Consider the following 278,913-nt stretch of genomic DNA (forward strand, 5'->3'; position numbering starts at 1 on the left):
GCCTCTTAGAAGAGACAGTGAATATAAAGGGCTTAACACAAGCCTGGCACATAGCAATGACTCAAAAATGTTAGCCCTTGTTAGTACTGTTACCATGATTCTCCCATTCCTTCTAAATTTCTATCTTGATCTGTCAATAAGAAAACTCTCTGGGCTCCCACCACCCGAGGTCGGAGCCTAGGGAGGACCTGGATGGTACCTTCCTCTTGCCACCCCTTCCATTGGTCTGGTAAGATGAGGGAAGGGAAGGATGTTTGCACAGATGTGTGGCCCGGGGTGTGCAAATAGTCTGGGGAGGGGGTGCAGTGTTAGTAAATTCCTACTCCACCTTGGGATTCTGCATGCCCCTATCCCTATCCCTGACTTTCCATATCTGCCAGAGGACTGGACTCTTGGTTTTACCATTCCTGGGAAGTCCCTCCCTCGGTCTAGCCCTCCGTTCTTCTTTTTAGTTGCCAGAGGCCTGTCTTACAGGACTAGGGAAATGAAGACCCCTCCTGCACCCCCCACCTTTCTCCTTTCTTCCACCCCAGGGGATCTCTCAGCCCCATCCTCAAAAATCCCAGTAATGTCGTGGAAATTAAAGTTACCTTAAATATTTCTAATCTTATAACAATTCTGCTTCAATCAACATCTAAATGTGACCACATGTGCCCAGACCACCCAGCGGCCTGGTTGGTGGTTTGGGGTGGGAGGTGAGCTCCTAGAGGGATGGAGAGCAGAGGGCTGTTCTCAGGCATGGCCTGGCTCGGGAGGGAGGGGCTCCCTGGGAGAGGTCTGCAGGCCATTGAGCCCCTCCTTCTGCTTTTCCTGGCCTGCTCACACTGCGCAATCCTGCCCCCACTGCGCAATCCTGCCCCTTCCTCCCCTTTGCTCAGGCAGCCAGCAAAGCACAGCAGGCCATGGGTGGAATCTCCTTTACACCCTCCTGAACAGCTGGGCTGGGGAGGACTTGGGGCTGGTGATGCTCAAAGGCAAGGAGGCCAAGGCTAGCTTCGCGGGTGTGCAGCTCAGAAGGGCTGGGTTTAATGCTCTCCTGGGTCATCTTGAAATTCATAATAATTTTTGGACCAGGGGCTCTGCATTTTTCCTTTGCACTGAGCCCCATAAAATGTAGATGGTCCCTGTGAAAACCCATACTGCCCACTCACCACTCTTTCTATGAGCCCACCTCACTCTCTTCTTACACTCGGTTGACAGTGAACAAGAATTTATTGAGCACCTGTTTTGTGCTGAACGTAGTGCTAGACGCTTGGGAATACAGCAATGAACAACAGAGACATGACCCTGATTCCACAAAACTACCATCTGCACACACTCAGACACTCACGGATCCACACACAGCAATTTTGCAAGACACTTCCCCTAATATCATGTTCATCATATCTGCCAATTAGGGAACACTCAGCCTGTGCCAGGAAATGTACATACTTCATTTTGTTTTATCCTCAAAACAGTCAGCAAGGTAGGCATTATTATCTCCATTTTCCAGATGAAAAAACTGAGGCTCAGAGTTAAACTCCCTTGTCCAGTGTCACATAATCAATAAGCGGCAGAGCTGAGACCTGCCTTTGGCTCCCATTTTCAACCTCTCCTCTCCTCTCCTCCCCTGCCCCCCACCACACATGCCTTCAGCTGCTTCCCCATGGATAGAGGCTCCCAGCATCTCCATGGCCCCAGCCCCCAGCTCAGGGCTACACTTCTGTTAAATGAAAGAATTCACATACAGACACACTCCCCAAAAAACACAAGGAAATAGTCACCCATTGAAACACAAAAATATACATATGCAACACATAATATACTGGATAAGAGCTTGGTATCCAATACTGGACTATTTGTGGTTCAAGTGCTGAATCTACTATGTATCAGCTGTGTGTCTCAGTTTCCTTATCTGCAAAACAGGAATAGTAATAGGGCTGTTGTGAATGCTAAATGAGAAATACACGTAAAGTGCTTAGACAGCACTGGGACATAGTCACCCTGCAATAAATATTACCAGGTGCTATGAATAACATTTGCCCGCCCTCATTCACACATTGCTGTCATGTCCATCTTCCCAGCCCTCCTCTAGCCTGACTCAGTCCTAGATACCCTCATGACTGACAGTCCAGGCCCCCAGAGCCAGGAGGGAAGAGCAACTGCATCTCTCAGCATCTTCCAGGGCTGGCTATACCTGGGCGGGCCCATGTGTGTGGTGGGGGGCAAAGGTGCTGCTTCTCACCAGCTCTGGATCCATCAGAGAAGCCTTTCTAGAGGAGGTCTCCAGCCAAGCAGGTTGAACCAGGCTAAGGCAGGAGGGTGCTGCCCTGTGCCTTGGCTCCCTGCATTGTTCCTGACAACACCCACCCCCCAACCTCTACTGCAGCATCCTCTCTCCGCCCCCTTCCCCACAGTAGAAACTTTCCTCTCCTCCTGCCAGGAGTGTAAATTGCCCCCAGGAATGCGCTGCGTCCCACAGCTCCCCTGGCAGTGGCCAGCGGCTGTCCTGGGGTCAGGCCTGGCCCCACATCAAAGGCTGGGGATTGGTAACAGTGAGGCTCCTCGTCTGCCGCCACCCTCCCCTGCCCTCCCCTCCCCTCCCACCGGCCCTTTGGCTTTCAGGGAACAGCACATGGTAGCACTTAAGTTCCGGGAGAACCAGAGGATGATTTTCCTGCACACCCCCACCTCAGCCATCCACAATGAACTGCTTGTTAGGAGGCTATTTTAATTTTACTTAATGCAATTTCTGTTCCTAGGCCTCTGTTGCCACCTCCTTCTCAGATCTGGATGCCTAGTACAAATGTAGGGGTGGCCAGTCCGCCAGGGATAAGTGTAACCTAAATATGGAAACGTCATTGGTGGGAGTCTGGGGCAGGAACTGGACTCTCTTACATCAGGGGAACAGGGCTGGTGCTCTGGTCTCAGGAAGTAAGGGGGGTTGGTTAGGGGAGGGCTCAGAACTAGCTCATCCAACTCAGGAGGCCAGCATGAGAGTTTGGGGTGTGTATGGAAGCCAGAGACTTCCTAGCCAATGTGCTCTTTCCCTGGGTTCAGTAGGCAGGCCCTTAGCCAGGCAGCGTGTGAGCTTTGTTTTCAAGTTCCTTGGTTGTGACTAGAAGAAGGGGTCACTTTCAGGCTCTGCCTAGCGTCTGAGATTTTCTCCATCAGGTGCATCTTCCGGCAAATTCTGAAAACCAGGGATCCAATGTTACTCTCTGGGACAGTACAGTGATGATTTGGAGACCCCTGGTGGCCAAAGGCTGCAGAGCAAGGCCTTTTCTTAGAGCTCTGCCCAGCAGCGCCAAGCCCAAAGGCCACCAGAATGGACTCCTCTAGTCACCGAGGCTCTTTGGGAACCCCCCTCATTAGTCAGATCCCCCTGTATAGCCAGGCAAACCTGCCCCATCTTGCTGGGAGGGTGTTCGAACATATCAGGAACGTGGAATGGCCTAGCCTGTGGCGGGGGATAGGGGAGAAGGCAGCCTCAGTCATAGTAAAGCAATGGGATATGCAATCTACAGCTAATTAATTTCAGGAGTGGGGGGACCAGCTGTCGGGTAGCTGGAACTTGTATGTTTGGCTCCATGGGAGAGATGGTGAGGTGATGTTCTGAACGGCTCATAGTCCTCAGCCCTTTCCCTTCCTTTAGCCCCTGAGTGCATATCACACAACTGTGGGGTTGTAACTGGGAGAACTCACTAAGGGGGCTTTGTTTCAACAGCTTGCCGACCCTGTAATGTCGCCCAAGTTAAATTCTGGGAAAGGAAATATCTAAAACCTCACGCCATACAAACAGCTGCTGGAAAGTAGGCTGTGGTACTGGGAGGAGAGGAAGGGCGAGGGCCCCCCTGGAGAAGGAAAGGGTGGTCCAGCTCACTTTTCTTGGCAGGGTCCAGACACCACACAACGCTTTCCACATCTGGGCCCCAGCATTAATTCCCTTATTCTCTCCTTTATTCACTCAAACTCTGCTGTAACTGGACCCCGCCCTAGGCTGGGTGCTAAGGATACAGTTGACTAAAATAGGGTGCCTTGGGGCCTCAAATTGTACCTGGACAGAGAAGTAAAGAGGCTCAGAGATCCTAGAGGGAGCATAAGCCTTCCTATATTTGGGGACACAAAAGTGGCCTTTCCTTCTCCCCCAGGGCTTAAACCAGCTAGAGGAGGCAGGCTGTGTGCCTCTTACTGGTGTCCCAGAACCTGGGTCCTAATCTGTATGACCCAGACACACTTCAAGCACAATGCTCCCATCTCAGGCCTGTCTACTAATCCTGGGGAAGGCCTGGGGGCTCTGTTTCCTCCTAACAATCTGAGTATCTGGACCTCAAGGCCCTAGGCTGTCTGCAAGAATAGGGCTACCAAATATAGCCTGACAACTTCTGATCCCTCCCTTTAAAAACTGTCCTGAGAGGAGGGTATAGCTCAGTGGTAGAGCATGTGCTTAGCATGCATGAGGTCCTGGGTTCAATCCCCAGCACCTCCACCAAAAAAAAGTAAATAAATAAACTTAATTACCTCCCCCCCCTCAAATTTTTTTTTAAAAACAAACAAAAAAACTATCCTAAGTTCTGTGAGACTGAGAGGGAGCCACAGGCCTGCCCCGCCACCCCTCCGCCACACACACAGTGCCAACCAGGCATCATTGTTAAGAACATGGGCTTTGGAGTTTGGCTGGGGCTTTGAATCCTAGCTTCTCCACTTACTAGCTGTATGACCTTGGGCAACTTGTGGCCTCCCTTCTAAAAGTGGAATTATTGTGAATTAGGTAATGCACACACAAGAGTTTACATGGTCCTTCTAGCCAAATCCTCCAACCTGGTGGCCAAGAGCCCAGGATAGTCCATTTTAGGTACATCTGGGATAATGGTCTGCTTCTAGATTTTGCTACAGACAGTTGACAAAAATGACTCTGAAGGAGCCTCAATGCTCCCAGGTTTCCCAGGCTCTCTGCTCTGTGGGGAGAAGCTATTCCTAGTCCAGGTAAAATCAAGGCAGGGCCCAGGAACTTAGCACATCTCCTCACCCCACTGGCACAAAATTCCCAGGGCTAAGCAGAAAGAAAACAGGACATGATTGGGGTTTCACTCAAGAATGTCTTTATTGAAGAATTGGTAAGAAAAAAGGATGGACCCTCTGTAAAAAGAGGAGATGTTGCCTCCAAACAGCAGGGAGGAATGAGAGACCTGGATGGCTTCCCAGAAGTCAGTGTTTCTGGCATGACTGGCTCCCCTTTCCTGGCAAGCACTAGAGTGTGTCACACTACAGCTAGCGATTCCTACCCACCCCTCCCAGCTTCTCCTCCCCCATCCCATGAACCCTGGATTCCCTACAGCCATTTGCCAATGGCTTTCTGAAGACCCAGGGATAGATGTGCTAGGCTTGCCTCTTAATGGGGTCAAAGTGAATTTTGCTTTGGAAAATTCAAACAGGAATGTAAAATGCTTTGAGCTCTTTCTAGTCCAACCAAAGATGATTACATCCAGCCCCTCTGAAGGGAAAGGGAGCAAAGAATTTCCCTCCTGAATGTGCACACTTGTAGGGTAAGTGGACTATATCACAGTCTGCTCTTTATTAGCACAGAGACTGGAAACAAGGTTAGAAGAATATATAACATCCGTGTTAAAGAGTCACTGAATTCCAGAGGGCAGAGGAGCAATGAGGCTTTCCAACAAGTGCTCCTGCTCGCTACCCTGAAGTCCTGGGGATGGTCATTCCTCTCCAGCTGGGAGGTTGTCCTCAATCCGCCTGATGAACCTCATCCGGATTTCTGTCACACCGTCTCCTTTCAGGGTGTCCTGGACAAACTTGGCTTCCACAGCCATCTGGACCTGGGGGACAGTGGGAAAATGAAGGGGCAGCGCCTAGCCACAGCCCCTGGGAAACCACTGGGGATGGAGCTGTAGCTGACTCATCCACAGCATCCTAAACAAGGGGGCTGGCTCCCCACAAGGACAAGATTGCCGGTTCCAATGTCCCTGTGCACAGGGCACTGGCCCCGACCCAACAGGAGAGACTTAGCGAAGAGCACTCACAGATATAAGTGCCACCCAATGAGCCAATCTGGGAACAGATGTTCCTGGCCTTCGGGGGCTGACAGCACCACCTCCCAGCCTAGTGGGAAGGATCATTACCATGTAGGGCTATCCAACTTGAATCCTGTAAGTGGCAGTGTCATCATCTCAGGCAGAAAACCAATGGGGTGAGCTAAAGGCCCTTCTTCTCACCCTCTCATTCATTCATTCAAACATTTATTAAGCCTCTATCACATTGCAGGTGTCTCAGAAAGTAAAGAGCTGCACTCACCATCTCCAAGGCTCCCCGCAAGACCCCACACAAGAGATTGGAATAAATAAGGGATGAGTGGTTATCAGGAAGTTCCACAAAGTCCACCAAGGGATTATTTTCCAAAATGAGGGAGAATTCGTCACCAGCTGGGCTCCAATTGGTGATGCTTGGAGTGATGCCCAAGTACATCTTGAAGGCCACCTGTCAAGAGACACACAATGGCACCACGGGGAAGAGCAGTACAATAGGGAAGGTGACGGAACTGGCAAGGGGAATTAAGTGACTCAGGGAAAAACTGTGGTCTCTGCAAGACATTGAACATTTAGGTATTCAGGGCAAAAAGGGAAAAGCATCTGTGCACAATTCCACACCCTTCTACTTCAAGGCATCATACAATTAGGCAACAACTTGCTGACTACCTGCATTCTTAGTGGAAGGAAGCACTGATCTTCTAATGGAGGTAACTGCCCTGAACCAGCATCTAAGCCCAGAGAGGTCCCAATCCACTTCCCTGTCCACTCTCTCTGCTATCTGAACCCTTCTAACTGACACCACAAAGATATAGGTGTGTTATCATTTATTATTAATCCTACAATATGTAACACTAACATTAATAGCAAACACTTACTATACACACATGGTGATAAGTGCATTCATTTTACCTGAATGCTCATGTTCATTATTTCACTTACTCCTTAACAATAACCCTATGAGGTAGCTCTTCATTTTCTTCATTTTAAAGATGAGGTAACTGGTAATTAAAGGGGTTAAAAATAACTTACCTAAGAACTAGTAAGTACTGGAGCCAGAACTTGAAGCCAGGCTTGTCTATATTCTTAACCCCAGGCTACGCTGCTACCTCTGCACAGCTGAAGAGACCTGGCTTTGATTTCAGTGGGGCTTAATCCACAGGGATGATCCCAACCATTCTTTCCTTTTTCACAGTCTGTGCTATTTCCAAAACACCAGGAAGGCTTCTGTGGCCCAAACTGCTGCCTAGCTAGTCCTCTGGAAACTAAGGGCCTCTCTAAGGGAGACGGAGAGAGTGGTAAGCAGTGCCTCCCAATGATAATTCCTCAGCATGGCCAGGCAGCTCAGGATAATGACCTTGGCAATGACATCTGCAGTTTCTCGAAAGTCATGGCACCTCCCAACATTTGACCGTGCCAAGAAATCCTCAATCAGTCGGACTCCAATGTTATAGCCCCTGGGAAAGAAATGAGAGAACAGACTAGATTATGGGGTCTGAATGTCCTATGTCTAAACATAAAGCTGTTGATGGTAAAGTGAAAATGAGGACAACCCCCAAAACATCCCAACAAATGAGCAGTGGAAACTGTACCCAAAGTGTTACGAGGACCCTGTTCTGGGCTCTAAGGAACGGTGTAGATTCAGTGTGCTTAGAGGCCCCATTCCTGGCTCTCCCACAAGGAAGCTCACTCACATTTTGTCCAGCTGTTTATTCACATCTTCATCATTTTCATAGTCCTTGCACAGCTGGGTGACTAAAGCCCCATAGGTCAGGGTGAAGAGCTCAGAGCTCTAAAAGAGATTCAAAAGGCAGTCATACAAAAAGCCACACAAAAGGGAAGGTCTGGTGAGAGTCTGGATCAGCCGTACTACAACTGTCAGAATTCAAAGGAAGGTCACTTGTGTCTGGTGGGCAAGACCATCATCTTCGGTGAGTAGCTAAAGATTTTGGCTCCCTAGGGTCAACATGACAGGATTGAAACCAAACCCCAAACCCACTGTAAATGGGCTATAAAAGGCACCTCACACACTAAGCAGTCACCCTTCCAACACACCAAGGTGGGCTTCTGCTGACCCAGGAACCCACCACAGCTACCAAGCCTAAGCACAGACCACTAAAATCTGGTGTGGGAGCAACAGTCATTCACTAGATACAGTGAAAGACAGACCCGAGACAGACATTTACAAATTAGCCTTTGTGTGTTACCAGGTGTGAGCCATCACTTCCCTACAAATGTCCTGGACATTAAACTGTACTCCCAAGGCCCCTCCCGGGAGCAGCAGAGAGCCCAGGGGCCCAGTCCATGGGGAAGGAAGGAAGTCCCAGATGAAGTCCATTGCACTAGTGATAACCAATAATCCCTCTAAGTTACCAACATGGAAAAAAATAATATTCCTCTAGCCATATAGCTAAAGTGTTTCCAGGTAACTCTGAAAGGCATACAATCTTTTGAGTGAGTACCTGGAACACAATACTGACCTGGACTGGTTGCTATTATAACCACAGTTAAAAATCACAGAAACTCTTTCTCAGATAAAGAATCCTGTCTCCTGCCTACCAAGAAACTGAGAGATGTGGAAGGTGAAAGGAATGGCAAATAGCAAGACCACAGAATAAAGCAGCACGTTAGGGGAAAGGCATTATCAGAGTTTAAAAACAAAGTGACAAACATATTAACAGCACATTTGGATTAATGTACTCATGCAGAAATAAGACTGCCACCCAATCAGTCCTTTCTGAATGGAGGCTTGTCAGACTTGAGCAGAGCACCTTTCTGTCTGCAAGTTTTCTGGAGAAGAAAGTATCACTGGCGGTAAGGTCCAGGTTCACAGTGCTTCTCACCTCACCCCCACGAGGTCACTGCAAGAACAGTAACGGGAATGTCTTTTGCCTACATCGTACTTCATTCTATTTGTCATCATCTCATTTTTTCACCCCATAATAACTCTATAAAGCAGAAAGGACAGGAACTAATCTCATTTTAGAGAAGAGGAAACTGAGACTCAGAATGGTTAAGTAATTTGCCCAAGGACAGCTAATTACTGACAAAAGTAATTTTGGGGAACAAAACCCAGGAGATTCTAAGCCAATGTTCATTCTGTCCACTGTTCCCCACAACTGCAGGATCAATACCCCCCTCCCCTCAAAAAACAAACAAGTTAGCTGCATTACAGGGTCAGAATCAGTTTCAGAATTAGGAAGCTCTTTGAATTCAGCTACAACAGTCAGACCAGGATATCTCCAAGAGACCGTTTACTAAATATGACAATTAAGGGGAAGCTATTAAGGAGAAGAATGATTTTTTTTTTAGTGAAGTTAAGGGTTTGGCACTAGGATGGCTTGGGCATGAATGGATGGAGACGATCCAGCAGTAACCAGTCATAGCATTGGCTCCACTGCATTAAATCAGGACAGCTTTCCTTCTATTATTAATGAGCCCTTGGATGGAGACTCCAAGAGCCTCAGCCCACCATGATGCCAAGTAACATGCACATCACAATGTTATCAAGCACTTTATACATGCAACTGCCCCCAATTTACCAATAAGAAAAAGCAAGGTCCTAAATAGAACTGTCTGTGGTCACAGAATCAATATGCCTGGAATCTGGGAATAAGATCCCTGACCCAGGCTCTCCAAACCCTCACTTAATTTGCAAGTCTTTCTCCATCTTCAACTGTGAACCAAGACTATTTGGAACAGCATGTGACAAAAATATACAACTTAAAGGTCTTCAGACTTTAAAAATAGGAGTGAGCTGTGTTATAGAAAAAAATCATTCATTCCAAGTTTACTATGTACCAGGGACCACCTAACAAGAGGGAAACAGACAATAAACGGAATAAATAAGTGGTTTGCCAGATGGTGATAAGTGCTAGCAGGAAAATAAGCATAAAAGAAGATTAGAAGTATTTATGGTCACCTGTATGTGTGTGTGTCGGGGGCGGGGGGTCCAATTTTAAATAGGGCAGTCAGAAAAGGCCTCCTTAAGATGGTATTTGTCTGGAGGGGAGGGTATAGCTCAAGTAGTAGAGTGCATGCTAGCATGCAGGAGGCCCTGGGTTCAATCCCCTGTGCTTCCCCCCCAAAAATAAATAAATAAGTAAACTTAATTACCTACCCCCCCCAAAAAATTTTTAAAAAAGTGCAAGATGATATCTGTACAAAGGCCTAATGGAAATAAGGGAAAGTCACAAACATATCTAGATGAAACAATTCTAGGCAGCAAGTGGAAGGCTCTGAGGTGGGAGTATGTCTGCCACGTGTGAGACCAGTATAATTAGAGAGGACTAAACACAACAGCAAACAGAACAAGTCAGAAAAGTAACAAGACGCTGCAGAGTCTGAAGACCCTTACAACGTAAGGTCCCGTGGGAACTTAAAGGTCAGCCAATTCAACCTGTCCGATTTCTTCATTGAACATAAGCACCACATTCTTCCTCCCAACAGAAACATGACTCTCTTCAGCAACACTTCTACTTTCAGACTGCTTCAATGATGTTTAATAATAATGATCACTAACACCTATAACACTTGCAGAGTGTCTTCGCTGATACTTACTGACCTTCACAACAACCATGAGAGGTTAGCAGAACAAACATTATTTATCCCCATTTTACAGGTGATAGTTTAATCACCAATAGACTGAGACTCAGTCTTCTTATAGTTGAGCACTGTCCTATAAAAAGTTATGTCATCCTAAGCCAGTACTTAATCTCCCTGCACATCAGCTTTTCCCATCTGCACGATGGTGACATTATCTGCCCTTCAGGGTTACTGTGAGATTCCAAGAAGATGATGTGTGTAGAGCTCCTGCTGCACAGGACACACTCTAGAAGTAGATACTGTTATTTTCGGTCTCTGTGGTGTGGTGCCTGAAAGCACCCTGAGCTAGGTTTAAAGAGGAAGATTTTAAATCACTAGAAAGAACTTGCTAAACCTCAATCTCCCCAAACAAAAACAGTAACAGTGAAATCTGGCATGTCAATCACAGGGTTGATGGGAGGGTCAAACGAGATAATGGACTTAAAGATGCTTTGCAGACCAAGAAACCATAGGAGTGGTTTCATACTGGCATAGCCAACATGATCTCCAACTGCTTCAGGCACAACCTGAGCAGGGTGAACTAAGCTAAGCCCTACACTCAGGTGAGCTGCCACACTTGATGGTTTTCAGGCAATTTTTAGTTAGTGCCCCAAACAGAACATCAAAACTCCTAAAGGGGGCTGATTTTTGGAGTTAATGCTCCAAGAGTCCTACTTACTATTTTTGTCAGCACAAGTAATCCAGTGTGACTGCCCCCCCAGCAGCTGGGGAAGGAAGGTAAGTAACAGGGCTGAGTCTATCCCTCTTTCTCACTCTCCTGCCTCCTGTCATACAGACTCTGAGGGCTGCCACTCAAGTAGTAACTCACCTGAGCTCTGGAGAATAGAGCTACAACCCAAAAGAAGGGCAGGCCTGATTGTCCATGGGATTCAAGAACCAAACACCATACAAACACACGAAGACTAATATCTTTGCGTGGTGATCATTTTCTAATGTACAGTAATATCAAATCACTATGTTGTGCACCTGGAACTAACACAGTGTTGTAGATCAACTATACTTTAATTAAAAAAAAAAAGATGCTTGCTAGCTGACCTTTACTGAGTGTCAACTGTGTTCTTAAGTGCACTATCACTTTGCTAGCTTTACATGCAATACCTCAATTAATCCTCAGATAACCCTATGATAGAGACACTATTATTACCTTTTTAAATTTATTTCTTAAAGATGGTGGAACTGATGCTTAGAACAATGACAGCACTTGCCCAAGGTCACACGAGAAAGCAGTGAAACCAAGACTCAACCCCAGACAGTGTAATACTTCTGTCTTGTGTACTTCTTTGCTTTTTTCATAGAGTATGTGCTTCTTAAGGTTAGGGACCAGAACTTCACCTGTGCATCTCCCACACCAAGCACAATGTTTTGCACAGAGCTGAGACTCAGGAAAGGTTTGGTAGAAAAATGGACTGTTTGCTTGCACACACTAAAAGCAGAGATCTAATTACTTGGGCATATTAACCGTTTAAGTCTTGGAAGGTTTAAGTGGGAACACAGCAATCAGCAGAAGATTGGGCTGCTTGAGGGGGAAACTCCAACTGGAGAGGAGAGAAGAGGAGCATGTCAAAATCAGGTGGCTACAAAGAGGATCATGTGACAAGCCCCAAGTAGGTACCAACAGGAACTGAATGAGGCACCAAACACTCATGTCATTCATTCAATATAGACTGCCTAGTGCCAAGCATAATCCTAGGTGCTGAAAATGGAGCAGTGAACAAACCAATCTCTGCTCTCATGGAGTTTACATTCTCATGGGGGAGACTGAAAATAAACAAGTAAATATATAATTTATAATAAAATACTTTAAATGAAACAGACAGTGCTTGAAAAAAATACAGAGTACAGTAAAAGGATAGAGAATTAGTCAGGTGGTCAAGGAAGGCCTCTCTGAGGAGGTGACATCTGAGTAAGTGTGAATGAGGTGAGGAGCAGCTAGGTCCTCTCTGGGAGAAGTTCCAAGCAGACACAACAGCAGTAGCAAAACCCTGACGCAGGAGTGCACTGCTGCCCCCTCCTAATTCCCTCACTTCACCAAAACTGAGTGAATACTGAAGACTGGGGGTGGAGACTGAAGGTTCCTGCTAAAATGGTGTTAAAGATTTCAATATTGATTCCAGGTAAAAAAAAAAAAAAAAAAAAGATACCAAAAAAAAAAGGGCTAGATATGAAAACTAAGCAGGAAGATTTCTCATATCTGCTCATATCATAGGAAAAGGAGATAGGAAAAGGAGAAGGAAAGGAGGACGCAAGCATTTTACACTATTATCTCTAATCCCAGGCAGGCATTATTGTCCCCATTTTATAAGTAAGACAGAATTCCAACCAATGTCCATGCTTTTCCCCCTATATGACATTGTTTCCTAGCAAAATAGTCTTATCTTTTTATCATTTAAACTCTTGGTATTTCCTCCAAAACAGGAATTCTTAACTTGTGATTCACAGAGTATCTTCACGGGACCTACAACGCCTCCCCTCCTCCAATGTAAGCAAATGTCTGCGTATGTCTGTCTATTTACTATTTCTGGACAGAAGACCCATGGCAAACATCAACTTCCCAAAAGGGGTATGCGAGAGAAGTTAAGTGCAATACTGCTCTGGAGTAATAGGGCCTCCTGGCTGCCCACTTCTGGTGGCTCTTCCTGGTGTAAGATGCAAAGGTTTTAAGGAAGTGCAGTCATCCCCTCTAGAGCTGCGTGTCAACAAATGGCCCCTGATTTGCCCTGCGTGCAACGTCGGATAACTCAGTTTGTAAATCGGAAAACAAAGACAGATGGGCAATTCTGGAAGAAGTAAGAATATGCCAAAGAAAAGGAACATCTGCCAAGAAATCCCCTTAGTGTGGAGAAAAAAGTCATTTTACCTTACTTCCAAGACCCAGGCCCCATCCGCAGACAAACTTTATGCAGCTATAAGGTTTCCCACTATTCCCAGAACAATAAGGGAGCCCAGCCTTTCACGAGAGGGCCACCATTTACTTACTGCCTACCCTGGCCCACCCCTTACTCTTGCTTTAAGGGAAGCCCAGTATCTGAGCATCTATTACAAAGTCCACAGCATAGTGTGAGACACATTTGGGATCAGAGAGACATGAGTTCAAATCCTAACTCTTTATAGTTGTAAATTTAGGCAAGTTATGCAACCTCTCTGAGCTTTAAAACGGAGACATTGTCCACCTGAGAGAGTCTGCGGATTAAATGAGATAATGGATGTCAAGTGCTTGGCCCAGTGCCTCACATACAGTAAGAAAACAGTGGGAGTTACTGTTATTACCGTCGTTGTCGTTGGTCTAGCACCTGGCAGTACTGAGGCCTCGGGGGAGGGGTCTCTGAACTATTTCAGCGGCCCTCCAACCTGCCTCGGGCCCGGAGTGAGTCTCCGCTCCAGACCCACCAAGCAGCCTCCTCCTCCTTCCTTCCAGCGGAATCACCCCCTCCCAGCGCTCAGAGAGGGCGTTTTCCCAATTGCGCCTCGCGCCCGCGCCGGGCCCCTTCCCCAGAACGCCTCCATTCCGCCTCGCCCGCCGAGGTCACACGCTCCAAATTACCATTTTCTTGCTCTCGGTGCCACGGTTTGCCTGCCTCGACATGGTGCCGGCTGCCCTACCGCGTCTCGCCAAAGACCCACTCAGGGACCACCTTCTAACACCGAAGTCTCAGCCGCCCCTCAGCGTTCGGGATTGACCGGCACTGACACACCGCGCCTGCGCGGCCTACGGCGGGGCACCACGGGACTCGTGGTCCGGCCGACTAGGGTAATTCCCGCCCAATAAACGCCGGACTACAACACCCAACAGCCCCACTGACAGCACCGCCCCTTAGCTCAACAGGACGACAATTCCCAGAGTGCTCTGCGCGTGGCGGACTCGTGGAGCCTGGCTCCCCGATGGGCTGCATTCCGGCCGCTGGGTGGCGCCCGCAGCTTGCGGTAATCCTGTCTCAGCCACACACTTCCCCTTCCTCTCACTACCCCCAACACCGAACCCGGCCTCAAGATGCTCCGCAAATTCCTCTCTTGCTGGGGTTGGTCTTGGAAAGTCCCTCTTTCAAACTAAACTAGCTTCTTCCGCTTTTGCAATTCAGACCCAGAAGCTCCCAGGATGTCCCTGAAAACCTGCTATGGCTCATACACAGATCTAGCTTCTTTTACAAAAATATTTAACAACAACCTACGATGTGCCAAACATTTCTCTAGTGCCTTTCTCTTCAAACTGCCATCTGTTCCCAAACCGCAAACGTAGCCAGCAGCTGCATCCTACCACTGTGGCCTCCTGATGAAATAATCCAGTCTGATACATAAAGTTCAGGTCACTTTCTCCCCATCTCTCTCCTAGAACAACTACATAGCCTGGTTCCCAGAAAAGAAAGATCCTGGGCGTTGGTAGCAGCCAGTCCTGGGGTTTAGTCCCTGCTTTGCCATTTTAGGCAAGTTGCTGGATCTCTCTCAGTTGTTGTGAAGATTGGTGAGACATGTATGCAGAGCACTTGGCACAAAGTAAATGTGCATTCCCTTTCTTCCAGCCACTCTCTAAAAACACAGGCCCCAGAAACACTAGGGGAATGTGCTGGCCACACCCTCACCCATCACCAAGGGGAAGTCCTATAGTCCCCAATCATAGCTCTTTGGTTTCAGCTCCAATCATCCCTCCCTGGCTGGTCAGTTCTGAGAGGGCTGGGATGGGAGTCCCTGAGCACCCTCTCCTCACTTAGGCCTGGTAGCCTGACTCTGCAGCAGCTGCATTCTAGCCCCTCACCTTCACCATGACAATCAGCCTGCTCAGGCGTGAGCCAGCCTGGATGGGGAAGGCTGGGGGGCCCAGGCTACTCAGCCTGAGAGCCAGTACCCAAGATTCCCCCAGTCTCTCCTTCGAGGTGCAGGACCGATCATTATACTCTTCTCCCTATGGCATAGACATTCTGGGGCCTCCCTAGAGGCGGTGACCTTTGGCTCTCCCTCCTGTGTCAGTGCCTTGGCTGAGGGTTCTGGGAAGGAACATGAGGGTGCGTTGGGGGCAGGGGTGGGCTAGCCAAAGCTGGAGAAGAACCTCCTGCATTCCCCGGAGAGAGGACAGCTGAGGTGAAAGCTGCAGTTGGCTGGCCTGTCTGTCGGTCTGGGCCCCTCCCTGCTGGCTGCCCTTGGCTGCCCACAGAAACCTGAGTCACAGTCACGGCCAGCCGCCCGACCCCACCCAGCCTGCTGTCAGGCAGGACAGTTCTGGAGAGACAGGAGGCGGAGCCTTTCCCTACTGGTCTCACAACCTCTGAGATTCTTCCTCTCTCTGTGATTCCTCCTTTTGGCGTCTTTTTCTTTGGAACTCCTCCTTGCAGAGTCACCAGTCCTGAATTAAGGGTGGAGGTGGGGTCCATCTCAGGCTGATCCATAGGGTTCCCTCCTGGCTACTTAGATGACTGCTCTAAGAGCTCTCATTCCCAAATCCCAGTCCCTCTCCACCACCCCTCAAGGCCAGGATGCTTAAGAACACCAGGCACCCTCTTCTCCTCCCTGGAAAAGAACACAGCAAGGACAGAATCTCATCCCTAACAGGGCTCTAGACAAGGACCCCCCCCCCCCAAATCCAAAGGGTTGAACCTGGATCTGAGTTCCTTCCCTTCCAATCCCTCTCAGTTATTTCTCTGTAAGAGCTGGGTTGGGGGAGGCCTTAATTCAGCTGGTGTCAACACCACTTTTGAAGGCATTCCCTACTCCCAGCCCCAGGGATTGAGCCCTGGAGGCTATGGCTCCCCAGGAGAGCAGTCTAGGTTAGAGACCGCTTCCTGCTGCGGTGTCTTGTGGGTAGGGTGGGAGTGAGAATCTGGTATCTGTTCTCTCAGCTGCCCCCACCATGAGGCCCCTCCCACTTCCTACTTTGTGGGTGTGGAGACAGTCTCCAGGGCCTTGGTCCAAATTCATATCTGTTTGTCAAATCTCCTGGTGATTTCCTTCACCTCTCTGTCAGGTTCATCCCGGACCCTGCCCCACCAAACCTAGGAGGTTGTAAATGCTCTCGCTCCTGCTCTCCCCCTAGGGGGATCAGGAAGGGGACATATTTCTGAGCCTCATTCAGTGACCTGCCTCCTAGCCCCAGCCCAGCCTCATGGTGAGACTAACGGCTCATTCAAGCCTGTTTCCGTGGAGGGGGAGGGGACTGCCCTGGGCACTAGGGAAGGCACGGGAGAGGCGACAGCGTTCCCAGCCCCTTACCAAAGAGGGCAGGGCATCCTCTTGGGGCCTCAGCCCCCGATGTTGCAAGTGCCCCACTTGCTCCTTCTCTGGGATGTCTAATATTTAAGGGGCCACATGAAGCACTTTCACCCAGCCCTAAACTCAGAGACACCCACTCTAAACGCTGTCAGTTGCCAAGGTCTGGGATCCACCAGGGATCCTGGTCAGTTAGGAGGTAAATGGAGAGGATCCCACTCCATCTGTCCACTCTGACTGCATCAATCACAGGACAGTGGTGCTCTCCTGGCTCCCCTTCAGTCATCCTCCCAGGACTCCCTGTGGACCCATCAGGCATGCAGGAAGCCTTCTGAGGCTGGCCAGAACTGTCTGTCAAGTTGCCTAACTCCCAGATGTCCCCACCTCTAGCATCTTGGGAGGAGGTGCAGGAGCCTCTACCCTCAGACTAGGGAAAGGTTCCTCAACCTTGGCACCATTGACATTTTGGGTTGATGATTTCTGTTCCGGGGGCAGTCTTGTGCATTGCAGATGTTAAACAACGTCCCTGGTCTCTAAGTACTAGGTGCCAATAACGCCCCTAGTTGTGACAACCACAAATGCCTCTAAATATTGCCAAATGTCCCTGGGGAGTAAAACTGCCTCTGGCTGAGAACCACCTAGCAGGCTAACACCATACACTGCCTCTTTGCAGGGAGCTTCCCAAAGTCCATCCTAGATTATTAGACACAATGGAGGATTTCCAGTTCTAAAGCACTGCTCACCCTTCCCCTTTTGAAAAACCTTCAACAGCTCCCCAAGAGCTACATTATGTAGATCTTGGTGCCAACTGGCATTCCAATCCTCCTACATAGGCTATCCCTGGCTTACCTTTTCATCTTTAGCTACCATTTTCCCCTCCACTATCCCTGAGCTCTAGCCAAGGAGGGTACCTCACTATTCCCACCTATGTGTCTTTTTTTTTTTTAAGGAGGGGAGAAGTCATTAGGTTTACTTACTTATTTATTTTCAGAGGAGGTACTGGGGATTGAACCCAGGACTTTGTGTGTGCTAAGCATGTGCTCTACCCAGTTGAGCTATACCCTCCTCCCACTTCCTGTATGTCTTTCTCCCTGCAGTATCCCCAGGATCTCCGGTGGGAGTTGGGAAGAACTATCCCAGACAGCTCTCCCCTGTTGGGTTCATTTCATCAACACTGAGTCTAGTCACTCTCTGGCTAAGGGTGGGCCTGTTCAGCTCTGGAAGATGCAGGCCCTGAGGCCTCTCACCTCACAAAGGACAGTTCTGGACCCCATCATTCTCGCCCTGCAGATGGGATGGCTAACAACAAAGATGGAGCATCTGCTCCTCATCCTAACCTGCTTTTCCTTTTGAAGGCCCATCATCATCATCATTACTTATTTATTAAGCACTTCTTATATGCCAGGCTCTGTGCTAAGCATTTCACCTAGGATGGCTTATTTAACCTTTACAACAACCCCATGTCACTCCATGGTATTATTATTTTCCTAATTTTATTGGTGAGCAAACTAGGTTTCAGAAAAGTTAAGACAGTAGCTTAAGATTACCAGCTCCAGTTTCAGGCCATCTATCATTATCCTTTTCTAATGTTTTGGGGCTGGAGAAAGTACTGTTCTCTCCCTAGCCCTCGCAAGAGGGTTCAGGCCCTCAGTCACTCACTCGTCCCAGGACAGTCTGCTCCCAGGTTGCCTGAGACCCAGACTCTTTTGTTTCCCACCCTCTCCCTTGAAATGGCTGCTCTCTGGAGCTGCTCAAAGCAAGAAGACATTGGCGGGAAAGGGGGGCAAGAGGACAGCATATCACTGGGCCTAATCTCTGGGCAATGGAAAACTAGACAAGTGACCTTCTGGAGGTCAGGACAAAGGGCAGGGATGGGGTAGGCAGGGCCCAGCTTCGCCTCCTCCTTCCTCCCCTCTGTCAATCCCTGCAGCACCATCATCATCGATCCACCTTCCCAGCAAGCGCCCCGCTCTCTGGCCAGGCTGGGCCTGACTTGGCTTGAGGCCGCACCTCAGCTGGTACTAACAAGGGGCTTGGGGGATCCTCTCCCCTGGGCTGGGAAGCAGGATTATCTGGGGGAGAGGAGTCAGACGAACTCACTCCCTCCTTGGATAGAACACAGGGGAGAAAATCCTTCCCGGGAGATTTTCTGATGGGGCTAGGGGAGGTTCAGGGCCAGGACCACCCAGTTTGGAGCCCGGAGAGACCCAGCAGATTAGAGACTTGGGTAAATCAGTGGTGCAGGCCTGTAATTACCCTAGAGGAGCAGGGAAGACACCAACTGCAGGATGCTGGAGGAAGGGCGGCAGCAAGGCTCCTGGGCCTCTCCCCATCCCAGCCATCACCAGAGGAGAGAAAGTCTAGCCCTTTTAGGGGTCTCCTTGTGACCTTCCTTCAGGTCTCCCGATGCCCCCTAGGGTGGATTTTGTTTGAGGTGGGTTTGGGAGGGAATACAGATTTGAAGCTGCCGCCAAGGCCCCAGAGCCGGAGCTCCCAGGCTTCAGGGTGGGACTGAGGGGGCTCCCATCCCGTCTCTCCCCTACTCCCCCCAGTTCTAGCGGCGGGTGAGTCACCAGAGCGCTCCCTACATAGTCGCCTCGCGCTGCGGCGCGTACCAAAACGCGGCCACAGGGGGAGGCAGCTCGACAGGCGTCCTTCGGTACCCGTGACGTCCCCTCCGCTGAGGCCGCGGGAGAGGCGTCCCCAGGCTCGAGGCTCGCGCCCCAGGGCGGGGGCAGGGCGGGCGGGGGGAGGCGCGCGGCGGCTGGGTCCCGGGCGCTGCAGGGGCGGCCCTCCCTGCGTCGCACTTGGTACGCGCCAGCGGAGAGGCCAGGCCCAGCCCGGGCGGTACAATAGGGTTGGGCCGCGACCGGGACTGGGCCGGCGCCGGGCAGGGAGCAGGATCGCGGCCGGAGCCGATAGTCACTGGGCGGCCGGCGACTCCGAGCCCGCAGACCACCAGCTCAGCCAGCCTCGACCTTCTCCGGAGCTCCCTCCGACTCCGAATCGTTGCCCGCCGGGCCGGCCGGGCGTGATGCGCCGCGGGACCCCTATCCTGGCCGCTGGCCGCCGCCGCCGTCGCCGCTGAGACCCTAAGACCCCTCACTGACGCCGCAGCCATGGAGAGCGGCTCACTTTCGGAGCCGGGTGCCGGCGCACCCCCAGGTATGTCGTAGGCGGGATGGGAGGGAGGGGGATCGAGGGGAGATGGAAAGTCGGAGGATGAGGCCGGCCCGCTCGGCTGGGACCCCTCCCCCGCGGCGCCCTCTGACCACTTGGAAGTTTAAAAATAAAGGCTGCGGCGGCTCTGGGCCACCGACGCATCTTCTGACAGCTGCCCCCTCCCCCACCCCAGGCTCTGGGACGCCCTGGGCGGCGGGGTCCCCGGGGACCTCGCTGAGGAGTTGTTGGTGACCCTTCCGCCCCAGCCCAGTGCCACCCCGGTTTCCCTGCCCCTACCCTCCTTTCCGATCCATCCCAGGCCCTGAAGATCCTCTTCTACTGAGCTGGGGTGTCTGTACCCCTTCCCATCCCTGGTGGGCACATGTGACTCCAGCCTGAATGTGTGTTGGGGGTCCAGATTCTTAGGCCTGAAGCCTTGCATACCGAAGCCTAGGCCCTGGCGCCCCCACGCCCAGGCCCTAGCCCAGACCTCGCCCCCACCCCATACCTCCAGCTGCCGCGCAAAGGGCCTGTTGCTGCTGCGGGCTGGTCGGGAGGGGAGGGAAGGGGAGGGGAGGGGGAGGTCTCTAGCGGCGGCTGCCAAGTAACCCGCCGGATAAAGGCGAGGGGGAGGGGGAGGCGGCATTGTTTGGGGCGAGGGCGGGAGCTGGGGAGTGGGCCGATTCCCCTGCAGCCTGGCCTGTTCTGGAGCCCACCCAGTCCGATTTGGGGAGGAAGGGGACAGAAGTAAATCTGTCTATCCTGCCTCCCTCCTTCGCAGCCTCTTTGGGCCCGAGTCTTTCCCTGGAGAATGAAGTGAAGGCTCGAGGCCGGCACTCCAGGGACCTGCCACATCATTCCTCAGCCTGCAGCTTTAGATACCTACTCCTGCTGCGTGCGCGCGCACACACACTCACACTCACACTCACACTCCAAGCCCCCGACCATCTTCCTTCCCCTCCCCTCACCCCACCAGCCACCAGTGCCCAGGACTTCTGCAAATCCCATTCGGATCCGGGAGCAGCTGATGAGGGGGTGGTGACAGGTTTCTGGTTGGGCCTGGGGTTGGAGGGAGGGATTTCTCTTTCTCTTTCTTCCTGGAAAAGGAGGGAACAGCATGATTACTGAGGACCCAGGTTCTGTTCTCACTGACTCAGGGGGAGGCGGCCCCAACCCCACACCTCCATAGAGTCCTCGAGCCTAATCCTAATCACCTCCCTGCGCCCTGGGGCGTGGGCCCAGGATGAAACAGTGTCTGTGGGTGCGGAGAGCCCAGGACAAGGACAAGGTGGAGCCACTTGGCTGTGAGTGGGCTCCTCCCCATGCCAGTGGGGGTGCTTCGAGGGGACCCTGTGGGAGCTGGAGGATGCAGAGGGGAGGCTACGGACTGGTGTGGTTCAGGAGGTTTGTAGACTGTGCTGGAACAATGGCACTTGGGTCTGTCTGCTGAGCCTGAGAGGGGGCACCCGGGGAGCCTAGCCTGGGTCCATTCCATCTGCTTATTGGCCCTCTGCATCGAGGGTCCCTGGCTCTGGTGTGTACATTGGGGCCTGAATGGGGGTGATTATTGGGCCGTAGAGGAGGGCTAGAGTGGATGGTTATCTTATAAGAAGGGCACTTGGTTGAGATATCTGGACTGAACATGAGGGCATGGGTGGGATGCTTGGCTGTATTGAGGGGCCTGAGTGGGTCCAGCATACAGGGTCCTGGATTGGGAAGCCTCTTCTATACACAGGGGCTTAGATGGAGTTACATGATTACCTGGGTCAGGATGGTGGCTGGTCCCTACACAGAGAGAAGTTGAAGGTGACAAGGGCCCCTATGAGCCAAGGGCTTCCAGGGAGTAAAGATGGTGCCCACTCCCTGTGCCCTGTGAGAGTCTGAGGCATGGGTCTGAGACACTGAGTGCGTATGACGTGATCTTTGTCCTCTCTGAGTTGCTTTTGCACACTGAGCATTAACAGGAGGCAACATGGAGTAGGGACAAGTGTCGACTGGAGTAAGTGACTTACCTCCTCCAGCCACTGTTTATGCCCCTGGAAAATGGAGGTAGTATTCTCAACCTCGTGGGGTTAATGTGAGGGTTAGAGATGCTGGACCTAAAGGAACCTGGCACACAGACGCCCGCAATAGAGTGTTATTACCATTATTGTGGTTATGCTCATCGGAACTGGTGCCAGCAGGGAGGTATGAAATATGGGGGAGGCGGGGTTAGGAATTGCGAGTCAGTTCGCTTAAGAGTGTAGAGTCTGGAATCAAACAGTTTAAGTCTCCCCTTCATAACTACTGGGTAGCCTTAGGTAAGTTGCTTAAGTCTTAAATTTTCCCATCTATGAAATGAGAATAATGCTGGAAATTATCTTATAGAGACATGGGGATCATTAAATTAGAGGAACACATAAAACACTTAGGAGAGGCCCTGGTACATAGTTAATGCTCTGTAAATGCTATTTATTTTTGTTGTTATTTTTAATTCCTTCAGAGGCAGGAGGAGGAGGTGTGACTAATTAGAACTTCAGGAGGTGAATGTAGGCCAGAGAGCAAGGGGAAGGTGGGTTCTAGACAGACACAAGCTGGGGTATATGTGTGTAGGGGACAGAGGGCCACTGTCCCTGGCGTGGGGTGCAGCCATCCAGTGCACCGACACCCATGCCTGCCGTGTGCCAGCTCAGGGCTGGCTGTGTGGACAACAGAGAATGAATCAGAGTCACTACCCTCGGGAAGCTCCTGGCCTAGTCGGGGAAGCAGATTTGTTCACTGCCCAGAAGCCCTGGTGTAATGGTGATACAGGGTGGGTGGGCTTTCCTTGAGGACGGCTTCACAGAGGAGGCATCTGAGGTGGGCCTGAATGGATGAGGAGAAGATGGGCTGCGTTTCTACATTCAGCAGCCAGCCTGGCTGGCAGCTCCCATCGACAGCTTCTGTCCCTCCCAGGGCTGGTGGGCCCAATAATGAGGCCTCTAATGAGCCCCTAATGTGCAATCACGCATATGCAAATGAGGAGAAAGGGGCACTAGGCCAGTTTACCACCCCACCCCCTTCAGGATGGGCATCAGCTGGTGGTGGGGCAGAGCAGAGGGAGAGGGAAGGAGCTGAAAGCAGGGCCCAGGCTGGGGTGGCGGCACTTGAGAGCAGTCGGGCCAGGTCTCAGATCTGACCAAGGCTGGAAGTCTGGCCACAAGCAGTTGGGAACCATGTCCTTGGGTCCCCACTGGGCCTTGCCAGGCCCAGATAATGCAGCTTTGTTGGCGGTGGCAGCTCTGCCTGGCACCCCAGGGCACAGCCTTCAGCATCTCCATCACTTCTCAGCTGCAGCTCTGCCCCAGGGGAGCAGAGAACATCATAGGAGTTAGAGAACCTGGTATCTGGTGCTCCTCACCAGTTGTAAGAGAAAGTATGGGTCAAGAATAGACCTCCCAGTGAGCCTACTTATCTCCCACTCCTACTTATTAAGTACCATGTCTGTGCCAGGCACAGTGCTTAGCATGTCAGGTGTAGTTTCATTTGATTCTAAGAACTATCCTGAGTAGCAACTAGTGTTATCCCTATTTTATAGATGAGGCTCAGAGAGGGAAGTCACTTGCCTAAAGTCACACAGCTAGGTATTGGTAGAGGCAGGATTTGAACCCAGGTCCATATGACTCTAAAGCCTATGCACCAAACCTCTATGCTGAATTACCATGGCCAAGCCAGCTGGTGACAGAGTCTAGTCCACTTTCCTTGTGTGATAAGTCTTCTGTGGACATCTTGGTCTCAAGGACCATGTGGTCTTTTCTCTGGCAGGCAGAGTTAGAGGCAGCGGAGCCCAGGGTCCCCTGTGCCTCCTGCCAGGTTGGAATTTGAGAAAGTAGGACCAGAAAGTGGCCTTAGAATCAGGCAGTGGTGACAGTTCAGCCAGTGGGCCATTCTCAGGCCTTGGCCTAAGGCTAGGCCTCTGCCCTCAGCGTCTAGGCCCCAGCGTGGGCAGCCGTGCTGGGGCTGAGGGAGGGCCCCGGCTGCGGGATGGGGTCATTTCCTGCCGCCTAAAATAACAGGAAGTGGGTGCTCCTGATTGGAGGCTGGGAACAATGGCCGCCAACCCAGCCAGAGGGCTCCTCAGATCTGCAGTCTCAGATGGGATCCCGGCTTTATCACCCACAGAGGCCCATGGCCCAGCCCCAGCCCCCTGCTGCGAAGGGCCTGTGGCCCAGCTTCTGAGGACTGCTGGAGTGGGCTGCCCTTCTCCCAGCTCATTCCCTTTCACAGCTAGTTCAGCTCTGTCCAGGCGGGGAGTAATGCCGCCCCCTAAGGGTCCCCTCTGTCCTGGCCCCACAATCAGGCATCTCCCAGCCCAGATCTCTATAGGAGAGGAAACCCAAGAGGCTGCCCTCTTTGGGTGTCAGAGTGAAGGTACAGACTGTCAAACCCAGCTTTGCTATTCACCGGCTGTGTGACTTCAGCAAGTGTTAATCTATTTTCTCATTTGTCAAATGGACTAATATCTACCCCACAGGATTGTGGTGACGATGGAAAGGACTGAAGTGTTGAGGTGTTTAGCTGTGCCAGACACAGCATTAGCTGTTGCTGCTGTTAACTGGGCTTTCCCTGGGCCCCGGGTAAAGGAGTGCCCAGAGAGGCAGGGCCCAAGTGACCTGGATGAGGCTGTGTACATATCCTGGGACATGATGTCTCCGAGTGTTGTACGAATCTCTGAAGTTTCGTCTGTGGCTCGGAGTAGGGGCCTGGCTCCCTGTGTGTGTGTATAGATTTCTGAATCCCAGTAAGTTGGCTTCTCGCAGACAGGAGACAAGAGAGAGAATAGAATGTCTTGTCTTTCGCCATTGTGCGGACTCTGTCCATGTCGTCTGCGTGTCTCTCTCTGCAGTGTGTACTCTGTGTCTGTGTGTGTGTCTTCATCCCTCTGTCAGCCTCCCTGTCTTCATTTGTCTGGTCCAGTGCTGTCTGGCTAGAAGTGCTGACCTCTCCCTCCCCATGCTCCCCGCCTGGGGCTGCTGTCTGGGCGCCCCCTCCTCTGGGCACTCCCTTGCTCTGCCTCCTGGAGGAGGGCTGCTCGCCCCCACCCATGCTCAGATGTCCCACTTCTTGCCTCCCGGTGGCCAGCCTGGGCAGGAGCCGGCCTTCCCCACATTCCTGCCCTCTGAGCTCAGTGCCTGCCCGCCCCACCTGTCCCCTTCACCTTCATGGGGGAAACCTCCCTGTGGGAACCACTGAATCACTTCCTTTTTCAGGGAACAGGCAGGAGCCTTGGGGAGGGGTGATGTGACACCCACCAGAAACAGTGTGACATAAGTAAGGGCTTTGTCATCAGACGGCCTTGGGCCCAATCCTACCTCTAACGCTGATGTAAGCAGTTCACTCAACTTGTCTGAGTGAGTGTTTTCACCTGAGGAATGGGCGCTCCATGGCATTTTCCTTTTGGGGCTGTATAAGAACTAGACAAGATAAGGGCAAAGTGCCTGGTGTACTATGGGGCTTCAATAAATTAGTTTTGTTTCCCTTCCTAGGCTTAGGAGCTGGCAGGGCACACACAAGGCTCTGATATGGTGAAGACATTTAGGGTTAGAGAGGCTAGGCTTTGGAGCAGCTTGGGACTTTATGATGTTATCCACAGGCCATCCATCCATCCATCCATCCATCCATTCAGGTGTCCATTAAACAGACAGAGAGCTCCTACCCTGTACTGGGCAGCTCCTGTATAAGGTTCTGGGTCGCAAGAAGGATCAAGACCCAGTATCTTTTCTCCACCAGCTCTCACACTGCCAAGGGCAGGGGCAGCAGGCAGGCAGAAAAGGCAGACTGAGTTATCAGTACTGTGAGAGGAGTTCTGGCCCAGGACCAGTTGTCGGTGTGGGAGGAGGGAGGGCAGAGAGGGAAGGACTGCCAGCTCCCAGAGGGTGGAGATGGGGAGTAAGCACCCTGAGACATGGGACGGGCCCTCCCAGAGGCTTGGCCCTAGTCTTCCTGCAGTCCCTCTTGGAGCTCTTGGGAAGACAGGACTTACTGCCCCTACAGCCAGCTCCTGCACCTCTGCCCTGCTCATGCTTTTTGCGCCAAGAAATGAATACAAACTATCTGTCTCTTATCCAGTTCTTAACAAATACTTCTGGTAGATACCAATATAGCGAAATAAAATCTTACAATTTGACACAGACAAAAATAAAATGAAGTGGCTGAAGGAGCATACTCGATGATCGAAAATGGGAGTAATCAAATATGGATTTAACCATACCGTGTAGATAGTTAACCAAGGAATTAATTTGGCTGTACATAATTTGTTCCAAATAACACTGCCCCAATGGCATTTCATCAGGGTTGGCATAATTCTGAGGAAAATATTTGTATTCAGGGTCAATAGTCCACAAGGCCAAAAGAAGAGTTCCAAACGTGCTATTTGCCTCTTGAGAAGCCTTTTTCCTGTTGAACTGCTGGAGTAAACACTCATTATTACTTTTATTAACTTCTACCTGAGTCCAGGAAACTGCCCAAACTCAGCTGAGATGGAGTTGTTTTGCTTCCCTTCAGGAGTTCATCCCTTTGCAATAAATTGCCACATGGATTTACTCATTATTAGAGTAAAAATCTCCTTCTCTGTGCAGCTGCTTTAGGCTAGGGTGGCTTCCCAGTACTGCCCTTTATTCTCATTCAGCAGCATTTCATCACTGTCCCCAGGTACTGGGCACCGTGGTAGCTGCTGGTGACGCAGTGGTGAACAGAGCAGGCATGGCCCAGCCCTTATAGGGCTTTTTCAGTCTGGGGGAGGCTGACAATCACAAAAGAACCACACAAGTAAGTTTAAAATTATAACACTCACAGTGCTCCAAACAAGGGACACATGAAGCCATGACTATATATAATGAAGGAATTTATCCTGATTAGAGAGGCCAGGGAAGGCTTCCCGGAGGAAGTGATGGCTAAGCTAAGATCTGAAGGGTAAATGAAAGTTAAATAAGAAAAGAAGGAGGGGAAAGAGCAGTGCAAAGGCCTCATGGCAGAGGGCACATGCATGGTGGTCAGAATTAAAAGGTCAGTGTGGCTGGAGGACAGAGAACCAGTGGGGAGCAGGGCAGCAGAGGAGGGACTTCAAGAGGTGTAGGGGAGGGAGTCAGGGACTTCAGACTACACCAGACTTGCAGCTTGGGTTCGGGAATTTTGTCTTTCTCTTCAGAACAATGAGAAGTCACTGTGAAGTGTGAAGTGGGGAAGAGTATCAGGATCAGATTTGCATTTGGAAACAATTATTTTGGCTGCTCCGTGAAGAGCAGAGTGAGAATGGGTGCGGAGAGGGCAGTGGGAAGACTTTGCAGTCATCCAGGGAAGAGAGATGCTGATGGTATCTGCCAGGGTGGAGTTCATGGCTTGTATTCATTCAACAAATAGTCGTGGAACACCTCTGTGCCAGGCTCTGTCGGCCTGGGAGATAGAACAGCCAACAAAGTGGACGAAAACGTGTACCCTCATGGAGAATTAGCTCCTGGCTGAGGGAGACAGTGTTAAAATGGTGCTAATGCTTACTGGGAAAGATAGAGTTGGAAAGAAAAAAATATACATGGTTGGAAAGGTGGGGGGAACGTCAACTGCAATTTGTAGTTTTAAACAAGGGGGTCACTGATAAGGCTCGACTGAGAAGTGACATTCAGGTAAAGACCTGGAGGAGGTGGGGGAGTGAGACATGCAGGATCTGGGACAGAGAATTCTCAGCGAGGGCAGCCCTGAGGCAGAAGCGTGCCTGGCACAAATAAGGAACAGGGGCCGCAAGAGATGGAGCAGGGGGAGAAGAGGAGGAGGAGAGGAGGACCAAGAGATAAAGGGCTGGAGAGCAAGGATCCTGAAGGGCCTCGGAGGCCATTGTGATGCCTTTGGTTTTTCCTCCTTATTAAGTGGGGCGTCTTTGGAAGATTTTGTCAGAAGAGTGACTTGATCTGATTTATTCTTGCACGGAATCATTCTGCTGCTGTGTTCAGAAAAGACTAAAGGGGAAAAAAGAATGGCAGTAGGGAGCCCTTTATGAGAGATCATAGTGGCTGGACCAAGATGATAGAAGTGGAGATAGTAAGAAGTGATTGGATTCAGAATATATCTTGCACGTAGAGCCAAAAATACTTACTGAGAGATGAGATATGAAAAATGAGAAAAGAAAATACTCTAAAATGACTCCAAGATTTTTGGCCTGAGAAACTGGAAGGACTGGGTTTTCACTGACTGAGCTGGGGAAAACTGGAGGAGGAGCAGGGTTTGGGGTGGGGGAAGAGATCAGGGGCTCAGTTTGGGATGTTAAATTTGGGGCGTCAGTGAGACATCCAGGGGTGTCAAGTCGGGAGTTGCGTGAGCGAAACTGGCACTCAAGGGAGAGTCTAGGCTGGAGATACAAATTTGGTTGTCATCAGCAGGGCGATGGTATTTAAAGCCATGAGTCTGGATGAGATCACCAGGGGAGTATGCGTAGACAGAAAAGAGATGAAGTCTTCCACTGAGCCCTGGAGCGCTCCAGGGCTGAGAGGCTGGGAAGTTAAGGAGGGACCAGCTAAGAAGCCTGAGAAGTCACAGCCAGCAAGCTGAAGGCAGACCGGGAGAGTGTGTCAAAGCCAAGTGAAAAAAATATTCAAGGAGCGCTGAGGGATCAACCATAACGCATGGGGCGGATGGGTTAGCAGGACAAGGACTGGGAAATGGCTGCTGCTTTGGCAGCGTGGAGGTCATTGGTGACGTTGGGAAGAGCAGTGTCATGAAGCAGCGGGGGTGAAGGCCTGACCCAAGTAGGCTTTTGTGGCAGAGACAGGGAGAAGTGGACCAATTCTTCCTGGCAGCTGCTGCTTACTGAGCTGCTGCCAGGAGCCAGAGGGCATGCACCTACTTACCATAGGTCCCGACAACTCGGTGAGAAAACTGGGGCTCAGACAGGTCCAGGGCCTGCCCATGGCCCCACAGCAGAGCCGGGATTCCCCACTCAGGCCTGTGCCTGACTCTGAAGCCTGAGACCTTTCTACGCCTCTGCATCGGATGCCCGGGTGCAAGTCCTTCCAGGCCTCATCCCTCTGCTTCCTCCCAGGCTCCCTTCACAGGCTAGTTGGGAGCTGGTTGGCGATTCACCATGTTGCCTGGTGGGTGTGATTTGCCTAGGCCTAGACAAACACCTGCCTACTGGTTTTCCTTGCAACACCTGTAGCACACACAGGTGCTAGGAGAATGGCAATCAGCAGGCCTCACCCTCAGCCTTCAAGCTTTGTATTGACACATGCAGGCCTTTTGGCCCCAGACAGTTCTGGGTTCAAACCCTGCCTCTGCCGTGTACTAGTTTTATGACCCTGGGCGAATTACTTAGTGGAGTAAACTTTGTCTCATCTGTCAAATGAGGATAAGAATCTCTGCCTCTCAGAGCTCACATGAAGTTGCAGGATGGGGATACAAAGGGCCCAGCTCAGCTCCTGGTATGTAGTAAGCACTCACTAAATGGTTGCCACTAGTTTTCTTGCCAGCTGGAATTGGAAAGGAGTTTGCAGGTGGCTGGGAAGTAGACTCGCAGTGACCAGGCAGACTTCTGGAGCTGGTTTGGGGAGAGCTGGATGGACTGTCCTGAACCTCGGGGCTGGCAGAGTTGGAGGGACCATTGGAGAGACAGGGCCTTCGCTGGGGCTCTTGCCTGTAGCCCAGGAAGCTGGAAGGAAAGGAATGAGGGGGAAATAGTGTGAGCCTCAGATAATTTCATTGCATAACGTGTTTTTACCTCATCCTGCCTTACACAGAAGCATGAGGGTGTGAGGGGTAAGAACTTGGGCTCTGGTGACCAACGCTGGGTTCAAGGCCAGGCTCCCTCACTTACCAGCTGAGTGACCTCAAATTACTTTACTTAACCTCTTGTTGTTTTACCTTCCTCCTCTATCTGAGAGAGATATTTATAGTGCCTCATTCTAAAGTATTGTCATAAGGATTAAAACTAGTATGTATAAAATGCTTTCAACATAAGAAGCACTCGAGAAATGTATAAATGTTAGTGATATTGTTATCACTAACTCTCATCACAATCCTGAGAAGTAAGTACTGTCTGCACTTCATAGAAGAGGAGCTGTGGCACAGAGAGGGCCTGTAACTAGCCCAAGGTCACAGAGTTAGTGGGAAGACCAAATATTCAAATAGTCTGCCTTCAGAGCCCACACTTGACCACTGGACACCCATCTCCCTGAAAAAGGTCCCCAGAGTCCCAAAGCCAACTCACTGGGGGCATCCTCTCCCTGCACGCGCATTGCCACCCACGGGGATGGGGAGTTTGTCACTTCCTGACAGGGTCAAGTTTCCCAGAGCAGAGGACCCAGTATGGTGGAGGCACCTGGTGAAAGCGAAAGATGCTTCCTTAGATGGACCTTTCCATGGACTCTGGCCCTGCTCCCTAAGCCCAGGTCAGCGGCTGTGTCCCCACTGGTCCCCTCGGGGGCAGCAGCAGATGGCACCAGGGCTCAGCGCGCAGAGGCTTCTCTTGGCAGCTTCTTAAGACCCACAGGAAGAGAGGGAAGTGTTGTTTGCTGGCACATGCATTGTTCCCGGCACTTCACTGACATCCTTACTGGCTTAGGCTCATTGTCCCCATTTGTACCGATGTGAAAACTGAGGCTTAGAGAGGGTGAGTGGCTTGCCCAAGGCTACCTGCCGGGGAACAGGTGCCCTCTTCCTGCCTTGGTGTGGTGAAGTCAGAATCGGGCCCTCATCTGGCTGACTCCTCAGCCTCCCTTGCAGGTGCCCCATAGTGTCCTCGTGCTCACATGTGTGCATGGACATGTATACACCAAATCACATGGCTCCTTTCCTTGGCACTTTGGTATCTTTTACAGGGACCCTGATATATTAATGTCTTAAAAGAAGAAGTCTGAGGGTGATTGGGAAAGAAAGATGACAAAGTGGATGGTTGCCCACCCTGTTGGGGATTCCACGTGGGCATTCCACAGTGTGCATGCCATGTCCTTCTTCCTGGCCAGTCCCATGTGCCCAGCACGGTCACCCCCAGAGCACCAGGCCTTGGGTTGGGCACTGTGACCCCAGGTAAAAGGGAAAGGTGAGGGAGGAAGACATGGAAACCAGTCATTACCATTTGGTGCACTAATAATTACTACAGACTTCTCAGTTTTTCCAATACACCCTGCTCCCTTCTGCCCCTTTGTAAACAGTCTTTTCTTAGCCAGAACCTTCTCTTCCTTGGTTTGCCAACTCCAGCTCATCCTGGATCTCAGCTTGGCTTTCTTTCTGCAGGAAGCCCCCCAAATACAGGTTAACTGTCTCTGCTGTGCTCCCGTGGACATGGTGCTTATTCTGTACTGTGATTACCGAGCTATCTGTCTGTCTGCCCTGCTGGAGTGTGGGCTCCACAGAGGCAGGGACTGTGGCCATTTTCTCACCATTATATTGTGGGCATCTGGAACAGGGCCTGACACACAGAAGGAACACGATAAACACGTATGAATGAATGAATGGCAGCTGCACCAGGGAGAGAGCTACCTGCTGAACAAACAGCACAGGTGTTCTGTCTGACTTTCTCTCCTCTCTTGTGTTGGTCTTCCAGCTGTGGCAGCCAGGACCCCTCCAGAGCCAAGACCTTCTCCAGAAGGTGACCCCTTCCCGCCACCGCCACCACTACCGATGTCAGCCCTGGTGCCCGACACTCCCCCAGACACCCCTCCTGCCATGAAGAATGCCACTAGCCCTAAGCAGCTCCCACTGGAACCAGAGAGCCCCCCAGAGCTGGTAGGGCCCAGGCCAGCCTCCCAGCAGGAGGAGTCCCCTTTCTCAGAAGTGAAGATCAGGGGACCCACCCCTCCAGCCACAGGCCCACGGGATGCCAGGCCTCCTCGGAGGAGCAGTCAGCCATCCCCAACAGCAGTGCCAGCCTCCGACAGCCCTCCCACCAAGCAAGGTACGTGTGATGTCCCTAGTCCTGGCCTCAGAGCCGGCCCTGGATGATGCCACCAGAAGGAGTCTCCTTTGCCCTGGAGGACATGAGATAAAGGCATGGGGATGAGGCCTGGGGGAGGCTCCCCTTTTGGGGGAAGCCTCTTGACCTCCCTCTGTTCTCATTCCTTCTATTAAGATGTAAAGAAGGCAGGAGAGAGACACAAGCTGGCAAAGGAGCGGCGGGAAGAGCGGGCCAAGTACTTGGGTGAGTGTTTGGGAAGCAGCAGCATCTTCAACACCAACATCCTATTGACAACCTGAACGCCTCTGGAACATTCATCATGTGCACGGTGCTGAGAGCAGTACTGCGTTATCCTGCTTAACCCTCTACCCACTTTGAAGATGGGGAAACAGAGGCTCAGAAAGATAAAATCATTTGCCTTAGCCATACAGCTAGTGGAGTAGCTGAGATCCAGACCCAGAAGCCTCACCTCACCCCACATTTCATGCTCTCAATCAGTACATGGAAATCTTTACAGCAGGCCCCAAAATCAGACAGGGATCTGGCACTAAAGACTCCATTTCTCCTTCAGCCCTCGGAGACGAGGAGGCCAATGGGGGAGAGATAGGCCTCCTCTTGGGCCTGAGCCTGTCTTTGGGATGCCCTTCAATTTGAGGGGGGAGTCTGAGAGTAGGGGCATCTCCCCACCAAGCAGGCAGGAAGAAGACCTTCCCAGGACCAGAGGAACAGGCAAGGCCACTCGGAGGAGATGCTTGTTGGGCCAGGTGCTGCCGGACCTCTCACACCCTCTGGGGCTCCTTTCCCCACAGCGGCCAAGAAGGCAGTGTGGCTGGAGAAGGAGGAGAAGGCCAAGGCGCTGCGGGAGAAGCAGCTCCAGGAGCGCCGGCGGCGGCTGGAGGAGCAGCGGCTCAAAGCCGAGCAACGTCGGGCAGCCCTGGAGGAGCGGCAGCGGCAGAAGCTCGAGAAAAACAAGGTGTGTTGGTGCTGATTTCTGATCTGTGTGCATACGTGTGCACACATCTGCCCACTGGCTCAGTGTTTGCACACACCTCTGGTCCCGTCTGCGCTTGTGTTCCTGGGGCAGTACATCTGAGCATCTCTGCAGACATGTTTGATTCTGTACATGCCGGCATGGGCACCTGTAACCGTGTGCTCTCAGTACACGTATGGGTGTGTGTGCCCCATGTGTATGTGTTGAGGGGTGTGTGCAGAGATAGATCTGTGTGAGTGAGCTCCTAGCCAGGGGAGCCTAGGCTTGAGCACCATGAAGAAATGAAGGAAAAGGGGGCCTGGCCCTGTCCCGGGCCTCAGCTTGAAAGCAAACCCAGGCCCAGGGTCAGGACCTTCCTGGTGCCAGTAGCCCGCCTGGCAGTCCCAGGCATGGAGAGTCCCACCCCATCCTGAGAAACAGCTCATACAATCAGGAAATGAGTCAAGAACAGTGAAAAGCTCCCCAAGACAAATTGAAAGGGACTTGTTGCAAACTGTCTGTAATCATAGCAAGGACTTATAACCCTGGTTACCTGCCATGAGTCAGGAAAACCTTCTAGGGGTGAGGGAGGCATTGTCACAGGAGAGAGAGGGGCCTTTCTCCCATGTAAGAAGAATGATTCTGAGCCCAGACCTCCTACCTCTCCCCACTCCCCGCCAGGAGCGCTACGAAGCAGCCATCCAGCGGTCAGTAAAGAAGACATGGGCTGAAATCCGGCAGCAGCGCTGGTCCTGGGCAGGGGCCCTGCACCACAGCTCCCCAGGACGTAAGACCAGTGAGTGGGCCAGAGGTGCTGCTGGGTGGGAGGGAGAGACTGGGGCCTGAGAGGTGGGGGAAAGGAGCAGCTTCAGCGCAAGGAGCTGGCAGCTCCCTGCAGCAGGTATGCCTCGCTTCGTGTGACTTGTGTCTTCTGGAGTAAACCCAAGTCCGTAAGACCAAGTCCTTCCCGTGGACTTCTACAATCGAGTCAGATGTGGATTCTCCTCGTTGGGTTTGCTCTTCAAACCTCTGTTATTTTAGATTAGCTTTCTTAGCTCTTGTCAGTTACTATTAGTTGATAGTACATAAACGAGCACTTTCATGCCCTGCAGACACTGGATATTTAAAGGAAACTATCACCCTCTTATGTACCTGTCTTGGAAGGTAGATTTTTGTCTCTAAGTTTTCTTCACGTAGGGCCATCACGGATTTTGGTCTGACTTTGTGCTGGCATGTATGTACCACTGTGTTTGGATGTCTTTATGTAGTGGCAAGATTCCGCATTTCTCATAGTGTATCTTGGTGTATGTGCTCGTGGATCTGTGCAGCGTTTGTCTTGATATGTATTTGCCTTGGTGTGTTTACCTCAGTGGGGGTGCCCGTCAGACAGAATTGGGTCAGGATCCCAGCTCTGGCACTTGTGATGGATGTAACCTCTGACTTTTCACTGTCTCACTTTCTTCATCTGTAAAATGGGGATAACAATACTGCTTGCCTCCGGGGTTGTAGGTAGATGTTTGGGAGGATCAAGTGAGGTAACATATGTGTGGTGCCCAGCACTGTGCCTGGTACATGGTAAGCATCTAACAAATGTTAGCTGTTACAAATATAATTAAGTTCCTTCGATGTGTTTGTGCCTGTGTGCATCTGAGTCTGATGCTTTTTCTGTTAGTGGTTTTGTTGCTGTATTTGTGCATGTCTGCACACTCGTGAGCATGTGGAAGTACCTTTCACTGTATGCCCGTGCCTGCATGTCTTTGTCTTTGTGTGTCCCTGTGAAAACGTGGATTTGTGTGAGTGGCTTTGACCGTGGCTTCTTCCGTTTAGGAACGTCTCTGCATTTGTCGCAGTGCGTGGGTGTTGTAGCCCTAGTGCCTTGGCTGGGCAGTGTCAGCAAGTGCCAACATCGGGTGGTTGTGGAGGAGGGGTTGTAGCACCCAGCCCTAGGGAATGACTTCCTGGCCAAGAAGGCTTTAGTTTCTCTAGTTTTACTCCATCTCATCCCTCTGTTCCCTTTCCGTCGGCTCCCCCAGTCCAGGTTTTCTCTGGTCACCTACCCACCCATCGCCTCCCAGAGCCACATCTGCCTCCTCCTCCCCTTCCTAGCCTGCCCACTCCTCCCTCTCCCACCCTGCCCGCGGAGCATCCTGCATGGAAGGCCTCAGTGCCCCCACTGGCTCCCGTCCGGCCCGGCCCTAATGCCGTGTCTTTTCCCCTCCAGGTGGGAGCAGGTGCTCCGTGTCGGCAGTAAACCTGCCCAAACACGTGGACTCTATAATCAACAAGCGGCTCTCAAAGTCCTCTGCCACGCTCTGGAACTCCCCCAGTAGAAGTAAGAGAAGGCCCAGCCCTCCTCCCTCCAGAGCTCCTTGTATCCCCCACCAAGCCTCCTCCAGAGCTCAGCAAGAACCCCAGGTCTCAGGAGCCCTCACATTCCCCAGGTCTCCCTCCCCACTCTACCCCACCTGGGGCTCTGCACCCCTTGGGGGAGCCGGCATTTGGGTCTGGGCCCTGAGAACAGGCAGAGGTGTGCCCTGCAGGGGAGAGCAGAGACAAAGGGCAGTGTCCCAGCAGGCAGAGAGCCTGGCTGGGGCCTCAAGAGCAGGTGGGGGTGGGGGTGGGGGTGGAGGGTGGGAATGGGCAGGCAGCCTCATCTCCAACCACAGCCAGCTGGCCTAGGCCAGCCTTGGGCAGGTGGCCTTGCCCCCAAGTACCAGACTAGTCTGGGATCTGTGTGTAGAGGGGCCCTCTTATTCTGACTCTACGCTGGAGGACCCATGCAGTCCTGCCCTCTCTGCCTTCAGAGCCCCAGCCAGGGCCTTGGCTGGCTCCAGAGTTGTGGCCAACCAGGGTGGCATGGCCCTTGTGTTCCCACCCTGCCCTAGTGCTCACATGTGAAGGGGCCATGGTAGGAGTTATTTATAAGTTTCTTCAGCTTTTATTTGGTTGCTCTGTTGCCTAGCAACCAAATCAGCTGCTGTACCAACCCCACCTGACTGAAACTTAAAAATAACCCAGCAGCTGAGGGGACAGAGTAGGGTGGCCCAGGGCAGCCAGGCCCCCTAGCAGTCTCTCCCTGGCATGGGATGCCCAAAAGCTGGGCCTCTCCCTAACCAGAGGAGTACAAGGACCCTCACTGTTCCAAAGCCAGTGGGGGCATGCCTCTCCAGGCCAGCCCTGTGAGAGCAGGAGGAGCAGGGTCCTACAGTGGGACAAGGGAGTGGGCAGTTGAGTCTGCCACCAACTCTGGGTGGTTCCTCTCTAAACTCACAGTGCAGAACCCTTTCACCTGTGGAGAGTGGTAGGCGGGGACCCTCAAGTCATGCACAACGTTGCCCTGGGAAGTGTATTGTTGCCTGGTTCTGCAGTGGAGGTTCGACCCCAGGGCGGACCAAATGTGGCGCCCCCAGTGTGATTGGGCGAAGAGTCCTTGGGCTTGGCATGCAAATGGTACGTCCCGATGCCTCTGCCTGCCTGCTGCAGCTCCGGGGTAACCCGCTTCTCCTCGCATTCTCCCACTAGATCGCAGCCTGCAGCTGAGCGCATGGGAGAGCAGCATCGTGGACCGTCTGATGACGCCCACCCTCTCCTTCCTGGCGCGGAGTCGCAGTGCGGTCACCCTGCCCCGAAACGGCCGGGACCAGGGTAGGGGCGGCGGCCCTGGGAGAGCCCTCACGAGGGGCGGGGCAGGGGCCAGTCTCGCGAGTGGGCCGCGCCCCGACCGCCCTCATCCCTCCGCAGCCGTGCCGGTGTGCCCGCGCTCGGCCTCCGCCAGCCCCCTGACCCCGTGCAGCGCCCCCCGAAGCGGGCACCGCTGCGGCCCCGCCGGGGAGCGCGGGGAGCGCCGGGAGCGCCGAAAGGCCAGCGCCGGGGGTAGCCCCGCCCCGGCCCGCCTTCGGCCCGAGGCCTCGCCGGTGAGTGGTCGCGCGGTGAGTGGTCGCGCGTGTGGGGACCGGGGAGCGCGGGCACCGCTGACTGTTGCTCCCCTTCTCCCCGCTCTCCTTCCCCCGCCTCGCCAGGTGCAGAAAAAGGAGAAGAAGGACAAGGAACGGGAAAATGAGAAGGAAAAGAGTGCCCTGGCCCGAGAGCGCAGCCTCAAGAAGCGCCAATCGCTGCCTGCCTCGCTACGCCCACGCGTCTCCACGGGCAACGCTGAGCTCAGGTGGGCCAGGAGGTGGGGCGGGACCTGCATATCGCCAGGCCATCCATCCATCCATCCATCCATAAATAAATATGTGTCGGGCACCCACCTCTAGAATGAAAGCTCCTTGAAGGCAGGTTTTTTTTTTTTTGGAGTGTTTTGATCACTGAAGTATCCTAGCATCTAGAACAGTGCCTGGCATTTGTAAGCACTCAACAGATACCTGCTGGACCTGCCAGGTACTGTTCTGGATGCTGAGGACACTTCTGTGAGCCAAACCAGGCCTAGTTCTTGCTCTTATTAATCTTACTGGCTATTGGGGAGGTAGACATTAATCAAAGAATCACTAATGAATATGTAATTACAAACTGGGATATATTCTCTAAGAGGGAATTATATGGTTCTGTGAGAGCATATAAGGAGGGGGATGCTGACCTAGCCTGGGGAGGACACTTCCCTGAGGAAGTGACATGCTCAGAGTGGGTATGTATGTATGTGTGTGTGTGTGTGTGTGTGTGTGTGTGTGTATGAGTGTGTGCGTGTGTGTGTGTGAACACTGTGCCCTCAAGGTCTAACTCTTCCCTTTTCTCTCAGTCCCAAATCCAAGGCCCGGCCATCCTCTCCCTCTACATCCTGGCACAGGCCTGCCTCTCCCTGCCTCAGCCCAGGACCAGGTCATGCTCTGCCCCCCAAACCACCGTCCCCCCGAGGCACCACTGCATCACCGAAGGGGCGGGTTCGGAGGAAGGATGAGGCAAAGGAGAGCCCTAATGTGGCGGGGCCTGAGGACAAGAACCAGAGCAAGGGCAAAGCCAGCGATGAGAAGGAGCCTGCAGCCCCAGCCTCACCAGCACCCTCCCCTGTGCCCTCACCCACCCCAGCCCAGCCCCAGAAGGAGCAGCCCACAGCAGAGATCCCTGCAGGTGGGAACGGAGAGAGGAGGCCAAAAGGTGGGCAGGGCAGAGAAACCAGCTTTGCCTGTATGTGGGAGGATGGTCCGAGGTGTGGGTCGCCAGAGATGCCTGGGGATTGGGTGCTGGGAGGCAGGAAGGGGAGGCTTCTGCCCGCAGCAGGTCCAGGTCCAAAACTCAGTCCAGAGAGAAAGACCTCACTACTCTGAGTTGATGACAGGAGTTGGGTGGGTGGGTTGCCTGGGTCGCCCTGAGGTCCAGGAAGCACGGAGGCATGTGAGGGAGATGGAGGTGCCTGTGCCGGTGTGCTCATTCCTGGCCCTGGATCCCACTCCAGATACTGCTGTCTTGACCTCACCCCCAGCCCCCGCTCCCCCGGTGACCCCTAGCAAACCCATGGCTGGCACCACAGACCGTGAAGAGGCCACTCGACTCCTGGCTGAGAAGCGGCGCCAGGCCCGGGAGCAGCGGGAGCGCGAGGAACAGGAGCGGAGGCTGCAGGCAGAAAGGGACAAGTGAGCACGCCCTCGGGGACTGAGGGGGCCTTTATAGGGGCTGGAGATGAAGCTGGGGATGAGCCTGAGTTTCCTTTGTCCCCCAGGCGAATGCGAGAAGAACAGCTGGCTCGGGAGGCTGAGGCCCGGGCCGAGCGGGAGGCGGAGGCCCGGAGGCGGGAGGAGCAGGAGGCCCGAGAGAAGGCGCAGGCGGAGCAGGAGGAGCAGGAGCGGTTGCAGAAGCAGGTGCCCCGTGGGTCGGGGCGCGGGCGCCTCCTGGCGGCGGGCCGCGGTGGGGGCTGGCCCAGAGGGACGGCAGGAGGACGAATGCATAGAGCTCACGGGGGTCTTTGGTAGAAAGAGGAGGCCGAAGCTCGGTCCCGAGAAGAAGCGGAGCGGCAGCGTCTGGAGCGGGAAAAGCACTTCCAGAGGGAGGAGCAGGAACGGCAAGAGCGCAAAAAGGTATGCGTAGCAGCGGGCCGGGTCTTGTGGGCGTGGCCTGGCGCGAGTGGGCGGGGCCAGCTCCTGGCTGGAGTGGCTAGCGGGGCCGGAGAGTGGGCCTTGCCTTGGACTTGTAGAGGGCAGGACAAGAAACTGGGGCTAGGTCTGGTTCCTGACCTGGAAAGGCTGGTATGAGCTGGAAGGGCCCTGAGACTCCAGGACTGGGGCTGGCTGGTGGGAGGTTTAGGATCAGGGCGGGGCTTGGGCCTAACTGGTGTGGGGCCTCCAAACAGCGCCTGGAGGAGATCATGAAGAGGACTCGGAAGTCAGAAGCTGCTGAAACCAAGGTCAGGATTCCCCCAAGAGCCGTGTTGGGAGTGGAGGTCTGGTGAGGAAAGGAGGTTGGGGAAAGGCATCCAGGATGGAGAAAGAGGTTGCTCAGAGTCCGGGCTGGGGCGAGAGGAATTCAGCATCTCAGTGGGGCGGGGCCAGGTATCCCTGTGAGCCTGACATGTCTTCTTCTTCAAAGCAGAAGCAGGACAGAAAGGAGGCAAAGGCCAACAGTTCCAGCCCAGGTAAAGGCCCTGTTCCCCTCGTATCCAACCCCTTTGCCCCTATCCTCAGCCTCATCCTCTCACCAGCCCCTCACTAAGGGCCATTGCTTCCCAGTGATAGACCCTGCAAAAGCTGTGGAGGCTCGGCCCTCAGGGCTGCAGAAGGAGGCTGTGCAGAAAGAGGAGCTGGCCCCCCAGGAGCCTCAGTGGAGGTACCAGCTCCCAATCCCAGGGACCCTGAGCAGGGAGGCAGGGTCAAGCTGGAGCTGTGGGGTGCCTGGGCTGTCCTGCAGTGGGATGGACCTCAGCAGTGGATTCTGCATCCACAGTTTGCCAAACAAGGAGTCACCCGGGTCCCTGGTGAATGGCCTGCAGCCTCTACCAGCACACCAGGAGAATGGCTTTTCCCCAAAGGGACCCTCTGGGGACAAGAGTCTGGGCCGAACACCAGAGGCGCTCCTGCCCTTTGCAGAGGCTGAAGCCTTCCTCAAGAAAGCTGTGGTGCAGCCCCCGCAGGTCACAGGTAGGGATCCGTGTCTCCTGGACCCTTACCTGTCCCTTCCAGCAGCCTTTCCCTGGGCCTCTCCAGCCCTGCCCTCTCTTCAAGTTCTGCCAGAGGCCTTCTCATGCTCTACCCTGAAGATGCCCAGCCATCTGGGCTTGGGGCATGGTTTGCCCTGACTGTGTCCCCTCCTGCTTTTTTCCCAGAAGTCCTTTAAGGGGTTGCCTTGGATCCAGGCACAGCTATGAAGGCTCCTCTGCATCACCTACCAGGATGTCTGGAAGAGAAAGAGACAGAACGAAGCCGGAAGTGGCCAGGGCCCCTGGGGATTGGGGTCTCTCTGTTATTTTTAATCTGCACCTTATAGACTGATGTCTCTTTGGCCGGAGCCAGACCCTGCCCCTCAGTGCATTCGTGTGCTCACACGCACGGACACCCCCCATACACACATACACTCACAGCCTCTTTGGCCTCCCCCCTTGGGGAAGGGCCACCTGTAGTATTTGCCTTGGTTTGGTGGGGTACAGTGGATGTGAATACTGTAAATAGCTCGTGCTCAGGCTCCTTTGTGTGGAGGGGGTGGGTGCAGGAGGCAGACCCTCCCAAGACTCCCCAGGGAGACCTTCCTCCCTCTATTTAACTGTAACTGAGGGGGAACCCAGGTCTGGGGATGAGGGGCACCTTGGGCCACAGGATACTGGTTGCTTTAGGGGGACCCATGCCCCCACCCTTGCCTGGAATCAGTGTTATTGCATATGATCAAATTTCTCCAGAAATAAAGTGAGAATAATTCTGCCAGTCCTGTCTATCCTTGCAGCTGGCGGTGGGGTTGGGAGCAGGTGGCCTCCTGAGTTCTAAGAACTTGAGGAGCCAGGGCCTGGGGATATCCATCCCTACCTGGTACCAGTGCTAGATGTCCTGCCTGCGGTCTTCCATTCTGTCATGAATTCGTTCATTTATCATTTAACAAAAGTGGTTACCACTGTTCTATATCAGGCAGGCTCTCTGCTGGGGACGCAGTAGTAGGAAAAGGCGTAGCCTCTGTTCTTACAGAGTTGACAGCACATCCGGTGAGTATCAGAGACCCTGAGTCACCCACTCAACATCCATTCCCATCACCCCTTCCTCATTCCAAACAGAATCCTAATTTTGTTCAGGTGACTGTCTTCCTCCTGGATCCCATCCTGTACCTCAGCAGAGGTGGATCCCAAGCCCAGAGGTGAATCATAATTGTAATGAGCCAAAAATGATGGTCCCACACCCCTCATGAGTGTTTGATTTAGGCCTGGGCACATGACATAATTGCAGCCAGCAGATGCAAAGAAAAGCCTCCCAAGGTTTCTAGGAAAGGCTTCTTCACTTTTGAAACAAAAATACCATGTAGGAGCCAGCTGCTAAGCTCACCTCCCAAGTGTCCCCCACCTCCTGGTGTTTACATCCTGTGTAGTCCTTTCCCACACGTTGGACCAGGGCTGGACTAAGTGACGACAGAATATAGCAGAAGTGGTGGTGTGTCACGTCTGAACTTAGGTCCTAATAGACACTGCAGCTTCTGTCTTGGTTGCTCTCTCGCTCTTGGACCACTTGCTTAGGAGGAAGACACCACTACATTGGGAACAGCCTTATGGAGCGGCCCAGGTATGGAGGGATTGAAGCCTTCTGCCAACAGCCACGTGAATAAACTTGGAAGTGGATCCTCTAACCTCAGTTAAGCCTTCAGATGACTGCAACCCTGGTCAGCAACCTCATGACAGACCTTCTGCTAGAACCAGCCAGCTAAGCCACTCCTAGGTTTCTAAACCTTGGAAACTGTGAGATAATAAATGCTGTTTTAAACTGCTAAGTTTTGTGATAATTTGTGATAATTTGTTTCAGAGCAATAGTTAATGAGGAGAAACCCTCCTCCTATGATAATGAAGTCCAACTGTGGTGCCTGGAATTGCTGCATCCATCCTGTTGACCTGAGGACACACCCAGCATCAAGGAGGCAGAGCAGCGAGATGGGGAGAACCTGGGTCCTTGAGAACATCACTGAATTAACCAACCTCCAAACGAGTCCTACCACTAGACAGCTTTCCTTGATGTTTAAGCTAGTGGAGTCGGATTTTCTGTTAATGTGGTCAAAAGCTCGTAGCTCATCTAGGGACATACATGATAACACATAAATGCATTTCCCTTTGCAATATGATGAAGGAAATGAAATGGATGAAAGTATGGGAGACTGACCCAGAGAAGGTATTCCCTAAAGACACAGCATTTAAACTTGACCTGAAGGACCAGGAGGAGCCAGCCATGTGAAAAAAGAGCAGGGAGAAAAGCTGCAGTGGGAGGGGTCAATGTAGGAGAAGCCCCAGAGGCCTGGGAGCAGGACCATTGCTGCTGGGGCCTGTGAACAACTGGGAGAACTGTGGGGGAGGGTGGTTGGTGTGGCCAAGTCTCAGGTGTTGGGGCTGAGGAGGGGCAGGGAAGAGCCTAACAGCTTCCAGACCCTCCTCAGTTCATGCTCCTTTGACACCCCTCCCAGCCCCCAGCTCACATTCGATTGCAATCTTTTACTCATTCATTGATTCATTCAGTACATTGTAGAGCCCCAGCTAAGGCCAGAGGGATATTCTGTTAAGCAAAACCAGACCAGGAAGCTCTTGAAGCTTCCTGGTGGGAAAGATGGGTATTAACCAAATAACCACACAAACAAATGTAAAAATAGAAAATGTGGTTTAAGGTGGAACAGCTAAGCAACAGGAGTATCTAACAGGGGGAGCTAGGTTGGAGTCAGATAAGATTTTCCTGAATAAATGGAGCTTAGTCTGAGATCTGATGGGTAGGAGGTGTTGACTGGGCAAAGTCAGGAATGCAGAAAGGAGAGAGAAGCATTTTCTATAGGAAGGGGAAGGCATGTGCAAAGGCCCTGCATGGAAAGGAGGTGTACTTGAGTATCTGGAGGATTGTGAAAAGATCTGAAGGAGTCTGTTTTTACATCTCTGAGTCCTCAGTGTCTGGTACAACAGGCACTCAATATTTGCTGAATTAAGAAAAGTCCAGGGGGGAGGAATAAATTGGGGGTTTGAGATTAGCAGATACAAACTACTATATACAGAATAGATAAACAACAATGTCCTACTGTATAGCATGGGGAACTATATTCAATAACTTGTGATAACCTATAATGAAAAAGAATATGAAAAATAATATATATATAACTGAATTACTATGCGTACACCAGAAACTAACATAACATTGTAAATCAACTATACTTCAATTTAAAAAAAGAAAGATCCACCAAGGAGGAGGTGGAGCTTGGCACAAGGTGAGCCAGACCATGCAAGGAAGGCCTGGTAAGGCTGTGTCAGGAGTCTGGATTTTATTCCAAGGGCTATGAGAAGCCACTGAAGGCTATTAAAGGGAAGGGTGACATGGTCAGATTGGCATTTTTATTAAATCACTCTGTCTGTTGGGTAGGAAATGAGTAGGTACTTGATTGTAAACTAGGAGACTAGTTAAAAAGTGATTGCCAAGGTCCAGACAGGAGATGATAGAGGCTTAGGATCAGGAAATAGAGATGGAGGGAAATGTGCAAGATTAATTAACTTTTTTTTCAAGAAACATTGAGCACCTACTATATGCTGGGCACAGAAGTGCTGGAGATTTTCAAGTGAGCGAAAATTGGCATGTTTTTACCCTCATGGAGCTTACAGTCCAGTGAAAGAAACAGATCTTAATTAAATAATACTGTAAGCAAATAGACAATTACAACTCTGGCATACGTGAAGAAGTGTGTGGTACTAGGAGAGTGAATAATGAGGAATCTGATTTGGTCAGAGAGGTCAAAGAGGGTGTCCCTGAGAAAGCAATGCTGGAGCCGAGATCTGAGGAAGTAAAAATTAAGAAGACAGAAAGGCAGGATTCCAGGCAGAGAAAACAGCATGTGCAAAGGCCCTGTGGTTAGCATGGCCACTGTAGTGGGAACACAGAAAGAGGAGGAGAGGGCCAGAGAGATAGGAAGGACCAGATCATGCAGGACCTGGTGGGCCATGCTAAGAATTTGGTCTTTATTGAAAGAGCACTGGGAAGCTGTTGAGAGATTTCAGCAGGCGGGTGACATGATCAGATTGATGATCTGATAAGATGGTCAAAGCTACCACTGGAGAACGGATTGAGAAAAGAAGGGGGACGAGTGACAGTAGGGAGTTCAGACAAGAACACCAATTATGGTGAGAGATGATGGCATTTGGTCCAGTGAGTGGTGGAAACTGACAGGTAGACAGAAGAGGTGAAAAAAGTGAGGAATGAAAAGGAAGATGTCAAGGATGACTCTAAGCTTTCCAGGTCAAATAACCAGATGGATAGTGGTATCCTTCACTGAGAGTGAGGAATGAAAAGGAAGATGTCAAGGATGACTCTAAGCTTTCTGGTTCAAATAACCAGATGGATAGTTGTATCCTTCACTGAGAGAAGGAAGTCTGGAGGAGAGCTACGTTTAGGGGGACAGATTCTGAATTTGATCTGGAAGTCAGTGATGGACTATGGATAACCATTTCTTATACAGGGCTGGGGCTGGGAATGCGTCTGATCCCACAGGCTGGGAGGGAGGGCAGAAGGGAAGACAGCAGACCAGGCAGTGTTCAGGAGCCTGGGACCTGGGTCCTCTGGAGCAGCAGGAGGGGTTGCTTTGGGAAAACTGGCCAGGCTGCAGAGAGGCTGGCCTCCTGGTCTATTTCCTGGTTTCCTGCCGGAGCTTTAGGAATGTCCGGTCTGTTCCTGAGCGAGACTGAGCAGAGTGGAGGCGGGGGCAGGAGCCTGTGCAATGGAGAGTCCTCCCTTTCGCCAGCTCTCCCCTTTCCCCAACAGGGCCAGACAGGGCAGAGCCAGAGGAAGCACCGCATGCCCTTCCTTCCAACTCCCTCTGTCCCAGCCGCCACCGCTCCTGAACTGCGGCTCTTTTACACCCTTCCTCCCCCAAATACCCCTTCTTTATCAGCTCCGAGGGCATCAGTCCGGGTGGGCCTCCCTCAATGGAGCAGTCCCTCCACTCCCCAGCCTGGGCCCGGCTACCCCATGAACGGGCATCTGGCGCCCCCTCGTGGTTAAATCAGCACATTGGCGCAACAGGAGAAGTAGCTGCCAGGACCAGACTCAGGGCAGGGCGGTGGCCGGGGTCCTGGCTGAGAGGTCAGGAAGTGTGTGTCCAGGCCTTACCAGTGACTCACTCACTAACTGCGGGACTATTTCCCTGACCTCTGTGAGCTTCGATTTCCTCGCCTGCAAACTGAGGCTAGTGATCTGGGTGAGGCATTCCTTGAGCTAACACATCGAATGAGAGTTTTATTAGTTCCAAGACCCCCTCCCTACCTTGAGGGGCCTTGACATCCTGGGGCAGCTTGACAACACCTCCTCCGTACTACCGGCCCCCTCCCCAAACCACTTGGGAACAGCCATATTAGACATATCAGATGTGGCCAGAAAATGTGATCCACGGGGCCAGATCCTCAGTCTCCAAGTGGAAGGAGACATTGAAGAAGTCAGTGACAGAACCAGGCACAGGGTGCTTTGGGAATACCAAGGAGAAATATTTGATCTACTTCTCAGGGGCAGCGGCAGCAGGCCCGTGGGAGATAACACCTGAGAAGCTCCTTTAAATTAAGGAAATATCCTTTACACCTCCAAAAGACAGCCCCTAGCACTCAGCTCTGGTCCAGAGTTGCCAGGTGGAATTGGATCCCAGAATTGCTGGCAATAGCCAACAAAGGTAGAACGATGGTTGAAGGGAGGTCTGCCCCAGTTGTGGACAATAAAAGTAGAGAATTTAAGAACCCTAATAAAAATGGCTGAGAGTTGGCCTGCTTTTAAATATCACCATCCATTGACAATTTTAAACATCAGCTAAAAAAATCCTTCTTCCTGAAAAAAAAATTTATTTGTCTAAGTTTTAAGTAGTTACCACAGTTACTGTTGAGTTTTAATGATATGTATGCAAGATTCAAATTAACACAAGTTTATTACTTTTTTTGGTGGGGGGAGGTAATTAGATTTATTTATTTATTTTTAAATGGAGGTACTGAGGATTGAACCCAGGACCTCATGCGTACTAAGCATGTGCTCTACCACTGAGCTATACCCTACCCCCTGCAAATTTATTACTTTTTAATAAATATTGTGTTCTGCATGTGAATTAATTAGGAGAGATCACACTTAAATAGTCCACCTCTTGAGACCCAAACTCAGATATACACATTCATTTTGAAAGTAATTTCTTTTTTTTTTTCAAATCTACACTTTCATTTATTTACTTTTCAATAAGTTTAAATCCTTGAGGGGTACAGCATCACATGGATTCTGTGTCCAATGGCCTTAGCAGGAAGGTTGCTTTGGAATTTGGCACGAATCATGCCACTGTTTCCATGAGCACAAGTTACCTTTACCCAGATTATTCTGGTTTTGTTCAGTTTTCCACCAGGAGTTACTCGTGTTGTTCTTTGTACACATAAGCACATCTTTTGCCTAGATAGAATTCAGTTTCATCTCGAGCACAAACACCTTCAATTTTTTTTTTAATTTTGGGGGGAGGTAATTAGGTTTATTTATTTATTTATTTTAATAGAGGTACTGGGGATTGAATCCAGGACCTTGTGCATGCTAGGCAAGCACTCTACCAGTGAGCTACACCCTTCTCCAACACCTTCAGTTTTAAGAAGAGCTGTGTGCTCCCTTTGATTCTGGAGACCCCACTTACAGCCAGCAAAAATGGCCTTGGACCACAGCCTTCCAGACATATTTATCATTTTAGAAGTCCTGTTCCCCGCAGGCCTCCATAGTCTCCAAGATGGCTGAAAGAACGAAAGTAATTTCTTAAGAATTCAAGCTTGCTTTGGGCTCAGTTGGTGTCTCCAACTCTGTGACACGACATATTCCTGAGTGTAAACAGTAGTTTCAGAATAAACGATGACAGTGATAAAGAAACAGAACTTAAGGTACTTCAATTCTATCATTCTGTGTGACCACTTGTGCTAATAAAACTTACTTATCCATTGTTAAAACTCAACAGTAACCAGAATTTAGTGTTTAAAATTTCAAACACTGGGGAACTGTAAGTTGTAAAATTTTTGTTTGCAAAGTGCAAATTTTAATTCAAACATGAAATGTTTTTACAAATTTAAATATCTTTCAAAGTAGAAGTTATCCATTTTATCTTCATTTCTTTCTGATTTTTTTCCTCCTTTTTCAGTTTTATTAGGTAGAATTCTGATATTTTATTGTCATAAAATATACATAACATAAAATTTACCATTTTAGCCATTTTTTACTTTCTTTTTTTAAAATTGAAGTATAATCAGTTATAATGTGTCAATCTCTGATGCACAACACAATGTCCCAGTCAGGCATATATATACATATTTTTGTTTTCATATTCCTTTTCATTGAAAGTTATTACAAGATATTAAATATAGTTCACTGTGCTATACGGAAGAAATTTTTTTTTCTATTTCTTATAAATAGTGGTTAACATTTGCAAATCTCAAACTCCCAAATTTATCACTTCCCACCCCCTTTCCCCCAGATTTTAGCCATTTTTAAGTGGATAGTTTTGTGGCATTAAGTACATTCAAATTGTTGTGCAACCATCACCACTACCCATTTCTGAAACTTCTCTGTCTTCCCAAACTGAAATTTTGTACTTATTAAACACAAATTCCTCATTCTCTCCTCTACCCAGACCCTGGCAACCACCATTCTACTTTCTGTCTCCATGAATTTGACTACTCTAGGTACCTCAAACAAGTGGAATCATGTATTTCTCCCTTTGTAACTGGCTTATTTCACTTAGCATAATGTCTCTAAGGTTCACCCATGTTATAACATGTGTCAGAATTCCATTCCTTCTTAAAGCTGAATAATAATCCATTGTATGTGTTTACCACATCTATTCATCTGTTGATGAACATTTGGATTATTGCCACCTTTGGCAACTGTGAATAATGGCTCTATGCACATGGGTATACAAATGTCTAAGTCCCTGCTTTCAATTCCAGAATCATGGAATTGCTGGGTCACATGGCAATTCTATGTTTAATTTTCCATAGTGGTTGTACCATTTTAAAGTCCTGCCAGCAATACACAAGGGTGCCAAATTCTCCACATCCTCCCCAACACTTGTTACTATTTTTTTAATGCTAGTCATCCTCATGGTATGTGCAGTGGTATTTCATTGTAGGTTTTTGTTTGTTTGTTTTGGGGGCGAGTAATTAGTTTTATTTCTTTTTCTTAGTGGAGGTACTGGGAATTAAAGGTATTTAATTGTAGCTTTGATTTGCATTCCCCTAATGATATTGAGCATCATTTTATGTGCTTATGGGCTATTTGTATCTTCTTTTTTTATGGAGGATGGTATTTTTTTTGTGTAGGGGGAGGTAATTAGGTCTATTTATTTATTTAGTTTTAGAGGAGGTATGGGGGATTGAACCCAGGACCTCATGCATGTTAAGCATGTGCTCTACCACTTGAGCTATACCCTCTGCCCAAAGATGATATTTTTAAAATTGAAGTACAGTCAGTTACAATGTACCAATTTCTGGTATACAGCATAATGTCCCAGTCATATATATATATGACTTAGAGATGGGTATGTAAATATATATATATACACACATATACATACACACACACGTACACACACACATATATTTGTTTCCATATTCTTTTTCATTAAAGGTTATTACAAGATATTGAATATAGTTCCTTGTGCTATACAGAAGAAACTTGGTTTTTTTAAATCTGCTTTTATATATAGTGGCTAACATTTGCAAATATTAAACTCCCACATTTATCCCTTCCCACCCCTTTTCCCCAGTAACCATAAGATTGTTTACTATGTCTGTGAATCTGTTTCTGTTTTGTGGATGAATTCTTGGTGTCCTTTTTTTTTTTCTTCTTTTTTTTAGATTCTACATATGAGTGATACTATGTGGTGTTTTTCTTTCTCTTTCTGGCTATTTGTATATCTTCAAGTCTTTTGTCCATTTATTAACTGGGTTGTTTGTTTTACTGTTGTTGAGTTTTAGGAATTCTTTACATAGTCTGGATATTGATTAGTTATAAGATATGTGATATACAACTATTCTCTCCCATCCTATGGGCTGCCTTTTCAGTCTACTGATAGTATCCGATGCACAAAAGGTTTTGATTTTGATGAAGCCCAGTTGATCTATTTTTTCTTTTATTGCCCAGGCTTTTAGTATCACATCCAACAAATCATTGCCAAATCCACTGTCGTAAAGATTTTCCTGTATGTTTTCTTCAAAGAGTTGATAGTTTTAGCCCTTATGTTTAGGTCTGTGATTCATTTCAAGTTAGTTTTTGTATGGAAATTAATTTGAAAACACTAATTAATTAAACACTAGCACTTTAGAGAAACTTATCTAACAGCAGGATTCTCACAGTTCTGAAGCTGATTTCATCTACTTCTGGGGCTTAAACTACTGTCTCGGTGAGAAACTATGGTGCAGTTAAGAGCATGGGTCCTGGGGATGGACATCTGGGGTTGGAACCTTGGCACCATCACTTAGTAGTTGTGTAACCTTGGTTACAGCACTTAACTTTTTTTCCCCCATGTGTAAAATGGCAAGAGCGAGGGCACATACCTCATAGGGTTGTTGTGAGGAATCAATAAGTTAAGGTATGTAAACAACTTAGAAAAGCATCTAACACCTGGTAAGTTCTCATCAAGGGCTAGATAACATTTTCATTGTTAAGGTTACACTGATGACTCCCAAACAAGACTCTCTGGTCCAGATCTCTTTCCTGAGGTTGACAACCTGTATATGTGTCTTCTGGACATCTCGGCTTGGACATCTTGCCTGCACCACCAATTCCAAAAGTCCAAAACTGGCCTCAGAGAACATCAGCAGGATCCACCAGTCTCTCAAGCCAGACCCCTGAAAAGTCACTCCTTCTGCAATATCTCTGACTCTGTCCCCATGCTGGCCCAGGCTGCTGTCATTTCTGTCATCCAAGAGAGAGCAGCAAGGTCATCTCCTTCAATCTAGTCTCTCCAGAATAGGCACAGATCTGCCCACATGCTCCCTGGCATAAATCTGTTCCAGGCCCTCTCACTGTCCTGGATTAAAGGCACGCCCTGTAGAGTGGCTTGCTGGGGGCTGCTCACCCGGTGGCTCTTATTCTCTTCCTCTCTTCTCTGTGTTCCCCCAGCCCTGGTTTGTGACTCTTCCCGATGTTTCAGGGCCTTTGCATAAACGGTTTCCTCAGCCTGGGACACTCTCCCCTGCCTGCCCCACTGCCCTCCTTGTTGGCTGATGACTGTCCAGATGTTAAATATCACTTCTTCCAGGAAGCCTTCTTTGACCCCAGGACTCTGGACATACCCTAGCATGGCAAGGGCTTTATCTATTAAATGCTCCTCTGCCAGAACCTGATTCACAAGAGCAGGGACATTTCAGTTTTGTTGTCTACCATGTCCTTTGTAGTCCCCCGTGCCTGGCACACTGTGGATGCTGTCTATGTGCAATAAAAGTCTGACAGAGATAAAGATGAGCAAGAATGTGGAAGCCAGAACTGTTGGGGGAGTGAAGGACACTAACTAATGAGCGGATGGTGTTTCTCTGGTGGTGTGTGAGACCAGCGGGGATGTGGCCAAGTGTCCCAGAAGCTGGACAGGACTCAAGTACAGAGCACCTTCTATTCCAATTAGCTGGGAAGTTTACTCTCTGTCCCACGGCATGGAAAACCACAGCACGGTTTTAAGTCGGCAGGTAACATGATTGGAGGTGAAACACCAGCTGGCCATAATATGGAGACAGGTGGGCCAGAATGGAGGCAGGAAGACGGTTACAAGGCTGTGGCAATAAGGTGTCTCTGGAAGGAAACAGGGAAGTGGGGGGAAGAACAGGGTGGCCGAGAGGCAGGGGTGGAAATGACATTGCATCGCCTATTCTGTTGTCCCTATGGAATTTTAAAGCATGTGACTGTATTACTTGGTCAAAAAACTCATTTTAGAGAGGGAGTGAAAGGGGAATATTGCAATAATCTACACAAGACATAGTGTCCATAACATTTTATTTTTGAAGTATAGTTAATTCACAATGTGTTAGCAACACAGTGTACAGCAAAGTTATTCAGTTATACACTTATATATTCTTTTTCGTATTATTTTTCATTATAGTTTATTACACAATATTGAACACAGTTCCCTGTGCTATACAGTGAAGCCTTGTTGTTTATCTTTTTATACATAGTAGTTTGTATCTGCTAATCCCAAACTCCTAATTTATCTTTCATCCCCATTTCCCCTTAACATGGTTTTTAACTGTAAATTCATGCTGACTTCTTAAAGAAAATTAGAAGATATATAAAAGTCAAAACAATAAAAAATAGAATCCCTTGAAGTTCCCTCTACCGACAAGATAAGGAACACTTCCTGTTTCCCCACCTGAGACTGCTGGAATATAAGCCAGGTGAAGGGTGGGGGGAGAGTCTTATCCCCACAACCTCACCCCGTGGAGTTACTGGATTTAAGAAATCAAAATGTAAGACCCCTGTTTCAAATAAATAGGAATACTTTTTTACTAGAAGTATGTTCCAAATATGACATGAGACATCTTATATTGAAAAAGTCTTTGTTGTTACCTGAATTCAAATGTAACTGGGCATCCTCTATTTTATCTGGCAGCCCTATATACCCTGGCCTTTCCCCTCCCTCTGTCCATACTCCTGGTCCTTTCCCCAATTTTTATCTTAATTATTTTTATTCATTTATTTTTTGGGGGTGGTGGTAATTAGGTTTCTTTATTTATATTGACAGAGGTACGGGATTGAACTCAGGACCTTGTGCATGCTAAGCATGCACTCTACCACTGAGCTATACCCTCCCCCCACAATTTTTATTTTAAATCTTCATTTGAATGATTTCCAGTTGGTTTTAAAACTTGCCACTAGACTCTTCTGCAGCATCTCTGGCTTTACACAGTGCCCATCCTGGACCCTGCTGGCCCAGTACACAGGCCCCCAGGGTCTGCCAGAGGAGGTGAGTGCAAGGTGCAGGGTAGGCAGCCCTGGCACCAGGCACTGAGGGCTGGGTCCTGGTGATGGGCACTGGTAATTGTGTCTGGATGCTGAGCGCTGGGTTCCAAGTACAGGGTACCACATCCTGGCTCTGATCTCTGGGCTCTGGGTCCTGGAAACCAGGACCAGGGCAGAGGCCAAAAGTGCCTGGTCACTTGGCAGAAGTTACTGGGCTTAGTGGCAGTCATGAGCCTGGTGTCACTTACTGCCCAGGGCAGGACTGGGAGGGAGGAACTGCCGAGCTCCCAGTTGTTTCGTAACAGCTGCTGGACTAGGCTAGAGGAGAAATTTAAGGAGCTGGGGGTGGGGTGGGGAGGAAGGGGTCAGTGGGCAGAGCAAGGCCACTTGGACAGGCTGACTTAGCTCCCAGGCCCTGGGGGTGACAGCAGGCTGGAGCTCCTGGCCTCATGGAGACAGGCAGCAGGGCCCTTGGGGCAAAGGCAGGATGGGTGGTGGGAAGAGTGGGGACCTTTAGGCCCCCTGTCTTTACATCCTCCCCCTTCATCAACCTCCTGGCCCAACTCCCAGGCTGAGGCAGCTGGAGTGATTAGCGTGGGCTGAGGGAGTACGAATGCCAGAGGCTTGTCTCAGGTCTCAGAACACAAGGATCCAGCCAGAGCAGATGGCACCACTGAGAGTGAGAATACGAGACCAAGAGATAAACAGAGATAAACAAGGACATTACCAGAGACAGACTAGAGAAACAGGACAAGGCGCAGAATAAGGGACTGACTGGCCACACAGAAACGTGTGTTGTGGGGGAGGGAGGGCTCAACAGCTCCTGGGCCAGTAGACCTTTTCCTTATCTCTTCCTAGACTCTCCCCTGTCTGAATTTCTCCCCACTGTGTCTCGTATCCCAGGGTTTCTCAATGTTTGGGGCAGGATAATTCTCTGAATATGAGATTAGGGGCGCCTGTCCTGCACATCATAGGATGTTTAGCAGCGTCCCTGGCCTCTGCCCACCAGCTGCCAGTAGCACTCTTCCCCAGGTATGACAACAAAAAATGTCTCTAGACATTGCCGAATGTTCCCTGGGGAGGAACTGCCCCTGACTGACAAACTTCCCTGCTCCCAAGTAGATCCATGTGCTTGAGAGGCAATTCCTGGTTTCTGGCTCGTTCTTGTTTTCCCATCTAGAACCAGCCCTTGTGCACCCCTTTGCCCCAGCGTGACTTCGACTGCCTAAACTCAGAAGCCAGGGAAACTGGGAGAGCTGCTAACACTGAGAAGGGGTCTGCAGGTCTGCTGCGGCAGTTGCGAACAAAGTCCCTGCCCTCATGGCATTTCTGGTCTTGTTCCACCCAGAAGGCACCAGAGAGTGTTTTGAGGTGCCCTAGAGGGTGTTTTGTAAGTGGGTGCACGCTCTTGTCTCTAAGGGAGGAGGCAGAGATGAGTCTCCAAGTAAGTCTGGACTTGATGTTCGTAGCAAGTGTGCATTTTACCCACAATACTCGGATGTAAGACAAGTTATATTTGTTTACTTCTCTGAATCACATTATCTGTTCCAAACCCTCTGCCAGCCAAGCTGGTGGAAATTCAATCACAGTCATGTTTGAGGAATCCTCTACTCAGTGTTGTGCTGGTAAAATGTTTTCAAACGGCTTGTGGGGAGGGGGTGGTGTTAGGAAGAAACCTGATTTGTAGCATTTGCCAATTTCCATGGTGTAAATACTCCCACCATGGGCAGCTTCAAGCTGCCAACCTGATGTCACTGAAGGTGCTGCTGGAAAGAGGTCTGCCCTATTATGTAGTGCTTCTACCATGTCAATAGGAATAACCCCAAGAGCATATGTCATAGCAAAGTGTAGTAAAATAATAGGAAGTGACACACTTTCAATGTTATTACCTTTGAATACACTTCATTTAACTGTAAATTTACATAACTTAATTTTTTATAATGCTCCCACCCCTCTGAGGCACTATGTTTAATTCCTGTGTTTATCCAGTCTACAACATTCAGGGGAGGACTGTTTGATCTTCAGTCGACTTCGATTTATCCTCATGGACCTGCTTGGCTTAGCCACCGTGATCTTTTGCTGTGACTCCCAAGCCACTACTCTTACGACTCACACACCATCCCCTCCCCCACAGACGGCAGCTCTGCAGGCCGGACAGAGGTCTTGGGAGATCAGAGTGGGAGTGGTCAAAGTCACTTTTACTCAAGGAAAGACAACAGGCTCGGCAAAGCCACTCAGACCCCTGTTCACTTTCTCAGGCTTGGGAAAACCATCAAACCTTCTCTAATGGGCCCACTTCCTCCCCTCCCGTGCCTGGGAGCCCTGCACTCTGGAATAATTTAGCTTCCTGTCTCCTAGAGCTGGGCCTTGGTAAACAAAAGCCCTGGCTGGGGGATCTCTTTTGGTGCCTGGCAACCTCAAAGCCTTTAACAGCCTCAGTCCCCACCTCCAGGCAAAAAGGAGGGAAGTTACCCACAGCAAGAATGGAGCAAATTACAATCTCTATGTATTTCTCTGCCGCATAGTCATTCCACTTTGGTGGCAGCAACCTGCTGAGGCACAGAACTAAAGAAAAGGAAGAGTACAGGCCATGAAAGGAGAGATTCCAGCTAGACTGAGACTTCTGGACCTGCCTAGAGGGAACTAAACACACATACTGTGAGGGTAAGTAATCTCCCCTCCAGGCTGCCCCAGTGACCACTCAAAGCTGATTTGCCTCCCCCAAGCTCTGATGGCTCTCTACTGCCTCAGGATGAAGTCATAGTAATAGCTGAGTGCCTGGACCTTGTAATGTAGGAGTTGTCCTATTTTACAGAGGAGAAAACTGAGGCCCAGAGAGGGAAAGTCACTTGCCTGAAGTCACACAGCTAAAGAAGTAGTCAAGGCTGGAATATGAACTCAGATCTGATTCTAAAGCCCATGCTCTTTGCACTGTGTAACCCCCCTCTCTCACTCCCCACCTGACCCCAATCTACTTCTGCAGTATCCAGCCACTCCCCCACTCCTACAACCTCCACCCCTCCCCATACAGGAGCTGGGGGAAAGGAGAGCCAGCATGAATCTATTGATGAATTGCAAGACAACAGTCTTGTATCAGTTATTGCTGACCAGATCGTGAGAATATTTTAAAGCTAGTGTTAATGAAATTTTTTCTCCCTAAGCAAGATAGAGTTTCTCAACCTCAGCACTGTTGATATTTTGAGCAGGATAATTGTCGTCAGGGCCTGTCCTGTACATTACACCATATTAGCAGCATCCCTGGCCTCTACCATTGTAGATGTCAGTAGTACCATTCCACACTCACTCCCTGACCCCGCTGCCCAGGTGTTAACAACCAAAAATGCCTCCAGTCATTGCCAAATGTTCACTGGGAGCCATGATTCACCCCAGCTGAGAGTCACTGAGTTAGGCCAAAGATAAAACAGCAGCTTGGGAATAAACAAAATGTGCTGGGGAGGAGTAAATCCCCTCTTCCCAAGCAGCTTGGGGGAGATAGATCACTGCTTCTGATGCAAGAGGGGGCCAGGGAGGCAGCTTCCAAGGCTGCAGTCCCAGATGGGAGCTGGGCCTGCGATGATCCTGACTCCGACTTTCCTGGGAATAACTGGCTTTGCTGGCACCCAGCTCTGTCAAATCAGAGTCCAAGAGGGGTCAGTGATGTTATATTTATGGGTGACCCCCAAATGCAAGAGGAACTTGCTCAGAGCTAAGAGTGGGAAAAGAACAGCAGCTGCTGGTTGGTGCCACATCCTGCTTGTCCACAGGACCTATTCTAGGGGCCTCCTTTCCTTCCGTAAGTGTCTAGGACTGGGTGCTCAGTCTCTCTCCACCCCCCTCTTTTTTTTTTATTGTAATGACATTTAAAATTTTTTTTTAATTGAAGTATAGTCAGTTTACAGTGTTGTGTCAATTTCTGGTGTACGGTATAATGTTTCAGTCATACATATAAGCATATATTCCTTCTCATATTCTTTTTCATTATAGGTTACTACAAGATATTGAATATAGTTCCCTGTGCTATACAGTAGAAACTTGTTTATCTATTTATATATAGTAGCTAGTATCTGTAAATCTTGAACTTCCGATTTATCCCTTCCCAGCCCCTTTCTCCCCAGTAACCATAAGTTTGTTTTCTATGTCTGTGAGTTTGTTTCTGTTTTGCAAATAAGTTCATTTGTGTCTTATTTTTTAGATTCCACATATGAGTGATATCATATAGTATTTTTCTTTCTCTTTCTGACCTTTAATTAATAATGAAATACACCTTATTGAACCATATATTGTAAGAAAGGAGGCAAATATTGAGTCCATATCATATAAAAGTATTTTCTTTAATGTTTTCCAGCAAAGAGTGGATTTGATTTTTACTTTATTTCCCATTTACTTTCTCTTCCCTTCGTTGACTTGTTTTTAGTGAAAAGCCCAAGACATAGTTTGGGTCAAATTCTAGTTGAATAATTTACTCAATATGAACAGGAATCAAATATATTGCAAGAATACATTCCAGGAACACACATACTGTTTTTCACTCTCTGCCATAAAGGTCTCTTCTGAAGTATAAGGAATTAAATACATTGAATAAAAATATTCCAGTTGAGTTTAGTGTGCTCAGTCTCTTGATCTGCCCACACAGGTGGGTTGAGGAGAACTGAAGTGAAGCCTGCCCTCTGGTTTACCCACAGGTGTGTGTGTGCTCTGCCATCCAGAACAGCCCTTCCAAGTGCCCTTGAGGGAGCACAATATTCCCTTAAGTGACTCTTTCAAATCTCTGCAGCTTCATACTTTTCCTGCGGCACCTCTCCATCCTTCAAGTACCAGCTGAAATGCCTCCCTTTTGGGAAGCCCTCCCTGCCCCTCCAAGGCTGTTGGTCACTGGAGACCCCTGAGAGCAGGGATCATACATCCCATTTTTATATTTTATATCCCTTCCTATCTCATAAATGGGGCAGGAAATAAGCCTAGACCTGAGTCAATTTATTTTATATATACTGAGAACTTCTGTGGCAGTCTCTGTGCTAGGAGAATAGAGGACTCGGGACACAGTGCAGTCCCATGCAGTGAGAGAACCAATGAACGGAAGCTGGTATAAATGCTAGTGCTGGGGTGTGAGAGTGATACTTTAACACACACACCCTGAGTTCAACCAGACCAGTCAAGACAGTAGGATGGAGAGCCAAATCAGCTTAATTGCTAGTTGCTTATATTTGGACCTAAGATCAAAACCTTTCCCCTCCCATGTCTAGACCTTGGGAAGACAGGAGAGACACACTTACCCAGTCCTTGGGCCAGCCCTGAGAGGGGGATCAGTGAGGTGGCGCTCCAGACTTGCCTCTAGAAATCTGATGGCACCCTGGTCATGTATTCACCATGTGAAGGGCAGGAGGATCTGAAAAGGGAGGGGGAGCCTGAGTCTTACTTGCCTGTTGTACCTTCTCTCAGCCTTGTCCATCCCACAAAACATTCCTTCTCCTCAGAGGATAAGCAAGTGGATGAGAAAGGGAATGGGTATGGGGGTGGGGGTAGGAACTCTCTGAAGTCCCTTTTATAAGGGCACTAATCTCATTCATGAGGGCTCCACCTTCATGACCTAATCACCTCCCAAAGACCCCAGCTCCAGATACCAGCACTCTTGGAGTTAGGTTTCAACAAATGCGTTTGGGGCAGGGGGATACAAAATTCAGTCTATAGCAGCCCGTATTGGGGCCCCACCCCAAACCAACTGCATCAGAATTTCTGGGAGATGGGACCCAGACATGAACATTAAAAAAAAAATCCTAGTTGATCTAATGTCAACTAGGTGGAGAAGCTCTGCTTTATAGGAGTATAAGCCTTGGAAACAGGAGAGTGGGAGCTTTGGGAAGTGGTTCTCAAACTTGTCTGCATGTTGGAACCATCTGTGGAAACTTTAATAAAAGTGGTGCCTGGGTCTCACCCCTAGAGATTGAGATTTACTTGGTCTCGGATGTAGTCTGGGTGCTGGAATTTTTTTTTCTTTTTTTAATTGAGTCATAGTCAGTTTACAAGGAACTTTTTAAATATCCCCAAATCATTCCAATTTGCAGACAAGCTTGGGAACCCCTGGACTAGCCTATTCCCCGATGGTAGATGCCAGCCAGCTGACTAAGGAGTAACCATCTCCTGCTTAAGCTCAGCCGTGAAGGGCCTCCTTTTGCCAATGATCAACAGTAAAACAAGCAACTGTTATCTTGACCAGAATGTTTGGTTTGATTCTCTTGCAAAGCAGAGATGGAGGTGAAGACACTTTGGTTGGTCTGAGCAACGTAAAGGTAACTCCTCCTCTTTTCCACGGGGGACACTGGTGCTAGTCCCAGTCTCTTCTGATTTTCCTTTTCACCTTCCTTCCTGCCCTCTTGTACTCAAAAGATAGCTTCAGTCTGCTAGTCATGACTCTAGCTTAGAGGTGACAAAAACCCATCTCAAACAAATTCATTTACTGGCTCATGCGTGGAAAAGTCAAGACGCTGCTACTTTCAGGCATCGCTGAATCCAAGGGTTCAACTGGTATAGCCAGGAATATGTTTTCCAACTGTGTTGGCTTCATTCTCAAGAAGGCTCTGTCCAAATCACAGCAAAGATGACCATTAATAAGTCCAGGCTGCTGCTTTTCTGGTTTAGTAATCCCAGAAGAAAGAGAGGGCCCTTTCCTCAGTGATCCAGCATAGATCTCCAGCTGACGTTCATTCCCCCTGCTAACCTGGTTTGAGCCACCTGCCAGTCACTGTGACCAAATGAATGAAATGTGCTGATTAGCCAGAGTCACCTGCTCACCCTGGAGCCAGAGAAGGAGAGTAAAGGCTCCTCATACGATTATCAGAGTACTGTTACCGGGGCAGGAAGAGTAGAAGGATGCTGAACAGGCACAACAACGGATGGCCATTCTTTCTGCTTCCAGGCAGTGGAAGTATGAAATGTGCAGAAACCACAACAATGTAGGGTAGGATCTAACAAATGCAGAGAGGATGTTGGGGTACTCCTGATGAAGGGGGACCCTGAACTGATGAAACAAGCCCTTGATAGATGGGGCCACAGGGGAGGAAGGACATGAGCTGGCATGAGAAGGCAGGAAGCCCAGAGTATGGTCAGGATGAGCACACATGACTGGAGCATTTTGTATGAAAGAGCTGAGGCTGGTGAGGACGTGAAGATCAGAAGGTGGAAGGCCTTGAACTTGCCCTTCATCCCAATGCAATGAAAAGCTTTTGCAGGTGAAGATGAGGCTGGAGAGATGGTCAGAGGTTAGACCAATGGGGCCTTATAGACCACATTAAGGATTTAGGATTTGATCTTTGGTCTTGAGGGCACTGTAGTAAGGGAATGACACGATCAGTGTTGTAATTGAGAGACAGCACTCTGACTACCTCCTGGAGGATGGCCAGGATGAAAGAGGCAGGAAGCAGGGAGGCTGGGAAAGAGGCCTTACTCCTTACTCTGGTCTAGGCACTGTTCTAATCACTTTCTGTGTGTTAAAACATGTGAGGGCCTGAAATAGGGTAATAGAAGATTCACCAGATGTTCTGGGGGCAGAATACATTGGACTTTGTGACTGATACCATATGGTGGATGAGGTAGAAAGAGGAAGCCAGGATTCCCCTGAGATTTTGAACCTGAGCAATCAGGATAGAGAGCAGCTCTAAACAATAGAGGAAGAAGAACTAAGAAAAGTTCATACACATTTACTGCTGTCAATTCTATGCCTAGCTCACTGCCAGACCCTAGGAAGACAAAGAACAAGCTCATTGTTGCCTTCCAGGAGATGGCTCTCTGTGGGAGACACAGGTATGTAATGCATGATTTCAGTACACTGTGATGAGTGTGGGGAGACTTGTACAAGCAGAGCAGGGTAGGGAGGCAGTAATAGCATGTTCATCCACATAGCTGCTTAAGCCAGAAACCTAGGGATCAACATTGACTCCCTCTCTCCCTCTTTCATCCAATCACCAGGACGAGTAGATGTGATCTCCTAAGAATCTTTTTAACTTACTTCCCTTTTTTTCATGCCCATTGAAAACACACTAGATCAAGTCATGTGTCTTCTCATTTGTACTACTGTGATATAGCCTCCTAATTGGTCTTTCCATTTTCATTCTGGTTTGCCCTAACCCACTCTCACACTGAATAATCCTTTAAAATAGGAATTGTACTTAATCCTTCAGGAAATTGATTTAATCCTTTAAAAAAGGAATTCTGAATCCCTCCCCTGCTTATACACCTTTCAATGGCTTCCCATTTTTCTCAGAGTAAAATCCAATATCCTCAACCTGGACTATTAGACCCAGCAGGATCTGACTCCTCATGACCTCACTAGGCTCACTGTGCTTTATTTCCTGTTACACTCCAGAGTCAATGACAGACCTAATAATATTTAGGATGTGCCAAGCTCCTTCACACCACAGGGCTTTCCCATGTGTTCCTTCTACCCGGACGGCTGTTCCCCAATTCTCAACCTGGTTAACTGCAAGTTTATGGGTCAGTTCTTCAGGGAAGCCTCCTCTGACCTTCAAGCTTAGATCAGGACCTCCAGATTCTATGTTAAGAATCAGTAAACTTTCTCTGTAAGGGGCAGATAGTAAATATTTTAGGCTTTTCAGGTCTGTGTTACAACCACTCAACTCAGGGTCATAGAAGCCATCGAAAATACATAAATGAATTTATGGATGTTAAACTCTGAATTTCATATATACTTTTCACCATTTTGATGTTGATTTTTTTTCAACTATTTAGAAAGGTAAAAAAAAATTCCTAGCTTCTGGCCATAAAAAAACAGGAGGTGGGCTAGAACTGGCCTGTGGGCCATAGTTTGCCAACCCCTATTCTGTGTTGTTTTATATATATATATAAAGGGGAGGCATAGTCCAAATATACATATATATATGTATATCATATACTTTCCCGTGTTGCCCTTGTCACAATTTGTAATTAATTATGCACGTGATAGACTCCTTAGAAATAAGCTTTGCGAAGGCAGGGACCACACTTCTTTTGTAAGCATTTTCCTCCTGAGCTTCTAGCATAGGGTCTGGCTCATAGTAGGAGCTCAGTAAATGAACAGAGTAATGAGGTGTTCTTTTCCTTAAGAAGAGCTCTAAGCTTAGTGGAGAACACAGATGTGTAAACAATTCACTGCACAATTAACTAGATAATGCTTTATTGGAGAAAAGAGCTCAGTTTTTGGCAGGTTAAGTTTGAGATACCATCGGGCAATCAGGCGAGTCTCAAACATCTAGAGCTACCTGAGTTGATGCTGAGCTGTAGATACGGAAGTAAAATACATAGGAGAGACGTAAAAGCTACCTGAGCATGCCAGATCACTTAAGGAGAAAGGTCACTCAGGGAGAGAGGTTGAATGAGGAGAGGGAAGAGGCTGGAACCGTGTGGTAAGTTTCTGGGCCAGGGAAGGTACAAAGGTAGGAGGGAGGTTAAGAAGAGATCCAGCACAGTGTTTCACAGGCCAAGAGGAATGACTATGTATTTCTGTGTCTATCTGGTTTACCACTGTGTTCCTAGTATTTTGCACTGGGCATAGCCTATAGTAGACACTCAGAAAATCTGTGAATTGAAAATTAAATTGAATCAGAAACTTTCAAGGAGCACTACACATCATGCAGCCCACAGGAAGTACTCAAAGGAAAAAAGAGTAAGCAGTGTGGAAGGAATGCTGTTGAGGTCAGTAAGGGTGAGGGCTGATGTGGCACCGTTTGAGATTTAAGTTGAACCTGGTGAGCTTTTCTCCCAGGAAGAACAGATGCTTTCAAAATTTTTTCACGTTTACTTTGTTTACTTTGCCCTGCGGATGCAGAAATCCGTCAAAATTGATCTCTGTTCTCAGAGAGCTCACAGTCCGGTGGGGAAGACAAACACAATCCTTGATAATTGTAAAATAAGGTGCAAAAGTACTGTGGGAGTACAGAGATGAGGCGCTAGTAAACTTGGAAGTCTTCACAGAAGAGGTGACATTTGAGCTCAGTTAAAAATTCTAGTTCAGTAGGGCAGGAATTCCAGCAGAAACCAGCCTGTGTAAAACACCCTGGACCCTCAAACTTGCATGTGCATAAGAAACACTGGAGAGGTTTGTTTATAATGCAGATTCCAAGGCTATACTTCCCCCGGAAACTTCTGGTTCTACAGGAGAGGGCACCCACTCTAATAAGCTTCACATGACCACACTTTCTGAAAACCTCTTTATGTGCGCTCATTCTCACGAGAGTGGGGGACAGCGGTGGCCAGAGATGAGGCTACAGAGAGCTGTACCCACCTGGGCTTCTGGGTCGCCATAGGTCACACTAGCACAATATAAACCACCTCATTTTGGGTTGCTCTTTCAAGGTACTAGACGCTTTCTATGTGCCTTACTCTGTCAGAGCCTCGCAACAACTCTGTGGGGGTAGAAATGACGAGTCTCATTTCATAGCGGAGGAAGCTGAGGCTCAGAGAGGGAAGAAGATTGGCTCAAGGTCACAAAGCGAGAGGCAGCAGGGCAGAGACCCAAAGCCACGGAAGCGGATTCCCAACCTCGGAGACTTCTCAACAACGAAGGCAGGCCGCGAGTGGGTGGGGCTCATGCCCTCCCTCCAGGCTGGTTCCAAAATGGTGGGGGCGACGGCGTCAGCAGCGCCCCCGCCCCTTCCGTCCACCTCCCTCCTTCTTCCCCAGGCCACCCAGGCAGGGGGAGGGGATGGAACAGAGCAGCCCACGTGACTGCCGACAACCTGGCGCGTGACGCAAGGCGGCGGGCCTAACGCTCGCTATGCCTTGTGGGAAACGTAGTTTCTTAGACCGTCAAGTTGGCTAGGCGGTCCGGGCGTAGGACTACATTTCCCAGGAGGCCTCGGGCGACGCCGCCGCTACTGCCGTCGCAGAGCGGGGACGCGGGGCGCGCTGTCGGGCGGGGGCGAGGTTCGAGCCGGTTGTGCCGTTGCGAGGCTGCAGCTGCGATCGCTGTGGTAGGCCCAGGTGAGTGAGGGCCCCCTAATGGGAATTAGGGCAGCCCAACGGGCTCCAGTCGTTTAGCCTTTTCTCTTTCCTCTGCGGCCGCTGGCTCCTCGTCCCCGGCAGGCTCGGCGCGGAGCCGCTTCCCCGCGCCTACCCCCGGCCTCTTCTGAGCGGGCCCCGCTCTCTCCGGCTCCTCCCCTTCCCCGCCCTTCAGGGCTTCCCCTCGCTCTGGCCTAGCTCTCGACGCTGAGGGCTGCCTTTTCTCCGGAGCTGCTCCTACCCTTTTATCTTCTTTCAAGCTGCTGGGGAGAGGCCTCTACCTCCTTCATTTCTCCCCTTAAATCGTGTGAACCCCATTATCTTGTTTTCTCCTTTTCCCGGAACTCTTGAGTGCCCTTCCCTCCCCCAACCTAATCTTCATTGGCCTGGTTCTGTCTTCTAGGGCGCATGTGGCTGGCACTCAGTAAATGTTAGTAACTCTTATGTTCTTTTCTGCCTTGTGGTCGGGGAGGCATAGTCCAAATTTACCAGCCACGGGAACGTTTGTGTGCCCACTTTCGTTTCAGTCTCTTGGGTTGGACGTGAGGCCGACTTGCGTTCCAGTGGTAATCGGCGTGTGTTCTGCTGGCATGAGGTAATTTCCTTCTCCTCCTTTAGCAACTTTCATCAGCTATACTCTTTGCCTTTCTAAATCTTAGGGGTGGAGCATGGCGGCGGAAGCTGGCGAGTAGCGCCAGAAGTTGGAAGCCATCAGTGATAGTTCAGTGTTTACGGGGAGGTTGTTAATTGGATTGAGGGAAAAGCCTCTTGAGAGTGTGGTAGAACCTGGCGGGGGAGAGCCGATGAAGCTTCTGGTGGCTGCATAACAGAAGGCTCCTGGAGCTGGCTGCTTGTTCAAGTTTTGGCTCTGCTTTTGGTTTCAGATCAAGGGGCATCCCTTCCAGGTGCCTTCGTTTCCTTATCTATAAAGTAGAGGCGAGTAACAGGGACGACTTGATAGGGTTACTGTGAAGATTAAGTGAGATAAATTGAAAACCACTTAACTTATTACCTGACGTGCGTTAAGCACTATTATCATCACTTTTAGAATTTATAGATTGTAGGCCAGAGTGAAAAGACATGTAACACGCCATCGTTTTTTCCCCTTTCAGATGGCCCTCCCTTTTCTTTTCTGGAAATGCTGTCTTTTGTAGTCTGTCCTGTTATCTAGAGGGCCTGATGTGTGTATCATTATGCAGAAGCCTGTTAAAGAGCCAAAAACGTCTGCTGCTATGAACAACTTGTGGAACAAATTGGGCTTAGTTTGTGGAACAGTTGGGAAATTGGTTTTGTGAACTAGTGTACACACTTCAGCAATATGAAAACAAACCTTTTTCTGTACCCATGTAGGCTTGATTGTATTTTGTAAAAGAGGTGAGTTGAAGTTTTTGTAAAGAACTGTTTAACTAAAAGCTCTTATGTCCAGTACACTTCCATCTCTTTGCTTTGTTGTTGTTGTTGTTTTTGAATCTCAGCACCAGTGAAAGATCTCCGGTTTTGGAGACAATGTTTTTAGACTGCGGATTAGGTAGAGTCCAGCTTTAGCGGCAGTAGTGGTAATAGTAGCAGCAGCAGCAGTAGTCATAGCAGTTCTCTAGCATATTTCTTTTTTAGAGTAGCTAGTACAGGTACTTTCTGAATTTGGTTTAGCCAGTGAAATGATGAATTACAAAGAGTGTTCTGTTTTGTACTGGAAAACTGGAGGGAGGAAACTTGAAGTATTTCCGAAATTAGCACCGAGATGGTGAGGGATGAGGCTAAGGGAGAGCATAAGACATACGATTTATTAATTTTTTTAGAATGGATAGAATTAACCACTAACAGACTTTAAGGTGTTACTGTTTCTCTTGGGCATAGTGACATCCTGAGTTGAAGGAAGTGTGGTGGAATGCTGTGCTCTCAAATACTAGATTTTTTGGTAGATTGCTTCACACACTCATTCTGTAAACATCTAAAACTGACTCATTATTTGAATGATTTAGTTCTCAGTCCCTGATGAGACTTTTTGAGAGCCTACAGTATAGTGGGGGGGTACACAACAGATAAGCAAATAAATTACCAATTGAGGAAAGTGACGTGGAGGTATCAAGCAGGGCACTTGATAGACCCTAAAAAGGAAGAGACCTAAGGGTAGTCAGAGAAGTTCTTTTTGGTGAGAGTGAGGAGACAATTTTGTAGGGCGTCAAGGCGGGCATTTCAGGTAGAGGGAACAGCAAGTGCCAAAACTAGAAGATGGGGAACTTAGTGTGCTTTCCGAACTGAAAAGAGGCCAAGTGTGGCTGACACGTAATGAGGAGAGTGCTTAAAGGTGAGATGGAGAGGTAAGGTTGTTTAGGGAATTGATTGAAGCCTTCTGATTTACATTTAAAAATCTGTTATGCAGGGGTGTGGAAATTGGATTGTGGGTGTTATCAATTAAGAGACTTTGTGCAACTCCAGCCTGGAGATGGTAGTTGGCGAAGTAGAGAGGTGGAGTGGAGATGCATTAGTGGGAAGAAGCGGAGGGTTTGGAGATTACATAGTTTTAATATTCTCTAGAGCAAGACATCAGTCTATGGTCCATGGACTACAGGAACTTAAGAACTCTAAAATTTTTGAGAGGGAGTACCTTTTCTCAAAGGGTTGTGTTACCTTCCATCATATTCATTAGAGTCTCAGTTTAAGAACCAGTACTCTAGAGTCTGTAATGCAGGTTTTATAACCCATAAAAGAGTAGTTGCCCATGGCTTACCAGGACAGTTGAGTCATGGGTACCCTTTCTGAAAGACTGACTTTCTTAGTGTTTCAAGGAAACTTTTTTTTTTTTCAAAGTTAAATGTGCGATAGAAAAATCAGCTTTTAGTGTCTTTTAGTCTAGGAGTTATGGGCTGATACACGCATTGAAGAGTCTGAACATTTGTGAGCTCTGTTTCACAAAAATCCGTATCCATTTCCTAATGTTTTCTTCCATTGGGTTTTGTTTGCAGTTCCTATTTTAGTGGTAGAATTGTAGCACCTTAGTGTGTAAAGAGTGAGTTAATTTTCTTCTTGCTTTCCTTCCAACAGTTAGGGGTGTCAGATGTATATTCATATATTTTGTAGTGTATTTTTAGATGTTAGTGTGTTATTGGAAGCATAGAATGTGCTTTCTACCAGAAGTTAGAGCTCTACCACTGAAAGAACCATGCATTTTTCTTTTTATGGTAGGGGTTGAAAACTGAAGACTCATGGACTAAATCCAGTTGACAGATGTGTTTTGTTTGGCTCACACAGTGTTGTAAATTTGAATGAGTTGTCAACATTAAAAAATGGAGATTTCATGTAAAAATGTAGATTCAGGCTGCTTTGAAAATTCAGATTGGCAGCCTTGGCCCTCTGTTTTTGCTTGCTGCAGCCATCTTTTGTGGTTGGGGCATGTCCTTATATCACCATTAAAATTTTTTTTTCTGTCTTGGTGCTTTATTTCCTTTTGTTTCTTCTTTAAAAAAAAAAAAAAAAAGGAAAGAAATTTTAGAAGAGGGAGGTGGAGCAGTGCCAGGGCAGGAATGCAAAACATTGAATTATTTTGTTTCCAAACTGAAGAAACTCAAGGGCTTTTAGAAAGTAAAAGGTTTGATCTGACCCTTGCCCATGCCTTTTAGTTGGCGCATGTGCAGTGTCCTCATTTTTGTTCTGCGTGATTTGCTTTTTAGCATCAGGAATGCAGTAACTGCACAACTTGGCTTGTTTCAGAAGATAGAAGGCCAAGCAAAGACAAGTTGCTGAATATCTAATTAGAAGACTTTTGGCTGCTGTCCTGAGGCATAAGAACCAAAGTGTGTGGGGTTTTTTTTCCCCCCAGTATATGGTCTGCTTCTGTGAAGTCCATTGCTTTGCTTTCAGTAATCTTGTGTGGTTCTTTGAGGGGTTAATAACTCAATTTTCTTTTTCTCTTTCGATTAAGAGGGCAGGATACATAAAGGATTGATAGAGAAAGTCATTGAGGTGAGCCTACTTTGTAAAGTTAACTTAGAGATTTCTTCACTCCAGGACTCTCCATTACTCCATTACTCCATTATGGTCCCAATGTATCTGAAGGATGTGTCCAAGAGTCTTGACTAAAATCTTTGGCTACCAGACTATGGACTGTCAGGAAAAAACTTTAAAAATGAAGGAGCTTTGGTCAGGTGCCAGACTGGGGTTGCTCAGTAGAAAAAAATAATCGGGTAAATTTTTTAATATAAGAAATTCTTGTTTCAGCTGTAATAAATTAATTCTTTACAGAGCCTTACTTTGCATTCTCTGAAGGTCTTACTGCTTAGCTGTCAAGGAGTTGCTGTGTCACTTTGGCTTTGATGGTTTTGATGTCCCTTTTTAATGGATGTATCACATCTGTTTTGAGGCTTTCCTTGACTGCTGCATCTATAATAGTGCTCCACTCATCAACGAAATACCTCCCCCACCCGTGCATTATTACTATGGAACATTGTAATTTATTTTTCATCTGTTGTGTCTTCAACTCTTTAGGGAGTAAAGCAGGGATTGTTTGATTCACTGCTGAATCCCCACATCTAGGATGTTCTTTGTTACATAGAAGAGGCTTAGTAAATATTGAGAGAAAAGATGAGTTGATACAGGAATAAATCAATGACTGACTGGGTGGCAGTCTCTGGAAGTGCTCCCACTATCAAGTCCTAGTTTACTCAGATTCTGTTATGCTACCTGTTGAAAATAATTTGGTGGTGGGTGAGGAGATTGCAAAGGGGTGAGAGGGTACTTACTAGAGTGATGAAAGTAGTCTGTTGTTTGGGTGGGGTGGTGTTTACACAGTATATTTTGTCAAAACTCACTGAACTGTATCCTTAAAATGTGTACATCCATTTTATGTGAATTATAAAGTTGATTTATAAAATTTTCTATTCAAAACTCATTCTCTAAAGGCTATTCTGTAAAACTGAGGTGACTATCAGTAGGTTGTGGTAATGATTGTTGTCCTTGAATTTATAGTAGGTTTAGTCAAGTATAGGTTGGACAGGAGGTTTTAAAATACTCTGGGGTGAGGAAGTGCCTTAGGAGCTATGAGGGAAAGAGGCTGAGCTGCCAGGCTCTGAGCAGCCTGCTTCCATTTCAGTCAGAGCGGTGCTGCGTTGATATTTTATACTTTGGGGTTCTGCTTAACATTTCATTGTTAAAAAGATAAAACAGCTGAGTTCCCTAAGGTCCTCCCACCCCTACCCCAGGGTTTAGTTAAGCAAGACACAGCCTGCAAACCCTTGGTGGGGCAGGTAGTTGTCTTCAGTTTTGTTTTCCCTGCTCACCACAGATAGATGGCTTGTTGAAAAAATTGACATTGCAGAATATGTAATTAGAAAGTGAAAATTTCCTATAACGCCATCTCTTTAGGTCAGTGGTAACAGTTTGAGTATATTTCTGAATAGTGAGGGTAGACAGTAAGGAATCATGGAGGAAGTAGAGATAAACCTCTTCAGGTTTATTATGAAAGCTTAATACTTAAAACCTTTCTTCAAAAGAACTTAAATTGCAAAAGCGAATCATTTGTGTTATTCCTCATGTTCCTGAAAAATTGAGTTAGATATGTTGATTCTTGGGTTGATGGTGAATGCTTTGTCTTTGTAGCATAGAACTTAGTTTGCCTGTTCTTTTCCTTTATTTCTGTTCCATGCTTGTTTGTCATGTTTTTGCTGGACATTTTACCTTTAGCAAGTGTGAATTGTTTCATCATTCACCAGCCAGGATGATTCAAATAGCCTTGAATGTAGTGCCATATTGAATGACAGTATAGAGTGAGGAAGTGAATGTATTTAATTGATTGCTGGTTTATTGTCTTCCTTTTTTGCTATGGAGGCTGTTTTGTGTTGTAGTATACATACATGCATGATGAAAGTAGTTGGTAGGGATATTTTCTATTCCACTTTTAGCAAAATGTTTGCAGCTGCAGTGTTCAGTTAATAGGACATGCTCATGGGGGTTTATGACACATTACCTAGAGACCTTTTTTTTTTTAAGTCTTTTTGTTTAGGTGTTTTTTGGAGGGAAGGTAATTAGTTTTATTTAGTTAATTTTTAATGGAGGTACTGAGGATTGAACCTAGGACCTTGTATATGCTAAGCATGTGCTCTACCACTTGACCTATACCCCTCCCCACTAAAGACCTTGGCTTTATCAGATGAATGTGGTGAGAAATGGGACTCCTTCTTATCAGAAGCTTTTTTTTTTTTTCTCCCCAAACTGACTTTGGGGAAAGTTGCTTAACTCTGCGGTGTATCTGTTCAGTTTCAAATAGTGATGGAAATCTCTACCTCCAACAAGGGTTATTGTGACAGTTGATTAGCCCAGTGTCTGGGTACATAGAAGGAATTCAACAAATTAATTTTATTATTGAATATGGGAGATGGATTGCTTGTTAGCTATTTGGAAAAGGGAAGAAGTCATGTGGCACTAAATTTGAAAGGACAGTGGGAAACACTCAGAACCCTCAATAGCAGATGGAAAGTGCTGAGTATATGATAAAGGTGGTATTGTATTTCAAGATTGTGAGGGAAAGATGACTTAATTATTCAATAAACAGTTCAGAAACAAATAGGCTAACCATTTTGAAAATTACATTATCATGACAAGTCACACATGAAAATTAGATACAGGTTAAATCAACGATGAAACAGCATTTTTTCCCCTCAGATCTCCATCATGGTAAAAATATGACAATTAGTGTTGGTGAGGATGTGGGGAAATGGACTTCTCAAATACTGCTGGTAGCAATATAAATTGCTGTAGCTTTTCTGGAGATGAACTGAAGGTAACCTGTGCTTTTAGGAACATACCTTAAGGGAGTAATTGGACAGGTCCTTAAAGATAAGATAATCATTGAAGTGTTATTTATAGTAAGTGAAAAATTGAAAGCAACCTAGACTTAGAATACTAGGGGACTGCTTATAGTAAGTATGTTTATACAGTGGAATGGGTAGAAGAGAGATGTTGTGGATTGGAAAACTGTATTTGTTGACATAATACAATGCGTAGAAAAATGCCCAAAACTGATGCTTTTGTTCTGTTCAAAAACCTTTGTGACTCTCCATTTCTTCCTTAGTATTTATTAAGTGTGTAGTGAGCTTTAGATTCTGTTGGAGAAAAGTTAACCTTGATAATGTGGTCTATGGTCTAGATCTGCACACTATTTCAGTACCCACTAACCATATTTGGCCTAGCTAACTTTGAGTTAATTAAAATTAAATATAATTTTAGTATAATTCTCATGCTAGCCATATTTCAGGTGGTCAGTAGCAGCAACTTGTGACTGGTGGCTGCCATTTTGAGTGATGTAGGTGTGGAACATTTTTCCTTATCTCAGGAAGTTGGACAGTGCTGGTCTAGATTGTCTTTTCATGTTTTTGTCAGCATTACTTCTGCCTGTGATAGGTGGGACCTACAAGTAGTTGCAGTTTTCTCCCCTTAGATTTCACAAAAGAATTTTGGACTTTTCTTTGTCTAACTTTTATGTATCACCATTTTCATAACATTTAAACTCTCTTTACCTCTTAGCCCACAGTGACTTTGTTCAGAATGCAGAGAGCTCAACAAATTTAAGAGGATAGAAATTATTTCAGGCATCTTCTCTGACCACAAAGGCATGAAACTAGAAATCAACCACAGAAAAACAAATAAGAATGCAGAGAGAATGCTGTCTTTGTAGGCATAGTGAAAAATAGGGACAATTTTGCTAAACCTCTTATTTTTGGATTAGAATTTTTTTTAACCTATTAGAGTTTCTTTTCTTCACTTTAAAAACAACTGAGCAGGAACTGAAATTGAGATTGATGCATGGACTGTTTTTGATGTTTGGCTTTTCTTTTGGGGGGAAATTAGGCATTGTATGCCTATTAAGTGCTGGTCACTTACTGGAATGAAAATAATGTGGTATACAGATTTTATGGATTGATACACTTTTAGGATTTAATTTCTATCCAAATTAGTTATTTTTTAGAAATGGATGATTTGTTGCTTAAATTAGGGCTTCAAATAATGTCTTAAGAATATTGGATATTTATGTTGGAGGGGCTAAAGCTTAATTTGTCATTTTGGGGCTAGGGTAGGCTTATCTGTCACCCACTGTGTTACAGTAGTAGTACAGTTGTTATGATCTCATTGAATGTGGCTAAAATGAACTTTTAGAAGATTTAGTTTAAATTGGCTTTTATATTCTGTCATCCCCTAAGGCTCGTGGTTCTCTCATACCCTGTAGGTTAGTTACTCTGCATCAGGTGCGTGTTAGCAGGGATGACAATTTTTTTTTTTGATTTTTTTTTTTGCCCTCCACTGTTTTATTATGACAGATTTCCAGCATGCAGAAAAGTTGAAAGAATCATGCAGTAAGTACCCATGTGCCCACTACCTAGATTTGACATTTGTAAGCATTTTACTATATTTGCTTTATCACGTCTTTATACTCACTCTACCTTATTTTTTCCAGTTTTTTTATATTGTAGCAAAACACAGATAACATAAAATTTGCCATGTTAATTTTTAAGTGTACAGTTGAGTGGCATTAAGTACATTCACTGTTGTGCAGCCATTGTCACTGTCCATCTCCAGAGCACTTCATCTTCCAAAACTGATAATCTACAATAGTGAGTCCCTATTCTCCCCACTCCCCCAACCTCTGACACCCATCATTCTACTTTGTCTCCTGCTCTAAGTAAGTATAAGTGGGATCATAGTGTTTGTCTTTTCGTGGCAAGCTTATTTTGCTTAGCATAATGTCCTCAATGTCCATCCATTTTGTAGCATGTCAGAGTTTCTCTTCATAATATTCCATCATATACATGTATATACTACATTTTGCTTATCCATTTATCCATCAGTCAGACACTTGGGTTGCTTCCACATTTTAGCTATCATGAATAATGTTGCTGTGAACATAGGTGTACAAATACCTCTTCATGACCTTGCACTCACAGGGAGGGTGTACGGAGCTCAGTGGTAGAGTGCATGCCTAGCGTGTAAGAGGTCCTGGGTTCCATCCCCAGTACTGCCATTAATAAACAAACCAACCCGATTACCTCCCCCAATCAAAAAAAAGAAAGACCTTGCTTTCAGTCCTTTTGGGTGTTATACTCAGAAGTGGAATTGCTGGATCATGTGGTAATTCTGTTTAATTTTTTGTGAAACTGCTATACTCTGCTGTTTTCCACAGTGGCTGCACCATTTATATTCCCAACTACAGTGCACAGAGGGTTCCAATTTTTCCATATCCTCACCAACATTTCTTCCTTCCTTCCTTTTAAGTACTAGCCATTCTAATGGGTGTGAGGTAGCTTTGGTTAGTATTTCCCTGTTGATTGGTGATGTTGAGCATCTTGAGCATCTTTTCATGTGCTTATGGACCATCTGTATATCTTCTTTGGGGAAATGTTTATTCAGTTCCTTTGCCCATTTTCTTATTTTTTTGAAGTATTTTAAAGTAAGTTGCAGATATCAGTACATTTCACATTTAAACACTTCAACATGCGTATCACTAGCTAGCGCTGGCTGTGATATAATAGTGATATGATGATCATTAGCTTATGATTTCCTTTTTGGGAGAGGAGAGGGAAGTAAATTTACACACTGAAATATGACCATCATTTCTTTAATTTATATTTGCTTGGATAGGAAGAGAGGTTTTGGGTGCCAGTTCTTAGCTGAAATAGTTCACTTTCCTTTGACTTAATGATGCTTGTCTTAAGTTAGATTTATTTTTGTCCAGTTAATATTGTGACCATGTAATTTATGTTTTTGAACCAGGACACTATTGAGAGAGGGGATGCTGTTAATACACTGGGGCAACAATTGTAAACTGACTATCTTGAGCAAACCTGGGTGGGAGGTCAACCTGAATATTAAAGATGCACTTTTATAGATGGAGTTTTTTTCCCCCCCAAATAAATGCTTATTTAAGCACCTTGCATGCATTATCTTACTTAATCATATACTTTACAAGGTAAGTGAAGAGTTTCTTGTTTTATAAATGATGAAGTTAAGGCACGAGAGGTTAATTTAGGATGAGATAGGATTTGAACCTAGGTCTGACTCTCTAAACCTCCACTCTTAGCCACATTGCTCAGAGTAAGGGTCTAGAGAATAGATTGACCAGTAAATTCGGAGAGTCCTCACTTATAAAACATCTTCATTTTGTCATTGTCTTGTTTATTAGATCCAATGTTAAATTAACTTTTTTTTTTAATTGAAGTATAGTCAATTTACAATGTTTGCACTTTATCTTCAGGAATAATGGACCTGAATCCACCAGCTGACACAAACACAGAGGCTTTTTGATTCATTTTGCTGGAAACAGAATGACAGAAGATACATTTCAAAATTGATAATGTTTTCCTAGCCTTTTATATCTTTCCATCTTTAAAATGAAAATACACCATTTTCCTACCTTCTTTCCAGAAAATTACAGTATACATATTTTGACACTAGTATAAAGAATACATAAACAAAAAACCCCCCAAAAGAATACATAAACAATATAGTTCAGTATCTTAGGCAATTTAACATAGTCACCTACTATAATTTCTTTTATGGCTAGATGGTTATTAAATGGTTTGAATAGGATACAGTGATGTCTCATGGGAGTTTAGGCACAGATGGAACTAAAGATCTCTAATCTAGTGCTGTTTTGACATTTGAGTGAACAGTGTTAGTTGAGCACACTAGAAATTCTCAAAGGTAATTGTTTTGAACTCCATTTGAGTTTAGCTGTTGCAGTGAACAGTCTCCAACAAATTGTTGTTGAACTCTTGGTTCAGAAGCAATGGATCTGAAATTTATTGAAAGAATGATACTTAGAGTGTCATTTAACTACTTCAAATGCTTTGTCATTTTTGTGATCATTTCTTTTTATTTATGAAGCATCTTCTCTTTGAGAGAAGGAAGCTTAAAGAAAAAAATTTTAACATGGTTAGCCCAAAGTATAGTTTCCTAACAAAACGAGGTACCTGCTCTGACCATTAATGTATCGAGGTATTTTCATACATGAGCAATGAATGTAAGTGAAAGATAGACTATTGAAATTTTGAAATTGCCAACTGAATTGTTGCTGTGGTTGTTAGGAAACTAAGATCTTATGTGTTGATCAAAAGTGTACATAAGCTGTAACTTGCATTACATGTATAATATAACAGTGTGCTATTCCATCTGGAATTTTGACCTGCCCTTCTCACCTGATCTTATTCTGGCAACTAATCTTGAGCTGCCAACAAGAAATAGGAGGTACTTTCTGAGGAGAGGATCTTTGGTTTCCTTTTTAGGTATTAAATATCACTGCAAAGCTTTAGGGATACAGGCTTTGCCTTCTGTATTATTCATCCTCCTGCCTTTACTCCTTCTGGTGTGTAGGAAACCATTGTTCATATCTAAATTGTAAGTCATGGATACACTTTTTTGATGCATTATGTGTACAAAACTCAGCTTTTCATATAGTAAGTCTTGACTATTCTAGTTTCCTGTAGAAAATATTCACAACTTACTTTTTCTTAACTGTGTTTCTTGATACAGGTTATATAGTATTTTTTTTTCTCCCTGAATAGTCAGCACCTGAATTGGACCTAATGTGCAGTTAAACAAAATCCTAGGAATTTAGCCTGATCTCTACTTTGCATTGTACAGATATTTGTGTGTCAGCTTAGTTTTTTTGAAGGTGATTCTGTAAACAGAAATATCTTTAAGGATTTAATTTGTTGTTTGGTGTTATGTAAGCATACTGGGGGAAAAAGCCTTAATGAAGTGTAAAATAAATAAATCTTGATTCGCTACCGAAACAATTTTGGAAAATAAAATGCTCATTGTTGAGTCTATCCCGTGTTATCCTCTCTCTTCCAACTTTCTTGTTTTTGTTTTTCAAACTGCCCTTTTAGAATATGTGCTATCTGCTTTACATGTTAATTATTTAATCCTGTGATGATTTTATAAGATCAGTGCATCTATTTTCTTGAGATGAGAAACTTAGTAGGATTGTACACCTTGTTCAGACCTGTGCAGTAGTGGAGTCAGGTTTCTAATCCAGGTTGCTCATCTATTTGCAAGATTCTTACTCTTAACCACTCTGCATATATTCCATTTATACCTTTGTATGCTTATCCTTCAGTGTGGAGTTATTTTCTTTGATTTGACCTTAAGAGCATTGCTTGATGAGTCCTATTTCAATCTTTGGAAGTTGTTTGCAAAAATCTAAATGTGTGTGGCTAAGAAGCTTGTGAGGTAAGTGAGAATGCTTGTACTCTTCTGTCACTTATAGAGAATTATATTAATCTTTTTTTCCTCTGGAGGACTGGGAAAGGAAGTCTAAAGTTAGCACAACCACAGTGTTCAAACATTTTTTTCATGCTTTTAAAGTGTGTAATCTATAGACTTGCAAAAAGTACAGAGAATAATACCACTAGTACCCATGTATTTAAGAGATCAGTTTAATAAATTTAAGAAATAAAGCTCTACCACCATAGCTAAGCCTTGAAGGATTATTTTCCCCTTCTCCCCCAACCTCTCTTCTGACTTGGTGTTTATGATACCTATGCATTTTTCTAGACTTCTATTAAAAATGTGTGCTTTCCTAAACAACGTATAGTATGTTTTTATGTGTTTTTAAAGCTTCATGTAAATTGATACCGATTTATTTTGTAACTTCTTTATCTGCTCAGCCTTATGTTTCTGGGATTCATTCATGGCATGTGTTCTTCATTTTCACTGTTGTATAATATTCATTGTGTGGATGTACTTTTGTTTACCCATTTTCCTTTTTATACTCAGTGTATTTCCAGGAATATTCTTGTATATATTTTCTACTGACCCGGTAGGATTTCTGTAGGGTTTATCAGTCTTTACCTTTATGGTTTATACTTAAAGTATCTTATTTCAAATCCTCTACCCTGAATTCCTAGATACTATCCTGTATTTTCTTCTAAAACTTTTCTTATAAGCATTTTAAAGTTTTTCACACTTAATGTTTATTTATATGCTTGTGTGTTTTTTAGTCCACTTGGAGTTAATTTTTGTCTGTTGTGAGGTAGGAGTCTGATTTTACTTTTTCCATGATTGGTTTTAATATTCATTAATATTCTGAGTCTAAAGTCCTGACTTGTTTTGGGGCTTTGTATAGTGACCTTTATACTTTGTGTAGTAGTCTTAATTCCTTTTTGCTAGGCTTAAAACTTTCTTAACTTTATGTATGAGAAATTGGAAAAATGTCAGTGTAATCTAAAACTAGATTTCCAGGAAATAGCAGGATTGTTAAATCAGGGATGGCATGAATTAAACAGCTGAATTAAATCTTTTGGTGGGAAAACTTGATTTACAAGAATCACTTAGAGGACATACAGTTCTCTTAGTAAGGTTCATAGTTATACTGGTGTTTATAGCAATCTGTTTTCCTGGTTAAACTTGTGAATATAGGGCTGATTCTGATGAGCTGTTACATTGCTTATAAATGCTTTGGAAATAAGATGCGTTTTGTGAGGAACCCTCTGCTTAGGTGTGTCTGGGTGGTCTTGGGGTTTGGTATTTTGTGGGAGGAGAAGGCTTGTCTTTCCCTAATGGTGTTTGTAAATTGATACTGGGTTAACATCAGTTGCAAAGCAGTTGCAAATTTATTTCTAGAATTAGCAGAACCAGAATATATATGGACATTTTGGCGAGATTTCCAAGATTGTTGATAAGATTATTTCTAATAGCAAGTTTGTTTGAAAATAAGTTTAATTTGGCAGTACTCAGGGAAGTAGTTTTGATCTTTGTGTCAGATCTATTTTTTTTTCCGATCTGTAATTTAAAAAGAAAAAAATCTCCAAAGATGAATGTGCTTTAGTAGATTCTCCAGCGTGACATAATCATATCTGAATTTGATGCCAGAATAACCTGTCACTAAGTATCTGTAACATTATTCTGGCATCAAATTCAGTCTCTTTCCTGTTGCTTATTTACAGATGAAAGCAAATGTGATTTATCTAGAAGTTGGTTAACCTGGTCTGATGCTCTTTGTTAAATGTGTTGTTAATCAAATTACTGTTTTGTATAAATTTTTTAGTAAAACTAAACAGTTGTGGAAGATATACTCTGCACCATTCACTTTTCCAGCTCTAATTTTTTGTTGTTAACTGAAATTGCCTTTCCAATAGGCCTTTAATGAATTGGATTTATTCTTATTCAGCATCCCCTGTAGCTTCCAGTAGAGTACATTTTAGCCGAATAATATAGGATTATTTAGGAATGTTTTCTAAGACATTTCATAAGGCATATTGAAAATTTTTTCTATTAGATGGTAAGTAACTGGGAAGAAAATTGAGAAATCAGAGCAGACTGGATGAAGTTTGTGACTTAAGGTTCTTTAACAGGTAAAAGGTAGCATGATGATGTGGAAAGAACTGGGGCACACTGAGAGCCAAGGGCCTGTAGCTCTAGTTTACCTCACCTTGGGCAAATCCCTTCCTTTCTCTGGGCTATTTCCCTGTAACTAGGGTTGTTCTAGGTAATGATTTCTAGGAGTGCTTCCAGTCCTTAATGCGCTGTGACTAACTCTAGTGAGGTTTGTCCAGAATCCTGATATTCTCCTGGGTCAGTTTTTGCATCTAGATTGAAGTAGATCACTGTCTTTTAATCACAAGACTCCGCTCTTTGATTAAAGCCAGCTGTAGACTGTTTCAGGGCGGTATGCCCTGTATGAGGTCTAATAATGAACTTTGTCTTTATTCTCCTAGTCACAGCTTTTTTTTTTTTTTTTTTTTTTTTTTTTTACAAATAACTATTTCAGTGAGATTTAGAAATAGTCATAAAAGTTGTTAAGTATAGGCTGGAAGTTACATTAATACCACGTTCTTGGCAGAATAATGATAACATTGAGCAGAGATAAACTGCCTTTTGTTTTATAACCACCTGGAAGGGCACAGATTTTCTGATTCATCTTTGTGCTTTTCACAGTGCCCAGTGAAGGAAATAAACAATTTTACTATTATTTGAGTGCTTGCTATATTACTGGGCACTGTATTATGATTTAGGTGTTTTTCTCATTTGATCATTACAGTAGCTAATAAGATAGTGTTGTCCCTATTTTATAGATCAGGAAACCGAGGCTTAAAAGAGTCAAAATGTTTAAATTAGTCTTTATGTGACGCCAGAGCCTGTACTCTCCTTGGTATGCTGCCTAGCAAAGCTATTATCCATTGGGTGCTCAGTGAAATACTTGTGAAACATTTTATGTTCATTGTTTTGGATCTTTATGTTAGTAGTATTTTTAGAACAGAGGACTTGCTGGTTCTAATAGGCCAACTGAGTATCTTACTAATTGGACTTACTTAAGGCAAGGTAACGTGTTTGGCAGTTGTGTTCCAAAGTGAAAAATTAAACCAGAGAGAGGAACTAGAAGTTGAGGATAGGGAGGGTAGACATCAGGGAGGAGACCTCTTTTCATTATATACTCTTATACAAAGTTTTACTGTGCGTATTATTACTAAACTGGAAAAACTAGGTAAAAAGAAGAATTAAATGTTTTAGTTTGCTCAGGCAGGTAAAAGTTTAAGTTAATATCTCAAGTTCTATGATTCTGTACATGCTTTATCCTTTTACAAAACTGTCTATGTGCTGTAATATGGATGAACCTTGAAGGCACTATGTTAGATGACATAAGTTAGATATAAAAGGACAAATACTGTATGAGTCCTTCTGTATGAGGTTCTTAGAGTAGTGAAATTCAGAGATAAAGTAGAATGGTGGTTCTGGTGGTGGGGGTGTTACTGTTAATGGGTACACAGTTTGAGTTTTGGAAGATGGTAAAGTTCTGGAGATCGATGGTGGTGATAGTGATAGTTGTATAACAATGTGAATATGCTAAACACCACTGAATTGAACTGTATGCTTAAAAATGGTTAAAATGGTAAATTTTGTATTATGTATATTTTACCATAGTTTAAAAAACACACACACTGTATAGCTAATATTTATTCATTTGTTTTCCATTCAATAAATATGTACCTAGACACTGGGGATACAAAAAGGAATTTGATCTGGTACTTGCCCTCAAGAAGCAAAATAATCTAGTAATACTGCTTGACTAGTAGTTTTCAAGGAAATAGAGGCTTAAGTTGTAAGGAAATGGTGATAGCTTATAAAAGTTGTAATGTGGTAAAAAGATAAATTCTAGAAAAGCAGCTTTTTTCTTTCTTTTTTTTTTGTTTTATTTTTGTTGAGTTGTAAAATTTGGAAAAGTAGGCTTTTAATTTCCTGACAGTCTTATATGCTGGATGGGCCAGAGGATTCAGATGAAAACGTTACTGTTTTGTCCTGATGCACCTCTGCGTAGCCTGAGAGCAAGATTTTAAAAACCACCTGTCTGGGTAGACTGTCAAGTGCACAGATGGCCTGTTGATCCCCCCCTCTCTCGTAAATTGAGAACCCGGGGCACAGAATAATGGTGTCATTTGGGGGCAGACTCATTCAGCCTGGAATCAAGTTTAAGTTTGGGTTTGTTGCCTAGAGTGTTCTGCTTTTTAAGAGATTTTGAAGACGTGGTGTCATATTCTGAGTCTGCCGTCAATCCAAATTCTGAATTATCAAGAGAGGGAAGGTAGTTGTTTAATGAGCACGTGGTTACCCATACCAGCTAGTTGAAGTCTTTTAGCGCTGTCATTTTGACATTGGCCTGATTAATAATACTTACTATGGAGTGCTTACAGTGTGCTAAGCACTGTTTCAGTAACTTTGTAAATTAATTTATTCAACTTTCATAAATCTTTGTAATAGGAACCAGTTTTACAGATAAGGAAGCAGAGATAGTGAGATTCAATTAAGTAATTTAGCTCAAGTCTCAAAATTAGTTGGTGGAGTGGGAATCAATCAAACTTAGGCTGTCTGGCTTTAGAGCACATGCTCTTTTACTGTTTGTTGGGTTAGTTCTTTGCTTACAGCTTTGGAATGATTGATTACTAATTTTATTTGCCTTACTTTAAGTGGCTGGGCATAAGTTTTAAAAAATGACATTTTCTACCATTTGAGACTACAGTTTTGAGAGTTACTACTCCTTAAGGGTTTATTCTTGTTTGGCTGTTTGCACTAAATGCTTTTGTTAGGCAAATAATGTGGAATCCGAGTTAGCAAGCTTTTTCTGTAAAGGTCTGGATAATTCTTCAGAATTGTAGTACTTCAATAAGAGAGAAAAACATTTTTATTGGCAGAATTCAAATACATAATAATTGAATAAAATTATTATAACACAGGTCTGTTAGAAGAATGGAATTCTTTTGGGGAATAACACTTCACTTAATTGGGGTCCGGAGTTAACCTACAATTTATGGCAAATGTTCATCTGTTAATGATGAAATCTGTAGTGAGATTTTACATATGTCATCTTTGAAAGTGTCTTTTTGCACACATAGGTCCTGCCAAATGCTAATATTAACCCATGAGCATATGATCTATCTTGAGCATATTCATCACCTGGAAGGCATTTGTAGAATTCTGCTAGATTCTTTTCTTGATATTTGCTTTTTAGCCTGCTGTTAACACTGCAGATGAATTATTTCCAACTGGAGATTAGGTGGAAGCTCCTCAGTTGCAGTTAGGATGGATTTTGAAATATGGAGATTTCCTTTGTGCTTGCATTGAGGAAATACGCTGAAATTGTAGTTTGAGCTAAGAAAATATGATTGCTTCAAATTTATGTAGGAATGGAGATCTCATTCTGTGTTTTACCTTTTCCAGTACAGGAAATGAAAAAAGTAACATTACTTGCGATTCAGACAATGTTTGTTCAAATTAATTTGCTGTAGTATGTTTCCCATTGAAGTGTTGTTTTGTCTTGTTAATTTTCAAATGGATTTGTTAATAAACATTATCAAGTGTGCAGCAAAAGCTAATTTCCAAAGCCATTTAATATTCAGTAATAGTGTTTAAGAGTGATTGTTCTTGTTTAGAAAGTTTTTAAATTCAGCGTTGAGCTAGAAAAAAAATCGCAATAAAATTTTACTGCTGCTAAGCCATTTAACTGCTGTTTTGGTAGGGCAAGTAAGTATTCACCTGTTTCTTACAAAAATGCATAGAACTGATGATGGTTAAGTCTACAAAAGTGGGTTGAGAGCAGATAAAGGTCACTCTTAACAATAAGGTGGTAGATTTAAAATTTTTTTTTACAGAGTACCTGCTGTTGAACAGTACAGTGGTTAAACCATATGCTTTAAATACTTCACATTTTCACAAGTTTTGTAAATGTGTATAGCTAAGCCCTTTCTTCTCCACATGTATTTTTACTACCATAATTTGTGACACATCTTAGTGGATTCAAGTTCATGTTGTATTGAATTTATGTTCTCAACTTTTTTGAAAAGATTCTCTCGGTGGTTTTCCACACAGACTGTTCATAGTGTTCAGTCACTTCAAACTCAGCATTGACTTCCCCAGTTAACAACTGAGCAGAATCAGTCATATCTTTTGAATCAAGAGCCATAGAACACCACCCACAATCATTTGCCTTTTTTTTAGACAAATGTTTTTTGAACAGTTTCAGATTTACAGACAGTTTGGGAAAATAGTATACAGAGGGTTCCCATATATATACTCCATACCCATTTCTCCTGTTAATAGCTTACATTAGTACGGTACATTGGTCACAACTAATGAACCAATATTGGTGCATTCTTATTAACTAAAATCCATACTTTATTCAGATTTTGTTAGTTTTTACCTCATGTCATTCTTCTGTTCCAGGATCCCATCTAGGATATACATTAAGTTGTCATGTCTCCTTAGGCTTCTCTTGGCTGTGACAGTTTCTCAGACTTTTCTTTTTTGGGTAACCTTGACAGTTTTGAGGAGTACTGGTTAGATGTAGAATGTCCCTCAATTGGGAATTGTCTAATATTTTTCTCATGATTAGACTTGTGTTCTGGATTTTAGGGGAAAGACCACAGAGATAAAGTGTGCCATTTTCATGACATGATATCAAGGAGTACATGCTATCAGTATGACTTCTTGTTGTTAACCTTGACCACCTAGCTACGTTTCTCCAATGTAAATTATGCCTCCCCTTCCCACCATAATGTTCTCTTTGGAAGAAAATCGCTAGGCACACTCACCTCTGCTTAAGGAGTGGAGAGTTATATTCTACCTCCTTGACAGTGGAGTATATACATAATTTTCTTGTATTTCTTCTGCATGGGAGATTGGTCTCTTACCCATTTAAGTATTCAGTCATTTATTTTTATCAGTATGGACTCATGGATTTTTATACTTTGATTTATAATCCAGTACTATATTTTGTTTTAATTTTTCTGATTTTTTACCATTGAGAGCTCTTTCAGTTGGACAGGAGGAGTATCCTTTTGAGATACCCCCTTTATTGTGTGTAGTGGTTTTGTTTGTTTAGCACTTCCTCACTTTCTGTCACTATAAGATATTCCCAAGCTCATCCAGTTTAGTCCCTGCTCCAGCCCTAGATTCAGCTATTTCTCCAAGGAGCCCTCTTTTCTTTTATTGGAGAATGGTATTAGAAATCAAATCTGGGTGCTAGGTGTGCTCATTGCTACTGGAGGGTTATTGCTCCTAGGTCTTCTCAGCTGACAAAACAGAGAAGTGTGTCTGTATACTAATATATACCATATACCTATAGAAATATCTGTAAATATTTGATATTTCTATATATATCCATTTGTATCTATATTAAGCTAAACATGAATTCATACTGATAACTCCAACTCTAATCCAGTACCTCATTGATCATTTTTCATTTCCCTCTTTTTTGTCTGTAACCTCTTACTCTTAACAAGTGAGAAACTTGGTTCTCACCATCTTCCATCCATTTACTTACTAGTTCCAGTATACATGTAATGTAGTGGTTTCAGAATTGTTAACCTATACCCTTTAACAACTTTACAACTAGAACAACTTTAACAAATACGGGTGGTTATGTACAATTCCTTTTTTTTTTTTTATGCTCTGTTTCACTCATTTCCGAAGTTACTTAGGTCAGCACCTTTCCGTTCCACCTGCCTTATTTTTTAATTGACTACTTATATTGTTCCATTGTCCTTAGCTTTTCAATCAAAAGAGGCTAAAAGTCTTAAACAAGTTCATATTCTCCAGACACATTTCTTAGGCTGCCTCAGTCAAACATGATTTAATTAACTCACTGTTAAATGGTTTTGCTTCTTATGCTATGCAATACTCAGAAACTTACTTTGGTTGTAGCCTCATTTTTATTTTTTATCTTTTGTTTTTATGAAGATCTTCTGTTGTGATAAGATACTCTGTTTTAAATTTTTTTAATTTTTCTGACAGTTGGTTTCCTGTGAGTTGGGAATATTGTGATGAGTGCTTAGTTTTGTTATGTCGACACATTGTATTCATGGCACAGCTGTGGTGTCATTTCATAATAAACACAGTGCCATTGCCATCTAATTGGATAAAAGAATCATCCACACTCCACACTGTGCCTTAAATGGTAACATTCAGAGTCCATTTTCTCGTCTTGTTTTGACATAGTGAATATGTGCTGGTTATTTTAAAAAAGTAATGAAATGCTTTTGAGTTATAAGTGGTTCACCATAATTTGTTGCAGTGCAAAGTGATGAGACCACTGCTTGCAGTCACTTTTGCAGCTACTCAACTGTGCAGTTTTAGGGTGGAAGCAGTTTATCTGAATGAACATGGCTGTGTTCCAGTAAAACTGTTCATGGTTACTGAAATTGGAATTTCGTAGAATTGTCATATGTCATGAAGCACTGGATATTTTTCTACTGTTAAAAAATGTAGAAACTGTTCTTAGCTCATAGGTGATAGAAAAATAGGTTGGGCTAGATTTGGCCATTGTGCCGTTATTTGCTCACCCTTCCCCCCCAGTGTAGGAGGCCCTGTATACACGACACATTTGGAAATATCTGCCTTTCTCTCCAAAACCATTCATAGTAATTTGACCAGTTTTGGATTCAATCTTTGTTCCTCCTGATACCAGGGAAGCTACTTGGAGCAAGATATTGCAGTTTTCTGCAGGAAAACACTAAAAGGTTTATTTGTCCAGCTGTCATAATTTTAACAATTTCTAGTATTTTTTTTAATGAGGAATGACTCTTAATCCTAGATTTTATCATTTATTGGATACTTTGGATTAACGTGAATAGAAGACACTGTCCTCTTTTTTTCACTTTTATTGGTATCAACTTGCTTTTGAAACTAGAGCACATTAGTTCTTAAGTAATATAGAAGCAATTTGTGCCTGGTGGTTTAAAGGACTATCTTTGACCTCAGGTTTATAGGAGCAGGCAAGGTCATCCTTGTCCTTCCTCACGCTCTAAATCTCTCAACAAATGATTGCCAGGGGTGCCTTAGGTGAGATAAGAAAAAAAATTTGAAGTCTTCTTTAACTATAGGAGGTAAAAATGCTATGACCCACTCTTTGTTTGGATTTTGGAACTGTGTTGTTACTTAAGGTGTAGTGATGTGTGAAATGTGGGAGCATTCTGAGCTACATTCTGGTCTAAGCCACTGCTGTCCTTTACCTGGATAATACAATTTCTTCTGCTCTTGCCCTGTTAAAGTCTGTTCTATACCCAGCAGCCAAAATGGGCCTTTCAAAACATAATTCTGGTCATTACTACTATGCTGAAAACACTGCGTAGCTGCCTACATTCCCTCTAGGGAAACCAAAGTCCTTACGACAGCCTGCAAGAAGGCCCTTTCCATTCCCCCATGTCTGTGACCTGATCTTCCAACTGCTCCCTGGCAACTGTTTGCATTGCAGCCACTCAGTTTTTCCCTCTTGCTCAGGTACGCCAAGCATGTTCCCTCCCCAGGGTCTTTGCACTCACTTTTTCCTCTCTGGTCCCCTTTGCCTTCGCATAAAGCACAGCTTACTCTTCAAGTCTTCTACCTGCCTTGACCACTTTGCGTGAAATAGTAACTCTTATTCCCCGTGTGCCCCTCCATCTGCCCTTAAGAATGAATCTTCATTGCTAGAATAGTGCCTGGCAATGTAGTAGGTACTTAATAATTTTTTTGTTGAATAAGTGGACAGTTAGAAGGAAAATTGTGCAGAAGGAGAAAAGGTATATTGTTGGCAATGTCCTTGCTAATACACTGGTATCTGTCAAAGGGAGGTTCAGGAGAATGAGGCTGATAAGTTTCTTCTCACTGTCCAGATGGCACAGGCAGGGCAAGTTTGAGGGTGCATAAAAGCTGTAGTGGCAGGGATGACTTAGGACTTCAGGTATCTCCTTACTGTCATAGAATAACTAAGGGCCAGAGCCTCAGATTTGCTTTCTCCACCCATTGCAGCAATGGAAAATCGAAGGTTTGTGGGTTGATAAAATTCTTGCCAGTGTCCGAGAAGAGGGTAATTAATAGGAAGGAAAATGGTGGGGTAGTGAAAATAAAAGGGGTGTGTGGGTGTGTATTAAGTGATTAGAATTTTAAGGATGGATGTATTGAAATAGTTCTTTTCTTTAGTTAGTGCATTGTAGAGTAAGCAGTTTCCAGTCTTGTAGCAGTCATCAGGATTTCCCTTAAGCTGACTGTTGTGTGCCCCTGTGCCTCTGCAGTTAGAAATAGGGAAAGAAGTTTTGGCTCATATAATCTAGGATGAATTCTGAGCATAACCTGCAAGAAGTATGCAAAAGTGTTTTGAAAGAATTTTTTTGGAAGTGCTATATTTTTGCTGTCTATCAGCTAAGTAAATACATGTCAACACTGTCATTAAATTGATAAATTGAGTACTAATTTCATCTGGATGAAAGTCATCCTATTAGGTTTAAGAGTAGGTTTTTGTTGCCTCTTTGCAATGTTAATTATCTGATTACCTTTGATAAAGGTCAGAAGTTTATTGCGTGGGTATTCAGTTTACTCAGCAAACACCTAACAGTGTTAGGTATATAGAGTTTGCAGCCCCGTGAGGTGAGTTGACATATTAACAGACACAGTGAGATGAGTGAAAGGAAGGAGAGACATGTCTAGGGTAACAGAGAAGCAGTACCTAACTCGGCCTGGGTGAGCCCGGAACAGCTTGCTGGGGAAGGAGACCCTCATAAGAATGAGTAGGTGTTTGGTGAGAGGGGAGGAGGCTTTCTTGGCTGAGGGCTCCATATGTACTAAGCTTAAGGAGATGCGATCCTTTCTTTCCTGGCGAAAAAGGCAAGGATTCAGCTGTGCGTAAACCACAAATTTCAGTGACAGCTAAGGTGGGTGTTCTTGATTAAGTGAATGCTGAGTCAGAAAAGAAAAGATTAATGTCAAGACGGCATTTTCAGATTATTTGAATCTTGGGTACTTTACAGTATTATTAAAGAAAGATAAAACTAATAAGCTAGGAGCGGGGACATTAACTACATACTGAGCTTGCTGATCTTGCAAGTTAGTTTTCATATTTGTTTTGGGTTAATACGACATAGCTTTGATATATGACCATGTTAGTAATGTTTAAATCTGGGAATATTTAAACAACTGGATCTGAAGGGTTTTTGGTGCTAAGAGGGATTAAGGTGGGGGTACTTTAACTTGAAATTATTTGTTAAATTTAGTTAAACATACTTTAATTAATTGTTGTTATTATTGATTTTGTTTCAAGCACTTAATTCTTCTGAAGTACTTCTCCAGGTTGAATTAGGGAGTTTGCAAATTAGTCTTGCATAATGCAAACCATAGCACCTGAAACCCTGCCAGTGGAAGTGTCAGGCTCCAAGAGGAAGGTTTTAGCCTTCCATGCTGCAGCCTTACAGGCGGGCAGAGACCCTCAGGCCAGTGTACTTTGAGAGAGAACCCTGTGTCCACTTGAAGTGAAGTTGAGGACTAACGGAGAGTTTCTGCTTATAGGTTTCAAGCATCTATATTTCAAGATGGAATCTACAAGATTTGGATATCTGTTTTATCACTGCTTATTTCTTCTCATTCCAGAATTGTACCCTGACTTTGTAAATTGGAGAAGCTAGCAGCACTGCCAGTGTTCTTTGAGGTAGTGTCTCTTTGGGATCTGGTTCACGTCGAATCATTGTTCAAATAAGGTAAATGCATGGTGATAAAAGGAACTAATAATAACTTCACTCGCTATAACTTCACTCACCTGTCTTATGTTAAGAGTTGTTTATCCAGAAGACCCTTTAATGGAAGGAAGTTCTGGATTCTCATTAAGCAATGTTTATTTTTCAGTTTAACCAACTGAAACAAGATGATAAAGTAGTTTTGCTCTCCTGATTCCATCTGAAGTTATAGAATCAACAGTTACTTTTTAATTTTAACTAACTTTTGAGTTTTTTAGTAACACAACTTTATTCACTTGGAATACTGAAAAAAATCAGCCATAAACTTGACATATATAATCATTGTTAATATTTTGGTGAACAGACTCTTTTCATGATTATGTTACTTGAGTAAGTGTGTGTGTGTTTAATTAGAATTGGAATTGTGCTTTTTTTGTCACCTGGTTCTTGTTAAGTTTTTTTTCTGTTTGCAGTTTTAAATGACTAATGGCATTTCAACACTGAATGTGCCATATAATTTATTTAACTAGTTTCTTTTTGGTAAACGTGTAGGCTTTTCTCATTTTTCCCTGTCTTAGATAACTATGTGATGAATATGAATAAGTTTATACATGCAGTTGACTTCCCACCATAGTACATTTTCTTCTCTTAATCTTAAAAAGCATCTTATATATTTACTTATACCCTTTTTTGTTTTCCTTTTTATTAATGTATGTACAGAAACCCTATACATAGACATGTCAGGCCATCAGCTCCATGGGGCTTTTTATGAAAAACAGCCCCTCCTGCCTGCCTGCTTCCTAGTCCCCAGAAGGAGTCATTTCCAACTCTTTACTGTTTCTTTTGGCATTATCTCTAATAAACTTATTTTGCTACTTACAGATTTTTCAGTTTTGGTTGTTATCAACTTCTCACCTTGGATAGTGGTTGATTCCTGTAGAAGTCTCACCACCTCACATACCCACATTTATTGTCACTCTGGTTACATGTAGTGTAATTTTGGTTAGTGCAGTATTCACTGTTAATATTATGGTTATGTATAGCTTATTCACAGCCAGATCATGTTGCATGCTATGGTTAATTTTCCTTTTTTTGCCTGACTGCTCATTGTCTCTTGTTAATAATAACCTTTTTCTGGTCTGTTTTGTTTAGTTTCTGTGTTCTTATAAGTATTTTCTTTCTAAACTTGCCTAGAAGTGTAAATCTTCCTCAGTACTTTAAGAATTTTAGTTATATTATAAATTTTATTTTCTTAGGGATATTTGTAAATCTGTTTTATTCTGGACATCTGCTCTAGGCAGCTGCCCAGCTGTCATGTGTATTCCAACACCTCATCCTAATGATTTTTTCTGCCTCTGTTGTATTGGATCCTGTTAATCTTTTCCCATAGCCTTTTCCCTTTTGATTTAATCTTACTTTGGCGGAGCACTTTTCTCTGTTAGCTTCCTGAGGAAAGGGTATACAAGAGGTGGATTTTTTTTGGATGTGCCTGTCTGAAAATGCCTTTATATTGCACTCATATTTATTGTTAGTTTGGCTGGGTATAGAATTCTAGTTTGTAAATCATTTTCCTTTAGAATTTTGAAGATGCTGCTCCTCTTTTTCCCAGTGTTCTGAAATTTCATAATGATGTTCTTGGTAGTTGTTTTTATCCAGTAGACTGAAATTTATGTCCCTCAGTTCAGGGAAATTTTCTAGAATTGTGTCGATTTTTCTCCCCTTTATTTTCTATGTTCTTTTTCTGGAATTAATACTGTTTGGATGTTGGATTTTTTTGGACTGATGCTCTAATTTTGTCTTTTTCTGCTGTTTCCGTCTCTGCTTTTGTTCTACTTTTTGGGAGATTTCCTTGGCTATGTTTTTTAACCTTTGTTGTATTTTCTTCCCCACTTGTGTTCAGATATTTTATTTATGTATGTATTTTTTCATGTTAGCAAGATTTTTGTTTAGTCAGTCTGACTCCTTCATACAATTCTAAACAACCTCACTCTCTGTAAGAATATCATTATGTCCATCATACATTTACAGAAGTTTTGCCTTCTACAGCTGTCAGGACAAACTGGCAAAGGTTGGTTCTTTAAATTTTATCATGTGGGTCAGGGATTCCATTTACAATAAATTACAGACAGCTTTCTCCTTACATCTGATGAAGATTTTTTTATTGGCTGACAGGATAAGATTTATTTTTTAAATTTTATTTTATTGTGGTAAGAACACCCAAGATGAAATCTACCCTCTTAGCAAATTTTTAAGTATACAGTACCTTATTGTTGACTATAGATAGTGTTGTACAGCAGATCTCTAAAGCTTACTCATCTTTCTTAACTGAAACTTGATACATATTGATTAGTAACTGCCCATTTTCCCCTTCTCCAGCCCCATGACTGTTCTACTCTTTGAATTTATGAATTTGTCTATTTTAGGTACTTCATATAAGTGGAATGATGTAGTTTTTATCTTCAGTGACTGGCTTATATCACTTAGTATAATGTCTTCAAGGTTCATCTATGTTGTCACATATGCAGAATTCTTTTTAAAAGCTGAATAGTATTCCATTGTGTGCATATATCCCATTTTCTTTATCCATTCACCTATTGATGGACATTTAGGTTTTCCCACATCTTGGCTATTGTGATAATACTGTGGTGAACATGGGAATGCTAACATTTCTTTGAGATCCTGATTTCAGTTCTTTTGGATAAATACTCAGAAGTGGAATTGATGCATATGTCTTCTTGTATTTTTAATTTTCAAGAGATCCTTTTTTTTCTCTGAATGAAGCAGAGATGAAATAGCATGGTGTTTAAGATTGTGAGTAGTTTCCTCATGTGTAAAATGGGGGGGTAATAAATAGTACCTAACCCATAACAGTATTGTAAGTTAAATGAATTAATATATGTAAAGCATTTAGAGAAGTGCCTGGCTATAATTTTTTATTATTTTTACTACATTCCTGTCCATACATGACAGATATAATGTCTTTTATCTTTGAGAAAGTTAATGGTAGTCTTTTAAATAGGCTTAGATAAGCCTATGAAGTAGACACTAGTATTTTCTTTTTTAGTGGTTTGCTTTTTTATTTTGTCATTAATCAGTTGTCCCAGCTCTTTTTTTTCTTTTTCCCCAACTCTTGATTTATCATTTTTTCTAGTGTTTTGAAAAGTTGCCTTCATGAGAGTGTATTAATAGGGTATATTTCTAAACTTTGTGTTTTGTTCCATTTATCTGTCTAATCTTGTACTAATACTCAATCTTTTTATTATTTTTGCCTTTTTTTCATCTTTAAATACTTAGTAATGCAAGCCTTTCTTCTCTCTCCAGACTCAGCAAACAAAATACAATTGATACTTCCATACTTCTTGGTTGTCTCCATATGGAACTCTGGCAGTTCTTCAAGAGACCTTTAAATACTGGAAACTAGAAAATAAAGACTAGAAGGATATGTACGTAGGAATCCAGTTTCATGTTTTTAAAAATAAGCATACTGAATTTTCATCTCAAAGATTCTTTGTGTTTTAAAGCTGCTTTTGATTTTTTTGATTCAGTCGGTAGACATTTCAGGGCTTGTCACAGTGCCTGTTCTCTGTGCTGGGGGTACCAGCAGTGAGCAAGACAGAGAGGACTCCAGTTCTTGAGGAGCTTTCATTCTAGTTTGGAAAGGCAGATAAGATAATTTCAGATTTTCCTAAATGCTTGGAAAGAAATAGGACTACAAGATAATAGTGAGGTGTCACTCGATGGGATGCTTAGGAAGAAGACATTTTCCAGTTAAGTGACAGGCTGAGATCTGAAGGATGATTTAAGAGCCAGCCATGTTTGAGACTGCAGAAAAGTGTTCATGTAGAGAGAATGGCAAGTGTTGCAAATACTGAGACTGTAAATGTTCAAGGAATAGAAAGAAGGCCTTTGTGGCTCCAGTAGAGTGGAGTGATTGGGGAGAGAGTGGTTTGAGTTGATGTTGGAGAAGTAGGCAGGGGCCAGATCACTTAGAATCTTGAAGTTATGGCAAGCTAGAGTTTTCATATATAAATCTGATGAATTCAGTTTTCTTCCTTTTTAAAAAAACCAAATACAAGATGTTCTAGGAAATAATTAGACCTATTTCTATATGTATTTAATATACTGTTCCTTAAAGAAACCCAGAGAGGGGAGTTGGCACTGATCACATGTATCTAAACTAAGTTCTGGTTGAGCGTTTGGATCTACCTGGGACTGGGGTAGTTGAGTGGTCTCTAAATTTAAATAGCTCTGCATAGTGCCTTAATTAATTTACTTTAAATGGAAGCAGCAGGTTGGGGTCTTGATTTCTTTTGTAGACTCAGGTGACTGGTAAGATCCAGAATGATAACAAATCTTGAAATTATTTTTGGTTTCTTTTGTGGAGTTGTGTGTTTATGTAAGACATCTCTTCCTCCTTCAGCTTATCTGGTGAAGTACAGGTATAAATGGAAAGACATCAGGTAGTTAGCTCAATAGGAAAGTCTTGGTAGATGAAGACTAGAAATTGCAAAAATAAATGATGAATTTAAAAGTGACTAATATTGGATCTGGTTCACAATTTGAGCATTTGAAGACAATTTTTATAATTTTTGTTGTCCTTGATGACAAGTCTATCCAAAAGAACTCCATTGTGAGCCACATGTAATTTCAAATGTTCTAGCAGCCACATTAAGAAAATAAAAAGAAGCAGATGAAATTAATTTTAATGATACATTTTATTTTTTATTTTAATTTATATATATTTTTTGTTGATGTATAATTCTCATTCACAGTGTGTCAATTTCTGCTGTACAGCACAATACTTCAGTCCATACAGGAACATACATATATTCATTTTCACATTTTTCGCCATAATTTACTACAAGATACTGAATATGGTTCCCTTGGCTATTAATGGTACATTTTAAATAGTGTATCCAACACATTCTCATTTCAACATGTAATTAATACAAAAAATAGTTAGTGAACTATTTTACATTCTGGGTTTTGTACTAAGTCTTTGAAATCCTGTGTTTTATACAGTTCATTATGGTTCAGACCAGGCACATTTCAAGTATATGGTAGCCACATGTGTATGGGACAGTGTGGTTCTAAGGGCTCATACTTCTGAAGGAATGGATACAATGATATGATTTAGTTATTGACCGATACCCTGACACATTCCAAACAATTCAAAGCAGTGATGGATGAACACATAAGGAAATAAACACATATTTTTACCCCTTCAAACCTCTGTGTGATAGACGTGTTTGGGGAAGATGATTTGATCCTAAAAAGACTAATATGTATAAAAGATGTCAAACAACTTATCTCCTAAGAGTTGTAAACAAGCTTCATGTAGAACTTAATGCAAACAGTGGCTATCTGTGTATCAATGGTAGGATGATTACTTGGTGGAGAGTGACCACAGTCCTAGTCCTTGGGATCTGTGTATCAATGGTAGGATGATTACTTGGTGGAGAGCGACCACAGTCCTAGTCCTTGGGATCTGTGTATCAATGGTAGGATGATTACTTGGTGGAGAGCGACCACAGTCCTAGTCCTTGGGATCTGTAAAGAACCTTTGCGAACCACTGGTTCTGAATTCCTTTCCAGGTTTCCTGAATAAGAATCTTGATAGATGGACTTTAAAAAAAAAATTCTGTAGGTGACTGCAATATGTATCATTGGTTCAGCCCAAGGTCTTAGTAATAACAATTTCATTTAAAATATGTTAAGTGTCATGATTGGCTGTATAACTTAGTTTTTAAAATGGTTTATCATAGTGAGAGCTGGAAGGAGGCCATTAGTTAACATAGCCTATAATGTCTTTATTAAGTTAGAAAAACTGAGAGTGCCTCTGAAAAATGAGAAGGATGAATTCACCAGTGGTAACACATGTAACAGGAACTAAAATTGCTGTTACTTTCCCCTAGGGTTATAGGAGACGAACCTCCAGAGTGAATCAAAGATTGTTTAAGTTGCTGACTGTGCTGTTCATTCTGTTTCTCTGATAATGAAGGGTTAATTCCATAGATGATCCTGAGTCTAATAGACACCCATTGAGCAAATTTTCAGAAGATACCACAAGTTGCCTACACTGGGGAGATTGGGATAAACAAGTTCTAAATGAATGGCCCCTCAGCTTGGTGTTGATTTTCCCTGCTACCATACAGCAACAAAGGGATGTATTCTCCATAGGTCGTGACCTTAGAATTTGACCTTTTCTTGCTTCTGGGTATCTCTTCAGTGCAACACATGCCAATTTTGCCAGTAAAGTTATAAAGCACTTTATTGTTCTGGTAGGAGGATACCTGATTATGTACTAAAAGCAGGAAAATAAAATCAGTGGTGAAATCTATTTGTTCTCAGAGAAGTTCCTAAATATCACCCTTTCACCGCTCTAGGGTTGTAGCTAAACATAGCTTAAGGTGTGAACTCAACTTGCTGAATGCCAGGCAGTTTATGTACACTTATTTAATTTGCGTAGCAGTCTTGTGAGGTAGGTCATGTTTGGAAGATTGAGAGATTAAGCATCTTGTCCAGCTAATGGGTGGAGGAGCCAAGGTTTGAACCTAGTTCTTTTTTGTTGCCCAAGCCACTACTCACTGCAGAACCCAGCCCAGTATTATTAAGTGACACTCTAGGGTTCTGTTCATTTGGGACAAGGCATTCTAGGTTGATAATTTGCTTCGGCATATTCCCTTACTTACACCTACATTTGTATGCCCATCTTGAAGTAACATTATATTATGGAAAACGGTGAATGAAACTGGATTCTAGTCTAGTTTGGTTGCTTACTACATGTTGGGAATTTCTGCATTCCCTTTCCATTGAGCAGGAATTTCCCAATGTCTATTTACTTTGGTCCTCATAACTGTGATGTGGACACCATAACTACTGTCCCTTTTTTTTTTTTAATTTTTTGTTTGAGAATAGTGTAAGATACAGAAAATTGCAAGAGTGGTACAGGATTCCTGTATTGGTTTGGTAGGGCTGCTGTAAGAAAGTACCACAAACTGGGTGGCTTAAACAACAGTAATTTATTGTCCCACAGGCCTGGAGGCTAGAAGTTCAGAAATCAGGGTGTTGGCAGGATTGATTCCTTCTGAGACCTTGTGAGGGAAGGATCTCTTCCAGGCCTCTCTTGTCGGCTTGTAGATGGCCATTTTCTCCCTGTGTTTCTTCATATTGTCTGCTTTCCACATATTTCTAGGTCCAGATTGCCCCCTTTTATAAGGATACCAGTCATATCTCTAAAGATTCTGTGTCCAGATGAGGTCACATTCTGAGGTACTTGCTGTTAGGACTTCAACATATAAATTTTAGGGTCAGGGAGACCCACTTTAAATTTAACCCGTGACAGTCCTCATGTTCCCTATATCCATTTTCTTCTATTATTAGCATCATACATTAGTATGGTATGTTTGTCACAATTAATGAACCAATACTGTTGTTAACTAAAGTGTAAGCCCTATTTTTAACATATAAGAAAACTTCAGTTTAAAGAGGGGATATGACTCAGAAAAGATCTCACAACTAGTGACCTCCCTTCTGATTTTTGCACAAGCAAAAGAAAACTTCCAGTCACATTATAAGCCTGAAAAGATATTTTCTACCTATAATTATAATAGGACTTTCTTGTTCTCTGCATCCAACACAGTGCGTGGCACGGAGTAAGTGTTCAGTAAATTCTTTTTTTTTAAAATTTATTTTATTTTAAATTTTTTTTTGAGGGGGGAGGCAATTAGATATTTATTTGTTTATTGGTTTATTTATTTTAATGGAGGTGCTGGGAATTGAACCCAGGACCTTGTGTGTCCTAGGCATGTGCTCTACCATTGAGTTATACCCTTCCCCCGTTCAGTAAATTCTGATAGAATGAACAGAAAAATGTTCTTGGTACTTCTTGGACCATGGTATTTTTGGAGATTATACTCACACTAATCTTGCCAAAGTAACTATAAAGTACAGAGATTGTGAAACCCACTTCAATGAGAAAACAAAACTATTTTAAAAATTGTGAAACGATTGTGTATTTACCTTTCCAGGAACCACCACTTGGTGCGATGTCCTATTTGTTCGTAAATCCCAACCTACTAACCTTATCCTGAAACCTTAGAAGTTAAGTTGTATGTCCAGTATTATCCACATTTAATAAATGCATACTGAAATCTAAAGTCCCCCAGAATTGCTCTAATTACAAGTCACTTCCTTTTGCTATGACATTGTTAGATAAACCATATACTTAAAACGCAGAGGGCCAGTAAATAAAGTTGAATTCACCACTCGCATACTTGTTATTTTTTCTAGGAGGCGTACTTAATAATAGAAGAAATTGGTGTGTAAATTTCTTTGCATATGTTTTATTTTACCTCGTTTTTTTTCATACTGGTGATTTGAGCCCTGAATTCATTACTTATGTGTATCTTTTAGAATTTTCAAGCATTGATTAAATTGTGTTGCTTTCTGTGAATATTGCATTTATCCCAGCTGTCTTAAGATTTTCATATGTTTTAATTTTTGATTGGGGGAGAAACAGCAGTTTGAAAGAATGAATAATGGGGTTTCCCAGCAAAGGTTTGTCATTATGATCTTAAATTATTCAGTATTTTCTCTAGTGTTAAGAAAACAACAACAACAAAGAAAAAGATACATGAAACTCTTTATTCCTTAGGTCTGGAAATCAGGCCTAAAATAATTAGTGGCATGTAATCTTCTGTGCCACATAGAAGACACCTATCTCACTATTTTTCCTACCTTTCCGAGTTACTGAGAAGTAACGTGGTCTTGTTCCTTTAAAAAGTGAAAAATGGAAGAGATGGAGTTTGCCATGTTACTAGGACAGAGAAACTAATTCACTCACTCAAGAGCAGGAAGGAAATGTGACCTCTTGCTGGCTGTGTGATGGAAAGAAGCTCGCAGCAGTTTCCCTCACCCTGATAGGGTTCTGTAGCAGAGCCCTGACTCCCTCTGGAAACTCATCTTTCCCAAGTGAGGTTGGTGCTGCCTGAATTTGGTGTAGGTGGATTACCCTAAGCAAGTCATAGTTTAAGTAAAGCCAGAAGGTAAGTGGCTAAGTCCCTGGTCAGCTACTTTCAGGTAGATGGGCTAGTTTTTATAAAGCTGTAGAATATGATGTATCTTAAATGATTTCTTCTACAGTAAATTTCAGAGTTGATGGAATGGGAGTGGAGGGATGATTCTTTTTTAAAAGCAAAAAGTTTAACCCTACCAGTTAATTCCATTTTTAGGACATGGCTGTGAAGTAAGAATGAGGAATGTCCTGCTCAGTTTATGCAAACTATTAAGTTTTTTGTCAGTGGTAGAGCTGTTCCAAAGCTTACTTTTATTGATGAAAAAAATTGGCACAGAGAAGTTAAAAACACCTGCTTCAAATAAGTGGTTTTGCATTTATTAGGAACATTAGTTTTGGTAAATTTCTCTCATTTTAAGTTGGCTGAACACTTGCTGTGTGTGTGTGTGTGTGTGTGTGTGTGTTTTCAGCTTTTCATTGCTCACTAGCGGCAGTGAAAAAGATCAGTTCTGCCCTCCCCGAGGGGTCCTGGTATTTTTGGGTTGGAAGAGAGGGAAGAAAACAGTTTGCAGTAGCCAAACAGAAGGCTAGAACAAAATCTGTTGTTTATTAGTTGATGGCTGGTGCTTGGGCTTGAAAGGAGGAAAGTCAAGAAGACTTTCTCTCTGAGGTAGGACAGGCTCCTTGCTGGTTAGACAAGTCCCCACAGTCCCCACACCCACCCACAATATACAGGGATCTGGTGGCTTTTGGAAAAGAACTCTGTCAGAACAGGTCTGTTTTTCGTTTGGGAGCTGGAAGCATCCCAAGTAAGTAGCAGTAGAGTTAGAAAGGAATTACTCATTTTCCTCAATTTGAAGTGGTGGCAGAAAGTCATCACGGCCTTTTTTCCCCTGTTTTGCTGTGTGGTTTAGTATGAATTTTCTAAGAGATAAATAATGCAGTGCTCCTGTTTGCTGTCCGAAGAAATTAGGGCTGGAGAAGGAAGGACAGAGACTGACTTTTGGAGGACTTGGAATCGAATCTTTGTGAATAAGAGCTGGCTTTTCCACCTTGCCAGTACTTCCCTCATTGGCAGCATCCTTGACCTGGGGGAAAACTCTTTTTATTGTTTTAAATAAGCCATGTGTACTTCTATGTCAAGCTTGCCATTCCTTAATTGATGTACTTTTATACTTCAGAGTTTATCCTGAGGGAAGCCTCTTAATGCTTACTTAAAAAAATTATCCATGGATAACTAACATGAGTTAGTTTCTTTTAATGTAGTGAGAACAGTACACAGAGTTGAGCCTTTTGTTTCTGCAGTTACCCTGGCACAAGAACCCTGGGCCAGATACTGTTTCTCTGAGAGTATGGGCTTTACTGACTGTCCCTTAACCCTCCAGTTCCTGAACATAGAGGTGTAGAAGTCCCTGTGTTGAATTGTTTCTGTGAAGTTCACACAGCTAGTTTCTCCTTTGAATTCTTTCCAGCCTGACAGTGCCTATTAGGAAGAACAGTGGAGAATTTGTTTTATAAACAGGTCCATTGTTAGCATAAGTAAACTAAAATATATGCTTTCATTAATGAAAGGGTTATATTCAGGGAAGCTGATAGTAAATCTAAGATAAAAACACATTACAGTGTCAGATATTTCCCTAGGTGCCAAATAAACAATTCTAGTTAGCTCAAAATTTTTACGGTGGATTTTGGACTCCGTAGAGTTAGAAGCATTAGCTTTTTTTGGCTTGCTAATCCAAAAATGTAGTTTATTAATGTGTATTTTTCTCCCCTCTCATAATAATTTCTCAGCTGTTGTGAAGTATTCACAATTCTAAAAGCAAGTTGATGAAATAGCCCACAATGAGAATGATATTTTGAGCTACTTATGTCCTGTAATTAGGAGATAGTTTAAGGTTGCACTTTGAAATTTACTTTAGATGTGTCTGAACTGAAATCAGGAGTCATTTTTTGCTGATAAATGATTCTCCTTTTAGACTTACTTGCCAGGCACACATGGTGAAGCATGTAGAGGTCAGCCTTTTGGGTCCCTTCATTGCATGTTTGGATTTTTAATGTAAGGATTTTCTAATTTTTTTTTTAGGGAAAAGGTATGTGAAAATAGCTGCGGAGACTGGCTATGTCCACCCAAACTTAGGATTTTGACCATGAATTGAGCCCACCTGCAAAGAGCTAATAATTTTTTAAGCTGGATGAAGGATACACTTGGGTTCCTTACACTATTCTTTTCTACTTCTGTGTATGTTTGAATCAACGCTTACATAATAAAAACATTAAAAAAAATAGACTCCAGTTGGCTCTAAGGCTGGCCTTTCTTAACCTTTAAGAGTCATAAAAGAGGAAAACAACTCCATTGTAATAAGTTTTCCCAAAATGGACTTCGAATAATCAAAGTTCAGTTTTATTTATTTAGGGACATGTGAAAATTACTAGTCTAGATTTTTTAAAATATCCCAGGAAAGTAGGTCGATGTTTGATTCCACATTAAAGATAAAAGAATCAACACCACTAACTGAGTGTCATCAATTTTTTTTTAAAGACTAGCAAGGAGAAGTCATATGTAAACTCAACTGGCTAAAAAAATTTATATGCAAAGTGAGAAGCATGTGCTCTTATCCTGTCTGCCCTGTTTTGTCTTTCCCTTCTCCTGCCCTCTTCCTACTTATATCTTCCACAGAGGGAACCGCTGTTACTAGTTTGCTGCATGTGCTTATGTACATATGTTACATGTACATCTATATCTTCATACTACTTTTTAAAAACAAATTCTGCCGAATTCCTTAGAATTCATTAATTAAAGTTTTAAGTATTTTAGTACTGTGCTCCAGAGTAATTTTGATTTTATAATATTAGGCAAGGGCAAGCCTTTTATTGTATTTTTAAATTGTTTAAACAAAAAAATTGCCATTCTCCCCAAAGGACCCTCGTTTCCTTTTAGAAGGGTGCACAAAGCCTCTATTAATTTTGAATTGAATTGAACTCAGAATTGAAATTAGTATTATATATACTGATTTATTTAATAATTTAAGAGAGCTGCTTAACACCAGAGTAAATGTCAGGAACGGGTCTCTGATTTGACTTCTTTGGGGATGTGAGGTGGGGAAGGGTTTTGAAGCTTTGGCAAAATATTACCCTAGAGATACCCACAGCTGCTCTTGATTCTGTTTTCCTTTTTCCCTCCCTCTTCTGCTCAGGAGAGGGTAATCTCCAGAGGAGAGCATAAAATAGTAAACATGTTTAATATTTCACCTGAGCTCTGCTTTCCTGCCCCTGACTATCCAGAGGCACACAGAGCACACTGTCAGGCCCCCTGCTTTGTCTGCAACCCTTTGTGAATGGTGAATTTCTTTCTTGGCTAATTTTTGGATCTTTTTTTTTTTTTTCTTTTTTTTTTTTCAGTCATTTTGTGTCTTGTTCACCAAGAATTTTCTACCTCTTGCTTTTAGTGACTGTTGAGAGCAGGGTTGTCTTGACTGGACTTGCTGGCTATTGGAGAATCACTCTAACCTGGCACTGCTAAATAAAGTGTATCTCCCTAACATTGACATCAGTTTGGCCTTCTATGCCCTTTGAGCAAGATAGAGAAGGGATAAGAGTGAGCTCAACTTCTGGTTCAGTCAGCCATAGTGATTAGGATTGTGATATATACTTAATTTTGTTCTTGGACTGTGTTGTTAATACTTGATGGACTGATCTTTTATTATTCCTGCTTGTGTGATGTAGTGAATGGAGAATGAAGAGGGAGTTTGAAAGAGCCTGTTCATTTAGCAAATACCAAATGTCCACTACATGGTTAAGCACTGTGCATAAAATGGAGAACAAATCAGAACTGATCTCTGACCAGTTAATTTTGTAACCTCCTGGGTTTGGTATCCTGAATTGTTAAACTTACTTGGTTAGCAGTCTTGTGTTATCTAACAGTTATTAAATGTAGTGCTGTTTGATCTGGAAAAGTGTGCTGTCTTGGCAGAGCAGAGGCAACAGTCTTAGGGGCTGGGCAAAGGACAGGGAATACAGGCTTCCGTGGGCAGAGGACAGGGAATACAGGCTTCTGTGGGACTTTTCCCATTCTATTAAGGTTATGTTAGAGATCCATAAACAGGGGAGACTAATTTTAAAACTATTTTAAAAGCAAGTGTTAGGTATAGCAGTTGAAACTCAATTAATACAGTAGAAGAAAGGACCAAAGCCACTTAATCATCTTAATAGATATATAGTAAAAACACTTGGAAAAAGAATCTGACACACTTTTATAACAAAAATATTCAACAAACTGGGAATGGAAGGAAACTTCCTCAGTCTTATAATAGACATCTGAAAAACCTACGGGTATCATCATACTTTAAGGTGGAAGGAGATAAACAACAATATATATCTATTGTATGGATATATTTCATTTTATTTATTCATTAATTAGTTGATGGACATAAGGGTTGTTTCCACCTTTTGGCTGCTGTGCATAATGTTGCTATAAACAGTTGTGTACACGTTTTTGTGTGGAGATAGTCTTACTTCTCTTGGGTACATACCTAGAAATGGTACTGCTCAGTCACATGGTAACTCTATGATTAATTTTGTGAGATACCACCAGACTATATTCCAAAGCAGTTACATCATTTTACATTCCCACCAGCAGGGTATGAGGGTTCCAATTTCACTACATCTCCAACACTTAACTATTGTCTGTCTTTTTTATAGTATAGCCATCCTAAGTTAGTGTAAAAAGTGGTAACTCATTATGATTTTGATTTGTATTTCCCTAATGATTAATGTTGTTGAGCATCTTTTCATATACTTACTGGCTATTTGTGTATCTATTCAGATCATTTGTCCATTTATAAGTTTAATTATTTGTCTCTTATTGAGTTGTTTAAGACTTCTTTATAAAATATGGATACAGGTCCCTTATTAGATATATACTTTGTAAAAAGTTTCTCCCATTTTATAGGCTGTCCTTTCATTTTCTTGATGCTGGCCTTTGAAGAATAAGGGATTTGGTTTGTTTTTTAATGCAGTCCAATTTACCTTATTTTTTCTTTTGTTCCTTGTGCTTTTGGTGTCACGTCTAAGGCTCTACCCAAGGTCACAAAGATTCACTCCCAGGTTTTCTTCTAGGGATTTTACAGTTTTAACCCTTACATTTAGGTCTGTGATCCATTCAGATCTAATTTTTGTGTTATGGTGGGAGGTAAGAGTTGAGCTTCATTCTTTGGTATGGGGATATCCAGATGTCCTAGTACCATTTGTTGAAAAGACTATTCTAGGGGTCCCAGAAAGAGAAGAGAGAGAGAAAGAACCTGAGAAAATGCTACACCGTGGGTGAACCTTGAAAACACTATGTTAAGTGAAAGAAGCCAGACACAAAACCTGGCTTATTGTATGCTTCCATCTATATGAAGTATCCAGCATAGGCAAATCCGTAGAGGAAGTGGGTAAGTGGTTGTCTAGGATTGGGGTGGGGCGGAGGATAGGGGAAAATGGGGAGTGATTCCTAATGGGCATGGATTTTCTTGTTTTGGGGGTGTCTTTGGAGTGATGAAAATGCTCTAAAATTGTGATGGTTGCACAACTCTGAATATAGTAGAAACCACTGAATTTATATGCTTTAAATGGGTGAATTGTACGGTATGTGAACTGTATCTCAAGGTTGCTTTTTAAAAAAGAAGTAGATGGGGTGGGAAGGGACAGACTGGGAGTTCAAAATTTGTAGATACTGACAGGCATACGTAGAATAAATAAACAAGATTATACTGTATAGCACAGGGAAATATATACAAGATCTTGCGGTAGCTCACAGAGAAAAAAAATGTGACAATGAATATATGTTCATGTATAACTGAAAAATTGTGCTCTACACTGGAATTTGACACAACATTGTAAAATGACTATAACTCAATAAAAAATGTTTAAAAAATAAAAATAAAATAAAAGCAAGCCAGAACCAAAAAAAAAAAAGTTAAATAAAAAAGAAATAGATGATGATTGGGGTGGCAGAGTCACTCATTTTCTTAATTTGTAATTTCAGTTGGGATCTCCTAGCACTGTTAGCTCTAGTTTCGAAGGTAAATAAATGCAGCAGCATTCCAACTTTATCAAGGCTTTTTTTTTGTTGTTGTTAAGCACCTGACATATTTACAGAACTATTGTTTGTCAGCTTACCAAAACAACCAGGTGATCCCAGCCTCTAGAGATAAAGCTGTCCTCCTCAAATATGGTTTCTAGAAATTGATTGCTGCAGCTCAGGGGGTGATTGCCACTTGTAGAGAAAAAGCAGATTTTGCTTTTTGTTATTTCCAGCACTTAGTAGCAAAGTGAGTTTTCACATGGAAACCAGTCTTACTGCCTATTTAATTTTTCACTGTGTAATTTTCTGCCCTGTTCTGGTTAAGCTGCGCTGAAAAGCAGAGACTGTAGTTAGAAAATCCCCCAGAAAGAAGCTGGTGTTTGAGCTGCCCCTCTGGGGGATACCTTTCCAAGCATGGACCAGTTTTTTTTAAATCTTTGGTCGTTCTGTTCATCCTTTTGTTATTAGTCTCATATTACATGAAGTTCTTTGTTCTCTACAGCTGGCCATAGCTTTCCTAGTTTAGGCTCTAAAATCACCCACAGCAGAAACATTCCTGCTGTCTTTGGCAGGGGGCTTCTTTTTGCACTGAAAGTTCTGAGGTTTCAGGCAGAGCTTGTTTCCATTTTTTGCATACGTTATGAGTTAAAGATGGGGGTGAGGGAAGAGAAGTGTTGGCTGCTTTCGTTGAGCATTTAGTTTTGCTGGTTTACAAACCGAATTTTTTTCAGAGATTGATCTTTTTAAGCTGATCAAACTCACAAGAGACTGAGGGATGGGGTGTTGTTACATGGGGGTAGCCCATACAGTAACGGTGAATCACTGGCATAATATTGAGAAGATGAATGTTTGAATTAATAGCAGTGGAACCTTGGGGGTCAGGTTACCTAACTGCATAAATCCTGATTTCCTCTTCTGTAAAACAGGTATAGAACGTAGTGCTTTATGAGGTTTGTGTGTATAAAGTGAGAAAATGCTGAAGGTTCATAGTTCCTTATTTGGTGCAGGTGTTATTAATAAAGTGCCAGGGAGTCAATTTCCACTGGATATATATCTATTAGGAAAGCCAGTATTTGCCTAGAGTAGTCTTTTCTGGTAGACAGGCTCATGCAGAAACCAAACTTCAAGTTAGAAGGGTATTTGATGAACATATTCTAAATATAGAACAAGAGGAGCTAGGCATTCTTAAATAGTAAGTCCATTAAGTCAAGGTAGTTGAGGAAATGATGAGTCCTGGTCTTTCAGAATAGTCCCAATGTAAAATTCTTTTACCCATTGTTAACACAAATATCCTGAAAACCTTTTGTATTGCTAGATACAAATGTCACACCCCCAACCCCAGCCTGTCTCAGCCAGAGCAGGGCAAAAAAATTTTATTGGCCTGTAGACTATATGTTAACTTTGAGGTTTGAACTCTGTGGCCCACCTACTTCTAGGTGGATGTTTTTCTTTAGATAGTTGTTGTGGGTCATTAAATCATAGCCTTCTCTTTCTCTGAACTACAAGAAGAAAAAAATTCTCATGCTTCAGTTTCCCCCGTCAGTATTCATTCATTACTAAAACTTGTGTGTTTGTTAATTCATGTCGTAGATGTTATACATTTCACTATGTCAGTGTGCCTTATGGAATTTACATCTTAAATTAGGGACTTAACCTAAAAGGATTCTAAGTTTTATGCTGAGATTTTTGCATTTTTTTCCGGAAGGTTATTTCATGGGGAAAGTTCCATAGGCAATTGTTCTTACCCATTGTTTTCTTTAAGAGGGTACTGTTTATTGATCCTGTCCTGAAATTCTGTAGGCTTAGATCTTATTTGGGTCCTCTAACCCAAATTAAACAGATTAAAATAAATGTCTTTTTTTTTTGTAACACATCTGCTTCTTTGAATTCATTAGTCCTTGTAGTCAGAATTAGTAATGAAAGTTTCATGATGTTTATAAAATCTGATAACATAAGAAAATAAGATAAAGGCAATTCTATATGCTTCATTGCTGCAAGGGAAGCAGCTGGTGGGAGAAAAAGAGGTTGATGTTTATCAGAATATCTAGTACTTTGGTATTAAATTGGTTGTAATGTTGACATTGAAGTGAGAATTTAAACTCATAAGGAAAGCTGTGAATATGCTCTTTAAGGTACATGAGATTCCTGAATAAATTGAATATCCTGTGAGATAGTTTGATACTAATGGAAATGAGAAAAGGAAAAAAAGTGGTTTGCCCAGCAAAGCCCTGTACAGACATTAAATTACAGCAGTGGAGTCATTCAAAACAGTTTGGTATAGATATCCAGAGATCAGACTGTTCACCACAGGCATTATTAGTTCCCTGGCCCAGTTGAATTTCTGTGCCCTGACATGGGTTCAGAGAATTTTAAAGGACTTAGTTTTGAACTGGTTTTACATATTAGGAAGGCTGTTGGTCTGTCCTTCTGTTTTGTTTTTGGGTTATAGTATACTTGCCTTACATTTATTTACTTGATTAGTAGTAAATCCTCTTTCAAAGAGGATAAACAGTTAAGTCTTTTCTGAGAAGATCTTTTTGAGTATGAGCCTAGTATTTATGGATTGAAGGATAGCTGCATGATTTATATGTAGCTTGACCAATTAGGGCTGCCAAGGGTGAAACCCCAGGGCAGCCTAGTGAGAGGCTGTATTTGGTGCGACTTAGTTTTAGGAACCCAGTCTTCTGCCAGATATAACCTGTCCCCACAGGGTTCCAAATGTGGGACAAACAGTATTTAATACCCCTAAAATGTTCCTTCTGGTGAATTCAGCAGACATCTACCATGTGCCGAACACAAGGCTGGCATACTGACTAGGGACACTAAGAAGAAACTTAACAGTCCGGAGTGAGAAGGGGAAAGGAGTAATTTAATTCTTTCCTTTCTTTTAGAGTCTTTAATTTCAAGAAGCTCGCTTTGGCCCTCGTTACCAATATTATTCTTTTTTCTTGGAGTTAAAAAATGAGGTCTGTATTTTTAATGGTATAAAAACCATGTAATTATATATCTTAAGACCTTTGTTTTAAGTAAAGTGAATCTGTTCTTCCAAGAGCTGTGTTCTTCCATGGGCCATTGATCTGCTTGGTAATTAGAGAAGTGGTTTGGTGGAGAAGGCTAAGGCTTTGAAAAGGGTAATGGGTCTGGAAACTCCTCTCAGTGGCTCTGCACAAGTTTGAAAATAAACCCTTGCTTCAAGTGACAGAATTGTACCTGAAATGATTTCGAAAGGCTGTTTGAAATTCTACCCTTGGGTTTTAAATAAAAGGGTGAGGGGGATAAAACAGCAGTAGTTATAAATACAAGATGGAGGAGGAGGACATCTTGAGCTGAAGGTTTTATGAAAAAGGACTTTTGAGGGCCTCGTGACTAATCTCACCCTGAATCAACACGTGGTGTGGCTGCCAGAAACAGAAATCTTAGGATGCGTTAATAGTGTCTAAATAAGCTTTATGTTAGGCCAAATTTGGAGAATTACATTTAGTTCTGAGTATCCCAGTGAAGGCGGACAAACGAATTGATTCAGTGGCAAACAGGGTAATTATGTTGAATATGAAACCCCATCATCTGAAGAATGTTGGAAAGTTCAAGATATGCGGATCATACCAGGCCCTTAAGTAGGAGTTTAGGAACTTCTACATTACTGTCTCCTAACATGCCAAGCACATAATAGATGGTAAGTATTGATTACTACTTGTTCAATAGCTGGATTCTTTGGTGGTGTAGGGCCATGGCTACTTTATTCTAAATGAAACAGCATGTCCAGGAAGAATCGGCATTGCTGAAGAAACAAACTTCCTTTGGAGGAAATTTTAATTTGAACAGAAACCAAAGTTTAGGTACTCATAACATGTAAAAGGCGCTCAGTTGATTTCCAGAGTGATACTTGTCTTTCTCACTTCCCTTTATATTTTTAGAGCATCGACACAAAAGAAATGTTAGAAATGGGAAAAGCTGTGTGTAATCACAATGAAGTTTAAAGGTCTTCATAATAGAACTGAGAGTTGTTTTGAATGAATTTTGGTAATTTGATCAGATAGCTTTAGTTATGATTGTCCCTACCTTCTAAAATGTATGTGTTTTGTATCTATGTATGTATATAGAGAAAAGGTACTTAATGGTCTTTTGGACCTTTTCCCGTTTTGTCTGACTTGCTCTTTCATAGTCTTCAGGTGATAGCTTAAATGCAACCTCTTAACCATCCTGTCTAATTAAGTCACTACCACACTGCATAAGTTTGCCAACATTATGTGCTCTTTGCTTTCTTAGTACCTACCAGAATTTGTAATTAGATTTTTGCTTGCTTGCTTATTTTTTTCCACCTTTTTTTTTTTAATAGAGGTACTAGGGATTGAACCCAGGACGTCATGCATGTTAAACATGCACTCTACCACTGAGCTATACCCTCCTACTTGCTTGCTTATTTGTCTCCACTTCTAGATTAGAAGCTCCATGAAGGCAAGGACCAAGTCGACTTTAGTTTACCATTGTTTATCCACTCTCTAGAGTCCCCTTGAATGAGTTAAGATATTCACTGATTTATTGCCAGCTGTGGTTTTGTATCATCCACAGTTACTCTTCTTGATTCTCACGGTGAAGTGATACTTTAAAAATTAATTTCATTTCATATTAAAGAAGTCCCAGGAGTGGCAGTGATGTCACAGTATTGTGACTCTTAAGTATACTTGTCAATTCTAGTATAGTGTATGTAGAAGTGTTGTTTGGCTGCGTCTATAATTAGATGACAACTTTTTGTGTTTTTTAATGAAAATCAGCTTCTTAATTTTCCAATTTCTGGGAGTTGAAATGAATATCTCCTTTTCAACTAACTTGTTCTTTTTTTTCTTTAAAAGTCTGATATTTTCCACCTGTTGTGTAAGTGACCTAAAAGGATTTTTATTTCTGGCCCAAGCTAAAATTGAAGATTGGACAGAGTAGTTGCTAGGCAGACAGGTAGTCCTAGACTTGTAACAGAAAAAAGGCATTCAGCAAGAATGAGCCCAGAGAATCCCAAAATATGCTGAAGGCCAACCAGAAAAACAAAATGTATTTTCAATATTCAGTTTCTGTAAATTGCTTATTTACATCTCTGCCTCCTATCCCCAAATAACTTATTCCTCTACCCTGGCTTTGTGCAGTGATACTACTGCCAAAAGTCGGCTCCAAACTGAAACGTCTTTGACCTTGCTAGAGTGTGCAACAGTTTGGTCCTTTTGGCAGGATCTAGATTATAGGTCTTCAGTATCTTCATTTAGCAGTCTCTTACTTGTTACCCTCTGTCTCTGGCTTCCTAGCAGTTTCTCAGTCCTCTAAGTTATGTCTCTGAGATTATGGTTATTTCCCCTATGAACTGGAACTATAGCAGCTTCCTGGACTTCTCTGCCTTTCCAAAATTAAAATTCAAACCTAAAACTTGAGTATAATAATTAGAAACAAATACCACCTTCCAGTCTGTTTCTGTCTTACTTCTTTACTAAATCCTAAACTCGGTAGGAGTGGAGACTTGCATTCATTCATTCATCCCACAAATCTGTGTACCTTCTGTGTGCCAGACCTGCTCTGGCAAGGCTGTATATAATGGTAGTTAAGAACACTGGTTTGGAGCCAGGTCACCTGGATTCAAATCTCAGCCCTGCCACTTAAAGCTGTGTGCCCTTCGGCCAGTTAGTTAACCTTCTTTATGTCTCAGTATCCACATCTATAAAAGGGGGTATAATAATACCCACCTTGAGGGTAAGTTAATAAAAACATTGTTTAAGCATTTGCTGTTCTGGTCATCGAGGATATAGCAGTAAATAAGAAAGAAGAGATTTCTGCTGGTGGAGAGCTTACATTCTACCTGGGTTAAGATGGAAAAATAAAAAAGAAGATAGTTTCGAGTGCTAAGTTGAGTGTTCTGAAGTAGAAAACAAGATACTGGACTAGACCTTAGAGAATGACTGGGTGGCTACTTTTGATTGGGTGGCTACTTTTGTTTGGGTGGTCAAGGCAAACCTGGCCCTGGAGGAGATAGCTCTTGAATTGAGATCTGAAGAACAAGGAAGTCTGAGAGGTAGGGGATGGTGAAATGTTCGTTGATTATTATTTTCCCTTCACAAGCCAGTAGCAACATCACTTAAAAGAATTTTTTGTTAAGCTATCAGGCAGCAAGGTGTGATACAATAAGCCCTGGAGTTTGGGTCTGTTTTAGCTGTTAACTAGCTTTGTGATCTTTGAAAAAAAGGAAGAAGACAGTTTTGTTTTTTCATGGGAAGAAGGTTGAGTCCAAGCTAATGATGGTTCTTCTCTTTTTAAATTACTGTGGCCCTATGTTTATGATTAATATCTTGTATTTTATAGGATGTAGTACATACTGTTGCAGTGTCAGAATATTTGAGAATATTCTCTTACATTTTAAATCTTTTCTTTGGAAATATGAAGGATATACTTCATGGCTTGAGGGTCCAGGAAGTAGGGAAATGGTCAGAGGTACCATGTACTCTATAACCAGGATATCATTGTGTAGAGTTTCTTGTATTAGAACTGAGAAACCTGTCTCAGGTCATATCAGTACTTTGATGAACAGCTAACTTAATTTGCAAAACTTGTCTGTTTATTGAGAAAAGACTATGTGTACCAGATTATCCATTGCTCCCCTCATTTTTGTCAGTGTTTAATGGTGTACCCCAGTTAGAGCTACAGGTCAGGTTTTCCATTTGCTGCTGTTGGTGTGTTTGGAATTGTACTGCTGAGAACCCCACCCTCCACCCCTGCCCCCTGATAAAAGGGCAAAGAGTTTTTTTTTTTTTCAAACAGTCATTTCATTTTTTTTGTTTGTTTCTAAGTGTCCAAAGAAGTTTGCAAAGGGACTAACTTACTTGTTTAAATCTGTTTTCTTACATTAGTAATTGAAAAGTGACTGTCTCTTCAGAGATGTCAAAAACAAACAAATCGAAGTCTGGATCTCGCTCTTCTCGATCAAGATCTGCGTCAAGATCTCGTTCTCGTTCATTTTCGAAGTCTCGGTCCCGAAGTCGATCTGTCTCTCGTTCCAGGAAGCGCAGGCTGAGGTAAGGAGGTGTGATTATATATTGAGATCATTGATCTGTCAATATGGGTCTTTAAAGATCTTTTGTTAGACTCTGTGGGTGTCAAGTAGAGGGTGGGGTGTTAGTTTGAGGTGGAGTGTTAGCTGTAGGAATATTCCAGGTCTTTTCAAATGCTACAAATCCAAATCAATTTTGACTGCCATGCTGTTTGCCTAATTCCTTTTCTCTTCTGCCAGAACATACTATTTTTCATCCACTTTGGAAGAAAGGGATTTAATTTTTACTTAAGCTGCTTGCTTCAAATTTCTACACCTGATTATTTTTCAGTGAAGTAAATTTTGGAGGCTTGGACCAAAGTTTATTTGCATCATCAGCAGAGAAATTAAGAGGACTAATAGTATGATCAACACTGCAAGGAAAAGAAGCCTTAACCCACTAAAATAATCTTAATAAATAACAATAAAATAAACTTACCAGGAATCATTTGTGTACATCCAATTTGCAAGTTACTAACAAGCTGCATCTGTTAAGTAAAAACACATCTTAGGCTACCTGAAAATCACTATTGTAGACATTACTAAATATGCAAGTAATTCTTTTCAATTTATTGTCAATATTCTTTAATTCAGTTTCTACACCTTTAGTTGGATTATTTCCCTTCTTCAGTTATGTCTTGGAATAGGGTACCAAACCTTCAACGTCTTTTCCTTTTTTGATGTGTTGTGAGTTCAGTTTTTCATTTAACTTTTATTTCCTTTTGTGAGTAGATAAGAACCTTTTAGTTAATGTAAGTTTCTGTATGTGCATTAGAGAAATATTGATGTATTTAAATACCAAAGGGGGACTCTGCACAGTTTCATTCTTTTTGTCAGAGTTGCAGTAGGCAAGGACACAATTTCTCAGTTTTGCCACTTGGAACCCCTCCTGGTTATTTCAGATGAGTATCTTGAATCCTTAAATGAATTCATTATGAAATTTAAAATAAACCTCAGGACTAGTTGATGGTTTTTAAGAGTTTATAAACAAATGGTTGGTAGGATTCCCCTCTACCCCCCAACAAAAACAAGTTAATTCTTAAATGGAATCTTGGAGAAGCCTGTCTGAAAATTAATTTCAGAGCAGAGATTGAACAGAAAGTAGGTGTGAATGACTATTGATGACTCCCATGTAATGTAGGACAGGAAGTTTACAAACTTTGAGTCTCTCCCTCAAAAGAAGTACAAGTTGGTTTTTTTGTTTAAGATAACATTACATCTTCAGGGTAACCAGTCCTAGCTTAATTTTCTCTCACATGTTTCTTGGGCACACATTTTTATACCAGGCTTTGTTCAAGCCCTGTGCTAGATAGAGTCTAGTTGTTGCCCAATTGTGTCAGTCTTTGTAAGTAAAATTCCACCCCTATCTCCTCCCAAAAGAAGAGGGTTCTAAAGATAACCTTTTAAAACTTAATCTAGCAAATGGAAATTAAATTGGTTCAAAACAAGAGGCTGTACAATCGAAACAGAGAGAAAATTGAACTGACATAAACCAGATTGAAAAATATTAACCAACTCAAGTATTTGTAATAACTAGAGTTGTGGACAGATCGCTTCTCCTATGTTCTACAAATCATTGGGCATGGTCATCAACTTGGCAAATGAGGGGCAAACGTCTTAGGCAGGCAATATGTGCTGGGGTCGGTTTAGAGCCACTTTATGTACTGTCTTTCCTATACCTAGAAGGTTGTTATTTTGGAGGATAATCTCCACTAGAAAACATGTTTTTATACTTGATTCTGGTCTGACTTCTCTTTTAGAAACAGATAAATTTGCCACTGGATATTTAGTTTTTATTTCTGGCTTATCTGTTTCATGATTTTTTTCTTTTGTTTTCCTTCTCCTACAAGGAAAGTATACTATCCAGAGAGTTTGAGAAACCATACATTTAAATTAACTTAACTGCTGAGTTCTACAGAACTGGAGAACATTGATTGTTTCCTTGTATTTCGCAGACTGTATCCTTTTAAGTGACTTCTCATAAATAACTTCATTTGCAATCTGCAGAGACTCATGTTCCTGCATCTGTGCAGTGACTGCGGGTTTTGGATGCAGTATGCCGCAGGGCCCTCACTAGTAATTGGTGACAGAAGCAGCAGTAGCCTCTGAGGATGGGAACATGAATTAAACCCTCCTTAGTGCTGGTGGTGCATCACCTCTCTCAAGTATAGCCATTTAATTGGGTCATACTCAGTTTTATAGCCTGCATCTGCCTCTCCTTCTTTTCTTATATTGTTACTGTTTTCAAATGAAAAGTATAAAAGGTAAGGTTTTTTTAATTGTACTTAAAGCAACCATTAACAGCCAGCAGTATGATGCATCTTTGCCAGTTCCTGTTGTTCTTGGGGTATATAAAGAACCGAGCACCGTGGGTCGTATGGAGTGGAAGACCAGTCCCACTTTATCTTCTTTAGATTAAGTTTTTTTTTTTTAAATAACATTTTATTTAGTTGTTAAAACCTGTCATTTCTGCTAAATGGAGTTATTTATAAAACTAACAGGTGGGCATCTCTTTCCAGTCAGGTCTGGTATGAGAAGGGTTTTTATTCTATATATAAAAGAAATACTTTTGGAGTTTTCTAGTACTTGTACATATTCCTAGCTGACTACTTAGGAGTAGTGATTAATGTTAATGCTCTATATCATAGTTAACAGGTCAGGTGGTATTGAAGAATGCCAGTGGATTTTTATACCAACACACAGTTTTTGGCTTTTTAATGGAAACAGAGGTCCCTGTCATTGACAAGCCTGGCATTTGTGAACATGTAATTTTTACAGTTAGGTTACTGTCGAATCTCCAAAGTTGTGGAAGTGTACCTTTGCTAAATTAGAGTTCTGTATTGTTAAATGAAGAATACAACCCTAGGCTTTAGATTGACCTGAATGATGTGTAAGTGTGGGGTTTTTTTTGTAGTTTGTCTTTGCTACCCTATTGTATGCTTGGATGTCTTACGGTCAGATGGTGCCCTCTTGTGGCACCTGGTAAGGTCTTGTAGTTCAGCCACAGAAACTTGACCTTCTAAATATAAATAGGGAGACCATTTCCAGATCCACAGTTTAAAAAAAAAATTGCACACTTTGCTAATATAATTTTGGTTAAAATTCTTTTCAACTTTGAACAGATGCCTTCTCTAAGTCCCTTTTTAAGTGTTCTTTGGTTTAGCCCTGTTGTAACTGTTCTTTATAAACCCAGGTCTTAGTGAAATCTAAGAAATTAGCCCTGCCCATACAGAAAGAGGTGGATAGGTTGGGGAGTAGAGTGTTATAGCAATGTAGGGGCCAGAGGACCTGAATAGTTACCTGTCTGGGTACCACAGCCTGCAGTTCTTCCTTCCTTCCAGTGGCCTAGGGACCTACCTATAAAATCCCCTGAGCCTGTGAAACTAAGCAGTTAGCATGCTTTATTATTAAAGTGGTGTTTGTTTAGAACTACATTAAGAAAGTTTTGATATCCTTTCAGTCACTATAGAAATACATCTCTATTTAGAATGTGCTACAATATTAATGAAGCAATTTCAGTGTCTCATTCTTAAAGTGATTCTTGTTTGTATTTTTGTACTTAATGTGGCCATTAGAGTAGGATTAAGTATTTGTACCCTTTGTTTGAAAACAAATGATACTTAAAAGCAGGGATTTACCTCTTTGTTGGTGGGTTTTTCTTGAATAAAAATGCTTGTGTCAAAATTTCAAACATCTTGGAAGGAGGGTGTACCTCAGTGGTAGAGTGCATGCTTAGCATGCATGAGGTCATGGGTTCAATCCCCAGTACCTTCATTAAAAAATAATAATAAAATAAAATTTAAAAAAATTCAAACATTTCTTCCCTCCTCCATCCCCCTTTCAGTTCTAGGTCTCGCTCCAGATCATATTCTCCAGCTCATAACAGAGAGAGAAATCATCCAAGAGTATATCAGAATCGGGATTTCCGAGGTCACAACAGAGGGTATAGAAGGCCCTATTATTTCCGTGGGCGCAACAGAGGCTTTTATCCTTGGGGCCAGTATAACCGAGGTGGCTATGGAAACTACCGCTCGAATTGGCAGAATTACCGTCAAGCATACAGTCCTCGTCGCGGCCGTTCCCGATCCCGGTCCCCAAAGAGAAGGTCCCCTTCACCAAGGTCCAGGAGCCATTCTAGAAACTCCGATAAGTCTTCCTCTGATAGGTCAAGGCGCTCGTCATCCTCTCGTTCTTCCTCCAACCACAGCCGAGTTGAATCTTCTAAGCGCAAGTCTGCAAAGGAGAAAAAGTCCTCTTCCAAGGATAGCCGGCCGTCTCAGGCTGCTGGGGATAACCAGGGAGATGAGGCCAAGGAGCAGGCGTTCTCTGGAGGCACCTCTCAAGACACAAAAGCTTCCGAGAGCTCAAAGCCATGGCCAGATGCCACCACATACAGTGCTGGTTCTGCATCACGGTCCTCAGCAGTTTCCGAGCTGAGTCCCCGGGAGCGAAGCCCTGCTCTCAAAAGCCCCCTTCAGTCTGTGGTGGTGAGGCGACGGTCACCCCGTCCTAGCCCTGTGCCAAAACCTAGCCCTCCACTTTCCAGCACATCCCAGATGGGCTCAACTCTGCAGAGTGGTGCTGGGTACCAGGCTGGGACACACCAAGGTCAGTACGACCACAGCTCGGGGTCCTTGAGTCCATCCAAAAAGAGCCCCGTGGGTAAGAGTCCACCATCCACTGGCTCCACATATGGCTCATCTCAGAAAGAGGAGGGTGCTGCTCCAGGAGGAGCAGCCTATACAAAGAGGCAAGTATCTTGTTTCCCCTGTCTTGCTGTGTTTTTATCTTACCAGCTGGCAGTTCAGTTGTAATGTGACCTTAGAGCTCTCATTAATGGTAATAAGGTAATTCCCCATTTCCTAAACTTTTCATTTAACGAACTTTAAAGCATCACCCAAGGAAACCTTTAGCTTAACTCTGGCTTTGCTACCTTCCTGAATTTGTATTGCAGCATGAAGTTTCTTTAGACTACTCTGCAGTGATATTTTCACATTTAAAATTTGCCTTGGAGTCTACCAGCGTAAGCCAGAGAACAGTAGAGATTTGTGGGTCTGCTATCAAAGAAATGTAGTCTTACCAAAATGAATGACTGTTGGAGCTGTTAGACCCTCTAGGACCCACCATCTACTGTGATCAATCTGCATCAGCCCATCATGGTGAAGAGCTGCACCCTTACACCCTCCAGTTGAGACTGGGCAGAATGGGAAAGTCCAAAGATTAGTCCAGGAAGACCTTGTTTTAAAATCACAAGGTGGGTGTATGTCCCAGTAGAAGCCAACCAGGCTACATGTTAGGAGAGGACATAACAGTGCTTCTGTCTTTCTACTCTGGGGGACGTGGTGAGTTGGAACCTGAATCTTTGTGTGGTTGAATAGATTGGGATGGCAGAGAGATATAACAGGGAAATTGCACTGGGACTAGGTTGTCAAGAGGGACTTAAGGAGCAGGTGTTTCCCCGCCCATTTTTTTTCCTTTTCTCCTGTTAGCATGTTCTTTGATGCCCTGCTGTCCTTTGGTTCTTCTTTGCTGTATTAATGCAACTATAACTTGATTAGACTTTCTCCATTAATGGTACAAATGAGACATTCAGAATCTGTACTTTCCAGCCTTCAATAAGTCTACTTTAAAATACAAATGTTGTTCCTTGCCAGGATTGCGAATCTAATTAGAACACTTAGGCATGAGATCTGCTTTTCCATAAGAATGAGTAGGATGATTTTTGCCCTCTCCCCTCAATTAACATGTATTTTGTTTTTATTTGTGTTTGCAGTATATTTCATATTTAGATCTTCTAGGTGACTTGAAGCAAATTTGAAGTCTCTTTTGAGACTTATATTTCCAAATGTGAGTGTATAAAAGCAAAACAGTCCAAGGTTGAACATTCTATGTTAACTTTGCTGAAAGCAGATTTTAAGTGACTGAGTGAAGGTTGGATAAGACCTTAATTTTTTTTTTCCTAGACCACTTACAGGTAAGTAGGTTTTTGTTTTTTAGTATCCTAAAAATTCCCTTTGCTATTTTCCTTTTGATTGTTTTTGTAATACACAACTCCATGGACCATGTATTTTTCTCTTAAATGCCAAGTTCATAGATCTGTGAAGAGCAATTTTTCAGAAATCAGTAGGAAGTAACCAGGTAGAAACTCCTTTGGTAACACTGGAATCCAGAAGACATGCTTGTTAAAGAATCAAAAACCTAAGACCATATGTTGCTATTCTGTTTTAGACCAGGTTGCTTAAGACTCTTGTGTGTCTCCCTTGTGTTTTCGTAACTAGATATCTGGATGAGCAGAAGACTGAGAATGGAAAAGATAAGGAACAGAAACAAACAAATACTGATAAAGAGAAAATGAAAGAGAAAGGGAGCTTCTCTGATACGGGCTTGGGTGATACAAAAATGAAATCTGATCCGTTTGCTCCCAAAACTGATACTGAGAAGCCTTTTCGGGGGAGCCAGTCTCCCAAAAGGTATAAGCTCCGAGATGACTTTGAGAAGAAGATGGCTGACTTCCATAAGGAGGAGATGGATGATCAAGATAAAGACAAGGCTAAGGGAAGGAAGGAATCTGAGTTTGATGATGAACCAAAATTTATGTCAAAAGTCATAGCAGGTGCAAACAAAAACCAGGAGGAGGAGAAGTCAGGCAAATGGGAGGGCCTGGTGTACGCACCTCCAGGGAAAGAAAAGCAGAGAAAAACAGAGGAGTTGGACGAGGAGTCTTTCTCAGAGAGATCCAAAAAGGAGGATCGAGGGCCCAAGAGAACGGAAAGTGGCCACAGAGGATTTGTGCCTGAAAAAAATTTCCGAGTGACTGCTTACAAAGCAGTCCAGGAGAAAAGCTCATCGCCTCCGCCGAGAAAGACTTCTGAGAGCCGAGAGAAGCTAGGAGCCAAAGGAGACTTTTCCACAGGAAAGTCCTCCTTTTCCATTACTCGAGAGGCCCAGGTCAATGTCCGGATGGACTCTTTTGATGAGGACCTTGCAAGGTGAGATGTAGTCTGTCTTGACCCTCAGGTATTAGTATCTTAAGTGTTGTCTCCTAACCTCTCTCTCCCTGAAGTCATTGTGGAACTAGAACAGGCCCCTCCTGTACTTCCCCTGCTGTTATCAATGTTATCAATGGAGAAGTATGTGTGTGTGTGTGTGTCACTGAGCGATTATGTGTTGGGGGCAGTATCACAGTGGTGGTGAAGTGTCTTTTTAGTCTTTAGTGACTGGCTTTCTTAGTACCGGATCCCCTCTGCTTCTCTCTTGCCCTCTATTCGTCACCCCCAACACACACCACACACACCACACACACACACACCCAGCCACCCCCGTCCTGTTTTCTTTTCAAGTGCTTACTTGTGGATCCATGCAGGATCCATTTCTCCATTCTTAGCTAAGTCACAGTGTCTGTCAGTACAGGCCTCCATCAAATAATATGACAGTTTTAAAGTTGGGGCTGGGGGCATGAGCACTTCAGGAAAGAGTGCTTCTCACCTGGTGTAAAACTGTAAAAACTGTACAGCCAGTTGGAAGTCTGCCACTCCTGCTTCATTGTCACTTCACTGTGGCCCTGGCTGGCCAAGTTAGTTGATCTTTTAAAATGTCTTCCCATCTGTCATGTGTAACACCCTCCAAAGGAAAGTGACTGAGGTTTAATGCTGCTTCTTGCCCATTTGTTCCTATAAAAGATTCTGAGTCGGGGGAAAGGAAGAGATAGGTTTTGGGTGCCTTTTTTCATAGCTGTGGTGCATTGGGGTTACTTAGAATTTTGGTAGGAAGGAAAAAAAGGAACTCTGGATAAATTTAAAACTCTTTTAAAGCAAGCTTTGCATTTTTAGGATGTAAATGTTCTGACTTTCTGTATATCTTGTTACATTGGGCCTTCCCATGTTTCTTTTTCAGACCCAGTGGCTTACTGGCTCAGGAGCGCAAGCTTTGTCGGGATCTAGTTCATAGCAACAAAAAGGAACAGGAATTTCGATCCATTTTCCAACACATACAGTCGGCTCAGTCTCAGCGGAGCCCCTCAGAACTGTTTGCCCAGCACATCGTGACCATTGTTCACCATGTTAAAGGTGAGTCCAGGCCCAGCCTGCTCAGGCCCCCTTTCCACATGCTTGGCTGCTGCTTTAATAAGCAGAAAGGTAAGTGGGTGAATGAGAGAGTCTTTGGGGACCTTTATCTCATAGATACAGCCTTTAAAGCTGGGGACTGGTTTGAAGGAAATTTCTTCCAGGGAGGTGTTTCTATTTTTTAATTAGAGAGCTGAACATTATGAAATGCTAGTGGTAACCTGTGATCACGAGAATAGGTTAAGTCCTTCATGTGAAGATTTAAAATGCTTGAAAAAGGAGGTATGGAAAGGAGCTTTTCTAGCACCTCTGTCTTTTCCTGTTTAGTAGGTAGAAGACTCTGGAGGTGTTCTGTAGATCTTGTGGTATGGATTTATTCCCCACATTTTTCTGCCATATCCCAGGCAAATAGAGGTGGGCGGGCTGGGGCATGTGATGTAGAAGCTAGGTTTGGGCCAGTTACAGTTCCATCTGAAATTGGAACTCCGGCCAGGAGTTGGTGCTCTGATTCAAGGGATAGCAAGCTCCAGTTTCCTCTCTTTGTATCCATGTCCTATAGTGGAAATCCAGTGCTCAACTGTGGAATGTGTCTGAACCAGCCATTTTTCCTTCCTCTTCCTAGTATGTTTGTCATATGGATTTGATGACTAGTTGTATCTCTGTGGCTGCAGGTCGGTGCAGAGGAGTTGAATGTTGGTTCTACCTTTGATAACCTGACTTGTTTTGTTTTTGACTCCCCACAGAGCATCACTTTGGGTCCTCAGGAATGACATTGCATGAACGCTTTACTAAATACCTAAAGAGAGGAACTGAGCAGGAGGCAGCTAAAAACAAGAAAAGCCCAGAGATACACAGGTGAGGACCTCAGTTTTACACTAGAGGTGATCATAGAAGACTGCTCATCATATAATAAACTTGGTTTTGCCACTTGTTAGGAACATTAGCAACAGAATTTAGTGTAATGCCCTCCAGACTCTCGGTGGTTTGTAGTTGTAAGTGGAAAAGGCATACTTTAATGACCATTAAGTTTCTTACTTGGGGCCTGAGGATAGCAGCCCTTTTGATATAAATGAACCTTTGTATTCTTGGGAGCTGGCAAATGGTAACCTGAGGTCACTATGAGCTTTCTATGGTAGAGTAAATGTTATTTCTTTAAACAGCCTGTGTATTTCATATATCAGTTCTTCCTTTGGAAGAATTTGCAGCAGGGCGGGGAGGAGGTGGCAGAGCTTGTAGGATTATGCCAAAGGGTTTAAAAGCCCAGCAGGTTTCAGTTGTGGGACTCTATTCAGCAAATAGTGATTTTATCTAGAAACAGAGTTGGCCTTGTCTTTGATTATTTAACAGTCAACTCTTGAACCTGTTGCAGTAGGTAGGAGGACCATGTTTGCATAACAGTCTGGGATTTAGGGTCTTTTGGGATGTGTGTCATGCCAGGCAGTTGTTCCTCACCCAGACCTCATCTCATGGGTGAATAATGGGCCATTTTAATTTCCAAGATGAAAGCTGCTTTTTGAAGGTAGCAGGGCATATACATAGACAGTCTTGATGTGAATTTGAGATTATAGGAATGGCTGTAGCTGAGTTTGTCTTCCTGGCTGTAACAGTACTGGGCGGGAATAAGAAATTTCCTCTGAGTTTGGGAAGTTGGGCTTCTGTGTGTGCGTGCTCTTATGGGACAGTATGAGTATATAAGCAAACAATACAAGTATATGTAAGTAAGTTATGAAACATAATAAAAAGGAATGCCTGTAAGTCCATTACTCAACTTAGGAACTACCAGTGCTGTATTCACACTATGGAATGTTGAACAATTTGTTCTTAATTTTAGGAGGATAGACATTTCCCCCAGTACATTCAGAAAACATGGTTTGGCTCATGATGAAATGAAAAGTCCCCGGGAACCTGGCTACAAGGTGAACTGTTGCTTTGATCAGTAATTCCAACAAAATGAGTGCGTTGGGCATGAACTTGACAGAAATGTGTTTGTTTAAATTACTCTCTACTTAAGTTTGTGTTTTTCTTTTAAGGATGGGCATAATTCTAAAAATGAACTACAAAGGGTTAATTTTTATTAAATGTATCAACAACCTTTGTGAAGTGGTTAGAATATGGTAAATGACCCCAAAGTCTATTGAGGTGAGCTTGAGAAAAAAAAGAGAGGAGTTTTGGAACAAGTGCCCATGATGAGAGAAGAAACTTTATGTGATATTTTTCTGCTTGTAAGTATTATCAAATCAACTATATACATGCGCTATTTCCAACCATGATTTCAAAAAGACATGCATGTCAGAGGAGAGTGAAATATTTATATCTTAACTTAATAGACTGTTTTAAGCAGCTCGTCCAGATTTTTTTCTAACATTGTACCATATCTATCATCTGTCGGTTACTGTTACTTTAAAGCTAAACATTGTTTTGATAGCCCAGCTGCATTTGTAATGATGTGCACGTAAACACTGTTGTTAAGAGGTTAAAGCTTGTATACAGTCTTTTACTATGAAGTACTAGATTTGGGTTTTTAAAAATCTTAGTATTTATTGACCATCATTCCCATATACAGTTGAAATTTAAAATTAGAGATGGCTCTTATGATGCTGCTGAAACCTTTTCTAAAAAATACTGATTTTCAAGTTTTCCAAACAAATTTGTCTTGTTGTTGAATGTGATGAGAGGCATTCTTGCACAATCTCTCTTCTCTCCCTTCCCCCTTTCCTTTTCCTCCCAGTACCCACCAGCTTGGCACTAACCATGTGAAACACCAGGTTTTGAAGCATCAGAAGAGATCCTGTCCTCTCTGCCTTGCAGAGTCTGCTCGTTAGAAGTGCTGTGTGCACTAAGGGAGCTGAGGCTGTTTTTTTGTTTATTTTTTTTTCTTTTTGTCTTTGGAGGGTACAGAGGCCCCATGCCCTCTCAAAACAAACCAAGTGATAAACCTGCTTACTCTGGTTTAGTTAAAGTTAAATTTCACTTCAACAGAAATCTTAGTTGTTTGTGTAAGTAAAATGTTAATACAGGATGAACTACTTGCTCCTTCCTTCCTCTTTTTAGGGAGCTTTTACTTCCATGAGACAAGTCTTAGTGTGTAATGTCCCTGAAACCACCTTGTATCTCTGCTTTTACTGAGTTTCCTAAGAGCTGTTGAAAGCCCTTGGCATGATAGTTTAGGGTGAAAGGCCGCTGCCACTGCTGTTGCTGGCCTCCTACTGTGTCTGCAGTATACATACCCTGATAGGTTAAACTTCCTAGGAAGTTAGCAAAAAAGATTTTCTTTTTTCTTCTCTTTTCTTTCCTTCTTTCCTCTTTCCCTCTCTTTCTCTCTCCCTCTCTTTCTTTCATAAACTTTGATCTGGTATTGCCACTTTATGAATTCTCCATTATTTCGATAATCTCTCTTGAGAAATTTCTCAGTGTAACTAAACATTTTGGAAGGCTGCTTAAGTCTTCCATTGTCTGTCTTTGGACTCAGTACTCAGAGATAATTGCAAGTAGAGGATAGGCCCAGGTGGCTGCCACGGTGTAGGTGGGGGAAAGATAATAGTGGTTCTACTCTCAGTGGTGACTAAGCCCGAGCCAGCCTAACCAACACCCTCCAGAGCTGATTTTGGCCTTCTCAACATGTGGCTAGCCAGAGTCATTACTGGGCCACGGAAAGAAAAAGCAGAGCAAGATCAACATATGTGTGTAGTGGGGGAGGTATTTGCAGAAGACTATCATCATCATCATTTTAGAGAACTGATTCGGGCTCTGTAGGGATCCTTAAGAAGCGACATCTGTGGAACAGCCTGTACCCCTCCCAAGCACCGGTGAGGTGCCTCACATTCCCAGGGCTTTCTCTGCACCACTCCACTGGAGTAGATCCACAGTTTGTGGGTGGTTGAGTTGGTAGCCTTGAATCCCAAAAACCTAAATTTTGATTTCTCCTTTGGCAGAGTGAAGGAAAATACAAAGATGATCCTGTTGATCTCCGCCTTGATATTGAACGTCGTAAAAAACATAAGGAGAGAGATCTTAAACGAGGTAAATCAAGAGAATCAGTGGATTCCCGAGACTCAAGCCACTCACGGGAAAGGTCAGCTGAGAAAACAGAGAAAACCCATAAAGGATCAAAGAAGCAGAAGTACGTAAGCCCTGTCTGTTACCTCATTCAGACTCCTGAGTGGATTCTTTTGTCTGCCCCCACTGGGCTGTAGAACAGACCCTCCAAGCCAGAGAACGCGAGGTTAGGAACGATAGCAACTTACGCAGTTTCTTCTAACTGTCAAGTAAGATCCCTGGTTTGAAAACAGAACTTTTGCATGAAAGTGGCCATGATCTTTGTCCAGAGAAGGCCTCCTGGGAGATCAACAGTTAATCTGGTTATAGGGGCATTGTGGAGAATCATGTGGGAATTCCTTTTGCTTTTGTTTTAGACATGTTCTTTGACATACTCTTTCTCATCACAAATCTTCTCGGGAAGGTTATGTTTTAGAAATGGCTCAAAGTTGTTAGGGTAATAATAACACTGTTTGGTCAAAGAAACAGGGTGGAACTAAATAGGACAAGACTGTTGATCTTAAATGCCTTTCAGACTAGTTTCACAGACACTTCCAAGAGAGGTGTTCCAAATATTCTTGAAACAAAGGTAGCATTGTTGAACTTATAGGACAGCATTTATGTCAATCTTGTTGTTTCTGTTTCTGTTTTTGAATGTTCCATGATTTTTCAGTCATGTCTCATTAAAGGTAGCAAGAGTTGAAGCCCCACACCTTCCTGTAAGAAGCAACACAACTTACGCTGTTTCTGAACTTCAGCTGGCAGGCACTTCCATATCCATTTTCTGATAACAGCCCTTTGAGTTAAGTTAGACAGTAGGCTGGCTACCCACTTTGCCCACTTTGAAAGATAAAGAAGTAAGCTCAGAATGATTTGTCTAAGATCACACAGTATCAACTGACGTCCAGACTCAGATCTTCTGTTCCACTTTGTCTCCCCCTCTGCTCTGTTACTTACACATTACAACCCTAGCAGCTTTCAGGGCTGCCCACAGATAAAGGATCTGATCATCCTCAATAGGGAATGGAAATGAGAGTACAGTAGTCTTCAGTGCTGCCACTGGTAGAAAGGGAGCAGAACCCCTCAAGCATTTCAGGACTGGGCTAGAATTATTGGTCCCACCCAGTTCCTTTCCCTGGGACATAAGCCTCTACCTCTGACTTGCTGTGTGACCTTGAACAAATCTCTTGCAACCCTAGCATTTTGTGATTGGGGCAGGAAGAAAAATGATAGTGTGTCACTGTTCTCATTGTTTATCACCCTTGAGTTTACAAGAACTCTCTCTCATAAGAATGGCTCGCCCAAGGTCACATAACTAGTAAAAGGCAGTGTTGGGACTCAGATCTGTGGCCTTTTGGATTCTTAATTTTGAAAATCTCTTGAAGTAGCACTGATTTCTAGGAGTCAGACATTTGAGTTACAAGAAATTCTATTGCAGTTTCCCCTTTTTATGAGTAAATGCTAGAAAGAGCCAGTAGGATTCAAATATTTAGGTCTTCTCAGATGTTTGGGAGTTCCCGGAGAGGGAAGCAAGATGCTTTTCATAATGGAGGAGGGTAATGAAAGGTTACTGACACCTGGCTGGCTTCTCCCTGTAAGTCCTCCTCTGCTCCTGGGAGCCTGGCCTTTCTGCCACCTTAGAGGCAGCTGGTACCCTCCTCTACCAGCACGTGGCAGGGCTGGCCTAGACCTCTAGTACATAGACAGTGATTTCTTGTGTTAGTCTAATTTGCCCTAGTCTGTAATTTCCTCCAGATGAAGGGAAGGAAGGGAAATAACTGGGAAGAGTTTCCCCAGATCCTGTGCTTAATGACACAACCTGTTTGAGCTCAGGGAAGGTGGTTTGTAGAGTAGTGATATAATTAGTCAGAGCTAGGTTTGAATCCAGGTCTCCTCAACTCTTGTGTCACCTGAACTTCTTAGCTAAAAAATGGGGAAAATAATACTGAATAATCATAATTGCCATTTACTGCATGCCTGCTATGTCAGTGTAAAGTGTTTAGGCACCTTTTTTTAAATCTTTAGAGCGACTGCATGGAGGACGTGTTCTTGTAAGAAAGCAAGCTAATATAAAGCGGAAACAGGTGGCAATATATAAAGCCTTTCCCAGTACCAGATATGCTGTGGCTAGTAACGCGGTGTTAGTTTCCTTCTGCCTTTCTAATCCATGCATGTATATTACACTGAGCTACCAGGGGCCATGGACTGTGTTTTGTTCTTACCCCTGTGTATGTCCCATGTTCATCACAGGTTCAGGCACAGATGTGTCCTGAACATGACTGACAGAATTGGGAGGAAGCTCTTCAGGTTCCCTGTGTGGGTGTGTTGGGGATGAGTTGCTTTTCAGGTTACTTGGCTTCAGTGTCTTCATCACAGACACATTCCTAATTGCCCTGTGCTTCTTATCCATGAGCCCCTAGCTGAGGGCTGTACCTTAGAGGCTTATTGATTTCCGTGGCTCTTCTGTTGTTTTATAGGAAGCACCGGAGAGCACGAGACCGGTCCAGGTCGTCATCTTCTTCCTCCCAGTCATCCCACTCCTACAAAGCCGAAGAGTACACTGAAGAGACAGAGGAGAGAGAGGAGAGTACCACGGGCTTTGACAAATCAAGACTGGGGACCAAAGACTTTGTGGGTCCAAGTGAGAGAGGAGGCAGAGCTCGAGGGACCTTTGTAAGACCCTGCCCCTTTTCCCTTTCTCTAAGCCCCATACTCGCACCAATTCTAATTACGTGCTTATCAGAATACTAATTTTGTTGCCTTTGATGCCCATAATCCAGCCTAGAGATCCTAGAATCTGGATTCCCATTCCCTGGGCTTTCCATTTTTAGTTTTTGTTGCCCACCCCCATTCGTAGTCACTTAGCCAGAAAGCCATTTAGGGCTTCTGGTCTGAACTTCCCCACTTACCTTGACTCCTGCTGTGTGTAGGGAGGCCCTTGCACCATGTTGGCCTCTGTCTAGTCTATAGACTTGAAATGAACAGAAAGGGAATGGCTGGAAACCAGTTGACCAGTATGTTGACTGGAGGACAGCTGTCTGTTTCGTGCCAAAAAGATGTTTGAATGAAGACGGGGAGTTGTTTTCCTCCATTCCTTACACGGTTCCTTTGTTCCTTTCCCCTCGTTTATTGCCGCAGCAGTTCCGAGCCAGAGGGAGAGGCTGGGGCAGAGGCAACTACTCTGGTAACAACAACAGCAGCAGCAGCAATGATTTTCAGAAGAGAAACCGGGAGGAGGAGTGGGATCCCGAGTACACGCCCAAAAGCAAGAAGTATTACCTGGTATGTGTCTGGGAATAGCCAGGGAGGGCCAGAGGGCCTTTGGCACACACAGTAACTGATACCCAGGCCTTAATTGGTCTCTCCAAAACTGATTAAATGTGTGTGCAGGCATTGCACTGGGTACATGTGTACTTGTGGGATAGTATAGTGCTGGCAAGGTTAGTGTTCTCTAGAGAGGCAGTCCTGACCTTGAAAGAGTTCTCTTAAGATGTTCATGGATCCCAGGGTAAGCAGGGAAGGTTGCTCTTACCTTTTTAGTCTGAAATTATTTTACTGCTCACCCTCCCTAACCTCAGCCTCCCTCTAGCCTTTACCCAAGGGATAGAGCCATAATCTTCCCCTGAGGCTGCAATCACTGTTGCTCTGCAGCACAAGATTGACAGGAAAGACAGCTCAGGATCTCTTTCTGAAAATTGGGGATCTGTCTTCAAAATGAAATGCCACTGGGGCTTCTCTCTTCCAAGCTGTTGGTCATTGTCAGATACCAGGCCCCTTTCTGGGCCTCTCTCCCTCTCCTAGGGTAGGGCTCTTCTACGCTGAATTACCTGTCCAGTGAGTGAACTCTCTTGGCCTTGCTAGGTCAACAGCTTGTTCAGATCCAAGCAGATGTAACTGAGTGTTACAACCAAGGTAAAATTGCTGAGTCTTTCATCAGCCATGAGAACGATTGGCATGGAAACAGGTTGTTGTGTAAATCACTATGCATTATACAACATTATATATATACACATTATTAAAATGGCTATAACTCAATAAAAAAGTGTTTTAAAAAAATCACTGTGCATAGCCAACTTTGCTTTTCTAGGCCTGCAGGGAGCTACTTTGAGATTCCTAGAGGACCCTTGAACCTGAAGCCATTTCCAGGGGAAATGTTGGCTGGGCCTAGCATAGGTACTGGCCTGGGGCTGCGTAGGTACTGGCAGGGGAAAGGCCGTACAAAGCCCTTTCCCTTGCCCCTGTCCTGCCACCTGAAGGAGCATTGCCAGCCTGATTCATTTATGCTAGTGAAGAAGCAGCTGGCCCTTAGCTGAGCTAACTCCTCAGGAGCCTAAGGCACTACTTATGTGGGTGGATGGTTTAGACTCTTTGAAGCCTTGAGTATGATGAGGTAACAGTGACTTTGAAAATGCTTTCTCATTCACTCATAGGATCCCTCCTTCTCTCTCATGAGATCATCAGAGCAGGGATTGTTTGAGTTGTGGGCTGTTCTTTTTCTGCCACATTGCCTCCTTGTGTAAAACTAAAGAGGGGAGATGACAAGATAGGAGGCTGGGTTCTGGTCCTGCCTTTGCCACTAACTAGCCTGAGACCATGAGCACATCATTTGTCCTTGGTCTCACTGCCTGTTCTTGGCTGAAGTGGGGAGGGTTGGGGAGAGCCGGAGTCCCAGCTATTTATTCTGTGTTGCTTCCTTTGTTAGCTGCCTGACAACCCAGATCAGACAGTTTCATGTTTTGGGGTGATTGACATTCTCAAACTCGCCCTTTGAAAGGTGGTGTACCAAATAATACGGAGTTAAAGTTCCTCAGGCTGTTTCCTCATCCGCATAGTGGAGGGTGATAATGATAGGGTAGATGTGAGGATTACATGAGATAATGCAAGAAAAGGTCTTTGAGTGCTCCGTGAAGATTTTATCATCATCATAATGCCTAAGCAGCTTAGAATTCAAGGAACCCAGCTGACTATTCTCAGATCTGAATCAGTATTTTTGGAGTCAGGGACAGGGAGGAGGAGAGGGCATAGGTTCATCTGAGAAAGTCATATTTGGGTGGGTGCCAAGGAGAGGGTTCTAGCTGCTCTTGTGCACCCTGGCATTGATGGCAGTTTTCTTCCCCTCAGCACGATGACCGAGAAGGCGAAGGCAGTGAGAAGTGGGTGAGCCGGGGCCGCGGCCGAGGAGCCTTTCCCCGGGGCCGGGGCCGGTTCATGTTTCGGAAATCCAGCACCAGCCCCAAATGGGCCCACGACAAGTTCAGTGGGGAGGAAGGGGAGATTGAAGACGACGAGAGTGGGACAGAGAACCGAGAAGAGAAGGACAATTTACAGCCCACAGCTGAGTAGCGGGCACTCTTGACGGGAGCCCCTGCCAAGGGAGAGAGGCGCTGGGAAGATGGCTGGTGAGGAGCTAAATAGAGGAGCCTCAAGAAGATGCTGAAAATCCCACCCCTGCACCCCACCAGCCATGCAAAATCCTACTACAGCCGAAAGCATCCCTGGCGCTGTGTCCCACTGGACAGAGGCTACTGGCCGTGGGGCCTGGGGTCAGGCCCAGCTCTTGATCAGAACACACCACATTGGGCTTTAGCTGTGTGTTTCTCTTTTGTTGTTGGTGTGTGGGGTGGGGGCTGGGGTAGGGAGGGCAGAGCGATTCTTGGATTTTGGTTTGTTCCCTATTAGAAACCAACAGTTTTATTCTTCATTTCATTTCATTTGGAGCTAAGTGGACTAACTTGATGATTTTCAATCTCTTTTCCCTTACCCTGATTTTAAAAGCCTTTTTTTTTTTTTAGGCATATATAGTAATATTAGCAGAAAGATTTAATTTGGGCAACTTTGATTCTTAAAAGAGAAAACAAAGCATGTGAATAAACATTGAAGTGTTCACCTCAGTTTGGGACCAAACTGCTTGGATCTTTGTAAAAATCGGTTTTGTATGTCGAGGAGGAGTTCAAGGCTTTTCTGACCACCTTGTGTCCCCTTTTCTGCGCAGCCATGTATCACGTGGTGTTACTCCTAACCACACCCCATGTGTGGTCCCCCTCCCCCCCAGAGTATTTTCTGATTTCTTCTGGGCTGGGCACCCCCTTCTCTACCAGCAGCTCCAGTATCCCAAACTTTCTAGTCCTGCTGATCCTCTCAGCAACAGGGGTGGAAACTGGATGGTAGTTTCTGGTCTGTTTTCTAAGAAACTTCTGACTTCTATTATCTTTACAAATATAAGATGAGAAAATAATTTTTTCAATATTTTTTATTAATCTTTTTATAAAAATGAAAAGAAACTCCTATGATCGATTAAGGAAGGTGGTTATGGCTGGGTGGTTTGTGGGGGTTTTTTTTTCCTTTTTTTTTTTTAACCTTAAGCTTTAAGTTGAAACATTCTCAGATGTTTGGGGGGAAAACACCCTCTTAAAATGGGTCCTTGTGCTTGCCTTCTGGGGAGGCGGTCCTGAGCAGGTGAATCATATGGCATTTATGCATATGTTATATGCGGACTGCACCCACCTCTTCCCCCCTAACCTTTGCCTCTTGGGTTGTTGTGCTACTTTCCCCTTACTTTGCTACATTTCTATAGTTAAGTTGGTTTTACTTGAATGATTCATGTTTAGGGGGAAAAAAATGAAAATACCCTTAAAATTTGTTTCGACTCCTCCTGCAAATAAAATAAATGAAGTGGCAGATGTATTATGGGCTCTGGTCATTGTCACCTTGAGTGTGTGTGTGTGTGTTGGGGGTAGGGTGGATGTCTCCCATAGCAGCTTCAGGGAACATCGAAGACAAAATGTCTGGGGGCTGGGCCCAGACTGTTAATCAGCCCCATCCTCTACACCCCATTCTCAGTAGTTCTTGGAGGGGCCTCAGCCACCCCTGTGCTGGTTAGCATTCCAGTGGTTTTGGTTTATATTCTGTACCTTGGACACCCTAGGAGAACCAGATTTTTTCATTCTGGTGTCATAAGCAAGGACTTTGGCTTCCATAGTGGTGGGGCAGAGGTCAAGGGGTGTGGATAACAGGTTTGGTCTTCTGTGTTCACCCTGAGCAGGAAGATAGCCTGAAAGCCTAGCCCATGTGGGGCAGGCATTAGGGGGGCCCTAACCTTTAGCGCTTGCCAACTCTGGCCTTGGCTGTAGGGAGCAGGACCTTCAAAATGTCCTGAGGCTCCCTTCCTGCTTTCCTCCCAAGGAGAATCTGGAGGTATTTTCTGAAACAAAACCAGGCCCCTGTGGCTCGAAAGAAGTTTTTTGTACTCTTCCTCCTTTCTTGAAGAGCGGGGTAGGCCAGGGAGGAATATGCCTCCCTGGGAAAGCAGCAATAGCTTTGTGCACACACCAGCAACCAACCCCTCCACCCAGGACCCGCCTTAAAGCGGTTGCTGCCTGCTGGGGGGGGGGGGTACCCTGGTATGTGCCTCTCCCCACCTTTTACCCTGCAGCTAAAAGCTTGCCAGCTGAGAGAGGGGAAGCCAGGGAAGGCTCAGTGCTATTGGTGGATGGGGGCCTCAGGGCCGAGGCTAGAAAGAGGAGAAGTCGCTAATATAGGCGTCTAGGCAGACAAGAGCATGTAGGTAGGGGAGCTGTGGCCCCAGCACTGGTCCGAGACCCTGGACTTAATCACCCCTGGGTTGGGGACAGAACTTGTTGAGCCGGGCCGCCCCCTCTCCCACACCCACTCCCAGCACCTGGAGCCAGACCTATTGGCTCCTGTCTCCGCCTCCTTTGCTTCACAATCTCGCGGCTTGTCCCACCCTACCTGAACCCAGTACTCATCTGCCAGCGGGACTGCACTATCCTCCCTGCCCGGCTCTGAAGGGCGCCCCGGAAGCCATGGGTATGTCCCGAGGGTTTGGGGTGGCTGTTCTCTGCAACCGCGTGGAAATAGCGACAAAAGCCTACACCACCACCCCGCTCTCCCGCTGTCTATACGGGGCCCCGGACTCGCGCCATGGCCAGTCGGTCCCTACTGGGCCCCTCTGAGCCGCGTCCCCGCGCCATCCTCCGCCCTCAGAGGTGCTGGTCCTGGCCGGATATCGCGCGCAGAAGGACGACGAGCTGAGCCTGGCGCCCGGGGACCTGGTCCGGCAGGTGTGCAAGGGACCTGCACAGGGCTGGCTGCGTGGAGAGCTGCGGGGCCACTGTGGTCTCTTCCCCGAGTGCCTGGTGCAGGTGAGGCCGGGCCGGAGGTCGGTTGGTGGGTGGTCTCCGCGCGCCCCTGGGAGCTGAGAGCCCTCCTCCTGGTGCCATCATTTGCAGGAGATCCCAGAGACTCTGCGCGGCGTTGGGGACGCGCCGAGACCGCGCTGTGCGCGCCGCCGAGGTGAGCGCCAGTGGGGTGCGCAGGCGCGCGGGGCTCTGGCGGCCAGGTCAACCCCCTCTCCCCAAGACCCGCGCGACTCTGGGCGGGGCCACGCGGCCGCTCTGAGGCCTGTGATTGGTTCTCGAGCACAATGCTCTGCCCTGGGGCGGGGCCTGGAGGTACGGAGCTGGGTGCTCGCGACCCACACCTCCCCTAGCTCAGCTGACTGGGGCGCAAGGCTCAAGAGGCCTCACTCGCGTCCGATCCCAGGTCGCCCCGCCAAATCTCCGGGCCCCCAAAGATGGTGCAAAGTGAACTTCAGCTACTGCCCGGAACAGGCGGACGAGCTGAAGCTGCAAGCGGGGGAGACTGTGGAAGTGATAAAGGAGGTGAGGGGATGAGGTAATGAGAGGGTTTGGGTGGAGATGATGGAGCACGTCTCTGGGTGAGGGTAGTCGGTACACTGAGGGTGTGGGCCATGGGAATGATGAGGGGCACAGAAATGGGAAAATGAGGGGAGGGGTTATCGGGCAGAAACGGGATGAACCAGGGTATAAGATTCCTAGAGAGACCCTTGGAGCAAAACCAGATGCCCCTGCGTCCTCCCTCCTCCCCAGATTGAGGACGGATGGTGGCTGGGGAAGAAGAATGGGCAGCTGGGAGCCTTCCCGTCCAACTTTGTGGAGTTGCTGGACAGTGGGCCCCCAAGTGAGACCTGGAGCCTGTGGCCCCGTGAACCCCTGTGACCAGACTCGGCAATCTCCAGTGACCCTCCCCAGTGGTCTGAGCCTGTGATCCACACATCCTTCCCCCTGACCCCTTTGACCTCTCCCATGATCTAAACTGAATGAGCATTCCCCTAACCTCACTATCTCCCACCAGGCCTTGGTAACCCACACAAGCCTTCAGTCAGCCTCGATCCCCAGAGACCTCCCAAGGTAAATTGAATGGAGTGGGTAAAGAGGTGGTGAGTTCCTCTTAGGGGGGCTGGAGGCTCAGCTTGTTCCTCCCCCTGCCCCCACTAGCTGAGCAGCCTGACCTATGACAGCCCTCCAGATTACCTGCGGACAGGTGAGCACACAGCCAGAGGGTCCCTCGAAACCCCCTCCCCCAAGCCACTCTGACTTGGGGGAGGGGGAACCCAGCTAGGATGATGGAGGAGGGAGCCCATGACTTATCTGGAGAGGGGGGTTGGCTTCAGTGGACTGACCTCCCCTTAGTTTCCCACCCTGAGACATACAGGGTCCTGTTTGACTACCATCCTGAGGCCCCAGACGAGTTGGCGCTTCGGAGGGGGGACGAAGTGAAAGTACTGAGGAAGGTGGGAAAGGCACAGGGCAGGGGAGGGTGCAGGGATGGTGCTGTTGAAAAGGGTAAGCCTGGGGAAGGAAAGAGCTTGGGGATCTGGCTCACCTCTCCATGGCATCTTTCTCTCCCAGACCACAGAGGATAAGGGCTGGTGGGAAGGAGAGTCTCAAGGCAGAAGAGGAGTCTTCCCAGATAACTTTGTGCTCCCCCCACCCCCGGTGAGTATGGAGCAGGCACTCACATGGCAGGGGCAGGCTACTCTGGACAAAGTTGGGGGTAGTGGCACTCACTGACCACAGCTGGAGGGCCACCTGCAAATGAGGGTGGACTTAGAAATATGAGGGCATCTCTTGATATGCTGATACCTCTTTTCCGCATAGATCAAGAAGCTGGCCCCACGGAAAGTGGTATCCCGGGAGTCAGGTGGGTGCCCGGGAAGCCTGCGATTGGGGGGTGCTTTCTGGGAGACCCAGCAGTCCAGTTGCCCATAAACACCCAGAGCACCTCAGTGGTCCAGTACACCCCCTTAAGGGGTACCTCCCCATGGGCTAAGGGCCTGGTAGGAATGTATTATGTGGGTCAGTGTTTGGGAATGTCAATTTGCATGTTAATATATTCCTGTTTCTTTGTGTTGAGAATGTGGCTATCTTTCTCATGAATGAATATGTTTAAATTTGTTTCATTTTGTAAGGAAATGTATGGATTGATTTATCTGGGTCTTTGAGACTGTGTGTGTGTGTTATGTGTCTAATAAGTGTGTCAGTGAATAGCTCTGTTTATGTATCAGTGTGTCTGTGGGGATGTGTGTCTTTTAATTTACCTTTCAACATATTTCACACATGCCAAAAATATACATAACATACATGTTTTAAAACTTAATAATGAACACCCATAGTCTGTCAACCCAAAAACCCAAGAACTAGAACATTGCCAGTAGTTTGCGTGCTCCTGTTTCCCATCCTGCTACTTCTCCAACACCAAAGGTCACCACCAACCACTATCCCGAGTTTCATGTTTATAATTCCCTTGAGTTTTTAAGTGTGCTCATATATATGTCTAAATAATGTATCAATTTATTTTTGTTTAGTTTTGAGCATTATAAAATGTTTATAGTCTTCTGGGACTTGCTGTTTCCAATCAGCATTATGTTTCTAAGATTAATCCATGTTGTGTGTAGATGTAGTTCATTTATTTTTCTCTGTTGTATAATATTCATTGTGGAGAATTAACCACAGTTTGTTTCTGGTCTCCTGATGTTGGACATTTTCATTGTCTCTAGTTTTTTTTTTTTTTTTCCACTTTTTAAAATTGAAGTATAGTTGATTTACAATGTTGTGTTAGTTTCTGGTGTACAACATAGTGATTCAGTCATGTGTGTGTGTGTGTGTGTGTATGAATATATATATTCTTTTTCATTATAGGTTATTACAAGACACTGAATATAGTTCCCTGTGCTATACCATAGGACCTAGTTGTTTATCTATGTTTCTAGGTTTTACTATTACAAACAGTGCTGCCAAAAACATTCATGTGTCTGTCTTCCAGTTGCAGGTATGATGTTTCTTTAGGATATAATCCTAGGAGTGGCACTGCTAGATTACAAGGCATGTGAATGTTCAACTTTTATGAGATAAAGTCGTATTGGTTTCCAAAGTGATTTGATTGTACGCTTTACCACTCCACCATCAGTGTATAAGAGATCTTACTGATCTAAATCGTGTTCAACACTTCGTAGTGTCACACTTCATTATTTTTGTGAATCCAGTACAAAATAGCATCTCATTGTGGACTCCTTTGCATTTTCCTGTTTAGTAATACTTTTTTGGAGTTCTTCATACATTCTGAACTATGGGTTATACATGTTATATTTTCTCTCAGTTTGTGGCCTTTTTTCTTTTTTGAGTGATTTTTTTGATGAACAGGAGTTCTTAATTTAAAAAAATACTTCTTGAAGTATAGTTGATGTACAGTATCATATTAGTTTCAAGTGTACAACATAGGGATTCAAAATTTTTACAGATTATACTCCATTTGAAGTTATTATAAAGTATTGTCTGTATTCCCTGTGTTGTACAATATATCCTGTATTGTAGCTGATTTATTTCATACATAGTAGTTTGTGTCTTTTAATCTCCTACCCTTATCTTGCCCCTCCCCTCTTCCATCACCCCACTGGTACCCACTAGTTTGTTCTCTATGAGTCTGTTTCTATTTTGTTATATGCATTTGTTTATTTTGTTTTTTAGATTCCACGTATTAGTGAGAATTACATACAAGTGATAACATGAAGTATTTATCTGGGAGTTCTAAATTTTAATGCAAATGTATTGATCTTATCTTTAATGGGTTAGCTGGTTTTTTCTTGTTTAAGAAATCCTCCCTGCCTCAAGTTCAGAAAGACAGTCATTAATATTTTCTTTAAAACTTTTAAAGTGTTGCTTCTCACTTTTAAGTGAGTTTATCTATGTAGCATTGATTTTAGTGAGTGATCCAATTATACCCTTTTCCATATGGACAATTAGTTGTTCAGCATCATTAATTATTTCTGCATGTGAGTTTTATTGTGTCTTTTTAAAAATTAGATATCCTTCTTTTTATTGCAGGGCTATAGAAATGCATTGGGTTTTGTATATTGATTTTGTAGCCAGCCATGGTGCTGATTGTTTTCAGTAATTAATCTGTAGATCTTTAATAAGTTTTCTTCAAAGACAGTCATGTCATCTGTGAGTAATGACAGTTTTGCTCTATCTTTTCCACTCCTTATGCCTTTTAATTTCATTTTTTTATTTCACTCTAGTGGCTAGTATCTCAATATAATATTGAATAGAAGTAGTGATGCTGAACATCATTAGCATATTTGTGATTTTTAATGGAGTGCTTCTAACTTTTCCCCTTTAACAATGATGTTCGCTTAGATCTTTTGTAGGTATCTTTTTGTCAGGTTAAGGAAGGTTAAGGTTTCTATTTCTTGTTTACTTAGAATTTTTACCGAGAGTGAGTGTTGAATTTTCTCAAATTGTTTATATGAATCTTTTGAAATGATTATATGGGTTCTCTTCTTTAATCTGTCAATGTGATAAATGACATCTGCAGAATTTTCTGATATTAAGCCACCATTAATTCCTGGGATAAATTCAAATTGGTCATGGTTTATTATGTTTTCATATACTGTTGGGATACCTTCCCAGTTTTTTTTTTTTCCTTAAGAGTTTTGCAGTCATTTTTACTGTCCTCATTTGATTATCAGTATTATATGGGCCCCATCACTAAGTTAAGGAGTATACTTTTTTTTTTTAAGTCTTGTTTAGATCTTACGTAAGATGGGAATCATCTTTTCTTGAAAGCTGGTGAAACTTGCTTATAAATTCATCTGGAACAGTTTTTTTCCATTATGGGAAGATTTTAAACTACTTCAGTTTCTTTAATAGTAATAAATAGATTTGTCTTCTGAATAAAATTCTTTTTCTTTCTTTTTTTTCTTTTTTTTTTTTTTTTTGCTTAATACAACAGAAAACTCTCACAATTTTGGAAGCTAGAAATCTAAAATCAATGTGTTGGCATGGCCATATTCTCTGTGAAGATTCTAGGAGAAGAATCTTTCCTTGCCTTGTCTTAGCTTCTGACAGTTCTTGGCTTAGAGGTCATCACTCCGTTCTCTGCCTCTGTCTTCACAAGGTCTTCTGCCCTATGTGTTTGTGTCCAAACTTCCCTCTTCTAATAAGGACACTATTGGTCTTGGGTCCACCCTAATCTAGTATGACATCACCTTAATTTGATTACATCTGCAGACCCTTTACAACTAACTGCTCTTCAAATAGCTTTATCTTGGAACTCAGATGGGGAAGAAGCCTCACATTTTAGGAGACTTGCACAGATAGTGTTCTGTCTCCTGGTCCCTGGGTAACCATGTCTGGCCAAAAATCTTGCTACAATTCTGCAGTCAGTTTTAGTGAGTTATATATTTTTTTTAATTACCCATGTAATTAATGTTTTCCAATTATTTATAAAAAATTATAATATTCTCTTATAGTCTTTTAATCTCAATCTGTTATCTCTGGTCATAGTCTTTTTTTCATTTCTAATAATGTTTACTTTTTCCCTCTCTTTTTCTTGCTAAATATCACCAGAGAATTGTTACTATATTCAAATACTTTAAAAAAAATTGTTTCTGTTGTACATTTTTAAAAAGTTGTGGTAAAAAATATGAGTTACCATCTTAACCATTTTTAAGTGTACAATAGTGTTTCTGCACATTGTTGTTCAAAAATCTCTGGAAGTACCTTTGTGTTTTAATCTAGTCAGTCTTTGTCTTTGGTAATAAATTGATGAGGTTAGACTGTATTAACCATAATTATTTTATAATTTTAAATGATTCCTTCCTCTTTTTTTCTTAATTTTACTTTTTCATCAATTTCGTTAATTCAATAACTTTTTCACTATTTTTATTGTTTCAGTGGTTGCTCTTGAAATTCATCATGTATTTTTAACTTTTCAAGTCTAAATTCAAAGTCTTAATCTTCCTCCTGAACAAAATCTCTGCTTTTTAATTGGAGTGTTTAGACCAGGAGTGAGCAAATTATGGTCACTGGGCCAAATCTGGCCTGCCACCTTTTCTGAGGTGGGGTAACAGATCTATTGCGATATAATTTATATACCTTACAGTTCAGTGGTCTTTTGTATAGTCGTGGAGTTGTGCAACATCACCACAGTCAATTTTAGAACATTTCCATCACCCACTGTACTCTTTAGCCATTACCCTACCAGTCTTCCTATTCCCTCCTTCCCATCCCAAGATGACCACCAACCTACTTTGTCTTGATAGATCTGCCTACATTTTATATACATGATAATATATGACATATGGTCTTTTTAATGGGCTTCTTTCACCTCACATAGTTTTTTCATGGTTCATCCATTTGAGGTATGTGTTGTACTTCATTCCTTTTTATTGCCCAGTAATATTCTATTGTATCACTTTTTATCCGTTCATTAATTGAGGGACATTTGAGTTGGCGATGAACTTTTATGTACAAGTTTTTATGTGGACATGTTTCCATTTCTCTTGGGGTGTATATACCTATGAAAGGAATTGCTAGGTGATATAACTCTGTGTTTAACTCTGAGAATAACTGTCAAGCTGTTTTCCAAAGTGGTTGCACTGTTTTTCCTTCCCACTAACAGTGTACAAAGGTTCTAGTTTCTGCATATTCACACCAAAACTTGTTTTTAATCTGTCTTTTGATTATAATCATCCTTGTGGGTATGAAGTCGTATCTCATTGTGGTTTTGCTTTGCATTTCTTTGGCAGCTAATGATATTGAGCATCTTTTCATATGTTTATTGGCTATTTGTGTATCTTCTTTTGAAGAAATGTCTACTTGGGTCCTTTGCCTATTTTTTAATTGAGTTGTCATCTTCCTGTTGAGTTGTAGGAGCTCTTTATATTTTCTAGATAAAAGTTCTTTATCAGATAAATGATTGGCAAGTATTTTTTTCCCCATTCTTTGGGTTGTCTTTTCAGTTTCTTGATGGCGTCCCTTGAAGCACAAAAGTTTAACATTTTGATGAGGCCCCATTTATCTATTTTTTCTTTGGTTGCTTCTGCTTTTGGTGTCATATCTATGAAACCAATGCCAAATCCAAATTGCACTCCATATTGATTGGGCTCTTCTCAACCATGGCAGTAAAGCTGTCAATCCTCAACCTGTTCCACCCGTGAAATGTCCACATGGACCAAGGCAGCAGGGGATGGGAGAGGGATGCGAACAGGCAAGACCACCACCAAGCGTAAATACTTCTTGGATTATTTTATGCCTTTGGTCAATTTCCAGAGCACTGAAATGGTTGTTGCATCATTTCTGTCCAGCTTTCTAGTTGCCGTGTGGGGAGGCAACTTGCCTATCACCTCTTTTAGCCAGAGTCAGACCCTGGTTCTGTTATCTATTCCTTTTAACATTGCCTTCAAATTTTTCACTCCTTGTCTCACTCTACTTCTAGTTTTCTAATTTTGGCTACTGATTTACTAGCTTTTTGGCTATGCTTAACCTATACATTGCATTTTATTTCAAACATACTACCTTTCATCTCTAGTAGTATGGTTTTCTCCCCCGACCCCCGCACCCCCGCAAATCTGCCTGTTTATTCCTGATGGCCCCTTTGTTGCATGCTCATTCTTTATTCCTTCAAATATTTTAAACACAGCCGTGCTGTGTTCGCTCCCTGATCCTTCCAGTATCTGCTGTGTGCTGGGTCTGCTGACTCCGGCTCTCCGTGGCCTGTCCTCTCGTGTGTTTTATGAGCTACGTGTGTGATCTCAGTCTGCAGGAGTCTTGCCTGCCTCTGTAAGGGAAGACTTCTTCCAGAGAGGACTTGCTTTTACTTCCGCCAGTAGCCAGAGGGCACCAACCACCTGAGACCACTTCAGCCCTCCGGAACAAAGTGGTGCAGGGCTCCCACGGCTGCCTGGCACCGAGCTTTGGGCCCATGGTGAGCCAGGGAAGCAGCACCTGGGACACCTGCTCCTTGTCACAGGCCCCAGGCTCCGAAGCCGCAGAGCAGTAGTAGTAGCAGTGAGTACTGTGGAGTAGTGCCCAGTAGCCACAAAGTAGAACTGGGGCCAGAAGGGAAGTCTCCTCCCTTTTTTGTGGCCCTCTCCTCCCTCTTTTATGTCCAGCAGTGCCTCAAAGTTGTATCCTAAGCAGGCTGTCATTGCTCTCTAGTGGGAGGGCCCCGCAGCAGCTCATCTGCCACACTCCAAGAAGCAGGAGTCAAAGTTAACATTTACTGAGCTTTGACTGTGTGCCCAGCAGTTTCCTAAGCACCTCACATGGACTAAGTCGCTCAGCCCTCCCAACAACCCTATATGATTATTGCACCGCTGTTATCCTTGTTTTATGGATGAGGACGTGGGGGCACAAAGGTTAAGTTAGCAACCAAGTTCTCACACAGCTGGGGAAAAATGGAGCATGAGTTCCAAGCCTGCTGTCTGGCTAGAGGATCTGTGCTCTCGCCCACCGTGACTCCCAGAGGGGGATTTTGTTTGTATCTGTGTGTGATAATGTGTGTGTGAGAGAGTGAATTTCAACGTGTGCATACGCCACAGTGGCTGTTTGTGTGTCCATGGGTACGAATGTCAGTGTGTGTGACCGGGGCTCCCTCTGATGTCACCTTCTCAGTGTGGCCTTCTCTGACCCATCCCCCATTTGAAATTATAAACTCCCCTGCTTATTCTTCCTCAACAACTAATAAATCACTAACACACAACATAGTTTACTTCTCTCATTTATGTATGCCTCCTCAGTAGAACACGAGCTTGCTCTGGCTGCTGTGGGGAGAGCACAGCACAGGAGGGGTGGGTGAGGCCCAAGCCCAGGCTGGAGGCTGTTGCAGTAGTCCTGGTGAAAATGGTGTGACTCGATCTAAAGTGCTCAGTGGGGGAGGTGGGAACGAGTGGCTGGATTCCAGATGTAAGCAGACAGGACTTCCTGATGGTTTGGATGTGCAGCATAAGGAAATAAAGGGGCCAAGTAGGAGTCTTCCCTTTTTTGAGTGGGTGAACGGGTGAGATGGGGAGTGCTGGGAAAGAGGCAGATCCCAGGGGCAAGGAGACTGGGAAGCAAGAGATTAGTTCTGGCTATATTAAGTGTGTGGTGCCAATTAGCTCTCCAAGTGTTTGAAATACTGAGAGGGTAAGAGTCTGGATTTCAGGGAAGAGGAAGGGGCTGGAGATGAAAATGTGGGAGTTGTTGGCTTGCTGATGACAATTAAACCCATGAGACTGGGTGGGTGAGATCTCTTAGGGAGTAGATGTGATGGAGAAGACAAAGAAGGGGCATGGATTGGACAGGGAAAGGTTGTTGCTGTGGTCCAGGAAAGAAGAGAATCTGAAGCAGCTGTGGGAACTAAGCTGAGTACAGGTCTTAGAAAACCATGGATAAAATAAACTGGTAGGATTTGGAGCTGTCTCCCCACAAAGCCTTCCCTGACAGCTCTTTGGGGTGCTCCCACAGTTCCCTGTGCCCACATGGCATCCCTGGAGCTCCCAGGAGGCAGAGTCAAATATGATTCACCTGTCACTAGTCCCCTGTGCACAGCACAGGACAGGGCCAGTGACTTTTAGGTGGATGCGTAAGTGAGTGAATAAATGCCCTGTTCCCCTCTCCTGTCCCAGCTGCTATTAAGGAACTCAAAAAGATGATGCCGAAAACAGCCCTCCCTACTGTCAAGAAGCTGGTGACAGCCCCCACTGGGCCCAGCAAAGCCAAGTAAGGAGCAGGGTGGGGGAAGGGAAAGGAGGAGGGTACAAAAGAAATGCTACTCACTGCCCCCACCCTTGGGTCTGATGGGGACATATTCTAGGCCATCTTGGACACCCAGCGGAGATGGTCAGAAGCGCCCGTCCCGAAACTCCAGTAAGTCTCGCTGCCTCCCTGCAGTGGGGTGAGGTCTGGGGTCGTTGTGTTGGGAAACAGAGATGGAGAGAGGTTCGGGTTCTGAGTAGGCCTGGGCCCTGAGGGCCTGCTCTCACAGGCTCCAGTGGCAGCTTCCTCAGTGGGGGTCCAGGCCACCCTGGCAGAAGGCGATCCAAAATCCAGGCTCCCCAGCAACGCTCTGCAGCCAATCAGGTGAGAGGCCCGAGACTTGGGAGAGCGGGGATACTGGGCAGAGACTGGTTCCCAGGGGTACAGTGTGCAAGGGTGAAGGATCCCAGGCCAAGGGGGACCAGATTCAAACTGTCAAGGTACCCAGCCCTTGGCTGAGACCTCACCCCCATCCCACAGGGCGAAGAGCAGAGCAGCCTCACAAAGGCCCCTCATGTGAATAAAACTCTGACTCTGGACAAGGCCCCTGGCCCAGAGAAGACCCTGTCTCTGAACAAGGCCCCCGGCCCAGAAGAGACCCCGTCTCAGGACAAGGCCCCCGGCCCAGAGGAGACCCCATCTCTGGACAAGGCCCCTGGCCCAGAAGAGACCCCGTCTCAGGACAAGGCCCCCGGCCCAGAGGAGACCCCGTCTCAGGACAAGGCCCCCGGCCCAGAGGAGACCCCATCTCAGGACAAGGCCCCCAGCCCAGAGGAAACCTTGACTCCAGATAAGGTCACTACTCTAGAGGAAACTCCAGCTCTGGAGGACGACACCCCCAGCCCAGACAGGGTCTTCTCTGTGCACGAAGCCCCAGCCTCAGAAGTCCCACCTGAAGATGGAGCCCCTTATCCAAAGATGGCCCCTCTTGAGGACGAGGCCTCCACCCTAGGCAAGGTCTTGACCCAGGAGCAGGTGCTCTCTGAAGGGGCCTCCACCAGAGACAACACTCAGTTGTATCACTTCTCTTCAGAGGAAGCCCTGCCAAACGCCAGGTCTCTTGAGGCCAGTGAGGCTCAGTCCCAAGAGGAGTTCCACATGCCAGAGGCGCCCTCCCTCTGCGTGGGGAAACATCCCCTGGATAAAAGGGACAGCTCCCCTCTCCAGTGTGAGTCCAAGTCCAAGCCAGGGTCCATGCCTGCCCTTGAGAAGGCCCACCCCCAGGAAGAGGCTGCCATCCTCCTGGGGGAGGCACCTGTGAAGGATGAGACTACCCCCAAAGAGGAGAAGGCTCCCAAAGAAGAGGTACCCCCGGAAGAGGAAGTACCCCCCAAAGAGGTAACCCCTGCTCAGAAGAATTCACATCCTATCATGCTGACTCCAGGGCCCCTAGTGACCTCCACACTCCACTCCTTGGTCCTGCAAAGTCCCACAGACAGCGAAAGTGACAGAGACGACATAAAGAGGCTAAAGGACGAGGTGGAAGCTTTAAGGGGGTCGCTGGAGCTGATGGGGGTGCGGCTGGAGTAAGTGGGGAGGGGCAGGGAGGGAAGGAGAGGGGTGGGGGCTCTAGGCCTGCCCAGCTCACCCCTTCCCCTCGATCTCCTGTCTGCAGAAAGAAGCTGACCGACATCTGGGAGGAGCTGAAGAGCGAAAGGGAGAAACGCCAGTTGCTGGAGGTGGGTGGGGTGTGGGTCCCAGGCGGGGCGGGGGTGAGCGCCGGACCCTCCCCTGACTCCCTCTCTCGATCAGGTTCTGGTGAAGCGGAGGACTCAGGAGTCCCTTACCCGGGACTCCATCCACGTGCAGACGCAGACGCAGACGCAGACGCACTAAGGGTGGGCCCGGGAGGGACTACAGCGGGACCTGGAGCGAGGTCTGGCTCCGGCCACCCACATCCTTGCACAAGGGGACTTTGGGAAACGCAAGAAAGTAAACTCTGCCGTGTACGCGTGCCGCGCCGGCCTGGTCTGTGCGGGGCCGGGGCGGGGCCTGCGGGGCCCTGGCGGAGCTGGCGCTCCTGGCCCTCCGCATTCCTGGCAGTTGCTCCCGGGCACATCTGGCCAACATGTGGCTCCCATTACCGTTCCCAAGGCCCGCGCGCGGCTATTTTTATCCACCGGATGGCGGGGGAAAAGGGGGAGTGGGGGTGTCTCCTTCGGACGCCAGCCCCGCGCTAGAGAAATGGCCCTCAGGAGGGGCCCAAGAGGGGTCGGAGTTCTGTCAGAGGCCCGGATTCCGGAATCCAGCTGTGTGCGCCAGGGGAGGGGCCGGGCGGGCCGGCTCTCGAGCGCTTGACCCCTCCCAATTGGCCCCACTGTCTGCTCAGGACTCAGGAACGCACCTCCGCTCAAACACTAACTCCACAGCCCAACTCAGACACATGGTTACACTGGGGCTAATAGCTCCTTAGCGTCAAGGTCAGGGTCCCGTGTCCTGGTGTGTGTGCGTGTGTGTGATCGCAATGATGCATAAACCCAGAGCATTTGTAGCGACAGGGGCGACGTGTACCCAGGCGTTTGCCGGTAAGGAATGCTGGTATTTGTGTAAATCTGTGATGAAGTGGTGGAGTGTGGGTGAAGGAGTGTGTGTTTTTGCCACGTGTGAACTGAACGCAAGCACCTGTGCTGAGGCGTCGATGGCTAGAAGGAGGTGGTCAGCCTGGTAAAGGAGTCGAGTGGGGCCTCAGCCCTGGGGCCCCCTGCATGGCAAGATCCTGGGGGTCATTTAGGGGCAGGGGTAACAGAGAGACTGAGTCACTGAGAATGCAGCTTTCATTGGTCACTTCACCTCTTAATCATCCCCTAGAGAGGGGGTGGGGATTCTGGGTCCAGCCCTCCCCCCAGGGCCTTCTGGCTGGACTGGGGAAGGGTGTCTCTCAGGGGGCAGAGATCCAGGCCCAATAGCACCGGGGAGCCGTGGGGGCGGGGCCTCCATAGCACCGTGGGCAGGGGCAGTCCGAAGGTCGTGGGGCAGCTTGGAGCTCCTATGCCTGTCCAGTACTCAGAGCGCCTTACAGCGCGAGCAGGGTCGATTAGTAATAGTGCATGCGGCCCAGGGTGCCTGTGCCCGTGGGGCTGGGCCCCAGCGTGCCAGTGCCCAGCAGGTCCGGCTGTCCCGTACGCCAGATCTCCCGCAGGATCCGTTCCCGCTCCTCCAGCCGCTGCGCCCGCTCCAGCTCCTCCGCTGACGTGAAGACATTGACGCTCAGGGGCCCATCGGGCTCCGCAGATAGCTCGGGGCCCGGCAGCGTGTCGTCGGGCCCCAGGCGCGTCACGGTGTCCTCGTCGTCGTCGTCATCGTCGTCGTCGTCGTCCTCGGCCTCCAGGGTGCTGCTTCGGGGGTCCCGGCGCGGAGCGGGGCCCCGGGGCCGTGGGTGGGGTGCGCAGGAGATGCTGATGACTAGTAGGCACAGGGTGAGCAGCAGGCCAAAACAGACGCCCAGCACGAAGTAGAGGCCAAAGCTCTCCGGGTTAGCTGGGGGTCAGAAGGCAGAAGTCATGGAGGAGCCCTGGCGAGTGGGAGTCATCCCATCTTGAAAAGATTCCAAGTTCTAAGTTTGGAGGGCCAGGACAGTACTTTCTATTTGAAGGACCTTAGGTAGCACCATCGGGCAGTGGGGGGAGTGAGAATGGGGGTGGGGTGGGGTATTGAGAGTAGGTGACTGGCTAAAGCAGGGTTATGATGGCCGGGAGGTGAGGAGGAGAGGAGGCAAGAGGGGGAGTGGGGCCTGAGGAGGCAGGGAGGGAGGGGTCCATGCCCCGGTGTCTGCCCTCACCGCGGATGTGTGCGTAGGCCGCCAGGCTGTTGCTGAGCAACTCCATGTCCCTTCGGGGGGCATCCATGCTGCTCTGGGGGCACAGCTCCCCTGTCAGCCTGCGAGGTCAGCAAGGTCAGATCCTTCCCCACGTCGGGAGCCAATCCTGACCTAGCTTCCTCCTCGGGACGGCTCTGCTCCCTGGAAAGGCAGCCCCAGCCAGGTTCCACCCTGGAGAGAACAGCTTCCTAACTTCGTTGCAGTCCTGGGCCCTGGCTGGGGAATCCTTCCCTTGAGCGCAGACGCCCCAACAACCTGAGGGTCGGAGGAGTGGGCCGCAGGAAGCTCCGCCCCTGGTGGGGTCCCCAAACGAGGCCCTATTGCGCCGTCCGGGAAGCGGGATGGAGGAGAGAGAAGCGGGAGCCTTCCCCACTACCTGGGCGGGCTCCGAGCAGGGAAGCCGCCTCCCTCTCCCATCCCACTCGCCCCGCGGGGACCCCCGGCCCGGAGGCCCGGGCTCACTTACCGTCGGCGCTCCGCTTCCCCGCTGCCCGGCCCTGGCGCGTCGGGCGGCCGCAGACACCCGGGGCCTGGCCGCTCCCGCCCCGTCTGGTCCAGGCCGCCAGCCCGCCCGGCTCGGCTTCCAGGCCGCGGCAGCGCGGGCCGGACACGGGCCGATGGACCAGCCGGCGGAAAGTTTCCTCCGAGGAAAGAGGAGGGACGGGACGGGACGGGGCGGGGCGGGGCGGCGGGGCGGGGTGGGGGGTGGGGGAGGCGGGGAGGAAAAGGGCTGGGAGAGGAAGGGGATAGGAGGGCGACTGGAGGAGCGGGGGCGAGGCCCAAGGGGCCGTGTGCTCCCCCACAGGAAACCGCTGGGGAGGCCGGCTGCAGGGACCCGCCCCCAGGCCACTAATAACAACAATAATAATAATGAGGATGGAATTCTGCCTAGGTACCAGGCCATGGGCTAAACCCTTGACAATATCTTTTCATTTAATCCTAACAACCCTGTAGCTTGGGTAGCGTCATCCCCACTTGACACATAAATCACCGAGTCACAGAGAGATCCTTACCCAAACGGTCAGGATTTGAACCCACTTTTCTCTAACCCTGGGCTCTTAAACCCCTCCTCTAAACATTTCTCTTCCTCCCAAGAGGCCCCCTCACCCAGGGGAGACTGCCCTTTTCCCCAGCTTAGATGTCAGTCCTCTCCCAGACCCTCAGCCACAATCCAGGGACAGAGCTCCCATCCCCTCCTCCCAGGGCCCAGACGGTGAGTGTGTCCAGCTGGCCCAGCTCTGGTCACGCAGGGTTAATGAATGTTGGACTCTGGCTTCAAGCCAGGCCCAGGCCAGCTTTGCAGAACCCAGCCCAGGGCCTCTGCTGGCCCCTATGCTCTTCTGTACCAGGACGTGGGGCAGAGGTGTATTTGGCTCCTGGCTAAACCTGCCAGTGCATGTGCGTGCATTTCCACCTGGGCTCAGGGCTTGTGCCTGCAATGTGTGTGTGTGATCTGCATGCAGCCCGGGTCTTCTTCCTGCCCAGACTCCCAGGCCCCCCCTTTTGGGCCCCCCTTCCTGTGCTGGGCTCGGGTGAGGGGGAGGCCTTCTTGGCGGGAGCCTTAGAGAGGAGGAGGGAAGGAAGGGGGAGAGGAAATTGCAGACATAGCTGGAGGAGCAGCCTGAGGCCCGTGGGCCAGTGACCCCCCCCAAACTCTGTCCAGGCTGGAGACCCCCACTCCCAGTCCTGAGACTGAGTTCAAGCAGAGGGCAAATCTGGCTGTGGAAAGGACTAGGACTGACTCCCATGGGGAGGGGAAGGGAACTCCTGGTGTCTCTGTGACTGTTTAGTCTGTTTTGTGAGCGGGTATGTAGGTTTTTCTGCCCATATCTGTATATTTGTGTGTCTATTTTCATGTATCTGCTTGAGTATTTTTGTGGGGGTGAGTATGTCTGTGGATAAATCCATTCAGCCGCTAGTCAACAAATGCTAACTGGTCAGCCTAGCACTTCCTAGTAATGGAGTTCAGCAGTAAACAGAACAGACACTAATCTTTGCCCTCATGGAGCTGACACAGGCGGAGAGACAAACAGTACGTGAAGAAGATAATCTTGGGGGCTGCTAAGTGTTCAGAGGGCGATGGAATAGGGATTGTGATGAAGAACACCTGGGGGCAGCCCTCGCAGGTGACATGGGGGGAGACCTGAATCCTGAAGAGGGGACAGCCCGGCCAGGATCTGGGGTGGGAATGAGGCCGACGGCCCTGAGGTAGGAGCGTCTGAGGGCACCTCTCTTCCAGGGGCGGCAAGGCACAGAGAAGGTGACCAGGTGATTGCAAAGCGGTCTGCGGGCCTGCAGAGGAGCTTGGATGTTATTGCAAGTGTGTTGGGAGCCCCTGGAGAGCTTCCATCAGGAGAGTGTCAGGGTTCCATGATGCACTCTGGAGAGGTCCCTGTGGGGGCTCAGTGTAGGACAGGCCACCACAGGGAGAGCAGTGAGCAGTGGTCGAGGGCTTGGCCCAGGAGGACCAGTGGAGGAGGTGAGCCAGGCTCAGATTGTGCAGGGAGTATCAACAGGACTCTCTGGATTGATGAGGTTGTGAGGGAAGCAGGAATGCAGGACACCTGCCTGATATTGGCCCTGAGCACCTGAGGAAAGCTCAGCTGAGGAGCGGGTTTTGGTGGTGAGATTTGAGAGTCAGTAGGGTATCTGGGTGGAGCTGGCAGACAGGCAGGCGGGGCCCTGCGGAGTCTGGGCTGCAAGTGTGTTTGAGATTCCTCAACACCCAAGATGGATTGAAACCCCCCCCCCGGGGGGGGGGTATAGCTGAGGTTGCCCAGGGGGCAGGGAGAGGAGAGCTCTGGTTGCTCCACTGTGGGTCTCCTGCAGAAGGCCTCAGCCAGGAGAGACCAGTGAGGTGGGAGGAAGACAGGAGGAAGACCTAGCTCGGACCCGGCCATGGCCATGATCAGCTGTGTTAAACTGGGCTGCGAGGAGAAGGTGAGGCCAGAATCTGACCACGGGCTGTGACTTGGATGGGTTTCCAAGGGTTTTACTGACATGTTGAATGCCTGCCATCCATGTGAATATCAGCATGCGCTGCGGCCATGCGTGTATGGCCGACCCCAAGTGTTGAGCATGTTGTGCCTCGGTTTGCTTGGCACATACCTGTGTCTCTTGTGGGTCCACGTTCATGCCTCTCTGAGTGGGGGCTGTAAGATTTTGGATATGTTTGTGTTAAGCTGTTTCTGGGCATCTGTGCTATGTGGATTACTACCTAAGACAAAGGTGTGTCTGTGTTTGGGTTGGCATGTGACTTGTATGTTTCGAGTAAGTCAGGTGGCCATGTTGAGCAGGTGTTGGGGTTGAGATGGTTTCTAGTCCCTTGGAGAGGGGGACACACCCAGAGGGTACCCTTAGAAGGCTGCCTTCTCCAGGGGGATGCATGTGGCCAATCCAGGCCAGGTGGGAGAAGTGGCAGCCTTGCCCTGGAGGGTTCAAAGAAGCTGAGGGCTGCTCCCTGAGGCCCTGGGAGAGGTGCCCGCAGCCTTTGGACCACTTAGACCATCCTCTGAGTCCGCAGACCCTCCTGGCTACCTGCCTATCTGCTTTTCTGCCTACCTCTGCCCACCCACCAGCCTGTCTGTAGCTCTGCCCAGCCACCTGTTTTCCGGTCATGCTGGCTGTGATCTCTCATATCTGTCACCTGCCTGCCTGGCTTGCAGCCACTATTCCACCTGCTGGTTTCCTCCCTGTCTGTCGGCCTGTGACTGACCTGCTGCCTGCCCGCCTGCCGGCTTGTTGGCTGCCTCCCTGCCCTCCTGTCTGCCTGTGAGACTAGAGATTTGTCACCTTGGGAAGTACAGAGAGTGGTCCTAAGATGACACACAGGAAGAACAGATATTAGTGGGTGGTCAGAGTGCCTCTGGGAAGGACCTCGGGAGGGCTGGCATATTCAGGGCCTGAGGCCAAGCCCAGCTCTGCCTCCTTCCCCATCAACCCATCTGGGGGCTGGCCCTGACTGCCCTGCTCCTGACCCTGGGGCCTCACCCCACTGCCTAGGTCTTGGACAGAGGGAAGAATGGGACTCACTCAAGGCCTCCTAAGACCTGCCCAATCCTCTTAATGCCCCCTCTGCACCCAAGACAGCTGCTGGGAAGAGGGCACTGTGAAAGCTTGCAAAATGAGTAACAGTGGCTGTGGATACTGTGTGTCTTCTGGCTGCCTGGCCGTCTGCTGGACGCTGTGCTTGCCTCAGCCCTTCAAATCCTCCTTGTGACCTTGTGTAGTTGGTAGCGTAACTCCCATTTTACAGAGGAGGAAAGTGAGGCCCAGAGAGGTCAAGTAGCATATGTGTGGCTGTAAGTGATGGGGCCTGGATTTGGACTTCAGGGCCAGGTTCCCTGCTGGTTGTCCACTGGGTAGTTATAGACCACAGTTCTCCACCTCAGCAGACCCAGAGCTGCCTTTTCATATTTTGTGTTGCTTCTTTTATGCTCCAGAAATGAAATGTATGGCTAATATACCCACCTCTACTTTTAAGAAAATTAATATACATGGGGGGAGGGTATAGCTCAGTGGTAAAATGTGTGCTTAGCATGCATGAAGTCCTGGGTTCAATTCCTGGTACCTCAATTAAAATCAACCAACCAATCTAATTACTCTACCTCCCCCAATTTAACATATATTATATGATAAATAATTATATAATTGAATTAATATAGATAATATAATTTAAAAATATATATACATTCTTGTCCTGCAATATAAAATAAATAAAGGGAAATGTTATGTATTTATGAAGTGATTAATTGCTGGGAAGTTGACAGCTGCGAGTGCAGCCTGATGCTGGGATATTGTGTTAAGTGTCTGAAATGGTGACAAATTCTTGGTAAAATTCTGAACAAGAAAAGAGTACAAATTTCCTTCACTTTACACAGTACTTGCATTCTCAGAAAATTTGGTGTATATTGTATATACACAAGTCCTCAGTGTTTATGTGTGAAATAGAGTTAGGTTCTTGGCTCTGGTAATTATAATCAGGGTTTTCCATTCCCGTCGTGCAGGATATGGAGTCTGCCTTCTTTGTGGGGTTGTCTGGAGTCCCTGGCCCCACCCCCAACGCCAGCAGCACTCTCCCTGACCCCGTCATTGTGACAACCAGACTCCCCAAATTCCCCACCCCCGCATGGACTCTCACCCGCTCGGAGCTGACCATTCCAGGACGGGAGGCAGGTATAATCAGTTCTCACACGTAGGATGTAATACCCGGCTGTAAGAAGCACAAGGAAGGGAAATAAAGCACGGGGTGGGGGGGCCTCTCTGAGGAGATGACATTTTGAGCTAAGGGAAGCGAGGGAGGGAGCCAGGCAAATATCTAAGGGGGAAACCCTTCCAGAAAGAATAGCCAATGCAAAGGCCTTGAGGTGGAAGCTGCTTGGCCGTTTTGGGGTCAGCAAGGAGGCCTTGTGGTGGGGGCCACTCACCACCAGTGAGTGAGAGCAGGGAGGGGCCTCGTGGAGAGCCCTGTGGTGCAGGGTTTTCTAAGCCAAATGCAGGCCCGTCTGGATGTTGTCCTACACTACACGTACAGAAGCCATCAGACAGGTGTGAGCAGGAGAGGGACAACATTGGGTTTGAAAAGGCTCACTCTGGCTTCCATGTGGCCCCTGGGCTGTGGCAGGGGTAGACTGGGAGCAGGGAGAAAAGGGGGCTCAGATGGGGTGGTTGCAGGAGCTGTGAGAAGCGCTCAGAATTTGTTGGGCCAGCTGGCCGGCAGGCTGGGCAGCTCAACAGTGGGCTGGACACGGGGTGTGGGGGTGGGGAGACAAGACGTGCAGGCGAACGTGGCTTTGGAGCCTGCACAGCTCAGCCTCCCAGCCTCCATTTCCTCACTTCCTTTCCACTTGAGAGAGCGCCACAGATCCGGGGTGGCCTCTCTCTGACGCTCTCTCCCTGAGGACACTGGTGACCAGGCAGTGGCTAACACTGGTGGAAACATCGCGGTTCTTGTTTGACTCCTCAGGGCATAAGGAGGCTATGATCACATCCATCTTTTTGGTAATTTCCCCTTGCTTTGCTTCTAGAGCTCACAATAAAAGCTGGTGAAGGGCGATCTAAGAAGTTTAGATCGATAAAGCAACAGTTCTGACATGTGAGCCACGTGCCAGGCCTGTTCTGGGTGCTGAGGACCCGGGAGTGAGCAAAACAAAGTCCCTGGCTGTCTGGAGTGTTGCTGAATGCAAGCCTGACACATAGGAGCACAGGTGATACCTGTGCTCAGAACAGAGGCTGATCAGGTGGGAGGTGCAGGAGGGAGGCTGAAAATGGAGGTGAGGCCCGGAGCGGTGGCTGGTGGAGCCAGAGTGTGGCCATGGTGGGCTGGGACTGAGAGCACCTTCTGGTACTGCCTCTGGGACATCTCAACGGAGAAGGTACTGGGCAAAATTTGTATAGACTCGAAAGTGGCCAGAAGGATGGGGACCACTTGGCTACTGCGGTAGCTGTGAGGTGGTGGGGTGCAGGGAGGGATGGGGGTGCCTGGGGGCCCACCCTGAAGACGTTGCCGAGAACCAGATCTTGGGGCAGTGCTACCTCCTCTTGCTGTGTGGACACCTGCTTGGGAGGGGCTCCTCCAGCATGGGTCTCTGCTCCTTTTGTGACCCAGGCTGTGTGTGGTTCCTGAACACAAAAGTGGGTCTGTTGGGGGCGGGGCCAGCCCACCTCCAGCTACACTGCTCCAAAGCTCAATCTGCAAAGTCTAAATTTAGGCAAAGGAAGGAAGGAAAGAAGGAAGGAAGGAACCCCCCCTTGGTTTCCTATGGAGGGGAGTAAGGGGAGGGTGGTGCAGGAAAAGGCCTGGCCCAGCTCTGCTTACCCCAGCTGCCCTGGATGGGCATGTGGGCACATGGGCAGTCTCTGTCTGGCTAGGGCCCCCGACTCCAGATGGGGGTTTGGCAGGGAGATAGGATCAGTACTCTGCTGATGGCAACCGCTGTGGGATGCGTCCTTCCTGCACAGGTCAGGGCTGAGCCAAGCCAAGCGGGGCTGGACCTGTTGGGAGGCTGGGAGATTCTGGCCCATCCCCCATTCAAGACAGCGATGGTGGGGGAGGGGGGTGGGGAGGAAGGGAAGGGGTGCCCATCCAGTGCACCTGGTGGTAGAGCCAAGCACCACAGGAAGGCTGCACTGCCTGGCTGGGTGGAAGATGGGGACGCAGGATGGTGAGAGATGAGACAGCGACACTGGCTCCAGATCAGGAAGTTTTATTGCTGACATGCAGGAAGAGTCCCCATGTAGTACAAAAATATGACTTTATACAAACTTTTTTGTGACTTTTTCCATTTTGTTTCTTTACAATAGGACTTCTTTCAGCGTGTGACACCCAGTGAGGGCAGACCCAACCTCCTCTCATTTGCTTTGCCAGAAATTAATCAGACACACGGGTTGACCTTGGAAGGGGCCAGTCTGTCTGACAGGCTTGCAGACCCAGAGGATATTGCTTTGAAAAGGAGGAGAATGACCACACGTGGCAAGCAGGCCTGGAGGGTCTGGGCAGGCTGCCGGATGAGGGGCTCGGGTTAGGCCCTCACAGGACGACAGTCACAGGGGCTGGGAGCCCTGGGCTGAACTGCATTTCTACTCCCTTAGGAGACTTCTTTTTGAAATAAATATAGAAAAGAGGGCATCCCGGCCCCCCCTGCACGAGACCCTGGTTCTCAGCGGCTGGACTGCTGAGGGAGGCAGAGCCTGGTGCTCAGGGGAGTAAGTGCTGGGCTCCGGTGGGCTCTGACAGACCCACTGAGGCAGAGGCACGAGGCGCCCAAGTGCTGGGATGGGGGCATGGGGAGGAAGGGGCGTGGGCGGCCCTGCTACTGCTGGCAAGAGGTGGCCCCATTTTTTCCAGATGGGGAAACTGAGGCACAAGGAGGTTTGGGAACTTGCCCAAGTCACTCACAGTGAGTCAGCTTTTGGGGAGAGGGCAGCTCACACTCTGGGAAACAAGGTCACACAGGCCTCGGTCACCTCCCCTGCTGGGGAGCAAGGGCAGGCAGGAAGGGCCCGAGGACCCAGGGCTGCCTGGAGGGGAACACGCAGCCTCTCTGAGGGGCCTGGGGGGGGTTAGGCCAGGGGGAGGTCTTTGCTTGGCACTGGGCAGGGCCAAATCCAGTGAGGGAGGGCGGGAGGGGAGGGCATTCTGGTGAGAACAGCATTTCTGGCAAGACAGGCATCCACTTCAAAATCTCGGCTCAAAAAGGGCAGCAGGGCTGTTCTCAAGCCAGGCTGGGTCCCCCCGTCCCTACCATTCTCCCCACAGACCCTGCAGCCCCCAGGAAGGACCCTGGTGGTCTGCTGGGAGAGATACATCTGTTACGAGGCAGGGGCGGGCAGGAGGAGAGATGCCCGCACCGTTCTCTGAACACAGAGGGTGGGGGGAGTGAGAGGGCACGCAAGCCGAGCCACTTGTGCACGGCTGCCCAGAGCACCCCTCCCCAGCCGCCCACCAGGCACCCTTCACATCTGTTGGCGTCACCTTGGTATCATGGTGAGTGGTGGAGGAAGAAACCAGGGCCAGTGCGGATGTACAGCACCTCAGAGGGGCCAAGGTGGGGTGAAGAGAACCAAGTCTAGAAAGGCCTCCCAGCACCAGGAACAGGAGGGCCAGTGGGCTGGGGGGGGGGCGGCAAGAAGGGGCTTCTGAGCCTGGGGGTGTGGCGGGGGCCCATCTAGGGCTGTGGACTCCCTGCTGTCCAGCCAGGCCAGGGGCAGGGAGCAGGCCACAGGCTGAGCCACTGAGAGCTGAGAGAGAAATTGGTTTCAGTACAAAAATAAATATATTTGAATTCGCTTAAGATGAGGTGACAGTTTTCCAAAGCTTGGATTGAGGGGATCTGGGGTCAGAAGGGGTGGGATGAAAACACTATGAGGGGCCGGGGAGGGCTGTGGGGAGTGGGCATTTGTGTTTGGAGCCAGCAGCGAGCTGCATGCTCAGCTTACGTGGACACTGGGGAGCAGCTGTCCCGGTAGGTTGGGGGGCGGTGGTCAGGCCCCTGGGCGGGTGGGCTCCCTCCTCCTCCCTCTCACTCAGTCCAGAGACAGCATGGTTAAAGAGACAGAGGTAGATTAAAACGTCATGATTAAAAGCGGATTAGTTATCGAGGCTTCTCAGATTAAAAACCAAACAATCAAGCATTCATTCCGAAAGGTAGCTTCGTGGTACCTCTGCTGACCCCATGTGTGACCTGGGCTGTCCCTACCCCGTCCCCCGTGTGGCCTGGGAGAGCGTTTAGCACGACGGGGCCCAGCTCGGTAGCCGGGCCGTTGGCTGGGGTGGGGAGAGGCTGCGGGTGGTGCCGGTGCCCCTGGCCGAGGCTGCTATTTCCGCAGGTAGCGCTGCGCCAGGATGGCTGCGTCCAGGGGGTTCATGGGCTGCGCATCGTGGCCCAGCCGTCGCACCGGCGGCACGCTGCCCAGCTGCCGCTTGGGCACCCAGCTGCGGGCCTCGTGGACGGAGCTCTTCTCCTCGGCCAGCAGCAGCTGCTGCCGCATGTAGTTCTCAAACTCGTACTGGGAGCACTCCTCCGTCACCTTCGCCTGTGCGACAGAGAGAGAGCACAGACAGACAGACAGACAGACAGACAGACAGAGGGGGATATGGAAACAGAAGAGTGAGGTCAGGTGGTCTGGCTCGAGAGGCCTCCCTCCCCAGACACCACGCCCTTGGGCCAGATCTAGTGGCCAAGAGTGTGGGTCGCTGAAGCCCTCCAGCTGACCTGAACCTCAGTTTGCCAGCTGCCTGGGTGTCACTCAGACCTGTGATCTCCCCGTCTCACTGACCTTGGAAGAGGTCACACTACTTTGGAAGGCTTAGTGTCCTCACCTGTGAAGTGGGGCAGTAATCTCCCCTCACAGAGGCTCTCAAGAGGCCTGGGGAACCAGTGCCAGTCAAGTGTTAAAAAGAGAGAGGCCTGGGACTCGGGTGCTCAGCTCCTGGGCGATGCTGTTTCTCTATTTTGCCCCAAGTTGAGCTCCCTGGAACGGCCCAGTCACAGCAACAAAGTGAAGTGGTAGGTCTCTGTGCTAATCATTGGAGGCAGAAAGTAGGGCTGTGGAATTGGACTTGGGTTCAAGGCTCAGCTCCATATTTCCAAGCTGTGTGACTCTGGGAAAATTACTTTACCTCTCTGAACCTGTTTCTTTGTTTTCTTTTTTTCTTTTTGTTTTTTTTTTGGTGAAATGGGGATAAGAACACAGCCCACACTGGCCTATCATGTGAACTGAATTGAGATGTACTAGGGGGCACTCCCTGCATGCTAATGATGATAATTTTTAGCTGCTGAATGGCCCTCGGAGTGGGTGGGAGCTGGAGGGTAGGGCCTGGAACTCTCTCTTCAAGGGCCAGGAGGCTCTGCTGTGGTCCCAGGCTGGCTCCTCCTGGCCTTACCTGTCCAGTGCTTGCTGCGGGACTACAGGGTAGCCCAGAGAGGGAAGGGCCTTACAGCTTCCCTCCCAGGACACAGCTAAGCCCTGCCCCCAGGGGGCACCCTAAGATCACCCGCCAGCTGCTGCCTAGCACCCAGGTCTCTGCCCCTATCCTGGGCTCAGCACTTTCTCCAGTGCAGGAAACAGGGGAGGAGAGAAAACTGGGAGAAAATGAATCATCTAAAAAACGAAAAGCAGGAAGGGCGAGAGAGAACCCTGTGAGTCAGAGGCGCAGACAAGTGTGACCATTTAAAGAGCCAGCATGGGGCAGAGCCAGGGCCTGGGCAGAAAGAGGAAGCTGAGAGAGGACCGGCCTGGGCTGCAGTGGGGCCTCCACTTGAGGCTGCCCCACAGCCCCTCTCTCAGGCCACGTGGAACTGCCAACTGAGCCAGACACAAGGCAGGCCCCAGGCAGCTCAGGCTGAGGACTTAAGTCTCCCTTTCGGGCTCCAAGGGCTGCAGAGGCTGAGGGGGCCCTGTGGCCTGCCGGGAGCTGCCACCCCTGCCCTCCCTGGAGGTTGCTGCCTCAGGACTTGGGTAATGGCCTGGCTGGTCTCCCCAACTCACCTCCTGGGAGCTGTCTGCGTTGCTCATTTGGTCGTCGATGTCGGGAACCACCTGCAAAGGCCCGCTCAGAGATGACAAGGACTGCCTGCAGGGAAGGCAGGTAAATCAGGCTGGCTGCAGGAAGCCCTGGACCCTGTTCCCCAGGCCTGGCTGGCAGGGTCCCCACTGTTCTGAGACTTGGCTGGAGTCAACAGACCTGGGCTGGGTTCCAGCTCAGCTCCTTCCTGACACAGCTGCCTCTGCTTCTCAGCCTCAGCTTTCTCACCCAGTAAGTGAGGGACAATTTCTACCTTGAAGACTGTGATGAGAACTCAGTGAGATTAATACCCATCCCACAGTTGGCATCCACTGGCATGCAGGAGATGCTCAACCCTGAGTTCTGCCTGCAACCTCCTGACCTTGCCCATGGGGACAACCTGGGGATCTGAATCTGCCTGGCAGAGAAACAGGCCCAACCTCAGGCTGCTTTTCTGGGTAGGAAGGGCAGTGCCTATGGGCAGGAAGAACCCAGCCTGGCACCTGCCCACTTACCATGATGCAATGATGGCACTGAGGGCCTCCAGGACGTCGGCGGCAGCCAGGCGCTGTTGGGGGTCGAGGACCAGCAGTTTCCGGATGAGACACACGGTGTTCTCAGAAACCCGCCCATCCCTGGTGCAGGAGAGGGAGAGGGAGGGCTCAGGTTGGGGGGCTGGTGCTGGGACCCAGGGCTCCAAGTCTCACGGTGTTGTTTCCACCCCTCAAGCCTGAAGGGCTGGACCTCCCTTCCCTCCGCTCCCTCCCCAGGGAGGGAGGACTCACTCAGGGATGGTGTACTCAGCGGCCTTGATCTTGCGGAAGAGCTCCTGTGGGATGCTGTCGTAGAAGGGGAACTGGCCATAGAGCATGGTGAAGAGCACCACGCCCAGGGCCCACATGTCGCTCGGCTTGCCCCGGTACGGCCGGCCTGCAGGGCACAGGGATGCAAGCACACTCAGCCCAGAGCCAGGAAAGAATGGCCCTGGCATTCCCTTAGCCTACTGGCCGCGTGCCCGAAGTCCCACCACGGGACCCCTCCACCTTACCCCCTCACTTCCGGTCACCTTCCTCCCAAAGCAGGCCTCACCGGCCCAATCCTCAAGCTTCTGCCAGGCTTGTTCCTCCCCTACTCGGCAGGCTGGCTCCTGCTCGTGCTCTGGTGACCCGGCTCCCTAGGGGGATGCTCCACCTGGGCATGACCCCCAAGGAGAAGGGGTCACACGGGGCCTCGTACTGCTGCCTCGCAGCACCAGCCCTGCTCTGCTGATCGCCAGCTCCCTGGCGCTGGTCTGGCCTGTCCTCCCAGCACTTAGCAGTCTGTCAGGATGCCCTCCTCTGTCTGTTCACTCCCTGTCTTCCCCATAGAAGGTAAGCTTGCAGATGCAAGCCCCTCTCTGCTTTGCTTGCTGCTGAGTCCCAGCGCCCAGCATGGACTCAGAGCTGCTAAATGAATGAATATCCAGCTAAGTAAGCCCTCCGTGCTATAGTTTCCTCATCTGTACAACAGAAGGGAGCAGGCATTTAACTGAGCATCCACTTTGTGACAGCCCTGGAAGAAACATTTTATTTTATTAAATCTCCACCACAACTCTATGAATTAGACGTTTCTCTATTTTTCAAGAGTAAAACGAGGCACAGGGATGCTATCTGTCCAAGGCCACACCGCTGACTGTGAAAGCCCCGCTCTCCCACTTTTGGGGCAATCCATCTGTCCACTCATCATGGCAGAGCTCCTCCCACGCGCCAGCTGCTGCCTGACCTGCTCCAAATGTAAAGCAGGAGAACTGCCCAAGCCTTTTGGAAGTGCCTGCTGCCCAGTCATCGGGACAGGAGCACGCTGGCTGGCAGAGGCCCGGACCCCCAAACACCACGCAGCTCCAACGGGTGTGGAAGAGGTGCTGCTGGGGGCCTTGGTGTCATCTTCCTGCACAGCAGGCAGCGCCCGGACAACTCCCATCCCTCTTCTGGTCTCAAAGCCTTCTGGGTGGCTGGAGAGGCCTTAGGCTAGGGGACGCTGGTGCTGAAGGTCTCATCAGGCCCACTGACGGTCAGGCAGCCTAACAGGGTGGGTGTGTGCTCGTGCATGGAAGTGCTGTCACAGGCCTCGGCCTGCACCGTCAGCGGGGTACCACGGCCCTCCTACAGAGAGCCTGTTCATTTGTTCATCGAGGCCGACATCGACCTCACAGGGCTGCTGTTGGGGGTGAGCTTCTGCCCTGGCCGATACAGCAGGAGGCTTTGTGGAGATGAGCCTCTGTCACGCCTTCCCCAGGGCTGCACCAGCCCCAGCCCTTTCCAACCCCCAGTGTCAAAAAGCAGCCTGGGTGACCCTGTGTCCTGACTCTATGGCCAACTCAAGGGCAGATCCTTTCTCCCCAAGTGTGGTCACCAACACGCATCCACTGGGTCACTTCTCTTAGTTCTGTTTGGCTCCATAAAACTTATTGTGTCTCCTGCGGCAGCTGGAAGGTCAGGTGGTTCCTGCCAAGAGGCATGTATCTCGGGGCCCAGGAGGGAGGGGCACGGCTGCCAGGAAGTCCCACAACTTCCACCCTGAACTGGAGAGGCCCCCCGAGTAGACCAGCTCTCCCAGGAGCTCTAACCATTGGGACCTTTCCGAGATTCTGAGGCAACACTGAACTTCAAGCTTTCCTTTTGGTATTGACAATGCCAGCTAATGTTTATTGAGGCCCAGAGAGGTTAGTAACTTTCCCAAGGTCACACAGTTATTAACCAGACTATGAACTGTGAGGGCAAGGCCATGGCTGCCTTTTCACAGCTTCAGTGCCGAGGGCTGTGGCTGGCACACAGAATCAAAGATATGCAGACCTGGGATCAGAACCCACTTAAGTCACCTCATTTCACCCTCTCAACTGTGGGGCGGCAGGACTGTTTTCAGCTTTTAACCTATGAGGAGACTGAGGCTCAGAGAGGGGCTGAGGGCCAAGTCACATAGCTGGGTAATCAGCAAGGCCAGTCCCAGAGCCTGGGTCTCTGGCCTCCCAGTCCAGATCTCTTTCTGAGGCAGGGGTTCCTTTGTTTCATCCTCCAAGACGGGCATGAGTCTGGAAGAGCCATAGAGAGGAGGCCACAGGCAGCAGCTGGGAGTGACTGTGCGTGGGGGCCACCCCTGTGCGGCCTGGCGCTGCTGAGGAGGAGGCCCAACCAGAAGCAGCCTGTGCAGGGCACACAGAGACCCCCCCCTCACAGCTCTGGTTCATCCCCCGTTCTGTCAGGGAGGCTCTGGGGACTCTCGTGGAGGGTATCCAGGATGGGGTGGGGGGTGGGTTCCCAGGGAGTTGGGGTGCACCCCTGGCACCCAGATCGTTCTAGCAGAGGCTACAGTGACTCCAACCAAAATCCCCAGGCCTGGAGAATAGCACCAATACCCTATGAAGTGGCAGCCATAGAAGAGGCCTGGCGCTCCAGCAGAACCCTCCATTGGGAAAAGGCCTCCAGGGGATTGCAAATGCTTGTGGAAGTTACAGCAGCCTGCTCCCCAGGAAGACATGGGACAACCTGGGAAGAGGCTGCTTCTGCCACTGTGAGGAGGGGGGACACATGATTGCTAGGGATGAAGCACCCTGAACCCTGAAACCTTCACATCAGAGGGATAGGAGCGGATGTGAGCCCTTGGTCCCTGGAGGGATCAGGACAGAGGGACCCCAATTTGGCAAAGTACGAGTGGAAAAGGAAAGAAAGGCAACGGTGAAACAGGTGGGGCATGGGCTTGGGCAGGAGGCAGCCCTAAGATCGAGCCTCAGTTTCCTGGTTTTCTAGCAGCGATGACTTTGGACAAGAGGTCTGATCTCTCCAAGCCTTGGTTTTCTCATCTGTGAAAAAGGGACTATGAATATCTACCTCACAGGACAGCTGCATGGCTTTAAACAGATAATGCACATCACATGCTCAGCAAAGCACGTGGAGCTTAACAATATGATCAGTAGGTGATAACTACATAACTGACGTGCTTTGTGCATTATCTGTCTCAGCGTTGCTAGAAAGTCAGCTCACCATCCACGGAGGCAGGATGTTTGTCTGCGTGTCCACTGCTGTATCCAAAGTGTCTAGAACAGAGCCTTGTACATGACAGGCCCTCGGTAAATACCGACAGAATGAATGAAGGAACAAAGGGAAAGAGATCTCTGAAATGCAAACCTCATCATGGTAACCTCAGTGAGGACCTGTTTAACGGCCTCCTCTCGTACTTGAAATAAAGAATGGCATTTCTCAATAGGCCTCCATCAGGCCTCGGTGGCTGGACGCCCACCCACCTCTCTGGGTTCCCCTTGAACTTTCTGAGCAGCAGCCTCAGGGGCCTTCTGTCAGTTCCTCAAATGTGCAGTACCACCTCCGCCATCACACCCCGCAGTGGGTTCCTATTTATTCTCACCATCTCAGCTCAAACACCACTTCCCCGGGAAGTCCTTCAAGCGCCCCTTCTCCACACTCAGAGAAATCACGCCTCTTTCCTTCCAAGCACTAATCTCAGAGAGTAATTAAATGTGCATGAGTGTGATGACTACCGTCTTCTTCCATAAGATCCCAAATTTTGTACCTGGAGGGACAGCACTGGCTTGGGCCACCCTGGAAGCCCTATCTCCTGGCTCGGGGCCCACCGACATATACAGCTGTTGGCTGAACAAAGAGCTGCAGAGCCTGGCCGTGTAAGGCCCCTGGGGCTGCTGCCTGGCACCCAGCACATACCGCTGAGTACGTCTGGGCTGATGTAGGCAGGGCTCCCCCTCTGGTCCTTCAGCAGGTCCCCTTCACTCACAAGATGCTTCCCGAGGCAGAAGTTGGTGATGGTTATCCGATGTGTCCTGGGAGTAGGAGGCAGAGAGAACAAACCTCAGTGTCTGTATCCCGGGGTGCCCCAGCTGCCCCCACGGCTCGTCTAGGGAGCACAGGACTCACACTCATGTCCTCTTCTGCTCCCCAGCCCTCATGGCCTTCCTCACGGCTGTGTGGGAAGTACCACGGGGGTGCTGACACAGGGCAGTCAGTCACCCTTGGCTGCTACCTGCCAAGCTGTCCTTGCAGGGACCTGAGTCACTCCGACCAGTGACCTGACTCAGTCAGGGTGCTCACCTCAACCTGCACCCTGGCTGAGTCCCGGGGCTGCAGCTGAGGGCTTCGAACAACTTGCAGAGATTTCCCAAAATGACCTCACATAGTATCTAGACTGGGAGTGACTGGAGATTGAATTCAGTTCCCTCATTTACGTGTGCAGGAGTCCTGCAGAGCCTCGGAGGCCTCCTTTGAGTGCACTTCGTTCCCCGGTGCTGATCCCTTTGGTCACCACCCTTCTTATTATCACAGCATCACCGGCAGTACTAAAAACTGCTGCTTGCTGAGCCATTCGTACATGCAGACCCTGACTTCCGTGCCCGGTGGGGGACTGTTTTCATTCACGCCTCACAATAGCCTACAAGGGAGATCGTCTCACTGCCCACTGCATAGATGATGCAATTAGGACACACAGAAGTGAAGGGACTTGCCCAGGGTCACCCAGCTAGTGAGCAGTGGAGCAGGATCCAACCCAGGCCTGTCTGACCCCACCATGTCACCAGACAGTGCCCAGCCACTGACTCTCCCCTCTGTTCCATCCAAGCTGACTCAGCCCCAGTCCGCTCTGACTTAGAAAAAAACAGATGCCCCATCTGAGAGCGTCGTGGTGCGAGCAGCTTTGGGCTCCGATCCTTTCTAGGAAGCTCGCGATGAGAACCAAAGGAGTGGCGCAGTGAGGACGCTGTACACCACCCCTGGGAATGTGGAGTTTCCTTGGCCTCCACCCATAGCTGAGCAGGGCCACCTGCCCGGCTCCCGTGTCAGCCAGCTGGGCAGAGAAGCCAGGAAGATGGCAGGAAGGGAAGCCCACCGGGGGCCTTGGGTGGCCTCACCCCGAAGAGCCTCCAGGGCGGAGAGGGGCTGTCTCAGTGGCACAGGTGTGTGAGGCTGCGCTCAGGAGGCTCTGGGAGCCCTCAGCTTTCCCGGGGAATTCTGCTGGCAAGGGCTTGGTGAACACAAAGGCCGGTCTGTCCTCGGCGTTCCAAACGGAAACACTGACTCTGGCTCTCCGTACAGGCCTGCCCTGGCAGATGCCACAGAAACTTGACTGGTGGCCTCCAGGGTGGCTAGAGCCAGAGAGCGCAGGTGAAGGGTCTCGGCCAAGGATCATGTCAGAAAGTGGACAGCTCCAGCTCGGAACCACTCGCATCACTGACCTGAATACGGGATGGCTCAGGTCTCTCGTCTGCGAGGACCCACCAGAGCAGAAGCACTGCATTTTCCCCCCGATCAGGCCGCGGCAGGGGGAGGCCTGAGCCACTGGGAGGAGCACCGCTCAGGGGAGAGCCTGGTGGGCCTGGGAGTCAGATTCCCAGGGTCCAGTCCTGGCTCTGCCGCTTCCTGACTGTGTGATGTTGGTCAGGTTATTTAATCTCTTGCTAAACCTCAATCTCCGCTATAAAGCAGGGAAAACAGTAGCACCCAACTCCCAGGGCTCTGTCAGGATTTAACAAGATAAGAAGATAATCCCTAGGAAAGCACTGAATCCAGGGCTGGGCAAACAGAGACGGATCACTAACTGCTGGCTCAGATAGTCATCGCATCCTCAGACCGTGGGCACAGCTGGAGACCCCAGGGAAGACGGCAACCTGAGGCGGCGGGCGAGAGGTGCCACGTGGTGATGACAGGCCCAGGCGCGCACGTGCCAGCGTGGCTGGCTTTCCACTCAGCTCTGCCGGCAGGACGTGCCAGCCCTCTGTGCGTGGGGCTGGAGGAAAGCTCTGCTAAGACTCTGCAGGGTGGGCAGCAGGGCTGAGTTGGAGCCTCTCCCACAGGAAACCACACGGTCAGCTCCGAGCCCTCCCGAAGCCAGGCGACGCTCCCTGCTCTGCCACCATCACCCAAGTCGGCATGGCGCACAGATCCCTGGGAGTCCAGACCCCCCAGGCTTGTCCTGGCAGGAGAAGCGAGGGCAGCAGGGGTGAAAGGAGGGAGCTCTGCATCAGCAGGACCTGCTCCAGTGAGTCACTCCTCAGCTATGGCCCTCTGGGCGACCACAGCGTGTTCTCCTTTTCTAGGAACTGGGTGTGCAACGCGCCCACCCGGAAAGAGAGGAGGATGGGGAGAGAGCCTGCAGCGAACCTCATGTAACCCCAAAAGGGGATTTCAGATTTCAACCCTTGCCCTTTATCCACAGCAGGGGAACTTGTTGTCACAGCTGCCTTGCAAACCGTTCTCCCTGTTTCCTCTCCCGGGATCTCTCTGATCTGCTGAGAGCCTCTGGCTTTTCTGCGGCCGCTCCAGCTGGAGCGAGGGCCTGGCCCGATGGGCAGGAAGGGGCCATAGCTCCTCCAGGTCCACCCTTGACTTCGCAAGGATGAAAGCAAGGCCCCAAGGGGGTAGGGGGGTGCCTGTGGACCCTCGGGGGCAGGCCCTGGGTGTTCATCTTGGGTCTCTGCAGCACACCCTATGCCTTCCAAGCACCCATGACTCACGTGAGTGGGGGCCAGAACCTCTGTCTGCCCAGGACACAGAAAGAGGCTTATCGGATTAAAGAAAGTACAGCCAAGACCCAGAGTCTAAATGAGGTGTTGGCACTCTCCAAGCCAAGGAAAACACATCTGTGTGCACACAGGCATGCACATAGACACACACACACACACACACGCACGCACACGCACACACACACATGCACACATGGAAGAGCTGCTACAGCTACACTGGTGTTACTCAAGAGAGGTGTGACTTCTGACTACATTCCCAGAACCTAGGGGGCCTGGAGAAGTGGGAGCTGTACACTACGCCACCATGGAGACAGAGGCCTGGGGTGAGGGCCCGGTTAGCAGCGCAGGGCCCCTGGTGGTGTGTGTCCATAGGCACCCTTGGGATGCTCACTCAAGAGCCAATGGCAGGCTGGGATGACAAGTGCTCAGCAGCCAGATGGACTTGGGTGCTCAAAACACACGCCCTCTCTTTGTGAACAGTGGGCCTGCAGCCCAGAGTGGGATGGGGACTGGCCCAATGTCCCACAGGAGGCCAGGACCCTAGTCTCCCTACACTGAGGCAACATGCTCTCAGGGCCAGGATGGTCCACATTCTCCATCACCTGCCCTCCTGGTGCAGTTCAGAGCTGGGGCCAGGGCACTGCGGGGCCTCACCACTGGCACCTGCGTCAGCCACTCATGACCCAGTGGGCCTTGTCTCCAGAGGGAGTGAGTGTACAGGCCCTCAGGCTCCAGCTGGCTAGCATGGGGGCACGCTTATGAGGGGCCAAACCCTGTTAGGCAGTCTCACATCTCGGGCCAGTCTCTGCAGGTGGGTACAATCACCTCCACTTTTGCAGGTGAGGACATGGAAGCTCGAAGAAGTACTTGGTTCCACAGCAGCTTCTCAATACACAGATGACTTAATCACCGGGTGAATAATCAAACGACAAGGGCTCGTGCTTTCAGGGCAGTTAAGAAGCAGTGGTGGGCTGTGAGCCAGGTCTGACTCCCAAGGCCTGCTCCTCCCCAGTTTCTCTATCTCTGTCTCTCTCCCTGCCACCGGTCAAGGGTTCAAGCAGCCCTGCAACTCTCATTTCCCTCCCTCCTCCCCGTGAAGCACAACAGGACCAGGTTTTCACCACTTCACTTTCTCAGGCCAGCAATCTTTACTCATCCTTTACGAACTGACTGAGATGGCCAGTCTCCGCCCCCTTCTGTCTTCTGCACACTGGCCCTCAACACATTGCCATCTGCTCTCTGCTCGGCCCCATCAGGCAGTGCGCTCCCGGAGACTGTCTACAGCACCAGTGCGAGTGGGGCTGGAGGCAGGCTGAGCGCCGAGAGGCAGCAGCATCCTCCCGATGGCACCTCGGGCTGGCACTGCAGGGTCTGGTGCCCTATGCCTCTCCCCAGAGGCCTGTCTCCTTACAGCTCCTTTTCCTGTGACCACTGCGGCTTTGGCCATTTCATAGGGACAGTGGGCCCAGGCCCCCCTTGGGTGGGCAGCCACACTGTGGAACAAATCCCTCACCATACCGCTTCTGCCACAAGGTGCGTGCTGCCTGCTGTTTGCAAGCCCTCCAACCCACTTCACACCAGGAGGTGGGAGGGAGGTGAGAGTGAGAGGCTCAGGAGAGTGGGGGGCGGGTGTGCCCTTCCCAGCCCTGCGTTTCTAGGATGTGGTGGTGCACAGAGTGGGCCCCCCATTCGGTCCTGGGCCCCTGCATGGTTGGTGTACCTCTACCACTGCCCCAGATCACTTGGAAGGAGCCCAGACCCTCTGCCTGAGTGGGAGGATAGCCCGAGGCAGGGGCCTCCCATGATCCCCATCTGCCGCTGGCTCATGGAGAATGCTGCAGGCAGCTGCCCAAACCCCCTCCAAGATCAAGGTGCTGTTTCCCCTGCTACTGGGAATGTTGGCTTCTGACCACTCATAGCTGCGCCCTTTTCCAGGAAGTCCTCTTAGCCAAAGGAGGCTAAGGCTAGCCCCTGGGCACAGCTTATATTCATGGGCTGGTTGAAGTGGGGCCACGTGCTCCCTTGCCTTGATTTGGGCCACCTGCAGGGCCACCTGGCTCTCGAGCTCTCCAGGCTGAGTTCCTGTCATGACTGTCCAGGTCAGCTTCTCCCCCTGTCCAGTCCTGCCCGCTTCGCCTGAGAACACACCCCAGTAAACGTCCAGCATGCCCTGTACACACATCTCAGAGTCTGTTTCCTGGGAACTCGACCCATGACGAGGCCTCCTTTTGCTCATCTGTCATTCCTTCAACCATTGGTCTATTTTTTACAGTCATTTACTGCACATCCACTGGGCATGACAAATGACTGGACCAGGAGGACCTCTGAAATCCTCCCCAGAGATCTCTTTCTGTGGCCTTTAAGGCTCCCCTTCTGAGCGAGCACCATATTCCCATGCGGCAAAAGACAGAAGCAGGCATCCCACCCCCACCCCGTCCTCCCAGGGATTCGTGGGAGGGGTGGGCTGTGCTGAGTCAGAATCCCCACAGGGACGCTGCAGGGCTCTGGGTAGTGGCAGCACGTAGCCTGTCCCAACCCCAAAGTCACATCATCAAAGAAAAGCGAACCTTACCTCTTGTTGAGCACCATGTTCCCAAGCTTCAGGTCTCTGTGCACAATATTTTTCTGGAAAACAATAGGCACATGGTTTGTGAGAGCCGAGGTTGGACTCAGCCTGTGAGATGTGGGCTCTCTTGTGCCTTGACAAGTAAGCCACAGATAGATAGGGACCATTTTAAGGCCTCATTAACCAAGTGTATGAACCAGGTAACATGTGAGCCCAGGCAGTCTCTGCCCCACTAGGATGTTTTCCCCAGTTCTTTCACCCCTTAGGCCAGCTGCCAACGGGGAAAACCACTCCTCTCTCTGCCTCCAGCAAACAGCCCACCAAACAGACAGAAAAACAAACCAAAAAACCCCAAGCATTTGCCTGGATCTGGGGTCACAGATGAATTCTCACGGTTCTGGGGACCAAGTACTGCAGGCTTGGCCCACAGAAGCTGCGTGCCTGGAAGAGGCCTAGGTTCTCCTAACTTGTGCCTCGGGGCTCCTGACACCCCCAGCCCTAGGGAGAGCTCAGAGGCAGGCTGTGGCTGCCCTCAGTGGATATCTCACAGTCAGCTGAGCTGGGAGACCGGAGTCTAGCCTCTCAACTAACGGGGCATCACTGTGCTGGGCTCTGCTGGGCTGCCCGCACCTCCCTAGGAACGTGGGAGATGCCTGCAGCACGGTGCCTCATGAGGTGTGTGTGTCATCCGGCCACTTTCCTTCTGGACATTCCCAGCTGCAAAGTGCACTTGCATGAGGGTGGGACAGAGCTGCTTCTACTGAGCAGCAGCAAGAGGGGTGGCCTTCCATGGAGAGAAGGAGGGAGCTGCAGGGGGCAGAGCCTCACCTGGTGCAGGGCCTCCACCACGCGCACCACGTCGTAGAAGATGACCACGGTCTCCCGCTCGCTCAGCCTCTTCTCCTTGATGACGTAGTGCTGCAGGTTGATCAGGTCGGCGGTCTTGTCGCTGAAGTCGTGTGCGCAGAGGCAGTCTAGGACCAGGCAGATGCGCTTCTTCATCTTCTTAACCATTCGGTTGGATTCTGTGTCCTCAACAATTTCACAGGTGCGATCCTGGGAGGAAGCGGGCAGACCAGGGCTTGGCTGCGGACCCAGGAGGGACAGGGCCAGGGGTGTGGGGCTCTCCCCTGGAGCTGGACACAGAAACCAGTGAGAGCCTGGAACAAGCCTGCATTTGTGTGAGTGGTGGAAGCCTGAGGCCTGGGCAGCAGGGACTGTGGGCAGCTTGGCTCTGCCCCGCCTCCCCTGTGCCAGGCCCAGTTGGGGGCGGAGGCTGGAGTAGCTCAGGTTCAGGCTTCAGGCTCTGACCCTAGTGTAGAGTGTTTGGATCAGGGCTGGACATTTAAAGCCAAAGGGCCCTCTGAGCTCAGCGTGCAGGCAGCACACCCAGGGCCCCGGGACATCTTCCCCTTGATGACACACGCAGGGATTCTAGCAATGACCAATGGAAACTTCCCTCCAGTGTTCAAGACGGTGGAAGCTAAGTGTTCTCTGTGTCTAAGACAACTGCTTTCATTCGGACACAGGACTCCTGAACAGCCACGTGACAGTGGTTAAGAGTATGGCTCTGACCTCTGATGGCTGGGATCAGGTCCCGGCTCCACCTCGTCCTAGCTGTGGGACCTGGGGCAGTTCACTTAAACTCTCCAGGTCTCTAGTTCCTCATCTGTGAAAGGGAGCCAGCGATCCCTAACTCACAGGTCACTGAGAGAAAAGACAACTGCGCCAAGTGCTCAGTCCTGCCCAGCCAGGGTTCGGTAAGCCAGCACTGCTACCAGCTCCACGTTTGGTAGTCCTGGACCCATCTTCCTTAAGGAAAAGGTATTTCAAGTAAGAGAAAACACAGGTACAGTAGGTGGGCTTTTATCCCACCAGATAGAGGAGGCCCTCAGTGTCATCCCCAGCAGACTGATGATCAGGCGGACTCCTGGGGACTAAACATCCACATTTCTCCTTAAAGGCAAGGCCGTACCTCTCCCCTTCTCTTCCTGAGGCCCAGCACAGTGTCCGGCACACAGAGGACTCTAGAAATACTTCTGATCATTCAAGTTCTCTTATCCAAAATGATATTCACCAAGGCCAAGGTTTGGAAGCTATCAGAGATGAAATACTAAGAAATCACAATCCCCCTCACACCCCAATTTGATTTCATGTTTAAGGAAACTCTCTAATTTTCAGAGTTGCCTAATGATGCTCTGAGTTGCCTCTCATTGCACATCTAAGAATAAACACCTTAGTGGGTGTATGTGTGGGGGTGGGAGGCTGTTTCCACTAATTCTACCTCAAGAAATCAAGCTGACCAGTTTTCACTGCCTGAAATAACAAGAGGGATGAGCGAGTATCAGAAGCAGCTCAGTGCTTTACACGCTCTCATTCATCTTCCCACAACCTTGCAAGGTAGGCATGTTATTACCATCCCCATTTTGCAGATGAGGAATCTGGGGCCTAGGAACCTAAACTGACTTGCCCAAGGTCACACAACCTGAATTCAGGACTGCTGGCTCCAAAACCTGCAGCTGCCTCTCACATGCCAGGTCCATCCCAGCACAAGTGGGCCCAGCCAGCGCATCTGGCGGAGGGTGGTGCAGAAGCTTGGAGCAGGGCCTGGGTAGGACCCCCCACCCCACCATGGGCATTCTGAACCTGGTTCCTCATTTCTGGAGACTTAATTTCAGTTCTGCCCTGAGGAGGGCTCCTTTCAGGGTACCAGTTGCTGAGTAGTACCTTTCCTAAGGGACCTGGAACAGCTGAGCAGGGAGCTCAGGGACCCCTGCTGCCCAGGTAGGCAGAACTCCTGGTACCAAAAGCAACTGTAGAGATCCACAGGTGGCCTGTGCCCGGCCTTCCTCATTGCCCTCCCTTCCACCCTGGCCCAGCCCATTCCTCACAACACAGCTAGAAAGAGCCTGTGGGTCTTTAAATCACTTCCTGCTTTCCTCTTTTCTCAGAAAAGTGGCTCTTCTAAGAAAGCCTGTAAGCTGCAGACTGGCGGGCTCCCACTAGGCTGCCACCCTCACAGTGGGAGCGCTGCGGCCCCAGCAGTGCCAGCTGGGGGCGGGGCGGGAGGACAAGCGGCCCCCTCTGCCACTCACCTGGAAGAGCCCGTGGTGGTGAACCACGCCGTCCTGCGTGTGGAGGAGGGAGAGCAGGGAGTACTCGGTGTGTAACAGCATCTTGCCTTGCCTCTCCTCCTGGCTTTCTATCCCTTGGTCGCCCCTCTCCTCAAGGGTAAGGATCTTTAAGAAGAAACAAAACCCCACAACCCTTACTTTTCCAAGCAGGGTGACCGGAACACGGATGCAGGGGTTCATGTTCTCCCACACAGCCCTGGCACATGCACCCTCACGTGCATGGACGAAGTGAAATGGTTTCCCAACGTGATGGCAATGTGATGTATGCACAGACAGAGCTCCCCGGGGAGAAACCGCGCTGCTCCCATTCCACAAATGGTGCAGAAGGTGTGAGGAGGGAGGAGCCAGGCTGGCAGGATGGCCCTGGGGTCCCTGGCCCCTTATACCCGGTGCCTCACTTACCTTCAGCTGATAGAAGTCATCTGTGCCATCTTTCCTCGCCAAACACTGCACGATGCTTGGCACCGGTGAGTTGCCCAGACGGGGACCTGTGGCACAGAGAGCGGCTGGCTGACTTCTCAGGAGCCCTGTCTACCGTGGCACTGTGCCACCACGTGGTCTCTCAGCTAGATCTTCTCTTGCAGGGCACCACAGTTCACATCCACTGAACTCATGATCTCCCCTCCAAAAATGGAAGAGTACATGTGTATCTATCCGCCTGAGTACACCCAGCTTTTACAGGCACATTGCTCAAAAACAGGGACTCTCAACATGGGGTGTGTGCTACAATCTCTGAGGAGCCTGTGTTAAAACAGAGATCCCAGCTGCAACCTAGGCCCACTGAGTCAGCAACCCCAGGGTGAGGATCCGGGAAACTGTCCCTTTTGCAGGCTCCCTTGGTGGTCTGATATGGCTACGTGGCCCCCGTCCAAGTGCCAGCTTTTGGGAACTTCTGTACTTCTGAAGGAGATGTATTCTGCTCGCTGTCCTGTGACAGCACCCTGAGTTTTCACAGCATAAACCAGATAATGTCACAGCGTCACTGCACTGCTAAAAAGCTCACAGTGCTCCACTGCTCTTAATACGCATTTAAAACTCCTTATTTGGCCTCTAAGGTCTTGCATGATTTGGTTCCTGTCCACCTTTCAATTGATCATATTTCCCCACTCCTTCTCACCATCCTTCCAACTATGCTGGGCTCTTAACGCCTAAAATGTTAAGCCCTTCCCTGCCGCTGGGCCTTTGCACTTGTTGTTCCTTCTGTCTAGAATGCTTTCCCTCTGCTTTTCACATGGCTGCTCCTTCTCATCCTTGGGTGCAAGTGCAAATGTCACTTCCTCAGTCAGAACCTGCCTCGTCTGCACTATCTCTAGAGGCCCTTCGTACTCGCACATCATCTTGTTTACTTCCTTCCAGGCACTTACCCCAACCCCCATGATGATCTGTGTGTGTTGTTTACTCTCGGTTTCCTTTTCTAACTGGAATGTTAAGTTCCGTGAGGGCAGGAACTTGTCTGTCTGAATCACTGCTGCACCCCTGACAAACAGCACAGGCCCAGCATGCAGCAGGCACCAGGAACCATTTGCTGAGTGACTGGAGCTAAAACCAGCCTGTGCCCTTAAGTCCAAGACGTTGTCCTGAAGCAAAATTCACATTCAGTCTCTGGCTGCTCGGAGTGTCAGGGTCCTCAGAGCCCACCCGGCCTGCAACTCTGAGCACAAGCAGTCTGCACTTGCTGTGCATCGAACATCATGCAGAAAGGCCCTGCCGTTCCCCCAGACCACTGGGAACACACAATTTTATAGGATTTCTGTGCCAGTTTTACAAGAAGTTTGAGGCTGTACCAAATGCTTTGTGAAATTAACTGTGCCCTTCAGGAATGGTCAAAGAAATGCCTTGGATGATGGACGTTGGGTTCTAAGGCAGCTTGTATGCTTCCTGTGGGCAACATCCTGGGGGTACATGTAGGATTCCCTGGGGGAAGGGAAAGTCCAACTCTCAGCTAAGACTAATCTAAGGCTGGTGCAGCCACAACAGAAAAGACAACTCTTGGTGCAGAGCGACCTTCCCTCTCATAAACAGACTCCATTTAATGTGGCCCAGGGTTGGTTGGGTCCCCACACTGGGGCGTGTGTGGCGCTTCCCTCCTTGGGTCCACAGGTCTGAGTGTGCACTGCACACAGCCCCAGCCCCAGCCCCCAACTCACCCGGTGGACAGAGGCTTACCCAGGATGAACGGTCCAGCTCTCTTTGCATTATTTCCAGAAATCCCACTTCCTAGAGCCTTGGCCCTGGCCGACGTTTCCCCAGCTCCTCTGTCTGATGCTCTCCGCTTCATTCTCAGCTCTAGACAAGACAGAGAAGAGCCTTCTCACTCAGCAAGTCAGTAAGCTTCCTTACACTCACCCAGCCTGCAAGGCCCTGACTCCAGGATGCATCACACAGCTGCTGCTGCTGTCCCCGCCGCTGCTGCCTCCTCCTCCCCTCCCAGAGCAGCATGGAAGGTTCCCAGAGACAAACAACCACGGCTCTTTTACTAGGGATTATTTAGGGGCTCAAGGTGTATGTACTGGCTACAGGGCAGCTGGCCCGCCTGGAAGGGGCCAGTCAAATGCAGAGAGGATTTATCAGACCACACCCTTACTCACAGACATCTACATTCTTTCCACTTCTTGTATTTTTTATTAGCAATCATGCATATACATCTTAGCATAAGTGTCACTCTTCCTCAGGATAAATTCCAAGAAATGGAACTGCAGGGTCAAATGAGGCACACATTTTTAAAGGTGTGTAACGTACACTGCCAGGCTGCTGGCAGGGAGGCTGGGCCAATTTATACCCCATCAGTGGTGTAGGAGAGTAAGTCCTAGAAGCTGCACCAGGACTGGGTATTTCCATATTTTAAAAAATTGTCAATTTTTTTGGGCAATAAAAAGTATATTGTTGTTTAAACTCATAATTCCTAATTATTCACGAGGTTGGACTTGTTTCACATGTGTACTGGTTGTATGTATTCTTTTATGAACTTCCAGTTCATATTCTTTTCCCATTTGTGTTAGTCTTAGTGACTTTTAGGAACTCTTTATATATTAAAGCTATAACTGACAAAGGATATAGTTTTCCTTACTCTTTTAAAATGTTTTTTAATTACAAAAGGTTAATGTTTATGGTATCAAATAGTCCTCTTTTCCTTTAGTTTGCCTTTGCTGTTATTCCTAGAAGGCGCCCCTACTGAGGGCAGGTGTGTATTCACTAGTTAGCTTAAATCTTCACATGCTGTCACTCTGGCCCTCATTCTAAACCTCAGGAGACTGACTCCATGCAGTGAGCTGGAAAGTAGGAGAGGATGGCCTGATGCACTTCTAGTCAAATCTACCAGGTTTGCCTCCCATCAAGCCCCAATTTGTTTTCAGAGCTGTGCCACGGGGGAGTAGACCCATGATTTCATCCTGGGAGTAACTAGGATCTGGTAACTCAGTCCGCCCTGACAATGCCCAGATGGAGCAGAAGCCACAGTCAGACTCTGCTGGAAGCAGATTCATTCATTCACACAAAAGCAGGAAAGAACAAAACTGCTTCTAGAAAAATCTTAAAAAGCAGGGCAGTAATGTGTCTAGAACAGTGTTCCCACTCTCTGCCTGGCTAACTTCTATGCTTCCTTCTCAATTTAAATACCACTTCCTCAGAGAAGCCTTCTCGATATTCCTACCACCAAGGGGTTGCCGTCTGTCTCACCAGGTATCCTGTAATTTTCATTAATAGCACTTTCCATTTTTGGGGATTATGTATTTATTTGTGTTTATATGTTTAATGTTTTTCGTCTAGCACCAGATTAAAAATCCCCCAAAAAGTAGAAAAAAAGAAAAAAATACATAAAACTGTTACTCCCAGTGCCCAACCCAGCAGATGCTCTACGAAGGGCTGGACGCCTTCCCTCCCAGTTGGTAATGGCTCCTAAGGCGTCAGCAGCCCTGTGCCGGAGTTGCCCTGTCCTGGGAGGTAAGCTGGTTTCATTACCATTCTGGCCCTGTTCTCCGCCTTCCTGGAGCACTAAGCCTCCCCTCTCTTCCCGGTTCCTTGGAGAGCACCACAGTGGCGTCATCCCATCTGTGTAGACGCTGCCTAGGTGCCCACGCACAGGCATAGTCTAGACTACAGTTTGCTGGGAGCAGCTGCAGCACAGACAGTGAGTGGGCTCAGCTCGACCCCACCCACCCTGCTAAGGATTCAACTCAGGCAAATGGCATGGGAATTGCTCCAAACTGTAGGCAGAAGGATGAGAGCAGACGTGCAGGGAGAGGGAAAAAATGCTGGCAAGGAAAGTGGAAGCCAGGCTGTTTCCCTTCCCGATAGCCCTTTGTGTCCTCCAGAGCTGGTGGAGGCAACGGAAGCAGGGTGCAGAGGCAGGCCTGGACACGGAAGCTGCTGTAGGCTCACTGGTAGGGTGAGCAAAGACAACCTCCCAGGGACAGACCCTCCTGTCTGCTGCCCGCTGCTGCTGCACAGGCAGGCCTGCCCCACCTTCAAATCAACCTGATGTGTCCCCCTCCAGAGACACACCTGCATATGGCCCATAGATGCTCCCACTGGGGAGGCCACTTTGAGGGATCCTGGCTTCACAGTGAGATCTGCAAGGTGGAGGTTCTGGCTGCCTGGGTCTCAGAAGGACTTGGGGCCAGGGCCCTCCAGACATGGGTCTGCAGGCTAGGGTGCAGGGCCCTGGCCCAGCCTGGCTAAGGGGCAGCCATCTACTTGGTGTCACCAGGAGCTCAGCAGTCCTGGTTTAGAAGTCTCTGGAGCTTTCAATCTGTCAACTATTTCATGTGCTATCCTCCCAAGTCAGCACCAGTTCCCTTAGAACCTGGACTCAACAGGAAGCTCAGTGAGGCAACAATGGGGGTGAGGGGTGGAGGCTGGGAAGGTGGCATCCCCACCACCTGTAGGTTGTGCTCCTTGATTTTGAAACCTGAGGTTCCCTTTGCTTGGCCCAGCCTTGGGGAGCGAGCTGTGGCCCCAGCTGTGGGCCTCAGCTAGGTGACAGCCATCACGGCACGCCCAGAGGAGGGGATGCCAGCACTAATTGTCAGTTTGCAGATAAAGTCATCTGACCTCAAAGCTGCTGGGTGACACGAGCCCAGCTCTCCCAGAGGCGAGGAAGGCTGGCCAGCAAGCAGCACCACGTAAGGTTCTAAGGCCCAAGATGCTGAATCCAGGGCTATGGTGACAGGGTTCAGGACAGCTGAGCAGGGCATGGTTCAACACAGTGGACATACCACCAATCCCAAAAGGAGGTGGGCTGCAAAGAGAGATGGTGCTGACGCTTCCCCAGCTCAGGCTTTCCTCAGCTTTATCCAACTACAAAGCAGTGGAAGCCTGGCCAAGGCAAGGAGGGGCCCTCCACTCACACCTTGAAGCACCCTCACAGGCCTCCACACAGGTGCGCAGATGCGTGGCCCTGGGCAACAGACAAACGTGCGCAGAGCCATCGTGAGCCCCCACACCCACGAACACGGGGGGCAGCACAGGGCCTGCCCACATGTGCAGAGAGTTCTGCACTCAGCTTTGTTCTAGGCTTCCTGCTGCACCCTTGGGTTCCTGGAGAGACGGGTGACCCTGCAAACCAAACCAGTGGTGGCAGAGTGCAAGGGTGGTTTCCTAAGGAGCAAGCAGCAGACCCTGGCCCTGTGCGCCACCTCTGTGTGTGCAATGACAACACAGCTGGTAGCCACGATTTATAAGCAGCTTCTAATGCCGGCTAAGAGTCCAAGGACTTGTCTCCACTGCAGGGTCAGGCCAAGCCAGTGCTGTCACGATTCAAGTTGTCCCTGTCAGCAGTCCCTATCCCCACCCCTATGCTTCTTGGCTCTGTCAAAACAAAACAAACAAAAAGTTCCTGAGCTGTGCTGGCCTCCATTTTCTGGACTTTACCTCTAGCAGTGTCTACCAAAGGCAAGGACGCGACCCTCTGTCCAGCCCACTGGGCACCTGGAAGTGAACACAGGTGCTCCCACCCATCCCTGGCCTTGGTCCTATATGCCCTGCATGTGTTAAAAGGGGCGGTGTGGCTGGACCCACACCAGACTCCAAGAGGAAGGTAGAAAAGAGTCTCTGCCCACAGGACAGTAAGGAAGCAGAACAACGTGGGCAGAGCAGCGTGCCTCATCTTTTCCATGCCACAACACAGACAGAAACATCTGTACGGCACTTGAGGGTGCAGTTGGGGGCCCCTGCTGTCCTCTGCCTGGCCCAGTCACTCTTGGGATAAAAGGGTCACCCTGACTGGGAAGCTAGGAGTCAGAGAAAGGGCTCTGGAGTAAGTCAAACCCGGTTCCAAGCCCAGGAGCATCACTTAACAGTGATGAGATCTCGGACAAGGTACTTATTCTGTACCTACAAAACCCAGAGGACAGCATCCACTTTACAGGGTTGGTCTAAGGATTAAGTGAGATAACCCATGCAAAAGGGTTAGCAAGAGTACCTACTGGCATATTGCAAGCATTTGATAAATTGTGCTATTATTAGCTTAGACACAATAGCTTTGAGTTTCTCCTCCTGCACAGGAAGAAAGGGATAGTTAGGCACTGACTTGCGGGGTGGGAGCAGCAGAAGAAGGTGGGTAACCAGACTGAAGGCTTAAGAGGCCTTGAACCTGCCATCTGTCTGTTGGCCTGAGACTACAGGCTGGTGGAGAGGGGGTCAGGGGGGACTGGGAGGTGTTGGGTCTGGTGGCCAGCCTGATTGATATGTTCAACTCAGTATGGGGAGGAGAGGTGGCCTGGGGGCTGGCTGAGCTGCTGAGGAGGTAGAGGGCTGCTGGGCAGTACCAGGAATACATTCTGTAGTGGAGGGCACAGTACAGTAATTCTGTGGGTCAAGGGGAATGCCTGTTCTTTTGGGCAGAAGCACACAGCATCTCATCCTCTCACTCCGTTCACTGGTTTGTAGGGGAGTGGAGGCTGGAGCACCAGCTGGTAATCTTCAACTCAAGGCACAGTAAAGTACTGTCCAGGATGATAAGGCCACCCCAAATGAGTTCTTCATCATGACTGAGTTGTGGGGGGAGCTGAACTGAGACCGAGTGCCTCTAGTCCAGGATTTCTTGGAGAGGACTGTGGGAAGGGGACAGAACACATATACTGGGCTATAAAACTTTTACTATCAAAGGACATAACTCTGGGTGTGTGCATTTGTCAAAACGACTGAACAGTACAGTTAAAAGATCTGTGAAATTCACTATGTGTAACTATACCCCAATTTTTAAAAAAGCAAGCTGCAACCTTAACCAAATGATCAAAGTTAACACCACTTAATAAAAGGACAAACTGACGTCATATTATTCCTGATATGATGCAACATCACTTAAGCTATTATTTTTTGCCAAAAATGAATAACCTGAGTCTGATCATGAAACAAACTCAAACTGAGGAACATTCAACAAAACAGGCCTATATGCTTCAAAGACATCAATGTCATAGTTACAGAAAGGCTGAAGAACTAGTCTCTATTAATGGAGACTAAAGACATGACAAATAAATGTGACAGGTGATCTTGGGGGAAAAAGTTATAAAGAAAAGGACTGGGCAATTGGCAGAATCTGAATATGGACTGGATACTGGATGATACAATGTTAAATTTCCCGAATTTAAAAACTGCATTGTGGTTATATAGGAAAATATCCTTGTGCTTAGATGCTGAAGTATTTGGAGGTGAAGGGTCATGATGTCTGTAATTTACTCTTAGGTCTGCAGAGACAGAGAAAGTCCAACCTACTACAATAGCTCCCAACACCCTGGAGGAATCTGCTGTCCAGATTCGCAGGTTCAAAAGGATTTCTTGTAGCTATATAGCTCACGGTGGCAGTACTTGGAATCTCATACTTGTTGGCTGGAGCCAGCCTGGCACCAACCGGAGTTCAGTCTTGGATGCCCCCCTTTCTTCAGACCAAACAGTGTTAAAGGAATGGGGTAAAAAAAAAAAAAAAAAAAAAAAAGGTCTTTGTGCAATCTCCAGGTCTGCCACCTGGCGGCATCTTTCTGTAGCACATCTTCAAAGGGTTTCTGCACCAGCTGCAAGATGGTGGGGCACTGCCCTCCATCAGGCTACTCAGGAGGCTGCAGTAACAACTCCATCAGAAGACCCCCGCCTCAGCTGCCTGTGTAACTGGGGCTGGACAAACAGATACCAGCAGGCTGTGCTTTCTCCTCTGCTCACGGACCTAGGCCTGCAGTATCTCTGTCTGTCTCTGCTGTGGGGCCCTCCAATGTCTCCTGCGGTCTTTAGGAAGAAACTCAAACTCCTCGGTGAGCCTGGCCAGACCTAGGCTACCTCTCCAGCCTCACTGCCCTCATATGCCCCATAAATCCAGCCACATCACACGACTCACAATTCCCTGAGTGTGCTATGAACACCCTTGCCCTGACCTCCTCTCCTCAGCTGGCTGGTCCTCACTCAGTCCTCACTGGTGTCACCTTCTGCAGCAAGCCCTTTGGTCCTCCAGCTCCCAGAGCATACTGTGTCTGCTCCCATTTTGCTGTAACCGTCGGTTTATCTGTCTGATTCCAGGCTGCGGGCTCCCCTGAGGGAGCAGCCCCAGGTCACCTCTGCTTTCCTGCACCCACGCGGTGTGCAGCAAACTGCTGGATGAGAAAACGGAGAGTGCAGAACTGTTTGTTAGTACCCAGAAGGCACTAAAGTCCAAACTGGGGCAGGGGAGAGAGACCATCCAACTAGAGGTCAGGGGTTGGAGTGGGGCCCAGAAGAAAGCATGGATGGTCCCCTCAATGTCAGTAGCCAGAACCCAGGATCAGAGAGACAGGGGTAACAGCTGTAGGTAGCTGGGCTGCCATGGTGCTGGGAATAGTCTGTCCAGGAAAAAGTCCCATGTCAGAAAGGCCTGGATGCCCAGGGCAGGGTGGTTCTAGGCTGATCGCCAGGGGTTGTACTTAGACACTGTTTGCTGTGGGAAGGCAACCCCCACTCCCTGCCACAAGGAATAAAACCCATTCACAGCATGACTGCAGCATGGGACCAACCCTTCACTGGAGAAGGGACAGACCAGCCCCCATTTTGTTGAGTCCTGCAAAAAGATCTGCTTTCCTGCAGCAAGGGTGGAAGTATACGAGGGACAGCATGGCCTGCCCCTCACACCGGTGACAGGTTCTCCAGACAATCTAGGTTTGTGGTGTGAAGGTCCTTCCACTGGTCAGAAAAATTCCTACCACTCTTGTTTCCCAGAGAAGAGACCCTCTGGCCTATCTACACATTTAGCTGACTACACCTGGAGAGAAACGATGCAACTCGAGGTGAGCAGTGTGGGTGAGCAATGTGAAATCTCAATACACCACCCAGCGAAGATGATCTGTGGGTTGGTGCTCTCCAGATCAGACCCCTCCACACTAGAGGGCTGCCCAATCCCTCGAAATTTCCCTGGGCTCCTTTCTCAGTGGTGAATTTCGGACTCGGAACCCACGTGGAAGGCCCACTCCCTCACATTATAAAACTATCACAACAATTAAGTCTCGCACACAGCTTTACAGCATGCAAAGAACTTCCAAATACATGATTATAACTGATTGCCCCCATCCCCAAAACACAGCATTTTCTAGAAAAAGAGATTGAGGCTCAGAGATACTGAGAGACTTGTCCAAAGTCACCTGGTAGTTGCTGAAAGAGCTAGGTATGAACACAGGTTTTCCAACTCCAAATCCTATGTTCTTTCTACTTGACCACACTGCTTCCTCAACGGCTCCTTCTCCACCTGATGTGGCTGTGGTTCTAGGAATGCCAACCACAGACAGGGTGGTATAAGCCCCTTTCTCCCTGCTTACCTGTCAATTTCTGGAGTGGCCAGCCAGAAACTGACAGGTGAGCAGGGAGAGAGGGGCTTGTCCCTGGAGAAGGTGTTTCAGGGCCCCCGAGCAGAGTCTCTCTGGAGAAAAGGGCTGAGTCGAGGCCGGGTTACTGAGACATCCTCCTATCAGCCCACAAGGCAGCATCCCTGACCTCTTCCTGACCCAAGCCCACCGGGAGCCGCCCCCACTGCACCTCAATACTCACATGAACGCACTTCTACCAGGGACCCAACTTCCCTACAGACCTGCTTTCCATCCACAAAGCTGCCCCAGGGAACCAAGTGTTTCAAACCATGGACTGATTACCCAAATGCCAGCTGGGAGAATAAGATGAATTTGGGGGTCAGGTAGGCCCAGGTTCAAATTTCATCTTCCGTCATGCACTAGCTTTATGACCCTGAACTAGTCACCTACCCTCCGTGGGCCTCAGTGTCCTCATCTGTAAAAGACGTATGCTGCGCGGTCTTTGCTGGATGAAGGTGAGCATTCCCTGCTCCACGCTGAGGTAATCTCCCTGGTGACAAGGCTTTACAGGGGCAGACTTTTTAAACTATCATTTGATGGGCATCTACTGCTTGCCAGGAACTGTTTTTAGTGTTTCCACAACTTTATGAAGTAAAGATTTCCCCATTTTATTGCAAGTCTAGAGACCCTAGCCCAGAAGACTGGGCCAGAGGAGGCACCTGTGGCCTGTTCTCTTCTGTTCCTGCTAGCTGGCTGGAAGGGGCTCTGTGTGAGGGCTTTTCCTTTGAGTTTGAATGACAGCCTTCCCTGAAGTGGGCAGGAACCCTCTCCCTGGGAGCCAGAAGGCTACAAGCAATCTCCCTGGGAAGAACCTGCTGGAAGCCATTTGCTTCCCTGCTCAGGATGGATGCTAGGGGGTGGGGAGGTGGATTAGTAATCCTCGGTTTCAGTCAGGACTCCCTGATGACAAAGATTCATGCCTGTGCTGTCATCTCCACAGTTCCAAAACAGAGTGATGATTTTGTTCATTTTAAAAATACAAGATATGTATAGCTCCAATCTGTCAGGAATACATAACATCACATCATTCTCCAAACGCTGTGCTTTACTGTCTAGGGGGAACAGGGGAACTGGCTGCTACTAACCAGAGCTCCTCCCTTGCACAGGGCAAACCCCACCCCCTAAAGGCCACTCTGCTGGGTGTGTGGGAGAGTACCTGCAGCCGCCAGAGAGGAAGTGACTCAGCCAAGTGGGAAGTGGGAGGGGCGGTCACAACGAGGGCCCTGTGACCAGCCTGCTCCCCCTCAGCACATCCGCACCAGACCCGTCCTCTGTCGCCACCTGTCCTGGGCAGGACTACAGCATGCTGAGCACAGCAGTTTTGGGGGCCCACAGGGGTCTGAAGACCCCGCTGCTCACAGGGAGCCGTGTCTGCAGCTCTGAGGTCCAGCTCTAGTCTCCTCCAGGAGACACACACAAGGAGATTACATAATCAGTGATGTCCCTCTCCACCCCCCTGCCTTGAGCAAGTCCCCACTGGGCTCCTCTGCGGCCTCCATGAAGGTGGGGGGAGGGGGGAAGAGACTGGAGGCTGAGGGCCCCTGACTGGGAGGATGTGTCCCACAGTGATGCCGGGAGAAGAGGCTCTAGAGCTGTGTACACAGAGGTGGACCTGCAGGCCCCTCTGGGGAAAAGATAAATGGAGTGAGAAACCAGTCCCTGTGGACGGGGCAAAGGGCTGCACCAGCAGTCTTTCTGAGAGCCATCAGAGCAGAATCCAGGGCAGCATAACCAGCCCTGCCACCAGCTCACCCCTCCCAAGGGCCTCCGGAAGCAGCTGATGTGACAACAACTAATCTGTCACTGTGTGGCTGTTGGAAGACGAAGGGACAGACTTAACAGCTCTTTCTCGGGCCGAGCTGCCCTAGTATCTCCTATCTAGAGAAGCAGCCAGAGGAAGCCGCCAAGCACACTGGCTGGGAGACATTCCTGGTGGCCCTTTGGCTCTGTGGGGGGGAGGGCCCTTCTGTCATGCGCAGTGACAGCAGACGGAGTCACTGACAGCCCTCCCTGGTCATGCCACTCTGCCCTGCAACCAGGGAACCCTGCCTCAGCTCAAACCATAAGCTGCTGCTTTGTTCAGTGGGAACAAGGCCTGCCACGGAGTCCCACATGGGGTTCAGGTCCTTGGCTCCCACGATGGCCCAAATCAGGCAAGGAGAAAGTAGCAAGTGACTGAAGAAGGGCTGGCTGAGTCTGAGAGCACCTCTGTGTCCTGGACACGTGTGTGACCTGGACCTGTGTTTCTCTGCTCCAGTCTCCCCACCTTGAGGAGAGGGACAGTGCACAGGGTTCCCTGAGGACTGTGGGGAGCCAGTGTGTGGGAGGCACCAGGCAAATGTTATGTTTCCTTCCTTCCACCCCAGATTTCCAGAGCAACAGACGGGAAAGCCCAGGTGCATGTTATTCTCTCTCTTTATACTGTTTTTAACAGCAAAAGTCACTACAATCATCCTGTGAGAAAGGCAATCTGGACTGGGGCCAGCAAACTGCCTTTCTTTAACTTCCTCTATCAAAAATTCAATTCAATTCAATTTTACAGCCTTGCGAATGAACAGTAAAGTTCATTTTCTGCAGTTTTACCAAATGCTGCTGGCAGTGGCTGCTCGGAAGGGCAAGATTACAGAAGGCAGGCAGACAGCATGCTCTGCCATCAGAGTGCCGCTCAGACAAGTGGACCTACACAAGGGCCTCGTCTGCTCTGAGCCGCTGAGGACAGCCACCGCCACCCCTGGCACACACTGTCCGTGTGTCAGTGAGAGCAGGCTCATCGCCTGTCTGCTTGCCTGTGTCTCCCCAGAGGGTGGGCTCCTGGGGGTGGGGCCTGGGGCCTTGACTACTTCTGGATCCCCTGCACAGGCCCAACAGGTGTGCAGAAGACATGGTGAGACCACAGCCAACAAAGCAGAAGGAAATGCACCAGCCCCGGGCCTAGCACTTCCAGCTCCAGGTCATCTTCCAGGTCCACTCACACAAGTTCACGAAGATCAATGTGCTCAACAAGGGTCCCTGGAGAGTGCTGGGTAGCAGCAAAAAAACACAAAGACAAAACCACAAAAATCAAAACACACACACCCACACACACTGCCCCCAGACAGGAAACAATCTAAGTGTCCACCGAGAGAGGACTGGTTTACTCGGTCATGGGCCATCCAGACAGGGGAATACTACACAGCCTTTAAGAGCAGGCCCACACCTGCTGATAGACAAAGATGCCTATAACACATTACATTAAAAAAAAAAAAAAAAAAGCAAACTGCAGTACTATTTGTATAATATGATCTCATTTGGGTTAAAAAAAAAAGATTATATACACTCTTGAATATGCAGAGGAAGTTACCAGAAGAAACATAACAGTGAATACCTCCAGGTGGTAGAATTAAAACCCCAAGGAGATGGAGAATTTTATTTTATATTCTTCTGTATTGTTAACTAATTTTTACTGTAGGTTACTAAAACAATAATTTTTAAAAATCTAAAAAATTTCTGAACCCATTATCATTAAGAGTGGTAACGGAATCAGGGGAGGCTGGGTCTTAGAGAAGGCACCCTTGAGGGAGTGCGGCACGGGAACAGGTGTGTGAGAGTAAGTGCCCCAGATGTGCGGGCCTGCGTGCTGATGCAAGGCTGCATCCAGAGAGTGGGGGCGGAGGGACCCACTCCAGGTATGCTTAAGCTCTCCCAGATAATTTGCAAACCTGCTTATAAGGAACTTCCTGATCGCTACCTGGTTTCCAAAAGGGCTAGAAAGACCACTAACCTGTTCAACCAGAGATCTGGAAGCTGGTTCATGATGCCTCTTCCAGGACAGAGACCCATCAGCAAAGAGCTCACCTGGGCCTCACCAGAGCCGGCCCCCGGGGACCTGACTACAGACCAGGAACCAGGCCGAACCTGGCACAGACAATAATACTTGTGTCTAATCCTCATTACTACTTTCAGAACAAGGAGCAGTAAGTCCACTTTGCAGGGAAGGAAACTAGGGTTGGAGATGGAAAGTGATTTGTCTAAGGTCACTCAGCTAGCAAGTGGAAAAACTGGGTTCGGAGGCCAGGTCTGATTTGAACCTTAAGTGCTGGGTGACATGGTTGAAAGTCTCCTTACCCACTACTCACAGGATAGGAGGGGAGGGACTTGCCTCCAGGCAGTGGCAATTTCCATTCTTCTGGCAAAGAAGAGACTGCTTTAGCTTTGTCCAGGTCCCTTCCAGCTCTCCCACTTTATGAGTCCAAGATTCCAAGTGAGCTGGGCTCCCTGGGGCCAGAGCCTGGCCAGGATGGGGGAATGGGACAGCATGGGTTCTAGGGTCACACAAGTGTGGGCTGGAAATTCGGCTCAGCCCTTGCTGGCTGAGTAACAGGGGACAGGTTACTTAACCCTGCTGTGCCTGGGGTTTCTCTGTAAAACAGAGACAACTCCTTCCTTAGATTGAAAGAAGGATTCAATACACATCATAGAGTACTTAGCAAAGGAACTGGAAGGTGGTGGGGAGCCTTCTGCTATGGCTGGTTCCCTTCCTGTTCCTTCAGGAGGGAACACCTTGGGAGGGGAGTCGGAAGAGAACATACCCCACGGAAGTCACCCCAAACACAGTAATGCCAGGGGCTCCACGTCTACTGCAAAAAAGGGGCAGGACTCTTGCTCTCTAGAGGTGGTGATGCCAGCAGTGGGGTTTCGAAAGCCGCACAGAATTTTGGGCTATGCCAGACCTACGGTCTCCCAAGGGGCTGAGCCTCTCCCTAAAGGTACCTGCTACCCCTTATCATCTAACCTTAACCTCAAACCAGCTCTGCCCTAAATCCAAAGACAAGTGACAGGCACACCAGCCCTGCCCTTGCTAACTCCCACGACAATGTCCAGGCCACTTTCTCTTCCTTCTAGACCGTTGGGTCACAGATCCTTGGGGCTAGTGATCCTGTCTGCCTCTTTTGACAAGTAGGTGATGGTCTGTAAAGCGATGTAGAGGGGGCAGTTTCCTTCTAAATGATGACAATCTTTCCCAGTTTGCTTCAGTGCTTTCCATCAACTGGAGTGTCTCTGAAATCATCAGACCTGTAGACTGCTGTCCTGTGTAAGCGCTAGGGAGCCTGCACTCACAACAACCAGAGGAGGATGGCCACCACTGGGGGTCTCAGTGCCCTTGCAAGAGGGACACCAACTGTGGAAGAGTACCGATCCTTGCTGGGGGAAAGTCAGGCTGCTCTAGTTCATTAAAAGGGGGCCTAGAAATTACCTTAAAGATAACAAAAATAAAAGGTATTCTTTGAAGCAGCAACTCTTCTTGGCATCTATCCTTACCTAAGGTGGGCAAAATCATACGTATGCAGAGAGTCACTCCAGCTTTGCTTGGAGAGCAAAAGGCAGAGAATAATCTAATTATTAATAGTTTGTTGAATAAATTACACAGTGATGACACAATATTGCCAAAAATGACCCAGACTTGCATGAGACAAAGTGGAACCATCTCTAAGATTATAAGTAAATCGAAGGAAGCAACACCATCCCCTCAAATCTTGATTACAGATCCTGAGAGGAGATGCAGGGAAGCTGTGGGCCCGGAGCCACCTCCAAGGTGACAGTCTCACCTGAGCAGGTGGAGGAGGAAGAAATGCTCCTGTTCCAGGTCATTCTCTCTTCTACCTTCTTTACACTACAAATGCAAGCACAAATCCTGTGGAAATCTCCCCGATTCCAAAGGGCCTGTTTGCAGCCCTCTCCACAGCCCAATCCCATTCAGGTCTAGCTCTGTACTCCCGTAGAGTTCAGGGAGATGGGTGCATGCAGGCAGCCCCCACTCAGTTCCCTGATGTTTCTGAGTGAGTCCAGGGCAGCCTGTGGCAGACATCTCTCCTTCCTGAGAAGAGGGACTGAGTCTGCTGAGTCAGTAAATCCAATCTCAAGTCTCTTTCTAGGTAAGATCTCCAGGGAGCACTGGGAATGCCATCTCTCCCCTGAGGGTACGCTGCTGTCCAGGACCCCATCACTTGCTGAATCAGTGTGGATAGCATCAGACCGAAGGGCTGCCCTTTAGGGCCATGTGAAGGCTGAAGCAGTCATAGGAGTTCTGCAGACTCAGCCACTTGAGTTTCTGAAACACTGAAGAAGTTCACCTCCCTGAGCAAATCTGGACATATGGAAGATAAAGGAAGGGAAGCTGACCTTTTCCCAGGGGCTGACTCAGGCAAAACCAGAGAGAGGCCTGGCCCAAAGCCGGACAGAGTGCCACCGGCTTTACCACTGATCCTCTCCCATGAGAGAGCTTCCCGAATGGAGCTGGTGGATTTCACTGGCCATTATTTTCTGCCGTCTCCATCTCTGCACTGTCATTTACTCTATCAGCCAAATCAGGAACCTCAGGGTCACCTGCTATCAATTTTCCTCCCTCCATCATCACTTCCAGTCTAGCTGATTCCCTCCCCCACGGTTCTGATCTCTGCCCTTCCTCTGCATCCCAACTGCCTCTGCCCTGACCCAGGCCCCCACCAGCCCTTACTTTCATTACTGCAAAAGCTTCCTACAGAGACTCCAGTCTTGTTCTCTCCCCAGTCCATCCTTTACCTACAGCCAAAGGGCTCCTGGGAAGATGCAAGTTTAATGGTACTTCCTCCACTTAAAACAAACCAGCCCATCACCAACAGAATAAGAAGTTCAAGCATCTTAGCACTGATGCCTACCTCTCTGGCACTTCCTGAAGCCGGGTCCTTACATGCTCTGTGCTAGAACCTCTCATGGTGCCTAAAGTGCACACACACCAGCCCGCGTCCACACCTAGGCACTGCTGCTCCCTGCCTGGAGTGCTTCATGAGCCCTCAGAAAAAGTCTATTTACCCTTCAAGATTCAGTTCATTCACCAAGATCCAGTTTAAGTTCTGTGGGCTCTCCAAAGTTCTCCCCAGTTGCCTCCTCATCCCCCAGGGGAATCACTCCTTCCTCTCTGCCCTGACTACATGCTGCAGACTTCCTCTATGCACGTGTCAAATGGTGAGGAGCCTGACTGATCCCTGTTAGATCACAAGCTCCTCTAGGGCAGGGCCTGCCTCTCCATTCTCCTTCTGTGCCTGGGACCCAGCACATCCCCAGCCATATATGGGGGTTCACGTGTGTGGAACTGGGGTTCTGCATTTTAAGCCACCACACACATCGATGTGTGCTTCCAGATGGTGCTAAGTCAGATACTAGGCTAGGATCACTAATAGGGACACACATGGAAGAAATTCTATATATGTTTTCTCCCATCTATAGTTAAAAATACGATGTTTTTCTCAGCTGTTCTACTTCTATTTTTAAAAACATTTCTTTTAAAGAGCCGAGCTGAATCATCTGCATGGTGCCCATACACAGTGGGTAAGCTCCCCATAGATTTCTTTTTTGGAGAGAATACAATAAAATTCTGTAATCTTGTGACCCGTCAGGACACTTCTGACAGCTCAATGGGACACAGTTTTAGTTGCCACTAACTGCTTCAACTAATTCTTAGAAGTTCTTTCCTGCAGCCTGTGACAGCAGCTAACACTTAGCAAGCATTTCTTACTCAGTGTGTGCTAAATGCCCAGCCTGCAACATCTGACTTAATCCTCACAAGTGCCCCACTAGGGAGGGGTCTTACTGCCCCCATTTTACAGATGAGAAAGCTGGCCATGGAGAGACTAAGTTACCTCCAGTGACCAGCAGGGCTCGGATTAGAACCGAGATTCTGTCTGAGAGCAGAGCCAACTAGGCTCTTAACCACTACAATCGGCTGCCTTCTCAAAAGGTCAAATTAAAGGCACAAGGGAGTAAGTGCGGCAGCCCTTGACAACTGACCTGAGAGGACAGCCTCACCACCTCAGCTGCCCGGGCAGCCCGTAATCTCGGGAAGAGAGGGGCATGTGTGCCAGGCACTTCTGGGCTAGGCAGGGAAGCCCAGGGCAGTGCAGGGAGCGCGTCACCTGCCACCAGTGGCATCCAGTGATCCTTCAGGTACCACCCCAACACCAACTTTCCTCAGAGCCTGCGGTGGCCTCTGAAGGGGTTTCCAGTCCTTTAGTCTCTCCTCTCCTCTCCCCTCCTTTGTCTGCTGAGGCTCCAGAGAGAGCACTCTAAAACACATATCCAATCATGGAACACTTGTGCTTGAAACCTTTCCACGGCTCCCCACTGCCCTTGGTACAAAGTCCCAAATTGGTCATGTGGTATTCTCTGGTCCACCAGCACTGCTTTACCTGGCACCATGTTCACTTTCATATCATCATACTGAACAATAGGACGTTTCTGGAATAAACTCTGAGTTTACAAGTTCTCTCAGTAGCACACAAGACCCCTTCATTCTTACCTGGCTGAGCCTTCCCATCCTTTTAGATGCAGCTCCAGCATCATCACTTTTGCCAAGCCTCCCCAAAATCTTCCCCCCAACTCAGGCTGAGCTAGAAGATTCTTCACTGGGCTCCTACAGCCCTCTATTTCTGCTGCTACTAGCTTTTTTAGACTATGTTTCAACAATTCATTTACAGGTCAGTCTCCCTTAACCAGACCATGAGCTTCTTGACATAAGAATAATAGCTAACATTTACTGAACTCTTATTATGTGGCGGACATTGCTCTACGTGTTTTATGTGTATTAACTTTTTTGAATCTTCATAACAACTCTACGTTATACCCCCAATATATAGCTGAGAACACTGAGGCACAGAGATGTTAAGCAATGTGTCCAAGGTCACACAGCTATAAAGCTGCAGATCTAGAATTTTAACTTAGGAAGTCTCGTTCCAAAGCCCACTTTTAATTTTTTAAGTGGCAGTTTCTTTTTTTAGTTATTATTTATTTATGGGGGGAGGTAATTAGACTCATTTATTTATTTAGTTATTTTAATGTAGGTAGTGGGGATTGAACCCAGGACCTTGTGCATGCTAAGCACACACTCTATCAACTGAACAATACCTCCCCCGCATAGCCTATTCTTTACTTCCATAATATAGGGTACCTGCCCATCCAGGGAAAGACAGTGTTGCTGTCATGTGGGGAATCAACGAATCAATGAATGAATGAGGGCACTCTCCAGACTGCCCAGATCTAAGGGACACACAACTGGCACAGCAGGGCCATTAAGGAGCACTGGTGCAGCTCACAAGCACTGTTCAAGAAGATTCTTCTGGCCTTACAATCATATACCCGGCTCTTCCTTATCTCAGGCAAAGCTAAACCAAGAGGGAAAGTGCCCAGCCCAGAGTGACTACCCTCTTCTTCATTGCTCTTAAAATCAAGCAAAGCCAACCGGTTTCCTCCTGTGACTTAATACAGAACAAAGTCTACCCTGCCAGCGAAGGCGGTTGTCATCTCTTCCTTCCGCCAACAAACGGGCATCACATCTAGGGAACGGGGGTGACAGGCGTCAGAAATCCCAGTGCCCCTACCTACTTGTTGGAAGGTGAGGCCAAGTGGTGTGGGAATGGGCGGGATTGACAGGGCACGGCAGGTGAAAGAGTGACCATGGCAGCAGGCTCTCTCCTTGGAAAAGGCCGGCCAAACATAGCACCGGCAAGTAGCTCTGACCGCACCTGAACGCCGCCCGGGATTCCAAAATTCCCTAGCAGCGATGGTGCCCGTGCCAATGGGTGAGGGCTCCTGAAGGAAGCCCTGGCTGGTCCTACCTGGGGACTCATTCCAACTTTCAAGTCACTCGCAGGATCTGAAGGGCAGCATGGAGAGACAGAGGGTGCCTCCTAGGAAAAACCTGGCTGGTTCAAATCCAGTGCCTACACTTTCTGGCCGACTGACTCCAGGGAAAGCTGGCAGTGCCGCTTCCTAGGGCTGCAGTGGGACAGAGGCTCCCGGCAGCCCCCCGGTACCCAGCTCGCACAACCCCCGCCCCCGCCGCCCGGTAGGGACAGACCCTAGCGGAGGACAGCCATTCGCTATTACCATTTCGGTTGCAGCCAGACGGCCTCAGGCTGTCACTCGGGTCCCCGCGCCACAGCAGCTGAGGCCCGCCCGGCCAACCCGCACCCCCCGCCCGGCTCCCCGCTCCCGGACCCGCGCCCTCACCTTCCCCCGGTGCTTAGCGCTGTTCGCCCATAGTCCGTGGCCCGGAGCCGGGGCTGCTCGGCACTCCGTCCCGGGGGGCCGGGGCCGGGGGCGTGGGAGCCGCTCACCGCCGCCTCCCAGCGCAGCAGCTCGAGCAGCCGCCGCCGCCGCGGCCGCCACCTCCCTCCATGGCTGCGGCGCCGCCACCTGACAACGGAAGTGACGCACCGTCCCCTCCTCCCGGTCGGAGCCGCAGCCCCGCCCCTCGCCCGAGTCTCCAGCTCACGGCGTAGGGATTGGGTGCCATCTTAACGATGGGCGGAAGCCTTCAGGCAAAAGGCCGGAATCCAGTTGAGGATTGGTTCAGAGTGGGGCACGGGCCAAAACCCGGGAGACGATTGGAGACCGAAACTCTAAGGGGCGGTACTTACCGCTTATCTACGCCTGCAGTGAGGCTGGACGGGAGGCACCGCCCCCGCCCTGACTCCACTGAACCTCGCGTGCCCTACACTCGCCCTCCCGGGTCTGGAGACGTCTCTAGCAGTTGGAAGATCGGCCAGCTGTAGTATATTTATCAGAAAAGTGGTTCTTCCTTGACACCCATTTCTCGGTTTCTGGCGCTCTGTGTGGAGAGGGCTGCCGTGAGGCTCAATCAGAGACAGGAATTCCTGTCGCAGCCCTCACAATTCATTTCCCTCTGGGCCCCTCGCTTTTGTAGAAACTCCACTTCAATCTGAAGATCTCTGGAGTCTCGACCAGGGAGGTTCACAGTGAAGAGTTCTATTAACGATTCCAGTCACCTAACCTCAGCCCCTCCTGCTGCAGTTTCGGTCTCTTTCCTCCTCCTCCTCCTCCAGCAACCACGCCCTCCGTGAATCAGCTTCTTGCACCAGCAGATGAGCCCTTTAAAGGGATTGCATCAGGCTGGTGACTCACTGGGGCCCTCTGAGGGCCTGGCTTCCCTCCGCTGGCATGCAGAAGCAGCCAGAAGGGCTCCGTGGCAGCAGCATCAGCGACCATGGTCCCACTCTTTTGTCTCCGAGATGTGAGCCAGGGTACTTGATGCAGATGACTATCTAACTCCTGGGTGTCTTTCCAGCTGTCCCGTGTCATTGTGTATTCATCTGTGAGCACAAGTGTCCAAGCCTGTGTGCACTGCTGGGTTTTCCTAGGGTGTGTGGCCAGGTTCTTATATGTATGCGGGCATTTGTCATCCCTACACAGGCAGTGCCAGGACGTGAGAGTTGGTGTAAGTCTGGTTGCCTCCTCCTGTGTCCATCTCTTTCTGTCTCCCAATGCCTGGCACACACTGAGCTGATAGGGCTAACAACAGTAATGGAAACAGCTCCCACTATTATGTCACACACTGTGTTAAGCACGTGTGAGACATCAGTGTCAAGGAGTCTGTTTACAGATGGAGAAGCTAGAGCTTTTGAGAAGGGAAGTGACTTGTCCAAAAACACACAGCTAATAATGGCAGGGCTGGGATTTGAACCAAGTTTGGCAGATTCCAAAAAGGTTGGATTTGAGCCCTTGCTGTGTCCCTTATAAGCTGAGTGGCTATGCACAAGCTCCCTAACCTTCCCCATCTGTCAAAATAGGGTAATGCTTTGTGGGATCACTGGAAGGATTCAGTGAGTTTGGAAAAAGCTTCTCACGGGACCTGGTAAAGAAGAGTGCCAGTTCTTGTCTCAGCTACCGAGCTTCAATGCAGTGGAGGACCAAACGTCAGGCACAAAGAAGCTGGGCCCAGCCCACCAGGCTCCTCTTTCTGACAAAGGGAAAAGCCTAGGGATTCCGGAAGCCCTGACTCTGACATGAATGAGTGTTGGGTTTTCCAGAGCTCTAATTATCAGCTAGATGAATCACTTGGAGCTGACACCATCATCCCCACCCCCAGGAGACTCTCAGCTGATTCAAAATATAGAATTTTAACAAAGAGGAGGAGGAGGAAAAGCAAAAGGGGAGGAGGAGAGGTAATGAATAGAAAGGAAAGGTGCCAGCCAAAGGAAATGAAAAACTGTTGCCAGGACACCAGCATGAGGAGACCACTATGCCACACACACACACACACTGACATACTCTCCTGCGGGCTCTCCAACTCTGGGCTCACTGGCAGACGGCGCTGCCACAACAAAGTGACGCCTGTCACAACAGCATGAGATGGCTTCTTGACGAGGTACAGGCAGATGTGCCTGTTACAGGAGATAAGACCTTCAACCCCAGGGAGTTTCCTCAGGCTTTTGAAACTCAGCAAACCCTTCCTACTGGCTGGCTTCTGGCTTCTCTTTGTGGCTAAGCCTTTAGGCCCAAGTTCTGAGTGCCAGGCTCACACCTGGTGGCTGGGTACCACCACTGAGGTGAGGAGAGGCACTGTCCTCAGTGTCAGGAGCGCTGGGAGGCAGAATAGTGTAGTGGAGTTGTGGCAGTCATGGAGTTTGAGGCATACAGACCTGAGTTCAAATGCCCGCCCTGCTGTTCACTGGCTCTTCAACCTTGAGCAAGTCACTTAACCTCTCTGGGCCTGTTTGCTCAACTGTAAAATGGGGCTACTAATACATACCTCCAGGGTCGTTGTAATGATGAAATGAGATGATTCTCTCATTCCATAAAGATTTATGAAGTGCCTGCTATGTGCAGAGTCTGAGCTGGATGCTGGAGATCCAGTGGGACCAAAAAGACCCCAGCTCTGCCTCCTGGAGCACGTAGAGCCCCTGACACAGGGCCTGGAATGCACTGAGGTTCAACAAGCGGTAGCTATTTATGATGACCATCTTGGCATCCTGCCATTACCTTAATCATGGGACCTGGGGAAAGCCCCTCCCCTTCCCCCTGGAAAATGGCCTCAGTTTCCTCAACTGTCAAATGGCAGAGTTGAACTGGATCAGTGGTTCTCAATCTTCTCACCTTCAAGGTTTCTTTTAGTAATTTCTGTCCACATGAGCCTCACATCTGGTAGGATTTTGTCTCCTGTACAACCTGCATCGAATCATTTCCTTTTTATTGATTATAACCTTGTATTGGAGCCATTAGAGCTTGGATCAGGAAGAACAAGCCAGTGTGACCACCACGCTGTTGGTATAACTCCAGCCTGAAGCAGATACCAAGCCAGCTTGGTTAACCTTCACCACATACCATGTGCTGTTTCTCTGGGTCCTTCTGGAACACTGATAATTACTCAAGGGATGCCTGCTGCCCTCAGGGACCCTTTGGCTGGGGATGCCAGACCGGAACTCACTGAACTGGACATTCTCCTTCAGTCCCAACCAGCTGAGAGCTGGAGAGGCCACATCACTTGTGTGGCCTCCAGGGAGATCTGAACTTCAAGCCGCAGGCCCACTCAGCTCTCCTCAGAGCTCAGGTGGGCTCCTCCCCCAGATTAGAGAGACCTTTGTACTTTCCTCTCCAGGACCCTGAGGGGAGGGAGGGGGCGTGATGTACCACCTGAGCACTCAGGGTTCCTGGGGGCGGTCGGCAACTGGGACCCCACACTGGTGTGTGTGTGGGTGTGAACAGAGGCACAGCCATGAGTGGCACAAAACCCAAACTCCGATGGGATGGGGACATTGTGAAATACATTTTTCATCTTTTCCTTGGTGTCCCTTGGCCTTTCCCTCACACAGATAGTTAGGTTACTCTGCCTTCATTATGCCAGGAAACAAATGATACGACAGAATACAGAGTCCATTTTTAGCTTCTGAATTCCCAAAGCCTCGCCTTCAGGGAGGAATGGAAAGAGCATCTGATTTAGAGAGTACAGATACAGATTTAGAGAAGGGGGATCTGGGGACTGAGACTGGAGGGGTGTCCCTGTGAAGAGAGACGTGTCCCCGCAGCCTCCAAGCAGAGGGGATCAGCTGGCTCTCAGGGACGGAAAATTCCTTCTCCTGATGGAGCGCCAGCAAATAAAATCCTCTGAAGAAACAGCTGTGTGTTGCACTGGCACAAACAAGGCCTAACTAACTCAAGACCCTAAGAATTTCCTGGGCCTGACTGGCCTGGAAAAAGCAGAGTAAGAATCTGAACACTGATGGGGGCCGGGTTCCACTTGGAGGGGATCTCAAGAGGTCTGCTGGTGAGGGAGGAGCAACTCAGCAGCCACCCGAGTGGGCCAATGACAGAAGACCAGGACAAAACGAAGACATCTCAGTGGACGCCAGTGTGACTGGACCAGACACCACCAGATCACACTGCCCTTCCCATGCTTGGGGACCTTGAAAGAAGTGTCCTAGAATTCAACCAATTCTGAGGGAAGTGGTGGGGAACTTTGAATTGACTACAATTATGTTTCTGCCACTCTGGCTGAGTGAGGCAAAATGTGAATTCAGTTGAGTTAGAGAAAATTCAAGTTATATTTCTTACACACCAGAAATTGGAATGAGCCACACTCCTTACCCACAAGGCCTCATGTCATTGCCTCACCCCCTCCCATCTCTCCTGCCTCATCTGCTCCTCTCCCCCATCAATAGTCATAATGGTGCTGTTATTTCCCCCAAACCCCAAGCTTTCCTGCATCAGGACCTTTGCACCGGCAGTTTCTTCTGCCTTCCTTTGGCTCTTTAAATGGCAGGCTCTTTCTCAGTTTACTTTCACTTCTTCAGACCACATTTTCTGAAATAAAACTGCCTCTCTATTCTCTCAAAGTGCCCTGTTTATTTCCTTCACGACAACTACATTTTTACTTTTGTTCGTCTCCCCCTCTAAAATGTCGGCTCCCTAAGAGCAGGACCGCAGTCCCTCTAGATGTTCCCTCAGTAGCTAGCGCTGTGACTTCAATTACTTGTGGAATGACCTGTGGCAGTTATGGAATTCCTGGCTTGCCAAAGGCTGAGCTCCCTCAATCCCTACCCGGGACCCCGCCAACCTTTCCCAGTGATCCACGATCAGATGCCAAAATCCATAACCTTGGGGCTTGAGCACTTAGCTGTGCTCCACCCCAGGGGCTGAGCAGGAGTATGTCTCAGAGGGGCCTGCTTCCCTCCTTCCCACCTGTCCTCCCGGTGCTTTGTCTAGGAACCACGAGGGCCTGCCGGGGTCTGCACGATGCTCATGGAGCACGTCCAGAGTCTCTCATCTCAGCAGTCCACGCTAGCCCTACCACTGCCCTCCCTGGTCTGGGGGCTCTCTCTTGCTCTGCTGAGGATGTAGAAGCCCCTGGTACATTATGTAAAAGACTCACAGCTAGGTCTCTCTTCTATCCTTAGGCCAAACTTCCAAAATAAGCCCTCTTCAAGTCTGGAAGCATCTGCAGACATGTGGGAAGTCTGCAAGAGAGGCTGTGTGGGGACCTCCCTGGCCAGTTCATCACTTCAGACGGGTGACTCTCTCCCCACTGGCTGTGAGTACAGGGACATTTCCACAGTGAGGACCTCCCTTCTGTGCCTTCCCTCTGGTTTCTCTTACCAGCAGGCTTCTTACTGTGTCGCTCCCCTTAACTCTAGCTGTCAGAGGGGCCTGGGAACTCAGAAAAGTGGTTTTCTCCTGGCTCGGACCCACTGTTCTCTCCTGAAGGCAAAGGGCAGAGTCCAAGTGGCTTCTGGGACCTCTGGGCAATCAAATAAATACAATATGCAGAAGACTTATGGTGGGTGGGTAGGTGGGTGTAAATAATGCAGATTCTAGGGTTCCAGATTCTGTTTCAAATCTGGGGTGAGGGGCAGCCAGGAAGGCAGCTCTTCTAGACACATCCCTGTTGGCTTTGATGAGGTGGTCCAAGGAAAACACTCGGACAGACTGGGCTAGAACATGAATGCAATGACCTTGGGCTGCTGATGCCCAGATGAACACTCCTCTCCAATTTCCCTCAGGAAATGACTACCTCCTACAGGAGATTACAAGCCCCTCTCAGGAAGGGGCCAAATTTTATTGGACAGTGTGTGCTCAGCAGGAGGCCTGGCGCACAGCAGCTGTTCTGTGGATTCTGCTTGATGAAGACAAACTCTCTGGTCCCACAGGACAGAGCCGCTTGTACTGAGGTGGTTGCTTGCCTTGGCAGGGCTGGTATGGCTGCAGAGCAGCTACAACAAAGACTTAGGTTCCAACCCTGAGAACCCCTTCTTCCCTGAGGACCCGACGACTCTCAGAAGCAGAGCCAGATTTCTTGCCGTTGGCTGAGCCCCCACATTTGAGGAGACGGCCTGGGATTACTCCATCTCTCCACCTCAGAAAGGAGCAAGGAGACTAACATCCTCTTCAACAGGAAATCTGAACAGAAAAGCCACTTTCCCCCCGACCAGACTGAAGGCCTCATCCACATTCTCAAACTTTGCTGCATATTAGTATCACTTGGGAAACTTAAGCGATTCCCACTGCCCAGGCAACACCTCATACCAATTAAATCTGTGAGAGTGGGACAGGTGATTCCAATGTGCAGGCAAACTTGGGACCCAGGACCCGGGAACACAGGACCAACAGGGAGCCCAGCACTTAGGGGAAAGCATGAGGCATGGGCTTGTTTACATCCCTGTTTCGTTTCGTGAGAAAACAAACATGATTGCAAGAGAAACAGGGATGCTCAAGGGTGGCTCAGGCCGAGCACATTTAATAATCCTCACTGGGAGAGGGCTGAAAACGATTTGACAGATTCCCTAAATCAATAGGTCAGAGATTCAGATAAATAATGATCAAAGGGGAGGATTGTCACCTACCCCAAGGCCACAGACAGTTAACTAGAATACTAGGCCCCAGGGTGAGTCCGGGAAGGGGGACTCCGTGAAAGGCAGCTGTGATGGGTGATGTCTATCAGACATCAGTTTCTGGGCTGGCCCTGCTCCCTTCCCAGGTTCTGGGCGGGGAGGGAGAGCAGGCTTTGGCTCAGTAGAACTCTGGAGGAACCTGAGTGGGCCTAGGGTGGGCTGAGGGGACAGGCTCACTTATAGTTTTTGGAAGGAAATTCCCGCCGGCCTTGACCCTTGCCGCCAAAGTTGCGCACCCGATGGATGAGCTGCAGCTGCTGCTCGATGGTCGCGGTGATGTTCACGTCGTCTGGGATGTGGACGTAACGGACATTCCGGCCTGTCACAAAGAGGTCATCCAGCTCGACCTGATGTCCCCAGCGGTCTGTGTAGGTGACCTGGGCCAGGCGGATGTTCATGAAAGCATCGACGTTGTCTATGCGTCCACGGGCCACGCTCTCATCTCGCAGGTCCACGGTGGTGACCTGGCCCTGGAGGCCCTGCAGCAGGATGATCAGGCTGTTCTCAGAGATGGTCCGCTCCTTTACTGAGTGGCTCACCGCCATTCTTTCACTCCACGGGCTGTTCGCTGTGGGAGAGGCAAACGCACAGAGCTGTAGCAGGCTAGAGGGTGTAGTTGCCAACTCACCTCCACCAGGTTTTAGCACAAGATCCCCAGCCTGGACTTACCCAAGTCTGTCCACCTCCCCAGTATTTGTGTCTATGGAGTACCCTTAGGTGTTCCATGTACACACCTCATAGAATCCTTATACCACCTTGCATGGCAAGGATTACTTAGACTCATTTTTTTATAAATGAGGAAAATATGGCCAGGAGAGAGGTTAAGTATCTTGCCCAAGGTCACACCCAAGGAGGTGCTGGGATTCAAATCCATGGCTTTCCGACTCCAAACCCCACACCAGTGATTCTGAACCCTCACTGTATGTTAGAATCACCTGTTGAGTTTTCACCTGGCCGCCACACCCCAGAGGTTCTGATTCATTTGGTCAGGGGTGGGGCCCAGGTATCCTAGTTTTCTAAAAGCTCCCCAGGTAATTCTAATGTGCATATGAGTTTGAGAACCACTGCTCTAAAATTTAGCACCATGGCTACTCAAAGTATGGTCTGTGGACTAGCAGTCCACCCAAGAACTTGTTAGAAATGCGGAATCTCCAGTCTTTCCCCAGACCTTCTGAAAGAATTGGCATTTTAACGTGACCCCTAGGTGAATCACCAGTTCTCAAACACTAGAGTGCATCAGAATCACCTGAAGGATGTGTTAAGACAGATTGCTGGGCTCCACTCCCAGTTTCTAACTTAGTCAGTCTGAGGTGAGGCCCAAGAATGTGCATTTCTAACATGTTCTCCTTTAATACTGATGCTGCTGGTCTGGGGCCCACTGAGAACAACTGATCTACACGATGCTGCCGCCATATAAGTAGAAACTTAGATAACTGATTGAAAAAAAGAAATGGTAGCACGTACAGCATATAGGTTTTGAAGGCAGAGAAACCTAGGTTGGAATCCCCACTCCATTCACACTGTAAACCTAGGACAGTTACTTAATGTCTGTGAGTCTGTTTCACGTCTATTAAACCATGGGCTACCCGAGGCTAACAGACTCTCTTCACATTGAATGTATTTTCTTTTGCCTTTGACATGCCCTGCTACTGTATTAATGGAACTGTCTTATTTATGCCATTTTCAGACCCTGATTGGAAAGTGGTAGAACTTTTTCTTTCCTTAAGACCTCATTCAGAATCCCAACAGGGCTGTGCAGGGTGGCATTACGTGAGGCAAGCGACCCACAGAGGCTGGAGGCTGGGCCATTAGACTCTAACAACCCCACCCGAACTTGACCAGGAGTCTGTGCCCAAGCAAGGGTTTGGGGCAGCATAGCGACTTCAAAGCGGAGGCCGGGGCTCGAGGACGAGCGCGGCCACTTCCCTGGAGGGGTGACCTGGAGCAAGCCACTTGGCTTTTTCAGGCCTGTCAGCCCATCGCTGAGATGGGGAAGGTGACGACCCTTTACTCACAGAGCGTGGGAGTGAGTCTGGGAGAGAAACTACTCTCTGCAATCGGGAGGAAAACGCTTCCCTTTCTCCCGCCGCCTCCGGGGTTCCGGGTTCCCCTGCGCTCCACCCCCGGCTCTCCGCACCCACCGCGCCGGTTCCTTCCGCTGTACCGCTCCGCGTCGTCGACTAGGCTAGCGGGTGCCTAGCGGGGCGGACTCCCTCCCGCGGTGGGACTGAGAAGCCATGGCAACCGCGGGGCCGCTCGGTCCTCCCGGAGCATAGAGAGCGTGGCCGCGCGCAGGGTCCGCGCCACCGCGGAGCCCGGAACTACAATCCCCAGAGTGCCTCGCGGGCGCGCGGCTCGCGCTCCTGCAGCCCCCGGCCTACGTCATTGGATGCTCTCGTTCTTTGTAGTCATTGTTTCATTCCGCAAATCCTGTCGTCCCTCCTCCGCGCGGGGATTAGTTCCAGGCCCCCGGCGAATACCGAAACCCAAGGATGCTCAAGTCTCTTCTACAAAATGGCATCGTAGGGCAGGTTCCGCGTTCGCGGATAAGGGGGGCCGGCAGTATTCATTGAACCTTCACCGTGTGTCAGGCGCCTTACCTGGCTCCGGACATAGAACGATGACCAAGGAGACAAGCTGACCAACTGACGACCTGACCTTTAAAATCTACTTGGTGGGCGGGGCGGGGCGGGGAGGGTGAGTCATCTGTAAGAAAACAAACAAAATTATGATAACATTCCTTCGGAGAATTAAAACAGGGCGATGTTATAGTGACTGGATGGTCGGGGATGTCCCGAAAAGGTGACATTTGACATTTGAGCTGAGGTGAATGACTTGAAGCCAAGCTTGTGCAAACTAGGAGAGGATTGCTGCAATTAGAGGGAACAGTCTGTGTAAACTTGCTGGTGGAAATGAGCTGGACAATTTGGAAAAACGGAAAGGCCAGTAAGACTGGGGAGAGGTGTGACAAGAGGTGAGAGAGGAGGGCAAGAGCCAGTGTATTTAGGGTTTTGTGAACCAAGGTAAGGAATTTGGATTTCTTGTTGAGGAGTGCAGGCCCTGAGGGCTGTGCCTGGGTTTAAATCTGCTCCTCTTAACTGTATGTCTTTATATAAGTTAATATCCTCTCTGTGCCTTGGTTTCCTCATCTGTGACTAGATGTGCAATGATAGGCTATCAAAGGAGAGTGACACGATCTAATTTGTATTTTTAAAAAGCCACTCTGTATAGTCTTGGAAAAACTGCTTATCTTCTCTCAGCCTCAGTTTCATTAGGAACACGCACACAACATAATGTCTAACTCAGAGAATTATTTTAAGTTTCGAGTGACCTTAATTAATGTGTGAAAGCACCCAGCACCCAGCAGCAGCTCAAAAAGAGTTAGGCTTGTTTCATTCCTTTATTCTCTCATTCATTCATCTTCATCTCCCCCAGGAACCTTCCCTTTTTACTAGTCATCACAGCTGGTCTCTTCTTATCTTGAAAGCAGAAGCCATCTTTCTCCTCCATGCAAGTTACTCTCGTTCTCCTACCTTCCACCATGGAACTCCTCAGAAGAGACCTCTGTGTCAGTGGTTCTCCAATTGTAGTCCCTTTTCCAACCTCACACTTGTGTGAGACTGGATTTTCTTCATGTACTTCAACCAAAATAACCTATCTCAATGGACTGAATGCAGAAGCAGACGTTGAGAATCCAGCTGTCTTCTATTATGGCAGACATTAAAGAGATTTGCAGAAATGTAAACATCACTCTTCTCACCAAAGTTTTTCTTTTGGAAAATAGAGTTATTTAAAAATAAATATATTATGTTAATAGGTCTGTTCTTGTTATTTTAAAAGCAAATACATATTAAAATTTCAAGTTCATCTATATGTGATTATCAAAAATATACATCCCATATAAACAAGCACTTTTGAGGGTTTTCAGTAACTTTTAAGAGTAGAAAAGAGTCCTGGGACTGAAAGTTTGAGAGCTGCTGCTCTATCCTGAGAGCTTTCACCTACGCAGGCATCTCATTGCAATCTGGTTTCTTCTCAAGACTGCTTTGAGTTTTACTCCCACTAACTTCTCTGGCAGGGGTTGCTAATCTCCTTTCTTAGTCCTCACTTCCTAGATCCTTCTCAGTGCTTGACTGCATTGACCATTCTCCTTCTCAGTGTTTTTTTCCCCCCCCACTGGGGCTTTGTATCACTTGGTTCCACCTATTTTCTGATTGTTTCTTCTCCATTGCTCTCTTTTTAAAATCCCATTTCATTCTGCTCCCTAAACATGTGTGTTTTTTCTGGGCCTGTATTCCTTGCCTCACCCTCTACATGGTCACCTCTTTGCTGTCTGCTACCACGTGCTGATGTCTCGGTCTCCAGCCCAGACTGCTCCACAGACCTCCATTTCCCAACTGTGTCGCTTATTCCCACATATCTCACTGGTACTTGAAACTCAGCATGTCTAAAAGTTCATCAAGTCCTTCCCAAATGAATTGCTGCTCTGAATTTTTTTTTTAAACCTCTGTAGTTGCTACCACCGTTTTTCAGCTACCCAAGCTGGACCCCTTGAATCAACTTGACAACTTCTAAAAATTTCTTGATTCCCTCATGTCTGTCATAGTCACTGAGCGCTGCAAATTCTTTGGAGTTTCCCTCCCACTCTTCATTTGTCTTTTTATTCTGACTGTCACCATTCTAGATGAGACCCCCTTTTTCTCATTTAATTCAGTATAAAAGCCATCTTACTGGTCTTTGTGTCCCAGGATCCTTTGCGAAGAGATACAAAGTACAGTTATGATCTTATTTACCTGCTAAGAAAACTTTCAATTCACTAGCAGGATAAAGGTTCTGATGCTAACATTGATTTGATTCCAACCTACCTTCAGGCAGAATCTCCTTCAGGCTCTCTACCCAAACTTTGCAACCAGTGTTTCTTAAAATGTGGTGTGGGAACCAGTTGCCTTAACGTTAACTGAAATGCTTGTGAAACCCAACCCCACACCTACAGAATCAGAAGTGGAGCCCAGGCATGTGCACATCTAACAATGCACACAAATTGGAGAACCACTGTCCTCCTTTCTAGTCAGCCTCAGCCCCTCAGCAACCCCCAGACAAGCCCTGCACTCTTGTCTGTGCCTGTGCTAGCCTGCTCCATCTGCCTGGGCTCCTCTCTTGCTTATCTATAGATGTTAAGCCTAATCCCTCGTTCAAAGGCTGGCTCCACTGCTGTGTCTTTCTGAAGTCTTCACTGATTACCCTGATTGGGAGTGATGCCTACAGCATGTTGCTTGCTGTATGTTTGCTCGTAGCATGCAGATTCGCCATAGTTATTTCTCGTAAATCTTAACCTCTCCTACTAGCCTCTTGGGTGTTGAGACAGGGAGAAGGCCTTCAGAGGCCAAAATGCTTCATACTGCAAACTGCAGTTGCATGAGGAACACTGGTTTATAAATGTGAGAAGGGGATGGGGATCTGAATGAAGATGATGGCAGTGGAATGGCAAAGAGATGAGTTTTTTTTAATACCTTTATTGTGGTATGATTCCTGTATAGTAAACTACACATATTTCAGATGTACAATTTGATGAATTTTGATATATGTATACACCAATGAAATCACCACCACAGTGAAGATAGCTAACATTTCCATTACTCCCCGAGAGGTGCAAATTTCAAATTCCCAATTTATCCCTTCTCACCCTCTTCACACCCTGGGATGAGTGCTAAAGACCCTGAAAAGAGCTAATCAGACAACTCATGGACTGATTAAATCTGGAGTGTGGTTTGCAGGAGGAGGAATCAATGATTTAAATTTTTACACCAGGTATCCAGAGAGATGATGGGCTGTTGATAGGAATAAGAGGGTTGAGGGTGGGTCTGGGGGTCATGCCTGTGGAGGATCTCTCATTTTTTTCTGGCTACTTAGCCACTGAACTCCTTTCCCCCTGTTTGAGGAAATCTGACCTTCTATGACTTTCAGTGGGAGGTGAAGTTCTGCTTCCCACTACAGATGGTTTTAAGGCCAGATATTGTCTCTGATCCTTGTCAACTACGGCATGGGCTTGTGACCTAAACTCAGGCATTATCAGATTCTAAATCTGGAGCAAGTGACACAAACCAGCAGGAACCACTTAGGCTCCATCCTGGTTTCTGCATCATCCAGTGCCTCAATCCTGGGGTTGTTGCTGCTGGTCCTTCCCTATGCTGCCTACCTCTCCTTGGTTCTGGGCCATTTCCCCATGGTCCTTCAGTCTTCCTGACAACTGTGGGTTGCCTGAATTTCAATAGATTTCTATTCCACTTATGTGGCCAGAATTTTGTTTCCTTTTTTTTTTTTTTGTGCAACCCTAGACTAGTACCAGGCCCACTTGAATTGCGTTCATTTCAGGAGCCTTGAATTTCTCTGTTCCCTTTAGAGGAGCTCTGTTGTGGTTCTGTTTCCACGTATCAGAGGATCATGGAATCCTGAGTGTTAGGATGATTCCCAGGTCACCTGCTCCAACTTACCACCCAGGGTCCAAATCCCCTCTCCAGCAACCCTAGGATGCTCCCCAGTAATCACTGCCTGAGACACCAGTGACCAGCAACTCACTTCTTTGCCAGGTGTTCTACTCTATTGTTAGGAAGTTTTAGGTAACTTCTACCCATCACTTCTGGCTCTTTTCTTTGGAGAACTGTCTTATTTTGTATTATATTTTATTTAAAAAGTTTCTTCATGCCTTTTGAAAGTGAATGTCCTTAAATCTGGAGAAAACTCCAATTCAGAAAGATACATGCACCCCGGTGTTCACAACAGCACTATTTACAATAGCCAAGACATGGAAGCAAAGTAAATGCCCATCAACAGATGAATGGATAAAGAAGATGTGGTATGTGCATATATATATATATATGAGTATTACTCAGCCATAAGACAGAATGAAATAATGCCATTTACAACAACATGGATGGACCTAGAAATCATCATACTAAGTGAAATAAGTCAGAAAGACAAATATCATATGATATCACTTATCTGTGGAATCTTAAAAAAGACACAAGTGAACTTATTTACAAAACAGATATAGACTCACAGACATAGAAAACAAACTTATGATTACCAAAAGGGAAAAGGGGGGAGGGAAAAATTAAGAGTTTGGGATGAACAGATATACACCGCTATGTATAAAATAGATAAACAAGGTTCTACTGTATAGCACAGGGAACTATATTCAATAGCTTGGAGTAACCTATAATGAAAAAGAATATATATATATATACACACAAGTGAATCACTATGCTGTACAATAGAAACTAACACAACATTGTAAATCAACTATATCTCAATTAAAAGAAAACCCAAAACAACAACAAAACCAACAAAGAAAGTGAATAAATGAAAATGACATCAGTGTTAGACACTAAGTGTGAGGTGATGAAATAGGGAAAGTGAGTCTGCAGCCCAAGTTAAGGTGGAGGGCAGAATACAGAGATTTGTGAATTAACAGTAATGACCTCTCTGAAAAAAAAGATGCAAAACAATTTGTGGAAGAATGCAAACTGAGCACTGCAGGGCTCATAAAACATTTGGTCAGCACTGGGGTGAGAGTAAGGGATAGGGTGAGTGTGAGAAACGGAGTGAGAGAGAAAGATGAGGTAAGAGTGAAGATGGGGCAGGGAGGGGGAAGCCTCCAGCAATGGCCCTGATATTCTGACAGACTTTTAAAAATGGCAACATCAACATCTATATCATATAGGGAGATCCTCAATCAGAAACCGCTGAGGGAGAGATGGGACGTGTGGTCAGAAATTAGTAGGACTGGAGCCCCCCAAGGCCAAAGGGTGGGAGAGTTTTAAGAAGAAAAGGGTGTTTAGCAGGACCAAGGAGAATGGGGCACAGAGAAGGCAGTTGGGTCCAGCAAAGTTGGGGGCTGGAGAAGGGACATTGTAGTGACAGGAGCTGCAGGGAACAGGAGGGAGGAGGGTGAGGTCTGGAAGCCTGGAGGGCTGCTAAGCGAGTGGAGGCAGCCCTGGAGGAGCAGAGGCCAGCCTCTGGGGGGGTGGGTCAGACAGCCTGAGCTGCTGTTGGGTGAACATCTGAGGTGTGGAAAGAGAGCCGTGTAGGGACTGAAGAGATAAATGATGTGCCAAGGGAGAGCGGAGAGACGGGGAGAGCACACGACACAGGCACTGTCTTCTCAATTGTAACTGAACTGAGAGGTCTTTGGGACATCCAGAGAGCCCGAGTCAAGCGTCCTTGGCCCTCACAGGAACTTCCCCTTGAATACCTGAAAAACGTCAGCCCTGACATTTCATAAGGAAGTTGGGGAGTTTTATAAAGAGAAAGGAGGGTGGAATGATCTGAGGCAAACATGGTCTAGGATTCAGGAATCCTGGGTCTGTCCCCAGCTCTCCTGGGACTGTGCTAGAAATGTGGCCTCAGTAGGCCTAATGCGATTGGGATTCCATGTGGTTTGGGGAACAAAAAGAGAAGGTAATACTATTTTTTGTCAGCAGAGGAACCACCAGCCAGAAACAAAAAGCATACAGAGTATGTGTGTGTATGTGGGGTGGTGGTGGGGTTAAGGTAATCAAACACTCCAGCATAATTTCCATTGGCCCTTGGAAGGCATCTTGACATTCTCATTTGAAAAGGGGTGGGTTATGATCTGAGAATTTACTTCACCCGGAATCATGAAGCTGGGCAGGGAGATTCACTGTGAAGGGGGTTCCCTAGTCCAATCCTTGAAAACACTTCCTTTCACTTCCTCAACTGTCAGCTGTCCAAGAATTTAGTGGCTGAAGAGGAGTTTTCCAGGGCATCACTTAAAGGGAGGAAGGGTAGGTAAAGGTTGTATTAGTTTTCAGATTTTAATTTGGTTCTTTACAATTAGGTATTATGATATATATATATTTTTTTCTCTAAAATTTGTATTTCTCTCTGTGGTTTCCTGTGGCTTGAGTTGGTCTCCATGGATGTAAATCAGAGTGATAAGCCAGGTGGAAGAGGACGAGGGAATCTGACCCTGTCCAGACTCGGGGATCTCCAGGATCTGGTGCTGAGGCTCGAGTTTGGTTTTTACCTACCAGGATCTGGATCTGAGGGAAAAAAGTGAACTTATCCTTAAATATTATTACATACTTATGTGGATCACATGGGATGACTTTCCTCCTAGAACTAAGGGCTAAATACACCTGCCCCCTTTCTCCTTCCCCCTTCACTCTCAATTTTTATTACATCTTTCTTCTGGGAGCCATTAAAGCACTTTTGTTCAGAAGGCTTTTCTAGAGCTTTGCCTTGCCTGATCTACAGGGCCTTCCGACACTCATAGGAACAAGAGCAGAACAGCTTAAAGCTTAGTTCAGGAAGAGGTGAGTCACAGAATTGGTGCCAGAGAGCAGATATACCCCCGAAGCATGGAGTGGGGAGAAGCATGGGTAAAATTCCAATTCTAAGGTCTCACTTGGCAGGGACTAGAAATGTGTCAACTCAATAGCTTAGCTGGGCAAGCAGGCTTTGAGTCAATGGGCTAGTTCTTTTCCTTTCTTACAGATGAGAGAACCGAGGCTCGGTGAGGGTAACTGCCCGACACCATGGTGAATTCAGGCAGGGATGGGGACCACAGCATGCCTTCCCTTGGAGCGCCCTGGCCACTGTTGTGTGACACTCTCAGACCCCGTGACCTGGTTTTAAATGAACAATGATGTGCTGTCAGTGCTCAGTCCACATTCCTGCCAGAGTAATCCCCATCTTCTTTTTCCTTTGCTCCCTCCCGACTCCCCTGATTTCTCTGGGTGCCCTGAACCACCATGCAAATAAACTTGTTTTTCTCAACATTTGTGCAAGTCTGGAGACATGAAACTCAAAGATTGCCTCATCACCGGGCTGCCTTACCAGAGATCTGTATCTTGTTTATTCACGGAGAGAACAGATACATTTGGAATCATCAGCATGGCTCTGGGACAGGTGGAGGTAGGAGGCTGCTTCTCAGCAGCGCATGGCCCACCTCCAAGGCCCCGGGTCACACTTGGGGCAGACAGTGAAATTTGGGTTTGTAGCAGTGTGGTGGCAGACAGGCTCAGGCTCAGGACAGAGCCTTCCCCTTCATCTGTCACCCAGTCAGGCCACCCCCAAGTGGTAGCCAGATTACTTAAAAGAGACAAAAACAGAAGGCACTTTGTAAGACTGGAAGAAGTGGCTTACAGCGCCATGTGTTTCTCTTCCCCAACGGACCTTTTGGGGGCTTTTGTGGGTCACTTTCATGGGTTAGAAGCAACTTAAATTTATTTGGTGATTTACCTTTCTGTATCCAAACCCTGTACCACGGGGAAGCTAAAGGACAGGTACCCTGGCCCTAACATTCCATAAATACATTTGCCTCAACTCTTGCCAAGGTGCAAGGGTCCAAGTGGTCCTGGTGGTTGGCTCAGTCTCAGGCAACGACCAGCTCAGCTCAGTTTCTCGCCTACCTCTGCTCTTCTGGATATTCCCTCCATCGGACTGAATGGACCTTGGCCTCTGAATGTCAGCTGGCCCCTCGCCTGCCGTTACTCAGTCCAGGATGAGCATGAGGCAAGAGCTGAGCCTCCTTCCTGAAACAATTAAGGTAGCCCTGGCCTGAGATGTTTCTCATGGATTCCAATTAGACTTGGCATCCTGCCAAGGGAAGTAACTCATCTGGTACGTGGAAGGGACGGTGGCACACCACGCGTGCCTCCTGTGCATCCAACTTAAGGCTCTGCTTGGCCACTGATGGCGAAGCAGGAGAGGCAGATGTCCTGGCACGTCATGCTGGATGTTCTTACAAGGCAAGAACACTAAGTGGCGGAGGAAGACTCTGGGGGCAAGAAGCTCAAAAGCAAACTGATTCCTTGGTACACATTTCCATGTGGGATAAGCCCACACCACATATGGAGAGAGAAATGTGCAGAGAACTGCAGACACTCACATGCGCTGTGTGAGGCCTGTCATGGCCTTGCTTACTCTGCCTCTGAAGTTACAGTTCCCAGGGTGTCTGAGAGAGGAGGGCTGTCTACACTGGGCTCTGGCTGTTTGAGGCAACTACCTTTCCCACTTTTGTCAGACTCACAAGGCAGAACACATCCCAGAAAGCTCTGAAGTTTCATGACGATTCACGGGCAGCCGTGGTCCTCTCAGCAAAGCTGTAACTGAAAACGGCAACAGGAGTGCCCTCTGACTGACCCTAGGGCTTGAACTATGGCCCCGGATGCTTTGCACAACTGTCATAAAACCAGAAAGAAAGTGGGAACCGTCCAATTTAAAAGCTAGAATATATTTTGCTGAAAATCGGTGTATGTGTGTGCTTTCCAGAGAAGAGTGCTCCCGGAGGGGGACCCGCACAGTTCGTTCCTACCTAAACAGGAACAAGAGGTAAGGGCTTCACTCAGTAGAAAACTAGCAGCATCAGTTGGCTTCCTGGGGGCCCCCCCCAGGGTCCTCATCCAACATCCTCTGCATAGGGGGAGGGGCGTGCCCGCTCAGCACATCTACAGCTCATCCATCATGGCGAGCAAATCATCGCCCTTGCTGGTGATCCGCCTCGGCTGGTCCATGACCTCAAACTCCCCCATGATCTGAGCCAGCTCCTCGTTCCTCTGCTGGTCCTGTGAGAGAAGCGAGACGTGGAAGGGAATGAGGAGGATGTGGTGTTGGCACTGCAGCCTCTTTGTGCAGCTGGTAGTTAATTTTCATCCCACCACTGTGATGAATTTCAGTCCCTCACCTGTTTGTCAGAATAGGGACTATAGTTAAGTGCTGATTAGATAGGAGAAGGGAGGGCCTTTGAAGTTCAAGATTACTACAAGAGGAGGAGGGGAATAAGATTTGCCTTGTGTAATCCCCTGCACACACCTGAGTAGCTTGGATGTTGATAACTTCATAGGATAACTCTTCTGGCCTGGTTAGTGCTGCTTGTCTGCACGAGATGATAGAGAAATGGATAAAGGTTAAGTTTTCTCCCTGCTAGCATGGCAAACTGGCCCTTGGTAATTTGGCAATCTATTTTTTCTGCCTCATCTTCTGCCCTTTCTCTTCAGCTTTCTATGCTATCCCCAACCAATGCACCCTACACTCCAGGAAGTCAAGTCCTTTTATGTCTGTGTGCCTTGGCACATACTGAACTCTGCCAAGAATGTTTTTCCCGTTCCTCTGCTTGGCAGACTCTAGGACCCAGCTTAGTTGCCAACTCCTTCAATCTGCTGGTGCAAAGTCAGTTGTTGTGTCCTCCATCATGGTTACGACATGGTGCTGGAATGACCCGCGCACACGTTCACGCTCCCAGGACACTGGGAGCACCTGAGGACAGGCTCCAGGTCTTACGCTCCTTCTCTGGATCCTGACACTTACCACAATACCTGCCAATTTGATGAGGGAAGGCAACCCCCACCCCAAATATTTGGTTGTGAGGAGGAGCATGTGAGATAATGAATGCAGAAGTGCTCTGTAAACTGTAAAGCACTTTCTAAACCTTGCGAATTACTATTGCTATTGGTTTTGGGCATACTGTCTAATCCTAAAGACATCCTGCTCCAACCTCCTTCTAATTTCTTAACAGTCTTTTCTTAATATGATTCTCTTGACTTCTCATTCTCTTGTTGAACTGTGCTTTGCTAAATAAAACATTAGAACTATTTTTTTGAATGAATCCAGAAGGTTCAGGCTATTTAATGCTGGTGGATTCTTCTTTAACTAGGTTATTGAATTTGCTGGTATTTCATTGTGATCTTCACCTCTGTGTTGAGAAGTGTCATTGGTTTATAATGGTCATTTTTGGGTTCTTATCACACTTAAGATTTTTATATATGTCTTTAAAGAAACAAGTTGTAAACATACTCCTCCTCTTCATCAGTGGTGAAGAGATTCAGCCGGAATCCTGGCTCAGGGCCACTGGGTTTCTTAATCTCCATCCCTCCCATCAGCCTGGCCAAGAGATTCAGTTCTTCTTTAGCAAGAGGGTTGGGAGCAATGCTTTCCTGTAGAGACAGTTTCATGACTTTTAGCCACATGAAGGTGATTGGTTTCCAGCTGAGACCCCAGAGACCCAGGGTGGTGTTACTAAACAAGGCAGAACAATAACTGGGAAGAACTGGGTCCAAATGAAGCATAGGAAACAGGCTTAACCAAAACAGAAATAATCCACGTCAGAACCAGAGGGACTCTAGCAAGGCAGGCTTAACCAAAACAGAAATAATCCACGTCAGAACCAGAGGGACTCTAGCAAGGCGACACACCAGAGACAGTCACGCTTTCCGGAGGAGTGGAAGGCCCCAGGGACCCCGTTCTCCTCGCACTGCCTTCCTCCTTGAAGGAGAATGTTTCTTTGTTCCTCTTCAGGCAGTCTAGTTCCCTCGGCATCTACAAGCAGCCTGGGTGAAGGATCCAGGTCCGAGGGCACTCATTCCGCAGGCACTCCCACACTGCCCTCAGGTGGTGACCCGAGTACACACCCCCGAATCCCTTCCCTCCTATGGCTCCCGCTCTCCTGGCCTGGCCCCACCGCAGCCTTCACCCCTCCTCCTGACCGGCTCTCTCTAGACCAGCCTTCTCCCGCTTCGCCTCTTCCGTCACTCTGCTGCCAGTTACCCAAAATGTGGTCCTCATCTCACTTCTCCCTTGCTTGAGACAAACCCCGCTGCCTCCTGCCTAAAGGACAGAATCCACATTGTTTCAGCCCCTTCTGAATCTGGCCCTGGTGTCCCTGTCCAGCCAAATCTCTGGCCGCTGCCTCTACTGCATTATGATCTAGCCACGTGGGAGAGACGCAGGCTCCCTGCTTCCCCTGAACACTGTGCCTCTGGGTGCCTCTGCTCGTACTCTGACCTTGGTTTGCATGCCTATTTCTCCTTCTCGGCTGTTTTGTATCTTCCCGACTCTGGACCCTGCTTGAACGTCACCTCCTCTGAAAAGCCTTCTTGATCCCTGTCCCCTGCTTGCACACTCTGGACAGGACATGTGTTCTGGGCACAGCACTTTGCTCAGGATGCCCAGAGAGTCTTTTTCTGCCATGTTATGGTTCTGTGTTCCTACCACTGTCTTTCCAGTGTATTACAAGCCCCTTCAGGATGGGACCACATCTAAGCCAGCTCTGTGTCCTGAGTACCCAGACCATAGAATTTTGCCGAGTAACTGAATATTCTGTCATTTGTCCTCCAGCTAGCTGGTAGCTAGTTCAGTGAAAATTTGTAAAACAGAATTTAGAGAACCCCAACCCCCATTTTGAAGTTAGCTTCCACATCATTACACAGGGAAGCACTGAAAAGGGATGTTTTAATGGTCAGAATACACCCAACTGCTGAACTCAGCAACCACGGGCCTAGGAGCACTGGTACAAATGCTATTTCACATGTCCTGGTGTGTGGTTCCTGCTTAATTACGGTGGTGGAACCAAGCCTAAAATTACCTAATTAGTCAGATCGCTGGAAGTCTCCATGAGAAACTATAATTAAAAACCTGTGTACTGGTGAGGTGGAACTGAGAAGACTACAAACAACGAGGGTAAAGTTGGCCAGCTTTGAAATCTAGAGTTCCCACTCTTCTCCGCGTCCAGACTCTTGTATCTTGAAATAAGCTCTAAGAAGATAAGTAAGGGAGGCAGAAGCTCACCTGTGTCTGTGAAGCTAAGTTCTTGGATGCTCCAGACATGTGGGTTTCCACGGGCCGGTTCACACTGTACCTGGTGTCAACAGAGAACCGTGATAACTTTGTCCAGCCCTTTGACCCTGACGTCCCTCTAACTTGTGAATATAGCGCAGAGCTTTTAGTTCGAGGTGTGACAAAGCATCCAGAAAGGTGCTGGGAATACAGAATACAACTAAGTGGGTGTCAACCACTCACGTTTCATTTCTTCCCAAAACAAAATACCTGGGAAGCTGTGTGGAAATGCCTCCTCTTGCAAAGTAATGTGTATTGCTGAAAGTAATGTGAATGGTACATGAAAGCCAAGCCCTCTGGGATCGCCATCGCAACCAAGGTTTTGGCGGGTTCTCTCACGTGGCTCTTTAAAATTATTTATCTTTTCAATCTGTTGAGTTTACTTTATGTTGGGAGATCTGAGGTGCCCTTTGGATACGTCAGGGCTCTGCATGCCATGTGTAACTAAGGGGGAATTCCTCCAACTGTCAGCAGGGATTTTTTTTCATAGCAGAAGTCAAGCTGGTTTTTTAAATGAAGGGACTGCCCTTGGACTTGGATCCATTCGGGGAGGGAGATTTGCTTACATGTTAGTTCCCAGTTTCAGGACTCGGTCTCCATAGAGTTCAAAGGACCCTTCTTTGGGGGCCGCGACATAGTTCCCGCCATGCTTGAATTCTGCCTTCCTCACTTCTTCGCCTTTGCGGTTGAACATTCTACAATACAGAGCAGGACATGCTGCAGTGTTCTCCAAGCTTGGAATGTCCCGGATACTTCTTTATTTCCTGTACTATGGGACAAAAGGGAATTCATGCACTGCTTCAAGATTAAGATGCTGGTGGAGGTCATGACAGTAACATAGTAATAATGATATTTACGGAGTACATGTTATGTGCTGGGTAGCCCTTTAGAGCATTATTGTCTTATTCATCCTCACAGTAACGATTCGGTAGGTGAGGAAATGAATCCTGGAGAACTGGGTGGTTTGCTTCAAGTGTCTGCTCAGTGACAGACTGGATTAGAACCTGACCTCCTCACTGCTGTGCTTCGCTGAAGAAAGGGAGGGGCCTCAGAAGGGCTGCTTTCTATGGGGTGGCCCAGGTATTGGCTTCCCGAAACTCCAAACATTGGTCTGACAGTGACTGTTGAGAATTCACCTGATGAGTCCAGGAACTTCAGTTCCCCAGGGAACAGGCCCAGACACGGGCAATACAAAGCGGCCATTAGAATTCTGAACTCTGTCCTTTAGAAATATGGACACCTGGGAAAAAAATACACTTATTGTCATTTCTCTTGGCATATGTTCATAGACATCAGCATTCTGAAGATGGAGCGTGTGTAATGGCGTGGGAATGCTACCTAGTGACCTGATGACAGTGAGAGAAAAGTCACCAGAACTAGCCCCTGACAAGTTAGAGTGTTTTTACAAACAGAACTTCTTTGGAGCCACATAGCAAATCTTCCAGGTGAGTGATGCTATCCCTGCTTTTAAAGATGAGGAGGCTCAGGTTCACAGAGTGGAGTGACTTGCCCAAAGAGAACAATAAGAGACAGGACTAGACTCAAACCCCAGGATGACTCCAAATCTCACACCCACTTGCTTCCTTGCTAACCTTCCATACAGCTGTGAGGCTTCAGCTATAAGATCCTCATTACCCTCATTTTACAGATGAGGAATCAGCAGCTCAGAGGTTAAAACAGTTCCTCAAGGCCAGCCAGTTCATAAGCGGCAGAGCTGAGGATTCAGACCTTGTGTTTCTGACTCCAAGCTCTCAGTCACATGCTGGGCTGGTGGGAAGGGGCCGGACTGGCGGATCCAGTGGCATTAGAGTTGGAAGGTCTTCGCCGTGACTGAAAACCCCACATTCTGCCTACTTCTACTCCTTGCTTCATGTGTTGAGGTCTTGGTCAGATTAAATTCCATTAGGATTGTAGCAGTTAATCAGTTTGATTGGCTCTTAGCTTCCTCATCTGTAAAGTGAGATAAACTTGAAGGTCCCTTCAGACTCTAAAACTTGACAAGATTATATTTGTAACATCATCGGGAGGAAACATCTGGTGCACACAAGGCAGTGAAAATGCAAAGTGGTGAGGATTTGTATGCTGGCAGTTTGGCTGCTGATGTTAGACTGTCCGGGCTCACATCGCAGCTGGGCCCCTCCTGGGCTCTGGGTTTTTCATTAAGTTGCACCACCTTTCTCTCTGGTAAACGGGGGATAACAGTACCTATTCAGTGGGTTAGTGGGACCCCTAAACCGGATAATGAACGGAAAGCACTTGTCACAGGGCCTGACACATGAGTGCTCAGTAAGTGATAGCTAACATTCTCTGTATTGCTGTCTGATTGGACACAGGAAACAGCATAAAACGGAAAAACAATGACACTATGAGGCAGGACATGCTGAACAGCATTTGCACGTTAGTCGGCTGAGGAGAATGACTGCAGGCAGACGGGGTAGGTAGGGGTGACTGTGGGTTTGGAGCTGGGCCTGGAGGGAGAAGGTGGGTGTGAAGACACTTCAGAAACAGAGACGGGCTGGCACAAGTCATCTTTTTTAGGGGGGATGTGTACACTGGTTTGGCTGGAGGGTTTGGCTTGATGATTTTTAAGGAATTTTTAACCTTGAGATTCTGTGACCAAGGGATATGAATACAAGCATGGAGAAAGGAAGTTTGGAGAGACAAGTGAGACTATGTATGTGTGGGACCCTCTGTTAGCTGATTCTAATAGAGCTGACTATCCATAGATCTGAAATGTACAAATTTAATCCAAGTGTGGGTCTATGTTTGACCTGAGAATCTGCTTTTTGCTGGATGGGACTGTTGGGTCTGCCTGCTTGCCAAGCTCCTCTGCTGGCCCTTAGCTGTAGGTGTGACTCTCCCATGCCCTGTTCTCACTCCACCCTTTTTTTTCCTGAGGTGATCTCATCTACTCCCATGTGCCAGCATTCACTTCCACCCTGATGGCTCCCAGATCTGGAACTTCTACTTAGCCTTCTTCCCTGGGCATCAGACCCACCTATCCTGTTGCCTATTAAATGTGTCCACCTATAGGTTTCTCGGCTGCACCTCCAATTCACTCTGCTTGGAACAGGGCTTATTATTGTCCTCCCTAACCTGATCCCAGTGAATGACACCACCAGGTCACCAAGTTGGCAACCTGAGTTCCCCCACCCACCACCTTCCTAAGGCTACTTAGTCGCCAAGCCCTGCCCACCCAGAGATCACTTCTGTGTCTGGCCCCTCCTCTCTACCCTGTTCCCTAGCTCAGACCTCCATCACCTCTAGACTGGCCACTGCAGAGCCTCTGCACTGGTCTCCCTGCCTCTTCTCATCTGTTTTTGTTCCACCTTCATTCTGCTACTAAAGAGAATCTTCTAAACTCTTATCAGACTGTGTCCTTCTCCTGCTTCACTGGCTGCTGTCTGCCAGGTAACGTCCAGTTAGCCCTTTGCTCCTCTCTGTAGCCATGTTCCTCCTTGAACCTTATATTCTAGCCATACTCGATTGCTCGCAACCTTCTGGCTCCCTGTGCCACCAATTCTGCCAGGTGGTTACATGTGTTGTGCCTTTACTGAGATGGTGTCTTCTTAACCCCTCCCTTTTTTTCCCATGGTCCTGGTGAAAACCTATTTCTTCTAGAAGATATCAGATCCTCTACGAAGACTTCCCTGATTCTGTTAGGTGGAACTGACCACCCCCTGCTTTGTGTCCTCTCTCTTCACACTCTTCTGTGTCAGAACTGAACACCTGTTAAGGCCCTCAGTGCACCTTCCCTTCTCTGATGAGTTCCTGAGGGCAGGACCCAGGTTTCCCATGGAAAGAGGGAATGCAGGTCATGGAGCTGTGGGGCTGGAGTGCTGGATGAGACATCTCCTAAGCACCAGCACTCCCCAGGATGATGGTGGGATTCTAGTGGCTGGGAGGAGAATGAGCCGGGGATTTAAAAGCTCAGTGAATGTGGATGAGTGACTTGGCAGCCAGGTTCAGCAGTGAGGGATGAGTCCTGGGCTTTGGATGGTTTTGTGGTTGCCGGTCTGGCCTTCCAGGAGGAGGGCAGAAAAATCATGATCTAAAAATGAGGCGGAAGCTGACAGAATGCTGACTCTGCTTCTCACATCCTGCCTGTGGATGGGAGAGAAGGGCCAGCATCCATCCAGTGGCCAGAAGACTGATACTGTCTCTCTGCTGTATGCTGACGAACCCCACGTTTCTCTCTCCAGCTTGGCTCTCTCCTCTGAGCTCCAGGTTTAGATATTTACCTGCTGACTTGACTTTGCCACTTGGAGGTCTAATAGGCAAATTAAACCTAAATAGAATTAATTCCTTTTTCTACTCAAATATACTTCCCTTCAGTCCTTTCTCTACTCAGAAAATGGCACCAAGAACTTAGCAGTTGTTCTTAATTCTTCTTTCGCTCAATCCCCACATCCAGTCTCAGGCTATTTTGTGAAATCACAGAAAGCTCTGGACATTAGGATGAGGAGTCTTGTACTTGCTTTGGTTAAACAATGAGCAAGGAATTGTTAGGTCAGAGCTGTGTACTCTTGATTTAGTTAGCTGGTTTTGCTAACAAATCTCAAAACTATCAAGACTGTTTTGAACACAGAGAAAATCTGTATAGGCAATCACAAATTGCAGCTGAGCAAAAATAACATTAGAGAGCAGATTTGGAAAACCAGCCAGATGTTACAGATCAGTGGCTGAATGTCAGGATATGTGATTCCTGTTTCTCTTGATGAACTTTCTATTGTTTCATTGCCTGCCCATTTAGCTGGTAAAGCTTAATATATTTTGTGGTTTAATATATTTGAATGATTTTGTTATAGATTTATTATTAGGAATGTCTTTTCATTATAATGAATTTTATCTTGTCAGAATTGAGAAATCAATATAGCTGTTTATATTACTACAATCCATAAAACAATGTCCAAATGTGCACAGTCTTGACAATAATATGATGCAGAGTTTTCAATATTTTATAGCAACGCAAAAGTTAATCTTATTTGTACTTTCATATTTTTAATTTTAATCTTAATTTATATTGATGTTATCATTGCTCCGTCCATAGCAAATGAAATTATTCATGAGGGTTCAAAATAAAATTGGCACCAGTATTGAAATCTATTTGTCTTTCTTTGTTCATGGAAGGGAACTAACAATCAGGTTCTAAGCATGCTCTATTTCTTCTTTTTAAAAAAATTTTATTTTATAACTATTTTATACACACACGTACAAAATTCAAAACGTTCAAAGGGTATGCAAGGGAATGTAAGTCTCTCTTGTACCCCTGTCATCCATGTAGCTCCCACTCCCAGTAGGCAACCACTGTGACAGGTTTCCTGCCCTTCCTTCCAGAAGCACTCTATTGTGTGTTACATACAGAGAGAGTATATGTGTGTGTCTATATATAGGACAAGCAAATACATGTGTATTACATGTGCTGCTTCACTTAATCTTCCTGACAAACTCTAAATTAGGTATTATTGTTTCCATTTTTCAGATGGCAAAATTAAGACTCTAGAGAAGTAATTTGCTCAAGGTCATGGAGCTGTGCTGGAGCTGGGATTCAAACACAAGGGTGCCTGATTCTGGAGCCTGGGCTCATTTTGCCATATCAACCATCCTTCCCATATCAGTGTGTTAAATTATGGAAGGGAACAAAGTCCTGTCTAAGACAGACAGGCCCCAAATTCAGAAGCTCAGAATGTGTTTTCCAAGTCAGGGTATAGAACTGTCTGGAGCAGGCATGAAAGGAGGAGGTGGGGTCATTTGGAAGGCAAGAGCCAACATGAAGCATGAAGGCCTGGGCAGGGCTAGTGGTGACAGGAATGGAAAGGAGGACATGGAGATTGAAAAGGCCAACTCGGTTGGCCTTATTAGCAATTAGATGAATATCAGAGAAGGGAAATCAAAGGTGACACTTTGGTTCTGAGCTGAATGAATGAGGGAATGGCGGAGTCTTCAGAAGGAATCAGGAAGTTGAGCTGGACTTGATTCTGGAGACTAGTTGAGCTGTAGACACTCGGTTGTGGGCACTGGTAGAGTGTCTCAGCAAGCGGGGGCGATGTGGGGCTGGATGGCAGAGCTGGGGCAAGGGTGGGTAGAAGTTAGATGCAGGAGTCTTACGTGGAGGAGTTGGTAGTCAAAGTAGGGAGGAAAGAGCAGGGGGTGGGTAGAGGCAGAAGAGGGGAGAGTTGGAGACAGGAAGACGGGGAGGAAGGAGTGAAAGGCAGAGAGATGGGAGAGATGAGTGAAGGCCAGGATGGTACGATGCCATGAAAGCCCAGGAGAGGCGAGCTTTTCATGGAGCAGGAAGGCAGCGTCCTGACAGCTCAGATCCTGGAGAAGTCAAGATGATAAAGGCTCAAGAAAAGGTTTTAGAATTAAGATCAGGCTGCTGGCCTGGAGAAGCCAGGGAAGAAACCGTATTTTAAAGAAACACATAAGATAACTGGGAAGGAATGGTGTCATCACTGTCTCCCTTGGTCTATTTAAAAACAGCTGAGATTGGTCATCAGAAAGGTTATTGTCATGCAGCAAAACACTGAGGATGTTGCTAATTGGGCAGAATCCCAGCCCTGTCTGCCCTGAAGACTTGCACCCTATCTCCCTTGACAGCAGTGGCAGGGTTCTCCCGGGGCTGCCCACTCACTCACCCGAATGTGCAGGTCCTGGAAGAAGCTGAGGAGTGTCTGCCGGATCATCTGGAACTCCCCCGCAGAGAGTCCCCCGTACGTCTGCCAGAGGCAAGGCAGAAAGAAGCATTCCAATTTCAGAAGTGCCATGGGAAGTGCAGACAGGCAGGGGTAGGGGGTGCTCAGGGATGGGAGCCAGAAAGTAAGGAGAGGACTCAGCTGCTGGGGCAGGAGGGGCAGGAGGGCTGGCACTGCTCCCTCACCAGAGCCACCAACCTCACCACGGCACACTGAGCGGGGTGCACGTCACCTCTCCCAGTCCCCAAGATTTCACAGAACATCCACCACCAACTCCCTTTTGGAAAAATTAGGAGAAAACAGCTATGCTCTTTATCATTGCTTTCCCAGTTATGAAGGCAACGGTGAGAGGGTGGAAGGTGGTAACATCTACTGTCTTACCAAAATGGACACCTGTAGATTTTTAGAATTTTCTGGGACAGTGGCAGGCTTTGTCATTCCTCACCCTCACCCTGTTCTCTTTGTCTTGGACTCTGCCTGTTCTTTTTTTTGGGGTGGAGAGGAAATTAAGCTTATTTATTTATTGAATAGAGGTACTAAGGACTGAACCCAGGACTTTGTGCTAAGCATGTGCTCTACCCCTGATCTATACCCTCCCTGCTGACTCTGCCTGTTCTTAACAGAGGAGTGAGAACAGGTACTGGGGCTGAGAAGTGATAAACTGGTTACATGCTTACTTCAGTCAGCTGCCGGAAAGTCTCATCCACTTGATGCAGGATGGTTGGGGAGTCTTGGATGAATCCCTTGATGGCATCTAAATGATTGAAAGTGACCAGCAACACATCCCTGGGACGAGGACACAGCAGTACTTGATATTTGAAAGCCATCGTCATCAGGTCATAGAGCTGCCAACCCAGAGATGAACAAAAGAAAAAGGACCATAAAGGCAGAAATCAGAACCTCTCAACAATGACTCAGTCAGGCACTTACTAGAAACCAATTCTGGGCTTACCTTACAGCTCAGTGACCATATCTAGTTATCACGCAAACCAAGACACTTTTGAGAGTAAAAGGGGGTGACATTAACAATTAAGCCAGGACTACAGGAGTAAGCCAGGACATTTCTGAGCAAACCAGGATTTCCGGTCAGCTTATGTGTGTTGCTGATGCAACACGTATGAAACAACATGGGCAGCTGTGGGGCCCTGGAACTGGTGCTGGACTTGGAGAATGAAAACTCGAGTTCAAGCCCTCCGCTGCTGCTGACTTGATGGCCCAAGCCAAGTCTCTTCACCTCTCTGAGCCTGAGTTTTCTCATGTGTAAAAACTACTCCCTAATTTTCTAACGTTGCAGAATCACCGAGAGGAGTAAATGAGATGACATGTGTGAAAATGACAAGAATAAAGTTCTATGACTGCATGAGAACAATTTAAAATGATGAATAATACTTAATAAGATATCAACAAGTCCCACGTGTGTTATGACCACCTCTGATGGTCAGAGGTGGGAAACTGGTGAGGATCAAAGTGGTCAAGATAGGCTTTGTGGAAGAAGTGGGCCTGATGTGAACTCAGGCAGGTTCGAACAGGCTGAGGGAGGGGAAGGGCATTCTAGTTGAGGGGAATAGCATGTGCAAGGGTCCGGAGGCAGCCATGGATAATGCTCTTTTCCTGGGAGAAGGAGCACAGCAGCCTGACTACAGGGGATGGTTTGTGTTGGGGACGTTGGGAAATAAAGGTGGGTAATTATGGCAAGATTAGAATATTAAAGGTTTTAGAAAGGCAGACAGAATAATTTAGATTAGATGTGGTAGGAATTAGGGGCTACTGAAACTTCCTGAGCTGATGTGGTAAAAGTGGTAATTAAGCGAGATTAGTGGGTCTGGGGATGATGAGATGTGAGAGCAGGGGGGAGGAAGGTTAGCTGGTGCTGGGCTCCTAAGAGGTTTGCAATATCTCCTGATTGTATGAATGAAAGACATTCTGTTGGAGTGAGGCGGGAAGTCCCATAAAAAAACCGGCAGGGCCCCCAAGCAGGGCCACTACTCTCCTGCTGGCACCATCTGGTTCCCTGGCCCAGAGGCTCTATCTCACTTTTTGCCTCTGAAATGGCTTACCCCTAAAATTCTATTGGTTCCCTGAGCTCACTTCTGATTGGTTATTTCCTTCACTCCTGATTGGTTATTATTCTCACTTCTGATTGGTCCACTTCCCTAACTTCTGATTGGTCCATTTGTAGTACTTCATTTGCATGGAGCTCACTCCTGATTGGTTATTTCTCTCACTCCTGATTGGTCTAGTCCTACAAAGCTTGTTCCTGGTTGGCCAACTTCTGTTATACTTTATTTGCATAAGATGTTGCAAAGTGTAAAACTGGCAGCCTATAAAGGCCCATATAAACCTACAGACGGGGTCTAGAGCTTGGAGTGTTAACTTTTCTGGGCACGCAGGCCTAATAAACCTGAGTTCTCCAACTCTCTGAGTGCTGCGGGGATCCAGGTTGCTGTCACAACTGAGCTTTAACACTGAGCTATATAACACGGAGCTGTAATGCATTTTTCTGCAACAGGCGTAACCCAGACAGAAGGCCTGGAGTAAAGACAGTGGGAATGGACAAGGCCGGGGAAAGAAGAGTACGTGATACTCAGGAGGAAAGCTGTCAGTACACGGTGAGTGCCTGACTGGATCTGGGGGATGAAGATGAGGGCTGTTTAAAATGACCACAGCACTTTCAGCTTAGTGCCTGGGAGACACACATGATGCTACTGACTGAGACAGGGAAGTCTGGCAGGGGCGGTGGGGGGAGCCAGTTTGGGAGATGAGTTATGGACACGTCTGAGATGGGATTGGAAATTAAACTACAGCCATCTCAGTGCTGCGCCAAGCACATACATAAGCATTACCTCATTTGACCCCATTTAATTTTCACAAGAACTCTGTGAGATAGCTTATTACCCCAAGATTAAAAATGATGAAACTTGCCTAATTTCATATAGCTGGTAGTGAGTAACAGGATGAGATTTGAACTAAAGATGGTCAAATCCTGATACCCTTGCTAGAACCCTCTACACGATCCCATTTCTCCAACATGCAGCTAAACATTTCACTTTGAAAGTGGCATACAACAGGAGCAGCCTGGGGTGTGTGTCAGGGGTGTGGTCACAGGGGTATATAATCCAGAGCTATAGATTTGAGACTCTCCACCATCATTATCAAATATTAAGTTCCTGTTGCATACAGGACACTGTGCTAGGAATAAAGGATAAAAACAGGAATAAGATGAAGAAATGAAAGCTCAGGGTTATTCAGCAAATTGGGTCTCACAGCTACTGGGAGAGCTAAGACTTGAACCTAGGTTTTTTGACTCCAAGTTCTATTTTTGGGGTGTTGGTAATTAGGTTTATTTATTTTTAAAGGAGGTACTGGGGATTGAGTCCAGGACCTTGTGCATGCTAAGCATACACTGTACCACTGAACTAAACCCTTCCCCCGATTCCAAATTCTGTGTCCTTTCACTCTGCAAACCTAAACCTTCTTAAAGGCAGAGGGAGAGGAACAAGCAGAGAAGAGAAGATAATGAACATTTATTCAACATCTACTATGTGCCAGGTCTAGGTGTGTCATTATATAGGTTTCTCACTTAATCCTCCTAGTAATGGATGAAGCAGCTATTATTATCCCCATTTTACAGAAGGGAAAATGGAGGCTCAAGGAGATTAAAGTCACTTTCTAAAGGTAAGTGGCAGGAGCAAGAGGGCATAGCTAAAGCCAGTCTGTCTAAGGTTTCCAGGTACTAGCAATAAGACAGTGTTGATTTTTGCACAACTAGCACCATCAGTCCTCATGATTTTTAAAAATTAACATAATGAAGGGAGTTGAAAAGGAATTATTATTATTGTAATTATTTAAAAAAATTAACTCAAGTCCATATTTTACTTGGATCTTTTTAGTTTTCCCCTAATGTCCTATTTCTGTTCCAGGACCCCACATTTCATTTGGTTATCATATCTCTTTAGGCTCCTCCTGGCTGTGGCAGTTTCTCTGGAGTTCCTTGTTTCTGGCGGCCTTGACAGTTCTGACTACTGGTCAGGTATTATTTTGTAACATGACCTCTGAATGGTATTTGTCTGACGGTTTTTTTCCATGATTAGCCTGGGGTTGTGGGTGTTTGGGAGGACGATCATGGAGGTGGAGCGCTATCCTCATCACATCAAATCAGGGTACCACCACGTGGCTTATCACTGTTGATGTCATCCCCTGGTTGAGGTCATGTTTGTCATGTTCCTCCACTGTGAAGCTGGCTGTTTCCCTCCTCCTTTCCATACTGTCCTCTTTGGAAGGAAGTCACCAAGTGCAGCTCACATCCAAGGAGTGGGGAGTTATGCTCTCTCTCCTTGAGGGCAGAGACCTATATAAGTGTTTGGAATTCTTCTGAACAAGAGATTTATTAATTCTCTGCCACTGCTTATTGGAATTCTTACTTCTAAAATCAGAGTACCCTAAAAATTTGTTTCACAATGAAACAGATATGTTTACATTATAAGTAAAGTTGAGCAGTTTTGAAATTTGCTTTTGAAAAAATTCCTGGTTTGCAGAGCTGAGATTTGTTAAGAAGGAAGCAGAATTAAAGCTTTTAATTAGGGTTGGATGCTTGTATTGGGTTGAGGTGGTCATAAATACAGGCATGCAGACCAGCACTGTCTTTGGGCAGATGGAATGACATAAACAACAAAGGGGTCAGTGCGGATGACTTCTGAGGTCCTCCCAACTCGGAAGCTCAAGAACAACTCTTTGACAAGTGCCTGTTCTTTTGCCAGGCACCACTGCCTACATCACCTCATTTGATTCCAGTCTAGGCTCATCTACAAGAAATGCAGGCCAGAGGACAGAGGCAGCTGTCTGCTCACCTTATCCATGCTGGCCTGGTTCAGTCTCATAATGGAGGCATGAGCCAGGCGGTCGTAGACAGTCCTCAGGGCCTTCTTGCTGTAGAGCTCTTGGGGTTTGAACAATTCCTCCATAAACTTTCTATTGAACATGGTTGAGATGATGTCATTCAGAACTGGAGAGACAAGAGAGAATGCAGCTAAGTGAGGTATCAGAGGAAGCTTTATTCAGGAGATGGTCTCTATACGAATGGAATGGAGTATCTGGGCCTGTGTAGAGGGGGGATGTGGATATCGTTGGTAAGATCTGCTCCCCGGGGAGAAACCACACAGATGCCCCAGGAGAAAGCAGGGTCCAGAGTGTTTTATGAGACCATCTCAGGGCAAACATAAATGAGACAAAGTACAAGTGTGCTGTGCTTCAGGGGTTACAAACTTTCAAACACATTATCTCACTTGATGAGAGGGGAAATCTTTCTTCTTTCTCTAAAGAAAGAAGAGAAAGAAGAAATGCTGAGTAATTTCTCTAGGGTCTCTAAAGACAAAGAAAATAGAAAGAGAAAGGTCCTAAGGTGTGTGCAAACGAAGGATCTATAATTCTAGTTCTAGACAAAGAAGATAGAAGGAGAAGAAGCAAGTATCTTTTTTCTCTAAAAAAGATTCCTATAAGCATTTTAGATTAGAGTTTATTTTAAAATGAAAAACAGCATCACTATTGTTTTGTCTGTTTGTTTAGCAAGTCTATAACATTTTTACTTAAAAACAAATTTTATAAAAATGGGACCTATAATGGTAATTGACTTTTTTTTTTAGCAAAATGGTTTAAAAAATAGACAAGGCTACCCACTGGTTAGAGTTGAAAACATTTCTAATGTTTCTACAAGTGTACTTCAGATTAACACCATTTTAGGAAGCCTAAAAATTTACTTTCTGTATTTGATCTGTAATATTGATATTATACTGTAGTCATATGTCTTACACTGTTTTTCAGATGGAAAATTTGCACGTGGTGAGAATAAAAGGTCCTAAGATGTGTGCAGACCAAAGGATTTATAATGCTAGTTCTTCATCCACTGATTCATTTAGATATTTTGTGCTACTCAAATAACGTTACTTGAGGGCTAGGAAAACCCTTTGGTACAAGGAACAACAACAGGTATGGTTGAACACAGATTATTCTTAATTAAGCTAGATATTTTCTGGCCTAATGGTGATCGTATATGGATGCTGAGACCATGCATTCGTAGTAATTAAAAACTGAAAGAAAATTGGTTACTTAAAATAATTATACAAAATCAACCGTTAAACATGACTGATTATTACTGGAAGATACAGATGCCTTTCTCTTGCCACACGAAGGACCCACCAGGTGACTGGCTGTGGCCTTGTATCTTAGCAAGTGAAGGCAAGGTCAAGATTTCAGGCACCCTCTCCACCTTTAAGTAACTGCTAAAAGTACCCTGAGGGCTCAGGCCAGTATTTTAAAGCATCTTGAAGAGCAGTTTTGGGGAGAAGCGAGGAGCTGAGGGCTAGTTGTATGTAAATCTTAAATGGAAGGGCTAGAGAGGAGGAATGGGGGAACGAAACACCCCCTCCCCACGCCCACCCTGACACAAAAGAACTGACTGTGACTCCTTCCGGAAGTGTTGAACTCACACTTGACTTCTAGATTTTACTGTGGACGCCATCCCGTTAGTAAGGGAGAACCAGACCCATCACCAACACGGGGTATCCCTCCCATCGGACAACTCACAACCCCAACCCACGGCAGCCTGCCTCCATGTGCACTAACCCCTCCCCAGCGGGGACAGCCTGGAGACAGACCAACTCTTCCCGCTTTGCCCCAAGCACAGCCTTTCGCCTTCGACCTAAACAAGTAAGGACCTGTAGTAAACTGGGCTTCCTCACATTTTTCTTACCACGGCCTATATAAAATGCAGAATTTGCAAGGAAATAGGTACAACTGGAAAGTCACATATAAGGCCTCAAATGAGAGACTTTGAAGAATTCTCCACAGATTTATGTAGGCCAGGGAGGAGTGCCAAAAAGGAAGAATTCAAGTTAAAGGACCACATCAGCTCTGATCAAGTGCACGCTTACATTCTCCCAGAGGCCGAGTCATTTCTCTAGGGTCTCTGAGCCTTTAGCAGGAGCTAGAAAAATAGCTGAGACCCAAGTAAATCAGTTCTAAAAGAAAGAAAATCCCAAGGCGATTGTTAGGCACTCTGGCATAGTAAAAAGCAAAGTGAAGCCTTTCCCCCTGGGAAGTGAATAAGCTATATAGCACCATAGCTCCTTCCACGAGAACTTCCAGAAAGTTCACAAGCTGGAAAGACAGCGCAGCAGGCCCTGTCCCTGTGGGCAGAGCAGTGAACACAAATGCCCCCAAGAGGAAGTGGCAGTCTTATGGCTGGGCTCTGGCACCCAGGGCTCCAACTCTCATTTAATTCTTTGGAAAGAGCGTGGGGACACGAATTAACATGCTTATTTCTCACAGCGTGCTTCACCTGGCACTTGGCTGATGCGGACCTACTATACACCAGACGCTGAGATAAACACCAGGCCCAAAGACAAAATTAATGTCCTCGCCCTAGAGTAGGCCCCCACGTTGCATTTAACTCAAACCTGAGAAATAGTTTTAACCAGACCTCTCGGTCGGTCTTGGTGTTAGTTTTTGGCACTCACATGACCTCTGCATAATTTCATGAGGCAGGAATGTACTAGTAGCCAGGTTTCATCAGGAGATGAAGGCCAGGTATTGGGGTGATTTTTCATAGGTGCATCGAAGGGTCAGTAACTGAGTTCTTAACACACCAGGCTTATAATCCGGGGTTCAGTGCGTGAAGTCAGTTTCCCCTCATTATTTTTGAATGCTTAAGATAAACTCCAGTGGTTTAATTGCATTTACAAAAAGCCTTCAAAATCTACACTTCTCGCTGGGAAATTCTGCCATGCATCAAGAGGTGAGTCAAAAATTGCTCAGGGGAAGTGCTGTGAAGTATTATTATAAAAGTGTATCAGGCACTTTGGGCTTTTCTTCAAGCCTGGCGTGATGAAATGATTCTCTTGATGAAAGGTATTGAATTTTTAGCAACTACCTCTGCCATAAATATTATTGTTTATGGGAACACACATTTACAACCAAAGGTAAAACAGAGAAGCTACGACTTCTAGATGGTTACCATGTTTTGAAGCCTTATTATGTTCTAGGCACTGGGCTTAGAACTTTCCACGCATTATCTCATTTAAACCCCAAGGCAACTCTGAATTATTATCCTATTCTATCAGGGAGGAAAACAGCCTTAGAGAGGCAGATGGTGACACTGAAATTAGGATGGGGTTGTTTGATGCTACTGCCTGTGCTCTTAAATGTTATATATATTATCTGCTCAGCATACTTGGTGTGGTGAGAGACATGCATAAACTACACCCGAATGTCAAATGATGGAAGGTACTTGTCACATTTAAAGTTGAGAAAGTCTGTAAGGTTTTATTCTGAGGAATTGGTAACTTTTTCAGGTTTGCTGCTAGTTGGGGTGAAGGGGAAACTGAAGACCTAGCACGATAAGGCCACAGTGGGTGTGTATCATGCCTTCTGCCTGCCATCCTGGTGGCCATGCAGACATGGGCTTCCATTTAAACAAATTTATTATTATTTTTTAATGGAGGTACTGGGGATTGAACCCAGGACCTCATGCATGCTAAGCACGTGCTGTACCACTGAGCTATATACCCCAACCTCCTACCCTAAACAGGCTTCCATTTTTCTCAGTTGCTCAACAGACACCTCTGTGCTAAGGAAAACAGCTCTTCAGCTACACGATACGGTCACAGAATTGTTTTAAGGACTACTAAATAGGACAGCCTACCCAGAAATGTAGCTGCTGCCCCAGCTGTCCTTGCAAAGCTTGGAACTGATGAAAAGAGACCAATACCTCAGGTGCAATATGGTCTTTTGGCCAACGTTTGCTTGGGTTTCATCCTTATATACTGCACTTATATATGTAAAAGATTCAAATGTATAACCAGTGTCTCTGCTAGAGAGAAACTCACGCCTGTTCTTTTATTTGGAAATACTTAGAGTGGTCCCACTTTAAGCCCCATTGATGAAGGACTGAGTGAACCTGTGGATGCAGACTGAATACATGCAGCTCAGAGATAGCATACCTCGTTTTCTGTCCACCTCTGTCCATTCATCTACATGAAGCATATAAAAAGAAAACACCAGTTCATGAAGTAAGAACATTATTTTCAACGAGGCTTTAAAAACACCAATTCCAATGATCTGGTCTATGAAACTTTATTTTTCACGTTTGCATTAGTGTTTAATGCAAATACTCTGCCTTCCATTTGAAACTTTTAAAAGGATGACGGATAAATAACAAGTTCCAAAAAAGCCCTAGGGAAGCTGTATCTTACAGAGGGTGGCCTAGGAGGAGAGGAAGCTCAGGTGAACTAGCTACCCTGCGGTTTACCTCACAAGGCTCAAGAAGTCATCCTCTCTAACGCTATCAGAATACACGTCATTGAAAATAAGGCTTTTAAAAACACTAACTTCCACAAGGAAGAATAATCCCAAGAACAGGTAGAGAAAGGATTTTCTTTCTTTACAACCTGATTTTTAAAATTAATGTAAGATTTCCCTTTTTAGAGTACAGATGGAACTATTAAAATTAGAAAACATGAAAACATGAATTAAAAGGAAAAAAGTCTGTTTCTGATTTACTTTTTATTTAGAGAGGCATGACTTCCATGTAAAAAGAGGGAACTAATGATGGCACCACTGTAAAGAAAGCTCCTGAGGCCAAAGGTCATCAGGGAGATGCCAAGAGGAGACCAAATAAGGAAAGATGTACTTGGCCAGAGAAATCTGTGAGAACCAAGACCCTTTATGGGTTGAGACCTGGCTGTACCACTTACCAGCTATAAAACTTCAAACAACTTGTTTAACCTCAGTTTCCTTATCTGTAAAGTGGGGATCATAATTGCACCTACCTCCTAGGGTTCTGTAGGGATGAAACAGACACATCAAGCACTTGGCTGGCTTCCCTCCTAGTTCTGCTTTCTCTACTGCACAATTTTGGACACCACCCATAAAGGATGCAAGATGATTTTTTTCCTTTCCTTAATTTTTTGGGGGAGAGATTTTAATCTAGAAAAACCACCCATAGATTAAACAGAGTTCTACACACATCCACATTTTGAAAACATTTTGTCATGAATGGTCCCTTCATGGAAATATTTGTACTTGATTGTTTCAGAGGTGAAGTTATAATCAAAGCATATATGAGTCTTCAATACTCAATACCAACAGCTCCTGAGAGCGGTCTGAAAGCACAGTCCTAACTGGCTGCAAAGGGTTCCCAGTACAAGGTCAGACTCCTCTGGGAAAATTCACCATCTTTCTGCCGCAAGAGTCACAGGGTTTTGGAGAGAAAATACTGGGGAAGAAGCCCCAAGAGTCTGGCCTTAAAGCAGGTGCTGGCTTCTTTAGCATAATGTCCACATCTTCTATCATTTTTGTGGCATTTATTTTACAGGTGGTCTTGTCTGTTAGGCTCATGGGAATTAGCAGAGGCTGAGATGCAACTCTCTTGAAGGTGTGTTTGGAACAGTAGGGGCTACCAGGGGCTCATCTACACTAAGGGACAGTGACTGCCTGCTTCTGATAAAAAGGAGCTGTTGAACCCATGGCCAGGGCTCCGAGGAGCTCCCGCAGCAGTGGCGCTAAGCTCCAGCAGAGGTCTCTGTCGTGCTGTGTGCTCCCAGCCCCCTTCCTCCTGAAGACGGGGGAAGGAAAAGGATGCCCTGTTTTTCTATTATTTCTCCAGATGACTTGTTTGTGACGATTCCACTTTAGTTATATTTTGAGTGGGAGGCAAGCCCAAGGCTATCCAGAGCTGCCTGTTCAATTGGAACTAGAAAAATAAAAATAGAACCTCACAGCCTTTGGTTGCTCAGTCCTACACTGGGATCTGCATCTTGGAAAAATAAGTCACTTAATGGCCCCATGCCTTAGGTTCCCCTTCTGTCAAATGAGGAATGTAAATCAAATGTAAGAGGGTCTTACTTATGAGTATCTTAAAGAGGACGGGAGTGAGGCAAAGGCAGCTTTTCTTATTTTGCTATTGCTTAAAACCTGGGACCACACTCAGTATGCAACACTCAAAAGTTGCCCCACAGAGAGAGGACTTCCTTTCTGTTGAATGCTGAACTAGGGGCTGCGCTGTGGGGAAAAAAACTGCAATATCTGCACTGGCCTTGTGGGAGTGGGACGGCCTCCAGGAGACCAATTAGCTGTGCAAGGTAGTGAAAACATCCAGCAGAAATATGATTTCCATTCAAAGCTGCAATGAGGACTAGTTTACTGCACCTGGTGCTTTACAGGCCTCTGTGCACAGGCTTTTGTCACAGAGGCTCCTGCTCCCGCAGCGACACCAGATCTAAATGGTGGAAGAGATGAGTGTTTCTCCGCGTTTGGAATCCCACACTCTCTGCTCTGGTTTCTCGCTCTGTTTTCTACAGGTCCCTGTCAACCAACTACTTTCTGCCATTTCTTTTATTTATTTTTCCTGCCATTTCTTTTTTAAAATCAGTGGGTATATTGGATTTTTCCCCCAAACCGCTCCCTCTCCTCCCAACCTTCCATCCTTCATCCACACAAAGATTCTGATACAGTCCCCTTGGGTATGGCAGTAGAGTGCAGCAGTTAAGGATTTGGGTTAAGGATCTGAGACCTGGAGCCTGATGACATGATTTCAAATCCTTTACTCTTCCTCTTACCAGCTATGTAACCCTGGGAAAATTAGCCTTACTTTCCTTACTCTGAGCACCTGTAAAATGGGACAGCAGTATTAATACATGACAGGTTAGTTATGGGGATTAAGGTGTTCAGAGAAGTCCAAGGTACATAGTAAGTGTTTAATAAATGTTTGTTGTTGTATTAGGAAGATAGGTCCCCCAATTTTAAAATCAGTTAGCAGACAGACTGATCAAAAGCCCCACCTCCAGTGAAGGCGCAGAATGGCTACATCAGGCTCCACCCGACATCTCACATCTGACACTCACCCCGACTGTGACAGGAATGAGTGTGTGAATGTGAATTACTAACGATGTCTGAAACTCTCTAAAGCTGCATCTAGCAAACCCAGAAGGACAACAGTTCCTGAACCCAAAGGAAGTCAGTCCCCTAATATTCATAGGGTTTTGCACAGACCTTCTCTTGGAAGACCATGCCTGCTATTCACTGTGTTAAATGTGTTAAGTACATGATCTCATTCAATCCTTACAACTTCACTGTCAGGTATATATTATTATTCCCATTCTATGGGGAAAAATAACAGGCTTACAGAGGTTACACTGCAAGGTCATACAACTAGTTAAACGGCAAAGCTGGTATTGGGACCCATTTCCGTATGACTACAGAGAGCATGCTTTTAATTGCTAATATACACTGCCTTCCAAGATGCAGACTACTAGCCCAAAAACTACCTGTCAGCTCACAGGTGCCATCAGCCCAAATGAAATCACATAACACAATGCCAAGAAAAACAGAACCTTCCTGAGGAAGAAATGGCAATGTCATGTAAAACAGCAGCTCAACAAACATTTACTGAGTACCAATTTATTCTGTAGGCATTATGCTAGGTGCTGGAATACAAAGATGAATAAGACAACACGTGGGGGAGACAGACACATATACAGACCATTTCAGTATAATATGGCCAGCAATGAGGTGGAGAGGGGCACACATGGGATGCTATGGGAGTACGTGCAGGCCCTTTCCCCATGTGCAGAGGCTTCCTGAAGGTGATGATTCTTAAGCTGAATAATGCAGGTTGGAAGGTGAATGACTAGCACAGACACAGGAGGTTTGGGTAGAATGGGAATTACGAGCGTGGAAACACGAATGAACATGCTTTAAATGGAGACCTACAAGCAGTTTGGTATTATTAAGATACACAGTAGGAGGCAGGCAGTGGTAGAAGGTGGGACTGCAGAGGTGGACAGAGGTCAGATCAGGAAGGACCCTGAAATGTCTTGCCAAGGACTTGGCAGCCATCCAGACAGCAGTGGAAAGCTGACCAAGGGTGTTAAGTAGCAAGCATTATGGACAGATTTGCATTTTGGAAAGCTCACCGGCAGCAGTCTACAGAATGAATGGAGAGGGTATGCCAAAGGGAGTTTTTTAAATCTCTTTATGCATGGACTTGGACTCAACTGCACAGATACAATAGTGACTGTCTGAATATGTATGCTTAACATCTGAATACGTATGTTTAACATCAATTGAGCATACAGAGACTGTTGGAGAGCATAAATGTTTTAATCTGCAATCATGTCAGGCACCTTTATACCAAATTTTCTTCCTTTACCTTGAAATATTGCCTTCATATTTAATCCCAGGAAACTTGGTGAAAGCAGTTGTTGGTTGAGAAGTGGGGGAAAGAGGGAGAGAAAAAGGGTGGCAGAGAGTTCAGAGTGGCCATTTCTCTGGGGATTAGATGTGGTGTGTATAGGAGACAGATCTTGCATTTTAGAAACTCTCATAAAATTATTTCCACAATTGCATTCTCTTCCAACAATTGTTAAGGGAAAGACATAACTTTCTCATGTTTTCTTATTTATCAACGTTATTTCAGAACCCCATCTTTCTAGAAATAGCTTCTGAAATTAGCAAGACTGGCCTCCAGTTCATGAAGGGGAATACGGCACAGAGGAATGGAGACTCAGAAGGTTCACTCGGGGAAAGAGGATGCTTGGATTAGCAGTGTGTCGCCAAGTGGTGGGCTGCTGGGACTCCCACATTTGGGAGGGGCCGGTTGTCACGAGAGATTGGGAAATCATTTGAAGGGATGAGTTAATGGTGGGGGGAGGTCAGGTACCCTAACAATATCAAGTAGGGGTATTAAATCCCTCTGCGGTGAGACGATCTTTTAGGGACTTTGCTCCCGAGGGGCTCTGACTGGATAGGGCTGTGGGTGGTGAGAGAAGTCCCTGAATGCGAGAGCGCAGAGTGCATGGGTGTCGGTGAGTCTGTAAAGGGGACTACTATGGAGGTCTGGCTGCGGGGGCTGGGGCAGCGGTGAGGGGCCGGGCTGTGGGGCGTGGGGCTGGCTTTGCGCGCTGGGCGCCTCTCACCTTTGCGGGCCTTGTCTCCCGGGATGTTCTGGGCCCGCAGCCGCTGGTCCAGGATGTAGAGCATCTCCCCTCCCAAGTTCAAGAAGAGCAGCGGTAGCGTCCGCACCGACATGGTGCAGGAAGCGAGCGCAGCAGTTAAAGAGCCCCGAGGTTCCGTAGCCAGAGGCCTGGAGGCCCAGCAGCTGCGTCCCCGAAGCCTGGTTGCTAGGCAACGCGGCGGGCGGCAAAAGAGGCCAATCAGAAGGCTGCTTGTTGGAAGGCGCCCAGGGGCGGCCGCGTATTGGGCGGGCCAGGAGACCTAGAGGGTGAGATTGGTTCGAGCCGGAGGCGGGAGCGCCAAGCGCCGTGGGCCCAGAGCGCCGATTTTGAGTTTCTTGAGCCCTTGTTGATGGGTGAGTACCCGGGAGGGTTGGCGGCCTCTCTCCGCTCACGCCGCCACCCTCACCGCGCCGGTCGCGTACCTTCGTGTCCTTGCATTGGGAAAACCCAAGCGAAACTCCTTTAGAGCAGACTCCGGGCAGACAGACCTCGGTTTGAATCATGACTCTGCAATTTTCTCGCTGTGTGACTTTGGGTAGGGCCCCCCACCCGAATCCTGTATTATTTTTAGTTTTTAAACAACTTAAGATAATTTGCATACTGTAAAATTCACTTGCTGTGACCATACAATTCAATAAATGTTAGTGAATTTATAGTTGTGCAACCATACCACATTACAATTTAAGAACATTTCCACTGCTCTCAAAAGATCCTTCCCTCAACCGTAGGCAACCACTGTTCAGCCTTCTATGCTTGCTCCGGATACATCATATAAAAGGAAGAGTACAACAAATATTTTTGAATTTGGCTTAAAAAGCGTAATGTTCTTGAGGTTAATTCATTTTGTAGTTATGTATCAGTACTTCATCATTTTATTGCTGAATAGTCTTCCATTTTATGGACACACCACATTTTTCCTTATCCATTTACCAGTTGTGGACATTTGGCTATTATGAATAATGCTCCTATGAACATCAACATACATGTCTTTGTATGGAAATATGCTTTCACTTTTCTCAGGTACCTTCCTAGGAGTGGAACTGCTGAGTTACATGCTATATTTATGTTTAACTTTATAAGAATCTGACAATTATTTTTCAAAGAGGCTGTAACATTTTGTATTCCTCAGCCATATATGAGCGTTCCAGTTTCTACATGCTCTTGCCAGCACTTGGTATGCCTGCCTTTTTGATTATAGCCATTCTATTGGATGTATAGTGGTATCTTTTGGGGGTTTTAATTTGTATCTCCTTAATGTTGAGTATCTTTATATATGCTTATTAGCCATTCATATATCTTCTTTGGTGAAATGTCTTTTCGAGTATTTGGGGGCAGGTGTTTTGAGCATGGGCTTCCTTCTACGGAAAATGGAAGGGACACCCTCCTCCCAGGGTTGCAGAGAGGAATCAACGAGATCACGCAAAATGCTATGAAAGCACTCAATAAAATGGTAACAGACTTTTAGGTGGGGCAACAACCGGAAGTCCTCAAATCTTTTGCATATCCTCCATAAAAAATACTTGGAGTGAAGCCCCACATGGTTTCATACCCTGTGAAGCAAACCAGGCCTGTTGGCGTCTGTGCGGCTCCAGGAGGATGCCAGCTGAGTGCTCTCCCAAAGCTCTGACCATGCTGTTAAGCAGGCCTGCTATCTGCATCTCTGCTTTGAGGGCAGTGACCCCATGCTTCATACACACCTTGAGCTCCAGGATCACCTTCTCATCTGCTGTACCTTTTTACTTTGATGAGCAACCATTTCTGAAAATTTCAGTACTTCAAAGACCTACTCATCATCTCCCTCCTCCAGCCACTCAGACTTGAAATCTGAGTCTTGGCTTCCAACTCCCTCCCCCTGGGTCCTATTATCAGTCACTAATACTGCTTTTTCTACCAAAATCTTCCTCACACGTATCTCTTCATTTCTTTCTGCATGACTGTTTGTCCGTATTAACAGCTTTTTTGTCTCCTCTACCTGCCTGGCTGCTAGGCTAAATTTCAAGACACCACTTTCAATATGACACATCCTGTCAGTGTCTCCCTACTATTTGGTGGATCACAGGCGAAATGCCTTGGAGTGGCATTCAAGGCTGTCTGCTCTGGCTCTAACTACCTTTCTAGAGACACTTCCTGCACTCCCCAGTCCAGCTGAACTCAGCTCATCAGCGTGGCCCCTGTATGGAGCACCACCTCCTCTTCCTCATAACCACACCCAGCACTGGAAAGTCTTGCCTTATACCAAGCTCAGGTCCTTCCCACACCTTGAGCCCATTTTTGTTCCTTTCAGAGCCAAGTTTTAAAAAGCGTAGTCTAATTAAACTTACAAGCTTTTGCACAGCAAAGGAAACCACAAACAAAATGAAAAGACAACCTATGGACTGCGAGAAAATATTTGCAAACGATAAGACCGACAAGGGATTAATATCCAAAATATACAAACAGCTCATATAGCTTAATATTTTAAAAAACCCAATAAAAAAATCGGCAGAAGACCTAAATAGACATTTCTTCAAAGAAGACATAGATGGCCAACAGGCACATGAAAAGATGCTCCACATTGCTAACTATTAGAGAAATGCAAATCAAAACTACAATGAGGTTATCACCTCACACCAGTGAGAATGGCCATCATTAAAAAGTATATAAATAATAAATGCTGGAGAGGGTGTGGAGAAAAGGGAGCCTTCCTACACTGTTGGTGGCAATGTAAATTGGTGCAGCTACTATGGAAAACAGTAAGGAGATTCTTTAAAAAACTAAAAATAGAGTTACCATATGATCCACCAATCCCACTTTTGGGCATATATCCAGGTAAAACTAACTCAAAAAGATACATGCACCCCAGTGTTCACAGCAGCACTATTTACAATAGCCAAGACATGGAACCAACTTAAATGTCCATCATTTGATTAATGGATAAAGAAGATGTGGTGTGTGTGTGTGTATGTACACACACACACACACACACACACACAATGAAATACTACTCAGCCATAAAAAATGAAATAATGCCACGTGCAGGAACATGGATGGACCTAGAAATTATATTAGATGAAGTAAGTCAGATAAAGACAAATATCATATAATATCTCATATGTGGAATCTAAAAAAAATGACACAAATGAACTTATTTAAAAACCAGAAATAGACTTATAGACATAGAAAACTATGGTTACCAAAGGGGAAAGGGGTGGGGTGGGAGGGATAAATTAGGAGTTTGGGATTAACATTTACACACTACTATGTATAAAATAAACAAGGACCTACTGTATAGCACAGGGAACTATATTAAATGTCTTGTAATAATCTATAATGGAAAAGAATCTGGAAAAGAATATATATGTATAATTGAATCACTTTGTTGTATACCTTTAACACAACATTGTAAATCAACTATACTTCAATAAAAAAAAAATTAAGAGTAGTGTACACTCACAACCTGAATTTCCATAACATCCTCATTCCCCACCTCACTGTAACTGGGTTCAGCTCTCTCCACTCCACTGAAACTGCTCCACAGAGACTTTTTGGTCTTTAACTGACATCTCAGCATTGGATACTACACAGTAGTTGAAAGCTGGCAGCCGAAGGCTTGAACTGATTTTGCCTGGTCTATGCACTGTCTTAAAAGGGAATAGAACTAGGATGGGAATGTTAACAAGCAGCTTGGTGTCATTATCCTACACCTGGCTGTCCTGCATTATATTACCTGCCTGGTTGCTAATGGCATGAGTTCACTATAGTGTAGATTCCTCCCAGAGCTGCTCAGACCACTTTTTGCCCTAGGCAGCGTGTTATAATGAACAGAACATGAGCTTTGGAGTCAAGACAGATGTGGATTTGAATCTTTGCCTGTCTCTAACCAGCTTTGTGAATTTGTACTAGTTGCCTAACCTCTCTGAGCCTCGGTTCTCTCATGGTAAAATGAGGATAATTAAGCCAATATGGGGGCAGGTTGGTAAGGTGGTTTTAAAGATGAGATGAGATAATGCACCTAAGGCAGCACTTAAAACAGTGCCTTTCCTGTAGGGCCTGTTTCATGACTGTGTGAATATGCGTTCCTCCTCTCTCCTCCCCACCTGTTGGCACCTCTTACCTGTTGGCACCTGGCCCTCCAGCAAAGTATCTCTAAATAGCTGTGTGCATTCTGACTCCTGCCCCCATAAAAGGCCTTCCCTCCTGTTCCAGGAGGTGGTGTCTGACCCTCATCTCACCTTTGATTCTGCAGGACCCCAGGCTCTCTGCTCCACCATGACCCCACCCTGACCTGACCCCTGACTCAGGCTATGCCTCAGAGATCATCCTTCCCATCTAGACATGGTCCTTTTTTCTGCCTTTACATTCCATTCCTGGGCAATTTCACTCCCTCCAGTGGCTTCAGTCACCTTAAACATTAACTCCCAAACCTGTCTCTAATTTCCATCTGCTCTTTGGACATCACTTTCCCACATCTTCCTTCTGACTTTCCTCAGTGGCTTCCCTTCTTACTCAGAATGAAATCTGAAGTCTCCCACAGTGCTATGGACTGAATATTTGTCCTTCCCACATTCAAAGGCTGAGGCCCTAACCCCCAAAGTGATGGCAGTTGGAGATGGAGTCTTTAGGAGATAAATGTGAGTTAGATTAGGTCATGAGGGTAGGACCCTCAGGATGGGATTAATGCCCTTACAAGAGGAAGAGCTCTCCCTCCCTCCCCATGAGGACATATTCAGGAGGCAGCTGTCTGCCAGCCAGGAGGATTCTCCACCAGAAACCAAGTCGGCCAGCACCTTGATCTTGGATTTCCTAGTCTCCAGAACTGTGAGAAAATTCATTTCTGTTGTTTAAGCCACTCAGTTTACGGTGTTTTTAAAATGGCAGCTTGAAGAGACTAATACACCCCCAAAGCTCCGTGTTATTTGGTGTCTACTTACCCCTTCAACCTTTTATTTTCCTACTTATTTCTCACTCAGTTTTGGACACACTGTCTTTGGGTTCTTCAAACATGCTAAGCATACTCAGGTTTCAAGGCCTTGGCACTCAACTTGGTGAGTGGTTGGGCTTTGTGAGAAAGAGGTTATCCATAACTCCCCGGAATTTATAAGCAATGTTTTGTATGTGTGCTGTGTCTAAGGGACAGGACTTGGAGCTTCTGTCAGATTCTCAATTTGAACACCAATACCTCTCTCCCCCAAACAATAATCGCTCTGCTCTCTCCCCCTCCCCCACACCGCAGCCGCCTATCTGAAACAGACTTGCTGCTAGCTATCACCCCTCCTTTAGTTTCAAAACCATACCTGTCTCCCCACTCCCCAGAGGACCGTGCATAGTCTCCTCAGCCAGCACGTGAGGCCTCTCATACCTCAGCTTCAGCCCACCTGTCCAACTCTACTGCTCTCTGAATATAGCACGCACCGGTCCACTCTGCCTTTGGACTTGCAGTTCCTCCTGCCCAGAATGCACTCCCACCCCATTTCTGCCCGGTGAACTTCCACTCACCCTCCAGGGCCCTGTCTACAAGGCCGCTCCTACGCTGGCCTCCTCACCTGGCAGCCAGCCCACCACACTTCCTCTGTGCTGCTGTGCACTCAGGCTCGCCGCCACCGAATGTCACCTGGACCACAGGGAGCTGTTTACACGAGTGTGTCTGAGGTGTGTTAGGGAAGAACGTGCCCTGTGGTGTGTGAGGGCAGGGACTCTGCCTCACACCCCTGGGATCCCAGAGCTGCGTGGAAGAATGAATTCCTCCTCAGGAAAAGCGCCCCGCCTTCTCTACTGCTATTCTTCAAGGTAGCAAGACATAACTTTAACAACCTTTATTGGTTTTCTTTGGTTGCCTCTGGTCTGGCTTTGAAAGGGCTCTTTGGGCTCTTCTGGCCTTGTTCCCGGGCTGCTGCAGCTGCAGCTTTTAAGGCCCTTTTTTGCTTCTTTAGCTTCTGAACTTCCTGGAAAACCTGGGGATGAAGAGGGGCAGGAGAAGACTTGTAATGCTATGCAAAACCTCAGACTCGGAGCTGCTGGGATGGGGACTCCCCTAGATGGTCACCTAGCCTTTCTCCATGGGGTTGGTGGCCTGCGAGCCCCCACAAGGCCAGCTCCCTTCTGCTCCTTCCACCCGAGTCCTGGAATGGGATCAACCAAAGCAGCAATTCTGACTCGTACCCGAATGCACAGAGCCTTCTTGGTCGCCAAGCGGCGGTGGGCCCTTCGGTGGTGCAGAGGGGGAGGGGTGTACTCAAGCCCCAGCTCCCTGCATGTCTTCTCAAAGACAGCATAGTTGGTGTTTCTGAGGTTTTTGAGCATCTTTTTCCTCTGGTCAATGCTCATCTGCAGATAGCGCTTGTGGGCTTTGTCCTGTGTGAAGAGTCGGTCCTTAAATAAGTGGTGTGTCACTTCACAGTAACAGAGGAAGGTCATCTTATCACAGAGTTGAAACTTCCCAACAATCTCAGCAAGTATTATTGCAACTCTGAGGTAGGTATTGTTATTCATATTTTACAGATGAGAAAATAAAGGCTCAAAGATATTAACTGACTGACAAAAAGTCCCAGAACTATAGTAGGTCAGGACCTGGTGTGAGGTCAGGTCTTGAATCCGGGTCAGAGGGTCTGACCTCAGATCTCATGCTCCTTCCCCTGTACCACCCACACAGCCTCTCCGCAGCTCAGCAAACTGTCAGCTGGGGTGGAGAAGAGGGAAGGCCTAGGAAGACCCCTGCCAGGCACTGCTCCCTCAGTGGGGCTGGTGTTCCAAACTCCGAATGAACAAAACTGATCTCCAAGGAGCAGGCTTAACTGGTTCCAGGGGACAACGAGGTGCCAGGCATGGAGTCAGACCAGTCTGTGTTCACGACTATGTGTTAAAAATACCAGCAGTTGCCTAGTGACAGCAGCTCTGTGCCTGACATGGTGCTGAGATCTGGCAGAATGGTTAGGGATGTGGGTCCTGGAGCAAAACCCCCAAGTTTTAAGTCCTAGCATGTCCTTTCCTACTGGTGAGCCTTGAGGGAGAACTTCATCACCCCATGCCCAGATTCTTCTTCTGTAAAATGGAATACAAAGATGAATCTAAGGGCTAAATGAGCTGATGCATGTGTTTAGCAGGAGGCCTAAATATATGTGTCATGTTGGCTGCCATTATGACTTCACACAGACCTTCAGCAGGGACTCTTATGACCCCCATTTGACAGACAGGAGAACTGAGGCTGGGACACGTAAAGTCACTTTCCCAAAGTCACATAGCTGGAGAGGTGGCAGTGGCAGAGCTGGGATTTGAACCCAGGGCACTCTGAAACCCATTCATGCATCCAGCAAACATTTACTGAGCACCCACTATGTGCCACACACTGTGACCGAGCTCTAGAGCTTGTGATCCTGACCATCAGTGATGCTCAGCACTGCCCTGTATGGCTCCCGCTCCCCCCGGAGGCAGGAGGGAAGTGAGGGGCAGGTGCTCAGGTGCTGGAGCCACCTGGCTTCTCCATCTGCTTCTCTGGACCCAGACACTTCAGTGCTCAGACTCCTCCCCCCAGGTGCTGGTGTTTGCTGTGAGCCGGGCCCAAGTTTTACCTTCCGATGTTTCTGCATGTGGTCTTCATAACTGTGGATCTTGACAGTCAAGGCAACAACTGAAACCACAAACCACAGAGGATGAGAGCCGGGCACAGAGGAAGGAAGGGCCCAGACCTCAGTTATGTTTTAAGACCTCAACGAATAACAATCACCAAAGCTCTTGCACGGCTCTCTACCACCCACAACGCACTCTGAATTTCATGAGCTCAAAAGGCTTTGGATTACCTTTCCTTTAGAAAGCAAAGCCCAGGGAAGGGAAGTTCCCTAATCTTACGAAGGCCTCATCCCTAAACCTGAGCAAATAGCATTTTTAACGGTAAAACTTTAGTCTTCCTATTAAATTCAGGAATTAGCATGGGATGCATGCTATCATGGTTAATGATCCAACCCTGCCCCGGAGGTCCCAGCCACTGCAATAAGTAAGATTCCCAAACTGTCAAGGACTACTCCTTTCGCTCCCCTTCCAGCTGCCAACCTTATCTCTGTGTTTTCATAATGAGTTATCAGAAATATCAGCTCCCACTCATCTAAAGCCCCAGGATATCCTTCCTTCAGATGTCTTCTTATTTGACTCAGATAGGGGAAAGATAGGGGAAAAGGCAAAAGCAGAAGGTGGCCCCAAGGAGAGGCCATCACTACAGCAGGCCCCTTCAGTACACACACTGGGTTCTGGGAACACCATAAGAAGTGTGGTGGGAATGCTGGCCCTGACCACATGTCCCTTCACTCCACCTTAGCTGCAGGGTAGAGAGAGACAGAAAGACAAGCTCTGGTTCCTGAGGAATCTTGCCTGAGAGCACACAGAGGGATGAGGCAGGACCCAGGCACTGACAACAGCATCACAGGACTCAGGACACAGAGTCCAGCTTTCATTGCCCTTGGTCCTTCCTGTCTCTCCCTTTATCAAGCTGCATCTAATAATTAGTGTATTTGTAGATGAGGGGCCTGGATCAAGTACCAGCTAGCAGACTCCCCCATCCCCCCACTCCCCAAGGGCCCCCTGACCAACTTCGAGCCTCCAGGGATCTGGTGTCCTCAGGATTTTCCGCCACTTTGTTCATCAACAGAGCTTTCTTGATTTTTAGCTTCTCCTTCTGTTGAAGATAGAGACAGAGAATCTGTGAAGTCTGCCACCCCCTAAGAATAAGCCCTCAGACCTCCAAGGCCAGGGCTGCAGTCACAGCAACTAGGCCATAAGGCTCAGGGCCTGACTTCACTCTGCTTATCAGGTATGGCCTCTGGGCCAACCACAGGGCTATCCACATCTAGGTGAGCCCAAGGCCAGTGCCACTGACAGGAGAAATGGCTTGTTGGATGAATGCCCCCAGACCTTGCCCATTCGTTTGGGCATTAGATCTTTATTGAGTACCTATTGTTTGTCAGGTGCTGAGGATACATGGGGGAAAAAGACTGTCCCTGCCCTGGAGATGCCCAGCCTGGGGGTATTGACTAGTGGACCCAGAATGACATTGGGATAAGTGCTGTTACTTGAGAAGCATGGATAGGAGGTGTTCCCAGAGTAGGAGGAGTCCCAGACTAGAGGACTGAGAGAGGCTGAGGTTTGGCAAAGGCTACTCACTTGGTTGGCCATTTCCAAAGATAAGAGTCTTTTCACAACATCATCAACCCTGTGGAGAAACCACAGCAACAAGGGATGAGTGTGGGAGGAAAGGGGGAAGGGGAAGCAATGCCATTTTAATTTCAATTTGAAAAGCAAGGATGATTGAAAAATTTCTTTTATAACATATGAGTCTCTGGATGGGGGCACCACTTTTCAGGGATTAAAAGTCCACATAGATCTGATTTGCTGGGCTGAGAACATGGAACAAGGTGATAACTACAGAAAACGGGCTGTCAGCTCGAGTGTTCCAGGCTCATCACAGGGAGGGCACAGACGATTTCCATTTTAGCTGGAATATGGTTCAGTCTGTCTCGAGGCACTTCAATTCTACAGTCACTGCTTCTTTCTCATGTCACACTGCACAGTGGGAGGGACTGGACAGGAGCTGAGCAAACGATCCTGGTTCTGGTGTCTTTCAGCACTGGATTCAAACTCTAGCTCTGCCCCTTAGGAGCTGTATGGCATTGGGCAGCTAGATAATCTATAAAATGGGGACACTATTTCTTCCCTCACAGGATCAAGAGAGGAGAGATTCCTATAAAGACCTGTAAGGCATGGTGCTTCCTAGTATCTCATGGTAGAGGGTCTTTACCCAGAGCACAAAGACAGCAAGCAGCTGAGCTCCATCTGCGCCTGCTGCCCACTCACCCTCACCATGCCTGGGCTTCCACAGTTCTCTGCCTCTTTCCATAATCAACTTCAGATTCAGCAGGCCTCTACCTCGAAGCCCTCTCCTTGCCAATCTTCCCAGGGCCCCCTGCCTCATCAAGATTTCTTCCTGCTTACTTCTCAATTCCAGGGATGTCCTGGTAGTCCTTGAGCAGCATAGAAGGGGCCAGGTCATCTTCTTGGCTGGGCTGGACTGTCAAGTGTAAGGATGGAAAACACCCAGAGTCAACTCTCACTGCCCATCCTCCCAGACTTGGCTCTTCTCACCAACTCTTTCAGAGACATCCAGGGTCTCAAGCAAGGGAGAGGATATCTCTGGGCTCAGTTTCTCCTCTGCAAACCCTGTGGGCACCTGCCTTGGTATTTCATGCTGGGAGTAGATGGCCTTTCCCAAGACTCTGTACTGTGCCTTCACTTCTCACACACCTGTCTGGCTCTACAGTTACCAGATCTCCCACTAGGATGGGTCTCCTGTGGATGGACTGAGTTTGACTCCCTTTGAATCCCCCATAGTCTGGTCCGTGGCCCAGCACAGAATAGGCACTCAGTAAATACTCACTGGCTGATTGCATGAATGGGATGAGGGGTTGTGGAGGAACCCCTAACTTTAGGACGCCTGAAATGTAAGCACCAAACAGAAAGCACAGGAAACCCTCAGCCTTGGTGTGTACCTCCCTGTCGTCCCTCGGAGGTGCAGGAGAGGCACAGGGGAGATCAACTTGTCCTTTCCGGTCAGACCCGGCTTTGCTGCTATGCGAATAATATTAAGATCTAGTAAAATAAATCTGAATAGCTGTGCAGACTGCCTAGGAATGGGAAACCAGGTTCTCCACCTAGAAAGGGCAGACACAAAGTGATATGTTCTAGCTAAACCTGGGTAGTGCCAGCCATATATTCCCTCTAGCTAGCTCATTTCCACTCACACCAGTCTAAAGGCTCCCCTCCCACCCTCCACCTGCCATTCCTCAGGCTTTAGGCCTACAGCTTTGTGACGGGTGGTCGGAAGGTGGGGTGTCTTCTTCGCAGGACCTCTGGCCCATCCCTCTGCGCACCTCACCTAGTGGCTCTAATTAGCCACCTCTGTCCCCTTGGCCACTCCAAGCCGTCCAGGCAATTTCTTTCCCGCCCCAAGTCCCACCCAAGACCTCCTACCTGGTTTCTGGGTGGCATATCCGCGGGCAGCCTGGAGGATGAGACCTATGCAGAAGAAAGAGTGCTGAGGCCCGTTTCCTCAAATAGTCCAGCCTCGATTCTGGTCTATGGCTCTCGCATTACCCTTTCTCCATGGTCTTGGAGCCTGTGCGCCGAACTGCCGCCCGATTTCTTCCGCACCCCGATGCCCCATGTCTCTCCCACCTCACTTATTTCTTCCCCACTCACCACGCCTCCTTTCTCCCGCTGCTACACTCCCCCCACCGCTTCGCCATTCCTGTCCCGCGTACACTGTATCTTCGCCGAACTGCATTTTCCTACTCCCAATGCCGAGCTTCTCGTCTCCTCACCTCCAGGAGGTGAGGGAAGGCCCCGCGGGACGGAGGAAAGCCTGGCACACGTTCCGCCCGGCAGCCCGAGGACTGGCACCTGGGTCACTACTTGGGTTCGAATCGAACTAAGCGCCCTCCACGCCGCCCTCAGCATGGTGACTTTCGACCCGTGCGTGGCTCGCCCTAAGGCCGCCGTCGCCTTCGCGGTAGGGACTCTGTTACATGGGCGCCGCCATGTTGGCTCAGGCTCGACCAATCGAGCGCAGTTGCGAGACCGGAGCAGATGAGGACCGAGATGATGGATTGGAAGGCAGGATGCCTTGATGAGGCGGAGTTGGATCAAGGGAGAGAGGTCTGTTGCGCGAGAGTGGGAGGTTTGGTCGTTGCCTGGCCTCCTTAGTGGTGTGTGGTCCTGTGTAAACTCTAAGATGCCACTTTTTCTTCAGCATGCATCCCACCCATAGTCCCACTCTGCTTTCCTGACCTCAGGCCCTAGTTATCTTGGAGGCTTTCGTGGGGCCTCTTGTGGTCTTCTTCCCCCAACCAAGTGTTTCCACCCCCTGTCTCCCCAGAATCCAGGCTGGGGCCCTGTAAGAACTAGGTTTCAACCTCTTTTTTGGCAGCCTTGCATCCTGGTGATTAAGGTCGCTGAGTTTGGACTGCCCTGGGCTGGAATCCTAACTCGGCCATTTACTGGCTGTGTGATTCTGTGGGCAAGTTGCTCACACTTCCTGAGCCGCAGTGTAGTTACTCATCCATGAAATGGGGGTGGTAATAACATTACCTATCTTTTAGGTTGTTAGAGGATTAACTGGGACAGCTGTGTGCAGAGCGCCCGGAATATAGTAAGCATTCAAGAAATAATAGCTGTGATATTTGTGAAAGGAGGGGCATAAGGACAAATGCATATTAAAAGTAGGAAAAGTAAATCTTAATTTTCCTTGGTGCAAAAAAGGGAAAGAATCTTCTCCCTCTTGCTTTTCTTAGAGCATTTACTTTAGAATATATGTAACTGTGAATTCTTTCTCTGCCCTTTTGAGAGGTATGTAAATCTTTTTAAAAGCTAAATAAGCCTCTTGCCAGTTTTACAACTCAGGAATATCTTTCTCTAGGACCTGGGAACCCTCTGTTTGAAATGTAATCATTTAAAAAGATAGTGCCCCTGTCTCCCAGTTTCTGCAGGAGGGTAGGAAACTAACTTCAGCTGGTGTCCAGCTCCAAGTTGCAAACCTCCTTCCTCTTATAAAGCCATGAAAAATTTATTTTTCCTTTGGATAAATGCAATTAGCAAACCCAGGTGGCTACCCCATTTCCTAGCTATATTTAGGATGACCCCTTTGTGACCAATAGTGCTATCAAGTCCTCTTGCTTGAGGACTAGGTATTGTTTATCTTGAGAAAATGTGTGCAGTAAGTTGTGTAAAGCTTGGCTGTGTAAAAGGGTGTTTGCAAGCTCTTGAGTAGGTTGCCTGTGACTCGCATCACATTCTGGTTTAATTCTCATCCAATCATAAAACTGTTTCTTCCTCTTCTTCTCTTGTGGAGCGGTTTTCTAGACTGGTGGGAGATTTTGTTTTGAATTATACTTCTGCAACAGGGGTTATTCTTTTCCAAGGTCTGTTCCCAATGTCACATAGTTCTCTGACTCCCTTGGTAACCCTGGCCACTGTGGCCTAGTAGTCATTTTTCAAGTCACCACTAGGATGGCAGCTCTTTGAGGATGGATTGAGCCTAGTCATTTTTGAACCCCTGCTGCCAGCACAGCACCTAGATACTAGGTGAGGGCTGGTTGAATGAAGTAATTAAGGAAGGAAGAGACAAACAAACGATTCTGAGGAGTATCACTGCCCGCCCCCGACTGCTAGGGCTTTGAAAAGAAAAAGAATAGAGATTCAGGCACACTTAAGAGTTTCTCAAAATCAAACCAAACCAAACCACACCATAAACCAGTTTAAGAGACTAAAATTATAGGAAACTAGTACAAAAGGCTAGTGGGCGGGGCTGGACAAAGCATTCGCTGGCCTTTAAAGTGGGAGACCCAGCCCACAGAGATTGAGGGGATGGGGGAGTGGTGCTGGGGGCCCGAGATAGGGGAGACTGGGAGCCTTTCTGCCTTTCCTGGGACTGGCTGGTTTTTCCGTGATGAGTGCACTGACCTTCTCCTCTGGATGACCCAGGCTTATCAAGAAGTAGGCCCAGGTGGGGAGTCCCAGGAAGCCTTAGAAGCCCCCGAGCCCCTCCACCCCACTAACTTGGAGCCCTTGCAGGAGAGGGAAGTCAAGCAGTGGCCCAAAGATACAATCGTCCTCTGGGTTTGGAACTAGGGGCTCTGGGGTCCCCAGGGGGCTGGTCTGGAACCAGAGGTTCTCATAGGACTTGGGGCTGGGGGTGAGGCCCCCCAAGAGGGGCTGAGTGGAGTCACAGCGGAGGTAGTGCCCTGGCCCTGGGTCTGTGGGGCTGCCCAGCACCTGTACATAAAGGACTTGGTCACTGGTGCCAGACTGGGACTGGGGCTGGGTGGAAGGTACTCTTGGGTCCCCCTGGAGCACATAGGCCTGGACCAGAGTGGGGAGACTGCAGGTCCCTGAGCTGTCATTGGACTCCCAGGGCCCTGGCTTCTTCTCTTCCTCCTCCAGCACTGTGATCTTGGTGATGGGTGGCATGCCGGGGTCCCGTAGGCTGGGCAGCTGGAAGGTATCCTGCATATAAAGATGTGGGGTGAGGGTCCGGTTCATTTCAGATGCCTGCCCTAGCTACTGTCCCTTCCTGAGTTGGGGCAGTTGTGGGGCATTCTTGCTGCTCTTTGCTGGAACTCAAAGGGTTACTCAAAGGATGCAAAGCATCTCATTTGTTCTGACATGCTAAGTACTGTTCAGACTTAGTCTGGTGAATCTCCCCAACGATTCTGGGTGGGATTAGTCCCATTTCACAGTGAGGTCATGAAGGCTTTGAAATGAGTAGAGCTGGGATTCAAACTCAGGTCTGCTTTGCTCCAAAGGGAGGTGAGGTGATGGGAAGACCTGAGTACTCATCCTGAGAAGGGTATCCCTTCACTTTGAGCCTAGGCCAATACCCTCAGACCCATCTCCCTCTCCCTCCAGTGTTCTCACCTCTGCCATGATGGTAGGCACCCAGGAGCCTAGGCTGCTGTGGGCTGGATCTGGGACACTTGGCCAGAGGGCATTCTTCCTGTTGGAGAAGGGGGCAGGTGAAGGCTGGGTCAGGCATGCCCTCCTGTCTTTCCATCCTTTCTCCCACCTACTCCCAGCAGCTGAAGGGATGGCCCCTTGCAGTGAGGAGAAGATGAAGGGCCTGACTCCCAGACCTAGGCCCTGAGGCCTGGCAAGGCTGGGAGGAGCTCAGACTGGCTCACTCAGGCCTGCAGTTCCCTGCAGGCAGGAGTAGCTAGGTGTCAGGTCTCTCCAAAAAAAACTCACCTGGGTCTGCAGCAGAGCTGGGCAGCCCCACAGAGGCAGATGAACAAGACCAGGAGACCTAACAGGCCCAGGAGGATGTGCAGCTCGGACTCCTCTGGGGTGAGGGAGAAGTCAGAAGAGGTTAGAGTGCATGCAGGTAGGGCTGGGCCTCCTGCCTCAGACTGGGATCCAAGGGTAGAGCTGGGTTTCCTTCCTCAAACCAGGAGATCCAGGCAAGGCCTGTCTACTTTCAAATGAAGATCCTCTGGGTGAAGCACCCTCCCAACAGCCTTGTCTGGCCAGCCCCCTTCTCCTCTTACCTAGGGCCAATGTCATCAGGGTGAGGCTTGTACTGTTGATGGTCCACGCCTGGCTGGCAGCCATGAGGTAGACATGATACAGGCTGGCAGGCTCCAGGCCACGGAGGACAAAGCTATGGGAGGAGGCATTCAGGACAGTGGCTGGGAGTAGAGGAGAATGGTCAGCCTGGACCTGGATGCTGAGGATCCCCAACAACCCCTCCGGGCCTTCTGGGGCTGTGGGTCACTGAGGATAGACTTACAGAAGGACTGGTCCTGAGCGTTGGTCCAGAAGATGGTGTAGTGGGTCAGGGGGCTCTTCCCCAGCTCAGGGGCCTCAGGCATCCACTCCAGCTGGGCCCAAGTCTTGCCAATGTGCCTGAGATGCAACTCTGGGCCATGGGAGGGGGCTGCCGGAAGAGAGAGGTACAGGGGCTGACAGGGAGCGGGGTGGGTGGAGCCCCAGATGGACTTCTTGTGGCTCCCCAGACCCAAGAATTGGGGCGTATTGCAGGGGTGGGCGATTTAAGAGAGCCTGGGGGACTCCTGTCCAAGCCTTATCTTCCCAGGAACTTACACTGAATCCCATCAACTGTGAGTAAGGGACTGAGCTGGGATTTGAACCTGCTTCTCTTTGGCTCCAAAGCCTCGCTACCTGATTTCTGCCAGGCCTGATTTTATTTCGTTTACTGTTTGATTTCTGCCAGGCCTGATTTTATTTCGTTTACTGTTTGATTTCTGCCACTCACTCTCTGCATATGCCAGGCCCTCTGTCTAATTTCTATCACATGGGATGCCTGATTGCTGTCAGGACAATTGATCAATTTTTGCCAAACTTGCTTCCTGAATTTCTGAGCTCACTGCCCAATTTCTATTACCCTACCACCTGATTTCTTTCCAGCTGCAGGGGGCCAGCATAAACCAGGGGTAATCTTAGGATTGGGAGAGACCCTCTTCTGGGTTAGAGGCAGGGGAGGAAGGGAGTGTTCCCTCACATTCCTGATTTTGGGGGCCTAGACAGGCCTTGAGAGACAGGAGGGGATTCTGAGAAGGGGCCTGGTGGCTGACGAACCCATCTCTTGGGAGTAGGCATAGATGTGCTGGGAGGGTCCCTTGGTGTCCTGGTACAGGGGGGTCACAGTGATCTCGTAGAGCTGAAAGGGCCTGATGTTCTCTGTAGAGAGAAAATGGGGTTGGCACCCTAGTTCAGGGCTAGCCTCTGATGAGGATCAGGGGCTAACCTCAGACCAGGGATAACCTGGGCCTCATACTGCAGGGTGAGCCATTTGGCAGGGGTAAGGGGCAAAAAGTGAAAGAGAGAGCTAGAAAGGTGGCAGAGTCAGGGCCGTAGAAAGAGAGGATCCAGTTAGACTGTAGGAAGATTTTCCTGATTCTGAGGATGTGAGATGAGGACAGTGTAGGATCAGGAAAAACTAGGGGATCTGCTTCTTTGGGGTGGATCAGCTCACCCCTTGCCTACTGTCAGTCGGGTAAAGTGCCTCCCCCTGACCCCCAGGCCCTGCCCACTTGCCCAGCCCCCAGGCCTGCCTCACCCTGCAGCAGGGTCCCTGCAATGCTTCCATTGTGCTCCATCCTCCAGGCCTTCTGGCTGCTGCTGGGGCTGGGCGGAGCGAGGCCCCACTCAATCACATAGCCCCGAGGCTGAGGGCTGGGGGGCTCCCAGCCCACCCAGATGCTGTGAGGGTCTCGGGCCACGGTATGGAGTCTTGCCAGGGGTGGGCCTGGAAAGAGTAAGAGATGAACGCATGAAAATGAAAATAATGCAGGCCTGGAAGCCAGAAGCCTGGGTTCAAGTCCGCCAGTGGCTACTTACAAGCTGGGTGATCTTGGGTAAGTCAACATCTGAGCCTCAATTTCCTTATCTGTAAGGTGGAAATGGTGATAAAAGTTTCTACCTCATAGGGTCGTGGTGCAGATTAAATGAGTTGGTGCATGGTGGGAGGGTATAGCTCCAGCAGTAGAGTGCATGCTTAGCATGCATGAGGTCCTGGGTTCAATCCCCGGTACCTCCTCTAAAAATAAATAAATAAACCTAATTACCTCCCCCCACCAAAGAAAAAAAAATTAAATGAGTGGTGTATGAAACAGGCCTGGCGTCGAGTAGTGCTTGGTCATGCTGAAAGCTACCACTGTGTGGGGCTTGGTATGTGTTAATTCACTGAGTCGGCTGGCAGTCCCACTGCATGGCACTACTACTGTCCCCCATTTATCAATGAGAAAACGGAGACACAGAGAGGTTAAGTGACTTGCCTAAGGTCACGTGGCTGGTAAGTGGGAATATTAGCTATTGTTACTGTTAGTCTCTTTGTGATCCATGATCAGGGGCGCCTGACTCCCTGAGAATGAGCCAATTAACTCAGGGACTGTGTTCTAGCTGGAAAAACTTAAGGGTTTCTCGCGTTTCCTTGGCATAATGGACGTGTGTGTGTGTGTGTGTGTGTGTGTGTGTGTGTGTGTGTGTGTGTGTGTACAGGCACCACTACCAGCTTAACCTGGTTCTGGCTAATGATAATAATAATAGCTAACATATAGGGAGTTGTTACTTCGCACCAGGCACACATCTTCACTCATACAATCTTAATAGCGATGCTTTGAGGTAGGCACTGTATCATCCCCATTTGCTAGATGAGTAAACTGAGGCCAGAGAGGTTAAGTAACTTGCCCAGGGTCACAGTTAGCACATGACAGGACTAGATTTGAACACAGGCAGTCTAGCCTCTGAATTTACATGCTTAACCACCACGCTCTTCTAGCTGCCTGCCCCCTTTACCTCTGCTTTCCAAGAAGACCACTGGGGTGGGACGAGAGGTCCCGGCTGTGTTATAGGCTTCAAGGACCACCTCCTGGGCTTCTGAAGGCAATTGGAAGGTGCAGTTTAGCTCTGTGGTGTTGCAGAGGGGTGGGTCTGCCCCAGTCTGGTCTGAGTGTCTCCAGGAGACCAGGTACCCTTGAATCTGCCCACTGTCTTTCTCCAGGGGCATTGGCTGTAGTGGGCAGAGGAGGAAAAGGTAAGGGGATGTACAGCCATGAGTCAGGGAGAACTTCTAGATGGAGTGGACATGTCCCAGGAACAGACCCCTGGGCTGGGAGCCAGCCCTCCTCCCTCCCTCCTTTCTCCCCTCTGTTCCCCTGGGCTGGGTCCTAGGAGGGAGGGAAGGGAGAAGCAAGTGGGTGTATGCAGCAGGCATGTAACTGAGTCCTGCATTGTAGTCTGTCCAGAAGGACACTCCCAGCTTCCTAGACACACGCAAAGTACGTACAAATCACATACAAATGCATCCAAGCCTCCCAGCCCTGTTGGAGTCCTGAGCCCCAGCTCGCAGGGTCTGTCAGGGGTGGAGGGATGGCGTTCAGAGGGCATCACCTTCCAGAACAGCTGCACGTCCACTGTCCTGGGGCCCAGCTGCCTCTGCCGCCACCATGTGTCCAGTCTGACAATAGGGGCTGTGGATGGTGTAAGAAGAGGGTCAGGGAGGGCCCTGGAGGCCAGACTGAGTCCTGATGGCTGCTCCCAATCCCTCACACCCTCTTACCCCGTTGTGTGGTGATCAGCTCCAGGCTGGGGCTCCAGTCACTCCAGTGGCCGGGCAGGCGCCAGCGGGTGCAGCGCATCTGCAGGGTGTAGGCTGTGGATGGGAGGAGCCCGCAGAGCTCATACCGGAGAGTCCTGGAGGGTAGGGCACCCACCTGGTGGGAGGTGGAGCGTGGCTCTGAGCCTGGATCCCTCTGCCCTTCAAGGCCAGCTCAACTTACCCTCCCCTCCACCCCAGGCTCCTGAGGATGCCCTCCACCTCACCAGGTCCCAGCTGGCTTCTCCAAGCTGTGGCTGGTGGCGCAGCTCACACTTCTGTTCAATGTGCAGGCTTGGCTTCCATGTCTCCCAGCGCAGCCTCAGGCAGCCTGGCTGGAGCGGGGGCACCTCGGGGCTGGGCTCCAGGGCCCACAGTGTGGGAGGCTCCAGTTTCACTGTGAGGAGAGGGGTTGTCAGGCACTGTCTCTGCTCCATCCCATTAGGGCTCTGCCCTAGCTCCCGCTTGTCTCCCTGTCTGTGGTTCCATTTTCCTCCCTGGGTCTCCATTCATGGGATCTCTGTGCCTTTCTCTCTCTGTGTCTCTTCTCTGTGTCCTCATGTTTCTGATCTGTCTCTGTATATGTGTCTGTTTCTCTCTCCTTTTTGTACTCTTGCCCCAGGGCCTTTGCATTGGTTGTTCCCTCTGCCTGGAGCACTTACCCTCCAGATATCCAGTGGCTTGCTCCCTCATTTCCTTCAAAGATCTCTTCAGATGTCCTGTTCTCAGTGAGGCCTTCCCTGACCACCTTCCTGAAATAGCAACCACCCCCAACCCCGCACCCTCCCTCCCCACAGCTCTCCCTGTCCAGTCCCTGCTTAATTTCCTCACTGGGCTTATTATGTGACGTTCTATTGTATTTATCTTTCCCCCTGGAATATAACATTCTAGGGGCAAGAGTTTTGCTGTTCACTGCTGTGTCCCCAGCATCCAGGACAGTACCTAGCGCGTAGTGGGCACGTCAGGAAATTTGCTGAAAGAGCAAATGAGTGTGTCTCCTTGCCTCTGTGCGTTTCTTCTTGACCCTGTCTGTCTCCGTAGCTCTACCTGCAGCTGCATCCCACTTTGTTTTTCCCTCTTCTCTTCCTCTACTCTAGGTCTTCTGGCATCTGCTTGTCTGTCGCTGGGTCTGTGTTTTGCTCCCTGGGATTCTCTGGGTCTGCCCATTGTGGGGGCCCCTCCGCTCCCCCACTCACAGCGTCACCCACCAACATCCATGGGGACAAGGCACAGCTTCTGGGACATGCTGGTCCCCAGTGCATTCTTGGCCTCCACCCAGATGCCCAGATTCTGGTACAGCTGCAGGTGTTTGCGTGGGATGGAGCAGTGGCTCTGCCCGTCCTCTGGCACGCAGTCAGGGATGGAGTCCTCCTGGGTCTGGCAGTTACCCCGGCTCCTGCCAAAAGGCCAAGCTTGGGTGTCCAGTGGGGAAAGAAACTTTCTCCTATCTTTGCCTCTGGCTCCCCCACCCCCACAGTCCTACCCACACTCCGCCCCAGGACCCAAAGGAATGGAGCTGGAGTAGAGACCCCTACTTACTTGAAGCTCTTTAGGGTGAAGTTGGTGGGCAGGTGGGTGTCAGGTCCTGGCTCCCACTGGCAGATGAGGCTGTTGGTGGTGAGGTTCATGAGGCAGGACACGTTGTGGGGCGTGGCAGGAGGGTCTGTATAGGGTGGGGAGAGTGAGGGCTTCAGGTAGGACCCCATGGAAAGCTCCCACTAGGACAAGTTGGCCTTCTTTCCTTGCTCTGGGTCATTCTCTTTGGGGTCACCTTGTCCCCATGCAGGGTGACCCCGGAGGGGCAGCTCTGGGGGAAACCAAGCTACAGGCCTGAACCAGGACAAACATCACAAAGCCTCCAACCCTCTCAACTCTGCCCGCTTTGACAATGATGCTGTAGTATATCTGGGTTTTCATCCTGGTTCTATCATGCATTAGTTGTGTGATCTTGAAGTCACTTAACTGCTTTGTGCCTCAGTTTCCTCATCTGTAGAATGGAGGTCTTGGTAATAGCCCTACTCTTTGGGTTATTGTGAGGGTTGAATGACTTACTATGTATGCAGTGCTCAGAGCAGTGCCTGGCACATAGTAAATGCTCTGTGTTAGCTTTTACTATTATTGATTCTTTTTTTTTTCTTTGTTTCTCTTTTTTTTTTTCTGTCTCTTTTTTCTTTTCTTTTTATTCATTTTATGTTACTATTATTGATTCTTAAACAAGAAACTTGGTCTTTCATTTTTGTGTGTGTGGAGGGGGGAGGGAAGTAATTAGGTTTATTTGTTTATTTTTCAGAGGAGGTACTGGGGATTAAACCCCTCATGCATGCTAAGCATGCACTCTAGCAATTGAGCTATACCCTCCCCCGGTCTTTCTTTGTTTTTAATTATGCATTGGCTTGGCACAAATCCATCCTCTTGATTTGAGCAAAAGGCTAAGACTGGGGTGGGGGAGAAGCTGGGTGCAAGTTCAGCTTGTAGAGAATGTTCTCCCTGGATATCCCCTCCTATGGTTGGGGAGTTGGGCTTACTCAGTAGCCAAACAGAATATTTCTGGTTTTGGAGTCACATTGCCTGATATCAGTCTTGGCTCCATCCTTATTAGTTTGTGACCTTTAGCATGTCACTTACCCTCCCTAGCCTCAGTTTCCTCACCTGCAAAATGGGGCTAAATAACACTACCCACTAGCAGGTAAGGTTATGTGATATCTTGCTTATAAAGTGCTTATTGAGCAAGAGTTCAAGAAAGAATAGCTCTTATTCTTATTGGCAGGAGGGAAGAGGCAGAGTGGGTGGATGGCTGCAGGAACTTACAGCCTGCCTGCAGCTTGGCCTGGTCCAGGATCTGCAGGCTGTTTCCCCAGCGCAGGCAGCAGGAGAGAAGGGCCTGAGAATAGTTGAGGTGGGGCAAGGAGATGGTGGACAGCTGGGTCCCATTCGGCAGGTGCTGCTGCCTCCCCCCAGGCTGAAGCTCTGCTTCCAGTTTCCATAGAATCTGTGGCTCGGGGCCCAGGTGGCTGCAGTTCTGGCTGATGACGCAGGAGGCCGTGATGGGATCCCCCAAGCGGACGATGGGGGCTGAGAGGCTGATGTGCCCGCACTCCTCCAGGCCTGGGTGGGAGAGGATGGGCTGTAAGTGACACCTCTGCCTGGTAGAGCTGGGCTCCTAGACTCAGTACTCCTAGACTCAGTGCCTTTACCTTCTTGCTTTACCCCAAGACATGGGGCTGGAACGGGGTGAGTGTGTCTGGGGACCGTGAGAGGCTTTCAGGGGTGATGGAGATAGATTGCGGGTAAATGTTTATCCACTGGCTATACAGAGAGAAACAGATCCTGGTGTGTAGCATGGGCTGCTTTCCCTGGTAAATATTCCCCACCATGGCTGATTTTCAGCTAACAGTGTGACATCACTGAATGTGAACTTGGGAAGAGATGTACGCAATCAGCTCTTACGAGCCATCTCCAGCACACCATCAGATAGACTAGTCCCCTCCACCTTACCCGGTGATGGCGAAACAATGGTTAGAATGATAAGAACCCCACAGTCACAGCAATCTTTTCAGAACTCAGATCTGATTGTCACCCTGTCCTGATCACGGCACTTCAACGGCACGTTACTGCTCTGAAAGGCAGTACCGTGTGATGGATGAGAGTCTGGTTGTTGTAGAAGGGAGGGGCAAGACAGGGATGGGGGATTAAGAGGTACAAACTACTATGTATAAAATAAATTAGCTACGAGGATATATGGTACAACTCAGGGAATATAGCAAATATTTTATAATAACTGTAAGTGGAATATAACCTTTAAAAATTGTAAATCACTATGTTGTACCCTGAAACACATAATACTGTACATCAGCTACACCTCAATAAAAAATTATAATAACAGACAAAAAAAAAAGAGCATGGATGTTGGAACTGCCTAGATTTAGAGCCTGGTTCTAGGGCTTATTAATTATGTGACTTTGGTATGTGACTGAGACTTTCTGAGTCTCAGTTTTCTTACCTGTAAAATGGGGATAAAAAAAGCCCCTACCTTAGTGTTGCTGGAAGGAGTAGATGTGAGAACACAGTTAAGGCACTTAGAACAGTGCCTGGCATAAGTATTTGCTGGGATAAAGACCCAGATCCTTCTCACAGTCCTTGTGGCTTGGCCCCTGCCTAACCCTCCCGGTTCCAGCTCAGACCGTGCTCTCTCAGCTGCACTCTCTCTGGCCTTCTTCCTATTTCTTTTTCTTTTTTTTTAAATTGGCAGTACTGGGGATTGAACCCAGGACCTCGTGCATGTTAAACATGCACTCTACCACTGAGCTATAACCACCCACCCCTTCTTGCTATTTCTTAACAATGCCTCACTCCCTCCAACTGCTGGACCTTTGTCCCTGCTGTTCCTCCTGGAGGTGCCCCTTTTCCTCTCTCCTACCCTTCTTTCACCTGGTTAACATTTAGGTATCTTGTGGGGGAACCAGACCAGGTCCTGACCGACCAGACCGGGCCATGCCCTCTGAACTTTCCTGAAGTTCTTATTCTCCTTCATAACTATAGAGTCATGTGATTATGTGCTTGTCTGCCCTCCCTCCCCAGCTAGACCACAGGTTGTGTGAGGTCAGAGACCTCGGCTGTTTCACTCATGACTGTGTTCCCAGCACCTAGCACAGAGAGGCCCTTGGTGAATGTGTATGGGCTTAAGTATGAAGTAAGCACTGTACCTTGCCCACTATGCCTCCTCTCCTCTCACACATGTTTTTCAGCCCATTTTCCTGATGGGGCTGCTGAGGCCTTAAGAGAAGGAGCAATTTGCTCAGGGCCACAGAGCCAGTTCATAGGGCTCCTACGGCTTCATAGACTCAGGATTTCTGACTGGCATGAAACTTGCCAACTGTTTACTTCTAAACTCTACCTGATACTGAGCCCTCTACAGCAGGGCTAGGGCTGCCTATTTTTGTATGGCCTGCCAGCTAAGAACAATTTTTTATATTTGTAAAGAGTTAAAAGCAAACAAAACAAATAAGAACACGCAACAAATGGTAAGAATGTAGTTTGGTGCAGACATTATGGAAAACAGTATGAAGATTCCTTAAAAAACTAAAAATAGACTTACCATATGATCCAGCAATCCCACTCCTGAGCATATATCTGGAGAGAACTCTAATTTGAAAAGATATATGCACCCCAATGTTCATAGCAGCACTATTTACAATAGTCAAGACGTGGAAGCAACCTGAATGTCCATCAACAGGTGACTGGATAAAGAAGTTGTGTTATATATATACAATAGAATACTACTCAACCATAAAAAAATAAAATAATGCCATTTGCTGCAACATGGATGGACCTGGAGATCATCATTCTAAGTGAAAAGGCAGAAGGAGAAAGAAAAATACCACATGATATCATTTATATGTGGAACATAAAAAAAAAAAGACACAAATGAACTTATTTACAAAACAGAAACAGACTCACAGACATAGAAAATAAACTTACAGTTACGGGGTGTGGGGAAGAGGGTGGGAAGGGATAAATTAGGAGTTCAAGATTTGCAGACACTAACTACTATATATAAAATAGATAAACAACAAGTTTATACTGTATAGCACAGAGAACTATATTCAATGTCTTATAGTAACCTATAATGAAAAAGAATATGAAAAGGAACATATGTATGTATATGTATGACTGAAACATTGTGCTGTACACAAGAAACTGACACATTGTAAACTGACTATATTTCAACTAAAAAAAAGAACATGCAACAGAGACTGTATGTGGCCTACACAGCTGAGCATTACTGTGAGATGAAGTTTGTCGACCCCTGCTGTGCAGCATCCCTGTCAATCCTGGCCTTGGCTTGCATATCCCTGGAGATGGGAGGCTCTCCACCTCTCAAGGTAGAGTTTCCATAATTGGAGAGCTCTACCTGAGATTCTTTATTTCAGGATTAAACCTGCCTCATTCTGACTTCCACCCTGATCCCTTTGCTATCCATGAAGGCTGCACAGGGCTCAGAGGTGTCTTCTGACACCCCAGCAGAGACTTTCAGACAAGACCTGAGTACTCCTGGCCTTCTCTGGGCTGGCCACCACATCTGTAGCCCTGTCGGTTCTTTTGGCATGCTCTGGGAATTCCAGGAGCACTGTGGCCGTGCAGGGAAGTAACTCCCTCCTTCACCCACAGTTTCTTTCCCTGTAATTCCCCCTCACCCCTGGACACACTCACTTCTGGGGAGCAGCAGGATGATCAGAGCAGCTTCCGCCAGGCTGCAGGTTCTCAGCCCCACCATAGTGCCAGCTTGGTGCTCACCTGGAGGCAGAGAGGACAGTTCTTGGGCTTTGGAATCAGAGTTGAGTTTAGTCCTTGCTTTCCCACACTGTGGCTTCAGCCAGGTTACTTGGCCTCTCTGAGCCTAGTTTCTTTGCAAAATAGAGGTAACAGCAGCCTATACTGCATAGGGTTTTGAGAAGAAGATGCAAAATTATGCAAGTCAAGGGTTTCACACAGTGCCTGGCACAGAGGAAACGACTCTATAAGTGATAGCCACTGATTGTTATATATGCCTTCTGGGAGAGAGCAGGGAAAGGAGCAGCAGGGAAAAGTATTCTTCCCCCTTCCCTTCTGTCTTAGTTGGATTCCCCCCCATGAGGCAGAGCCTGAGATGAAGGCTTGCATGCAGGTAGTTTATTTTGGGATGATCCCAGAAACAGAGTGAGGGAGTGGGGAGAATGAAACCGGTAAGGAGAGAAAGCCAACACAAGGGTGTGTCATCAAGTCTGTCACTTATATGGACAACTGGGTCTCAGTCCTAGTAGTACCTTCCAAGGAGTCATGCGAACACACCTCAGAACTGTCCACCCAAGGGACAATTCATCCCTTGGCTGGCAGAGAGGATGGGAACATTTATCTACCAACTCCTGTACCCCATTGGTCAAGGGCCATTGCTTGGGGTGGTAACTCCCTGACACATCCCAGGTTGCACACACGTGCATAATAGGCAGGCTCTCCTGGGTGAGCCATGCTCAAAGGGTCAGAGACACTCCCTCGGGCAGAAAGGGACAACTCCACGGAGCAGCTGAGGCAAGGGGCTGTCAGGTTACAGCTGTGGGAAGCTGGCTTCTGCAGTGATGGCTGGACGGAAAGGTGGGCTGAGAGGATACCCCCAATTCCGGGCACAGACCTCTGGAGGCCTTCTAGGGCCAGGCATCCTGTGGTCAGGGTGACAGTGCCCAGCTGGAGGGAGCATTAGTTCTCGCTAATTAGTTCATTAGTCTCAGGAAGTATGCAAAGGTCTCTCTGCTGGGGTGGGCTTCCAGTCTAGTCCTCCACTCTGCTCCCACTGGGGTCTTGGGGCCAGACACCTGGTCTTCCAGCACTAACTGATGCTCTTGGTGACAGCTCAGTGGGGATCGCTGACCAGGCTGCATGTACGTACATGAACTCGTGTGTGTCGGTGATGTCCCAGCAGATCCCCTGTGCTCAGAAGGGATTAAACTTCTCTCCCTCCAAGACAGAAGTGTGAATAAGAACTGCCCGGATACCAAGGCTGTTCCTGCCTGCAGGGGTCTTACTTTAAGACCCTGGTCCATCAATATATGTTGCTGTATCAGGGTACCAGGTGAATGCTAGCCCATAAGTCACCTTTTGGCAAATCAGGAATAAAGCACCCTTTCCTCTGGACAAATGCAGTCCCACACTAGGACCTGGCAACTACAGAAGAGGCTGGATTTCAGTCTCTACTTGCTCCTCAGCTGGGCAGCTTTGTGTAGTAAGAAATCTGCACAGCTGTTCAGAGCACCCCCGTCTACCACTCAGTGGTTGGCAACCTTCCTACAGCATGCCAGTTTGATTATCCACCACACACACTCATTGGGGAAGATTTAGCCTCCTTGGCACAGATTTTGGGGCTTTGATGCCCATCTTGATGCAGTTTTGATCATATCCCAGCCCTGCTGCCCTAACAGGGGTCAGCTTCTGGCCCAGCCTGTATCCAGCAAGGTTCTACTTCATCCCTCTCTGTTGGCTCCTGTCCAGAGTGGACAACTCAACCCCAAACCCTGAGAGGCCCAGGCATCCTCTCCCTGGGTTGTTGGTGGTTGGCACGTTTGGCCTCAATGCCTGGTCCCCAACGGCAGCCCTGGGCGCCCCCCCACCCCGGGTGAGTGGGATCTGGAACCTGGTGGAGCACCGTCTCACCCTCTAGGGGCGCAGCTCTGAGGCAGACCACCTGGTTTGAACCCTAGGTCTGCCACTTACCAGCTTGGTGACCTTGGGCAAGTTACTTCATCTTTCTGGGCCTCGATTTCTCCATCTGTGAAAGAGGGATAACAGCAGTGCCCACCTCTCAGGGGTGTGGTGAGGGTGAAATGAGATGGTCCATGATAGGAGCCCTTAGCCTGGAGCCTGTGCAGAGGAAGTGCTCACTAACCGAGTTATTTTCATGTGCCAGAAAATGGGACACAGCCTCTTGGGATCAGCATGGTTTAGTGCCTCCCTTCCCCGCTTGCAGGCTGCGTGGCCACAGCCTCCTAGGACTGCCACTTTGCTTTGTCTGTGTCCCACTGCACAATTCAAACCCCTGTTTCTAGGTCCCCTTCTCCTTGGCCCCCAGTCTCCCCTTTTGCTCCAGCCATTGTGGCTTGTTCCCTGGACTCTTTCTGAGTCCCGGCATACAGCGCTGTCCCCTGGGGTCGTTGCAACGTACCCGCTCCCCCCCCCCCCGCCTTTTTCTTTCCCCTCCTTTCCCTCCCATCACACTCAGCCTTCTCCCCTCCACCTTCTCCAGCTCACACCCTTCTCTCCCCTCTTCTTTCTACTCTCCTTCACGTGGAGATTCTTTCTATGGGAAGAGGGTTGAGGGGAGAAGCGGCTGGGAATGAACAAAGGGAGAGGACTTCCCAGATGTGGTTCAGAGAGAGAGACACAGGTGGAAAGAGTAAGAAAGTGAGAAACACAGACCAAAACGATGGAGAGAGACTCATGGAGATAAAGACTAAGGCAGGAGAGATGTCGAGAGACTGAGGCAGAGCGAGAAAACAGCCCGAGAGACAAGGATGCTGATACACAGGCCGAGGCATGAGGAGGCCGAGAAGCAAAAGATATTCAAGTGACAAAGGGAACCGTGAGAGACAAAGAGTGAGGAACAGCGAGACTCCGAGACAGACAGAGGGGAGCTCAGAGCCAAGGCAAGCCAGAGAGGGGCTGAGGAGGAAAGAGAGACGGAGAGTGAGTGAGAGATGGAGACAAGGAGCGATTGAGACACAGGTTCTGAAGGACAGAGATGCGGAGAGGAATGATGATTATGCCCTTCCCTGAGTCCAGCCCTTTCTTTGAGCCCAGCTCAGTGTCCCCAAAGAGATGTTTATCTGTTTGTGACTTCCCCATGCATCCCCCACCCAAAAAAGTAGAAGCACCCTGGGAAAAGAGACTCCAGCGTCCAGGGCTCCTGGTTCCCAGGAACAAATCCCAAAGGCAGGAGCTCTGGCCCCAGGCGTAGGCCCCCGGCATGCACGCACTTGGCAGAACTGGGGCTGTGGGTGGTGCGGACCTGGGATTCCAGGGCCCCATCAAGCCCCAGGCCCAGCCCTCCCCGGGGCTCCCCTACTCACGCTGGAGCCTGTGGGTGGGCGCCCGTCCGGCCTCCCTGGTCTCTGCTCTCCTCTTCAGGGCAAGTTCCTGAAAACAGCCGCAGCCCAGCTTCTCTCCCCAGCCCTGTCGTTAATGGCTTGGCCTCTGACAGGCGCAGGGGCTGTGGATTGCAACACCTGACCAGCCTCCTTCCCTCCTTTGCATTGTCGACCAAAGCTGGCACAGGCAGCCCCTTCCTCCCAGGAAGGAGCCTGGGAGGGAAGCTGGTGAGGCCCGGGCAGCCTTCCTGCCTCGGGGGTCTTAAAGGGGCTGAGGGATGTGGCAACGTTGTCCCCCTCCTCTGCCTCCGGATTTCCTGACCTTGAAGGTTTGATGCTGGCAGGGCCCAGGCTCCAACCCGGTTGGGTGCTATTCCCATGCCCTGGGGGGAGCATCACTGGGAGGCAGACCCTGGCTTGAAGGCTTGCTCAGTCCTAAGCCTCTTTTCAGCACTAGCCTTGGGGTGCTTCCCGGTATTCAGAGGGCTACAGGGAATTCTGTAACATGGTACCTTCTTCCCCGCTGCCCTCTTCACTGCATGTTCCCCACCACGGCCCAAAGGCCAGGCAGAAAGAGAAATGGGGACTCTGGGAACAAGGCAGGGGGTCACCTGTGAGGCTTGGTTCTTCATAGGCTTACTAGAAATTGGCAACGTTCACTCACAGTGGTTCTGCTTAACTGAATGTTTTTTCATTGAGTGAAGTAGACTATATTTTATATCCTCCACTTTCTGTATCCACAATTCTCCTGTAATTGTTTACTAGTAATTTTCTGTACATTTTTCTGAAGAGGTTTCAGTCTGTTCATAGTTTATTGGAGTTATGACCCAATAAAGGTTAGGTACCAACAGACTGGCAGAGTGGTGTAGCTTACGATCCTTTTTAGGGAAAGTGGGCTCCTGAGTCTGTTGTCATGGGGCAGACCTGGGCTCCACTTCTGGTTCCAGTTTGGAATATACAACCGTCTGCAGTAACCTCCCTGAGGTATCCCAGAGGCCCCATGTGCTCAGCAAATCCCATTAACGCTTCTTTGAAAATATAAGCAGAATCCTGAGTAGACAGGGATTCATTGTAAAGTACAGCTTGGCCATACGTTGAATATATTCCTGATGAAAAATTGGAAATCTAAATATCACTTAAGCCAATACCAGCCAGCTCTAAGCCAGCCTTTCTCTTACCAGGATCATTGCGGTAGCCCCCTCCCTACTCCCCCACTGCTGTTCATCCTTGTCCCTCCACCTGTCTAGTGTTTCTTCAGTGGCCAATGTGGTACTGATCAAACGGAAGTCAGGTCATGTTATCCTCTGCCTCAAACCCTCAATGGCTCTCATCTCACTCAAAGTCCAAGCCCTTTCAGTGACCTACAAAGCCCTACTCCCTCCTTGGCCCCTCTCCTATTATTATTTTCCGCGTTGCTGCTTTGCTGTCCAGCTCCAGCCACTCTCCTTTCCTTGTTATTTCTTGGACTTGATAGGCTCCCTCCTGCCTCAGGTCCTTTGCACTTGCTGTTTCCTTTTCCTGGACTCTTTTCCCTCAAATAACTACATAGGTCACTCTTGCCCCTTTTTTAGGTCTTTGCTCAAATGTCACCTTTTCATTGAGGCCTTCTCTGACCACCCTTAAAAAAAATTTCAACTCCACCACCCTAGCCCTCTTTCCCCCATTATACTTTTCATCATCTGACACTGGCTGACCCTGCCCCAGCTCCCACTAGAACTAAAACTCCATTAGGGCAAAGGTTTTAGCCTGTTTCATTTAAAACTTTATCTAGTATCTTCAACACTGTCCATCACATAGTGAGCCCTCACTAAATATTTGTTGAATATTTAATGTGAATGATTGAATAGTTGAATCTTCCCCCTTCACGTCACCCAACTGTCCCCAGCTCCCATAGACCTCAGCTTGGTAAATTATACCACCATCCCCACTCCCCAAGTCACCCAATCCAGGAGTCATTCATCAGACCCTTTTCCCACACTTGCACATCCAATCAGTTCCTAATGGAGAATGGGCCTTTCGTTTATCATTCAGAAAACATGTTTTTCGAGCAGATGCTGGAGTACAAAGGTGAGAAAAAGCAGCCTTAGTTCCTGCCTAGAGGGAGCTCTCAGTCTTGTCAACAACTCTGAAATTCCCTGCCTTTGCCAGGTCTCTGCACCCCTCAGATGGAGGCACTGCAGACTTCCGCCTGGTCTGATCCCCTGTCACCTCCCGCTGGCCGAGTCCTGCCTCTGCCAGGGCTCAGACATCTCACCTGCCCTAAGCATCTCTCTGGCTGGGTCAGGCGCCCTCCCTCTTTGGTGATCCTGTGATGCTGTGGTAGTTGTTAGTTGTCTGTCTCCTCCATTAGACTGTGGACAACCTGAGGGCAGAAACCATGTTCTCATCTCTGCCTCCAGCCTCAGCATAGGGCACACAGGGAATTCTCAATGCATGTCTACTGGGCTGTGGAATCTTGGAGAAGCTGTTTACCCTCTCCAAGCCTCAGTTTCCTTATCTGCCACAGGGATAATAATTCCTCCCAGGGGTTTTGTGATGATTAAATGAGCTATGGGAGGTATGGAGCCTAGCAAGATAACAAGCACATAGTAGGTGTTCAAGAAAATTCCTTTATTTTTTTCCCCTCCTCATAGTTCAATATGTCAGAGCAAGATTTTACTGATCTCGTCTGTACTCCATTCTCCACCAAGGACCTGCACTAGGAAATGGAGCTGCAGCAGCTGCAATGAAAGTTAGATTTAAGGAAGAACTTTCCTCAGGGAAGAGGGATTAGCATATAGACAGATTAAGAGCAGAGGCTGAGGAGTTAGACTGCTTAGGTTCCCACTTACTAGCTATGTGACCCTGGGCAAGTTGTTTAACCTCTCTGAGCCTTGGTTTCATCATCTTTAAAATGGGGATAATATTAATATTTGCTTCGTGGGATTATTGGGAGAAATAATGTGGTTGAGGCTCATGGAATGGAGCTAGGCACACAGTAAATGCTCAATAAATGTTTACTCTGGTGAGCTGGAAAGCACAAGGCAGATGTGGAGTCATCCCCTCACTCACACGTAGTGTCTGCCTTGTGGGTACTTCCTCCTCCAGCCCTCCTGCCCTGCCCCCTCCTCCATCAGGTCTGTTGGCCTCTGTGGCCTGGAAACCCCAGTCAGGGAGCCCTGGGGAGGGGACCTCATTCTCAGCAGCCCTACTGAGGGTTGGATGGTTTCTGTTTCTGTTACTGCCTGTGATGTATGGGCTGCTGGGTGGGTCAAGGAGCAGCCTGTTCCTGAAGGACCCTGGGCAGAGACCAGGTGGGCCAGCTGGGGTGAGTGTCCGGAAGTGAAGGCTCAGCTACTCCACCAGCAGCCAGTTTGGCTGGAATACAGCAGTCGGCTGAGATTGTGCAAACAGGTCATTGTGCAAGCATGCCCCTGTGTGTGACCTCGATTGTGCAAACAGGTGTTTACTGGAGGCTGCCCGGCCTGGGCTGCCCGCTTACAAAAAGCGCCTGAACTGTTGACTCAGAAGGAACCAGAACCGGGACACTCATTCTTCCCTGAACACACCCTAAACTTTCCGCCTCCCAGCCTTTGCTCAGGCCGTGCTCTCTGCCTGGTGGGCCCTCTTCTGCCTCCATCTCTACTACGTGAAATTTTACCTGTTCTTCAAGGTTCAGAGAAAATGCCCCTAAATGTTTCTCCATAAACTTTCCCCTCATTTGCATACTCAAGGCATTTGATACACCTCGAAAGTCACAGGTCCTTTTTTTACCTTATGGTCCTTTCTAGACTGTGAGCTCCCTGAGGATAAGGACCTTTCCTTATTCTCCTCTGAAAAGGCAGGAAACTGAGGCCCAGAGAGGGAAAGTTATGTGCCCCAAGTCACACAGCTCACTTTCAGCAGAGCTGTGCTCTCAATCAGGTCTCTACACTTTCTGCCACACTCACCACCTCTCTTTTGACCCCCACCCACCTCTGACCCTGGATCTCTGCTTCAGGCCCCTGGTTGAGGTAGGACTCCAGCTAGAACTTGAGGGATGGGTGTGGTTTGTACAGAGGAGGGAAGGGTATTCTGGGCAGGGGAACAGCAAGAGCAAAGGCATGGAGGCTGGAATGGAAAGAGTGTGCATGGAGGCTATTAAGGAGGCAGGAAGAGGCAGCACAGGCCTGGGATTAGTGGGGGACTGGGGCGGGGGCAGGGCTGCATTCCAGACCCAGAGATAACGTTGACTCTGCATGACCTTGGGCAGCATCTCTCAGACCTCCATCTCCCCACTGATAATACACAGATCCCCCAACTACACATGCCCCCGCCTGAGCTCCTCCAGCTTTTCTCTTGAAAACCTGGTACCTGGAACTCCTTCCCTACACTGGAGCCTCATCTCTCCATAGTCCCTTCCCAATCTCCTCTTCCCCTTCAAGGGCCTGAGATCCCAGCCATTTCATTTACCATCACTGTCCAATCAGGTGCTGCTTTTTCGTGGCTCCAGGACTTTCCCACACCCTTCCCTCTGCTTAGAAGGCCCATCCCCCTTATTTTTGTGTCTGAAGAAATCACTTTCATCCTTCAAAACCCAGCTGAAATGTCATCTCCTCTGTGAAGCCTCCCTGGATTCCCCAGGCTGGGTCAGGTACTGCTCATCCAGGCTCCCAGGTGCTCCATGAAGGCCAGGACTGGATCTGTGACCCCAGGATCCAGCAAGGGCCTGGCTTGGGGGAGGTGTCTATGATAGGGTGCTGAGCAATTTGGATGTTGGATCTGGGTCTTCAGGCCTGAAGGATTCCCAGTGGCCATCAGTTTATCTGTTAAGAGATCTGGAAAAATCTTTTTTACTGTAATGCACTCTTCTGCTTCCCTGATGCTCAGATTGGCTGGATTTTCTGCCTTTGATTAGTGCCCAAAATGAGAGATAAATCAATTAGGATGTAATCATTGCTGAATACTAGAGGGTGAAAAGCAGGGCCCCCACCTGAGAAGAGGCTGGGATGGCTGCCCAGATACTCTCTGGAGGCCCGCTTCTAAGGAAGGAAGCAGAATTCTAGCTTTGAGTGGGCAAAAGGGAAGATCCCCGCCTCCATCTCCTGCTTGCGGTCTGCTGGCCAGGAGGACCTTATCTCTGCTCTCCGGGCTTGGCCTGCCGTGGTGTGTCTGGGGAGCGGGTATGGTCCTAGTGGTGGTGGGGGATCAGAGGCTGAGGTGAGATAAAGCTCAGATGCTTATCTTGGCTTGGAGGAAATCTATCTCCTTGGCAACCCTGTGGCTGGAAGAGAGCCCCCAGGCCAGGCCAGCTTCTGCCCTGATCATGGGTTTCCTTCAGTGAGGTAACTGGATCCAGGCAGCTGGTTCATGTCCCCATGCACTGGGGTGGGCAGGCAGAAGGGAGAAGACAGGGGCATTTTTCCTGAAAGTCTTGTCAGGAAGAGTAGCCAGGAAAAGTCGTATAATCTGTTAAAGGCATGACAGAGGCGAAGCCAGGTCCATAAACTTCTGTGATGAGAACCTGGGGTCTGCATTCTTCTCCTGCTTCCTAGGGTGCTTGGCCTTGATCCTGAGAGGGAAGGGGGTCACCAGACCAAGCCAGTCTGTTCCCTTAGTCCTATGTCCTCTATGCTTCCAGTCTAGACCCAGGGGCCACGGGTGGGGGCTTTGGGCCACGGGTGGGGGCTTTTGCCCACAGGTGAGCCTTTGCGCTGGGGGCCCTCAGGGAGCAGTGATAATGGTTTTTGCAACCTCCTTGTGGGTGTAGCTTTTCTAATGAGTAGTCGAGGCTGCTGGGGAAAGGCCTGGCCTGTGACCTCTGTCACCTCTCTGACCTTCCAGGCTGTTGTCCTGTTTCCTGGAATGTTCAGTTTTTTCAATTCATTCACTTCACTTATTTATTCACCCACCTCCACACATGTCCCACCATCTCACTCTTCTTTCCATTCATCCTCTCACTCACCCTATCCATCCATGCATCCATCTCTCCATCTACTTACTCAACTATCTGCCCTCTCATCCATCCATCCATGTATCTATCCATCACCCCCATCCACTCACTCATCCATCTGCCACCCACTTGCCCATCTGCTCACCCACTCATCAATCCAGCAAATATTTTCGAGCACCTACTGCCAACCCGGCCCTGCACTTGGGCCTGGGGATAGTGTGTGAGCCAAAAGCCAGGTTGTCATGGTCTTTGCCAAGTAAACCTTCCACACCCTCAGGCTTTTCACAGAATCCTCTGCCTCCTATCCCTAAGGACAACACACTTCCTCCCTGCGGCCCTTGTGAATGGAGGCAGCTCTTTTCGCCAAACTCCAGGTATGATAGGAGCCAGGGGTATGGTTGGATTTTTCCTCTTGATCCCAGGGGTGTGTCCAGATGTGGATCTTGCCCTTGGAGCTGCGTCACCCTCTACCCTTCCCCATCACCCTGTTCTATACTCACTCAGCCGCATTCTGTTGACCTGGGTGCCTGCTTCAGAGTCTTCCCCTCAGCTGCCATCCTGCCCCATCTGGGGGTGCCTTATCAGCCTCATGGATGATGCACCCACACCCTGGTTCTTTCCGTTCCTTGACCAGTCGCCTCCAATGGCTTTTCCACTTTATCCACCAATACTGTGGTCACATCATGGACCCCAGTGTCACCTGGAACTGCTCAACCTCTAAAACCTTACGCTCTAACACCCGTCTCTTTGACCACCACTCTCTGTCCATCTAGTTGTCACCCCCGAGCCCTCAGCTCTTGCTCCCTGAGCTCAGAGAGGCCTCCAGGCCCCAATTCCTCGATTTCCTTGTCTGTTAACCCCCTTCTCACCTTTCTTCCATTCCTTCTCCCTCAGGAGCCCAGCGTTCACTCACTGATGACTCTGACCTGTACCTTCAGTACCTTTGCAGCCCTGTCCTCCCACCTCCCTGGCCACAAGAGCCTTCTAGGTCAGGCTGTCATTGGTTGTCTCCCCCTCCTCACCTCACCTCACCCTGTCCTGGCATGGGGTCTGTGAAAACCCTCATGGAAGATCAGACAAGTGCCTGGTCCTGACTTCTCCTGGGCCCTCAAACCACCCCTCAAACTCTGTTCTTGTCCTCTGTCCCCAAACTCTCCCTTCAGCTTTTGAGACACTCAAGGCCCCTTCTCAAAAGTTCCCCCCATCGATCAACTCTCAATTGGCCAGTAAAGAGTCTAATTTTGATTTTCTGACTCTCAAACATACCTATCCTGGCCTTTTCCAAGATGAAGAATCCCTCCCATGGTCCAGAACCAATTTCTCCCTCCACCCCTCTTCCAAGTTCCTCCCATTTCCCTAGCGATCTTCATCACCCTTTCCACCCCCCACGCCCCGCTTTTGTACTAATAATAACTACCACATATTCCTCTACTGAGTGCTTCCTGGGTGCTGTGCTCTGCTTTAAACACTTTGCATTTATTAACTTATTAACCTTTCTGGCTACTCTGTGGGATAGGGTCTGTTATCACCACCCCCACTCCAGAGACCAAAGACAGGAAAACTGAGAGAGCTGGCAAATGGCAGAGACAAGATCTGGTTCCAAGTCCTGGCAGCTTGACTCCAGGTTCTGTGCGCATGACCACTGTGTCTATACCGTGCTGCTTCTGGGCTTCCCTTGCTCCGTGGCTCTGCCAGCAGCATTGCACCATGATCCATTTTCTTCCATTCCTTCAGCAGAATTTCCTTTTTGGTACTACCCTCTCTTCTCCCATTCACAGCCAAATGATTGTAAAGGGTTGTCAGCATTTGCTATTTCCACTTCCTTACCTTCCACTTCAGTCTAGCTTCCTCCACCTCCTTCCATAGGAACGTCTCTCTCCAGATCACACACAGCCTTCTGATCACCAGATTCTTCCCAGTCCTCTCCTTCCTCTGGGCTGCTGGATTTGCCAGCATCAACCTCTCATCTTTTTTGACTTAATTTTTTTAAGTAAAATTTTTATTGAAGAATAACATTATACACCATTGTAAAATTGTAGTTGTAATTTTTAGCCTTATTATAAGTGTTTATAATTACATATATGTGTATTTAAGTTCTTAATTTTGAGATCATTTCAGGTTTGTAGAAAAGTTGCAGGAATAGTCCAGAAAACTTCTGTCTCACCTTTACCTGAATTCTTAACATTTTACCAAATTTGTTATCTATCTCTATCTATCTATCTATCTATCTATCTATCTATCTATCTATCTATCTATCCTACCTACCTACCTACCTACCTACCTACCTATCTATCTACCTACCTACCTACCTTTTATGGGCTCAGTTGTGTCTCCCCCAAAATTAAAATGTTGAGGTTCCAACTCCTAGAAGAAAGTGACTGTATTTGGAGGTAGTGTCTTTAAAGAGGTGACTAAGTTAATATGAAGCCATGAACGTAGGGGCCTGATCCAGTATGACTGGTGTCCTTACAAGAAGAGGAAGAGACACCAGGGATGCTCATGTACGGTGAAGACCATGTGAGGGCACTGGGAGAAGGTGGCTATCTGCAAGCCAAGCAGAGAGGGCTCAGAAGAAACCAACCCTGCTGATACCTTGATCTTAGACTTCTAGTGTCCAGTAAACTATTGTTTAAGCCACCCAATCTGTGGTGTTTTGATATATACATGCATAGATACACGAATTTTTTTCTGAACCGTTGGACAGTAAATTGCCCTTGTGACCCTCCATTACCCATAGTATTTCCTAAAAACAACGACATTATCTTGCATGATCACAGTCCAATGGTAAAATCAGGAAATTAATATTGTTACAATAGTATTATCTCATCTACAGCTCTTATTCAGATTTTTTCAATTGTCTCTAGATATATATTTTAAAATGTATAGTGTAATATTTGATCTGTAAGAATGCTTGAAAATTATGACAGATGATAAAATAATCATCTGCCAACCGATCACCCAACTTAAGATCTATAACAGAGGTCGGCAAACTGGCTGGCAGGCCAGCTCCGGTGCCCTGCCTGTTTTGGTAAATAAGGATTTATTGGAACCCAGTCACATCCATTCATTTACATGTTGTCTGTGGCTGCCCTGGAGGTACAACATCAGAATAGAGTTGTGACAGAGATTTTATGTTCCTCAAAGCCAGAATGCTTACCATCTGGCCCTTTACAAAAAAATTTACCAAACTCTGGTCTAGCACACAGCTGTCCAGTAGAACTTTCTGTGATGATGGAAATGTTCTATAAATCTTTGCCGTCCAGTTGAGTAGCCACCAGCCACATGTGGCTACTTAGCACTTGAAATTTGGCTAGCACGACTTGAAGAGCAGAATTTTAAATTTTATTTAATTTTAATTAATTTAAATACAAATCAAAATAGCCACATGGGGTTCATGGTTACTATATTGGAAAGCAAAGATCTAGGACATCACCCATGTCTTCTCATCCACTTGTAAATCCCTTCCTAGTCTACCTCACTGTCTCCTCAGCCCCCAGAGGTAACCACTATCTTGAGTTTCGTATTTATTATTTCTTTTCTATTTAAAAATATAGTTATCACATAGATATGTTTCTTTAAAACAAATTTCGTTTTTTGGAGGGAAGATAATTAATTAGGTTTATTTATATATTTATTTATTTTTAATGGAGGTACTAGGGACTGAACCCAGGACCTCGTGCACGCTAATCATGCACTCAAGCACTGAGCTACACCCTTCCCCACATATGTATGTTTCTGTAAACAATGTATTGTTTGATTTGATCGTTTTTGAACTTTATCACAATGCTATCATACTGAATGCGGTCTTCTGCAACTTGTTTTTCTCTCTCAACATTGTATTTCTGCCATGTTGCTATGGGTGAGGGAAGCTTTTCCATTTTCGTCTCTGTAGAGTTCATTGTGTAGCCATACCAAAAATCAGCTTTATCCGTTTCTTATTCATAGGTGTGGAGGTAGTTTCCATTTTTTTCCCTGCTAGGGATATTCTTGTACCTCTTTCCTGCTGCATAAGTCCATGAGTTTCTTTCCAATAAGAATTGCTGGACAAGTAGAATATGCAAATGTTCAAACTTAACAATTGGCACCATCTTATTTTCCCAGGTGCTTGTGCTAATTCCCACCAGCCGGGTGTAAATGTTCCCATTGACTAACCCTTGGTGGTGTCAGACTTCGGCATTTTTGCCGGCATGGTGTAAAACTGTAGCTCATGTTGTCGTAATTTGCTTTTTAATGATTACTAATGAGGTTGATTTTCTTTTCCCACATTGATCAGTCTTCCAAATTCCACTTCTGAGAAATGGCTGTTCATGTCTTTTGCTCATGTTTTCAGCTGGGCTGTCAGTTGTGTATGCCGCAAATAATTTATCCCTGTTGGTGGCTTGTCTTTATTTCCTTTGTGATGTTTTGATGGATGAAAGTTCTTAATTTTAATGTAACTGAATTTATGAATATTTTCTTTTTTGGATGATGCTTTTTACCTTGTTGAGGAAAACCTTTCCTGTTCTGAGGCCACATACTCTTGTATTTTCTTCTTTGAGTTTAAAAGTTTTACCTTTCAGATTTAAGGCATTAATCCTCTTAGTACTGGTATCATATATGGTTGGAGAAAAGGACCCAATTTCATTTTTTTTTCCTTTGTGGCTATCCAGTTACTCACATATTTAATAGCTCTTCCTTTCCCCAGTGATCTGCAGTGCTACTTCTATCTATGTCATGTATCACGTTTCTGTATGCTTTTGGTTTGAGGCTCTCCATTCTGTCCCATTGATCTATTTGACCATCCCTATGTCAATGCCATATCATTACAATTGCTTTAACTGTGATATTTGGTAAAGCACATTCCCTTGCCTTATTTTTCTTCGCCAGCAGTATCTATTCTTGGGGTTTTGCTCTTCTAAGGTATTTTATTTTTAACTTTTCCTATTTTTAATCGACGTATAGTCAGCTTACAATGTTGTGTCAAATTCTGGTGTACAGCATAATGTTTCAGTCATACATATACATACATATATTCGTTTTCACATTCTTTTTCATTGTAGGTTACTACAAGATATCGACTGTAGTTCCCTGTGCTATACAGTATAAACTTGTTTATCTATTTTATATGTAGTAGTGTGTATCTGCAAATCTCGAACTCCCAATTTATCCCTTCTCACCCCTTTTCCCTTCTGGTAACCATAAGTTGTTTTCTATGTCTGTGAGTCTGTTTTTGTTTTGTAAATAAATTCATCTGTGTCTTTTTTTTTTTAGATTCCACATATAAGTGCTATCATATGGTATTTTTCTTTCTCTTTCTGCATTACTTCACTTAGAATGACGATCTCCAGATCCATCTATGTTGCTGCAAATGTTATTATTTTATTCTTTTTTTTGGCTGAGTACTATTCCGTTATATATATGTACCACATCTTCTTTATCCAGGCATCTGTCTAGGGACATTTAGGTTGTTTCCATGTCTTGTATTGTAAATACTGAGATGCATGTATCTTTTTGAATTACAGTTGCCTCCAGGAATATGCCCAGGAGTGGGATTGCTGGATCATATGGTAAGTCTATTTTTAGTTTTTTAATCTCTTTTATTATTGATCAATCTTGCCAGAGGTTTGTCTTTTTATGAATCTTTTCAAGAAACCAATTTTTGATTGCTGATTTTGGTTTTATTTTACTTTGCATTAATTTGATTTTATTTGCTTGATTTAATTAATTTCTCTTCTGCACTTATTCCTTTTTTGTGATTTTGTTTTCTTTGGGTTTATTCTATGGTTCTTTTTATAACTTCTTAAAGTTGGGCTTTAGTTCATTAATTTTTTTGTCTTTTCATCTTTTCTAACAGAAATTTTCAAGGCTCTTCATTTTACTAGAAATATTACTTTGGCTCTGTCCCACAATTTTGGTAGGCATTGTTTTCCCTATTATTCTGTTCTAAGTGTTTTAAAATTTCCAATATGATTTCTTCTGTGAATTATGAATTACTTAGAAGAAAACTTAAAAAAAAATTTCCAAATCTATGGGAATTAAAAATGCATGTTTCTTATTGAATTCTAATTTAAAGGCGTTGCGTTTAGAAAACATGATCTGTACATGATGATTCTTTGGATTGAGACTTGCTTTATAACCTCGTACATGACTAATTAAAATAATTTAAAAGAAATGTGTACTTGAGAAGTGTAGTTGAATACAGAGTTCCATAGATTTCCATTAAACTCAACTTGTTATATTGTTCAAACCCTCTGACTTGCCAACACAATGTGTTTGACCCGCCAGTAATGGAGAAGTGCGGATTCAAATCTATCCCCGTGGTAGTGGGTTTTTCTATTTCCTCCTGTAGTTCTATCACGTTTTGCTTTCTATTTTTTGATGCTATTTTATTAAGTACATGCAGATTTAGAATTGCTCTGTCTTCCAGGAAAAGTAAAATTCTGATCTTTATATATTGACCTTTTCTATCTTTAATAATGTTTTTCATCCTAAGTTTGTTTTTTTCCTTCTAATTTTAGCGCAGCTGTCCTGGCTTGTCCTAGTCACTATGGAGAGTCCTGGGTTAATGCCAAGGTGACGGCCCCCGTTTTGCATCTATCCCAGTCTTGGTCTCCTAACAGTAGCATTTGCTCTCACTCTCTTGTTTTCTTAAAGTTCCCTTCCCATCCAAATGGGGAAAACTCAGTTTTTTCTATTTCTCTGCTGATGGTGCCAGAGCACTTGAAGCAGTCCCTTATTCCTGCATGCCTAGTAGTGCTCTAAAAGGCACTTTCTTTCAAGTTGCTGGTTGATTTGCAGTGTAAGGGCCCAATATCTACAGTGGTGCTGAAAGAGATTTTCTCCTTTTCATGCAACTCCCTACTTTCTCTCTCGTAACTTACATGTTCTTCCTTTCTCCAGGTTATAAAACCATCTTCCACACTGATGCTTGGGAGAAGCTCCCAGAGCACAACTGTGATCAAGTTACTTCCCTGGTTAAAACCTTCTAACAATCCCTACTATCCTCAGGATAAAGTCCAAGCTCCTCGAAACTTGGCCCCTGCTAGTCTGTCTAATCTCATCCTCATGGCTTCTAGCCTTGAATACTATGCTCTGTTAATTATTAACTTTTTCCCCCTACCCTCTCCCCCTGAGTCTCTCTCCATGTTATTTACCTTGCTCAAACTCTTTCTACTGCCTGAAATTCCCTTTCAACTATCTCCCCTACCACTATTTTTCCTTCCACCTGGATAAATCTTATTCATCCTGTAAGACTCACCTTATGTGCTGCCACCTCCAGGAAGCCTTCCCCAGTCCTCCTTCAGGTTGGAGGACTCTTCTGCCCTCCAGGGAAGACTCATCTGTCTTTTCAAAGCCCCTGGGCTTACCTTATTTTTAGCAGCCATCAAATCATGTTGAAAGTTACCATTTATGTATTTCATGCTCCACTCAACTAGGGGTGCTTCTTGAAGTCAGAGATGGCTTCTTACTCTTTTGGGTATCCACACTGCCTGGCACAAATCCAGGCTTGGAGAAGTTTTCCATAAACATTTGTTGCATTGAACAGAGGCTTTTTTCCCTCTTAAAATTTCTCTTGCCTGAAATTATTTGTTGATTAGGAGCATTTTCATATATGAGGACATCATTTGATGTTGTTGACTTGGGGTTCCCCACCAGAGCTTGGAACAAGGAAGTTCCTACAACCAGATGAGGTATTTTGGACATGGAGAAGCTGATGGGTCTTTGGCCTCCTTGTTGGGCATGTCCTGTTGTGTGAGGCCCAGTACTATGGGGTTCAGTTTCTGTCTGGTCCTGTGCTGTGGTTGGCAATAATAATACTTATTGTATAGATTCGTTAGAAATATTAAATGAGATGCCATATGCAAAGCTCCCATCTTAGTGCTTGACACATATTAGGTGCTCAAGAAAAAAAAAATCTAGGTTCTTTATCCTGAGTTCCTTGAGGTTAGGAATCCTGTGTTATTTCATTCACTCCATCTAGTGCAAAAGCTAGCACTAAAAGGACACAATGTGGGGGAAGGTATAGCTCAGTGGCAGAGTGCATGCCTAGGATGCAGGAGGTCCCGGGTTCAACCCCCAGTACCTCCATTAAAAATAAATAAACAAACAAGTAAGCCTAATTACCTCCCCCCCAAAACAAACAAGATAAATTGATTAAATAAAAAATAATTAAATAACAAAAGAAAAAAAAGGATACAATAAATACCTGATAAATGAGTGTGTGCATGAAACCTCAAATTTCAGAATAGAACTACCCTTTTTGGGGCATCTCTGGTGTCCATAGCCTGTGGCTTTGTCCCATTCCCACTCCATAGTGCTTTGGGATGTATCAGACAACCAAATACAGCTTTTTGTTTTCAAAAGACAAAACCCAGCAAGAGCTTAGACACATGGGGGGAAATTCTAGTTTTTCTGAGCTCTAGCCTACAGGCATTCCACATGCTGGGGACCCTGAGTCTGCTGTTTCCAAGACTGCATGATGCCCTCTCTGTTTATACTGAAAGTCCTCCATCTGCTCTTGCCATCAAATCGTTCAGAAGATTGCTTTTTTATTATGTCACACCATGTCCCCGACATGAGGCCCCACATGAGAAGCCTCTTTCAGAACTGGTTCCTGGAAATATTTGTCCCTCTGGAGGAACTGATCTGCTTCCTCCTTTCTGATAATAAGAATGTCGGAACTTAGTGTTTCATTTTTTTTGCCCTGGCTGCCAGGAAGCTCAAAGCCAAGTTTCAGGATCAATCACAGCACCTACAGCAACCCTTAAGAGTGCTTTTTTTTTCCCTTGAGCAGTATGAATCTGTTGAGTGAATTAATCTTTCCTATTGTAAAGGCATCTCATGTCCTTTTGGGAAAAAACGAAGCATATGTGGATTTTAAAACATTGACAGCAGCAGCAGCATCAATAACAAGAGGATGTGGGGGAGCAGGGGAAGAATTAGCCATTAACTGAGGATGATGTAGGATGCTGGTGGAGACCGAGGGCTCTGCGGCCAGACTGCCTCTATATCTTAGCTCTGCTTATCATTTGCTCAGGAACCTGGTGCAAATTATACAATTTTTCTGAGTTTCTTTAGCTGTAAATAGGGATCTTCATTGTATCTACTTTCAAATGTTGCCATGAGGATTAATGAACATAATTCCTGGAAACTACTTAGCATGGGGTCTGCCACAGAGTAGATGTTTGACACACGTGAACTCTTGATGATAGCATTGAACCTGGGCAGCTGGACAATCACACAAGAGCCTCACTGGAAGAAGGATTCGGTTTTAAGGGAATCAACGATGTTGGCGGTGACTGGGCACAAGCACTTTGTCTAGAGTCTCCCACAAGGCCTCACCAGCCTGGGAAAGGTATCACTGGGGTCACTTTAAGAGTCACGACCTGTCCTTGGCTGGCTTCTATACCCATCTGTTCACCAGGATTTCCAGAAGCCTGCAGTTCTCGTCCAGTTATTTCTGGAAGCCTCCAGGGGGTTTTGCATGGTGTTCGTGAAAGAGCCGACCAGCTTGAATTACCTCGTGGCATCCGCCGTGTTCTCAGCTCCTGCTCCTGCCTCCTACCCCCTTGACGTCCACCATCTGTGAGGTTGCCTGAGGCTTCCTCGCCACATCACAGCTGCCAGGGCCCTCTCTGGGGCACCCATGCCTGCCATGACTTTGGTACTTCCCCTTGAGACTCCCAAAAGCCAGAGTGGCATCAGCATTCCTGCAGACTTCAAGGCATCCCAGTTATACTGAGTTCCTTGAAGAAGTGAGCAGCCTGGCCCTCGCCCACCCTGCGTCTGGGTCACCTTTTGTTGTGTGGGTACTGAAGCTAGGCTGCTTCTGTCCCCATGTATCACAGAAATCGTGGGGAAAGTTGCTCTGTTAGTAGCCCTTGTGGCTACTCACAGCTCTGATGTGAGTTCTAGGGACAGACCCGAGGACTGGCAGACTCAGCACAGCCTCGAAAGGTCCTCTCTCTCCTCCTGCCCAGGCTCTTTCTGCTCCACGCACATTTCTCATGGTGGCTTGCCCCCTTCCTCCCCACTTAGGAACCCTCAGATGCCCCTGAGCTCCAGGGGAGGACTAAGCTCAGACACAAGCCGTGGTTGGTTCCACTGACAACCCCAATGTCAGGAAGAGATGACCTTGGGAAGGACCCAAGGTCAGCAAGAGGAAAGGACTAGAAGCAGGCTTTGGAGACCCTTTGCCCAGAGGAATGGGCTAAAGGGAAGAAAGCGGATGAAATTGATGAGAGAGGGAGGAGGGGAGGGTGGATCCATGATCCTTGGGCGAGACCTGTGGAAAAGTCCTGAAGAAGACAGAGCAGGAGTAGCTGGGAAGATGGGGGACAGTGAGGAAACGCTGACCGGCAGCGAGGAAGGGAGGAGGAACATGATGTGGTCACATTGTCTCACTGGATGGACAGAGCATTTGGCTGGGGTTGTGCATGTGTCCAAGGGACCCCAGCTCTTCACCTAAGAAGCCAGGGGACCTACAATTAGTTGTAGCCCTTTCTGGGCCTCAGCTATTATGTCTGTAAAATAAGTGCAGAGAATTCTCAAGACAAGCATAGGAAGGAATCCCAGGTCAGGGGGCCGACGTCTGGGGTTGGGGAGGAAGGGGAGAGGTGAGGATAAGAGAGCCCTTGCTGGGTGGGGCAGAAGGGAGGGCGGGCCCTGGGGGTAAGCTGTCTCCCCTGGCTGGGCCTCTCTCTCTCTCTGTCTGCGGGAGGGAGAGTCCTATTGATGGAGGCCCCACCGAGTTGCGCCTCTGGTGTTGTCCTGGGTCTGGTCTTTGGTTCTCCTGTGGCCGCACTAATGGCTTGTTCAGCCATGATTCTAAGATACGAGATACGTGGAGGTGGGGGTGGAGGGGATGGATCTGGGGGAGAAGGTGTGTAGAAAGTAGAAGATGGTCATCACCCTTGAGGGCAACCGCTGGGTGATCTCACTGGGCCAGACACAGTCACAGGAGGAACAAACATCGGGTGTCATAGGCTGAGTCTCTAAGTGTCCAGGGGATCTGGGGAAGAGGATGCAGCCAAGCAGAGATGGCCTTCTCCAGGAAGACTCCCAGGGGAAGTGATTGTGGAGGTGGGAAAGGACAAGGGGGAACTGAACCAAGGTGTGTGGTCCATGCCAGGCTCAGAGGGGACAGAGAAACTGGGAGATGGGGACCACTGACTTGTTTCAAGGGCGGTTTGGGATGTGGCCCCAGTACAGCGCTCCCCCTCCCCATCGTGTGTGGCCCAGAGCAGGCCCCCTGCAAACCTGGCTGAGATGGAGGATGGGGACCCCCAGGAGCTGTTTTATTTAGAAAGATTACCGGCAGTGGGGCCTGGCTGGAGGGAGCAGGACCCTCTCCAAAGGCTCCTCCGTGTTATGGGGACTGGGGTAGACAGACTCACCGGTTAGAAACTGCCAAGGGCAATGGGAACAATCAGGAAAGACCCAGTTGCCCCCAAGTACTGCCCTTCCGAGCCCCAGAGGATGGCTTTGACCACCTGAAGAGGGACAGAACTCTAGCTGGTTGGGCTCAGTTTTTCTGGCCCAAGATGGCAGATGATGTCAAGGACAAACAGGAAACCTGACTTCTGATGGAAGAGGCCCGCATGAGAAGCTCATCCAGGAACCCTTCCAGGCGCCGAGCCTCAGAAGTTAACATACTTAAACTTCTTATCCGTAAGAGTCAAGACCTCTAGGTTAGGGTTGACCAGTTGCCTACAACACCCAGGCTTGTCCTTCTGGGTGGGAATAAGAAGGCGCCCCGAGTGGGTTTTAGTGATGTGAGCAAGGCCTCCATCAGAATGTGGGTTCCCTCCTGGAAGTGACTTGACCTGGGAGATTTTTGAAGGCTGCTACCTGTGAGAAATGCTTCCCCAACTGGAATGCCCAAGTCCAGGGCCCCCGTTTCCAACTTTGTGGCAACAGGGAAAGTGTATTTTTTTTGTCTGGGGGCTTAAACAAGAGAGAAGTTTCTTCTGTCATGTAGAGGCCCGGGGCTGGTGAGGGGGCTCGGGGTGTCCATGGGCACAGGCTTCTTGCATCTCATTGCTCCCCATCCCCAGGGAGCAGCTCTTGTCCTCCTGGTGTAAGATGACAGACCTGTGTTTTAGGAAACAAGTTGGAGGGTGGGGTGACGGGCTGCAAAACGTAAGCTCCGGCTTTCTTCTAAGTCAAGTCCTAGAAGCTGCCACACCACACTTCAGAGGCCAGGCATAGTGACGTACCAGACCTGCCTGCAAGGGAGGCTGGCCATGTGGGTTTTATTTGAGGAGAGGCAACATGTACCCATTGGGGGCAGGTGGTTAATGGAACCTGGGTTCTTATGTGGACACACCCTGACTTGAACACCAGGACAGTGGAACCAACTGATAGCACTTTTGATTCATGTCGTGTTCGTATATGGCTTGCTGTGTTCCAGTCACTATTCTAACTAAACATTTTCCATGTACTAACTCATTCAGTCTTTATGAGAATTGATGAAGCAGCTACTGGCAGCATCCCTATTTTGTAGATGAACAAGAGAGGTTAAGTAACCAACTTGAGGTGACCCAGAAAGTGGCCGAACCCAGAGGAGAACACAGGCGGCCCAGCTTTAAAGCCTGTGCTCTCAGCTCCCAGGCTATTGTCTGTCACCGCTGTGAAGCTGCTGCCCTGGGATTCCCCTTCTGCTGTCCTTCACTTGGGGGTGAGTGGCTTAGCAGTGCCACCAACCTCAGGGCTAGTTTAAGGCATTGAGCAGCCTGGCTGCGGGTACCCTTGGCTGCAAACTAAAGAGGACAAGGCCTGTGGGATGCTGGGTCCTCCTTGGTACCCAGAGCTGGGGCTGCCCAGGAAGCAGAAAGCAGCCCAGCACCGAAGCTGCCCCTTATCTCACAGTGGTGGGGAGACTTGGAATTTTGCCAGCATTCAAGGGGCAGTTTGGGGCAAGCCACAGAAAAAGCGACACACTGCCCCGAAGATGAGAAAGTGCCCCTGTGTAGCTCGGGGGGGGGGGTGGGGACCATCATGGCAGACAATAGGGGCACCTCTGGGTAGAACCCGAGGACTGTGACCCCCAACTCTCTAGGGAGTGAGAGATGAGGACGGGCCAGCGAGAGTCAGGCTGTGCTGTGAGGGCGGTGACTTCTGAGGCCGGGCACCTGATTCTGCTGCTCTTTGGGAGGTACTCACTGAGGGGCTTGGGAGAATGAGGGATCTTGGGTCTTCCCATGCAGTGGGGGAGCTGGGAGCGTGCAGAGGCTGGTGTTACCAGTGGCCCAGGCCGTGGGGGTGAGAGAAAAGCATGCAGATTTCAAGGAGGGAGAATGAAGAGGACTTGGACACTGATTGGATGTGACCAGGGACATGCGACACGGCATGCATTTGCTCTCCACGGGGAGGAGGGAATGACGATGATCCCAAGTGTGATGTGGGCGGCCACACCCTGGGGGGCTTTCTGATGGCAAGTCCCCACATTATAAACCATGCCCTGATTCAGAGAAGGCTTCCGCGGAGAGGCAGGGAATGAGCAGGCTCTGCAGGAGGTCGGTGGGCCCTGGAGGCAGGGAGCATGTAGGGGTGTCCAGAGGAGCCCCACACCAGTGGGAAGGCTGTCGGGGAGTCCCTGGAGCTCTGCAGCCTCAGTCTAAGGGCAAGGCCTCCCACTCAAGCCTGAGCCTCAGGACAAAGGCCTCAGCCGTCCTTCAGGCTGCTCCTGGGAAGTCTCCAGTGTCCCAGGACACCCTGACCTGGGCTCCTTGGTCACAGAGACCAGACCTGCTGGTCTGTTGGCTAAGAGCCTTTGCGTCCTGGCCTCAAGATGTGCTGGTTATTCCTCCCGCCCCTGTTCAAACCCTGGTCTAATGGACATCAGTGTCCCCCTTCCTGTCCTGGTTCTAACTTCACCACTGGGCTCGCCAGCCATTCCTGAGAAAGAGGAATTACCAGCAGGTCTCAAAACAGCATGGTTCCTCCTGGACATGAGAAAGCAGAAATCAGAAGTGGCACTGTTAGGCTGTGAGCCCGAAGCTCAGGATACAGACCTGAGTGCCGCCGCCTCATCCCATTTCACAGGTAGGGAAGCACGAGGCCTAGACTGGGGATGACCGTTACAGTCACTGGATGGGCTGGGAAGAAACCTGCCCATCAGCCTGGCCCTTGGAGGAACTGAGGTCTCACTGAGTTAATAATGGTCATGATGGGGTTCCCCTCACTTCCAGAAGCCCCAACTGTACCCCACGTTCCCTGAGCTCTTTCTCACTGCAGACCTTCTCTCGTATGTCCCTGTCCAGCATCTCTCACAGCCCCCTCTCCCCGCCGGCAGGTTCTGCTTTCAGCCCCTTCACAGTAACCGGACTGTGGCTCCTCTTAGTCGGGAACTGGATTCCCTCTTCTCTGAGACCCCAGTCCACAGCAAAGGCTTGCAGACTTAAATTGAAGAAGATGCTTCTTTCCCAGTGCTGGGCTCTGAGCCCGGGGCTTGGAGGGAAATGTGCCATTTAGACAATGGAGCTGCCTCTGCTGTAACTTCCAACTTGGAGAACTGTGCCCTCGTCACTACCTTCTTCTGGGTCTGCCCAGGAGGTCTGGGTGGGCCCTGAGCCAGGGAACAGAACCTAGGGACCCAGTCTGGGTCAGGCCCCCAAAGTTGGTGCCCCTGCAGTCTGGAGAAGCCCGTTTCCTCTTTCCTGTGAGTCTCTTGTGTCTTTCCCAAAATGACCAGTAGGTGGCGGTGTGCCCCCAGCTTTACCCAATTGCTCTACAATTCTGCTCTACCCATGCTGGGATCCCGGCTGCAGCCTGAGAGGGCCCCATGAATCCCATCAAGACCCTCTTTGTGGCTCTCTTCTTGCCTCTGCTGGTGGTTTCTGGTGGAACAGGATGTCTCCCAGGGCTGGCAGAGCCAGGCCTTGAGAAGTCCGAACACAGCTCATAGCATGCCCCTTGCTCCAGCTCCTTGCTGCCTTGAGAGCCCTCTTGGCTGCCCAGGCCATCTGTTTTCTGTGTTTCACCTATTTCCATGTGTCATGCACTGCGTGTGTGTGGCACACACATCAGCTCATGTATTCATCATGCAACTGTGTGAAGTAAGTACCCATTGTACAGACCAGAACATCAAGATCAGGAAAGGCCATTCAGCTTGCAATTGGCAGAGCTGGGCCTGTAGCCTGGCATCTGTCTGACTCACATCTGTGTTCTTAACCCCTGCCCTGGGCTATAGCCATTTTCTGGAGGAATGACTGATCTTAGGCAAAGGGCCCCAAATCCGGGACCATCCTTTTATCCTTCTCCACCCCAACCCTGGGGCACTTTGTCCATCCACATGAGGCCCTAAGCTGAGCAAGAAGGGACGGCCCAAGAGAGCAGCCCAAACTTGCCTAGTTGGGGGGGTGTCTGATCCTGACCACCCCACCACTGCTGTGGGTGCGGGTGGTGGGGCACAGCTGTGGGAACCACAGGGCAGGTGAGGGGGCGGCCAGGGGAGGAGGGTGCTCTCCCAGTCTGCCGCCCCCTTACCTGCTCCTCCCTGCTGCCCCTCTCCCTCTTCTGACCGACCACTGCATTCCCGTTCTCAGATCTCTAGATGCCTCTCCCTGCTGACTTGCTGTCCCTTAGTTCTCCCTTTCACTCTGTCTCTGCCGCTCTGTCAGCTTGTCTCCCTTTTCACGTCTCTGTCTCTCTGCAACAGAATCGGAGTTAAGTGACAAGAGAAGAATGATCTGTTCCTGCCAGGGTTATTAAAATCATGTTCTACAACTGAGCCGCCAGAAGAGCCCGGTTAATGACGGATGATGAGGCTACAGCTTCCCCGCAGCTGGGAGTGAGGCGATAGGCCGGCTGCGGGATTACCACCAATTACTCTGGGCGGAGAGGGAGCAGCTCCACTCCTCTCTTTCAGATCACCTCCCTCCTGCTCTGGAGAGATAAAGT

General features: G+C 47.4%; 10 protein-coding genes, 2 long non-coding RNA genes, 1 other non-coding gene and 1 pseudogene across 69 annotated transcripts in view; 6 read left to right on the plus strand and 8 right to left on the minus strand.

Moving 5' to 3' along the window:
- Window positions 1–1,196: 1,196 nt before the first annotated feature.
- Window positions 1,197–14,341, minus strand: TRAPPC3 (trafficking protein particle complex 3). 3 transcript variants are annotated; one of them, XM_006186319.3, is made up of 5 exons: window positions 14,167–14,341; window positions 7,715–7,812; window positions 7,378–7,477; window positions 6,289–6,471; window positions 1,197–1,894 (listed from the first exon to the last, which is right to left on the minus strand). In XM_006186319.3, exons 1-5 carry the CDS (start codon window positions 14,206–14,208, stop codon window positions 1,862–1,864), a joined length of 456 nt encoding a protein of 151 aa, XP_006186381.1. In that variant the 5' UTR covers window positions 14,209–14,341; the 3' UTR covers window positions 1,197–1,861. The 3 variants fall into 3 exon arrangements, with proteins under 3 accessions (XP_006186381.1, XP_006186380.1, XP_032351817.1); XM_006186318.3 differs by lacking the exon at window positions 1,197–1,894 and adding an exon at window positions 5,059–5,813 and having other exon boundaries at window positions 14,167–14,338; XM_032495926.1 differs by lacking the exons at window positions 1,197–1,894; window positions 7,715–7,812 and adding an exon at window positions 5,059–5,813 and having other exon boundaries at window positions 14,167–14,320.
- A 5,280-nt stretch (window positions 14,342–19,621) lies between these two features.
- Window positions 19,622–41,731, plus strand: MAP7D1 (MAP7 domain containing 1). 22 transcript variants are annotated; one of them, XR_004325508.1, is made up of 19 exons: window positions 19,622–19,982; window positions 31,525–31,875; window positions 32,050–32,118; window positions 32,685–32,848; window positions 33,527–33,641; window positions 35,067–35,177; window positions 36,368–36,759; window positions 36,865–37,007; window positions 37,581–37,909; window positions 38,235–38,412; window positions 38,499–38,637; window positions 38,749–38,853; window positions 39,126–39,179; window positions 39,362–39,407; window positions 39,502–39,598; window positions 39,698–39,909; window positions 40,095–40,958; window positions 41,046–41,107; window positions 41,481–41,731. XR_004325508.1 is itself a non-coding variant. In XM_032495935.1 (18 exons), the coding sequence occupies exons 1-18, from the start codon at window positions 19,937–19,939 to the stop codon at window positions 40,103–40,105; spliced, it is 2,466 nt and encodes an 821-aa protein (XP_032351826.1). In that variant the 5' UTR covers window positions 19,623–19,936; the 3' UTR covers window positions 40,106–41,731. The 22 variants fall into 22 exon arrangements, 19 of the variants coding, with proteins under 19 accessions (XP_032351818.1, XP_032351826.1, XP_032351831.1 ...); XR_004325506.1 differs by having other exon boundaries at window positions 40,095–41,107; XR_004325507.1 differs by having other exon boundaries at window positions 41,046–41,731.
- A 4,404-nt stretch (window positions 41,732–46,135) lies between these two features.
- On the minus strand, window positions 46,136–46,679 carry LOC102515950 (annotated as a pseudogene).
- Window positions 46,680–62,757: 16,078 nt separating this feature from the next.
- THRAP3 (thyroid hormone receptor associated protein 3) lies at window positions 62,758–127,786 on the plus strand. Of its 6 annotated transcripts, XM_032495949.1 has the most exons (14): window positions 62,794–62,889; window positions 63,435–63,502; window positions 86,782–86,888; window positions 90,186–90,307; window positions 108,826–108,990; window positions 112,849–113,754; window positions 115,283–115,993; window positions 116,898–117,070; window positions 117,811–117,922; window positions 118,899–118,983; window positions 121,000–121,187; window positions 123,580–123,775; window positions 124,241–124,384; window positions 126,224–127,786. In XM_032495949.1, the coding sequence occupies exons 5-14, from the start codon at window positions 108,854–108,856 to the stop codon at window positions 126,443–126,445; spliced, it is 2,874 nt and encodes a 957-aa protein (XP_032351840.1). In that variant the 5' UTR covers window positions 62,794–62,889; window positions 63,435–63,502; window positions 86,782–86,888; window positions 90,186–90,307; window positions 108,826–108,853; the 3' UTR covers window positions 126,446–127,786. The 6 variants fall into 6 exon arrangements, with proteins under 6 accessions (XP_032351841.1, XP_006186384.1, XP_032351840.1 ...); XM_032495950.1 differs by lacking the exon at window positions 63,435–63,502 and having other exon boundaries at window positions 62,758–62,889; XM_014560573.2 differs by lacking the exon at window positions 90,186–90,307.
- Window positions 127,787–127,920: 134 nt separating this feature from the next.
- On the plus strand, window positions 127,921–141,522 carry SH3D21 (SH3 domain containing 21). Of its 15 annotated transcripts, none has more exons than XM_032495960.1 (16): window positions 128,770–128,929; window positions 129,107–129,264; window positions 129,352–129,415; window positions 129,665–129,783; window positions 130,012–130,102; window positions 130,277–130,332; window positions 130,420–130,465; window positions 130,615–130,715; window positions 130,834–130,920; window positions 131,083–131,125; window positions 138,873–138,966; window positions 139,061–139,113; window positions 139,217–139,326; window positions 139,483–140,340; window positions 140,618–140,681; window positions 140,755–141,517. In XM_032495960.1, the coding sequence occupies exons 1-16, from the start codon at window positions 128,926–128,928 to the stop codon at window positions 141,180–141,182; spliced, it is 2,376 nt and encodes a 791-aa protein (XP_032351851.1). In that variant the 5' UTR covers window positions 128,770–128,925; the 3' UTR covers window positions 141,183–141,517. The 15 variants fall into 15 exon arrangements, with proteins under 15 accessions (XP_032351850.1, XP_032351848.1, XP_032351852.1 ...); XM_032495952.1 differs by having other exon boundaries at window positions 128,864–128,929; window positions 139,232–139,326; window positions 140,755–141,522; XM_032495954.1 differs by having other exon boundaries at window positions 128,864–128,929; window positions 139,483–140,528; window positions 140,755–140,956.
- Window positions 141,523–141,758: 236 nt separating this feature from the next.
- EVA1B (eva-1 homolog B) lies at window positions 141,759–143,458 on the minus strand. 3 transcript variants are annotated; one of them, XM_032495969.1, is made up of 3 exons: window positions 143,286–143,458; window positions 142,781–142,878; window positions 141,759–142,479 (listed from the first exon to the last, which is right to left on the minus strand). In XM_032495969.1, exons 2-3 carry the CDS (start codon window positions 142,845–142,847, stop codon window positions 142,037–142,039), a joined length of 510 nt encoding a protein of 169 aa, XP_032351860.1. In that variant the 5' UTR covers window positions 142,848–142,878; window positions 143,286–143,458; the 3' UTR covers window positions 141,759–142,036. The 3 variants fall into 3 exon arrangements, with proteins under 3 accessions (XP_032351860.1, XP_032351861.1, XP_032351859.1); XM_032495970.1 differs by having other exon boundaries at window positions 142,781–142,960; window positions 143,286–143,438; XM_032495968.1 differs by having other exon boundaries at window positions 142,781–142,990; window positions 143,286–143,427.
- A 6,550-nt stretch (window positions 143,459–150,008) lies between these two features.
- STK40 (serine/threonine kinase 40) lies at window positions 150,009–187,668 on the minus strand. 3 transcript variants are annotated; one of them, XM_032495971.1, is made up of 12 exons: window positions 186,876–187,075; window positions 182,441–182,505; window positions 169,207–169,326; window positions 167,443–167,528; window positions 167,002–167,145; window positions 164,735–164,962; window positions 163,913–163,965; window positions 158,534–158,649; window positions 154,610–154,754; window positions 154,340–154,459; window positions 153,809–153,893; window positions 150,009–152,353 (listed from the first exon to the last, which is right to left on the minus strand). In XM_032495971.1, exons 2-12 carry the CDS (start codon window positions 182,481–182,483, stop codon window positions 152,135–152,137), a joined length of 1,359 nt encoding a protein of 452 aa, XP_032351862.1. In that variant the 5' UTR covers window positions 182,484–182,505; window positions 186,876–187,075; the 3' UTR covers window positions 150,009–152,134. The 3 variants fall into 3 exon arrangements, with proteins under 3 accessions (XP_032351862.1, XP_014416061.1, XP_032351863.1); XM_014560575.2 differs by lacking the exons at window positions 182,441–182,505; window positions 186,876–187,075 and adding an exon at window positions 187,286–187,668; XM_032495972.1 differs by lacking the exon at window positions 182,441–182,505.
- A 5,017-nt stretch (window positions 187,669–192,685) lies between these two features.
- On the minus strand, window positions 192,686–196,236 carry LSM10 (LSM10, U7 small nuclear RNA associated). 4 transcript variants are annotated; one of them, XM_014560579.2, is made up of 2 exons: window positions 196,150–196,236; window positions 192,686–194,117 (listed from the first exon to the last, which is right to left on the minus strand). In XM_014560579.2, the coding sequence occupies exon 2, from the start codon at window positions 194,092–194,094 to the stop codon at window positions 193,723–193,725; it is 372 nt and encodes a 123-aa protein (XP_014416065.1). In that variant the 5' UTR covers window positions 194,095–194,117; window positions 196,150–196,236; the 3' UTR covers window positions 192,686–193,722. The 4 variants fall into 4 exon arrangements, with proteins under 4 accessions (XP_014416065.1, XP_032351865.1, XP_014416064.1 ...); XM_032495974.1 differs by lacking the exon at window positions 196,150–196,236 and adding an exon at window positions 195,696–196,117; XM_014560578.2 differs by lacking the exon at window positions 196,150–196,236 and adding an exon at window positions 195,691–196,115.
- Window positions 196,237–204,380: 8,144 nt separating this feature from the next.
- On the minus strand, window positions 204,381–229,083 carry OSCP1 (organic solute carrier partner 1). 2 transcript variants are annotated; one of them, XM_006186327.3, is made up of 10 exons: window positions 228,846–229,080; window positions 219,726–219,880; window positions 215,556–215,723; window positions 214,822–214,902; window positions 209,320–209,423; window positions 208,750–208,878; window positions 208,136–208,205; window positions 206,366–206,505; window positions 205,385–205,448; window positions 204,381–205,137 (listed from the first exon to the last, which is right to left on the minus strand). In XM_006186327.3, exons 1-10 carry the CDS (start codon window positions 228,955–228,957, stop codon window positions 205,021–205,023), a joined length of 1,140 nt encoding a protein of 379 aa, XP_006186389.1. In that variant the 5' UTR covers window positions 228,958–229,080; the 3' UTR covers window positions 204,381–205,020. The 2 variants fall into 2 exon arrangements, with proteins under 2 accessions (XP_006186389.1, XP_032351869.1); XM_032495978.1 differs by lacking the exons at window positions 204,381–205,137; window positions 205,385–205,448; window positions 206,366–206,505; ... (1 more) ...; window positions 208,750–208,878; window positions 209,320–209,423 and adding an exon at window positions 213,352–213,527 and having other exon boundaries at window positions 214,818–214,902; window positions 228,846–229,083.
- On the plus strand, window positions 209,456–219,364 carry LOC116668346. Of its 2 annotated transcripts, none has more exons than XR_004325512.1 (3): window positions 209,456–209,628; window positions 217,388–217,487; window positions 218,835–219,364. It is a non-coding gene; the product is annotated as an uncharacterized LOC116668346 (long non-coding RNA). The 2 variants fall into 2 exon arrangements; XR_004325511.1 differs by lacking the exon at window positions 209,456–209,628 and adding an exon at window positions 210,569–210,617.
- A 55-nt stretch (window positions 229,084–229,138) lies between the features above and the next one.
- Window positions 229,139–278,913, plus strand: part of LOC116668345 — a 77,010-nt gene continuing 27,235 nt past the window's right edge. Inside the window, exons 1-3 of one of the 2 annotated variants that reach the window (XR_004325510.1) lie at window positions 229,147–229,237; window positions 268,533–268,577; window positions 268,865–268,924. This is a non-coding gene — a long non-coding RNA (uncharacterized LOC116668345). Of the gene's footprint in view, window positions 229,238–268,532; window positions 268,578–268,864; window positions 268,925–278,913 lie in introns of both variants that reach the window. The other variant, XR_004325509.1, reaches the window with a different exon arrangement.
- On the minus strand, window positions 234,662–240,471 carry MRPS15 (mitochondrial ribosomal protein S15). 4 transcript variants are annotated; one of them, XM_014560602.2, is made up of 8 exons: window positions 240,164–240,467; window positions 239,874–239,918; window positions 238,839–238,914; window positions 238,011–238,059; window positions 237,441–237,525; window positions 236,429–236,487; window positions 235,023–235,214; window positions 234,662–234,814 (listed from the first exon to the last, which is right to left on the minus strand). In XM_014560602.2, the coding sequence occupies exons 1-8, from the start codon at window positions 240,357–240,359 to the stop codon at window positions 234,677–234,679; spliced, it is 840 nt and encodes a 279-aa protein (XP_014416088.1). In that variant the 5' UTR covers window positions 240,360–240,467; the 3' UTR covers window positions 234,662–234,676. The 4 variants fall into 4 exon arrangements, with proteins under 4 accessions (XP_014416088.1, XP_006186391.1, XP_032351867.1 ...); XM_006186329.3 differs by having other exon boundaries at window positions 240,224–240,466; XM_032495976.1 differs by having other exon boundaries at window positions 240,102–240,201.
- CSF3R (colony stimulating factor 3 receptor) lies at window positions 242,142–257,251 on the minus strand. 2 transcript variants are annotated; one of them, XM_006186360.3, is made up of 17 exons: window positions 257,103–257,251; window positions 255,751–255,805; window positions 253,720–253,803; window positions 250,318–250,614; window positions 249,049–249,172; window positions 248,718–248,905; window positions 247,737–247,906; window positions 247,474–247,627; window positions 247,305–247,384; window positions 246,711–246,924; window positions 245,473–245,661; window positions 244,992–245,093; window positions 244,183–244,329; window positions 243,941–244,081; window positions 243,642–243,735; window positions 243,315–243,393; window positions 242,142–242,903 (listed from the first exon to the last, which is right to left on the minus strand). In XM_006186360.3, the coding sequence occupies exons 3-17, from the start codon at window positions 253,781–253,783 to the stop codon at window positions 242,424–242,426; spliced, it is 2,523 nt and encodes an 840-aa protein (XP_006186422.1). In that variant the 5' UTR covers window positions 253,784–253,803; window positions 255,751–255,805; window positions 257,103–257,251; the 3' UTR covers window positions 242,142–242,423. The 2 variants fall into 2 exon arrangements, with proteins under 2 accessions (XP_006186422.1, XP_032351866.1); XM_032495975.1 differs by lacking the exon at window positions 255,751–255,805 and having other exon boundaries at window positions 257,103–257,214.
- On the plus strand, window positions 271,027–271,098 carry TRNAP-AGG. The gene has a single exon. It is a non-coding gene; the product is annotated as a tRNA-Pro (tRNA).

This window comes from Camelus ferus, chromosome 13, assembly GCF_009834535.1.
Source record: "Camelus ferus isolate YT-003-E chromosome 13, BCGSAC_Cfer_1.0, whole genome shotgun sequence".
Classification (NCBI taxonomy): Eukaryota; Metazoa; Chordata; class Mammalia; order Artiodactyla; family Camelidae; genus Camelus; species Camelus ferus.

What these genes read in the sequence shown, in the direction of transcription:
- THRAP3 (XM_032495950.1), top strand. Translation starts at nt 108,854, where the DNA reads ATGTCAAAAACAAACAAATCGAAGTCTGGATCTCGCTCTTCTCGATCA. An exon ending in GGAGCAGCCTATACAAAGAG is followed by an intron (nt 113,755 to 115,282) that starts GCAAGTATCTTG and finishes TTTCGTAACTAG; the next exon opens with ATATCTGGATGAGCAGAAGA. An exon ending in CCCGGGAACCTGGCTACAAG is followed by an intron (nt 118,984 to 120,999) that starts GTGAACTGTTGC and finishes CTCCTTTGGCAG; the next exon opens with AGTGAAGGAAAATACAAAGA.
- EVA1B (XM_032495969.1), bottom strand. Translation starts at nt 142,847, where the DNA reads ATGGATGCCCCCCGAAGGGACATGGAGTTGCTCAGCAACAGCCTGGCG. An exon ending in GGCCTACGCACACATCCGCG is followed by an intron (nt 142,480 to 142,780) that starts GTGAGGGCAGAC and finishes TCTGACCCCCAG; the next exon opens with CTAACCCGGAGAGCTTTGGC.
- CSF3R (XM_006186360.3), bottom strand. Translation starts at nt 253,783, where the DNA reads ATGGTGGGGCTGAGAACCTGCAGCCTGGCGGAAGCTGCTCTGATCATC. An exon ending in GGCCAAGCTGCAGGCAGGCT is followed by an intron (nt 249,173 to 250,317) that starts GTAAGTTCCTGC and finishes CACCCTATACAG; the next exon opens with ACCCTCCTGCCACGCCCCAC. An exon ending in CAGCTCTGCTGCAGACCCAG is followed by an intron (nt 243,394 to 243,641) that starts GTGAGTTTTTTT and finishes CTTCTCCAACAG; the next exon opens with GAAGAATGCCCTCTGGCCAA.
- STK40 (XM_032495971.1), bottom strand. Translation starts at nt 182,483, where the DNA reads ATGACCTGGAACAGGAGCATTTCTTCCTCCTCCACCTGCTCAG. An exon ending in AACATGGTGCTCAACAAGAG is followed by an intron (nt 158,650 to 163,912) that starts GTAAGGTTCGCT and finishes TCCTACTCCCAG; the next exon opens with GACACATCGGATAACCATCA. An exon ending in ACGCAGACAGCTCCCAGGAG is followed by an intron (nt 152,354 to 153,808) that starts GTGAGTTGGGGA and finishes TCTGTCGCACAG; the next exon opens with GCGAAGGTGACGGAGGAGTG.
- SH3D21 (XM_032495960.1), top strand. An exon ending in TCCCCGAGTGCCTGGTGCAG is followed by an intron (nt 129,265 to 129,351) that starts GTGAGGCCGGGC and finishes CATCATTTGCAG; the next exon opens with GAGATCCCAGAGACTCTGCG. An exon ending in AACGCTCTGCAGCCAATCAG is followed by an intron (nt 139,327 to 139,482) that starts GTGAGAGGCCCG and finishes CCCATCCCACAG; the next exon opens with GGCGAAGAGCAGAGCAGCCT.
- MRPS15 (XM_014560602.2), bottom strand. Translation starts at nt 240,359, where the DNA reads ATGCTGAGGGCGGCGTGGAGGGCGCTTAGTTCGATTCGAACCCAAGTA. An exon ending in CTTTGGAAATGGCCAACCAA is followed by an intron (nt 237,526 to 238,010) that starts GTGAGTAGCCTT and finishes TATCTTCAACAG; the next exon opens with AAGGAGAAGCTAAAAATCAA. An exon ending in CAGATCCCTGGAGGCTCGAA is followed by an intron (nt 236,488 to 237,440) that starts GTTGGTCAGGGG and finishes TTGTGGTTTCAG; the next exon opens with TTGTTGCCTTGACTGTCAAG.
- LSM10 (XM_014560579.2), bottom strand. Translation starts at nt 194,094, where the DNA reads ATGGCGGTGAGCCACTCAGTAAAGGAGCGGACCATCTCTGAGAACAGC.
- MAP7D1 (XM_032495927.1), top strand. Translation starts at nt 19,937, where the DNA reads ATGGAGAGCGGCTCACTTTCGGAGCCGGGTGCCGGCGCACCCCCAG. An exon ending in CAGCCCTCCCACCAAGCAAG is followed by an intron (nt 31,876 to 32,049) that starts GTACGTGTGATG and finishes CCTTCTATTAAG; the next exon opens with ATGTAAAGAAGGCAGGAGAG. An exon ending in CCCCAGGAGCCTCAGTGGAG is followed by an intron (nt 39,599 to 39,697) that starts GTACCAGCTCCC and finishes GGACCTCAGCAG; the next exon opens with TGGATTCTGCATCCACAGTT.
- OSCP1 (XM_006186327.3), bottom strand. Translation starts at nt 228,957, where the DNA reads ATGTCGGTGCGGACGCTACCGCTGCTCTTCTTGAACTTGGGAGGGGAG. An exon ending in TCCAGGACCTGCACATTCGG is followed by an intron (nt 209,424 to 214,821) that starts GTGAGTGAGTGG and finishes TTTTTTTCCCAG; the next exon opens with GTGTCCATATTTCTAAAGGA. An exon ending in ACCACTGATGAAGAGGAGGA is followed by an intron (nt 205,449 to 206,365) that starts GTATGTTTACAA and finishes CATCTCGTGCAG; the next exon opens with ACAAGCAGCACTAACCAGGC.
- TRAPPC3 (XM_006186318.3), bottom strand. Translation starts at nt 14,208, where the DNA reads ATGTCGAGGCAGGCAAACCGTGGCACCGAGAGCAAGAAAATG. An exon ending in GCACCGAGAGCAAGAAAATG is followed by an intron (nt 7,813 to 14,166) that starts GTAATTTGGAGC and finishes AATCTCTTTTAG; the next exon opens with AGCTCTGAGCTCTTCACCCT. An exon ending in TGCGGGGAGCCTTGGAGATG is followed by an intron (nt 5,814 to 6,288) that starts GTGAGTGCAGCT and finishes ACTGTCCCCCAG; the next exon opens with GTCCAGATGGCTGTGGAAGC.